This window comes from Ambystoma mexicanum, chromosome 3q (genome assembly GCF_040938575.1).
Source record: "Ambystoma mexicanum isolate Mex_15411 chromosome 3q, UKY_AmexF1_1, whole genome shotgun sequence".
NCBI classification, from domain to species: domain Eukaryota; kingdom Metazoa; phylum Chordata; class Amphibia; order Caudata; family Ambystomatidae; genus Ambystoma; species Ambystoma mexicanum.
The window spans coordinates 822,091,884-822,380,241 of record NC_090926.1 but is presented as its reverse complement, the minus strand read 5'-3'; positions in this window follow the sequence as shown (position 1 = coordinate 822,380,241).

The window sequence follows — 288,358 nt, the reverse complement described above, 5'->3', positions numbered from 1 at the left end:
ACTATACTGGGCCTCATTACGACTCAGGCATTAAGGGGTTTACGGCGGCGTAAACAGCGCCGACCCTTACCGCCTGATTCCGAGGTCCCTTAGCGCCATGGAGGTTTTATCACCTGCTTTTAGCAGGTGTTAAAATCCATGGCGCTAAGGGACCTTGATGTTAATTACGCCACCGTAATTTACGGTGGCGTAATTAACGCCTTCCCCACTCCCATTATGCCCTATGGGGCAAAAATGGGAATGGGGAAGGGTAAATGGGGATTGGGGACTTACCGCCCCGCCAACCTCGGAATGGGGCGGTAAGTCCGCCAACCACCATGGCGTAAACTTAGTTTACGCCATGGTGGTTAAGGTACGACCCAGGCGGTAACTTACCGCCTGGGTCGTAATGAGGCCCACTGTGTTGTTGTTTCCCACAAAGTTTCTTCAATCCTGACAACATTCCATAGCTATCGAGTGTTTTGGGTTGTTGAATAGTACAACTAACATTTAAAACAAAACTTTAAGACAATGAAAGTCTGCAGGAATTAAGAGATTGTAGCACTCACCCCTGCATCAAGGTCAGAGCTGGTAACCGTCAGGCAGCCTGTGCCCTTCAGCCCACAACAAGGAGATGATAGCTATTAACAACCTGGGGTTCATTCCTGAGTCCCGTTTCTATTTCTATGGTGGCAGCCGAAGAGATGAAGCACCGTCGTGACAAGACCAGAAAGCTCTGGTGCAGCAGGCAACTGGCAGGGAATGGGGCGGTTGGGGAAAGGGTGAAGAATGCCTTGTGGGAATGGTATGGATGAGGGTGTGGGGAGGCAACAGGGAGGTGTTCCCTGTTGCCTTGCCACAATCAAGATGGCGCCTCAGGTGACTGAGAATATGTGGGAGGCACACTGTTTCCAGTCACCTGATTGGCTGAGCACCATTCCGTGGGTGTGAATGTTCATTTAAAAAATATGCTGTGCATTTGTGGATACATATCATCACTAGACAACATGTTGTGGAGGGCCGTGGGTAGTATATGTAGTACACAGACACTGATCTTGATAAGAAAGACAGGGTCATTTCTCTTACCAAACTTAGTATAACGGTCTGGTGCAAATTCGGTTGCATGTCAGCAATACCTGTATCAGTTTTTGTAACACTTAAACAATGCTGATATATGTACCCTTGAAGTGTGTAATTATAAAAAGTTGGAGTTCATGAAGCCTTGTTCCTTTGAAATACCTATAGGACTGGGTCAGAGTCAGCCACGTGTTACAGCACTTAATGCAGCATTTCATCTTCTGATGCTGCCTAACAAGTACTGTTATAGTTGGTAATTTAGCAATTTGAAGAGTTCACGACTACCAGGCAAATAACTAGACAGATTAATATTCTTGGATGCTATTTTAAAAGCTGCCAAGAATATGTTTTGGTCTTCTAGCGCTGAGCCTTGTCCATGCAAACTAGAACTGTGACCGTGCACAGTGTGATAGCCAGATCGTAATCTGTGAGGTGAAATGGAAATTGTGCCAAGGAGAGCAGGAAAATAAATGGAAGGGAGAAATTAAGGAGACAAAAACCTTAAGACATGTAGGGAAATGAAACAACATGTAGGGGGAAAAAACGAAAGAATGACTCAGTGACCTTTGGACTGGATATATAGTTTTTAGCGTTTTGACCAGAAATCAATTTAACCCAAAGACAAGAAGAGAACTCCCTCTATTGGTCAGCAGAACCTCCATGGAAGCACTGTCTTGTTTGGTGGTATTACATTAGCTCATGTTGTGGGTATGTGAGGGCCTTGAAAGCTCCTCAAGAGTGATTGGAATTTGTTGGGCTATTCACCTGATAATCATATTGAATTTCCTCAGGATGATAATAAAGCCAACCCAATGATGGAGGTGTTAGTTCCAGAAATTGTCTGTGTGCAAAATTAGTGCAGGGGACACAAAGGGATAGTTTGACAGAGAATTGCCAACAAAAACGAGCATACCAGATTATTTATGGGTAGAGAAGAGACCAAGGGCCTCATTAGGACCCTGGCGGAGTGGGTTTCCGCCAGCGGTATTCGCGGCGGACCCGTCCGCCCCACTACGAGTTCCCGTAGCGCCATGGCGCCGTTTTCCGCCTGGTTTTACCAGGCGGAGAAAACCATGGCGCTACGGGACCTCGTTGTTAATTACGCCACCGTATTTTACGGTGGCGTAATTAACTCCTTCCCCACTCCCATTATACCCTATGGGGCAAGAATGGGAATGGGGAAGGGCAGAATGGGGATTGGGGATTTACCGCTCCGCCAAGGTCGGCATGGGGTGGTAAATCCGCCAACCCCCATGGCGCTATCGACGGCTTTCCGCCGTGCTTCGCGGTGCATTTAGCACCGCGAAATCCGCCAGGGTCCTAATGAGGCCCCAAGTGTCATCCTTGCATGCAGTGAACTGGTAAATAAGACTCTGGAATGCCGAATGGGAGAATTAAATGACAGATAATGTTATCTCTTGAATGTCATGCTCAGCCAGGCCAACAGGGACTTTCCCATTAAGGATCGCACTCTGTGAGAGTAACTGTCCATAGGTTGGCTGGTACCTTACACACAGGCTTTGAGGCCTTCCTGCACTGTGTAGGGGTGTTCAAGCAATGCCCCATGGAACCAGAGAGCACACGCTCTTCGCCTTACTTTATAGACCACTAATGGTTAGGTTCTATGGCTGAAAGCTGTGTGGAAATACAGGTACTCTTAAACGAGGGTGAATTTTAAACCGTGTCTCCTCTGGGCAGCTTAGAAGTTCTTGGGGTCTGCTAGAAGCTCTGCTCCTAGTTTTAGGGTGATGGTATTGGTGGTAGGGAGCATTCCTCTTGGGCTGAGGCTTGGCTCTCACAGGAGTTATTCTGCATAATTCAGCCCTGTGTCCCACTTCAGAACCTGATCTGCTGTTACCTTGTCCTGTTAATAAATGGCAGGAGGGAAATCTTAGTTACAGAAGGTTTGTAGAGTCAGCATGCCAGGTTAAACTTGTAGGACTACGTTGGACTTGTAGGCCCTTTTTGCCGCTAACATGCATTATTTAGTTATTTGAGCATTTGTGGAGTGCTGCATTTCACCAACCAGTTGCCTGACAGCCAATGCTGGGCTTCTACAAAGCAACATGACATTACAAATAAGATATAATAAAACCATTACATAATAAAGCATAATATAATACAACATATAACATGCTATTATAACAAAACCATATAATATACAAAGGGGGAAAACATGCAAATTAGTAAAATAAAAAGGACCCTGAATCCAAAGAGAAAATGGCCTTTGGTAAAATATTATACAATTGAAAGGAATAAATAAAGTATAACAAGCAGATGTGGATAAATGGGAGTCCAGCTGTTGTGTGAATGTCTGGAGTGGTGGGAAATAGGGGCCACCAATTAGAAAGGTGTACATTCCCCATCTGAATGTCATGACTACATTTCTGAACATGGTGCATTTGGACACACAACACATAAAGAGTATGGGCCTCATAACAACCCAGGCGTTAAGGGTTTAACGGCGCCGTTGGCGGCGTTAACCCTTAACGTCTGATTACCATTTTAACGCCTGCTTTTAGCAGGCGTTAAAATGCAAGGCGCTAACCCGCCTTGGTGCTAATTACGGCACCGTAATTTACGGTGCCGTAATGAGCGCCTTCCCCACTCCCATTATTCCCTATGGGGCAAAAATGGGAATGGGGAAGGGTAAATGGGGAATGGGGATTTACCGCCCCACTCACCTTGGAATGGGGTGGTAAATCCGCCATCCACCATGGTGTAAACACAGTTTACACCATGGTGGTAAAGTAGGGAACTTACCGCCTGGGTTGTAATGAGGCCCTATGTGTCCAACATAGCATAACATCTCGCAGACACACACAAACATACACACACACACACAAAAGAAGGTAGGTGAGAGGTGATAAATAAGTAAATAAACACATAGATACAAATATAAAACGAGTTACACATATAAAAAGGAAAAATGGACTTCAGTAACGTGATCGAATCTTTGAAAGATGAGTTCAATTAAAACACAACACAGTAAAGAAAAGCTGTGGACGTCCATCAGGACTGTGGGTAGGAACAGGGTGGCATTCCCATCAATGCAGAAATAAGCTGAAGATTATAAAAAGGACAATATCATGTAAACATTTCAGACAAAGATGCATGCGAACAAAAAAGTATATATCTTAAAACCATTGCATTAGGTGTTGCAGTATATTCCCTTCACCACAGACATTCATCCATAGGCCCTAATCCAGACTCATCCCTTTCATGTTGAAGTTCATCTGGGAAAGTGAGTGTTAGGCAGAACCATATGCAGTACCTTTTGGGAACACCACACACAATTAAGACTACAAGTGACAGTACAAATTCACTTTTGGTACAAGGCTGTACTACACAGTAAAGTGATAGCTATGGCTGAGCACTGATACCACTGCCACCAGAAAAATCTTAATGAAAAGGGAATGAAATAATGCTCCCTGGGAAACAGACAAAAAGGGATAACTTTTAACCCTTTCCAGAACTCTATGTAAGATAGTTTGCACTGGGTCTGTGGTTTCAAAAAGACTAATAAAGTCAATGGCAACTTTACATGTTCTGGGCGACAGTAGCCAGCCCCAGAAAATGGAGTTTAAAGTGGGAAGACTGAAAAAGACAACCCTGTGTCACTGCACTGAAGGTGCTGTGTAACACACAGTAAAAAGATGATGCCTATGGAGTAGGTGAGGCTCCACAGTCTACGAACACAAAAATGTTAAACACACGCAGCCAAACACATGTAAGAGTGGCAAAAAATGTATCCTAGAAATCCAGCAAAGCAGCTGAGGGACTCAGTAGGTAAGGGAAATTAGCCATTCTGGAAAATTCTCCCTAACACTTGCCCCCAGACTAAGGGACAGGAGGATTTAATCCACTCCTGGATGAATCTCTTCACTCTAGTCGGTTATAAACATCCTAGAGAGACCATCAGCATTTTGGTGCTGACATCCTGACCTGTGCTCAGTGGTGAAATCAAACCATTGCAGGCAGATTGACCATCTTAGAAGTTTTGGGTTCTCCCTTCATTTGCATTAACCATCTCAAGGGTTGGTAGTCTGTTTGAATCACAAAAGTAGATCCTTACAAGTATGATATAAACTTCTTCAAAGACCACACAATGGCAAAACATTCATGCTCTATGGTTGTCCACCTTGTTTCTGGTTCATTCAGTTTCCTACTGATGAAGCAAGTGGGGTGCTCCCTACCTTTCTCATCCAGTATACCTGTATTGGATGCATCTGTCTGAACAATGAAGGGTTGGTGATAATCAGGAGCTCTTAGGACTGGAGCTTGACAAAGGGCTTTCTTCAGGTTTTCAAAGGCGTGAGTGCACTCCTCATTCCATCTAACCTTTTTAGGGATATTTGGAGAGGAGATCACATTCACGAGAGTAGCTCTGGACCCATAGTTCTCTATGAAATTCCTGTAGTACCCAGTGAGACCTAAGAAGGCTCTCACTTGGGTTTGAGTAGTAGGGCTGGCCCAGTTTTGTACAGCTTGTACTTTGCTAGGCAATGGCCTTATTTCACCTGCTCCTACCTCATGACCAAGGTAGTCCACTTTGCTCTGATCAATCTGACATTTTCTTGCCTTTGTGGTCAGATGGGCCTGCTCAAGAGCATGTACAAACATATCCTGAGTGATCACCATGTTCTTTCCAAGTAGGGCTGAACACTGCAATGCCATCCAAGTATGCCATGCATAGGTCCTCCATCCCATCCAGAACTTGATTAACCATCCTTTGGAATGTATCAGGTGCATTCTTTAATCCAGAAGGCATAAACTGGTAGAGGCCTGCTGGGGTTGAGAATGCAGTTTTCTCCTTGGCATGGTCTGTCAGGGCTATTTGCCAATAGCCTGACGTCAGATCAAATGTACTGAGGTATTTGGCTGCACCAAGTTTGTCCACCAGTTCATCTGTCCTTGGCAAAGAATGGGCATCAGTCTTGGTGAATGCATTTAGAGCTCTATAGTCCACACAGAATCTCAACTCCTTGGACCCTGCCTTTGGTACTAGAACAACTGGACTAGACCGTGGACTGATAGAGGGCTCTATAACCGGGAGATCAAGCATCTTGTTGACCTCTCCTTTGATGTGGGATCTCACATGTTCTGACATTCTGTAACCTCTGCTTTTCCCAGGTAAACAGTCAACAGTGAGAATACCATGCTGACCCCAAGGGGTCAGGCCTGGGGAAAGTGAAAACAGGGAGGCAAACTGATTTAACAGACCTTTGCACTCCTCCTGTTGTTCAAATGTTAGTTGAGAAGAGAGATTGGCTCCTTCTATGTTCTCATCTAAAGGTTGGCCTCTGAGAAGCTCAGGTAGAGGTTCACTCTCCTCCTCTTGAACTGAAGCTAGAAGCAAAGCTCCCACTTCTGGTCTCGAGACATATGTAGTTAAACGGTTGGTGTGAAAGACTCTGGGAGCCTCCTTAGGTCTGTTTAAGTCCACCAAATAGTTCACCTCTCCAAGTTTGCTCACAACTTTGAAGGGTCCTATTCATTTTTCCTGCAAGGCCCTCTGCCTTGTTGGTACCATAACTAGTACAAGCTGGTCTTGAGTAAACTCAACCATGCTGGCCTTCTGGTCATGCCAATATTTGACCAGAGCCTGACCCACTTTTAAGTTATCACTAGCTTCTGCCATCATGTGTGACATTATCCTCCGGAGACCTATCACATAGTCAGTCACTCTGACTGGCCTGGGGGAAGGAGCACTCTCCAACCCCTCCTTAATCAGGGCCAAGGGGCCTTTGACTGGATGTCCATAGAGATGTTCAAAGGGACTGTAACCAACTCCCTCCTGAGGGACTTCTCTATAAGCAACGAGAACACATGGCAGTGTAAGGTCCCACTTTCTTTTAAGGGGTTCCTCTAAAGTACCTATCATGCGCTTCATAGTACAATTCAATATCTGTACCAGTTGTTAGGGAGAATTCTCATTCAATGGCTAATTCCCCTTACCTATAGAGTCCCCCAGCAGCTTTGCTGGATTTGAAGGGTTTGTTTTTTCTCCTGCTAAGACTGAGACTCTTTTTCCCACTCTTAGGCATATTTGCTACGTGTGTTCTAGGCTATTTTTTGTGTTTAATGTCTATGGGGTTTATCTCACCCTCATAGGAACCATCTTTATATACATGTGTTACACAGCACCTTCTGTGCAATAACACGGGGGTGTCATAGTGACCCCCAAACATAGACTCCATACCCTGGGAATGACTACTGTCTCCCAGGGCATGTAAAGTCCCCATTGACTTTACTAGTCAATCTTTTATGAACTAAACCAGTACAAACCATCTTACTATGGAGTTACTGGCAATGGTTAATAGTGTTTCCCTTATGTTCATTTTTGAGAGGATACCGTACAGTCCTTGCAGGCATAGTGAGCTCCTGTTTCCTTTTACTGGGATGCCTGGGGGTACTAAACACAACTCCAAGAGTCAAGAGTTTTCAGGTCATTACCCAACAGGACTCTCCTAGGCAGTTCACTATCACACTAACAGGTATCTTGACAGTCATATCATTACACTGGATGAGAGCTGGTAACTGGGGAAGCATTTGCACAGGGCTTCCAGCTAACTTGGTTAGGCGTTTGGGTGCCTTAGCAACATCCTCCACCTTTAAAAATGATTCATCAACCACAGTTATGCTGGCTCCCATGTCTCGGATGGCAGGAGTCTCCTGGCCATTTACAAGAACACTATCTTTATAATACTCTTCAGTATTACCTGGGATGTAATTATAGACATCTACATTTTGTTGTTCCCACAAGCCCAGGGACACTAAAGAAACACTAGCTGAGGCTGTGAGATAAAAGTTTCCACTTGCCATAGGTACTTCTTCCTCTGGGGAGAAGGCTAAGGAGACAGTGTGGACCCCTGAAGGTTTACCCTTACATCTGGGATACCCTTTCACATAGTCAGTTAACCTATAAACATAACATTTCCCAACATAACATAAACATGACATTTAATTTGATGAATGGGGGTTTATTCTGACCTCCTTCTGGTTTGGGTCCAGATGGTGCACTAGCCTGATTCCGTTTCCCTTTTGGTTTATCCTTATGCTGCTGTTTGGGGCCCTCTTTTGTATTGGAGATATTTTAATTCTCATTGTTATCTTTCTTTGGCTGCTTTCCCTCATGCTTCTTCTGAGTTGCCCCAGAATCCGTGTGAGTAGCCCTGTTGGCAACCCACAAGTCAGCAGCCTTAGCCAACTTCTTTGGATCTATCTCCTTAGAATCAGCCAAGTGCTGTCTGAGCTCAGGAGAGCAGGCATCATAAATTGACTCCAACATAACAAGATTTCTCATACCTTCATAATTGTTTACTCTGTAACCCTTAACCGAACCATCTACGTTTTTCAAACATTCACATACCCAGGTAGCCCAAGGGGTACCATCATGCTTTTTGATGGTCTTAAACCTCTTAACGTACTGGGAAGGGGTCTTCCCAAATCTAGCAATTAAATCTAGCTTCACAAACTCATAATCCATCCAATCCACTTCCCCCAACTCCATCACAACATCAGATGCAACAGTGCGTAGCCTAGAGAAGAGCCAAGGAAGCAACTGATTCCCCGTAATGTCTTGAATCCATTGTTATATTCAAACATTACCAACCAATCCAAAATATCAAGCTTGGCCCCATACATACCCACAATTTCTTTAGGCATACATCGTCTCTTAGGACTGGAAGACCTAGAAGACTCTGGGAGAGAAACATTTTCAGTAGACAACATTTTCATTTCTAAGGCATGGTTCATCTACATTTCTCTGAGCTTAAGTTCTTGATGCTTTTGTTCAGTTTGAGCATTTATACGTTTAAATTCCAATTCAAGCCTCATCTTTTGTAGAGTAATGAATTCAGGACTGAGTATAGGACCTGTAGGGGTCCCAGTGGACAAAGGTTAAGGTTGCTGAGCAGGCAGAGGAGCAGTGAGGCCTACATTGTGGGAAACTCCTGTATCATCTAACTCATCAATAATAGACACATTATCATCCTTATCATTTTCCACATTTGCTGAGGGGTTAGGTATTTCAGACCCACCCTCCAGACTTTGTTTCTCTAACAACCTTTCAATCAAATCAGACTTTTTGCCTTTAACAGAGAGATTCCTTTCTTTATACACATGTTTCAAATAATCCACAGTGTAACTAAGGAGGGTCTCCTGACTGTAGCTTTCCATATCAGACATGATTAATATTGCTTTTTAGTGATGTTTAGCCTTGTGGTTAGTTGATCCAAGGTAAAAGCAGCACTCTTAAGTGTAATCACTATACTTGTTCCTCACCGCTGTATACGAGTGTTAGGCAGAATCATATGTAGCACCCTTTGGGAACACCACACACAATTAATACTACAAGTTACAGTATAAATTCACCTTTGGTACAAGCCCGTACTACACAGTAAAGTGGTAGCGATGGCTGAGCAGCCAGACTTATCTCAAGAGTAAAGTGAGCAGTATCAATAGTTACACAAAGGACATCAATTACTATGGTTCAAACAAACACGGACTCAAGGTTTCTGAGTAAAAGAATATACATTTATTTACATCAGTTATACAACTTTTTACTATTATCAAGCAGTTGAAAAATCACAATCTTAATACACTACACCACAACCAATAGATTCTGGACAAGTTAAGCTCAAAATGAAGTGTGAGATTGGCCACTAGGGGGCGCACGGATGAGTCGCCTCTCCGTGTGAGCGCTCAACACAGGGTCCGAAAAGTGGCAGTGAGCCCCCACTTCGAGACCCCCCCCAGAGTTGGTTTTTGAGCGAGAGACGTGGGAGGGTGCCCCCCCCGGATGAGAGAAAACCCGGAGAAAATCGGAGGCGGCATCGTGGTGAAATCAACACCGGCGATCTGAGGCCTTCGGCGCGGCGTGTGTCCTGCGGAACTTCCAGTCCAGGCCCGCGTATACGCGGGAAGAGTCGCCTTCTGTGACTAACCCCGCGCTTTTCTTGGAGCTACTGCTCAGTGCGGCTGGGAGCCCCCTCTTGGGGCTCGCTGACACCCCCGCCCCGGCACGGTAAGCGGATCCTTCGTCCCCCCCTGCATCGCGGGGCAGCTATCCACTGCTGATCTTTGCCGGCCTGCCCTCGGCTCATCCTCCCCCCTACCTACCCTCCAGGGGGCCCCTCTCCGGTGCTGCGGAAACAAAACTCGAGAGGCCCTGGTGGCATAGTGTCCGTATCAAGAGCTGGCCCTTCGCGTTGTCCCGCGACCGCGGGTGCTAACGTTACATCGATAGGAGACCGCCAGGACTTTTTTTACCCCGCTTTTGGGTGCTGCCCTTCATGGACCCTAAAACCAAGTTGGCGAAATACACGTTTTCACCAATTGCCAGATCCCCAGGGCCCACCTCGACTCCTACAATGTCGACAGCAGGATCCGAGGCTGCCGCGACCAAGGCGGATGTAGCTGATTTGCTTGCTGAACTGAGGGGTATGCGAGCAGACATTGGTAACAGGATAGATAACATCACCCAGAGGATGGACAAAATGGACGACAGGCTCAAGCAGGTTGAGCACAACCAAACATCTCTGAACGTACTGGAAGCACAGATGGACCACCGCATCGCCGACATATCGAACAGAGAAGACGAATTGCGCCTTAAGGTCGACGACCTCGAAAATAGGGAGCGTCGTAACAATATTCGAGTCTTTGGCCTTCCTGAGAAAGAAGGTGAAACCGAATTAGACCTGAAGCAATCGTTACACACTATCCTGAAGCTCCTCTACAACGATGACTCAATTGACGCACCTAAAATTGACCGAATCCATAGGGCTGGAGGTAGACCGGGGGCCCCGAGATCGGTCCTGGCTCGATTCCACAACTACGCGGACAGAGCACGAATCTTGGAAAAGGCCAGAACCGCCCCACAATTGTCCTTGGAGAACTCCGCCATTTCTCTCTACCAGGACTTGTCATCTCTCACACTAGCAATGAGAAAAAAGTGCTCTCCGATCACGAAAATGTTGAAAGACAAGGGCGTCAAGTACCGATGGGGGTACCCATTCTCCCTCACCTTCGAATGGGAAGGCTCGACATTGAGACTTGTCACGGAGAAGGACATTGCTGATTGTGCTTCGGACCTGATAGGCTCGCCGGAGGGTGCCCCCTCTCACGAGGATCAAGGAACATCTGGTGGTGAGTGGAAAATCAAGGCTTCACGGCGGAGGAAGATCCCAGGTTCCAGGAAATTCAGAAAGATGAACACCTCCCAAGACATGGAACACTGACAAGGTGCCTGAAGCGCTTTGGCATGCCCTTGGGTACAAAGTAAGCTGGGCAAATTACTCTGCTGAGGGGGGTCACGAACTCATGCATAAGAATCAACCTCCTGCTATGAGACTTCCATAGATGTGTAATGTCACTTTTTTCCAAGTGTGAGGTATCTTTAGCTCTGTGTGTCTCAGACGCTCGGTATGTGATATGGCGTAATACTCACTGTGCCAGCTCCTGGGGGATGGTTGATGGCTCTGTTATTGGATTAATGTTATTGTTAGGTGCACACAAAAGTTGGGGGCTCACTGATATAAGTGACTTTACTATGGTAGGACCGCCTGTTCTGCGGTCTCCACTGGTGGTCCGAGTTCGGCTGGGTGATGTTAACCTGGGCGAATCGGGCGCCAAATGTGTTGGGGAGGGGTTGGTGGGTGGGGGAGGGGGAGGTTGAGGAACACACACTTTGCAACAATCGTGATCCAAAAGATATGCAGACGCACCTTGGCCACACTGAGGTCTATGGTAGGCACTGGACGATTTGGTCGTCGGCCTCCGTGGGATTTTTTGGGATCTACTCTTATAATGACGACTCATGCATAACGATGGCCGACAGGACATGTGCCGTGGCACAGATGGAATGGCCGCCCACGATCACTAATTACACCTACGATGGCACTCGCACCCCGTAGGGACACATTACGCATTTGCACACTCAACGTCAAAGGCTTGAACTCTCCCACAAAACGATCAATGGTGGCCAGGGAATTCAGAAGATCGAACATAGACATCTTGTTCCTTCAAGAAACAAGATACCGGAGGGGTGAGGAGAGAGCCATCCCGTCACGGGAGATTGGCCTCGCCTACTGGAGCTCGGGTATATTAAAAAAGGCAGGGGTGGGAATTCTGGTTCGCAAATCCCTCCGAATGACAATTCTTGACACATGGACGGACACTGAGGGTAGGGCGATCACGGTTGTGGGTAATATAGGGGGCATAACAATCACTCTGGCCACGCTCTACGCACCCAATCAAGGGCAGAATCGTTTTCTTCACAAAATCTCGGAAAAGGTCTTTAACATGGCTAAGGGTCACACGGTCCTAGGCGGGGACTTTAACACATGGATGGACAGCTCTATTGACAGGCAAACTAGGGCCGACGCATTAGACCCGCCCAACACTCGAACTGAGGCTGAAATCAAGTCTACCCTTCATCTTTATGGCCTTGTAGATAGCTGGCGACATCTACACCCGTCGGACAGAGGTTTCACCTTTCACTCCCTCCCCCACGACACACTTACACGCATCGACTACATCTTTCTCTCCAACGATCTTCTACGTGTACTGCAAGCTGCCACTATATACCCCTCCGCATGGTCAGACCATGACATGGTCGCAATTGATATATCTTGGGATGAGCTGTCACCCCGCAATACCAAATGGAGGTGTAACGAATCCCTCTGGGCTGACCCGGTCTTTAAGGAGACCTTTGAAAACGAGATCGAGCAATTCTTTCCCACTAACGATACAGGGGAAGTAGGGAAGGTAGCTGTGTGGGAAGCAGCCAAGGCTACCTGGAGGGGAATCCTTATAAGGGAAGGGGCCCGAAGGAAAAGGGAACGTGCCCTGATAGAAAGGGGCATTAGGGAGAAACTTGCTGTGGCTCAGAACTTGGCGCAGACCACCCCGTCTGACAGACCAAGGTATTTAACTGAAGCTAAACAACTCAGAGAAGAATTGAGGATTCTTATCGCTGGCAAAACAGCCCAGACCTTACAGTGCCTGAAGCAAAAATATTACGAGAAGGGGGACAAAGCAGATGCTCTGTTAGCAGCTCGCCTCCGTGCGCAGAGAGCGGAGAGATGGGTCGATCGAATTGAGAGGACTGACGGCACCCTAATAGATACGACGGTCACGTCCCCGAAGGACATACAGGAGGCATTTGCCTACTTCTACGAAGATCTATATATGTGTGACCCCCCTCCCCCTGTAGGAAGCGTAGACGAATATCTTGAGGGAGCGCGTCTTCCCACCCTCACAGGTGCAGAGGCCGAATCCCTAGATACTCCGGTCACTGAGGAAGAAGTGGAGAGCGCCATTAAGAGGCTAAAAATAGGGAGAGCCCCAGGGGATGATGGATTTACACCGGGTTTCTATAAAGCATTTTCTACCCTCCTTGCCCCCTTCCTAGCATCCTTGTTCAACCATATTTTCAATACGGGTCAGGCCCCCCCATCCTTCTCTCAAGCCCTCCTGGCTGTAATCCCTAAGGAAGGTCGAGACCCCAAATACTGTAGTTCTTATCGACCCATCTCGCTTCTCAATATCGACGCTAAGGTGTATGCTAGAGTCATTGCGGCTCGACTCGAAACATATCTTCCTAGATTGGTACACTCTGACCAAGTTGGCTTTGTTCTTGGCAGGCAGGGGGCAGATACCATGCAGAAAACACTCCACTTACTACACGAGGCACAGGGAATGAAGGGGGACCCATCTCTCTTATCGTTGGATGCTGAGAAGGCTTTTGATAGAGTGTCTTGGGACTTTTTAGAAAGAGTGTTGGTATCATATGGGTTGGGACCGAAACTCTGCCGCGCCATTAAAGCTTTGTACACCTCCCCCACGACATCGGTGGCGGTGAATGGAGGATATTCACGCTGGTTTCCCCTTGAAAGAGGTACGAGACAGGGTTGCCCATTGTCAGCAATATTGTTTGTGATGTCCCTTGAACCATTGGCGCAGAAACTAAGAAGTGACGGTAGAGTTAAGGGCATCACGGTGGGAGACAGGGAGTACAAACTAGGGCTATACGCGGATGATATTTTGCTTCACCTAACCGACCCCTTAGACTCGATCCCAGCTGCGCTTGATATAATTGAGGAATACGGTGCACTGGCTGGCCTAAAGATTAACACAAGGAAGTCAGTCCTCCTCCCGATTGACAAGAGTAGGGATTCCGAAATCGCACGCTTTGCCCCGCTAGGAGTCCAAGTCACCCTTACTACTCTTCGCTACTTGGGCATTAATGTTACCCGCGACCTTGACTCCTTATATGAAGCTAACTTCCCACCACTGTCACATGCTTTACAGAAAGATAGCCAACGGTGGTCCAAGCTCACAATCTCCTGGATGGGCCGTTTAAATGCCATAAAGATGGTCTTTCTCCCTAAGATATTATATTTGTTCCAGATGCTCCCCATTAGGATGCCCCCGGAATTCTTCATCGATGTGCGAAAAATGTTTTTGTCCTTCCTGTGGCAGGGCCAGAGACCTAGAATTCCAAGACCCCTACTCCAGCTCCGCAAAGACAACGCGGGAGTGGGCCTCCCGGACATGGAAACGTATTACAGGGCGGCGCAACTTAGAATTCTTGTCCCACACTTTAGACAACGTTCGGAACCCCAGTGGATAGCGCTGGATAATTATCACCTTCGTCCCTTTATTGTGCCCGAATGGTTATGGGTCCCCAGACCCCAGTTGCGTGAAAAAGTCAGATCCCACCCCATCTTGGGTACGTTGTGGGCAATTTGGAAACCAGGCAGGAAAATGATGGGAGTCACGACGTGGCCAGCTCCCCTGGGTCACCTTTGGTCACCAGGGATCCGAGACGCAATCCCAGAACCAGGAAGCTATGAAACGTGGTACCAAGCGGGGCTGGAAAGAGCGGGCCAATTATGGCGCGCCGGGACCTTTGTAACCGTACAGGAGCTCCAAGAGGCGCTTGGCATAGGCACGCTTTCAGTCTTCCTGTATCTGAGGCTCAAAGGGGTAATGACAAGGTCAATCTGGAAGGACCAGCTGCAGAGGGATCTTACCCCATTTGAAATGATCCTTGATCGATGTACGGGCTCCAGTGGTCTGATAAGCGCTATGTATTCGGCCCTGATTGAGAGTGATATCTCCCCCTCATTGGTGCTTAAGGGCAGATGGGAAGCAGACATGGGCAGACAAATCTCTGAAAAGCTGTGGCTAAATATCTGCAGACGCACTGCGAAATCCTCAATATCCTGCCAGTACAAACTGCATGCCATAAAACTTTTGTATAGATGGCAGTACGACCCGATCAGGCTTGCCAAAATGTACCAGGGGGTTAGCCCATATTGTTGAAGGGGCTGTGGGAAGCGGGCAGGTTACTGGCATATGTGGTGGGGGTGTACCATGGTCCAGACCTACTGGTCAGAAGTTCTTAGCTGGATCAGGGATCTGGACGATGAAGAAAGGGTGCAGCAACCAATGTTTATCTTGTTTGGTCTGATCGAAACAGGGGACAAAGTTGTAAAAGCACCTAGGATGGTACAAGGTCTGTTGATGGCTGCACGAGCCTGCCTCACTATGGTGTGGAAGAGGGCCAAGCTCCCTACTAAAACTGAATGGCTTGCGGTTGCCCAGACTCTCTATAGGATGGACTACCTAACCGCCGCTATACGCGGAGATCTTACTGTTGTCGAAGGTGCCTGGTCCGAGTTCAGAGCCAAATACGCCTTGTGAAGATAATGTGTGCAGTATATTGTTGCGATTCGTGCCAATAACGATAACAAACGAAGATTTTTGCTGTGGCGGACCCTTGGATCATGCTACGTGTCCTAGTCGGATATCATATTTATATTAGAAACCTTCTGGTGTTGTCTCATTGTTTAACGGTGTTTCTCAATCACATACTTGGAGATAATAAAGAGAGGGTGGGGAGGGGGGGTGAAACTGGGTTTTGTTGATCTCAGTCATTATAATGTTTAATGTTCAGGAACTACTCCACATGATATGTGAAGATGGTACTTGCCTTATATAAGATTTTGGATGTAAGTGACTGTTGAACTTGTACAAAATCAATAAATCTTGAATTTAAAAAAAAAAAAAAAATGAAGTGTGAGCAAAATGGCACTCCAGTAATTTAAAAGGGAGGGAGAGACAAAGTTAGACAAAAGTTGAGCAGCACCAACAAGTAAGTAAGCAGGGCAATCTAGAAAAAGTAACTAAAGTGAGGAAATCAAATCAAGAGGCCTGGGCCAAAGTCAATGGACCAAAGTCTTTGCAGAGGATCACACAGTTCAGAGTCGTTCGCGGTTAAGTCTTTGCCAAGAGTTCAGAACAAAGTTGGTTGAACGAAAAGTTACTTTAAAGAATAGAGAAGGACAAGCCCTCAGATTGGCAAAAGATTTCAAGCACTTTTACAACGGTCGGACGGAACGAACAACCGGATTTGAACAGTACCTTAAATGGAGAAGGCGGCTGTAGCTGAGGCAGATGTTCCTGGCAGGTCCTGCAGACTCACGGTTCCTGAAGCGACTTAGGAATGACACGAAGCAGGAGGACTGGAGGGTCCTGCACTGCCCAGGGAAGAAAACAGCAGCAGAGCAAAGCAATGAATAAAAGGTGCGCTCCTTAAAGCCCAAGCAGGGTCCGGTTCTCCTGGCTATCTGGTTCACTGTAGCTGTTCACAGCAAATTTGACCAGAAGAGGGAGGCCTGGCTTGCAGTTGACAAACTGGTTGTATCGACCATCTCAAGGGGAGAAGATTCCTTGCAGATCTTCCCTGCAGTCGAAGTTTGGAGATTCGGACCCGCAGTTGGGCTTCACCGGGAGGTTCAGTCGGGCTAGAGGTCCTCTTCTGTCAGCTTCTCTTCAGTTCTCTCGATCCAGTGGTGACTCTGTCTTCTCAGTCTCAGAGACCTGATTTTTACGCAGTTTCCCCCATTCACACAGCAGGGTGGCTGTCCCGGTGGGACACTCAACACAGCCAATCACACAGAGTGCGACTTGGGTCTCCAAGGAGACCCTCTGCAGGGAGTGTCAAACCCCTCCCTCACATCCTGTCCCCCTCAGACATTCAGACACCTAAGGAGGGCTTCTGTGCAGAAGCCCGCCAAAGGACGGCAAACAAAGGAACCAAACCTGGTTTGGCGCATAGAGTAAAACACGAGAAAGACTTTTACAAAAAGAAATGGCGAATAAACCCAGCCGGAACCAAATAAAAGTAATTGTTGTCCAGTGGGTTTAAGTTCGAGGCTACTAAGATAGCCTAAAACAATACCAAGGCTATTTAAAATAACCGCGGTAGGCAAAATAGGGTAGATACCACTGCCACCAGCCAAATCTTGTTTGTTTGTTTGTTTTATTTACTTATATAGCGCTCAAGACCCAGAGGTAAAAGTGCACTTTGGGACAAGGTTACAATTACAATATATACAGTTTACATAGTACATTATATGCAGTTTACATAGTACATTATATACAATTTACAGATATACGTTCTACGGTATACAGGTAAGGAGCATCATTAAAGAATAGGCTTTGTCGTCAGGCATGGGAAGAGGGATGGAAAATGCTAGTTTTTATCCAGTAACCAACTAATAATCTGTTTTCTAAAAGATGGAAATGATTCGATGGATTGGATGTTGAATGATAGGGTGTTCCAGAGTTGGGAGGCAAGGACAGTAAAGCTGGATCCTCCAGCTCTTTTTAGGGAGAATCCGGGCACTGTTAGGCATAATGTGTTAGTGGATCTAGTGATTCTGGTAGTAGATTTCAGGGTGAATTTGTTGGTGAGATAGGGTGGGGCAGGGTGGTTTAAGGCTTTGTATGTAAGAAGATGGTCTTTAAGTCGATTTTTTGTTGGATAGAAAGCCATTTGCATGGTTTTCTGGTGGTGGAGATATGCTCATGCCTGGATATGTTTAGGGCTGCTTGCAGCGCGTTGTGTCGGGGGGGAAATTCTGCCGGGGTCGGCCGGACCGTCCGCAGACCTCCGGGCAGGGAGGCCCCAACTCCTCCCGTATATCCCAAAAGAGATAGAGTATGAGACACACGCAAGAAGCAAGGTGACTCTACTGTTTATTAGACAAAACGGCAGGGATGGGTCAAGGAGCGTAAGCGTCCGTCCTGACACACACACAATCGTGGGGCTCGCAGGCCCTTTTTACCTTAGTATGACGCGCTACTTGCGTCATCTTACAAAGTTTAGTAAAAAACCTATTTCCACTCTGGATTGGTTACTCGAGTGGTAGGGTTAGTATAGCGCACATATAGAGAACGGTGTCAGTGGCTGAGGGTTAGTCAGGTGGTATACCTGGGCTGTCCCTTCAATTTGATACATGAAAATTGTTACATGAAGACCTCTGAGGATTGGTTAATGTTAATGGCGTCAGTGATAAGAGCCCCATGTTCTGATTGGTCCGCTCGCGAGCCTCCCAGTCTGGGACTATCGCTGTTCCCAGCTCGCGGTGCACCTGTCATTTGCAACAATGTTTTAATATGGGTAGGTGTAAACAATGTGAGGATTTATTCATATGTTGGGAGGTCGACTACTCCCACTGCTGCAGATGTCCAATGAGTCTTTTAATTGTATATGCCTGTGTCTTGAAACGTGGGATTCAGGCGTCTCCTTCCTCCTGGGCTTGGCATCTTGTCAGGTTTGGCTTTGTCACGTGAGGTGGGACCGTGTTTGAGGCAAAATCCAACATAATTAATATTGTTTTTCCTACTGAGTGCCTGGTTTATCTTGCAGGTTCGACCTTGGCGTTGGCTTGCAGCGTGCGAGATTGCAATATCGTGCCCTTGGCTTTGTGCTTTCGCCGGGCTCATTTTGCAGGGTCAGCAACCCAGTTCTTGCTCATTCAATGTTCATGAAAGCTTTTGCTTGCGGCCTACTTGGGTCTGGTGCATAGGTGGAACCGTTTGATGCAGAGCGCTTTAGGTTACGGTATCATATTGCTTTATCCTCAGTATCGTGTCCCCATTATATTCTTCATTATGGTGCATGGCTCTTAGAAGAAGCGTGAGCAAGCCTTTTTAGATAAGTTCATGATGCGTCTTGCGTTTCTGCATTTTGAGAGCCTATGTGGAAAATAATAAAGATGCACGTCCATGAGTATGTCTGTCGCCTACGTCATAGCACTGAGTATATTCTTCGTGTGGATTGGTGTGGGAGTGTCCAGTGTGTATATTTGCACAGGTGTGCTGACCGTTGGCTAGGTCGTCATGGCATCTCTAACGACGTGTAGGTTTAGTCGAGTTGATCCGTGCCGCAGGTGTCGGCATGGACAGGGCGGGCTGCTGGGCAGGTAGATGGGCACATCCGTATGTTCCTGTACCAGGGTATTTGGTCATCCGGTAGATAGGCAAACTCCTCTCGTGGCGGGTGTCTAGGCTGTGATCCTCTAGGCCAAGCGCGAGGGGGGAAGGGCGGGAGCCTGGTCTTCCATTCTCCCACTTCAGTTGTTTTGGAGTACCTGATGTTTATTGATTATGGATTGGTTTGCGCCAAGGTAGAGACTGTTACAGTAGTACCGTTTGGATTGTATAAGAGCCCTAGCCAACGTAAGGGAACTACTGGTGGACAGGAACGGTCTGCATGCCCTAATCCGCTTACCCGTGTAGGCAGTTGCAGAGGCAGTCATGTTCATTTGTTTGGAAAGGTTAGTGTTGGCATCAAGGTAGAAACCAAGGGTTTTGACGCTTTTGACAATGGGGATGATGTTACCATTGATGATGAAGCTGTTGTAGTTGTGGCTACATTTCAGCAAATTATTAGGTGTACCGACAAGGAGAAGCTCCATTTTCTCATCATTAAGGCATAACCCATGTGTGGCCATCCATGCCTGAATGATGGAGAAAGTTTTGTTGATCCGGGTGATGCTGGCATTGTAGTTATCTGAAACGGTAAGGAGTATCTGGGCGTCATCTGCATAATTTGTGTATGTGACACCCAGATGGTCCAGTTTGTCAAAGAGTGGCTTTGTAAATATATTGTACAAAGTGGGTGAAACGCAAGAACCTTGTGGGACCCCACAGGTGATAGGGATGGGGTCCTCTGCGGCTATTGGTGAGAAAACCCTCATGGTTCTGTTAGCCAAGAAGGATTGTATCCACATGACAGCAGAGGAGGAGAAATGAGCTGCGGAGGATAGGTGGTTGCAAAGGATTTTGTGATCGAGCAAGTAGAAAGCCGCTGAAAGGTCTAAAAGGAGTAGGATGGCGGTATTACCTTTGTCTTTAATTTCATCAATCTGGCTTTTAAGGTCAACAAGGGCAGTTTCTGTTCCATGTTGAGGTCTAAAGCCAGATTGACGTATTCCTAATAGTGTCTGTAATTAGTGGGTATGGCAGGGTCTAAAGATTGTTTTTTTAGAAGTGGGAGAACCAATGATTGTTTCAAGTTGCAAGAGACTAAGTTAGTGGAGAAAGACAAGTTTATAAATTTAGTGATGAAAGGGGATAGATCTCTGGCTGCGTCTTTCATAATCTGGGCAGGGCAGCTGTCCCCTTTGCATTTAGAGGGTTTTAAAGAGGCTATCATTTTTTGTACTTCTGGTATCGTTACCTTTTTGAATTTGAAGCCTGTGTTAGAGTCAGTGGATAGCGGTGTAATGGGGATAGTCGGCTTGCTACTGGTAAATTGTCGTTTGTCTTCTATTTTGGTTTGGAGCCCAGCGATTTTGTTGGCAAGGGCGTTCTGGATGCTGGTGCACCAGGGTTTATCTTTTGTACAGGTATCTGTGGGTGGGTTAGGGTTTTCTAATTCCTTAAGTATAATGAAAAGTTCTTTGGTGCAGGAACCTGCCTAATTAATCCTGACGTTATAGGCTTCTTTCTTAGTGCAAATTAACTCTTTTTTATAAAGGGAGGAGATATTTGTCAGATTAGATTTGTTTTCAGCAGATGATGCTTGTTTCCATAGTGTTTCTAGCTTGGCTTTCTTTTTTCTCAGTGTTTTGAGTTCGGGGGTGTACCAGGAGTTCAGTTGAGCTCTAGGTTTTTCTTTGCGCAGTTTCAATGGGGTGATGGTATCGATGGCACTGGCCATGGAGTCGTTGTAGGTTTTGACAAGTAGATTAAGGTAGGCAGTGGCAGGAAGTGCATTGATGGTGGGCAGGACCAGCGGTATTAGTGCATCGGCAGTAATGTTGCGCTTATTCCTGGTCGGGCAAGCTGGTGCAGTAGGACATTTCTTTGGGTGTTGGATATTGATATTAATATCTAGAGGAACAAGGCAATGGTCAGTCCATGCAAGAGGTTGGGGGTCTTTACAGGTGATATTGCAGTTGAGAACCGCAACCCAGTCGATAATCCTACCCTTCTGATGAGTAGGTTGAGAACTGAGTTGTGTGAAACCATGCTCAGCTAGGGCATTGGCTAGGGAAGAGGCGGGAGAGTCATTAGGATCATTGTACCCAAGGTTAAAATCTTAATGAAAAGGTAACAAAATAATGTTCCATGAGAAACAGACAAAAAGGGATAACTATTAACCCTTTCCAGAAATCTATGTAAGATAGTTTGCACTGGGTCTGTGGATTTAAAAAGACTAATAAAGTCAATGGCAACTTTATATGTTCTGGGAGACAGTAGTCAGTCCCAGAAAATGGAGTTTAAAGTGGGAAGTCTGAAAAACACAACCCTGTGTCACGGCACTGAAGGTGTTGTGTAACACACAGTAAAAAGATGATGCCTATGGAGTAGGTGAGGCTCCACAGTCTATGAACACAAACATGTTAAACACACACAGCAAAACACATGAAAGAGTGGGACAAAAGGCTCACTCTTACCAGGTGAAAAAAAAAATCTTAGAAATCCATCAAAGCAGCTGAGGGACTCAGTAGGTAAGGGAAATTAGCCATTCTGGAGAATTCTCCCTAACAGTGAGAATCACTGAAAAGCTCAAGGGAGAGATAAACAACCTCTGACACATCTGTCATGAGACAAATTGCTCTTGGCTCTTAGTTATCATCTAGGAGGTGTTCAACCACACTTACAGGGGGACATTTGGGGTCCTATGCTGCTCTGCTCTGCAAGCTGACTATTTCAAAAGCAACAGTGGCTTCCAGAAAATTGAATTATATGTATGAATGAATGTATTCTATACCACTAACTTTCTGCCTTAGAAGTTTCCTATTAGCATTTAGCCTTCACCGTATTCGGTCTTTAGAATGCATTTGCTGGGCCACCCTTTTAGAAAGACTGTTCATGAAATGCTGCCTAACTGACTGGGTGCCAGAACAGAACGTTTCCTGGAAGAGGAAAGTCACAGGCACAGGGAGCAGGATTTGTGTGTGGAGGAGAATGAGGGGATTCAGAGCGATAATTGAGGTGGGAAAGGATGTAAGGGAGTAGGGCAGGGGAGCAAAACTAAGATAGTCTCAGGGTTGCAGGTAGGTGAGTGTAATGTCCCTCTAAGTTGACTGCAGGGGCAGTCATGTCACACGCCAATAAAGGCACTAGACCTGTGTCTGTGTGGCTCTGTGACTGCTCCGGTGCCTGACCTGGACCAGGCCCCTACAATACAATACAATATTGGCGATGAAGTGGGACCCACCGCCATTCAAAGCACACTGCTGTTCCTGACCACTGCAGGATTCGTATTTCTGCTGTTAAACCCGGCAAGGCTGCAGCCCCTCCCACACACGCCTGCCTTCCCTCACGACAAATATCACACACCGGGCCTGTGCACAGAGTGAAGTCAATTAAAAAAAAGAGTTTTCTTTCCCATTATACGCTCATCATTCTGGGACAGAGCAAACCCACCCCAACACCCCTTCCAGAGCCATGCGCTGCCACTAATACTATGCCACACACTGCCACTGGCATTGTGGATTGTGGCGACTCAGAGGAGTGCCTGTGCGCCTAGCCGCCACCCAGGAGGGTGCCCATCCACAGCCCAGGAGGCCAACTGTGGGCATGGATGCACCTCAAGCGGTGAGTGCTTATGCGCCCTGACCCCACAGCAGACCACTATACTGGTGCATGCATCGCCAGTTGGCCCTGGGCCTGCATACACCACCACAGCATGTGAAAATGAAGGAAGAAGAGGAAGTGCTGCGGTTCAAGGCTACCATGCTCATTGGTGCAACTCGCCCCTTTACAGCAGTTTGACATTTCCGGGGCCCCGTCATCGCAGCGTCTGGATTGCATGGGTGAAGAGGTTGGATATGTTCTTCAAGGCCACTGGAGAGAATGATGGCGATACGATTAAGTCCATCATGCTGTACTCATCCGGTACCGTGGTACACAATACCTTTGAGACTCTACGACCCGTGGACGTTTCATTCACAGTGGTCAAAGCAACCCTGCTGGAGTACTTTGCACCTTGGCAAACGTGGACTATGAGGGGGCCCTCATGAGGACTGCTGTGCAGAAAGAGGCGGAATCGATTGACGCTTTTCAGAGCAGGCTGCGTCGCATGTCAGTGGCAAGTGCCTGGCCGGACGTGGAGCATAAGATATGACAACATGTCATACAGGGCTGGCTCGAGATCAAGCTGGAATGCCAGATACTGCGCCAGACCGGAATCACGCTCAGGCGCATACTGGAACTTGGGTGCTTCCATGAGCTGGCGGACATCCAGGCGAACAAGATGTGCTCAGCGATGAAGGCAACAAGCTAGAGGATGCTGTGCTGTAAGACAGAGCCAGTCTCAAAGGAGTGACAGGCACCAGCAGTGGAGCAGGAAAGAAGACAAAGGGGGGGACACGCCCCAATTCCTCAACTGCAGGTATGACCTGCCCTGCCCCAAAGGGTGTCCTGCGAAAGGACATGTGTGCGGTCACTGTGGCATGCAAACCACTTTGCGTGTGTCTGCAGAGCACCAGCACCATCAATGCATTCACGAATCCCGGTGTCCTTGAGACCGGCGACCCAGAGGGCACACAACAAGGTAAACGAGGTCGAACAACCAACGGTGGGGGAAGACGAGCCCGAGGAGCTGGAAGAAGACAACAAGGATGTCTTCTTCGTTTCGAGCATGTCAGTCCTACAAATGTCAAAAAGGCGACAGCCGAGGTGCGTAATTCGCATCTCCCCGATATCCATGTTGATCGACAACAGCGTTTCTGTGAGAGTCATGGAGGAGGACCATTACCAACAGTTGGATAGCACGCCACCCCTAAGAAAGACGAATGTGAAACATCCTCTAACAATGGAGGGTGCATTTGTGGATCAGGTCACTGAAAGTGAACAAGGTGACTCTACTAGGGGGCGCCACATCAGAGGCATTACATATTGTGAACTTCGCGATTGGAGTGCAACTCTCTCTTCCTAGATATCTTCCTTCTCGAGCTCTACGCTCTTCCGCCTCCAACTGCCTCAGGGTCAGTCGCTACTCCAAGCAACGAGTTGGTGGTAGATCTTTCGTTTCTGCTGGGGCCTCCCTATGAAACAGACTCCCAGCCTCACTGAAACTTGAGGAGGACCATCTCCGGTTCCGGTAGCACCTCAAAACCTTTCTCTTTGCTTCTGCTTTTTCTCCTCCTCTCCCTTTCTGAATCCCTTGCTGAACCTGCACTGGTTACCTGGCCGCCTTGATTCTCGGGCCCAGGGCCCCTCCACTGCCAATCAGACTCCTGCACTGCCTTCCTGCAAACCCCTGCACTCATGACTGTCTCTGTATCCCTGCAGTCCCACTACCAGCACTTGACACCGGATGACTGCACTTACCCTCGCACTTGCCACCAACTGGCCGTACTTACTTATTGTTATTATTCTTATCCCATCGACTGCACTTCTCCACTCCCCCTCTCCCTCGTGCTTTCCCCCTTCCCCCTTCCCATGCACTTTCGCAATCTGAATGACACCTGGACTGGTAGGATTGTTGTCTGTCTTCCCTCTGTTCCCCCTCCCTTGCCTCTTCACACCTTGAAACACTTGTGTATAGGGACCTTATAAATGCTATATCATATCATCTTGAGGACATCCAGACGATGCTCGCCAGATATGCAAAGGTATTCACCGGAATTGGGAAACTCGTGGAAGACCCGGTGCGGCTGCACATTGACAACACAGTGCAACCAGTAGTGTTGAAGCATCACAGGGTGCCCTTTCAACTGAGAGACTGCATGGAACAAAACGTCGACAATCTGATAAGACTAGACATCATCGAGAAGGTGGAATGTCCGACTCTGTGGGTCTCTCATATAGTGACCTCAAGAAAATCCAAACAGTCGGACGCCATGCGCATCTGCATGGACATGCGTCTCCCGAACAGAGCAATCCGTCGGGAGCGACACATTACACAGACCCTCGACGGCATCCTGGCGGACCTACAAGGTGCCTGTTACTTGTCCAAGTTGGATCTCCGTGCCGGTTACCACAAACTCGAACTGGATCCGGAGTCACGCTACATTACTACCTTTAGCACACACAAAGGGCTATACAGATATAAGTGCCTGAGCTTTGGGGTCTCCTTGGCTTTGGAGGTCTTCCAAAATTCAATCAGGGGGGCGCTGGCTGGGCTACAAGGAGCAATTACCATCAGCAATGAAATAATGGTCTACGCGAAGTCAGAGCAGGAGCATCTGGAGAGATTGGAAAGTGTATTGCAGCGCTTTCAATATCTCAGTTTGACTCAGCACCGGGACAGATGTGCGCTTATGCAGAGAAGGATCGAGTTCTTTGGATTTGTATTCCAAGAGAGTGCCATATCCCCTGACCCGGCAAAGGTAAAGGACACCAAGGATGCATTTGCTCCGGCAAATGTGTCGGAGGAACATAGCTTTCTGGGGATGGCTACATAGTGTGGCCGATTTATACAAACCTAGGCACTCTTGCCAAACCACTCCGAAGTCTAACGGAAAAGTAATGCGCATGGAGGTGGACAGCACTTGAACAAAGAGCATTCGACAACATCAAGGGAGCACTGACAGCAGAGGGCACTATGGTGTTCATTAATCCGGAGAAAGATTCAGAGATAATAGTGGCCACCAGCCCGTTCGGCTTAGGGGCTGTCATTATGCATCTATTTGAAACTGTTTTGAGATGTCAGAGATGTGAGAGGAGAAGGAGAGAGTGGAGTCAAAGGTGACCCTCAGATTTTTGGACTCATTAGTAGGTGAGGGTTCAGGGCCCAGGGAGGCTGGCCAGAGTGAAAGGATCTCTGTTTTACGGGCATTGAGGCAGAGATAATTTGCTGCACACCAAGACTGAACTGCGGACAGACAGTCTGGGATGAGCGAGGATGAGGAGGAGGCCGATGGTAGCCTGAAGGAGAGCTGCGTGTCATCCTCATAACTCTGAAAGTTAGAGCTAAAGATAGAGATCCTGTGGGCCAAGGGGGCCATGTAGACATTGAAGACCAGGGGGATAGGTTAGATCCCTGGGGAACACCACAAGTAGAGAGAGTGATAGAGGAGAGAAAGGACCCAAGTTCCATTTGGGATGGACAGTCGGAGAGAAAGGATCTGTGATGTCCAAGGTATCACTGAGATGGGAGATCAGGATGTTGTGGTTTACCATGTAGAAAGCAGAAGAGAGTTCAAGAAGAATGAGGGCAGAGGGAGAGTTAGAGTCAAGGTTTGTGAGCAGGTCTTCATAGCTTTTCAGAAGAGCAGTTTCCATGCCGCTGGATGCTCTAAAGTCAGACTGATCATCTTGGAGACAACCAACAGATTCACTGTGAAGAGTAAGCTGAGAAATAGCCAACTTCTCTAAGAGTTTTCCCAGGAAAATAGTGATGGAGTTTGGGTGGTAGTTTGCTGGAATAGAATGGTAGCAGAGTTTCTTTTTAGCAGAGGGTGCACAAGAGAGTGCTTGAGAGAAGTGGTAAAGACTCCAGTGGCAAAGGAGAGGGTGCAGAGGTCGGCCAAGGCTGGAGCGAGACTGTCAATATTGTCCGTGATGTTTTTTGAGGGGCAGAGGTCCACCTGTTTGAAAGAGGCTTTCATAGACCAGACTTGTTTAGAGACCTCATCAAGAGTGACCGCGGAGAGGGAGGTGAGAAAAGGGGGGGGGGGATGGGAGCGGCTGAGGGGCGACCAATGAGATGTTAGTGAAGGAGGTGCAGAAGAAAGAAAGATCAAGATGTCCTGTGTTTTGGCGGTAAAGTGTGCAGCCAGGGCCGAGCAAAGGACATGGGTGGATGCAGTAGAGGATGCAGCTGCAGTAGGGAGGGCCAGTTCCTTGCAGACTTTGAAAAATGTGACCATGTTTTTAGATGCTGCAGAGATATAGGGGCTTTTCTTGGAGCGGATAAAGAGTCTATATTGCCTTTGAAGAAGGCGGCAGGTCAGCTTGTCAGAGGGTGCACCTGACAATCCCCATTTCCATTCCGCCGCTCTACACTTGTGTTTAAGGACAGCCAGATCAGAGTCGTAGCAAGAGTTGCACTTTTTTGCAGGCTTCAGTCAGACCTCATCACAGGGGCAAGAATGTCAAGAGTGTTGTATATGGAAAGGTGATACTTAGAGAGGGCCGTGTCAGGGTGGGAGTCAGCGCAGTAGTAGAAGGAGTAAAGTAGGTGGAGTCAAAGGCATCTATTGATACTCTTTTCATGAGTCTTATGACCTTGAAGACAGCCGGCAGTGCAGGGTGTGGCAGTGCTAAAGGAGAAGAGAGCTTCAGGTGAGAAGAGAATGGTCAGTCCATGAGGGTAAGGTAGTGAGAGGGATGGAGAGAGGGATGTATGTGGAGATGTGAGCATCCAAGGTGTGTCTAGCTGTGTGCGTCGAACCAGAAGGTAGAATGGAGATTGAAAGAGAGTTGCACTGGTTGTGGAAATGTCCTGAAGAGTCAGGAGAGTAAATATTGATGTTAAGATCTCCCAGCAGGAGGAGGTGACAGGAGAAGGAAAGGAGAGAAGAGGCCAGGTCAGCCCATTCCGAGAGTAAAAGAGAGGACTGGCACAGTGGCTGATAGAACGTAGCCATAGTATGAGAGGATACAGGCGAGAGGGAGAGCCTGCAGACAATGCATTCAAAGTAAGAGTAGACCTTAGTGGGAATGTTGGATAGAAGGATCCGCTCAAGAAAGATTAAGAGCAAGAACATCTAGGAGTTCAAACAGATGTCAGATGTCAGAGGAGTACTTGACAGAGGAGTGAGATTTAAGGGTGGCAACATGGAGCAGATTGATAGAAGGACCTACAAGGGGGGCTACTGGGGACAGCGGCCTCCCCCATAAGCGGTGAGAGTGCCTGAGAGATAGAGGTAGGAGGAGGCAGAGAATCCAAGGATAACAAGGATGTCAGTGGGGAGAGTGCAGGCAAGGGAGTAGGCAGGACAGTAGTAGATGGCAAGGTAGATAGAGGTAAGAGGAGGCAGAGAAGCCAAGGATGACAACAATGTCAGTGGGGAGAGTGCAGGCAAGAGAGCCAGGACAGTAGTAGATGGCAAGGGAGCCAGTGTAGGCAAGGCTGCAGGAGGCAAGGGAGCTGTGAGGGGGAAAGTGGAAAGTGGATAAGGCGAGGAAGAAGTCTATTGAAAAGTAACAGGTAGGGTTGAGGCCCTTGTACCAGAATTGTACAATTTTTAGCCATTAATGATGACCCTGGATGTGGAGAAGTGGGAAAGAAGGACCTCCCAATGGGTGCCACCATTTATGTGTGAGGAATAGTAAGAAGAGAGCAGAGTGACCATATGGGGGATCCATACGTCAGGCACAAGGAAAAACAAAGAGGATGTTGGTGAGAGTCCCTATGGCGGAGGCAATGACATAGGTGTCAGCGATAGGCAGGCATGGGTTGGAGGCCAGTGTGTCCTTCTTAAGTTTCGTACTGCCAGACTTAGTGATAGGTAAATGATAGGAGATAGAGAAGCAAGTAGAGAAGATAGGAGAGATAGAAAGCACCATAGTGAGGGTCGCAGAGTGTGGTACACTTAACCCTACAGAGCAGCTGAGGTACGTTGGAGGAGTTGGGGCAGGGGGCAGATGCACAGGGAAAGACAAATAGGATTGGGAAGAGGCAGTGGGAACCTGAGGGAATAAGAGAACAGATAACAGACCAGTACATAGGGCAAAGTGTGAAGCCAGTCAACGCAGTCCCATGGATGCAGGATGTACACACAGCCAAGTTCAATGTTTTAAAAAGGCAGCAGAGCAATGCAGGATGTACACACAGCTATATTCGATTTTTGTAAATGGCAGCAGAGCAATGCAGGATGCATACACAGTTACATTCAAATTTGAAATGGCAGCAGAGCAATGCAGGATGTACACACAGCTAAATTTGATTTTTAAATGGCACCAGAGCAATGCAGGATGTTCACACAGCTAAATACAATTTTTAAATGGCAGCAGAGCAATGCAGCAATGCAGGATGAGTGGTGGAGGTGTGAGTAATGGAGGTTTCTAAAACGTTAGTGTTTATGACCATGTGGTACTGGAAGAGATGCCATCTGGGGAACATTATAGAGATAGGTAGGTGTGGCGCAGGCACAGCATCAGGAAAGATGTGGCAGGCAAACATGGCAAGAGTCCACACTCACGTGATATCAGAGGGGGGATCCCATAGTCCAGGGGTGCATGGATGAGGTACCCAAACCTCAAGGTGCACATTGCATGTTGTGAAGGAGCCAGCAAAGCCCAGTCAGGTCCGGACAGGCACAGACAGGGCCTTTAAAAGTGCGACATGTACACCAATCCCTTAGAGACTAAATCAATAGCAATGCAGCTGGAGTACAAAGCCCACCAGGGCAAAGATGGATATTGCAGCACACTTCGCCGTGCTTGCAATGCTGTTAGTAAATACGTCTGCCCAGCTGGGATTAAGAAATTGAATCCTAAATTGCATAAGGAGGCAGTCTCTACATCACAGTCTATCAATTTGGCATGAATTTGTTACATCCTTCTAAATCTCTCTAGTATATTGGAGCTTTATTTTATGATGAGGATATTCATTTGCTCTGTAACCTCTCCTTTGAGCCCACCAACACGGTCACGCTTTTACTATGTCACCTTCACTCAATGAGCTCTATATCATCTCCGGATTCTATCAATGAAGACGATATTAGCTGGCAAAGATCACAAGAACCACCTCTGTCATCAGGCAAGTTTCAATAGGTGCAAATACCTTATCTGCAGTCAATTTTGTTTTGACCTCCCTGGTATATGATAATATTAGCCAGGACATGTGGGCTAATAAAACAATATTAGCAACTATCCATTAAATAATGAGTTTAATGGAGGGGTTTTTACTCACAAAAGACTCTAGCCCTAACAAGCGAACGGCCAAAAGAATGAGGGGGGCGGGAGTGGTTGACTGCATGGAGTTCCCCTTAGAAGTCCAGCAATGCTAGACTCCAAATGAGTGCCCATTTGATCAAATAACTACAACTCTTGAAAATTACCTTGAGGATTCAGTAAGGGAGATTGATGTTCTATCGCAGTGTACAAACAATCAAGAAAATCTCAGGGAGAACCCTATTCCCCTAACTAATAAAAAAAGAACAGGAAAATAGTAAAATCTTCAACAACAAAAAAAACTTAGAACATAAAGAATCTACCAATGAAAGCAAATTGATACTCTTGTAAATTCCTTGGGACCATTAGGAAGTCACCATGCGATGGAACCTGAGACACAAGTGAAAAAGAATCCCAGCTGACAAATCTACAAATAGATGCGACGGGTGCTACAAGGGCAAGAATAAAGGTGAAACATAAATGCAAAATCAAAGGCTCTGCTAACTTTTTGATATCTGAGGGAGCGCCAAATGGGGCAAACAATGTGGACACCATTATCCCTTATTTAAAGAAAAGATGGGGAAATCTCCCCCAACAACACCAAGCGAGTATCACTGATGGACCTCCCAGTACATGAAGATGTCTCATTCCAACAAGATAATGAACAACCAATGGAAATTACTCTTACATCAACAAATGATGAGCCTCAAAGAATGCATCAGTGTTCTGCTTATTTGATCCCATGAATACGATTGCCTACATGCAGATCTCTGGCCACACAAACTCAACCTTTAAGCCCCTCTTTCATCATTCATTGATGTGACCTAAGGTGGCAAAAGACCATGAAATTACAACACAGCTACAATATTCACCAAAGAAATTAGGATTGGAGGACATCTTAAACAAAAACTCGTCAGTGGTTTTCAACAGAGCAAATATCTCAAATTTGCCCTTGTATGTACCTTACCTTAGATTGCTGTTGTCTAAAGGCTTCGAACAAATTGGATTCTATGACTCACAAAGAACTGACACAGTGATTTTGCAACTATATATGGCATGATGTTATTGGAGAAGGACGCCCTGCTGATCATGGACTATAACTTTTTTAAAGTGTCAAATGACGCACCTGTACCCAGCGAGGAGGGTGTGGTGGCCTCCCAGCCAATGGGGGGGCTCAGAATGCAGGCGTTACCAAATGGTAATCCTGCTGCACTGAGCCTCCTCAGGGCTAGTGGCCGCCATCTCCCCTCGCCGGGGAATGAGGTAAGTCTTCCCCTACCCCCGCAGCCATCCACAGAATTTCCTCCCTGCCCTCCAACCCTCACTTACCTTCTTTTATGTCCATTTCGGGAACAAACAAACTGGAAACACTTGTGAACCAGGCGCGTCCGCTCCTGATCAGGAACAAGCTGTCATGTAAAGCGAGAAGGGACTACGAGTAGTTCCTTCTCCTGTTTCCATGGCGGCCATTTTTTGTGTACTTTTTTCTATTTGTTTCAATAGCCGCCATGGAAATGGAAAATGGACTTTGTTTTCCCTTCCCTGTCGGCCATTTTAAAAATATACATTTTTCTGTTCTGAAACCCCAGAGCGTTTCAGAACAGAATAAAAATGAATGCTATTAGTACCTCTGTCTTATGGGCCAGGGTACTAATAGCAATAGGCCCCTTTCAGGGGGTGCATTACCACTTCAGGTAACTATGGGCCCTGTGGTATTACCTGAAGTGGTAATGTCCCCCTGCTCAGGGCCTATTGCTTAAATAACACGTCTGACTTAAGAGTCATCACCAATGGTGATTACAAATATGCATTCTGTGGTAATGGACCAGATTGGTCCTGGTTACTGGAGATTTTGACCAATGGAAATCAACCTTCCTCAATGGCAGAGGTATAGGATACAAACTTTAGAAGTCCTAGTTTGAACCATAAGAGATTTTAACCACTAATTTTATAACTCAGGTTATGATATTGTTTGTTTAACTGATTATCATTTCATAATCTTACAGTAGACTTTAATCTAGGCAACCATTCCCTTTATATGCAGCTAGAATTGAAAGGAAAATGTGGGCATCCATTTGGGGGCCTTATAACAGCTATCAAAAATGATCTAGGCTTCGCCTGTAAAATACTATCAGTTGGCCATCCTGGTATTCTTGGAATAGAGTTATCACATTTTGTTTTATAGAAAAATTCTCATTCTCGCAAGCTACTTTCATTAGAGACTGGACAAGTAACAGCATCTCAGATCACATCATCCTGGCAGGTGTCTTGAATTGGGACTGCAGCAACTAAATCCATGTCGGGGTGCCCAGACATAAAGGGGTGGGTATGGTGCTACCTCATGGGGGGCATGCAACCTACTCTGCCTAAATAGTGCAATTAATACTAATTTAAACTAAAATACAACTTTGCAGAGCTTCTATAATTTACTATATATTTTTGTCACAAGCTCTACGTGATGTTTGTACTGAGTTTAAATGGCAGCAGTCCAAATTTAGTGGTGTGTTCATTTCTGTTTCCTCAAACACAAAAAATACCTAACTGTGTACAGGACCTCTCTACCAATGAATTGGGTGGGCACCTTATGTGGAGGCAGAAGGTGATTGACATATTCAACACTTCCTAGACACATTGACTGAGGGAGATAAGAAAGTACTTGTTTGGGGTTGACAATGTATCAATACCATTTAGACATCTAATGTGGTCCAATATAGACCTGACCTAAATTCAGACATGTAAGACATACCTTTGATGGAAATATACAGGAAGCTAAAAATGTATCACAAAGGAATCTACAAGGCTGTGTGAAGAAAATCCTCCTGATGTTCTGACTCTATTGAAAACAATGAAACAACAATATAGAAATTTTCTCAACAATTATAAATAGCCTACTCGGGACCAAAACTGTAATGTTATGTTACGTATCAATCTAAATAGAAGCAAATTGTGATGATGCATTGATAAATCCCATTGCAGAAATCACCTGGAGGGAGCATTACAGTTCTATTCAGCACCCTGGTTGCAACTGCAGGGAACACATCTACGACTGATGTAGGTCTTGCACCTTGGATCTGTCATGGTATGATATATGTATGTGCATTATGAAGCTTAAGCATTCCAAAGCAGCTGGCCTGATGGTCTCCCTAAACTCACTTTACAATATATCCCACTACATAGACCTCATTCTGTCAGTACTGTTTCATAACATCTTTCAATGTGGGACTATTCCTACCTCTTGGAAAGTGTCATATGTTGTCCCAATCTTCAAGAAGAGCAATCAACAAGATCCAGCCAATAACCACTCAATTGCTCTTCTCGACATGGTGGGAAAAGTATTTGCATCTATTATTTTTACATAACTGAATGACTGACCCAAGGCCTCTAAGCACTGTGACAAGTTCCCATCAGGTTTTTTGTAAAGGTGTGGTCACACAACAAAATGGCCTTTTGCTTGCACACCTCAACAGGTTTCCTTAGAAAAAAAAGTGGGCCTTATTGAACTCTCAAGTGCCATTGATATGGTCAATAGGTATACACTTTGAAAAAAGCTTAAGACCTGGGGTTTGTTCAAAAGTATGTTAAGCTTTATTGTACAACTTTACTCTAATACAGTGAAAAGTATTATATTGAATAGACTTGGCAGGATTTCCATTCGCCTTGAAGCCCATAGGGGTTTTCAGCAGAGGTGTGTCTTGGGCCGCGCACTTTTCAACCTTTATATGCTAGATTTGGGATTAAAGCTAGAAGCTGCTAAAGAATTCCCGCCTGGATTGGGAGAGCAGCAGATACACTATCTTGCCTACGATGATGACTTAGTGATTTTAGACATAACCACAATTGGACTTCAAAGAAGCCTAAACGCCCTACAGGACTTTATGGATGGAAATCATTTGAAAATCAATTGCAAAAAATCTAAAATCCTAAAGTTTGGAAAAATAAAACAGTGACACAATTGTTCCTGGTATTTGGATCACAAGAAACTGGAAGTCGTATATGAATTCACTTATTTGGGCTTCACCTTTGATAACAAGCCTATGCCTTCTCTTGTGGCAACCAAGCTGCGTAATAAGAACATGAAACTCATTCCCCAAATAAAGATTATTAATAAACAGGTTCTTTAATTTTCCTTTAAACATACTTCAAACTTACTAAAGATGAAAGTCATTCCAAGCCTTCTGTATGGGTCTGAGCTTATAATGAAATATGAAAAACATCTCTGGACTAAGATGGAGGGCTTGATTTGGACAAGTACATTCATCCTCCCTAACTGTTTACCAATGTCAACCTTGAAATATGAATGGGGCTTGATCTCCTTAGAGGCCCAGGTTTCATGGAGCATATTGTCTCTGTGCTGAAAAATCATGTGTCCACCAGAACTGTCCTTATTTCATGACCTACATATAATGAGGTTAGGTAAAGGTCTGGTTCAGATATGATCAGTTACGATCTTGCACATTAAACATGGAACATTATCACCTGGATTAAGTTCATGACACTTCCTAATCCGCAGATGGAATGATAGTAACTAGGCAAAGAAACACTATGGCGAGTCTAACATAGTGCATGACATAATGGTGTCGTGGGGGATGATGTTCCTCTAATGCACAAGGTATTAAAGAGGTCTGAGGACCATAAATTGTTATCTGACAGAAAAGGTGGTTTTGACTTTAAGGAAATGTAGTATTATAACAATAGAAACTAGCCAACTTTTAACATTTTATTTCTTGTTTCCGGTTTGGTGTTTTTTTATCATTATAATGTGGAATTTGATTATTGATCTGTGATCAATGTTATTTTATCTTCATATAATTGCAAGACATTTGGTTTAGCTTATTTTTGCAATATGGATTGTCATGCTACCAGCAAGTGCCTTGATTAGAGAGTTAGTCCTGAGAAAGACCTAGATGTTCAAACATGGCTCCACTATACTTTTCAAGGGCATGATCTCAAGGGCATGATAGCTTGTTTATATATATGTTTGAATATATGTTGTAAACACACCCAATATAGGGCATGTGTTATGACAAGAGTGGTAATTGACAATAATTGGAAATCAAAAATTCAAGATATGCAAACTTTGGTAAAGGGCAATCATATTTGTTGATATTCACTGCGTATCTATTTTACATAAGAGGTGTGGCGCAACACCTATCTCAACTAGGGTTGCAGCTTACCTTATTCTTATAGATTAGAGGGTACCATAGTGCACGAACACCCTGATATTAACCCAAGTTTGTCATTAGTTTTACAACAAGATAAAGGGGCTCACAATCTTGATTTTCTTTTAGGCTCTCTTTCCATCCGGTCCACCCACCCCTACTTTTCTGTGAAACAAAGCACTCTGGGTATTATGCAAGAAGGCAAGGAACCCTTGTTACAGCAACAGGGCTTGGATTCCTTACAGCAGGCTTGAATTTATTCAATCTCTGTTTACATTTGACGTTTTAAGGAAAAAGCTTCCCACTCCTCCCTTAATTCATCTTTCTATCAGGAGAAGAAGGATACATGTTTGTACCTATGTTGGCAGTGCAGTCTATTCCAAAGTCAACTGCCATAGAGTTGAAGACAGGAAGCTTCCAAAACTGAGGAGAACTCTGTCCCATAACCCTTCCCAGGGTACAGTGGGGGTGACTGCTGTTAGGTCAAGGCATCACTGCTTGCTGCACTGGAACCAGGACCTTGGTCATTGGAGGTGAAGGATGCACTGCAGGTGCATGCAGAAGATCCCTGGAGGGAGAGTGCAACCAAAGTACTTACCTTGTCCTTGGAGACCCTAGTGCCAGCAGGCCTCTGTGCTGGCTGCACTGGAACCAGACCTTGTTCATTGGAGGTGAAAGATTTCACTGTATGTGCCTCCCAAGTTTCCTGGCGTGGGAATGCAACCAAAGGATTTACCTTGTCCAGGAGGTCGGTAAGAGATACAAGTGGTGTAAAATGTCAACTAGGCCAGGTCTCAACAGAAACGAAGGGGGTATGCAGGAAGTGGTCCTCATATCAACCATACCAATATGTTGACACAACTCAGACTTCTATAGTGTATGGAAGTATACAAAGGAGGTTATAATGGCATGCAGCATAGGTGTACTTTAGCGCTGATGTGGGGTACTGACCGCTAATGTATATTTAGCAGCAAGGTATTTGGTTCACACCCTTCCCGTAGGTGTATCTCTTGCACATCATTGGTTCCTCTATTGAACACTTCTACTTTATAGTTGATGGTAGGTTCTATCCAAGTTAGGCGGCCATCACTTGCTGTACCCCTCAGACGTTGTGTCACCGGTGTATGGTAAGTAACAAAACCCTGTAAGGATACTAATTAGTGCCCATGTGTCTTGTAGACAGATGCATTTAGTAACTTTATAATATTGGACATGGCAATTAAATTGGATAAGAGGATAACAAATATGCAATCATTATTTGTAATGATGTAATGTTTTATTTGCATATTAGAGGATTTAGATCAAGAGTCAGTCTTACCCAAATGTGGATCTCGGCTATCTTAGATAGAGGGACAATGCAAAATAAAGCTTAGGATTGAAAGTGAATTTCAATTCACTCAAGTTGCAACAGGTTGTAGGTGATATCCAAAGTGGGTTCCAAACACTGGATGATGATGATTGTGAGCCCTCCATGAATCAATTTTAAAGTGAAAATAATGCTCCAGTTAGAAACATTTTTTCAGCAGTTGAAGTGACATATGTGTAGCTGGATCAAGAGGAAGTCATTCCCTAGTTGGTTCTTTCAGGCATCAGGATTTGGTGTACGGCAAGCTCAAATAGAGAAGTATTCTTGGTGTTGTTTGGCGAAGATAAAACAACTTCAAATCCCATTAATTAATGGTTGTGGTGAATATACAGGGGAGAGACGGTGGTTCATGCAAAATGTGAACCTATCGAATTTGCATGGATTTGCTGAGGTCTAACTTTACAGGTTTTCCCCAAGATGTGGGTTTTCACCCATATGATGTGTTTCTAATGGATATGGCTTAGTGTCTACACCAAAATAGGTAGGTAGAAACTTGGGACACTCAGTGATTGGCATCTGAAGAAGAAGGATCAGCTCATTTACAGTAGAAATAAATCCTAAATTGGGCTTAGGTAGAGAAAGGGAAACAGGTTGACATTTTTGAAGCCATACCAATGAGCAGCCCACATACACTCTGTGGCAGAAGAGAAGGATAAATAATTGAGAGCCCGAGTTTATTTTGCTGGCATAGGTGAATGCCCAAGCATTGAGAATACGACATGTACAAGGCCAAAGCACTGAGCACCAGCGTGCATTTTGTAAGCATAGGTAAAGGCCACAGCACTGAAAACTGAACCCATGTGCATTTATTGAAGGGAAGTGTGAATTAAAGGAACATGTCTGAAGTAACTGCAATCCAAATGTGGTAGGGGATTGGAGAAGGATCAGTAAAATACTGTTTCTGTTTTGGTATTTTCTCCTGCTACATCTGGTGTTGCTTGTATTGGAGAATCACAGATAGCGCATGAGTTCTGCAGCAGCAATGCAGGCGAATCAGTAGCCACAGATCTCTTCCTTTGGAAAGAACAGAGTCTGCATCAAAGGAATCTGGTGAATTAGAACAAATGTATGCATCGACTGTTCACATGCATCAGGTTCCAGATGATGTTCAATACGAGAATAAACCAAAACAAGCAAGAACAGACATGACATTAGCTCTGCAACAAAGAGTGCTATCAACCAATGAAGGCGAAGAAGTGAGCTCTGCAAATTCCCCAATTCCGATTTCCATGGAAACAAATGACAATGTAGAACAGTGAACAGATTATGCTGCATCACCTGATTCAAGGTATAGACTCAGACACTGCTAATGTGTCAACACCACAGATAGAGAAGAAGACAAAAAGGCAAAGCAAGAGGGTGCCGGCATTAACAAAGCAAGCCATCATCAAGTACAAACTTTGTCCACAGGAAGTATGCATCAGACTCTCCTTGTACACCAGTGTTTACTATTCTCCAAAAACTGTCATGTCAACAACACTTGCTCCTAAGTGAATAGCATTCACACAGAATCCACTCCAACGTATTCCAAGCAGACCCCAAGAAGGAGGATGGGCTAGGGCTTGTGTGATCCCTCCCAAACATTCAGCCATGTTGAGATATTTTAAGCTGGAGAAGCAATATACATATCTTGCCACCTGTCATACATGCAAAAGAGTCTTGTGAGGGAAGACAAATGTAGGCTTGATACATCAATATCCACTTGCCTAGCTAAAGGGAATGTGAAGAGCAGCCTATCAACCCTCAATTGCAGACAAGATGTACATTTTTACCATCATGCAGCGCTACACTGAAACATTTGACAAATTCACAGGTTATCACTATCTCTATTGGAACACAACCTTTAGTGGAAGGAAACAGTAGGTGAATCTCTCGGAATGCCACACAACAGACTCACCATGTGCTGAACATTTTTGCACAAACCATCAACAGAAATACAACTAGAGCGGCACAGTGAAAGGTGGTAGAGACGTTTGGCCTCATTACAAGTTTGGCAGGGCAGGAAAAAAGTTGCAGGAATGAAATTACTGTAAATTCTTTTCCTTCATGGCCAAAGTTGTAATGATGGCTTTTACCTCCAGAAATCTGTGAATTTACCGCGCAGGTACCACCGCTTTTCCTGCAGATAGGAATCTGCCTCCTTTCCTCTAAAAATCAGTGGATTTACCATGCAGTAATTCCGCCAGTGGTAAATCCGCCAAGACCTATCATTTGGTAATGCGGTAAAAGTGGTGGTAATGCAATTGTATGGTTTTATTGTGTGTATTTTAGTTTGTTTTATATCGCGCCTTACACCAAAGCACTGAACATAGGAACAAAAACACTACAAATAATTAGATTGATATTTAAAACACAAAATAATTCAACAATTGCAAAAAACTCTCATTTATTAGATGCCTAAAGGTAGGATCGTAGAGACCCAAAAGGATGAATAAGCAGTAATAGAGCGAAGAGAAAGTGAATTCCAGAGTATAGGTGCTAAGAGAGAGAAAGAAAGAAAATGAGATTGGGCAGAGGGAGGACAAGGAACTATAAGAAGATAGTGAAATGGAAAATGAAGTGAGCGAGAGCAAAGATAGAAGGAAACAAGCGAAGAAAGATAGGGGGAGCAAGCCCATGAAGAGCTTTAAAGACTAAACATAAAAAGTTAACTTTTAGACAGTGATGAAAAGAAAGCCATCCAAGTTTAGCCAAAGAAGCAGAAATAGTATCACGAGGAACAAGCAGACAAAGAGCACGAATAGAGGCATTAAGAACTGATTTTAATGGAGCCAAACCAGATATAGGCAGTCCAAAGAGTGCAGAAGAACAATAAAAGAGCTGTGAAAAGATTAAAGCAGACACCAATAACTTTGTGGCTTTAAAAGCCATAAAAGGACAAGCTTTGCAGAAGTTATACAGATGAAATCGACAGGAACGAGCAGATAATGAGAGACGATACTTGAAATAGAGATCTGAGTCAAAGAAAATGCCTAGGTTACGAGCCACTGATGAAATAGATAACTGAGCCAGGGGAAATGATATGGAAGAAGGTGAATAAGAGGAAGAAATATTAGAAGAGGGAAAGAAACTAACCTCAGTTATTGCAGCATTAAGAACTAAAAAGTGATCTGACATTGAGGATTAGATAGCCAGTAAACAAAAACTAAGTTTAACATGAATGTCATCTGTGAAGTGTGGAAATGAACTAGAAAAATCAAAAGAGGAGAGCACAGACAGTAGAAGTGTGTGATCAACAGTATCGAACGCAACAGAAAGATCCAGGAGTATAAGAAGGAAGACTGTTTAGCAAGATGTGCAGAATGCAGAATCCAGGACAGACAGAAGAGCTGTCTCAGTAGAATATCCTGGACGAAACCCGGATTGAAAACAGGGGAGAATAGAATTACGAGAAATAAAAGTGGAAACCTGAGTATAGACTATCCATTCGAGCATTTTAGAAAGATAAGGCAAGAGAGAAATAGGAAGGAAATTAGAATCAGAAGATACATCAGCAGAGGGCTTTTACAAAATCAGAATAATAGTAGCATGCTTGAATGAAGAGGGAAATACAGAAGAGACAAGTCGGAATTAAATAAAATAGTAAGATAAGGAACAAGTAAAGGACAGAATTAAGGTATAAGCGCAGATGGTATAGGATCCAATGAAGAGAAGGTTGGATGAGAAAGAGCAAGGAGAGAAAAAGTGATAGGAGTAAATCCAGAAAATATTTCTTTAAGAAATACCAAATGTGGAACAGAAGGCAAAGTACAAACCTGAGTGCGAGAGGATTCAATAGCTGAATGAAAAGAAGAAACTTTAGAAGTAAAATAAAGGACATGATCTGTGGCAGTAAGAGTAGAATTAGTTGAAGGATCTGGAATATGAGTTGAAAGTAACCAAGAAAGAATTTGAAACAGCCGCTTAGGATGAGAAGACTGTGAATGAAGTAGATCACAAAAATAAGATTTTTTAGCCGTGAGAAGACAATTATCGTAAAGAGCATGATAAGACACATAAGTGTAATTCCCAGGTGTTTTCAGTGTTTTAACCAGCTTCTTTCTAGCAGCCAAAGGACGCGTCACATTGAGCAAAGATGGGAGGAAAGCCAATGCTGGGGGTCTACGTGAGGGGTGAAATGATGAAGCAGGAGAAAGTGAGTCTAGAGATGTTGAAAGTGCAAAGGAAAGGGCAATAGCAGCTTCATCTGCCATCAGATTGGAGAATGATGCTTGAGACACCATTTAGAGGCGCTAGTAGAGATAAAAGGTGTAGAAGTTGCAGGAGGGAGTATACTATAAGGAGGAGCAGGAGAAATTGAGAACAAGAGGAACTGATGGTCTGATAGATAGACCGGAAGGGAAGACACAGAGGATGTAGAAATAGAGGAGGTAAATATAAGATTCAAGCAGGAACCAGAGATATGAGAAGGATGGGTAGAAAGAGGCTCAAGATAGTAAGAGTCAAGAATAGAGAGACATGGGAGAGTGAGTAGATAAGAGATGGAGATTGAAGTAGAAAAGACAACAATACATCAATGTCCTCACAAAATGAGGTTACAGGACCAGGTGGATGATAAATCAATAAAAATGAATTTGAAGATGTAGGAGAAACAGCAGAAAAGACAACGTATGAAAATTCAAAGGTGAAAAAAGAAGGAAGAGTCAAATTATGAGGGGTAAGGGAAAACATGAGTGATATAAAATACAAGTTCCCCTCCCCGAGAAGAAATATGAGGGGTGTGGCAAAAAGATGTAGCAGAAGTAGAAGGTGATGCAGGTATAATATTATTAGTGGCTGCAATCCAGGTTGCAGTAATACATAGGAAATGTGGATTCAAACGTAAAAACATGTCAAGTACTGTTTATGAATTATCGCCACTGTTTTCCTTCACTGTCAAACTTGTAATGAGGCTCTTTATAGATACTTACCCACTTTCTTGAGGTATTGCTCAAGCGACTGTGCATTCACCAAAACTTTCCCATGGCCGATAGCCACATCCTCTGTCTATCGTCTGCCATCCTAGACCATCATCACTCCCTTCTACACAGAGTGCTACCCTCCTCAACTACCTTCTTTCCTTTCTCACAATCGATTCGAACCACCGACAGCCATCATCCTTGAGCTCCTGCTGTACCACAATCTCTGACACAGAGTTTGAAGAGTAGACAATCCCCTTATCTTCTCTCCCGCCACTCCTTCCAAACAAAGACACATGTTGAGTAACCTTTTGATGTGCACACGACACATTTGCTTAAAGTGCCTTAGGTGCGAATGAAAACAGTAATGCAACTGACAAAGACAGAGGTATTTTTTCTAGACTCACATTATTTGAAAGGGTTCTTGGAAAACAGAAACAGTAGACAAGGTGACTGACCACAGATCAGACAGACTTATTCGTTTAACACACAAAGTTTTTTCTACCAACACAAGAAAGGATCCTTATTAAAATGTGTGGGCTGTTAAAGGAACAGAGGAAAATATACAGGAAACTCTTTTTTAAAAGGAGTACATTAAAAAGCGAAGATTAGAGAGGCAGTCTAAAGAACTCAAACAAACATACCACAGGGGATACAACTTGGATCAAAAACACCAAAATAACCATTAATGACTTCCTTTCCAAGTCCCCCTCCCAAGTCCCAAGTCTCATCACTTGCAATTGGATGACAAGCCTAAAACCCTGCCCTGATACCTATGGAGGTAGTAATAGTATAGTAATCCTGCCGGCCGAATCAAAATCGGCCAGGAAAAGTGTGCCTTAGCTATGAGATACAATTCAGGAATTGCTCCTAGTGGTTAAGAAAACCTTAAAACAGCAGCTACTACAAGAGGCTAAAGTACAGGAGGATGCGAGTTCCTACTATCAAGGCATCTTATTCTCTTGCTTGTTTCATACTGATTTAGATATTATAAGCCTATAAACTGGCAGCTGGTCATTGATGGGTTTACAGTAGGCTTGCTGTTCTCAAATCACATCAACTGGATCCCTCAGTGACGAGCAATGAAAATAAAAGTATTTTTATATTAAACTTGTTGCAGGTATTTTCATTGCCACAGAGGCCCTTACATTTTTCTTAGTCAAAGGGTGCACATTGGAAAGACCTAAACAATACTTGCCATGTGTCAAAATGATGTGTGCCAACTCGCAATAAAGCTCTTAGAGGCTATCCAGTCCAGGTACCTGGTAGACGGATCTTCGACAGGCTGCTGACCCGAGAAGGGGACTGCTGAGGAGTCCCAAAGAGAAGCCCCCAGACTGTTGTCCGCCACTGACGCCGGCCGCCATCACCGACCGTAGCCACCATGCTCCCGTTTGCCTAAGAACTTTCAGATCCAAGGACGCTCTCGTCCGCATCGTCGCCGCTGTATCCCGCTGGAGAAGACCTGACCGTCGACTCGCCGAGGAGCATCCGCCGGTGGGTTTCCCGCCACCCAAAGACCACAGAGATGCTGACGACTTGACGCCCTTGCTGGGCCACAGTTCTTCAAACTCTTTGCGGTCCAGAACTATTGACACTGAGGTGCGCCGCACGCCTCTTCCTTGCAGAACGTTTACGCTTCCGTGTCAACAAGCACTGCTAGGAACAAAGCTGCCTCTTCATCATCGTACCTCACCCTGTTCTCCGTCGGACGTTCGACGACCCGTGACTCCTGCCTTAAAGGGAGGGCACTCAAGAAGGGCAGTTGATTCCCCGACAAGGAACGCCACATCGCCAGGTACATTGGGGCCGTAGAACTATTGTAGAGGGAAATAAGACTCATAGAACAATATATGGACTGGGCTTGTGATACATCTTTGCTTTACAGGTTGCCCAGGTGGGGGGATCTCCACACAGAACTGTGTCTAGTGGTACAGGGCCAGCATGCTGCCAAGTGTTCAACCTTCTTGCTTTCCTTCCTCTCTCTACTGCGGGTTTCCTCTTTATTGATCTGTGTGACATTTTGACAGTATAGTTGAAGCACTTTAATGAGATCTGAAAATAATTGTGGCACCACTTTAGAACTGTATATATTTACCATTATTGATTTTCTGAGCACAAAGTGAGTTATTGTGATAGTGTGCATAACCTTGAATATTAATTATATAAAGACTGTGTTTTAACTAATACAGTGTGTGGACATTCCTTTGTGGGGGCTTGGGGACTACACTGTACTTAAGAACCAGCCTGCATCACCTCCTGAGAAGCTAGGCCTTGATTGCTCAACCATAGCTACCGAATAGAGAATCTTGGCTGGGGTCCTCTGTGCCTCTCCTCTACCATATAGAGAGCAGAATTACAGACACCCCCATCCAGTCTTTACAACTAGCACTTGATAGCAGGTGCAAAATGTTGCAAGTATGTGGCTATCTGATAGCAGTGCCTAGCAAATGGCAAATATTTCTAGGTAAGCTAAAAATGTTCCCTTTTCCAATGCTTATTTTTCTTAATACAAACCTGCTTTACAGCACCAAGTCATTAACACTCAAGAAACTGCTTTAAAGAACACTAGCAACCACTTAACAGGAAATCTTGATGCTAATGTTTCCTGTCAACCAAACAGCACATAGCATCTGGGTGTCCCTCCTCATGTCCCATTTCTGCCTATGGGTACTCTTATAAAATCGTTTTAGCTTATAGGTGGCTCTGTCAAAACTAAAAATAGCCTTGCTTCTGTCAAAACTATACCACCCGTTCCTATACCACTATGCTTCCCTTTAACATAACTCACTGCAGGAGCCATCGTGCTGTTTTAATGACTTCTGCTTCCATAATAAATGCCATGTCCTGCTACTTACACTAATGCACAATTATCACATGCTAACTACCTTTCTTTTACATTTACAGAAAACTATTACCAAAGAACCCTACAGAAGAAAGAACAGTATTCGATTTCTACAACGTAATTATATTAATGTGCCACGTATATACCAATAATTGTAATAACATACATGTGTATTATCCTAAACTATCATTACATACTATACTCCTTTCTACTATGCACTTCCATTCCAGCAATCACACTCTTTTCCATAATAGCACAACAATTCGCCCTATTGAATAACACCACCACTCCATTATTCAATAACACCACCACTCTGCAACCCATACCACTACAAATACTCAATCACACAATCCCTATCATATACACATACTTCTTCCACAAAACCCTTCCCAATCACAATGTATCATTTAACCAACACCCCACAGTTCTACAATCTCTCACTCTACCAACCTATACGACCACACCTATCATATATACATCTCTCTGCCTCATGTTAGTTCCACAACAACCTTCTTCCTCATCCTAGTTTCCAACATTATTCTCCTTCTTCATTGCTACACTACACTCTGTCATGTACCTTCACTAACAACAATCCAATCACTGCTATATTTCCCCTTCCTCATACTATTACTTAAATCACAGTATTGTCCATTATCTATACATCCCTCTATGTCATACTACTAAACCAGCTCTTCCTGTACAAATGTTTCACTCCTTACTTCTCATTACCCATACATTCGTCTTCCACATCCTATGTTATGTTATATGTTTTTTTTTTAAAGCGTGCGGTTGACGAAGGCATCATGGCGCTGAAGGTTAAACAATACAAGGGCTGCCTAAAACAAATGAGTTTTCAGTAAATGGCAGAACCCAAACTTGTCTTCAGTAGCTCGAAGAGGGAAGGGAAGAGCATTCCATAATTTGTCCGCTAAAATGGTGAACGAGTGGCCACCCGTCGTGCTAAGTCAGTATCAAGGAACCGCCAGGAGGTGAGCATCAGAAGAACAGAGGGAGTGGCTAGGCATATACGGATGGAACTTCTCCTGTAGATACCCTGCACCCAGTCCGTAGTATGCTGGATGACCTAAGCCAAGGGATTTAAAAGTGACCTGTTTTTGGACTGGCAACCAATGGAGAGACCGTAGGACTGGAGAGATATGAGCACTGGCGAACATGAATCCAAGTTTCTTCACTTGAAAAGCAGGAGATGGGCAAGGGTCAAATTCCAAAGGCCAAGAAGTAGGTGATCAGAATGAAGAGGGGGGGGAAGCCACAGAAGGGACCAGAGGGAGAACCCCCCACTTACACCTCCCTCTTGTCTCCATTCAACTTGAGCCAATTCCTACCTATCCAGCTACCTACTACCGCCAAGTAACCCCTTAAGCAGAGATGCTGTTTCCGGGTGTGCTAAGTCAAGCCAGATAATGATTTGTGTGTCATCAGCATAGGAGTAGCAGCAGAAGCTGAGGGAGTGGATAAGTAGCAAAAGAGGGTGGATGTAAATGTTGAATAAAGCAGGAGACAAGGCAGAGCCCTGAGGGACACCACAAGAAAGTGTATTGGTTTGTGAAAGAAAAGAAGAGAGGGCAAGAGTCTGTGCCCTATCTGTCAGGAAGGAGGAGAACCAGGATAGGACCGCCCCGGAAAGACCAGCCAGGGAGAAGTGGTTCACAGTATCGAAAGCGGCTGAAAGATCTAAACAGATCAGTGTACTACCCAAGGTTCAGTTTGAGGAATAATGTCCTGGGGAATACTCAAAGGAATAGCTTCCAAAGGGGGTGCCGATTTAAGCCGCTTAGTTGTTGTTATGATGTCATCCAGGGATAGGGGTGTACAGGGAGTTTTACTCGTGTTTTCGTGGTTGGGGGGCTGTATGCTGGTCCACTGGCCTTTGCGCCATGTACTGGATTTGTGCACTGGTCAATGCCTGTTCCTGTGTTGTCTTTACTTTTCAGGTGTCAGGGGATTGGTGTGGTTTGACATGCTGGGGTATTCACATGGGCAATGCTCACATGTAATGTGTACAGGACACTGAGTGTCACTTTATTTCACATGCATATATTGAGTGCATGTCCCTGATGACACATACAGTTGCACAATGATCCACCACACGTACAACCACCCTTCTATGGACACAGGTGCACACAGATTGCATTCTCGGGCCCGCTGTGTCCCTGCAGCACATGATCTATTACCATTTGGGTATCCTGTACATGTGTCATTTGGTTATCGGTTTGATTTGTCATTTTCATGTGATGCTCAAGGTGTATCTGCAACACAATGGCTGCTCAATGTGCTGTGTGCTGAGCGGTTTGTTGCAGGAGACACACACAGCACACGTTTTCGGGAGTAGGGATTTTGCCATGCCCAATGTGCATGCGAACAGGCATTCAGTGTTGTGTTCATGCTACGACTGGTGGAAAGCATTTGTGTCTGACTTTGTATGTGTGGGAGGTTGTTGGTCAGCCATTTCATCTGATTCCATGTCAGGCATCATTATCTCGTGCCAGTTTTCATTTATGACATGTCACTTTGTATCTTATTGGTCATGTGTTGGCCTTTTGCTATTGCATGCCATGTCATGGTGTGGCAGACAAGGGTGATGTGGGTTGGGAGGGTTTGGGTGACATACCAGGGATTGTGATGGCCTGTTTTGCGGGGCGGTGTGATACACACCGTGCATGTGTTCCTTTTAGTCACACAGGATTGGTTATGTTTAAGTAGCTAGGAATGCACACAATGTAGCACTTCCATGGCAACATTCTCAGGGTGGTAAGGTTGTGACAGTTTACTGTCTCTTTGTCATCATCGATTGTCACCTGGTATGTGCCAGGCCTGTGTGCACTCCGCCGGGGTGTGAGTTTAGGTGAAAAATGTGGCCACAAGCTGGGTCCGGGCTGCCTCGCCACGTGCCCTTTTTCCCTCCCATGGGCAGCCCCTCTGCCTGTGGTTGGGGAGGTGGGGGCACCACCATGTCCACCGGTACGTCCCGCCATGTTGCAACATTGTGCAGGACACATGCTGCCACAATGATCCTGCACACTACTTAGGGTGCATATAGTAGCTCTCACCAGAGCGATCAAGGGAGTGGAAGCGTGACTTGAGCACTCCGAATGTGCGCTCCACTAGGCCCCTGGATGCAATATGAGCAGTGTTTTATCTTACCTCCGGTGGTGTGGTGGGGTTCCGGATTGGCGTCATCATGTGGTTGCTCAGAGGGTAGGCACTGTCCCCTGGGGAGGTGATAATGGTCGTGATTTTTGGGGTTTGTGTATTTGGCTGTGTGTGACATGCATGCATGTGTACAGGCATTTGTACTCACCTAGAAGCCATGTGTCACCATGCTGCCCAGCTTCCAGGGCCCGGCTCAGGGCGGACATTCTGTATATGAAACTGTCATGGGTAGAGCCAGGGTATTTTGCATAGACAGAGGTGATGATTCCCTTTGCATCGCATACGACCTGCATGTTGATGGAACGCCAGTGCTTGCGGTTTCGATAGATGTGCTCAGTGGCCCTAGGTGGACGTAGGGCCACATGGGTGCAATCTATGGCACCAAGCTCTTTGGGGAAGTGTGCCATGCTGTAGAAGTCCTAGACCATGGCCTGCCTTTCTGCGGGTGTTCTGGGCATGTATATGTGCCTGTGGACTGAGGGGCGCGCAGTGATGATTGCCAGCACCTGGTGTAGGCAGCGTGACTGCGTGGCCTGTGAGACCCCCCACACTATGGCAGTTGTCTGCTGAAATGACCCAGTGGCCAAAAAATGCAGGACATTGAGCACCTTCTCCAAGGGGCTCAATGCTTGGGAGCACAGGGTGGGTGATGTAAGGTCATCTTCCCACTCCCTGACCAGGTCTAGGATGATACGGGTTGGAAACCTATACCTGCCATAAACCTGGTCATCAGACATCCCAAAAAGGCTAGTCCGGGAAAAAAAATGCAACCCCTGGATATTCTCCTCCTCCTGTGATGTCCCACGATCAGTGCTGTGACAAATGGGGCATTCATCGTAGCTAGATATACGTGTTTGTTGTTTGTGCGCACTTTTATACTGTGCGTGGGGACGCTTCCGCCTGCCTTCGTTTGGCGGATGTGTTGACGCCTATGCGCCTCTTTTGGCGTGCGCGGGTTTCCCGTATTCGATTCCATGAATACGTGTTGTTTGCGTGCGTGTGGGCATTCTGTGTATTTCCCTGCAGTACTTCCCCAGTTATGCCTTCTTTTTCACGCGTTGTTCCCCATTCTGTGTGTTACGCCCCGTGTCTCGCCCCCTTTTTGGTGTGTGAGCCAACATTGTGCGCTTTACACCTGCGCGTTGCGCAGGGCGTTCTCGATGTTGCAATGACGTGTGCGCCCGTGTGCGCCACACACAGATTTGACGCACCTCCTGGGGGAAACACGCGCAGGCCCTTCCTTGAATCGCACGTGTGCGCTTGCTTTTTCACGCTTGCGCCAGTTTGCGCCTGCTTGCGCTGAGATTTTCGGTGCACATTTGTTCCATGAATCGGCCCCTAAGAGTAGGACCACCAGTTCAGCAATCTTTGATTGTACTAGTTAATGGTGTACCAACAAAATAAAAACACATTTGGCAAAAAGTAGTTGGTTTAAACAACGTTAAAGATGCTCTAGAGTATCTTAAACAAACCAATTGATACTACAAAGATATTAACATAGAAGAAAACTTAAAAGAAACATCCCAAATATATGAAGATGCACCACAAACTGGTCAATTTGAATGTGTTGATCCTATCACTATGTACAACATTGTAGACAGTTTGCACACTACATTGCAGAGACACCATGGAAGATGCATTAGAAACCTATCAAATGCGTTAAGCCAAAGGGGCGCCAATGAATACATGGGAAAAAAGTTTAGAAGCGTGTTGTATTCCACTACTTTTTCCTGCAGGAAAATCAGGAAGACAAAATGAAAGACCCGTAAAAATCAGTGCATCAGAATATCATTCTTTACAAAAGTATTCTAAAGGTCCAAGATACCGGCAAAATGTTGAATAATTTTCTATCTCTTGTTTGAAAGCGAACTAGTAACTCTATGTTATGGAGTTGCACACACACAAAAAACAGGCACCCATTTACTAAACATGTCAGCTACTCGACTCCATCAAACGATAACAGAAAAGGATTAAGTGCTGCAGTCAAGTATTACAAATCTCCTGGCAAATATGCATGGTTCAAAGGAATACTGGTTCTGACATCATGCTGTTGTATGTTAAGGAACCTAGGCCCCCCTACATGGTTTGTGTCTTTGGGTTGTGCAGGATATAAATGCGATAACTTTCTATGCACTGCAAACCAAAAGAAGCATGGAAGAGGTATATCATGTTCAGGCAACCTCTGTTCTCCTGATCCTGTCAATGGCTCAATATATTTTCACCATTGTTTCATTGCCATGTTACACTTCATCACTAATAAAAAGAACTGTCCTCTACTCAGAGAAGTAGGACACGTCTTTTGGAGGAAAGAATATTGTGACACATCTGTGAATGGCATCCCTTCTCCCATAAGGGGAGACCTTCCCCATGAGGCCAGTGTGGTACATCCAGAGTACAACAGTCCCCCTGGTGCTGGCGCACCGGGGGTGGACCGCATGGGGGAGGAATTCCCTTATTGAATTAGGGATGACAAGTTATGTTATGTTATGTTATGTTATGTTATGTTATTTTGCATTTATATAGCGCCTTATATACCATTGGTATGGTCTGAAGGCGCTGGTAGGTTGAACGCCCTTGGGAACCGAAGTTCGGGTCAGTAGAGAGAGTAGAGAGAGTCCAAAGGTGCGTGTGCGCACCAAGTATGTGTGCAGCTGATGCGGAATTCGTGTGGTAGCTGCTTCTTAGCGGTAAGTGTGGTGGTTGAGAGATCAGGAGTATGTGTTCGCTCTGGCAGGATTTATCCAGATCGAGTGTGTCTGCGTTAGGCCTGAGGAGAACGCCTGGCTGGGGGTGTGAAACCAGCAGTGTTTACTTAGAGTGATGGGGAGTGAGCGGGAGATGTTGATATGAGAACAGTTATACCGAATGGTGTCATAGTATCTCTGTGTTCTAGATGAGTGGTGGTGTAAAGAAGAGAGTAAGCGTGGGGTATGGTATGATATATGCTCTACATCCACTCTTCATACCCATCCGCTCCATACACTCATCCGTTCCATGTGTTCATCCGTTCCATGCGTTCATCTGCTCCACACACTCATCCGCTCCACACACTCATCCACTCCACACACTCATCCGCTCCACACATTCATCCGCTCCACATAGACTCATCCTTTCCATACATTCATCCGTTCCATCTACTCATCCGCTCTACAAGTCCCAGAGAATGCAGTATTCCTCCACTTTACTGGACCCCCCTAATTCCCCAAGCCAATCTCTCCTTCCCCATTCCCAGTTAGTGCCAACATTCTCTGTTGTGAGGTCAACCAACCTAGTAGGTTAGTCATGATTAAGACACCACCATCTCACATAGACTTCTCCCCTGGTCACTTCACTTCTGTACCTGTCCCCTTTAAAGTACTGGGACGAGGAAGAACAGGAGCTACCTAGATGGTTTATAGTCATAATGTCGGAAAAAAAAATGTCGACAAACAAAAATGTCGAAAAAAAAATTTCGAAAATAATAATGTCGACATCCTATACTTATAATGTAAAAAGTCATTTTTTCGAAAAAAAAATGTCGACAAAAAAATGTCACTTAAAACTATCAACACCTCACCCAACACCCCCCTGCCACCCCCCCACACCCCCCACCACCACCCTCCCACCCCTCATACTCAACACATTCTAATTATATATTTATTTATTTATTTATTTTTTCAATACATAAATAACCAAAAAGAGTATCATTTACTAATGGGGGGGTCCCCCCCAACCCCCCTCACCCAACACCCCCCTGCCACCCCCCCACACCCTCCCCAACCACCCTCCCACCCCTCATACTCAACACATTCTAATTATATATTTATTTATTTATTTATTTTTTCAATAAATAAATAACCAAAAAGAGTATCATTTACTATTGGGGGGGTCCCCCTCACCCAACAACACCCCCCTGCCACCCCCCCCACTCCCCCCCAACCACCCTCCCACCCCTCATACTCAACACATTCTAATTATATATTTATTTATTTATTTATTCTTACAATAAATACAAAATTTTGAAAAAATATCGAAAAAATGTCGAAATTTTTGTTTGTCGACATTATTGTTTTTCGACATTTATTTGTCGACATTTTGACTGTCGACATTTTGACTGTCGACATTATGACTGCCCACCACTTAGATAGAGCCTTATTACCAAATACTGAGAAAAAAAAATCCTAGCCTTCCCAGGGGAGAGTTTTAAGAACGATACTAAAATGAGGAAGAGGAACGTAACCATGACGATTACTCTTTAGAACTTTAATGAGCAGTCTAGTGGTTTTTGGTTGCTCATTGTTTCAAACAGAGTAGAAACGGCGGAAAGACTGAGGAAGCAGTTGTCACGTCTTATCTGGAAGAGCAGGGAGCTTAAATCCTGTGCTATAACTGAAGGGGCTGTGGACCACTGTACTACCCAGAGAGAGGGAGAACCCTTGAACCACAGCACCTGTGAGGAATGGAGGGAAGCTAGAGTCTCCCTCACGGGGTGAACAAAGAAGATCACTGTGCCTCCCAGAGGTGGAGGGAACACTTGAGCACCAGCAGTAAGCAAGGGGCTAAGGGAAGCAGGTGAATCTCTCATTGGAAGAATTGAAGTGGGCTGCCAGAGAGGGAGAGTGATCCTCCAAGGAGGAAACAGAGCAGGAGGGAAACCAAAGGCAGAGGAGAAGAACACGAGCGAGGTCCCAGAAGCAAGGACTGCTGAAATTGCTGCTGTGCGGAACCTCCCGGCATACGGTTATAGGTTAAATTACCAAAAACAAAGGACCAAAAAACAAAAGTATCGAATGAAAAGGATCAAAAGTGAAAGGTTCGACATCAGGTACAAATAATGTAAATAGGTTATTTTGTTTGAAACAAAAGGATCGAACATTAAAAAACATAACGAATGAAAATAAAATCGAGAAAGGGTTAAAAGACGAGATCTAAACGAAGAGTAAAGAACCTTGTATAGAAAGCATATGCACAGGTGACGGATGGAAACAAACTGTCAGTGGATAAGGGAAGGTGAAAAGGAGACAGCAGCTGACTCAAACGACCGAGACGATTACGTATTTCCTGACTAAAATAAAGTGGTAAGTAAAACAAATAGAAAAGACAAAATATTTCAATCATTAGCATGTTACAGTCAACAACTAATACTTATCTATAAAATTGACTGTTACAGATACTTATTGATACGGATATGGAATACATAAAATCACAAATGGGAGGTTCGCAGCTAGTATATGAAGGATATATCTACAGTAGAGAATCTACACGGAAAGAAACAAGTTACTGGAAGTGTACGGAATATAAAAAATTACAGTGTACGGGAAGAGCAATAACTGAGAATGAAAATATAAGATGTTCAGGGGAGCATACTCATATGCCAGACACTACAACTATATTATTAAAAGAATCGATAAGTGAAATTTAAAAAAATGTGGATGAAAATAAAAATGAAGCGACCAGCTCGCTAGTAAACAGAGCATATGAAAAATTGCCACTACATGTTGCCGCACAAATGCCAAACACCAAGCTAATGAAAAGAAATGTAAACAGACAGAAACAACACAAGGAGAATTTGCTGATGGCACCACAGACATATTTAAACATAAATGTACCAGAAATGTTACAGAAAACGGACAAAGGTGAACAGTTTCTGTAGAAAACATTGGATGTTAAAAATGAGAACATTTTGATTTTTGCTACTTAAACTAATTTATCGTACCTAGGGGATTCAACTATATGGCACGGGGATGCAACTTTTAAATCATGTCCAGCACCATTTCATCAATTTTATAGTATTTTATAGTATTCATGGAACAATCCATGGGACAGTTATACCTTTGATTTATGTATTCATGACAGGGAAATCAGGGAAATCAGAGGAACTGTACAGATATATATATATACATTAATCAAAGAATCATTGCCAGACAAATCACCAAAGACAATAATCATGGATTTTGACAAATGAAAGCTTTTGAAAAAATATACCCGGACACTCACATTCAAGGCTGTTTTTTTCATTTCGGACAATCATTGTGGAAAAAAATACAGAGAATAGGACTGAGAATAAAATAAGTAGAGGACAGTGAATTCCAACATCAAATCAAGAAAATATATGCATTGGCACTTGTGAGAGAGGACAGTGTAGTAACATATTCTGACACATTGATTTCATCACAGTACTTTACCGATCATGAAGAGGAATTATGTAATTTAATGGACTATTTAGAAAATACATGGATTGGCCAGCTAGCACGACAAGGCACTAGAAGAAGAGCAAAATACGAAATAAAAATATGGAATTGCCACAAATCAGTTAAAGAAAACTGGCCAAGAACCAACAACATACAAGAAGGATGGCATAGCAAAATCAATAAAGAATTCAATACAAACAATCCAAACTTGTGGCACTTTATCAACCACCTTAAATCAGAACAAACCACACAGGAAATAAAAATAGCACAAACAATCTCAATGGAAAACAACACTAAAATCAAAAGAAAATACAGACACTACGAGGAACGCATAAACAGCATAGTAAACAGTTTTGAAACAATTGAACCAATGCAATACTTAGAAGCCATTGCATACAACTTAAAATGCTAGTAAAAATTAAAATAAACTCACCAAAAACCACTAGTTGTGTACACCGGACAAAGTCACCAAAGGCAGAACACAGTGAAAAAACACATCTGAAGGAGGTATGAAACATAATCCAAGTGGAAAATCCATGAAAAGGTACAAAACAAATCCAATTCCGAACTCCGTAGTAAAAAAAACCATGAATCCAAATGAAAAAAAGCATACGACCATAAAATCCATGCAAAAAAGCTCTGATCCGAAACAGCAATCCAAAGGAAAAAGTAATCCAAGCAGAACCCCCCCCCCAAAAAAAGCATTCCATTGGAAAAAAATAATCAAATCCATTGAAAAAGGGGAGCGCGTACAAAAAGCAACCGGACCAGGAACGAAGAACTCATAAAATGGCGACCATGTAACCAAACATTTTTGGCCTATGGAAGTTATATGAAGGGACAACAGAGGAACCCACCTAAGTGGTGTGGAACATTAGCGACACGGCAGTGCCGCCCAATGTACCGTCCCCTTCCTATGGGCTGTACCCTACGCTGAAGCCTGCAGCTGGGTACACAACCCCATGATGGGTATCCCCAAGTAGGGACAAGACAGAAATAGGGAGGGAAAAGTGAGAGGCTTGGAACACTACGAGTGAGAGAACAGCAGCAAGTAACACTTAGCTCACATGGAAAAAAGTGTGTGGCGGCAATTAGAAATGGTATTCAAGGCAGCAGCGATTGAGACAGAGAAGCCAGTCCGAAAAAGGGAGGGGGAGTGAGGGTCAGTGGGAATGCCAGGTGTCTGGATGACTGGAAAAATAATGTTTAAATTAGATAAAAAGACACCGGAGGAGGAGGAAGAGGTCTCTGTGGGGTGCAAATTGGACTTTGAGGAAACTGACGAAGCTGGAGGAGCAGGGCATGAACAGAGATGAATGGGACTGGGACAAGGACAGAGAAAAGGAAAGGAAGGAGGAGAGACAGAAGAAGAGAGAAAGAGAGTGAGAAAAGGAGAAAGAAAGGGAGAGAGAATGGGAGGGCTGCATGGACTGGTCCCAGACCCTCCAAAATAGGCAGAAAGGATGGTGGTAGCCAGCACCACAAAAGGCAGTGCCTCCCCACTGCCACAGACAGAGCTGTCCGTGTTACAGAAGGGCAGGGGAGGAGCACAGTATATACCATGGCAGAGCATGGACAGAGACAGGTTGATGTATAAATTGCCATCCTTTGTGGTGGGGGAAAAGAAATTAATATATACTATTGAGAAAGAGACAACAGGGATTACCCTGGTGATTGGTGACACGAAGAGCCTATTCACAGCCTTATTGAGTGAGCAGGGGGACACAATATGGGATCAGGAATGATATGACAGAGTTAAATAGAGTAGTAATATTCACAACGGTGCATTCTTCAATAACTGCTGTGCACATGTGTGGACACTATTGAGGACTATGTACCCAGACAACCTGACATGCAGGAAATTTTGGCACGTAAAATGAAACCAGACGAAGACCCTGCAGAATACATACAACAGATGGAGGAGATGTGGACATTAGAGACATGACAATCATGGGACATGAACATTCCAATATTTATTACATGTTACTGAGGGTCTCCCCGCTGATGTGCAAACATCCTTAGTAAAGGTGGTTGTGATTGAGGAAAAGGGGTGGCAGAGTTACAGACCCACATACATTTGTGTAAGAGAAAACATGAAAGAGAGAAAGATACAGTAGATAATTCAGTCAAGGCAGAGGCAAAATTGGTACAAAAGAAATTAGCAAAAATGTCCATGGAAGAGCCTGTACGTACAAACGTTGTTCCATGTCAGCTTGAAGAAACTTCCACCCAACTAGGGGGGTTGTCCCTCAGGGGGCGTGCCGCAGGGAGGAGTGTATCCACAACAAGGAGTTGGTTCCACCAAGGGGTTAATACCCACAGACAAGATATTATCAGCAGGGCAGAGGATATTCACAGAGAGGGAGGGGGTAGTGATATGGAGAAGCGGCACCCAGATTTGAAGGAACATGTTTTGTGTGTGGACAGAGGGGCAGCTTTGCGTGGATGTGCCCACATGGACGACAGTCAAAGTTCAGCCATCAGAGGGTGTCAGGTATATGTGTGACCCATACAGCCACTGCAATCACAGATACAACCACCACAGGTGCAGGTGGCTTTCACACAGATCGTTCAACATGCAGGGCCCATGGTTGTCCAGACACCACAGACAAACACTCAGCAGCAAGTGGCAGTACCACAGAATGGTTCACAGGCTCAAGCTTAAATATATACAAGGAGGACAGCACACTGTTAATACAGAACACAGTACCACACAATACAGGACTGACAGTACTTGGAGGTAACCCGTTCCCATTTCCAGGACCCAGCCCAGTTGCCAAATAGGCCAGCCCACAGAGGACACTTGTGCACCCAATCCTTTTGGTGACTGAAGACTCCAAAGAGGAACCCGAGGTGGCAGTGAATATTGGACAAACATCTTTCACACTTTTGGCCAACACAAGAGCCACCAAATCCTGCACTCAGGATGGTGTCTTTCCCTTGTCGGACAGAGTAATTGTCACACACGGATGTTCAAGGGGCGTAACGGTTCCTATCATAGAAGACTTGCCACTCAAGAAAGTGGGGCCGACTGATGGGAAGCATTACCCAATTTTCTATAACATTTTTATCTTCATTTTATTCTTAACATAAAACCACTGAGCAATCCAAAAGAGCTGCAGCAAGTTGAAGAAACAGGAAAGAGAAGGGGCTGTATAAGCTATGCTTTTGTAGTGTCGTGTTTTTGTCTTTTGTTTTTAGTTTTTATTCATTTTTTAACTGGAAGGGGATAGTTTGCCCATAGTAGGAGTAATAATGAAGAGGTGTGTGATAAAAGAGGAGTGTTTCATTCTGAATTGTGCAAAAATGTCCTACATAAGGTGATGATGTTGCTGTTTTTTGACAAAAGGGACTACTGCATTCATGGATTTCTGGTGGGCATATGGGACCCAGGCATATGCTCAGCTTCCACCAGACTGGGGCGGACATGGCACTGAGTCTTACAATGTATGGTACGACATATGAGAACGTTGGGACGAGAGAGGGCTAATGACACATGTTAATTGTGCTCACTCATTTGAAATTTTACGGGGCACCCAAGCTCTTTTTCCCTCAAGAAGTATCAGTTGAAGTGAGGGGCTGTCTGATGCATCTGCATTGTGCAAAACCTGTTCCAGGGACATACATCCACTGTCCACTGGAAAGATGATAGTGAGAAATTGTTTGCTGACAATTAAATCCGCATTACAAAGATGGCAAATGTAGAGGCCAAAGACATAATATTGGAATATGTAACAAAGGGGGTGGGAAGGGGGACCATAGCAGACTAGCGTGTTCCAATGCAACAGGGCATAGTATTCCATGGTGCCATACCACACCATTAACGCGCTTTCAGGGGTCCGTTTTCCATGATGAAAGGTGGGAGAGGTGAATGCTGCAATGTAGGCAGAAGGACTGGTAGGGTTCAAAGAAAAATGTGGTAATAAGATGAACAATAGCTGTCGTATAATAAGAAAAAAAGCATGCACAATCTCTAACATGGACAGATGCAAATAAACAACCTTTACACATAAAGGAATTCACACAATAGTCTTTATGCTTTAGATGTAATGGCTTGACCACTTGGGAACCAACAGAGGGTGCCAAAAGGTGATGATGTTGCTGTTTTTTGACAAAAGGGACTACTGCATTCATGGATTTCTGGTGGGCATATGGGACCCAGGCATATGCTCAGCTTCCACCAGACTGGGGCAGACCTTGCTCCCTTGTGACCCTGAACAGCACTGCCCTCATGGTGCCCCACTCGGAATGAATGTCCATTGATGATCATCCTGCACTGTTCAATAAAAGCTTGCATAAAAGTAAAGCATTGAGTAGGGAGGCCGACGACTACTGGTCCCAAAAATCTTCTGATTGGTGTTCATTCCATCAGAATTTCACTTGTTCAGCAAAGCATCTCAATTGTTCTCATCATTTTTGCTTCCATGAGACTATGATCACAGAAAAGAGCATAGCATCTCCTAACAACTGGTTTGATAATATTTTATCCTAGGTCCCCATGTGGCGTTATAATGTTTTTAAGATAACTGTCCCAATCCTCGTTTTGGTACCCATCACCTTTGGTGCATGTCAAATATGTGTTGTCCTGAATCTTCATGGGGCAAGGAAAGCGACATACTGTATAAGACGCATACAAACGCAAACAGAAATGACTGAATGTGCCCACCCCCCAGGAATGTTTACAATTCCACCCCTGAATGAAGACAGCTATGAGTTATTTTGTGTAGAGTGTTCAGCGTAGGAGACTTGTTTAATGTTGGATTGCTCACCAGATGAGTATGAGGCACAAGGAGGGAGCCTGCACAGGGAAGCAAGGATCTGGATACCAAATGAAAAAAGCAGAGAGCTGATGGATAAATTGATCGAAGGGTGGAATTTTGTAAGTGTCCAGACCCAATGCTGCCAAGGCAGCACACATACCAGTTACGCAAATAACAGGAAGACGCAAACATCACGTGGTAGGTGACATTGGAGTGGTGACATCGATGAGCACGGCACAGGTAGTATAGATATAGGTTGTTAGAGACACAGGAGCTGGTGCATTGCAAGAATTCCCACAAGGGAACGGAAAGGAGTGTGTGCAACTTTTTTAGTGAAAGGGTAGCTGGCGTAGCATGGGCATAGGGGTGGGGGTGCAAGGTGTTTTATAGGGTAGTGGAGTAGGGGGCTTTTGAACATTAGAGAAGTCATGTTTTGTAGGCCCATGCTAGGAAATCATTTTTGCAGACAACTCATGATAAAGGGATACAGGCTGTTGTGACAGTGGTGTTCATTTTTGAATAGTCAGCAGAGAAAGCGCACAGTAATGTTGCAAGACTGAAGTTTCCCAGGTTAATGTGGTCCTATTGAAGTCCCTCCATTAGATACTTTCACGTTCACTGAGCTAGGCACCTGGGTGTCAGAGAAGGATTATCAGGGAAAAAGAAATCAAATACAGTTAATTAAAATATATTCACAATGTTGGATATGTTTTAGAAGAATGCCAAGCAGCCCAGGGAGCTGGTGGCTAGAGAAATGGGGAAGGGGGCGCACAACCGGGAACCACACACCAGACAGAGGTTTTGTTGTTCTCAGGGTACAACATTGTACAGTGTCTTCGCTGATGTCTGTGGGGTACATTATTGGTCAGACTCGGTGCAAAGGTTTTGCCCCGTTCCACCCCAAGATGTGATGTCCAATCAGTACAGAGCAGGGTATCTACTTTTATATTGGACAGTGCCAACCAATGACTATTAAACCTAATTGTTGGGTGGTGTTGGAAAGTGTGTGATGTCAAAACGGTTGTCAATATGATTTTGTTCCAAGAAATGTGTTGTCTAAAAAGGGTCCTCCAAGGTAAACATCTCTATAGGGGTCTGATGTACTTTCACCAATCAGCCCATGTGACCTGCCCACAAAAAGTAAATAAAATGTTGTATGGTAATCCTGTAATTTGTGCATAAAAAGTCCAGGCACAGTGGGTGGCGTTGAGAGCTTATTTCATTCAGTTCAGTTCCACAGGGCTGCCTGAACTGTTCTCCCAGCTGTTTGTGTCCAATACATCTGTGTTACTTCTTTATTGGTGTATGCTCCTTTTTATGACTTTTCTTTCTTGGGATTATTTTTGATGGTGGTCCCTTGGTACAGAAGACAAAACAAATAACCTTTCTGCTGTTGTAACAGCCCCCACAGGTCTAGCTACTCACAACATAGGAGGTGTAACTTTACACCAACTACTCCTCCAGCCATTACAGGCCAAAAAAGATTAGGATATTACAAGTTGTCTGCAGAGGCTGCGACTGAAGTAAGCAGGACTCTACGACAAATGAAAGTCCTTTTATTAGATAAATTAAGCATGATGCCTGACCTAATGCTTGCTTTTCCTGCATTCATCTAAGAATGCAGGAAGTCCTCAAAACTGGATACGAAGAACTCGTTTGAGGAACACATGGTATTGTTTTTGGAGACCTCCTACAGTTAATACCAGTCAAAGGGCAACCCATATTCAAAACATTAGGCCAGAGAGAATGCCGTAATACACTATGCAGAATAGGCCTACCTGTGTCAATCTGTGGCCTAGTTTTTGCTACAGAGAACTTGCACAAAACATGCATCAGTCTGCAAATCTAACATATGCTCTCATTTTAAATAGTATTAAAACTGGTGTGCTTAGTGAATCGTACTGGAAAAGTAGACTAATACATGATCTGTATGAACAAAACACATTTGCCCCAGATATAATGTAATAATTAACTCAACAAAAGCAAAGATTCATGCGCTTAATGCCAACCCTTGCAAAACTGTAACCAATTCAACAAAGCAATTCTGAAAAAAGAGATGCAACCCATAGTCCATATCAGCTATAAAGACAAACTAGAAGTACATGGCATGACAATCGCTATGTGTCAACAAGCAACAGCACAAATAAATAAAATAGAAACAGCTGGATTGGAAACACCATTAACTCTGTGCCTTCACTACAGAGTAATAGTAAAACGTAACCTTGATGTAGAACATATGCAAATGAAAGTAATATACAGTTTGTCATCATCAGTGTTGACAAACGTGAAAAAAAGAAAAGAAAAATTGCACTACTGTGCATTTCCTTCTTTACACAGCACAAGAAAATCAAAAAGTACTCACAGGCACTCCCATGTCCCTCCTTCCTTTTCTCTAGGACCCTCCACACACCTCAGTGATTTTTTACCTCCCTGGCCCCCACCCATTACTCCCTTTCAATCTTTGTTTCTTGTGACACATTTTCGTTTCCATGCAGGTCTTGCGTTATTACCACAGTAATCTCACGAGATTCCCCTGATAATACAAACATTTCCAAACTGTAACTGGCTCCCCAGACCACCCCTATTTCCGCAACTTCACATGATGATCTCTTCCCCCCTCCCCACTGCTAGCCTTTTGTGAGTTGAACCTTTTTTCACCTTCAAATAGCTTTTTTTGCACTTTTCATTTTTGCATTGCCCAGATATTACCGGGACAATTGCTTGCATTGAGCAAAATGAAGAAAAATGGCAGCTTATACATAATGTTGCCATAAAATCCGCAGACTATAGGAATGTTTGGATCCATGTACGCACTGGATGACATCCGTGGATGTTGTGCCATGTCCGGACTTGTACGATCTTGCATGATGCACTTTTAATTAGTCTAGAGAGCTCATCCGAATGTGGACATCCCTGCGCATGCACCATGCGGCTCTTGCCCGCCTAGGTCCGGGGACACTCAGTGGCGGCATGGAGGCCCCCAGATGTCATCATGTGACTGCGCACGTGTCGCATAATGAGGTGCCAGTGAATGGTGTCCATGCTCCACAGACATTTTAAATATGAATTTTCGGCCAATCTAGGACATTTCAAGTTAAAAGTTTACCCTTCCAGAGCTCATAGACTCATTCTTAGTTGATCTGTCAACTTTTTACAACTTTCCACAGCCTATTTTTCAACTTGATAGTCCTTGGACATTCGCAAGGTCTGCAGAAGGTTCCTTTCAAGAGACCCACATTATTTTTTGTCATTCTCCATCTGACAATCCAGGAGAGAGCAATCCCAGGAGAAAGCACCTACAAAGCACCTACAAAAGGACCTGCTATTTCCCTTAAAATGACATCTCTCATGGCCATCCTCCTCCCCATGGGCCACCCATAGGCCACCACGACGACCTCTATGAGCCCCCACCACCATGAACACCATCTGAAGGGCCTGGAGAGGGGAACAGGCACAGTATTTACAGACGAGAAGGATCAAGAAGAAGATGAAAATGAGGTAGAGGAAGTCCTATCTCCAACACCCAGAATAAATCCTGGGTGTGGCAGTTTGTCACCACCGTAGAGGGTGTACCAAAGGCTTGGCCAGTCAAGGTTCTATGCACTGAGTGCAAAGTTGTACTCAGTCACAGAAACCCGGGTTTGTACTCCTATGGGACAACCTCCATACCACGACACACAAATTCCAGCCACTCTGGGGCATTGAGGAAGGTGTTACCTTTCTCAGGGAAAAGCAGGTTCACACCCTCTACCCAAGAGATACTCCTTTGGGGCAAAGGATCCGAGTGGCAGCCTCACAGGACATACAGGCCATACAGAACACTGTTGACCCTTACCTTTTGAGAGACACAGTGCTATGTTTGTACTGTGAAGCACCAATCTGTAGGGGAAACCCAAATGGGGAAGGCTTTCGAGGCTGCGGTCAAGGAGTATAAGAAACACTGCCGCCAACCTGATTAACGCCCACCCAACAGCTTCCTTTCTCCACCTGCCCGTTCGTCCCTGTGTGTTGGCAATATCAAATTTACTGTTCTCATTATGAAAAGATGTCATGCCAACATCTCACAGAAAAACACACACAGCTTTATTGATGTTGTGCTTCGCTTTTTCCATTTGCGGACTAAATAAACTTGAACACATCCACATCTGTCTCTGAGCATTGTGAGAAAAAATAATGCTGGAATTTGGGACCATTTCCTTCAACTTTCCCAATGTCTCCTTCATTGCAAACTGCAATGAAGTTCCAGTAATATAAAACAAACTGTTTGCTCTACAATGAAGAATAATAATGTCTGGATGTTTCAATAGAACCAAATTTGCACAAAATGGGAACAAGTCCACCCACTTCATCTTTCACACTCCATACAATGACACTTCAAATTCATGGAATGCAAGATGTTCCACCAATCCACACTTCTCTGCATAGACCTTCAAACAATGGACCCAAGAGTCCCCCAAAATCCACAACCTCTTCCTTCTCAAACACATAGCCACAGCCATTGTTAGTGCTCTCACAACTCTTACTAACAAAACTCCTGCTACCCTCTCTTCCTGTAAACCACACCCAGGAAACCTGATTGGCTGATCCCCGATGTCCACGGATATCACACTGTGCGGTCTCCGCAGTCCCCTTTCTATGCCAGGCATCCTTAACAGACCTAGATGTTGCATGTGCCATCCATGGACTACCGCAGTGTCGGTGTACGTCGTAATACAGGGACATCCCTTCTACCCTTTTCGACTTTCATGTTATCAATACTCACTCATTGGCTACTTTCAAAGAGTCAAACATCCATCCACCAATCACAGGCAAAACCTCTGCAGCTAACCCTGTCATCTCAGTTCAACACTTCAGATGTAGACTTGAACTCTGAGACTACATATCTCCTGCTAATGAAAGGCATCTGCATCAAAAACTACTGTGAAAATTTGAAAGATTTCTATGTGCAGATTCAGCAAGATTTACATCTAACAAGACATAGGCCCTCATTACAAGTCAGGCGTTAAGAGGTTAACGGCGCCGTAAAGAGCGTCAGCGCCGTTAAACCCTTAACGCCTGATTTACACTTTAACGCCTGCTTTTTGCAGGCGTTAAAGTCCAAGGAGCTAAGCGACCTTGGTGCTAATTACGGCACCGTAATTTACGGTGCCGTAATTAGCGCCTTCCCCATCCCCATTATGCCCTATGGGGCAAAAATGGAAATGGGGAAGGGCAAATGGTGAATGGGGAATTACCGCCCCACTCACCTTGGAATGGGGCGGTAATTCCGCCATCCACCATGGCGGAATCCGGCATGGACCATGGTGCTAATAGCACCATGGTCCCCCGCCTGACTTGTAATGAGGGCCATAGTACAGGTATGCATATATTTTAAAAATATATTTTCTTCAACTCTTTCACAAATATATATATATATATACATATATATAAATATACATATATATATATATATATATATATATATGTATATATATATATATATATATATATATATTACATGGACACGGTAGTGGCAATGTAGTTATGTTTAAGTGGTTAAGTTGGTGTTTCCATAGGAAGAGCACTTTTTGGGCGGCTCTCCCTGGCTCCCTGGACGAATCCTCACCAAACTTTGCAAAAAAAGTATTTGGGTCACTCTGAATTTTTTTACAAAGTTTGGTGAGGATTCGTTCAGGGGAGGCAAAGTTATAGGGGGGGTCCCAAAACGTGTTTTTTTCCCATATACGCTGGACGGATTTACACCAAAGCGTGCTTTGCTTTATTTGGTGTAAATCCGTCAAGTAGTTTTTTAAAAAATGACAAAAAAGTAAATGAAAAAAATGTGTGAAATCTTTGTTCGCTTCGCGGACACACTTCCCTGTTCGCTCCGCGGACAGGACGGTGATTGGGCAAGCAGCTTGCGTGATGTCCACGGACATCTGACGTGCTCTCTCATTGGATGCGGTGAAAGCGTGCAGTGCGTCTGGCTTCAGAGACGCCGTCATCTTTGTTCCTCGCTGCCTGCACAGTAAGTCTTGTGTCTGTCTCCTGTTACTCCCACCCCCGCTCATGCCCCATGTGTCCTTCTTGTCCCCCACACCCCCACTCATGCTCTGTGTCTCCCCTGTTCCTCCAGCCCCCCGCTCACGCCATCGGCACACGGTGGCCAGCGGAGGGCAGAGGAGCGGGATCTGCCGCCTGCACACAAACACTGTGTGTCTCTCATTCTCCCGCCCAACCCCACGCTCATGCCCCGTGTGTCTCTCTCCCTCCCTGCACCCCCCACTCATGACCCGTGTGTCTCTCTCCCCTTCCCCCACCCCCTGCTCATGCCCTGTGTGTCTCCCTCGCTCCCCCCACCCCCGCTCATGCCCCGTGTGTCTCTCTCCCTCTCCCCACCCCCCACTCATGCCCCGTGTGTCTCTCTCCCCTTCCCCCACCCCCTGCTCATGCCCTGTGTGTCTCTCTCACTCCCCCCACTCCCGCTCATGCCCCGTGTGTCTCTCTCCCTCTCCCCCACTCCCGCTCATGCCCCGTGTGTCTCTCCCCCTCCTGCCCACCCCCCGCTCATGCCCCATGTCTCTCTCCCCTTCCCCCCACCCCCCGCTCATGCCCATTGTCTCTCTCTCCCTCCCCCCACCCCTGCTCATGCCCCATGTGTCTCTCTTCCTCCCCCACCCCCGCTCATGCCCCATGTGTCTCTCCCCCTCCCGCCCACCCCCCGCTCATGCCCCGTGTGTCTCTCCCCCCACCCCCGCTCATGCCCCGTGTGTCTCTCCCCCTCCCCCGCTCATGCCCCGTGTGTCTCTCCCCCTCCTGCCCACCCCCCGCTCATGCCCCGTGTGTCTCTCCGCCGCCCGCCCACCCCCCGCTCATGCCCCGTGTGTCTCTCTCCCTCCCGCCACCCCCGCTCATGCCCCGTGTATCTCTCCCCTTCCCCCACCCCCCGCTCATGCCTCGTGTGTCTCTCTCCCTCCACCCCACCCCCGCTCTTGCCCTGTGTGCCTCTCCCCCTCCCGCCCACCCCCGCTCATGCCCCGTGTCTCTCTCCCCTTCCCCCACCCCCCGCTCATGCCTCGTGTGTCTCTCTCCCTCCCCCATCCCCGCTCATGCCCTGTGTGTCTCTCCCCCTCCCGCCCACCACCGCTCTTGCCCTGTGTGTCTTTCCCCCTCCCACCCCCGCTTATGCCCCGTGTGCCTCTCCCCCTCCCACCCACCCCCCGTGTGTCTCTCCCCTTCCCCCAACCCCTGCTCATGCCCTGTGTGTCTCCCTCCCTCCCCCACACCCCTGCTCATGCCCCGTGTCTCTCCCCTTCCCCCCACCCCCCGCACATGCCTCGTGTGTCTCTCTCCCTCCCCCCCACCCCCGCTCATTCCCCGTGTGTCTCTCTCTCCCACCCCCTGACCCCGCTCCTGCCCCGTGTGTCTCTCACCCTCCTGCACACCCCCCGCACATGCCCCGTGTGTCTCTCCCCCTCCCGCACACCCCCCGCTCATGCCCCGTGTGTCTCTCTCGCTCCCCCCACCCCCGCTCATGCCCCGTGTGTCTCTCTCCCTCCCCTCCACCCGCGCTCATGCCCCGTGTGTCTCTCCCCTTCCCCCACCCCCCGCTCATGCCTCGTGTGTCTCTCTCCCTCCCCCCCACCCCCGCTCATGCCTGCCCTGTGTGTCTCTCCCCCTCCCGCCCGCCCCCGCTCATGCCCCATGTCTCTCTCCCCTTCCCCCCACCCCCGCTCATGCCCCGTGTGTCTCTCTCCCTCCCTCCCACCCCTGCTCATGCCCCTTGTCTCTCTCCTTCCCCCCACCCCCCGCTCATGCCTCGTGTGTCTCTCTCCCTCCCCCACCCCCATTCATGCCCCGTGTGTCTCTTTCTCCCACCACCCGACCCCGCTCCTGCCCCGTGTGTCTCTCACCCTCCTGCCCAGCCCCCGCTCATGCCCCGTGTGTCTCTCCCCCTCCCGCCCACCACCCGCTCATGCCCCGTGTGTCTCTCTCCCTCCCCCCAACCCCCGCTCATGCCCCGTATGTCTCTCTCCCTACCCTCCACCCGCGCTCATGCCCTGTGTCTCTCTCCCCTTCCCCCGCTCATGCCTCGTGTGTCTCTCTCCCTCCCCCCCACCCCCGCTCATGCCCTGTGTGTCTCTCCCCCTCCTGCCCACCCCCGCTCTTGCCCCGTGTGTCTTTCCCCCTCCCACCCCCGCTTATGCCCCGTGTGTCTCTCCCCCTCCCGCCCACACCCATGTGTCTCTCCCCTTCCCCCAACCCCCCTCATGCCCCGTGTGTCTCTCTCCCTCCCCCCACCCCTGCTCATGCCCCGTGTCTCTCCCCTTCCCCCAACCCCCGCTCATGCCTTGTGTGTCTCTCTCCCTCCTGCCCACCCCCCGCTCATGTCCCGTGTGTCTCTCCCCCTCCCGCCCACCCCCCGCTCATGCCCCGTGTGTCTCTCCCCCTCCTGCCCACCCCCCGCTCATGTCCCGTGTGTCTGTCCCCCTCCCGCCCACCCCCCCGCTCATGCCCCGTGTGTCTCTCCTCCCCCACCCCCGCTCATGCCACGTGTGTCTCTCCCCCTCCCGCACACCCCCCGCTCATGCCCCATGTGTCTCTCCTCCCCCACCCCCGCTCATGCCCCGTGTGTCTCTCCCCCTCCCGCCCACCACCACTCTTGCCCCGTGTGTCTTTCCCCCTCCCACCCCCGCTTATGCCCCGTGTGCCTCTCCCCCTCCGAACCACCCGCCGTGTGTCTCTCCCCTTCCCCCCACCCCCGCTCATGCCCTGTGTGTCTCTCTCCTTCCCCCCACCCCCCGCACATGCCTCGTGTGTCTCTCTCCCTCCTCCCACCCCCGCTCATTCCCCGTGTGTCTCTCTCTCCCACCCCCTGACCCCGCTCCTGCACCGTGTGTCTCTCACCCTCCTGCCCACCCCCCGCACATGCCCCGTGTGTCTCTCCCCCTCCCGTACACCCCCCGCTCATGCCCCGTGTGTCTCTCTCGCTCCCCCCACCCCCGCTCATGCCCCGTGTGTCTCTCTCCCTCCCCTCCACCCGCGCTCTTGCCCCGTGTCTCTCTCCCCTTCCCCCACCCCCCGCTCATGCCTCGTGTGTCTCTCTCCCTCCCCCCACCCCCGCTCATGCCTGCCCTGTGTGTCTCTCCCCCTCCCGCCCGCCCCCGCTCATGCCCCGTGTCTCTCTCCCCTTCCCCCCACCCCCGCTCATGCCCCGTGTGTCTCTCTCCCTCCCTCCCACCCCTGCTCATGCCCCGTGTCTCTCTCCTTCCCCCCACCCCCCGCTCATGCCTCGTGTGTCTCTCTCCCCCCCAACCCCCATTCATGCCCCGTGTGTCTCTTTCTCCCACCACCCGACCCCGCTCCTGCTCCGTGTGTCATTCACCCTCCTGCCCACCCCCCGCTCATGCCCCGTGTGTCTCTCCCCCTCCTGCCCACCCCCCGCTCATGCCCCTAGTGTCTCTCTCCCTCCCCCCAACCCCCGCTCATGCCCCGTGTGTCTCTCTCCCAACCCTCCACCCGTGCTCATGCCCCGTGTCTCTCTCCCCTTCCCCCACCCCCCGCTCATGCCTCGTGTGTCTCTCTCCCTCCCCTCACCCCCGCTCATGCCTACCCTGTGTGTCTCTCCCCCTCCCGCCCACCCCCGCTCATGCCCCGTGTCTCTCTCCCCTTCCCCCACCCCCCGCTCATGCCTCGTGTGTCTCTCTCCCTCCCCCCCACCCCCGCTCATGCCCTGTGTGTCTCTCCCCCTCCTGCCCACCCCCGCTCTTGCCCCGTGTGTCTTTCCCCCTCCCACCCCCGCTTAAGCCCCGTGTGTCTCTCCCCCTCCCGCCCACCCCCGTCTGTCTCTCCCCTTCCCCCCAACCCCGCTCAAGCCCCGTGTGTCTCTCTCCCCCCCACCCCTGCTCATGCCCCGTGTCTCTCCCCTTCCCCCCAACCCCCGCTCATGCCTCGTGTGTCTCTCTCCCTCCCCCCCACCCTGCTCATGCCCCGTGTGTCTCTTTCTCCCACCCCCCGACCCCGCTCCTGCCCCGTGTGTCTCTCACCCTCCCGCCCACCCCCCGCTCATGCCTCGTGTGTCTCTTCCCCTCCCGCCCACCCCCGCTCATGCCCTGTGTGTCTCTCCCCCTCCCGCCCACCCCCCGCTCATGCCCCGTGTGTCGATCCCCCTCCTGCCCACCCCCCGCTCATGTCCCGTGTGTCTCTCCCCCTCCCGCCCACCCCCCGCTCATGCCCCGTGTGTCTCTCCTCCCCCACCCCCGCTCATGCCCCGTGTGTCTCTCTCCCTCCCCCAACCCCTGCTCATACCCCGTGTGTCTCTCTCCCCCCCACCCCCGCTCATGCACTGTGTGTCTCTCCCCCTCCCGCCCACCCCCGCTCATGCCCCATGTCTCTCTCCCCTTCCCCCACCCCCCGCTCATGCCTCGTGTGTCTCTCTACCTCCCCCCCACCCCCGCTCATGCCCCGTGTGTCTTTCCCCCTCCCACCCCCGCTTATGCCCCGTGTGTCTCTCCCCCTCCCGCCCACCCCCCATGTGTCTCTCCCCTTCCCCCCCGCTCATGCCCCCTGTGTCTCTCTCCCTCCCCCACCCCTGCTCATGCTCCGTGTCTCTCTCCTTCCCCCCACCCCCCGCTCATGCCTCGTGTGTCTCTCTCCCTCCCCCCCACCCCCGCTCATGCCCCGTGTGTCTCTTTCGCCCACCCCCCAACCCTGCTCCTGCCCCGTGTGTCTCTCGCCCTCCCACCCACCCCCCGCTCATGCCTCGTGTGTCTCTCCCCCTCCCGCCCACCCCCTCTCATGCCCTGTGTGTCTCTCCCTCTCCCGCCCACCCCCCGCTCATGCCCCGTGTGTCTCTCCCCCTCCCGCCCGCCCGCCCCCCGCTCATGTCCCGTGTGTCTCCCCCCCTCCCGCCCACCCCCTGCTCATGCCCCGTGTGTCTCTCTCCCTCCCCCAACCCCTGCTCATACCCCGTGTGTCTCTCTCCCTCCCCCACCCTCCACTCATGCCCCCTGTGTCTCTCTCCCTCCCGCTACCCCCGCTCAGGCCCCGTGTGTCTCTCCCCCTCCACCAACCCCCCGCTCATGCCCCGTGTGTCTCTCCCCCTCCCACCCACCCGCCGCTCATGCCCCGTGTCTCTCTCTCCCTCCCGCCCCTCATGCCCCGCGTGTCTCTCGACCTCCCGCCCCCCCGCTCATGCCCTGTGTGTCTCTCTAATTCCCGCCCACCCCCTACTCATGCCCCGTGTGTTTCTCTCCCTCCTGCCCACCCCCCGCTCATGCCCCGTGTGTCTCTCTCCCTCCCGCCTACTCCCAGCTCATGCCCCGTGTGTCTCTCTCCCTCCCCCCACACCCGCTCATGCCCCGTGTGTCTCTCTCTCCTTCCCCCCACCCCTTACTCAGGCCCCGTGTCTGTCTCCTGTTCTACCCACCCCCAGCTCATGCCCCGTATCTGTCTCCTGTTCCCCTCATGTGCCGTGTCTGTTTCCTGTTGCCCCCCACGCCCCACGCTCATGCCCCGTGTCTGTCTCTTGTTGCCCCCCACTCATGCCCCGTGTCTGTCTCTGTTGTTCCCCCCACCCCCCGCTCATGCCCCGTGTCTGTCTCCTGTTCCCCTCACCTCCTGCTCATGCCCCGTGTCTCTCTCCTGTTGCCCCCACCCCCCGCTCATGCCCCGTGTCTGTCTCCTGTACCCCCCCACCCCCCACTCATGCCCCGTGACTGTCTCCTGTCCCCCCTCACCCGCTCATGCCCCGTGTCTGTCTCCTGTTCCCCCCACCCGCTCATGCCCGTGTCTCTCTCCTGTTGCCCCCCACCCCCGCTCATGCCCCGTGTCTGTCTCCTGTACCCCCTCACCCCCCGCTCATGCCCCATGTCTCTCCTGTTGCCCCCCACCCCCTGCCCCGTGTCTGTCTCCTGTACCCCCACACCCACGCTCATGCCCCATGTCTCTCTCCTGTTGCCCCCCACCCCCCCGCTCATGCCACGTGTCTGTCTTCTGTTCCCCCCACCCCCCACTCATGCCCCATGTCTGTCTCCTGTTCCTCCCAGCCCCCGCTCATGCCCCGTGTCTGTCTCCTATTGCCCCCACCCATGCCCCGTGTCTGTCTCCTGTACCCCCCACTCCGCACTCATGCCCCGTGTCTCTCTCCTGTTGCCCCCCACCTCTCTGCTCATGCCCCGTGTCTGTCTCCTGTTGCCCCCCACCCCCCCGCTCATGCCCCGTGTGTCTCTCCCCCTCCACCAACCCCCCGCTCATGCCCCGTGTGTCTCTCCCTCTCCCACCCACCCGCCGCTCATGCCCCGTGTCTCTCTCTCCCTGCCGCCCCTCATGCCCCGTGTGTCTCTCTCCCTCCCGCCCCCCCGCTCATGCCCTGTGTGTCTCTCTAATTCCCGCCCACCCCCTGCTCATGCCCCGTGTGTTTCTCTCCCTCCTGCCCACCCCCCGCTCATGCCCCGTGTGTCTTTCTCCCTCCCGCCCACCCCCAGCTCATGCCCCGTGTGTCTCTCTCCCTCCCCCCACACCCGCTCATGCCCCGTGTGTCTCTCTCTCCTTCCCCCACCCCCCACTCATGCCCCGTGTCTGTCTCCTGTTCTACCCACCCCCAGCTCATGCCCCGTATCTGTCTCCTGTTCCCCTCATGTGCCGTGTCTGTCTCCTGTTGCCCCCCATGCCCCACGCTCATGCCCCGTGTCTGTCTCTTGTTGCCCCCCACTCATGCCCCGTGTCTGTCTCTGTTGTTCCCCCCACCCCCCGCTCATGCCCTGTGTCTGTCTCCTGTTCCCCTCACCCCCTGCTCATGCCCCGTGTCTCTCTCCTGTTGCCCCCACCCCCCGCTCATGCCCCGTGTCTGTCTCCTGTACCCCCCCACCCCCCACTCATGCCCCGTGACTGTCTCCTGTCCCCCCTCACCCGCTCATGCCCCGTGTCTGTCTCCTGTTCCCCCCACCCGCTCATGCCCCGTGTCTCTCTCCTGTTGCCCCCCACCCCTCGCTCATGCCCATTGTCTCTCTCTCCCTCCCCCCACCCCCGCTCATGCCCCATGTGTCTCTCTTCCTCCCCCACCCCCGCTCATGCCCCATGTGTCTCTCCCCCTCCCGCCCACCCCCCGCTCATGCCCCGTGTGTCTCTCCCCCCACCCCTGCTCATGCCCCGTGTGTCTCTCCCCCTCCCCCGCTCATGCCCCGTGTGTCTCTCTCCCTCCCGCCACCCCCGCTCATGCCCCGTGTGTCTCTCTCCCTCCCCTCCACCCGCGCTCATGCCCCGTGTATCTCTCCCCTTCCCCCACCCCCCGCTCATGCCTCGTGTGTCTCTCTCCCTCCACCCCACCCCCGCTCTTGCCCTGTGTGCCTCTCCCCCTCCCCCCCACCCCCGCTCATGCCGCGTGTCTCTCTCCCCTTCCCCCACCCCCCGCTCATGCCTCGTGTGTCTCTCTCCCTCCCCCCATCCCCGCTCATGCCCTGTGTGTCTCTCCCCCTCCCGCCCACCACCGCTCTTGCCCTGTGTGTCTTTCCCCCTCCCACCCCCGCTTATGCCCCGTGTGCCTCTCCCCCTCCCACCCACCCCCCGTGTGTCTCTCCCCTTCCCCCCACCCCCGCTCATGCCCCGTGTGTCTCTCTCCCTCCCGCCACCCCCGCTCATGCCCCGTGTGTCTCTCTCCCTCCCCTCCACCCGCGCTCATGCCCCATGTATCTCTCCCCTTCCCCCACCCCCCGCTCATGCCTCGTGTGTCTCTCTCCCTCCACCCCACCCCCGCTCTTGCCCTGTGTGCCTCTCCCCCTCCCGCCCACCCCCGCTCATGCCCCGTGTCTCTCTCCCCTTCCCCCACCCCCCGCTCATGCCTCGTGTGTCTCTCTCCCTCCCCCCATCCCCGCTCATGCCCTGTGTGTCTCTCCCCCTCCCGCCCACCACCGCTCTTGCCCTGTGTGTCTTTCCCCCTCCCACCCCCGCTTATGCCCCGTGTGCCTCTCCCCCTCCCACCCACCCCCCGTGTGCCTCTCCCCCTCCCACCCACCCCCCGTGTGTCTCTCCCCTTCCCCCCACCCCCGCTCATGCCCTGTGTGTCTCCCTCCCCCACACCCCTGCTCATGCCCCGTGTCTCTCCCCTTCCCCCCACCCCCCGCACATGCCTCGTGTGTCTCTCTCCCTCCCCCCCACCCCCGCTCATTCCCCGTGTGTCTCTCTCTCCCACCCCCTGACCCCGCTCCTGCCCCGTGTGCCTCTCACCCTCCTGCACACCCCCCGCACATGCCCCGTGTGTCTCTCCCCCTCCCGCACACCCCCCGCTCATGCCCCGTGTGTCTCTCTCGCTCCCCCCACCCCCGCTCATGCCCCGTGTGTCTCTCTCCCTCCCCTCCACCCGCGCTCATGCCCCGTGTGTCTCTCTCCCTCCCCCCCACCCCCGCTCATGCCTCGTGTGTCTCTCTCCCTCCCCCCCACCCCCGCTCATGCCTGCCCTGTGTGTCTCTCCCCCTCCCGCCCGCCCCCGCTCATGCCACGTGTCTCTCTCCCCTTCCCCCCACCCCCGCTCATGCCCCGTGTGTCTCTCTCCCTCCCTCCCACCCCTGCTCATGCCCCTTGTCTCTCTCCTTCCCCCCACGCCCCGCTCATGCCTCGTGTGTCTCTCTCCCTCCCCCCCACCCCCATTCATGCCCCGTGTGTCTCTTTCTCCCACCACCCGACCCCGCTCCTGCCCCGTGTGTCTCTCACCCTCCTGCCCACCCCCCGCTCATGCCCCGTGTGTCTCTCCCCCTCCCGCCCACCACCCGCTCATGCCCCGTGTGTCTCTCTCCCTCCCCCCAACCCCTGCTCATGCCCCGTGTGTCTCTCTCCCTACCCTCCACCCGCGCTCATGCCCCGTGTCTCTCTCCCCTTCCCCCACCCCCCGCTCATGCCTCGTGTGTCTCTCTCCCTCCCCCCACCCCCGCTCATGCCTACCCTGTGTGTCTCTCCCCCTCCCGCCCACCCCCGCTCATGCCCCGTGTCTCTCTCCCCTTGCCCCACCCCCCGCTCATGCCTCGTGTGTCTCTCTCCCTCCCCCCCACCCCCGCACATGCCCTGTGTGTCTATCCCCCTCCTGCCCACCCCCGCTCTTGCCCCGTGTGTCTTTCCCCCTCCCACCCCCGCTTATGCCCCGTGTGTCTCTCCCCCTCCCGCCCACACCCGTGTGTCTCTCCCCTTCCCCCCAACCCCCCTCATGCCCCGTGTGTCTCTCTCCCTCCCCCCACCCCTGCTCATGCCCCGTGTCTCTTCCCTTCCCCCCAACCCCCGCTCATGCCTTGTGTGTCTCTCTCCCTCCTGCCCACCCCCCGCTCATGTCCCGTGTGTCTCTCCCACTCCCGCCCACCCCCCGCTCATGCCCCGTGTGTCTCTCCCCCTCCTGCCCACCCCCCGCTCATGTCCCGTGTGTCTCTCCCCCTCCCGCCCACCCCCCGCTCATGCCCCGTGTGTCTCTCCTCCCCCACCCCCGCTCATGCCCCGTGTGTCTCTCCCCCTCCCGCACACCCCCCGCTCATGCCCCATGTGTCTCTCCTCCCCCACCCCCGCTCATGCCCCATGTGTCTCTCCCCCTCCCGCCCACCACCGCTCTTGCCCCGTGTGTCTTTCCCCCTCCCACCCCCGCTTATGCCCCGTGTGCCTCTCCCCCTCCCACCCACCCCCCGTGTGTCTCTCCCCTTCCCCCCACCCCCGCTCATGCCCTGTGTGTCTCTCTCCTTCCCCCCACCCCCCGCACATGCCTCGTGTGTCTCTCTCCCTCCCCCCCACCCCCGCTCATTCCCCGTGTGTCTCTCTCTCCCACCCCCTGACCCTGCTCCCGCCCCGTGTGTCTCTCACCCTCCTGCCCACCCCCCGCACATGCCCCGTGTGTCTCTCCCCCTCCCGCACACCCCCCGCTCATGCCCCGTGTGTCTCTCTCGCTCCCCCCAACCCCGCTCATGCCCCGTGTGTCTCTCTCCCTTCCCTCCACCCGCGCTCTTGCCCCGTGTCTCTCTCCCCTTCCCCCACCCCCCGCTCATGCCTCGTGTGTCTCTCTCCCTCCCCCCACCCCCGCTCATGCCTGCCCTGTGTGTCTCTCCCCCTCCCGCCCGCCCCCGCTCATGCCCCGTGTCTCTCTCCCCTTCCCCCCACCCCCGCTCATGCCCAGTGTGTCTCTCTCCCTCCCTCCCACCCCTGCTCATGCCCCGTGTCTCTCTCCTTCCCCCCACCCCCCGCTCATGCCTCGTGTGTCTCTCTCCCTCCCCCCCACCCCCATTCATGCCCCGTGTGTCTCTTTCTCCCACCACCCGACCCCGCTCCTGCCCCGTGTGTCACTCACCCTCCTGCCCACCCCCCGCTCATGCCCCGTGTGTCTCTCCCCCTCCCGCCCACCCCCCGCTCATGCCCCTAGTGTCTCTCTCCCTCCCCCCAACCCCCGCTCATGCCCCGTGTGTCTCTCTCCCAACCCTCCACCCGCGCTCATGCCCCGTGTCTCTCTCCCCTTCCCCCACCCCCCGCTCATGCCTCATGTGTCTCTCTAACTCCCCTCACCCCCGCTCATGCCTACCCTGTGTGTCTCTCCCCCTCCCGCCCACCCCCGCTCATGCCCCGTGTCTCTCTCCCCTTCCCCCACCCCCCGCTCATGCCTAGTGTGTCTCTCTCCCTCCACCCCACCCCCGCTCATGCCCTGTGTGTCTCTCCCCCTCCTGCCCACCCCCGCTCTTGCCCCGTGTGTCTTTCCCCCTCCCACCCCCGCTTATGCCCCGTGTGTCTCTCCCCCTCCCGCCCACCCCCCGCCTGTCTCTCCCCTTCCCCCCAACCCCGCTCAAGCCCTGTGTGTCTCTCTCCCCCCACCCCTGCTCATGCCCTGTGTCTCTCCCCTTCCCCCCAACCCCCGCTCATGCCTCGTGTGTCTCTCTCCCTCCCCCCCACCCTGCTCATGCCCCGTGTGTCTCTTTCTCCCACCCCCCGACCCCGCTCCTGCCCCGTGTGTCTCTCACCCTCCCGCCCACCCCCGCTCATGCCTCGTGTGTCTCTCCCCCTCCCACCCACCCCCGCTCATGCCCTGTGTGTCTCTCCCCCTCCCGCCCACCCCCCGCTCATGCCCCGTGTGTCTCTCCCCCTCCTGCCCACCCCCCGCTCATGTCCCGTGTGTCTCTCCCCCTCCCGCCCACCCCCCGCTCATGCCCCGTGTGTCTCTCCTCCCCCACTCCCGCTCATGCCCCGTGTGTCTCTCTCCCTCCCCCAACCCCTGCTCATGCCCCGTGTGTCTCTCCCCCACCCCCCGCTCATGCCCCCTGTGTCTCTCTCCCTCCCCCTACCCCCGCTCAGGCCCCGTGTGTCTCTCCCCCTCCCGCCAACCCCCCGCTCATGCCCCGTGTTTCTCTCCCCCTCCCACCCACCCGCCGCTCTTGCCCCGTGTCTCTCTCTCCCTCCCGCCCACTCATGCCCCGTGTGTCTCTCTCCCTCCCGCCCACCCCCCGTGTGTCTCTCCCCTTCCCCCCACCCCCGCTCATGCCCCGTGTGTCTCTCTCCCTCCCCCCCACCCTTGCTCATGCCCCGTGTCTCTCCCCTTCCCCCCACCCCCCGCTCATGCCTCGTGTGTCTCTCTCCCTCCCCTCCCACCCCCGCTCATGCCCCGTGTGTCTCTCTCTCCCACCCCCCGACCCCGCTCCTGCCCCGTGTGTCTCCTGCCCACCCCCCGCTCATGCCCCGTGTGTCTCTCCCCCACCCGCCCACCCCCCGCTCATGCCCCGTGTGTCTCTCTCCCTCCCCCCCACCCCCGCTCATGCCCCGTGTGTCTCTCTCCCTCCCCTCCACCCGCGCTCATGCTCCGTGTCTCTCTCCCCTTCCCCCACCCCCCGCTCATGCCTCGTGTGTCTCTCTCCCCCCCACCCCCGCTCATGCACTGTGTGTCTCTTCCCCTCCCGCCCACCCCCGCTCATGCCCCGTGTCTCTCTCCCCTTCCCCCACCCCCCGCTCATGCCTCGTGTGTCTCTCTACCTCCCCCCCACCCCCGCTCATGCCCTGTGTGTCTCTCCCCCTCCCACCCACCGCCGCTCTTGCCCCGTGTGTCTTTCCCCCTCCCACCCCCGCTTATGCCCCGTGTGTCTCTCCCCCTCCCGCCCACCCCCCATGTGTCTCTCCCCTTCCCCCCCGCTCATGCCCCCTGTGTCTCTCTCCCTCCCCCCACCCCTGCTCATGCTCCGTGTCTCTCTCCTTCCCCCCACCCCCCGCTCATGCCTCGTGTGTCTCTCTCCCTCCCCCCCACCCCCGCTCATGCCCCGTGTGTCTCTTTCGCCCACCCCCCAACCCTGCTCCTGCCCCGTGTGTCTCTCACCCTCCCGCCCACCCCCCGCTCATGCCTCGTGTGTCTCTCCCCCTCCCGCCCACCCCCTCTCATGCCCTGTGTGTCTCTCCCTCTCCCGCCCACCCCCCGCTCATGCCCCGTGTGTCTCTCCCCCTCCCGCCCGCCCGCCCCCGCTCATGTCCCGTGTGTCTCTCCCCCTCCCGCCCACCCCCTGCTCATGCTCTGTGTGTCTCTCCTCCCCCACCCCCGCTCATGCCCCGTGTGTCTCTCTCCCTCCCCCAACCCCTGCTCATGCCCCGTGTGTCTCTCTCCCTCCCCCACCCTCCACTCATGCCCCCTGTGTCTCTCTCCCTCCCGCTACCCCCGCTCATGCCCCGTGTGTCTCTCCCCCTCCACCAACCCCCCGCTCATGCCCCATGTGTCTCTCCCCCTCCCACCCACCCGCCGCTCATGCCCCGTGTCTCTCTCTCCCTGCCGCCCCTCATGCCCCGTGTGTCTCTCTCCCTCCCGCCCCCCCGCTCATGCCCTGTGTGTCTCTCTAATTCCCGCCCACCCCCTGCTCATGCCCCGTGTGTTTCTCTCCCTCCTGCCCACCCCCCGCTCATGCCCCGTGTGTCTCTCTCCCTCCCGCCCACCCCCAGCTCATGCCCCGTGTGTCTCTCTCCCTCCCCCCACACCCGCTCATGCCCCGTGTGTCTCTCTCTCCTTCCCCCCACCCCGCACTCATGCCCCGTGTCTGTCTCCTGTTCTACCCACCCCCAGCTCATGCCCCGTATCTGTCTCCTGTTCCCCTCATGTGCCGTGTCTGTCTCCTGTTGCCCCCCACGCCCCACACTCATGCCCCGTGTCTGTCTCTTGTTGCCCCCCACTCATGCCCCGTGTCTGTCTCTGTTGTTCCCCCCACCCCCCGCTCATGCCCCGTGTCTGTCTCCTGTTCCCCTCACCCCCTGCTCATGCCCCGTGTCTCTCTCCTGTTGCCCCCACCCCCCGCTCATGCCCCGTGTCTGTCTCCTGTACCCCCCCACCCCCCACTCATGCCCCGTGACTGTCTCCTGTCCCCCCTCACCCGCTCATGCCCTGTGTCTGTCTCCTGTTCCCCCCACCCGCTCATGCCCCGTGTCTCTCTCCTGTTGCCCCCCACCCCCCGCTCATGCCCCGTGTCTGTCTCCTGTTGCCCCCCACCCCCTGCCCCGTGTCTGTCTCCTGTACCCCCTCACCCACGCTCATGCCCCGTGTCTCTCTCCTGTTGCCCCCCACCCCCCCGCTCATGCCACGTGTCTGTCTTCTGTTCCCCCCACCCCCCACTCATGCCCCATGTCTGTCTCCTGTTCCTCCCAGCCCCCGCTCATGCCCCGTGTCTGTCTCCTATTGCCCCCACCCATGCCCCGTGTCTGTCTCCTGTACCCCCCACTCCGCACTCATGCCCCGTGTCTCTCTCCTGTTGCCCCCCGCCTCTCCGCTCATGCCCCGTGTCTGTCTCCTGTTGCCCCCCACCCCCCCGCTCATGCCCCGTGTCTGTCTCCTGTTCTCCCCACCCCCGCTCATGCCCTGTGTCTGTCTCCTGTTCTCCCCACCCCCCGCTCATGCCCCGTGTCTGTCTTTTGTTGGCCCCACCCCCCGCTCATGCCCCGTGTCTGTCTCCTGTTGCCCCCCACCCCCCGCTCATGGCCCGTGTCTCCCTCGTGTTCCCCCCACCCCCCGCTCATGCCCCTTGTCTCTCTCCTTTCCCCCCACCCCCACTCATGTCCCGTGTGTGCCCTGTACCCCCCGCTCATGCCCCGTATCTCCCCCCTGTTCCTCCCGCCCCCCGCTCATACCCCGTGTCTCCCTCATGTTCCTCCCCACCCGCTGCTCATGCCCCGTGTCTCTCTCGTGTTCCCCCCACCACCGTTCATGCCCCGTGTTTCCTTCCTTTTCCCCCCCACCCCCTGCTCATGCCCCGTTTGTACCCTGTTCGCTCTCACCCCCCGCTCATGCCCATGTGTCTCCCCTGTTCCCCCTTGCCCCCCGCTCATGCCCTGTTGTGTTCTTTATACACCCCGCCTTCCCTTTCCATGGTGGCGGCCATCTTGGTAAAAGATTTTTTTTTTTGTTCGTTTTTTTGTTTTTTTTACCACCCGGCGTTCCCACTTTGAGTACATAAGATGTTAGTGGTCTTCATCTATTGAAAAGGATGTTATGGTTAAGTTGCACTAATAAAAACCTATGAAATTCAATGAAAAAACTTTGTTAAATGGACTTTATGGTTAAGTTGCGCTACTAAAAAGCTATGAAATTCAGTGAAAAAACTTTGTCAAAGGGTTCCAAGTAAAATATATATATATATATATATATATATATATATATATATATATATAGGGTGGAGAGGGCATGCATTGAAGAGTTTGCGCATTGGCTGCAAGTACTGTATTAGTATTTCAAGTGAAGTGAATAGGGTAACGCTGGTTGTGTTATGTTTTTGGGTGTGGTCCGTTGGCAGGCATGGGTGTGTTTTGCTGCAGTGGTTGTGGCCAGGGCCTAGAGTCTTGGTAGCAAACAACTAAAAACTGACCACAAACTAAAAACATAACACAAACACCTCAAACCCTATCCACTTCACTTGACATACTAATACAGTACTTGCAGCCAATGCACAAATTCTTCAATGCATGCCCTCTCCACCCAATACTCAACTAACTACCCAAAACCAATACATCAGAGCATAATAAAATACCCAGAAGTGCAGTCAATGGTTTGTCGGTATGAAACTTTTTAAACTTATCAGAATTGGGAGCTCGAGCTTTGGAGGCTATGTACCCCTTCTGCCCCCCCCCCAATTCATTGAAGTAAAAGCTGGAGAGTGAGAGAGAGAGAGTGTGTGTGTGTATGTGTGTGAGTGAGTGAGCGAGTGAGAGCGTGAGAAATAGATTGACTAGATGTACGGCACTGCCCTGTTTGGCCAATAAGTGAGAATTCACAACAATAAAGATTCAAACCAAAATCTAGAGGGAGGGGGGATGTTGGCCCAGAGAAACAATGCCTAGGAAAGGGCAGCAAAAGAAAGAGCCAGTGGGATCATGAACAAGATCTAGAAGTGAGAAACTCACAGGACACAGGTTCAAATGCCAGTAAGATCCTCTCTGCACCCCTGCTGCTTCTCCCACTGCTCATCCAGCACCCAGCAGACCACTCTTTGGGCCCATCTCTGCATACCTGGTCCTTCTCACACTGTTCACCCAGCCCCCGGCAGACTGCTTCTTGGGCCCTTCTCAGCATGTCTGTGAACAGCCGCAGTGACCGCGGACACCGCAATGACATCACAGCCTTTCTCACCTAAACAAATACAGCATTTGACCGATCCCTCACTCCCCCACCCTCTCCAGCCATTCTTCCACACCAACACACTCCCCAAAATTGAATTCCAGCTCTGTTCCATGCAGCGCTGTCCGCGGATGTTAACAGACCAATGCAAGCAAATATTTTGACTGTGGTATGTGGCCTGCATAGGGGGCATGTTTTCAAAAGTGTTTGTATTGGTTGCCAGTCGTGTAATAGTATTTATATGACAGTGGACATGGTGTGTGGTAGTTGGTTTGTTGGACTGTGTTTAGAATGTTGATATCTAAGACTCTAGGCATTTTGTGTTGTAGTTAGTGGTCAGGTGTTCGCTTGCAAGGGTGTGTTATATTGCAGTGGTTGTGACTCCAATCATTGTATACTTACTGTTTGCTTTGTTAAGGCTGTATGGAGTGTTTTTTCACGCAATGCACCCAAGACTGTAGGCAATGGTCACAACCATTGCAGCATAAGACACCCATGCAATCAATGGGTTGTGGCGAGTGGTTAGGTGTTTGCTTTTATGGTTGTGTGATGTTGCAGGGTTTGCGACTCCAATCATTGTATATTTACTGTTTGCTTTGTTAATGTTGTATGTAGTTTGTTCATGCAATGGAAATTGGAGCAGACATTGTTTTTTTCATTCTCTGTGATAAAGGAAAGGATCACATGTTAGTTAAGGTAGTTTGTAATGTGTTATTGCATTGAATAGCAGACATTTCTGTACTTTGTCGACTCTCATAGTTAGTGCTTTAGAAGAACTATGCTTCAAACCAGTGTACTGTGTAATTTGCCCAGTTCCTATGTTTGTCAAGGAGTTCCCCCCTTCTCACCTGGGTCCGTTCTTTGCTGGAGTCCTTGGTTGCTGCCTTCTTGCGGACGGACCTGGTTTTGAACAAGGCTGCCCGAGTCTCTTCTGACTCCAGAGTGCATTCAGTTTCCGGGACACGGGTCCAGGAATCCAGGGAACTAGGAAAGGTGCAACTAGCACACAAGTCCAGGAAATAGGAGGAAAGGAAGGGGCTACGAACGGGTAGTTTGTCAGGTACAAGGAAACAATACCACGAGCTACGGGACACACGTCGGATCACTACTTTGCAATAGCATTGAGACATGTGGAGCCGCGGAAGGCGTGGTCTATTAATAGAATACGTTACGTCCAGCGCATGGAGCGAGAAAGGCGTTTCACGCTGGACGACCATTTTAGGAGTATTATTGAGTGCAAGCCCCGTTGTGACAAGGACCAGGAAGTCCAAAAGGGACGTGTTCTGTAGTTCATGACAGCATGCCTCCTCCGAAGACCCTTTCCTCCAGGTTTGCCCAGGTGTATGAGATGAAATCTTCTGAGCAACCGAGGGGCCTTGATATTAGAAATAGGTTCCCAGGTTCTTTCACTAGGAGGGTATCCTTTCCATTCAACCAGGTATTTAAGCTAGCCCCGTTTATACCTGGAATCGCAAATCCGGGATACCTCATATTCCAGTTGGTTGTCGGCCAGCAGAGGAGGAGGTCTACAGGATTTCCGGGAGGATGGAATGTAGGGTTTCAATAAAGAAGTATGAAAAACTGGATGAATTTTCTTCTAGGAGTCTGGTAGTTTGATCCGGTATGAGACAGGGTTAATAATTTCCTTGATGGGAAATGGACCATAGTACCGGGGGGCCAATTTGTTTGGTCTTAGATGTCGGGGTATTAATTTTGATGACAACCATACTTGGTCACCAACTGCATAACAGGGGCCTGGTCTTCTTTTGGAATCTGCATATCTCTTGCTCTGCGATCTGGCCTTCTCTAAGTATTCCTTGGCCTCTGGTGTATGTTGACGAGGGTTTTGATCCAGGAGTAAACGTTAGGTACCGGTGTAGAATGAGGAAGAACAGAGGGTAAAACCGATGGATGGAACCCTTGACTGCAATAAAAAGGACTGGTTTTGAGCGCTGAATGTTCAGAGTTGTTGTAGGCGAATTCAGCAACGGGTATCAGGAGTGAGCAGTCATCCTGGACCTTGGTGGCAAAACATCGAAGATACTGTTCCAGGTTCTGATTTGCACGTTCTGTGGCTCCGTTGGTTTGGGGGTGATACCCTGAAGAGAGGGCACGTTGAATTCCCAGAATTTGATTGAGATGTTTCCAGAATTGTGTGATGTATTGAGGTCCTCTATCAGATATGATCTTGAAAGGAAGTCTGTGCAGGCGGAATATGTGTTCCAGAAAGATTCCAGCTAGTTCGGAGGAGGATGGTAGTTTACTGAGGGGAGTAAAATGAGCCATATGAGTGAACAAGTCTATGGTAACCATGATAGTAGTGTATCCTTGAGATGGTGGTAATTCCACAATGAAGTCTGTAGCAATGAATTCCCATGGCCTAGTTGGCAGTGTTGGTTGCAGTAGAAGACCCGCTGGTCTCTTGTTATGCTTATTTTGAGCACAGACAACGCAAGCTTGGACATAGTGCTGTACGTCAGTCTTCATTTTAGGCCACCAGAACTGTCTCTGTATAAGAGGGAGGGTATTGGTGATGTCACGATGCCCGGAGTGAATTGTGTCATGACAGAGGTTTCTTATTTTCTGTTGTAATTTCTGTGTAGGAATGATCAGTGTATTGTCCTTGAATAAATATCCTTCCTTGGCTCTTAGATTCCATTGATTTTTTCTTGACATATCCTTCCATAACTCAGAGGATTGGGTTTGCGCTTGGATTTCTACCAGGAAGTTGACTGCTTGAGCTACGAAGATCGTGGGGGAAAACATCTTAGGATATGCCTTATCTTCAGTGGTTACATAGTCAGGACGTCGAGACAAGGCGTCAGCAATCAGATTTTGTGATCCAGGGACATGAGTAATGTGGAACTGGTACTGGGCAAAAAAGTAGGCCCAACGCGCCTGACGACTATTTCTACATTCCAATGACTGTAGAATCTGAAGATTCTTATGGTCCAAACGGACTTGGACTGGATGTCTAGCTCCCAGAAGTAGATGCCGCCATTCAGTGAAGGCTTGGCTTATGGCCAACAATTCCTTTTCCAGGACAGAGTAGTGTGTTTCACTCGGAGTCAGGGTTTGTGAAAGATAAGCAATGGGGTGTTCCAGCTTATCTTCTAATTTCTGTTTCAACACTGCTCCTATGGCGTAATTAGAGGCACCCGTATCCACTAGAAATGGTCGTCTTACGTCGGGTTGGGCTAAGATAGGAGCTTGTGTAAACTCAGTCTTCAAACGCTGGATCGCTGTGTCTTGCTGTGTGGACCAGATAAAAGGGGTGTCCTTCTTTAAGAGAGCAACGATCGGTTGAACAATCTCGGAAAAGGTTGATATGAACTTTCGGTAGAAATTGGCAAGTCCCAGGAAGGATTGAACTTGTTTCACGGACGTGGGAGCAGGCCATGCCAGAATGGCCTTTACCTTTGAAGGGTCCATACCAATTCCCTCTGGGCTAAGGATAAAATCTAGGTATTGAACAGAGGTAACGTCAAACAAGCATTTTTCGGGTTTGGCAAAGAGTTGGTGTTCACGGAGTCTTTGTAGTACTGCCTTTACATGTTCTTCATGCATTTGAGGGTCTTTGGAAAAGATCAATATGTCATCCAGATATACAATGACGAAGAGGAACAACATGTCAGAGAACACCCTATCCATAAAACATTGGAAGACTGCCGGGGCATTAGCTAGTCCAAAGGGCATGACCAGGTATTCGTGATAGACAAAGGTTGTTCTAAAGGCGGCTTTCCACTCGTCTCCTTCCTGGATATGGATCAAATGATAGGCACCCCGGAGATCCAACTTGGTGAATATTACTGCACCTCTTACGGCTTCCAGGATATCTGAAATCAAGGGTAGTGGGTATCAGTCTTTGCGGGTGCATTGATTTAGGCCACGATAATCGAGGCAGGGTCTGAGTTCCTGGGTATCCTTTTTGGGAACAAAGAATAACGAAGCACCTGCTGGAGATTTTGAAGGTCTTATGGTGCCATTTTCAAGGTTAGTATCCAGGTATTCTTTGAGGGCCTTTTTCTCGGGTTCAGAAAGGATGAACATCCTGCCGAAGGGAATCACTGCTGAGGGTTCAGTTTCTATTGTGCAGTCTTCAGGCCTGTGTGGGGGTAAGGCCTGGACTATGGCAATTGAAAACACATCAGCGTAACCTTGGTAGACCTCAGGGACTTATATGATATTGGAAACCACGAGTGGTGTTTCTTGGTCTTTATGCAGTTCCTTTAGGGGGTGTTAATGAAGGTTCCAGGAATAGGCAGTGAGGCATACAAAACTCTGAGCCTAGGAATAGTGATCCTGCTGTCCAGTTGATATATGGATTATGTTTTTGTAACCAGGGCATACCCAATACCATGCGGTAGTGGGCTGACTTAATGATGTCAAACCTAATCAGCTCTTGATGGTGATTTATTGAGAGCTGGACCTCATTGGTCTGCAGGCTTATGGGCCCTGAAGTGAGGGGTCTTCCGTCGATGGCTTCCACAACCTGCAAGGTACTTTGTGTCCCGTACGGAATCTGGTGACTAGCAACGCTATCATGATCAATGAAGATCCCCATTGTTAAGTAGTCTACCAAGGCCAAAATGGGATAGGTCTTGCTCTTGGAGGGTGATAGAAATGCCTGTAGTATGACCAATTTGTTTTGTCCAGGAGAGTTCAAGGATGGAATTGATGTGGAGCAAACATCTCTTTCCCGAACCTCTGCTCCATCTAGGATCGGGAGCTGGCATTTCCCAAACGCTGAGGAGGGACTAGAGGACATTCCCTAACCAAATGTTTGTCAGAAGCACAAAAAAATACACAACCCCGTATGAATCCTTCTCATCCTTTCTTGCGGGGATATGGGTCCACGGAAGGCTCCTACCTGCATGGGTTCTGGTTCTGTGACTGAGCCTGGGTTTGTGTCTGTTCTGACGGTGCTCTCAAAGGACACCTTGGAAGGATTTCCCCTGGATTTCTTCTTTTCAGCTTTTCTTTTCTGGGAACGGATGTCTATTTGCATGGCAAGGAACATTAGTGCCTGGACTGAGTTTGGTCGAGCCACTCTGGCCAGCTCATCCTTAATCTCATCATTCAGTCCTCTCCTGACAGGGTGAAACTCGCCTCAGAGGACCAATCAGCTTCCTTGGCCAATTGTTTGAATCGGGTCACATAAGTGAGCATATCCTGGGAACCCTGCTGAAAGTCTAACAGACGTTCCTGGGCACTAAAGACCTGCTCAGTGTGATCAATCATGTTTTTAAGGGCCTGTATGAACCCATCATAGTCATCTAGGAGGGCATCGCCAGAGTTAATGAGGGGTGTAGCCCAGGTTAAGGCATTCCCGGAAAGGTGGGAAATTATGAACCCCACCTTAGCCCTGGGAGTCGAAAAGTAATAAGGCTTAAATGTAAAGTGGACCAAATATGAATCCCGGAATCCACAGAGGGTTTTTGCCGACCCATCATATTTGTCAACAATGCCGCCCAACAAGACGCTTTCTTTTGTGGCTGAATCCCGGGATAGGACCAATTGTTTGAGTGCAGCGTTTTCTGCCTTTAGATTTTGGATCTCGGTTGATAGTTCTTGCATGCCACGCATCAGGGTCCTGAACAGCGGCTTCCATGTCGCTATCGAGTTCGGTCGGGTGGTGTCTCAAACTGTCAAGGAGTTCCCCCCTTCTCACCTGAGTCCGTTCTTTGCTGGAGTCCTTGGTTGCTGCCTTCTTGCGGACTGACCTGGTTTTGAACAAGGCTGCCCGAGTCTCTTCCGACTCCAGAGTGCGTTCAGTTTCCGGGACGCAGGTTCAGGAATCCGGGGAACTAGGAAAGGTGCAACTAGCACACGAGTCCAGGAAATAGGAGGAAAGGAAGGGGCAATTAACGGGTAGATAGACAGGTACAAGGAAACAATACCGCAAGCTACGTGACACACGTCGGATCACTACTTTTCAATAGCATTGAGACGCGCGGAGACGCGAAAGGCGTGGTCTATTAATAGGATAAGTTAGGTCCAGCGCGTGGAGCGAGAAAGGGGTTTCACGCTGGACGACCATGTTGGGAGTATTATGGAGTGCAAGCCCCGTTGTGACAAGGACCAGGAAGTCCAAAAGGGAGGTGTTCTGTAGTTCATGACAGTGTTTGTTTGTAAAATCATTGGGTCTTTGTGATAAAAATCCATGAGGATTAAAAAAAAAATGTTCTACATCATGGTACAATATTTTTCGGTGGTTGATTTCAGTAGGAGGAATTGAATAGGTGTATGGTTTTTGGCTTGGAATTGGTGGTACTATTGATGTAATTTGATACCAGTTGGCATATTCTAATTGTTTATTTCTTGTTGCATGTTAGCAGTATTCATTTGGTTGTTGCAGAATTTTGGGGCAGTTAGATACCTGTTGGCATATTCTAACTGTTTATTTCTTGTTGCATTTTAGCAGTATTCTTTCATCTTTTTGGTTGTTGCAGAATTTTGAGGCAGTTAGATACCTGTTCTGAAGTGTTGAGAGTATTTTTATACATAATAAGTGTTGTAGGTTTTCCTTAGAAAAATGTATATTGCAGTTGTCTGGTTGTAGTTAGATACTGGTTGCGCTATTCTAACTGTTTATAGTTTTTCACTGTTAGATAGCTTTTGTCCTATTCTATTAGTTTGTGGATTTATAGGTTGTTGAAGACATTTTGTAGATGTTTATACTCAGGTTAGTGAATACATTTTAGTCTTAAGAATTTTAAGTAAGCATTTACAAGATTTGCTGGTAATCTTTGTTTTAGAGTAATGGAAGTTTCATTACATTCAAACAACCCACAATATTTTTTTTATGTATGCAGTGTATTAACCTGCATTGGTTGTGGCTCCTGTGTGGTAGATTATGCCTACTGTTGTGAAGGTTTTCTTACCAAGTGATACTTGTCCATGTGTGAATCCAGTCAGTTTGCAGTTGTTTTTGGTACCATCAGCAGTGTAAAGTAAAAGCATTTATATTACATATTCACTATGTGATTGTCTTTGTAAAGTGGAACGATTATCAGAATTGCAAGTAGTACATAATCTGCCATGGTTTGCATTTTGTACAAGTTGCTGAAATGAAATGGATTCACAGTTAGGTATGGATACATACATACACGAAGCGTTCATTAGGGATTTGTTCCTGTGCCACATGGTTGCAAAGAGTGCATGTATGTTTCCATATGTATGAAATCTGGAAGATTTCATTTACAGGTATGTTTTTGTTTTCCAGTACTTGTAGTAAGTTCATTAGAAAATATTGTGGATCTTCTTGTGTGTTTATAGTGAATCTGACCATTCCAGCATAGTTTCCAATTTCTGACTTATCCAGAGACACTGGGCCTCATTCCAAGTCCGGCACTAACCAATGGCGGTAGTAGCGCCTTGGTCGGCACCAGACCCGTACCGGCACCGCCCTGGTGGAATGGGAAATTACTGCCCTATTCCGAGTTGACCAGGGCGGTAATTTCCCATTCCCCAGGGCTCTTCCCCATTCCCAAATGAGCCCCCATAGGACTCAATGGGAATGGGGAAATTGCAAATAACGGTGACCGTACTTTACAGTCACCGTTATTGGCTAAAAAGCCCCTTTGTGCCCTCGTCCCTAATGCCTGCTAAAAGCTCGGAATATGGCGGTAAGGGATTACAGGCACCGGTCTCGTTAACGGTGACCGGTATCCCTTACCGCCATACGCGGAATGAGGCCCACTGTAAGTGTTGTCAGGATTGTTGGTTGCATTTCTGTTTGTTTGCTTGTTTGTTTTATTATTTGTAATGTGCACCAGACCCTATGGTATCAGGGCACAACAGTTACAAGAATCTGCAAAGCTTAGTTACAATGTTACATAAAGTAAAATACAGTACATACATGAATAGATGAGGACTAGGGCACTAGGGGCGGATTTACAGATATGATAAATAATACGTGAATTAGAATTCTTCCCATAGGGATCACAAGCAGGCAGTGCTGAATTACATCTTATTTACAAAGGCATAAGGTCATCCCTAGGTGGACGTTGCACCACCCAGGTTTACTGGTCAGCAGATTTGAACCATGTGATAATGTTGAAGTTTTGGTAAGATTGGTCTTCTCTGAGTGAAGGGGACAAGGAGTTCTAGAGTTGGACCGCTTTAACAGAGAAGCTACAACCTCCAATCTTGGATAGTTTGAATCTGGGAATGGACAAACAGTTCAGGGTAACTAGTCTGGATGGTCTTAATGATGTCCGTCTGTGGAATCTCTCAGAGAGGTAGGTAGGTGTAGCATTGTTTAGCGATTTGTGGGTGAGTGACGCTTTTTTTAGTAAGATTTTATCATCATTGGTTGTGAGCCAATTGTTTTGTCGCCGACTCTTAGAGCTATGATCTCTTCTGGCTATGCCTAGAGCCGCTCTTAAGGCGTTATTTTGGAGGGTTTGTATTCTCCTGATGATGGTTTTGTTCAAACCTATGTATAGGGCATTACATTAATCTAAGCGGGACAGAATGAGGGCTCTGGCCAGGATGATGCAGCTATTGTTAGAGAGAAAGGGTTTACCAGTTCGAATAAGTTTACACATGTACGCGGTACTGGACGCTAGTGTGTTAACTTGTTTAGAGAAGGACAAGGTAGAGTTGAGATAATCCTAATGTCTTTACGGCCTTAGCTACCTTGATGAGGTTGCCGTCAATTATGAAGGAGGAGTATTCAGGGCCTCATTTTTTTAAAGTTTTTGGGGGTGCCAGGATGATGATTTCGGTTTTATCATCATTCAGGCATAGACTGTGTGATGTCATCCATGCCTGGATGATGAGGTACACTCTATTCACCAAGGCCAAATCCTTATCATAATCCCCTGAAAGTGGGAGGAGAATCTGAGTATCATCTGCATAGTTAGTATAGGTGATACCAAGATGGTCCAGATCATCGAAAAGGGGCTTGATGAAGATGTTGTACAGCGTGGGCGAGACACAGAACCCCTGGCGCACCTCGCAGGTGATGGGTATAGGGTCTGCCACTGCTGAAGGTGAGAAGACCCTCATTGTTCTGTTGCTTAAGAATGACCTACTCCAAGTTATGGCCTCTTTGGAAAAATGTGCTGCTGAATCGAGATGGTTGCATAAGACCTTGTGATCCAGCAAGTCAAAAGCAGCAGAGAGGTCAAGCAGGAGAAGTAGGGCTGATGTCCCACTGTCTATGAGTTCATCAACTTGGGCCTTCAGATCGATAAGGGCGGTCACCGTGCCATGTTGTGGACGGAAACCTGACTGTCTAGCTCCTAAAAGGTTATGTAGTTCCAGGTACTTTTGAATTTGCGTGTAAGCCACTTTGTCTAATATGTTTAAGAGAAAGGGAACTGTTGTGATTGGCCTGTAATTAGTTGGTGCTGGGGGTCCAAGGTGTTTTTTTATAATAATGGAAGATCCCATGATTCTTTGAGGTTAGTGGGAATGGTACCAGTGGCAAAGGAAGCATTGATAAGCTTGGAAAAGAAGGGCAATAGGTCCGGAGCTGCATCCTTGATGAGCTGTGTTGGGCAAAGATCACCCTGGCAGTTGGATGGTTTGAGAGACAGGATAATTTTTCTACCTCGATAATGGTATTTTAGAGAAGTTGATATGGGCAGGTTGGATTTCAGAAGTGTTTTGGGGGAATTGGGAGGTGGTAGGGCATTTGAGGATGCTTTTTTTGGGCTCCTTTATTTTGTAGGGTGGATACTTTATTAACGAGTGTGTCTTGGATATCTGAACACAAGTCTTTGTCTTTGCTACAAGTGTCTGGTATTGCGATGGGAGTCTCCAGTTCTTTGAGTATGGTGAATAGTTCATTCTATTAGAATTAGCTTGGGAAATATGGTTGTCATAGGATTCCAGTTTAGCAAGGCAGATTTATTTTTCATAAGGAGATTAAATATTGGTCAACTTTAATTTATTGGCTTCGGAGGGAAGTAGTGTCCATGAGGCCTCGGAATTTCTCTTTTCTTGTCTTAGGTTTTTTAGGAAAGGTGTGAACCACTTGTTCAAATGATTTTTAGGCTTACTTGGTCTCATTTTGAGGAGGGCGATCTGATCTAGGGAGGAAGCCATAATTTTATTATATTCATCAACCAATGTTTCGGGGTTAATGCTAGCTGGAAGTGAGTTGAGGGTGGGGAGAAAAGCAGGGATGAGTCTTTCCACTGTAATATTCTTTGTGTTTCTGGTTAGTGTAGGTGGGGCGATAGGGGCAGGTATGGACGGTGGTCTATTGGTAGAGAGCGTAAATGATAGTAGGAAATGGTCCCTCCAGGCTAGAGAGGAGATAGAGAGGATATTGGCATGGCAGTTGTAATCCGCCACCCAATCAAGTATTCTCCGTATGTTATGAGTCAGAGTTTTGATTCTTTGGGTAAGGCCGAGTTCTGTTAAGATGTTGGCTGTTGTCGAGGCAGGGTTATCTAAGGGGTCATTAAAGCCCAAGTTAAGGTCACCTAGAAGTAATACTTGCAATTAACTTTTAAGGTTGTTAGATAATATTGTATACATATCTTCCTCAAATGTCCCTATTGGACCTGGGGGCCGGTAGATGAGGTGGATATTAAGGGACTGGGAATTAATCAAAGGTAGTTTGACTGAGAGAACTTCATAGGATTGTATTTCATAGCGGTAGGCCAGTCTCATAGAGAGGCTCGATTTAAAGATAATGGGCCTCATTACGAGGTTGGAGGTAAGGGATTACCGGCACAGGTAAGGACACCGGTGCCGGTAATCCCTTACCACCCTATTCCGAGGTCCCTTAGCGGGTCCCTTCCTTAATGCCTGGTTTTACCAGGCGTTATGGAAGGGACCCGTTAAGGGACTTCAGAGCTAATAACGGTACCGCAAATTGCGGTACCGTTATTAGCTCCATCCCCATTCCCATTGAGCCCTATGGGGGCTCGAATGGGAATGGGGAATGGTTCCCGGAATGGGGACTTACCGGGTCCTCCAAGGTTGGAATGACCCTGGTAAGTCTCTATTTCGGGAACCCTGACCTGGAATGTGGGAAGGGGGTAGCCATGGTGCTAATAGCACCATGGCTATGTCCTACCTCGTAATGAGGCCCAATGTCTCAAGTCTATCTGTGAAGGACTAACATTTGCAAACATAATTGGTCTGTCCCATTTAAGTAAATGTTTTTAATAATTGGTGGCAATAGGAATAGAATATTTTTTGCTACATTTGCATAGCAATTTACACCAGTTGTATTTGAATATTTGAATGGACCAGACAGTTCTGTGTCTAAGACATTTATTGGAACTGTGCATTGTTTTTTTGAAGATCTAGTTGGTTTTGTGTGTGCAGTAGATCCTTCTTTGGTTGTGGTCATTGATGAAGTATTAGCTTCTTTTAATTTATTTGCAGGTATTGTTGTTAGATCCTGTACAATTTGAGTCTGAACTAGTTTTCATTTACAAACGTTTGCTTTTTTGAGGAACAGGATATGTTTTGAGATGGGGTGTGTAGAGTGTATATTGTATCATAGAATGCAAGGAATATCAGTGTTTACTTTACTTGCATCAAAGTTGACTAGGAATAGTCCTTCAAGTGTACATAGGCGTGATAGTGCTATATAGCTCATGCCTTCTTTAAACACTGTGCTGCCAATATCTATCAATGCTTGATCTAGGGTAAAACCTTGTGATTTATAAATGATGACTGCGTATGTTAATGTTAAAGAATATTTGTACCGCGCACTATCACCACCAGAGTGGTCCCCTGGCGCCCTGGCAGCTCTGAAAAGGGGAAGGGGGTGAGTTAGTGGGTATAAGCGGAAAAGTCCAAGAGAGCAGTGATGTACTGTTGGCAGCCTTAGCCCGGTGGGTCCTTTGGCTGGGTTTGGGGTGTTTTACAATCGGTAGTTGTCATGTGCTGTTGTGCGGGTGTATGTGTGGTTTGTTTTGTTGTTGCAGCGTAGTGAAGTTTCTGCGGATTGTTGTGTTGTAGACTTGTGGTTGTGTTTGGTTACAGTTTGAGAGGTGTATGCAGAGGGTTGAAATTGTTAGTGGATTGGTTAATTTGCATTCCTTCTCCTTGCAATTATGTCTAGGTGTGATGCCTACTATCATTCGCTATTCCATCTGAGTGATGCACTTGCTAATCTTCAATATCCTATCTAGATGCTAGGCAGGCCAGTGATCACATTTCCATCCAAGTGTGGCACTTGGTAACATTCACAGTTTCATCTAAGTGTGGCACATGCTAACATTCACAATCCTATCTAGATGCAAGGCAGGTGGAAGTTAAGAATTCCATCTAAGTGTGGCACATGCTAACATTCACATTTATATCTGGGTGCGTCGCAGGCTAAAGTTAAGAATTTTGCCTAAGTGTGGCACATGCAAACATTCACATTTTTATCCGGGTGCGATGCAGGCTAAAGTTAAGAATTACATCTAAGAGTGGCACAAGCTAACACTCACAATCCTATCGGGATGCGACGCAGGCTGAAGTAAAGAATTCCGTCCATGTGTGGCACATGCGAACATTCACAATCCTATCTAGATGCAATGCAGGCAAATGAGGCAGAAGCTAACATTGTTACACCTGTCTAAATGTGACACATGCCAATCTTCACAGTTCTCTCTAGATGTGACACTTGTTAACATTAGCAAGTATATTAATATATAATGCAAGGCAACATTTATAGTCCAGCCCTGATAGATTTAGGATGGTGGTCACAAATCTCTCTATTTGTGCATGGTGTAAGTTTATGGCAGGCTACATTATGGAAAGGTAAGATAGAGTGGTGGGGGCTTTCTGGAGTAGAGTAATTTCTCTACACCCCACCCATGCCACACTTACAGGTTTGTTGGTGTCTGTTGGCTGCTGGCTTCATTGGCTTCACCTGTGGACACCTGCAGACACATCTTGGAGCCGCCAATGTAGGAGCCACCCTTGCCTTGGGGCCCTTAGCCAAAGGAGCTGCCGGGTCAGCCAGGTCTGAAGGCTGAAGGTCAGCCAGGTCTGCGTACATAAATGTCTTAGAAAAGAAGGAATCGGGTTATTGAGCATCCTATCCTTTTAACTTCTGATAGTTTGTCAAAGTGAATATTGACAAACTGAATGTTGTTGTAATGTGGGTATGTTTGAAAGCCACCAACTTTACCAAGTGCTTCATTAACTAGTCCTTGTTCCACGTCAAGGTTACCTTTGAGCATTACTCTACAGTTTAAAGATCATTTTAATATTTTATCTAAACCAGCTGTGTTAGAGATAGAGTTTTCTAAGGTATTTAGTCGTGCTGTGGCTTGTTCATACTGTGCACGTCATTTGTCTGTGGAGCAAATTTGAACTATTGGTTGCATTTCTTTTTTCAACATTGTTTCATTGAATTGTGCACAGCTTGCAAGAGTTGGCATCAAGGACATACAGTTTACATTTTTTGTGCATCATCAGTAGCACATGAGTTAAGGCTGTATAGGTCATGTATGCGGCTGATATTCAAGATACTCTGTGCTTCTTTAGATAGAACACCAACCCGAATACTTTTCAAAATGTTGGCATAGGTGAGGTATGCAGAATGACGCATGTTTTCAGTTAATTCTTTGTATTGGAAATGTTGCCAAAGATTGACATTTCCTATGCTGCCAAGAGTTTTACGGCATACTTTGTGCCCTAAGGTTTTAAAAATAGGTTTGCCTTTAACATTTGTTAATTGAAGAAGATCTCTGAAAACAATAATGTGTTTTCCTCCAAAGAGCTCTTCGTACTCTGTTTTGCGGACCTCTTGTAATCTCAGGTGAATCAAAGCCAACATTAGGTTGGAGACCATGCTCAACTCATCTATTAGCAGCATTTTTATTTGAAACAAAACTCTGCATAGTTCCATGCAGCTTCTGGAGAAAGTGTGTAGTAGTCTAATTTGTTTTGGTGTTCTACTGGAAGGAGTAGTAATCGGTGTAAAGTGACACCACCTATGTTGTAGACAGCTAAACCTGTGGTGGCAGTTACAACAGCGGTCAGTTTGTTATTTGACAATTGTTGGAGAAACTTGCTGATGATTTGTATTAAGAATGTTTTCCCTGAACCAGCTTAACCACTCATATATAGCAGTATAGGTTGTAGTCTTGGCAGGTACAAGTTTTAGTTTCGTGCTGCATACCATGTTCAATTTGTCTTGTTATTTCTAGGAAAATGCTAGGCTGTTCATTGTTTAATTGTGATTTGAGTATAGCAAAGTCTTCTGTAGACTCTTCATACTGGTACATGGTGTTTTCTACTTCAGTCATGGCTAATTCAGCCTCATTTGGTATGAGTGGTTGTCCAAGTGGTTCTTGGCTTCCTGTTAGAGAAGTTTGACTGCTGTCAGGAGTGTCTATATTTAGTTGTGCTTGGAGTTCTTCTTCTTGTTGCTGTTCATTGTCTAACATCATTTTGTACTGTGAAAGGTGTATATCTGTTATAGTGCTGCATTTGCTTTGAAAGCATCTTCATAGGAGACATGGGTATCTAATAAATCTTCTTCTTTAAAAAGTTTAAAAAGTTGTAGTAGAGACATGTAATAAAGTTCTTTATGTTGAGGAGTTTTAATGTCAATTTCATATGATTAATTAAGTTTTGTTTGGTAAGTTTCACTAGGCTGCCTTCACAATTATCAACTTGTATCTACCTTTCTTCTCATCTGGTTTAATATTATTTGTGTCTCTAAAGTTTTGGCCTACGTGGTATAGACACATGGTTTCCAAAGTGGTACTCCTGTTTGGGTAGTATGTGTCTAGTGAATTGTTTTTTAAAATGTATTGGCTGTTGGGATAATTTTTGGCTATTGTTTTTATGTCTTCATATGGTTTGAGAATTCTTTTTCTGATTTAGCAGAACCAAGACTTAGCCATACTTTGTTTTCAGATTTTCCATACAAGGCAGTACCGGTTAAACAGTCTGCGGCTTCGTGGCAGCCACATTCTCTATGGGAGAGCATTTTTATGCCTAAGCTGTACAATTTCTGTAACAGTGTTTTGTCAGATGATATGTCATCCCAGAGGTCTTTGAGCTGTGTTCTTGCTGCTTTGGTTAAGTAGGCTGTGACCTATGGTGCAACTGCAGTGGAATTGTCTGCAATGTATTGCACATCTATATTTGCATTCCATAGAAGGGCAATGATTGCATTGTAATCATTGATGTGCTTTGATCCTTTGGTTCTTCTTATGCAGTATGTGTTCTTAGGTGATTTACCTTTGACACTATGGGCCTCATTACAACCCTGGTGCTCCCAGATTGAAGGGGGCCGGTACAGGACCAGCCCCCTTCAATCCGGGGGCGCCAATTATGAGCTTCCCATCGCGGGACCCAGATCGCACGCCTGGTAAAACCAGGCATGCTTTCCGGATCCTGCGAGGGGAAGTGGGAGGCAATAACAGGCACGTTGTATTCTGCCCATTATTACCTCCCTCCCCATTCCCATTGAGCCCTATGGGGGCTCAAATGGGAATGGGGATGGGTTCCTGCATGGAGGACTTACCGGGTCCTCCTATCTCGGATTAACCCAGTAAGTCCCCATTGCAGGAACCCAGTAATGGAGCCCGGAACGGAGACAGCCATGGGGTTAATAGCTCCATGGCTACCTCCATTCTCGTAATGAGGCCCTATGTCTAACTGAAGACATGCAGTTGTTCACTTGACCTGTTGTTGAAACTGGTCTAGGGAAACCAAAATGACATTTGGTGTAGTATTTCCCTTTGTTTTTATATTTGCACCGACAATATTTCCCACACATGTGTCTTTGAAATTGTAAAATCTGTGCATGTAGATCACTAAGTGTCATTTGTGAAGGGATTTCATAAGTGACCTATTTCTGAATTAACTGTTAAACAGTGGCATCACTGTCCTGACCAAATGTAGGAGCACCTTTAATCCACAAAAGCATGTGGCTATGTGGTGCTCCTCTGGCTTGATATTCTTTTCTCCAAAAGAAGTGCTGCACTTCTCCCAGGGAAGGCACTGTTTTATTGCAATTGAAATGTAGTATGGCAATAAAGTGATGATGGAAATATCTTGATACATTTACAGGATCTAGAGAGCATAGTTCTTCTGGTGTTTTTATATGTATATTTGTTTTGTTTTTGTTTGCTATGCATAGGAAATCATGCAAATCTTCCCATGCATATTCTGCACAACTTAATGTCACAAACCATGTGGGTAGGCCTAGGTTTCTTATCAAACACTGCACTTATGCATGTCGTCGGAACCAGTATGCTTTTGTACCACGCATGTTTGCTAAAAGGTTTGTAATGCTCGACTGTAAAACTTTGTCTTTTTCTTTCACTTTTTGTACTAATTGCCTAGCAGACATATTTTGAAAATTGCTACCTGATTTCAATGTGTGTGCTACTCCGTAGCATAGAGTTGCTAGTTCAATTTCAAAAAGAAGGTGGAATATGTATTTTGTCTGAATCTGGTGTCTTCAGAATACATTCGTAAAGAGCGGTATTCTGATGCTGTTATTTGTGTGGGTCTTTCATCATACCTTCCTCCTTTTCAAGTTGTACAGATTAGAGGGAAGGCTTGTGCTTCTACACTTTTTTCCCATATGCTGATTGGAGATGCTTTGGCTTGCTGCATTTGGAAAGTTCACAGTGCATCATCTATGATCTCTTTCGAGTGCAATGGGTCAAATGTATAATGGTCTGAAATATTGGATTCTGTCATAGAATCTAGTAGTTGAAATTGGCCAGTTTCTGATGAGTCTTGAATTATTCTGGTGGTTTCCCTCAGGTTTTCTTCAATTGCGATTTCTTTGTAGTATTCATTTTTGTCTTTTTGATATTGCATGGCTTTTCTAACTTTATGTAAGTACATTAGTTGCTGCCAATTTCTTTTTCTTTTGTAGGTATGCCATTCACTAGGCTACTCAAAGATTGGTGTATCAGCCTTTGCACTCCAAAAGTGTGTACATTTTCTTTAAGATCTAATGGCAAATAAACTACTTTGTCACAAATGTCTTTTAGTAATTCAGAGGAAGGTAGTTTTGCTGTTTTTGTTTGAAGGCATATTATTGCTTGAAATGGGTGCACTGTTTGAATTATAATGCTTTCATAATTGTTAAGTTGTTGCAGTGATCTTGGTAGTGGGAATAATTCCAAGTTATTAGTGATTGCATGTGGAGGTATTTGGTTGTTGTCAAGTTTTGCAGTGCATTATTTGCAAAGTATTGAGGGGTTAGTAATTTCGTATTTGTTTTCTGCTATAAGATAAAGAGCCAATTGGAACCATTTGGAATCTTCATTGTCTTCTATTTTGAACATTATATCTACAGTTGTTGTGCTATTTTTTGTAAAATGTCCTACGGCAACACACACATAGTTTGGTACTTCAGCAGATGTGCGTTTAAACTTTTAGTATTTCTTTTTTGTATGTGTGTAGTAGAAGGTTGATATCTGTAAAGTTGTTGATAGTCTTTTCTAAAGATTTTAGATTTTGTAAGCGGCTTTCACTTCCAAAATATTTTCTCAGTTTGTGCTCTATAAGTAGTTCTTTGGCTGTACCATGTAGAAGATTGTAATTTAAATTGGTCAGTGCTAAAGCTGGACTTTTGGCATAGTACAGTTTATGAACGAGATTACTTACAGTTGAAAAGTGTGTTGCTATTATTTTGATATGGTGGAAGGTGCTTTTGCAAATAGGTCCACGAAATGCAGGCTAATAAATTTACTTTTATTCCTGTGTATTTGCACACTGGACAGGAATCCATAGTTTGTAATAGTTTTATTTTCAATTTGTCTTTGCCTTTCACATACTGATTGAAGAACTGGCATAAAGATGTGAAAGATTGTTTGCCTATGTTACACATGATGGGCATGGCCATTTGTAGACTGGACGAATTGGTTTGCAGGAAATATATGTGTGAGCAGCATTTCTTGTTCCATGATGGTATTATTAATCTTTTCATACCCTTGTCCACTGCTATGTATGGTAATTGGGTTTGTTTGCTTTGGTTTGTATGCTTCTTCATTGAAATATGGTTCTGTGCTGGTTGTGTGACTCCACTCACCTGCACATATGTTTGCGAAGCTATCTTTGTTGATATTCCATTTGTTGAGCAGTCCTTGTAGTTTAGTAGTTTGTTTGTTTGTTTGTTTGTTTGTTTATTACTTGTATTGCGCGCCTGACCCAAGGGTATACAGACACATTGCATAAGATCACTCAAAGCTTAGTAACACATAGAAAATAAACATACAATATAGTTACACATAGTAAAATAATTAAGTTTTCATATATACAGAATATTTACATATAGCATATTTACAAGTCAGAAATTCAAACTCTGGGCAGATAGTGGCAAGTGTAGTCTATGGAAAAACAGGTTAACTGGAATTAATGCAGTGATCAGTGGCTGGCTTGGCCCAATTTAACAAGTTGTCATAGGTTCGCTTAGTGCTCAGAGTCTTTAAGACAATTAATTATACACTGTCGGAATTTATGGTAGGATTGCTCCATTCTAAGTAGGGGGGTGAATTCCAGAGCTGGGCTGCCTTAACCTGGAAGCTGTTGCCTCCTACACTGGTTAGTTTGAATCTGGGGATCAGAAGGCAATTCGTATTGGAGAGTCTGTTTGTTCTTGTCGCAGGTTTCATGACAATTCTGTCCGACAGATAAAGTGGGGCTCCCTTATTTATGCATTTGTGAGTGAGCTAGGCAACTTTTAGTTTGATTTTGTCAGATGCAGACAACCAGTTGTTGGATCTTCTCATCCCAGAGATATGTTCTCTTCCTGCAATTCCCAAAGCAGTTCTAAGAGCGTTGTTTTGCAGGAATTGGATTTTCTTGGTTATTTGTGTGTTCGCCCCTATGTACATGGCGTTGCAATAGTCGAACTTTGAGAGTATAAGTGTTCTGGCCAGGGTAATGCACCTGTCATTAGAAAGGAAGACTTTGCCTGCTGTTATCTGTTTGCAGGTGTAGGCTGTGGTCAAGGCCATGGCGTTTACCTGTTTGTTGAGGGGAGTCCAAGTAGAACCCCAAGATTTTTACTTCCTTGGTGACTGTGATGATGTTATTATCGATATTGAAGGTTGAATATTTGGGGCTCAGTTTTTTGAGGGACAAAGGGGTACCCAGGATAATGATCTCTGTCTTGTCATCATTCAGGCCTCGTGTGTCTCTCTCCCTCCCCCCCACCCCGCTCAAGCCCCGTGTGTCTCTCTACCTCCCCCACACCCCCGCTCCTGCCCCGTGTGTCTCTCCCCCTCCCATCCACCCCCCGCTCATGCCCTGTGTGTCTCTCCCCCTCCCGCCCACCCCCTGCTCATGCCATGTGTGTCTCTGCCCCTCCCGCCCACCCCCCGCTCATGCCCCGTGTGTCTCTCCCCCTCCCGCCCACCCCCCGCTCATGCCCCGTGTGTCTCTCCCCCTCCCACCCACACCCTGCTCATGCCCCGTGTCTCTCTCTCCCTCACGCCCACCCCCCACTCATGCCCCATGTGTCTCTCTCCCTCCTGCCCCCCCGCTCATGCCCCGTGTGTCTCTCTCCCTCCCGCCCACCCCCTGCTCATGCCCCGTGTGTTTCTCTCCCTCCTGCCCACCCCCCGCTCATGCCCCGTGTGTCTCTCTCCCTCCCGCCCACCCCCCGCTCATGCCCTCTGTGTCTCTCTCCCTCCCCCCACACCCGCTCATGACCCGTGTGTCTCTCTCTCCTTCCCCCAACCCCCTGCTCATGCCCCGTGTCTGTCTTCTGTTCCCCCGCTCATGCCCCGTGTCTGTCTCCTGTTCTCCCCACCCCCAGCTCATGCCCCGTATCTGTCTCCTGTTCCCCTCATGTGCCGTGTCTGTCTCCTGTTGCCCCCCACGCCCCCCGCTCATGCCCCGTGTCTGTCTCTTGTTGCCCCCCACCCCCCGCTCATGCCCCGTGTCTCTCTCCTGTTTCCCCCCACCCCCCGCTCATGCCCCGTGTCTGTCTCCTGTACTCACCCCACCCCCCGCTCATGCCCCCGTGTCTGTCTCCTATTGCCCCCACCCATGCCCCGTGTCTGTCTCCTGTACCCCCCACTCTGTGCTCATGCCCCGTGTCTCTCTCCTGTTGCCCCCCATCCCCCCGCTCATGCCCCGTGTCTGTCTCCTGTTGCCCCCCACCCCCCCGCTCATGCCCCGTGTCTGTCTCCTGTTCTCCCCACCCCCAGCTCATGCCCCGTATCTGTCTCCTGTTCCCCTCATGTGCCGTGTCTGTCTCCTGTTGCCCGCCACACCCCCCGCTCATACCCCGTGTCTGTCTCTTGTTGCACCCCACCCCCCGCTCATGCCCCGTGTCTCTCTCCTGTTCCCCCACCCGCTCATGCCCTGTGTCTGTCTCCTGTTCCCCCACTCACTCATGACCCGTGTCTCTCTCCAGCAGCACCCTCCCACCCCCCCGCTCATGCCCCATGTCTCTCCTGTTGCCCCCCACCCCCTGCCCCGTGTATGTCTCCTGTACCCCCTCACCCCCACTCATGCCACGTGTCTCTCTCTCCTGTTGCCCCCCACCCCCCGCTCATGGCCCGTGTCTGTCTTCTGTTCCCCACACCCCCTGCTCATGCCCCATGTCTGTCTCCTGTTCCCCCCACCCCCCGCTCATGCCCCCGTGTCTGTCTCCTATTGCCCCCACCAATGCCCCGTGTCTGTCTCCTGTACCCCCCACTCCGCGCTCATGCCCCGTGTCTCTCTCCTGTTGCCCCCCATCCCCCGCTCATGCCCCGTGTCTGTCTCCTGTTGCCCCCCACCCCCCCGCTCATGCCCCGTGTCTGTCTCCTGTTCTCCCCACCCCTGCTCATGCCCCGTATCTGTCTCCTGTTCCCCCATCCCCCGCTCATGCCCCGTGTCTGTCTCCTGTTCTCCCCACCCCCCGCTCATGCCCTGTGTCTGTCTCCTGTTCTCCCCACCCCCCGCTCATGCCCCGTGTCTCTCTCCTGTTGGCCCTACCCCCCGCTCATGCCCGTGTCTGTCTCCTGTTGCGCCCCACCCCCCACTCATGCCCCGTGTCTCCCTCGTGTTCCCCCCACCCCCGCTCATGCTCGTGTTTCCCTCGTGTTACCCCCACCCCCCCGCTCATGCCCCGTGTCTCCCTCGTGTTCCCACCAAGCCCCACTCATGCCTCTTGCCTCTCTCCTTTCCCCCCACCCCCGCTCATGTCCCGTGTGTGCCCTGTACCCCCCGCTCATGCCCCGTGTCTCCCTCCTGTTCCTCCCCACCCCCCACTCATATCCCGTGTCTCCCTCCCCACCACCCGCTCATACCCCGTGTCTCCCTCATGTTCCTCCCGACCCGCTGCTCATGCCCCGTGTCTCTCTCGTGTTCCCCCCACCACTGCTCATGCCCCGTGTTTCCTTCCTTTTCCCCCCCACCCCCTGCTCATGCCCCGTTTGTACCCTGTTCTCTCTCACCCCCCGCTCATGCCCATGTGTCTCCCCTGTTCCCCCCCACCCCCTGCTCATGCCCTGTTGTGTTCTTTATACACCGCCTTCCCTTTCCATGGTGGCCATCTTGGTAAAAGATTTGTGTTTTTTTTTTTGTTTTTTTGTTTTTTTTACCACCCGGCGTTCCCACTTTGAGTACATAAGATGTTAGTGGTCTTCATCTATTGAAAAGGATGTTATGGTGACGTTGCACTAATAAAAACCTTTAAAATTTTGTTAAAAAAAATGTTACAGGGACATTATGGTTAAGTTGCACTAATAAAAACCTATGAAATTCAATGAAAAAACTTTGTTAAAGGGACGTTATGGTTAAGTTGCGCTACTAAAAACCTATGAAATTCAGTGAAAAAACTTTGTCAAAGGGTTCCAAGTAAAACATATATATATATGTATGGGGTGGAGAGGGCATGCATTGAAGAGTTTGCGCATTGGCTGCAAGTACTGTATTACTATTTCAAGTGAAGTGAATAGGGTAACGGTGGTTGTGTTATGTTTTTGGGTGTGGTCAGTTGGCAGGCATGGGTGTGTTATGCTGCAGTGGTTGTGTCCAGGGCCTAGAGTCTTGGTAGCAAACACCTGAAAACTGACCACAAACTAAAAACATAACACAAACACCTCGAACCCTATCCACTTCACTTGACATACTAACATAGTACTTGCAGCCAATGCACAAACTCTTCAATGCGTGCCCTCTCCACCAAATACTCAACTAACTACCCAAAACCAATACATCAGAACATAATAAAATACCCAGAAGTGCAGTCAATGGTTTGCCAGTATGAAACTGAACTTGGAGCTCTAGCTTTGGAGCCTATGTACCCCTCCTGCCCCCCCCCCCCAATTCATTGAAGTAAAAGCTGGAGAGTGTGAGAGAGAGAGAGTGTGTGTGTGTGTGTGTGTGTGTGTGTGTGTGTGTGTGTGTGTATATGTGTGAGTGAGTGAGAGAGTGAGAAAGAGATTGACTAGATGTACGGCACTGCCCTGTTTGGCTAATAAGTGAGAATTCAGAACAATAAAGATTCAAACCAAAATCTAGAGGGAGGGTGGATGGTGGCCCAGAGAAACAATGCCTAGGAAAGAGCAGCAAAAGAAAGAGCCAGTGGGAGTCATAAACAAGACCTAGAAGTGAGATACGTACTCACAGGACACAGGTTCAAATGCCAGCAAGATCCTCTCTGCACCCCTGCTGCTTCTCTCACTGCTCATCCAGCACCCAGCAGACCACTCTTTGGGCCCATCTCTGCATCCCTGGTCCTTCTCACACTGCTCACCCAGCCCCCGGCAGACTGCTTCTTGGGCCCTTCTAAGCATGTCTGTGAACAGCCGCAGTGACCGCGGACACCGCAATGACATCACAGCCTTTCTCACCTAAACACATACAGCATTTGACCGATCTCTCACTCCCCCACCCTCTCCAGCCATTCTTCCACACCAACACACTCCCCAAAATTGAATTCCAGCTCTGTTCCATGCTGCGCTGTCCACAGATGTTAACAGACCAATGCAAGCAAATATTTTGACTGTGGTATGTGGGCTGCATAGGGGGTATGTTTTCAAAAGTGAGTGTATTGGTTGCCAGTCGTGTAATAGTATTTATAGGACAGTGGACATGGTGTGTGGTAGTTGGTTTGTTGGACTGTGTTTAGAATGTTGATATCTAAGACTCTAGGCATTTTGTGTTGTAGTTAGTGGTCAGGTGTTCGCTTGAAAGGGTGTGTTATGTTGCAGCGGTTGTGACTCCAATCATTGTATACTTACTGTTTGCTTTGTTAAGGCTGTATGGAGTGTTTTTTCACGCAATGCACCTAAGACTGTAGGCAATGGTCACAACCATTGCAGCATAAGACACCCATGCAATCAATGGGTTATGGTGAGTGGTTAGGTGTTTGCTTTTATGGTTGTGTGATGTTGCAGGGTTTGTGACTCCAATCATTGTATATTTACTGTTTGCTTTGTTAACGTTGTATGTAGTTTGTTCATGCAATGGAAATTGGAGCAGACATTGTTTTTTTCATTCTCTGTGATAAAGGAAAGGATCACATGTTAGTTAACGTAGTTTGTAATGTGTTATTGCATTGCATAGCAGACATTTCTGTACGTTGTCGACTCTCATAGTTAGTGCTTTAGAAGAACTATGCTTCAAACCAGTGTACTGTGCAATTTGCCCAGTTCCTGTGTTTGTCAAGGAGTTCCCCCCTTCTCACCTGGGTCCGTTCTTTGCTGGAGTCCTTGGTTGCTGCCTTCTTGCGGACTGACCTGGTTTTGAACAAGGCTGCCCGAGTCTCTTCTGACTCCAGAGTGCATTCAGTTTCCGGGACACGGGTCCAGGAATCCAGGGAACTAGGAAAGGTGCAACTAGCACACGAGTACAGGAAATAGGAGGAAAGGAAGGGGCAAGGAACGGGTAGATAGACAGGTACAAGGAAACAATACCACGTGCTACGGGACACACGTCGGATCGCTACTTTGCAATAGCATTGAGACATGCGGAGCTGCAGAAGGTGTGGTCTATTAATAGAATACATTACGTCCAGCGCATCGAGCGAGAAAGGGGTTTCACGCTGGACGACCATGTTGGGAGTATTATTAAGTGCAAGCCCCGTTGTGACAAGGACCAGGTCCAAAAGGGACGTGTTCTGTAGTTCATGACAACATGCCTCCTCCGAAGACCCTTTCCTCCAGGTTTGCCCAGCTGTATGAGGTTAAATCTTCTGAGCAACCGAGGGGCCTTGATATTAGAAATAGGTTCCCAGTTTCTTTTACTAGGAGGGTATCCTTTCCATTCAACCAGGTATTTAAGCTGGCCCCGTTTATACCTGGAATCGCAAATCCGGGATACCTCATATTCCAGTTGGTTGTCGGCCAGCAGAGGAGGAGGTCTACAGGATTTCCGGGAGGATGGAATGTAGGGTTTCAATAAACAAGTATGAACAACTGTATGAATTTTCTTCTAGGAGTCTGGTAGTTTGATCCGGTATGAGACGGAGTTAATAATTTCCTTGCTGGGAAATGGACCATGGTACCGGGGGGCCAATTTGTTTAGTCTTAGATGTCGGGGTAGTAATTCTGATGACAACCATACTTGGTCACCAACTGCATAAGAGGGGCCTGGTCTTCTTTTGGAATCCGCATATCTCTTGCTCTGCGATCTGGCCTTCTCTAAGTATTCCTTGGCCTCCTGGTGTATGGTGACAAGGGTTTTGATCCAGGAGTAAACATTAGGTACCGGTGTAGAATGAGGAAGAACAGAGGGTAAAAACGATTGATGGAACCCTTGACTGAAATAAAAAGGACTGGTTTTGAGAGCTGAATGTTCAGAGTTGTTGTAGGCGAATTCAACAACGGGTATCAGGAGTGACCAGTCATCCTGGACCTTGGTGGCGAAACATCGAAGATACTGTTCCAGGGTCTGATTCACACGTTCTGTGGCTCCGTTGGTTTGGGGGTGATAACCTGAAGAGAGGGCACGTTGAATTCCCAGAATTCGACAGAGATGTTTCCAGAATTGTGAGCTGTATTGAGGTCCTCTATCAGATATTATCTTGAAAGGAAGTCTGTGCAGGCAGAATATGTGTTCCAGAAAGATTCCAGCTAGTTCGGAGGAGGATGGTAGTTTACTGAGGGGAGTAAAATGAGCCATATGAGTGAACAAGTCTATGGTAACCATGATAGTAGTGTATCCTCGAGATGGTGGTAGTTCCACAATGAAGTCTGTTGCGATGAATTCCCATGGCCTAGTTGGCAGTGTTGGTTGCAGTAGAAGACCCGCTGGTCTCTTGTTATCATGCTTATTTTGAGCACAGACAACACAAGCTTGGACATAATGCTGTACGTCAGTCTTCATTTTAGGCCACCAGAACTGTCTCTGTATAAGACGGAGGATATTGGTGATGCCACGATGCCCGGAGTGAAGTGTGTCATGACAGAGGTTTATTATTTTCTGTTGTAATTTCTGTGTAGGAATGATCAGTGTATTGTCCTTGAATAAATATCCTTCCTTGGCTCTTAGATTCCATTGATTTTTTCTTGACATATCCTTCCATAACTCAGAGGATTGGGTTTGCGCTTGGATTTCTACCAGGAAGTTGACTGCTTGAGCTACGAAGATCGTGGGGGAAAACATCTTAGGATATGCCTTATCTTCAGTGGTTACGTAGTCAGGACGTCGAGACAAGGCGTCAGCAATCAGATTTTGTGATCCAGGGACAAGAGTAATGTGGAACTGGTACTGGGCAAAAAAGTAGGCCCAACGCGCCTGAAGACTATTTCTATATTCCAATGATTGCAGAATCTGAAGATGGACTGGATGTCTAGCTCCCAGAAGGAGATGCCGCCATTCAGTGAAGGCTTGGCTGATGGCCAACAATTCCTTTTTCAGGACAGAGTAGTGTGTTTCACTCAGAGTCAGGGTTTGTGAAAGATAAGCAATGGGGTGTTCCAGCTTATCTTCTAATTTCTGTTTCAACACTGCTCCTATGGCGTAATTAAGGCATCCGTTTCCACTAGAAATGGTCGGCTTACGTCGGGTTGGGCTAAGATAGGAGCTTTTGTAAACTCAGTCTTCAAATGCTGGAAAGCTGTGTCTTGCTGTGTGGACCAGATAAAAGGGGTGTCCTTCTTTAAGAGAGCAACGATCGGTTGAACAATCTCGGAAAAGGTTGATATGAACTTCCAGGAAGGATTGAACTTGTTTCACGGACGTGGGAGCAGGCCATGCCAGAATGGCCTTTACCTTTCAAGGGTCCATACCAATTCCCTCTGGGCTAAGGATAAAATCTAGGTAGTGAACAGAGGTAACATGAAACAAGCATTTTTCGGGTTTGGCCAAGAGTTGGTGTCTTTGTAGTACTGCCTTTACGTGTTCTTCATGCTTTTGAGGGTCTTTGGAAAAGATCAATATGTCATCCAGATATACAATGACGAAGAGGAACAACATGTCAGAGAACTCCCTATCCATAAAACATTGGAAGACTGCCGGGGCATTAGAAAGTCCAAAGGGCATGACCAGGTATTCCTAATAGCCAAAGGGTGTTCTAAAGGCGGCTTTCCACTCGTCTCCTTCCTGGATATGTATCAAATGATAGGCACCCCGGAGATCCAACTTGGTGAATATTACCGCGCCTCTTACGGCTTCCAGGATATCTGAAATCAAGGGTAGTGGGTATCGGTCTTTGCGGGTGCATTGATTTAGGCCACGATAATCGAGGCAGGGTCTGAGTTCCTGGGTATCCTTTTTGGGAACAAAGAATAACGAAGCACCTGCTGGAGATTTTGATGGTTTTATGGTGCCATTTTCAAGGTTGGTATCCAGGTATTCTTTGAGGGCCTTTTTCTCGGGTTCAGAAAGGATGAACATCCTGCCGAAGGGAATCACTGCTGAGGGTTCAGTTTCTATTGTGCAGTCTTCAGGCCTGTGTGGGGGTAAGGCCTGGACTATGGCAGTCGAAAACACATCAGCGTAACCTTGGTAGACCTCAGGGACTTGTATGATATTGGAAACCACGAGTGGTGTTTCTTGGTCTTTATGCGGTTCCTTAGGGGGTGTTAATGAAGGTTCCAGGAATAGGCAGTGTGGCATACAAAACTCTGAGCCTAGGAATAGTGATCCTGCTGTCCAGTTGATATACGGATTATGTTTTTGTAACCAGGGCATACCCAATACCATGGGGTAGTGGGCTGACTTATTGATGTCGAACCTAATCAGCTCTTGATGGTGATTTATTGAGAGCTGGATCTCCTTGGTCTGCAGGCTTATGGGCCCTGAAGTGAGGGGTCTTCCGTCGATGGCTTCCACAACCTGCAAGGTACTTTGTGTCCCGTACGGAATCTGGTGACTAGCAACGCAATCATGATCAATGAAGATCCCCATTGTTACGCAGTCTACCAAGGCCAAAATGGGATAGGTCTTGCTCTTGGAGGGTGATAGAAGTGCCTGTAGCATGACCAATTTGTTTTGTCCAGGAGAGTTCAAGGATGGAATTGATGTGGAGCAAACATCTCTTTCCCGAAGCTCTGCTCCATCTAGGATCGGGAGCTGGCATTTCCCGAACGCTGAGGGGGGACTAGAGGACATTCCCTAACCAAATGTTTGTCAGAAGCACAGTACATTCACAACCCCGTATGAATCCTTCTCATCCTTTCTTGCGGGGATATGGGTCCATGGAAGGCTCCTACCTGCATGGGTTCTGGTTCTGTGACTGAGCCTGGGTTTGTGTCTGTTCTGACGGTGCTCTCAAAGGACACCTTGGAAGGATTTCCCCTGGATTTCTTCTTTTCAGCCTTTCTTTCCTGGGAACGGATGTCTATTTGCATGGCAAGGTCCCTTAGTGCCTGGAATGAGTTTGGTCGAGCCACTCTGGCCAGCTCATCCTTAATCTCATCATTCAGTCCTCTCCTGACAGAGTGAAACTCGCCTCAGAGGACCAATCAGCTTCCTTGGCCAATTGTTTGAATCGGGTCACATAAGTGAGCATATCCTGGGAACCCTGCTGAAAGTCTAACAGACGTTACTGGGCACTAAAGACCTGCTTAAGGCGATCAACCATGTTTTTAAGGGCCTGTATGAACCCATCATAGTTATCTAGGAGGGCATCGCCAGAGTTAACGAGGTGTGTAGCCCAGGTTAAGGCATTCCCGGAAAGGTGGGAAATTATGAACCCCACCTTAGCCCTGGGAGTCGAAAAGTAATAAGGCTTAAATGTAAAGTGGACCAAACATGAATCCCGGAATCCACAAAGGGTTTTTGCCGACCCATCATATTTGTCAACAATGCCGCCCAACAAGACGCTTTCTTTTGTGGCCGAATCCCGGGATAGGACCAATTGTTTGAGTGCAGCGTTTTCCGCCTTTAGATTTTGGATCTCGGTTGATAGTTCTTGCATGCCACGCATCAGGTCCTGAACAGCGGCTTCCATGTCGCTATCGAGTTCGGTCGGGTGGCGTCTCAAACTGTCAGGAGTTCCCCCCTTCTCACCTGAGTCCATTCTTTGCTGGAGTCCTTGGTTGCTGCCTTCTTGCGGACGGACCTGGTTTTGAACAAGGCTGCCCGAGTCTCTTCCGACTCCAGAGTGCGTTCAGTTTCCGGGACGCGGGTCCAGGAATCCGGGGAACTAGGAAAGGTGCAAATAGCACACAAGTCCAGGAAATAGGAGGAAAGGAAGGGGCAAGGAACGGGTAGATAGACAGGTACAAGGAAACAATACCGCGAGCTACGTGACACAGCATTGAGACGCGCAGAGACGTGAAAGGCGTGGTCTATTAATAGAATACGTTACGTCCAGCGCATGGAGCGAGAAAGGGGTTTCACGCTGGACGACCATGTTGGGAGTATTATGGAGTGCAAGCCCCGTTGTGACAAGGACCAGGAAGTCCAAAACGGACGTGTTCTGTAGTTCATGACAGTGTTTGTTTGTAAAATCATTGGGTCTTTGTGATAAAAATCCATGAGGATTAAAAAAAAAATGTTCTACATTACGCTACAATATTTTTCGGTGGTTGATTTCAGTAGGAGGAATTGAATAGGTGTATCGTTTTTGGCTTGGAAGCGGTGGTACTATTGAAGTAATTTGATACCAGTTGGCATATTCTAATTGTTTATTTCTTGCTGCATGTTAGCAGTATTCATTTGGTTGTTGCAGAATTTTGGGGCAGTTAGATACCTGTTGGCATATTCTAACTGTTTATTTCTTGTTGCATTTTAGCAGTATTCTTTCATCTTTTTGGTTGTTGCAGAATTTTGAGGCAGTTAGATACCTGTTCTGAAGTGTTGAGAGTATTTTTATACATAATAAGTGTTGTAGGGTTTCCTTAGAAAAATGTATATTGCAGTTGTCTGGTTGTAGTTAGATACTGGTTGCTCTAGTCTAACTGTTTATAGTTTTTCACTGTTAGATAGCTTTTGTCCTATTCTATTAGTTTGTGGATTTATAGGTTGTTGAAAACATTTTGTAGATGTTTATACTCAGGTTAGTGAATACATTTTAGTCTTAAGAATTTTAAGTAAGCATTTACAAGATTTGCTGGTAATCTTTGTTTTAGAGTAATGGAAGTTTCATTACATTCAAACCACCCACAATATTTTTTTATGTATGCAGTGTAGTAACCGCATTGGTTGTGGCTCCTGTGTGGTAGATTATGGCTACTGTTGTGAAGGTTTTCTTACCGAGTGGTACTTGTCCATGTTTGAATCCAGTCAGTTTGCAGTTGTTTTTGGTACCATCTGCACTGTAAAGTAAAAGCATTACTATTACATATTCACTATGTGATTGTCTTTGTAAAGTGGAACGATTATCAGAATTGCAAGTAGTACATAATCTGCCATGGTTTGCATTATGTACAAGTTGCTGAAATGAAATGGATTCACAGTTAGGTATGGATACATACATACACGAAGCGTTCATTAGGGATTTGTTCCTGTGCCACATGGTTGCAAAGAGTGCATGTATGTTTCCATATGTATGAAATCTGGAAGATTTCATTTACAGGTATGTTTTTGTTTTCCAGTACTGGTAGTAAGTACATTAGAAAATATTGTGGATCTTCTTGTGAGTTTATAGTGAATCTGACCATTCCAGCACAGTAGTCCAATATCTGACTTATCCAGAGACACTGGGCCTCATTCCGAGTCCGTCGCTAACCAATGGCGGTAGTAGCGCTTTGGTCGGCACCGGATCCGTACCGGCACCGCCCTGGTGGAATGGGAAATTACCGCCCTATTCCGAGTTGACCAGGGCGGTAATTTCCCATTCCCCAGGGCTCTTCCCCATTCCCAAATGAGCCCCCATAGGACTCAATGGGAATGGGGAAATTGCAAATAACGGTGACCATACTTTACCGTCACCGTTATTGGCTAAAAAGCCCCTTTGCACCCTCGTCCCTAACGCCTGCTAAAAGCAGGCGTTAAGGACGAGGGCGCAAAGGGAACTCGGAATGTGGCGGTAAGGGATTACCGGCACCGGTCTTGTTAACGGTGACCGGTATCCCTTACCGCCATACTCGGAATGAGGCCCACTGTAAGTGTTGTCAGGATTGTTGGTTGCATTTCTGTTTGTTTGCTTGTTTGTTTTATTATTTGTAATGTGCACCAGACCCTGGGGTATCAGGGCACAACAGTTACAAGAATCTGCAAAGCTTAGTTACAATGTTACATAAAGTAAAATACAGTACATACATGAATAGATGAGGACTAGGGCACTAAGGGCGGATTTATAGATATGATAAAGAATACGTGAATTCGAATTCTTCCCATAGGGATCACAAGCAGGCAGTGCTGAATTACATCTTATTTACAAAGGCATAAGGTCATCCCTAGGTGGGGGTTGCACCACCCAGGTTTACTGGTCAGCAGATTTGAACAATGTGATAATGTTGAAGTTCTGGTAAGATTGGTCTTCTCTGAGTGAAGGGGACAAGGAGTTCCAGAGTTGGACCGCTTTAACAGAGAAGCTACAACACCCAATCTTGGATAGTTTGAATCTGGGAATGGACAAACAGTTCAGGGTAACTAGTCTGGATGGTCTTAATGATGTCCGTCTGTGGAATCTCTCAGAGATGTAGGTAGGTGTAGCATTGTTTAGCGATTTGTCGGTGAGTGACGCTTTTTTTAGTAAGATTTTATCATTGGTTGAGAGCCAATTGTTTTGTCGCCGACTCTTAGAGATATGATCTCTTCTGGCTATGCGTAGGGCCGCTCTTAAGGCATTATTTTGGAGGGTTTGTATTCTCCTGATGATGGTTTTGTTCAAACCTATGTATAGGGCATTACATTAATCTAAGCGGGACAGAATGAGGGCTCTGGCCAGGATGATGCAGCTATTGTTAGAGAGAAAGGGTTTACCAGTTTGAATAAGTTTACACATATACGTGGTACTGGACGCTAGTGTGTTAACTTGTTTAGAGAAGGACAAGGTAGAGTTGAGATAGAATCCTAATGTCTTTACCGCCATAGCTACCTTGATGAGGTTTCCATCAATTATGAAGGAGGAGTATTCAGGGCCTCATTTTTTTAAAAGTTTTTGGGGGTGCCAGGATGATGATTTCGGTTTTATCATCATTCAGGCATAGACCGTGTGATGCCATCCATGCCTGGATGATGAGGTACACTCTATTCACCAAGGCCAAATCCTTATCATAATCCCCTGAAAGTGGGAGGAGAATCTGAGTATCTTCTGCATAGTTAGTATAGGTGATACCAAGATGGTCCAGATCATCGAAAAGGGGCTTGGTGAAGATGTTGTACAGCGTGGGCGAGACACAGAACCCCTGGCGCACCTCGCAGGTAATGGGTATAGGGTCTGCCACTGCTGAAGGTGAGAAGACCCTCATTGTTCTGTTGCTTAAGAATGACCTACTCCAAGTTATGGCCTCTTTGGAAAAATGTGCTGCTGAATCGAGATGGTTGCATAAGACCTTGTGATCCAGCAAGTCAAAAGCAGCAGAGAGGTCAAGCAGGAGAAGTAGGGCTGATGTCCCACTGTCTATGAGTTCATCAACTTGGGCCTTCAGATCGATAAGGGCGGTCACCGTGCCATGTTGTGGACGGAAACCTGACTGTCTAGCTCCTAAAAGGTGATGTAGTTCCAGGTATTTTTGAATTTGCGTGTAAGCCACTTTGTCTAATATGTTTAAGAGAAAGGGAACTGTTGTGATTGGCCTGTAATTAGTTGGTGCTGGGGGTCCAAGGTGGGTTTTTTAATAATGGAAGATCCCATGATTCTTTGAGGTTAGTGGGAATGGTACCAGTGGCAAATGAAGCATTAATAAGCTTGGAAAAGAAGGGCAATAGGTCCCGAGCTGCATCCTTGATGAGCTGTGTTGGGCATAGATCACCCTGGCAGTTAGATGGTTTGAGAGACAGGATAATTTTTCTACCTCGATAATGGTATTTTAGAGAAGTTGAAATGGGCAGGATGGATTTCAGAAGTGTTTTGGGGGAATTGGGAGGTGGTAGGGCATTTGAAGATGCTTTTTTTGGGCTCTTTTATTTTGTAGGGTGGATACTTTATTAACGAGTGCGTGTTGGATATCTGAACACAAGTCTTTGTCTTTGGTACAAGTGTCTGGTATTGCGATGGGAGTCTCCAGTTCTTTGAGTATGGTGAATAGTTCATTCATATTAGAATTAGCATGGGAAATATGGTTGTCATAGGATTCCAGTTTAGCAAGGCAGATTTATTTTTCATAAAGAGATGAAATATTGGTCAACTTTAATTTATTGGCTTCGGAGGGAAGTAGTGTCCATGAGGCCTCGCAATTTCTCTTTTGTTGTCTTAGGTTTTTTAGGAAAGGTGTGAACCACTTGTTCAAATCATTTTTAGGCTTACTTGGTCTCATTTTGAGGAGGGCGATCTGATCTAGGGAGGAAGCCATCATTTTATTATATTCATCAACCAATGTTTCGGGGTTAGTGCTAGCTAGAAGTGAGTTGAGGGTGGGGAGAAAAGCAGGGATGAGTCTTTCCACTGTAATATTCTTTGTGTTTCTGGTTAGTGTAGGTGGGGCGATAGGGGCAGGTATGGACGGTGGTCTATTGGTAGAGAGCATAAATGATAGTAGGAAGTGGTCCCTCCAGGCTAGAGAGGAGATATAGAGGATATTGGCATGGCAGTTGTAATCCGCCACCCAATCAAGTATTCTCCGTATGTTATGAGTCAGAGTTTTGATTCTTTGGGTAAGGCCGAGTTCTGTTAAGATGTTGGCTGTTGTCGAGGCAGGGTTATCTAAGGGGTCATTAAAGCCCAAGTTAAGGTCACCTAGAAGTAATACTTGCAATGAACTTTTAAGGTTGTTAGATAATATTGTATACATATCTTCCTCAAATGTCCCTATTGGACCTGGGGGCCGGTAGATGAGGTGGATATTAAGGGACTGGGAGTTAATCAAAGGTAGTTTGACTGAGAGAACTTCACAGGATTGTATATCATAGCGGTAGGCCAGTCTCATAGAGAGGCTTGATTTAAAGATAATGGGCCACATTACGAGGTTGGAGGTAAGGGATTACCGGCACCGGTAAGGACACCCGTGCCGGTAATCCCTTACCACCCTATTCCGAGGTCCCTTAGCGGGTCCCTTCCTTAATGCCTGGTTTTACCAGCGTTATGGAAGGGACCCGTTAAGGGACTTCAGAGCTAATAACGGTACGGCAAATTGCGGTACCATTATTAGCTCCATCCCCATTCCCATTGAGCCCTATGGGGGCTCGAATGGGAATGGGGAATGGTTCCTGGAATGGGGATTTACCGGGTCCTCCAAGGTTGGAATGACCCTGGTAAGTCTCTATTTCGGGAACCCGGACCTGGAATGTGGGAAGGGGGTAGCCATGGTGCTAATAGCACCATGGCTACGTCCTACCTCGTAATGAGGCCCAATGTCTCAAGTCTATCTGTGAAGGACTAACATTTGCAAACATAATTGGTCTGTCCCGTTTAAGTAAATGTTTTTAATAATTGGTGGCAATTGGAATAGAATATTTTTTGCTACTTTTGCATAGCAATTTACACCAGTTGTATTTGAATATTAGAATGGACCAGACAGTTCTGTGTCTAAGACATTTATTGGAACTGTGCGTTGTTTTTTTGAAGATATAGTTGGTTTTGTGTGTGCAGTATATCCTTCTTTGGTTGTGGTCATTGATGAAGTATTAGCTTCTTTTAATTTCTTTGCAGGTATTGTTGTTAGATCCTGTACAATTTGAGTCTGAACTAGTTTTCTTTTACAAACGTTTGCTTTTTTGAGGAACAGTATATGTTTTGAGATGGGGTGTGTAGAGTGCATATTGTATTATAGAATGCAAGGAATATTAGTGTTTACTTTACTTGCATAAAAGTTGACTAGGAATTGTCCTTCAAGTGTACATAGGCGTGATAGTGCTATATAGCTCATGCCTTCTTTAAACACTGTGCTGCCAATATCTATCAATGCTTGATCTAGGGTAATACCTTGTGATTTATAAATGATGACTGCGTATGTTAATGTTAATGTTAAAGAATATTTGTACCGCGCACTATCACCACCAGAGTGGTCCCCTGGTGCCCTGGCAGCTCTGAAAAGGGGAAGGGGGTGAGTTAGTGAGTGTAAGCTGGAAAAGTCCAAGAGAGCAGTGATGTACTGTTGGCAGCCTCAGCCCGGTGGGTCCTTTGGCTGGGTTTGGGGTGTTTTACGATCGGTAGTTGTCATGTGCTGTTGTGCGGGTGTATGTGTGGTTTGTTTTGTTGTTGCAGCGTAGTGAAGTTTGTGCGGATTGTTGTGTTGTAGACTTGTGGTTGTGTTTGGTTAGAGTTTGAGAGGTGTATGCAGACAGTTGAAATTGTTAGTGGATTGGTTAATTTGCATTCCTTCTCCTTGCAATTATGGGCCTCATTACACGGATGGTGGTAAGGATTTACCGGTACCGGTAAAATACCGGTACCGGTAAATCCTTACCGCCTTACTACGAGGTCCCTTTTCGGGTTGGGGGATTTAACGCCTGCTTTTTGCAAGCGTTAAAATCCAACCCGCTAAGGGACCTCGGAGCTAATTACGGCACCGCAAAATTGCGGTGCCGTAATTAGCGCCTTCCCCATTCCCATAGAGCCCTAAGGGGCAGAAATGGGAATGGGGAAGGGCAATGGCGGAAAGTTGATTTACCGCCCCTCCAACCTTGGAATGGGGTGGTAAATCCCCTTTCCGCCAAGGCGGTGCCGGTATTTAATAGCGCCATGGCTCACCGCCTACCGGGTAATGAGGCCCTATGTCTAGGTGTGATGCCTACTATCATTCGCTATTCCATCTGAGAGATGCACTTGCTAATCTTCAATATCCTATCTAGATGCTAGGCAGGCCAGTGATCACATTTCCATCCAAGTGTGGCACTTGGTAACATTCACAGTTTCATCTAAGTGTGGCACATGCTAACATTCTCAATCCTATCTAGATGCAACGCAGGTGGAAGTTAAGAATTCCATCTAAGTGTGGCACATGCTAACATTCACATTTTTATCCGGGTGCTACGCAGGCTAAAGTTAAGAATTCCATCTAAGAGTGGCACAAGCTAACACTCACAATCCTAACGGGATGCAACGCAGGCTGAAGTAAAGAATTCCATCCATGTGTGACACACGCTAACATTCACAATCCTACCTAGATGTGACGCAGGCTGAGTTAAGAATTTTGTCTAAGTGTGGCACATGCGAACATTCACAATCCTATCTAGATGCAATGCAGGCTAAAGTTCAGAGTTCCATCTAAGTGAGGCAGAAGCTAACATTGTTACACCTGTCTAAATGTGACACATGCCAATCTTCACAGTTCTCGCTAGGTGTGACACTTGTTAACATTAGCAAGTATATTAATATATAATGCAAGGCAACATTTATAGTCCAGCCCTGAATAGATTTAGGATGGTGGTCACAAATCTCTCTATGTGTGCATGGTGTAAGTTTATGGCAGGCTACATTATGGAAAGGTAAGATAGAGTGGTGGGTTTTTCTGGAGTAGAGTAATTTCTCTACATCCCACCCATGCCGCACTTACAGTTTTGTTGGTGTCTGTTGGCTGCTGGCTTCATTGGCTTCACCTGCGGACACCTGCAGACACGTCTTGGAGCCGCCAATGTAGGAGCCACCCTTGCCTTGGGGCCCTTAGCCAAAGGAGCTGCCGGGTCAGCCAGGTCTGAAGGCTGAAGGTCAGCCAGGTCTGCGTACATACATGTCTTTGAAAAGAAGGAATCGGGCTATTGAGCATCCTATCCTTTTAACTTATGATAGTTTGTCAAAGTGAATATTGACAAACTGAATGTTGTTGTAATGTGGGTATGTTGAAAGCCACCAACTGTACCAAGTGCTTCATTAATTAGTCCTTGTTCCACGTCAAGGTTACGTTTGAGCATTACTCTACAGTTTAAAGATCATTTTAATATTTTATCTAAACCAGCTGTGTTAGAGATAGAGTTTTCTAAGGTATTTAGTCATGCTGTGGCATGTTCATACTGTGCACCTCATTTGTCTGTGGAGCAAATTTGAACTATTGGTTGCATTTCTTTTTTCAACATTGTTTCATTGAATTGTGCACAGCTTGCAAGAGTTGGCATCAAGGACATACAGTTTACATTTTTTGTGCATCATCAGTAGCACATGAGTTAAGGCTGTATAGGTCATGTATGCGGCTGATATTCAAGATACTCTGTGCTTCTTTAGATAGAACACCAATCTGAATACTGTTCAAAATGTTGGCATAGGTGAGGTATGCAGAATGACGCATGTTTTCAGTTAATTCTTTGTATTGGAAATGTTGCCAAAGATTGACATTTCCTATGCTGCCAAGAGTTTTACGGCATACTTTGTGCCCTAAGGTTTTAAAAATAGGTTCGCCTTCAACTTGTGTTAATTGAAGAAGATCTCTGAAAACAATAATGTGTTTTCCTCCAAAGAGCTCTTCGTACTCTGTTTTGCGGACCTCTTGTAATCTCAGGTGAATCAGAGCCAACATTAGGTTGGAGACCATGCTCAACTCATCTATTAGCAGCATTTGTATTTGAAACAAAACTCTGCATAGTTACATTGCAGCTTCTGGAGAAAGTTTGTAGCAGTCTAATTTGTTTTGGTGTTCTACTGGAAGGAGTAGTAATCAGTGTAAAGTGACACCACCTATGTTGTAGACAGCTAAACCTGTGGTGGCAGTTACAACAGCAGACAGTTTGTTGTTTGACAATTGTTGGAGAAACTTGCTGATGATTTGTATTAAGAATGTTTTCCCTGAACCAGCTTGACCACTCCTATATAGCAGTATAGGTTTGTAGTCTTGGCAGGTACAAGTTTTCGTTTGTTGCTGCATACCATGTTCAATTTGTCTTGTTATTTCTAGGAAAATGCTATGCTGTTCATTGTTTAATTGTGATTTGAGTATAGCAAAGTCTTCTGTAGACTCTTCATACTGGTACATGGTGTTTTCTACTTCAGTCATGGCTAATTCAGCCTCATTTGGTATGAGTGGTTGTCCAAGTGGTTCTTGGCTTCCTGTTAGAGAAGTTTGACTGTTGTTAGGAGTGTCTATATTTAGTTGTGCTTGGAGTTCTTCTTCTTGTTGCTGTTCATTGTCTAACATCATTTTGTACTGTGAAAGGTGTATATTTGTTATAGTGCTGCATTTGCTTTGAAAGCATCTTCATAGGAGACATGGGTATCTAATAAATCTTCTTCTTTAAAAAGTTTAAAAAGTTGTAGTAGGGGGCGCTGTTGAGCGCTGAACAAGATGGCCGCCTGAAACATGAGCTCCATGGGAGGTAGATCGCTCGATCCTGATCTTGGGTATTTACAATCTACAACTTGTACCAGACTACTACGATTCGTGAGCTGCTGGTCCAGGGACCAACTGGTCCAAATCCCGAAGGAAATCGGTGCCTGTAACCCTGTAATCGGGAACTGGTGCGACCATACCCCATTGCCCGCGAATCTGCGTGCCGAAAATCTGGAACTCGAGGGGCGCTGGACGGTCCCGGCCCTCGGTCCCACAGCGACCTGCCACTCCCGTGGAGACCCGAGTGGCGGTGGAACATCTCTGTGTTGGCGACCGGGAACGGGCCACGGGATTGCTAGGGCCGCGCGACGCTGGTGTGGAGAACCGCAGTCACTGAAACCGAAACCTTCCGCATGCTGGACCCACGCGCGGCCCGGGCCCTCATCGACTCCCGTATCGGCCCTCAACCTGCTATCTACAAATCGAGGCATTGCCCCGCGGGGGTCAGCAACCACCCGCACTCCATAGATGAAAAAGTGTGGCGTTGTCAGCGAGGGCGGACAGCAGGGTAATGCAATGTTGATGGGGCTACAGGGCTGCAGCATCGGCACACTGGACATTACCCCGGCGATATGCGCGTCACCCCTCCCTTGGCGGAAGACAATCTAACCTTTATGAGCTGGAATGTGAGGGGATTGGGCAACTTTAAAAAAATGAGACAGATACAGTTGCACGTGGAGCGACATGGGTCCAAGATCCTGTTTTTTACAAGAGACACATGCGCGGTCCGAACATTGTTTGAGATTTGCTAGAACCTGGGGCCCCCAGAGATACTACACCAACTACTCCACTCAAAGTCGAGGGGTCATGACTATTATTCATAAGAGTCTTAAATTTACACTCATTTCTTCACAAATAGACACCCAGGGCAGATATGTACTTCTCCATGCAATACTCCAGAATAGGGAGGTGAACTTGCTGAACATCTATAGCCCTCACACACCTCACATCTCTCCTGGACGGTTTCCCTCTGGTCCCTATCCTCTGGGGGGGGGAATTCAACACCATCTTTGATATCCACCACGACAGATCTGGGTCCAGGCCCCGCTAACTCACCAGGGCAGCCTATGCTGCACTGTCGTCCCTCCCCCGCCTTGCGGCTGTAGATGTTTGGAGACTGATCTACCCTGATTCCCGTGTCTATTCCTTTTATCCTTTTACTCTTCAGTCCACGATTCCTATTCCCGAATCGACAGGTGGGTGGTCTCTGATGTATTGATCAAAAATGTGGTACAATTAACGATCCTCCCTTGGACCTTATCTGACCACTCCCCGGTGACCATCACCATGGGCTAGGGACTGGACGGAGACCGTACTAGACGCTGGAGGATGAAACCGCATTCTCTCCTTGACCCTCTGTTTAGATCGGAGCTCAAGGTAGCCATTGAGGAGTACTTCGAAATGAACAGGGACTCGGTGTCTTCCCACGCCACCCTATGGGAGGCCTTTAAGGCATACATTAGGGGCATAGCACTGTCCAAAGATAGTGGTATACTTAGAACAATTTGAAGGGATATCGCGGTCAGCAAAACTAAACTGTCAACCCTGGAGGCCCAGTGCTCGCGGTCCTCAACCCCTGCGACCCTTGCAGCTATAGGAGTAGAGCTGGACTTTTTTCGATCCCTGGCGGAACGGGAACAAAAATTCCTAGATAGCCCCGGTCTGGCGAAGAGATACGGAGAGGGCGAACGCCCGGGCCGCTTCTTTGCTAGACTCGTCCGTCATGAGCTGGGTGCTCCACATATACCTGGGATTGTCAGATCAGATGGCTCCCTGTCTACCACGTCACAAGACATCAACTCGGAGTTCTTTGCTTTTTACGAAGCCCTATACTCCAATTCGGACGAGGCCACGGAGGCAGAGGTGGACTCCTATCTTACGGCTCTCCCCCTAACGGTCCTCTCCCCCGAGACCGCTGGTTCCCTTGATTGTCCACTCACCTCTGAATAGTTTGCGGAAGCCATAGACTCTCTCTCCTCGGGGAAGGCCCCCGGATCTGATGGCATCCGGTCGAATTCTGTAAATGTTATAAGACTCTCTTACTCCCTCACTTACTGGCTATCTGGGAGGAATCGGTGGAGGCAGGCACACTCCCCCCATAACTCCGGGAAGCCACAATTACGGTACTGCTTAAACCTGGTAAACCTGCCACTCAGTGTAGTTCATATCGTCCACTCTCCCTCATTAACTGTGACACAAACATTTTTGCCAAAATGTTAGCGACCAGGCTTGCTCCCTGTATGCCATCCATTATACACCCAGACCAGGCGGGGTTCATTCCAGGTCGCTCCACCGCTTTGAGCATTAGACGACTCTTTAATATAATCAGCAGAATTAGCCCCAATGTGCAGGCGGTCGCTGCGACCCTCGACATGCAGAAGGCATTCGACTCTGTCTCTTGGAGGTACCTCTGGCGGGTGCTCGAACAATGCAAATTCGGGCCGGTGTTTCGTTCCTGGGTCAAGGTACTTTACTTGGGGCCGGTGGCCAGTGTCCGCACGGAGGACAGATGCTCCCCATTCTTCAACATTGCCTGGGGAACGAGACAGGGCTGTCCGTTCTCCCCCCTGATCTTCGCTTTAGCGATAGAACCTTTCGCCGACATGCTCCGACAACTTCACTCACACAGAGGACTTCACTCGGCGGGTCAAGCCGATATTGTATCCCTCTACGCGGATGATGCACTTCTTTTTGTGCGGTCCCCCTCCACTAACTTACCCCCGATATTGAAAGATGTGATCTACTTCGGGTACATCTCGGTCCTCAAGGTGAACTGCTCAAAATCTACGCTCTTTCCACTCACGGAATGCACCCTTCCCCTTCCTGATACGATGGGGTTCCTGTGGGCGCCATTGAAGTTCACGTACCTGGGGATCGAAATAACGCGTCAATTCGAGACAACCCTCGAGGAGAACTATCAAAACTACCTAGCGCAGCTGGCAACTAAGTTCCCGGCATGGAGCAAATTGCCGATCTCTCTGGCGGGTAGAATAGGGTTACTAAAAATGATAGTATTACCCCAACTACTATACAGGTTCATCAACGTCCCCCTGTGGCCGGGCGAGGGTTTCTTCCAAGCATTGACACTCAGTACCAACTCTTTTCTGTGGCATTCGGGCGTGGTCAGGCTCAAGCTCGGGACTCTGTCCAACCCGATGCCTGATGGCGGTTTTGGGGCCCCCGATTTCCTTAAATACTGGTTGGTCTCCCAAATCCAATACACGTCTTACTGGTTTAACACAGCTGACCCTCCTCCACATGTCAGACTTGAAAGGCTTGCGGTCAGCGACCGAGATATCCGCTCCCTGGTGATACAGCCCATTCCTTTTGCACGGGATGCATTGGACCCGGTGGCGTGCACCTCCCTGGCGCTGATGAAAACGTGGAAACTGTTAGACACTCCTCATCCATTTCATGGCAATCTCCCACTGTGGAACTTTCTCCCCGGGATCCCACGAGTTCAGCCGCCGACTGTGCGTAGATGGGCTGGGGCAGGATACGAGCTGCTCCGCGATGTATTCGTGCAGGGTAGCTTTGTGGAGTGGCCCGAACTGCCACTGTCCTTGAAGAGTGGCCCGAGTGCGTGGCTTCAGTATTCAGCCTTACGTAAAACCCTTAAAAGAAACTACACCATGTTCCCAGCAATGCCACCAGATGACCCTGCTATCGAGGAACTAACCTCCCCCACATCCACTAGAGGGAACATATCTAGGCTATACACAATGATGCAATCGAGAACCACTCCGAAATTCACTGGGCTAAGGCGGGCGTGGGAGGGGGACCTCGGGGTGGATGTGACGGATGAGCGCTGGACCCACATGTGCACCCAAATACACCGGGTATCTTCCAATTCCCGGTTTAAACTGATTCAATTAAAGGTGTTGCATAGGTTTCATTATACTCCGAGCAGGTTGCACCGTATGTTTAGGGATAACTCCCCGAGATGCCCCAGGTATGGGCAAGATGGCGCCGACTACATGCACATGATCTGGGATTGCCCCCGCCTCTCCCAATTTTGGGAGATGGTGTTCTCAACTGTATCTGCTATGCTTAACCGATCCAACGACCCCTCCCAAATGAAGGGCCTATTTCATGACTTTCCAGAGCTACCCCAAAACTCCAGGAAACTGGCCGGCCTTTGCATACTCCTTGCGGTACGAGCCATTCTGCTTTGCTGGCTTCGCCCTGCACCCCCCACGCATGCGCAATGGCTCAGCGCTCTCACATGGGCCTCAGACACTGAGGAGGCATGGACCTGTCTACAACCAGTCCACTCGAGGCCTAGAAATGTCTGGATCCAGTTTCGTTCCTATATGTCAGAGCTAAATGCGACACCTGATACAACTCCCCCAACCACTTCACCCACCCATGCGGGGGATTCATCCTGAGCCAAGGGCTTTCCTATATTGTATTTGCACAGTACACATCCTTGATAGAAAATGTTAATGCTAGATGCACTGCCTGTATGCCTGTATTGGTTCTACTGTTCCCACCTTGTGCTTACCCTCTGTATTGTTCGCCTGTGTTCTGCTGCCAAGCTGTTTAATAAAAAAAGTTTTTTAAAAAAAAGTTGTAGTAGAGACATGTAATAAAGTTCTTTATGTTGAGGAGTTTTAATGTCAATTTCATATGATTAATTAAGCTTTGTTTGGTAAGTTTCACTAGGCTGCCTTCACAATTATCAACTTGTATCTACCTTTCTTCTCATCTGGTTTAATATTATTTGTGTCTCTAAAGTTTTGGCCTACGTGGTATAGACACATGGTTTCCAAAGTGGTACTCCTGTTTGGGTAGTATGTGTCTAGTGAATTGTTTTTTAAAATGTATTGGCTGTTGGGATAATTTTTGGCTATTGTTTTTATGTCTTCAAATGGTTTGAGAATTCTTTTTCTGATTTAGCAGAACCAAGACTTAGCCATACTTTGTTTTCAGATTTTCCATACAAGGCAGTATCGGTTAAACGGTCTGCGGCTTTGTGGCAGCCACATTCTCTATGGGAGAGCATTTTTATGGCTAAGCTGTACAATTTCTGTGACAGTGTTTTGTCAGATGATATGTCATCCCAGAGGTCTTTGAGCTGTGTTCTTGCTGCTTTGGTTAAGTAGGCTGTGACCTATGGTGCAACTGCAGTGGAATTGTCTGCAATGTATTGCACATCTATATTTGCATTCCATAGAAGGGCAATGATTGCATTGTAATCATTGATGTGCTTTGATCCTTTGGTTCTTCTTATGCAGTATGTGTTCTTAGGTGATTTACCTTTGACACTATGGGCCTATTATAACCCTGGGGCTCCCGGATTGAAGGGGGCCGGTACAGGACCAGCCACCTTCAATCCGGAGGCGCCAATTACGAGCTTCCCATCGTGGGACCCAGATCGCACGCCTGGTAAAACCAGGCATGCTTTCCGGATCCTGCGAGGGGAAGAGGGAGGCAATAACAGGCAAGTTGTACTCTGCCCATTATTACCTCCCTCCCCATTCCCATTGAGCCCTATGGGGGCTCAAATGGGAATGGGGATGGGTTCCTGCATGGAGGACTTACCGGGTCCTGCTATCTCGGAGTAACCCAGTAAGTCCCCATTGCAGGAATCCAGTAATGGAGCCCGGAACGGAGACAGCCATGGAGTTAATAGCTCCATGGCTACCTCCATTCTTGTAATGAGGCCCTATGTCTAACTGAAGACATGCAGTTGTTCACTTGACCTGTTGTTGAAACTGGTCTAGGGAAACCAAAATGACATTTGGTGTAGTATTTCCCTTTGTTTTTATATTTGCACCGACAATACTTCCCACACATGTGTCTTTGAAATTGTAAAATGTGTGCATGTAGATCACTAAGTGTCATTTGTGAAGGGGTTTCATAAGTGACCTATTTCTGAATGAACTGCTAAACAGTGGCATCACTGTCCTGACGAAATGTAGGAGCACCTTTAATCCACAAAAGCATGTGGCTATGTGGTGCTCCTCTGGCTTGATATTCTTTTCTCCAAAAGAAGTGCTGCACTTCTCCCAGGGAAGGCACTGTATTATTACAAATGAAATGTAGCATGGCAATAAAGTGATGATGGAAATATCTTGATACATTTACAGGATATAGAGAGCATAGTTCTCCTGGTGTTTTTATATGTATATTTGTTTTGTTGTTGTTTGCTATGCATAGGAAATCATGCAAATCTTCCCATGCATATTCTGCACAACTTAACATCACAAACCATGTGGGTAGGCCTAGGTTTCTTATCAAACACTGCACTTATGCATGTCGTCAGAACCAGTATGCTTTTGTACCACGCATGTTTGCTAAAAGGTTTGTAATGCTCGACTGTAAAACTTTGTCTTTTTCTTTCACTTTTTGTAGTAATTGCCTAGCAGACATATTTTGAAAATTGCTACCTGATTTCAATGTGTTTGCTACTCCGTAGCATAGAGTTGCTAGTTCAATTTCAAATAGAAGGTGGAATATGTATTTTGTCTAAATCTGGTGTCTTCAGAATACATTCGTAAAGAGCGGTATTCCGATGCTGTTACTTGTGTGGGTCTTTAATCGTACCTTCCTCCTTTTCAAGTTGGACAGATTAGAGGGAAGGCTTGTGCTTCTACACTTTTTTCCCATATGCTGATTGGAGATGCTTTGGCTTGCCGCATTTGGTAAGTTCACAGTGCATCATCTATGATCTCTTTCGAGTGCAATGGGTCAATTGTATAATGGTCTAAAATATTGGATTCTGTCATAGAATCTAGTAGTTGAAATTGGCCAGTTTCTGATGAGTCTTGAATTATTCTGGTGGTTTCCCTCAGGTTTTCTTCGATTGCGATTTCTTTGTAGTATTCATTTTTGTCTTTTTGATATTGCATGGCTTTTCTAACTTTATGTAAGTCCATTAGTTGCTGCCATTTTTTTTTGTCTTTTGTAGGTATGCCATTCACTAGGATACTCAAAGATTGGTGTATCGGCCGTTGCACTCCCAAAGTGTGTACATTTTCTTTAAGATCTAATGGCAAATAAACTACTTTGTCACAAATGTCTTTTAGTAATTCAGAGGGAGGTAGTTTTGCTGTTTTTGGTTGAAGGCATATTATTGCTTGAAATGGGTGCACTGTTTGAATTATAATGCTTTCATAAAAGTTAAGTTGTTGCAGTGATCTTGGTAGTGGGAATAATTCCAAGTTATTAGTGATTGCATGTGGAGGTATTTGGTTGTTGTCAAGTTTTGCAGTGCATTATTTGCAAAGTATTGAGGGGTTAGTAATTTCATATTTGTTTTCTGCTATAAGATAAAGAGCCAATTGGAACCATTTGGAATCTTCATTGTCTTCTATTTTGTACATTATATCAACAGTCTTTGTGCTATTTTTTGTAAAATGTCCTACGGCAACACACACACACATGGTTTGGTACTTCAGCAGATGTGCTTTTAAACTTTTAGTATTTCTTTTTTGTATGTGTGTAGTAGAAGGTTGATATCTGTAAAGTTGTTGATAGTCTTTTCTAAAGATATTAGATTTTGTAAGTGGCTTTCACTTCCAAAATATTTTCTCTGTATGTGCTCTATTTCTTCAAGTAGTTCTTTGGCTGTACCATGTAGAAGATTGTAATTTAAATTGGTCAGTGCTAAAGCTGGACTTTTGGCAAAGTACAGTTTATGAACGAGATTTCTTACAGTTGAAAAGTGTGTTGCTATTATTTTGATATGGTGGAAGGTGCATTTGCAAATAGGTCCACGGAATGCAGGCTAATGAATGTACTTTTAGTCCTGTGTATTTGCACACTGGACAGGAATCCATAGTTTGTAATAGTTTTATTTTCAATTTGTCTTTGCCTTTCACATACTGATTGAAGAACTGGCAAAAAGATGTGAAAGATTGTTTGCCTATGTTACACATTGATGTGCATGGCCATTTGTAGACTGGACGAATTGGTTCAATAGAATGGAGAGTTGATGCTAAGTTTGCAGGAGATATATGTGTGAGCAGCATTTCTTGTTCCATGATGGTATTATTAATCTTTTCATACCCTTGTCCACTGCTTTGTATGGTAATTGGGTTTGTTTTCTTTGGTTTGTATGCTTCTTCATTGAAATATGGTTCTGTGCTGGTTGGGTGACTCCAGTCACCTGCACATATGTTTGCGAAGCTATCTTTGTTGATATTCCATTTGTTGAGCAGTCCTTGTAGTTTAGTAGTTTGTTTGTTTGTTTGTTTGTTTGTTTATCACTTGTTTTGCGCGCCTGACCCAAGGGTATACAGGCGCATTGCATAAGATCACTCAAAGCTTAGTAACACATAGAAAATAAACATACAATATAGTTACACATAGTAAAATAAGTAAGTTTTCATATATACAGAATATTTACATATAGCATATTTACAAGTCAGAAATTCAAACTCTGGGCAGATAGTGGCAAGTGTAGTCTATGGAAAAACGGGTTAACTGGAATTAATGCAGTGATCAGTGGCTGGCTTGGCCCAATTTAACAAGTTGTCATAGGGTCGCTTAGTGGTCAGAGTCTTTAAGACAATTAATTATACACTGTCGGAATTTATGGTAGGATTGCTCCATTCTAAGGTGGGGGGGTGAATTCCAGAGCTGGGATGCCTTAACCTGGAAGCTGTTGCCTCCTACACTGGTTAGTTTGAATCTGGAGATCAGAAGGCAATTCGTATTGGAGAGTCTGTTTGTTCTTGTCGCAGGTTTCATGACAATTCTGTCCGACAGATAAAGTGGGGCTCCCTTATTTATGCATTTGTGAGTGAGCTAGGCAACTTTTAGTTTGACTTTGTCAGATGTAGACAACCAGTTGTTGGATCTTCTCGTCCCAGAGATACGTTCTCTTCCTGCAATTCCCAAAGCAGCTCTAAGAGCGTTGTTTTGCAGGAATTGGATTTTCTTGGTTATTTGTGTGTTCGCCCCTATGTACATGGCATTGCAATAGTCGAGCTTTGAGAGTATAAGTGTTCTGGCCAGGGTAATGCACCTGTCATTAGAAATGAAGACTTTGCCTGCTGTTATCTGTTTGCAGGTGTAGGCTGTGGTCGAGGCCATGGCGTTTACCTGTTTGTTGAAGGGAGTCCAAGTAGAACCCCAAGGTTTTTACTTCCTTGGCGACTGTGATGATGTTATTGTCGATATTGAAGGTTGAATATTTGGGGCTCAGTTTTCTGAGGGACAATGGGGTACCCAGGATAATGATCTCTGTCTTGTCATCATTCAGGCACAGTCCATGTGTGGCCATCCATGCCTGGATGATGAGATAAACCTTGTTCACAAAGGCCAAATCGTTTTCATAATCACCAGTAAGAGGAAGGAGGATATATATATAGTTGGTGTAGGTGATACCCAGATGATCCAGATAATCGAAAAGGGGCCTAGTGAAGATGTTATATAGTGTGGGTGACTCACATTCTCCCTGGGGCACAAAGCATGTGATAGGAATGGGGTCATCTGCAGCCGTAGGGGAGAAAATTCTCATGGTACGATCACTAAGAAAGGATTGTATCCATGGTATGGCTTCAGTGGAGAAGTATGCTGCCGTGTCCAGATGGCTACTTAAGACCTGGTGATCAACCAAATCAAAGGCGGCCGATAAGCCCAAAAGTAGAAGAAGGGCTGAGTCTCCCTTATCTCTCAGTTCATCAATTTGGGCCCTTAGATGTATTAATGCAGTTTCTGTCCTGTGCTGAAGTCTGAAACCTGATTGCCTAGACCCTAGTAAGGAGTTTGATTCCAGGTGTTTTTGGATTTGTGAATAAGCCATTTCATCTAAAATTTTCAAAAGAAATGGCACTGTAGTAATGGGTCGGTAGCTGGTGGGAATCAACGGTTCTAGAGTCTGTTTTTTTAGTAATGGGAACACCCATGATTCATTGAAGTTAGTTGGGATGGTATTGGACATAAATGACGTGTTGAAAAGTTTTGTGATAAAGGGTGACAGATGTCTGACTGCGTCCTTTATAAGTTGAGCGGGGCATGGGTCGCCCTAACAGTTGGATGGTTTAAGTGAAAGTATGTTTTTTTTATGTTTCAATTATGGTGACTTTAGAGAACTTGAATCTAAGAGGCTTGACAGTGTTATTAGGGAAGTCTGCTGAAGTTCTGCTCAGCGTGTTACTGGTCAATGAGGCTTTTTTATTAACGATTTTTACTTGTAGAGTCGTAACTTTGTTCGCTAGTGCTTGCTGTTTATTCGAGCACCAGAGTTTATCCTTGGTACAGTTGTCTGGTACAGGGATATGGATTTTGAGCACTTTAAGGATAGCAAAAAGTTCTTTCATACCAGATTTAGCTTGGGCTATTCAAGCATTATAAGTTTCACGTTTGGCTAGGAGTATTTAATTTTTGTATAAGGATGTGATGGCATTGAGATTGGTCTTATTTTCTTTAGACGGTTGTGTTTTCCAAGATGTTGCGCATAACCTTTTTTTGGTACGTTGTGTTTTCAAATATGGTGTGTACCATGAATTGAGGTGGGCCTTAGGTTTGCTTTGTCGAAGTTTAAGTGGCGCAATAGCATCTAAGGAGGTGGTCATGATATGGTTATATTCCCTGACCAATGCATCAGGTCCCATGTTATCCGGGATATCATTAAGTGTAGGTAAAATGAGAGGGAGTAGGTTGTCAAAGGTGATATTCTTTTTATTCCGAGTGGGAATAGGTGGAGCAGGGGATACAGGTATGGAGATGGGTTTATCGGTAGCTAGGGTAAATGTTATAAGGTAATGGTCTGACCATATCTTAGGGGATATGGAGGAGATAGTAACATTACAGTTGTAGCCTACTACTCAGACTAGGGTTCTTCTTTTTGTGTGAGAGAGATGAAGCACTTTCTGGGTGAAGCCTTGTTCCAATAGGATGTTTGCCACACTGGAAGCACGTGCATCCTTTGGGTCATTGTAGCCTAGGTTCAGGTCCCCTAGTAGTAGAACTTGGGAGGAGTCTTTTAGGTTATTGGAAGCAAAATTGGATAGGTCATCCTTGAATGATCCAATCAGGCCTGGAGGTCTGTATATCAGATGGATTGTTAGTGTCTGGGAGCTATTTATGTTGAGTTTGGCTGTCATGTTTTCACAGGATTTGTTATCTGGGGAGGGCACTAGTCTACTTGGTAGATTGTCTCGTACAATAAGTGCAATACCTGCACCTCGAGTATCAGCTCTATCTGATTTTAAGATGGTATATCCAATGGTGATTGCTAGAGATAGCGCTGGTCATGTGGCGGCATGAAGCCAGGATTCGGTGATCATTAAGAAATCAAGGGGCCTCATTACGAGTTTTGCGGTAGCCATGAGCTATTAGCTCCATGGCTGCCGCCAAACCGGGCTCCTTTACCGGGTTCCCAGAATGAGGAATTACCGGACCATTCCGAGTACAGAGAGCCCGGTAATTCCTCCCTCTGGGAACCCGGGCCCGGGACTTCTCCATTCCCATCTGAGCCCCCATAGGTCTCAATGGGAGTCAGAGATGAATCAAACAACGGGCCGATTACGAGCGGCCCGTTGTTTGCTTCCTCTTCCCGTCGCGGGACCCGGTAACAATGCCTGGTTTGACCAGGCATTCCTTAGCGGGTCCCGCGAGGGGAACTTGTAATCGTGCGGAATGGTGTTAAAGGGTCTGCACCCATTAGCCGGACCCGTTAACCCATTCCGCTCAGGACGTAATGAGGCCCAAGGTGTTCTACCTGTATAATAGCTGCTATCTCGTTAGCATGAGCGACAAAATATCTCGCATTTATCAGAGCACCCTTGAGTGTTGCAGGCTGAGGTTAGTGATGGGGAACCTGTGGTGGTTTGGGTCCTGGTGGTGGTAAGGTCAGAGCTAGTAGGTCTAGGTGGAACTTTTGATTTCAAACTGAGTGTAGCGGGCATAAGGGTAGATCTTTTGTTACTTGAGGCAAGAGTTCTCGCTGGTGGTTCATAAAGTTTGGGGAGTCTTGAGCAGAGTCTTCCATTTCTGTCGGGCATAGTACATGGATAAGTCTTCAGTGGGAGATCTAGAGTAATGGGTTTAGTAGGCCTTTGTCTGTTTGTGGGGGTAGGTGGTTGTGTCATAGTGTGGTTCAAAGTGCTGTGGCAGAAGTTTACCAGTATGGTCGCTAAAGGCACTAAGGCAGTCACAATAGTAAGGAGAGGCAGTAGACCCCTTGGAGTGTATATATTTAGGCTTTAAGCGCATCAATTAGTGAAGGCAGGTGGGCAGCGAGCAATGCAATAGTGGTAAATTAAGGTTGTGGGCAGCAATCAACGTGAACAACAATCAATTTGGCAGCAATCAATGAGGAAACAACGGATTAGGCTTGTGGCCAACAATCAATGTAGGCAAGTGGACATCAAGCAATGCAAACAATAGGTTAGGGTTATGGACAGCAATCAAATGTGGGCAGGTGGTGTACAATCAGAGCAAAATCAGTTGATTAGGCATATAGAGGGCAGTCAATGTCGATTCAAGCGCAGAATTTCAGGTGCCAAATGTAGAGATAGGGTCATAAAGAACGTGAGATTACAAGGCTATGGGACTGTGTGCTTGTTGCAGCAATCGGTGCCTGCTCATGTTCATGTGTCTTTGTTGCATATAAACATTATGGGGTGTATACAGTTACATACGATGCAGACAGTAGGATAGTTTCTAGACTTTAGTTTAGGACAATGTGCAGGGAGCAGCATACATGTACAGAACTAGCACTAAGCAAAATGCTGCTAAGCAGGGTGGAAAGCGAGCGAACAAGTGTAATTGTTTAGAGCCTATCTGGTGGCAGGTTAGCAATATAACAATATGGCACTAGGTAATAGCTAGTGAAGGTATAGATGGGAGCTAAGGACTTGGAGGTAACATGCGTAATGGCGTCGCGAATGAGAGGCTTGTGGCGTACACTAGTCCGGCAGGTAGGAGATAGCAGGTTTTAGGCAAAATGCATACTCAATCTTCAAACAGTAGATCGTAAATTATGGTAGGCTCATGGGTCCTGGTGCTGCGCAACATAAAAGTACTTATAGTGAAAGACAGCAGTTCAGGTGCGGCTATGGAATGCCATGGATATACGGGCCGCAGGCTGCCAAATTGCGAAGGCAGGGGTGCACAGTGGGGTGTGGTGGGGAGTCTTACCGCATAGGCATAGCGATAGTTAGTACAGCAAATCGGAAGTGTCCGGGCAAAGACAGTCGATGTATACATGCGTCGTACGCCTCTTGGATAAGGCCATAGATGTCTTTGGACGCGGGCATGATGATCCGGATCAGGAAACAAAAGGGCATAGAGTCGCGCTTCGCGGCTCTGACACGGCACGACACAGCACGACAGGCTAGGACAGGCATCAGCCTTCTTTCGGAGCCTTCCTGAGGAGGGCTGGCTTACGTCTGCCAGCCCTCCTCAGGATTGGTTACTTCATAGGCAAGGCTGTCCAATGGGAGGGATGGATGGCTGTGGAGGGGGTAGACAAAGGATGGTAGATGCCTATTGTACCCAGGCGGCCATCTTGAAGTGGGCATCCTCGTGTCCCCGAATATGGCAGTACAGATGAGAGTGTATTCAACGCCGCGTAGCGTTGATCACAACCTGCAGCTGGTATTTAAACAGCAGGCATTTGTAAAAGCATATTCAGCCGCGCTTTTTGAATACAATAATAGGGGTATTCCAAAGAGGCGGATTAAGCGCACAGGCTTACCACAATGTTTGGATGCAGCTCCAGCTTCTACTCCACACTGTGGCACTGCTCCTGCAGTGTTGGAAGGAGCTCCTGCTCCTCTGTGAAGACCGATGGACTGATCAGGCTAGGACAGGCATCAGCCTTCTTTCAGGGCCTTCCTGAGGAGGGCCAGCTTACACCTGCCGACAACTGATTGGCCACTTCACAGGCAAGGCTGTCCAATGGGGGGATGGATGGCTCTGGGTGGGGGTAGACAAAGGATGGTAGATGCCTATTGCACCCAAGCAACCATCTTGAAGTGGGCGTCCTTGTGTCCCCGAATATGGGAGCACAGATGAGAGTGCATTCAATGCCACGTAGCGTTGATCACAACCTGCAGCTGGTATTTAAACAGCAGGCATTTGTAGAAGCGTATTCAGCCATGCTTTTTGAATAAAATAACGGTGGTATTCCGAAGAGGGGGATTAAGCGCACAGGTTTACCACAATGTTTGGAGGCAGCTCCAGCTTCTCCTCCACACTGTGGCACTGCTCCTGCAGTGTTGGAAGGAGCTCCTGCTCCTCTGTGAAGACAGATGGACTTTGGTTAGTGGTTTAATTCTGTTTAAGACTAATATAAATAATTTCCTTTTGAAAAGGATTGCACTGTCTATGAGAGCTTCCAGGATTAGATTTTTGCGGTAGGTATTAAGGGTTTTTGTATGGTTCTGAAGGACTCTGTGGCGAAACATTTTTTGTAAAATAATTTTTTTTGGTAGGCTTACTTGTGGCTACATTAAGATGTAAACGTGCAGTGTTAGCACTAGTAGTAGCTGCAGTGTTTTTTAACAACTGTGTTTATTTTTATATTTTGAAAGAGGTGTCAACGTTTCTTTACTGCAAGCTGCTTTAGTTTCGCTTAGTGACTGTATTAGCTGTTTTGTTTTCATTTTTTGAATACATTCTGCTAGAGCTGGATGCCTATTTTGTACACTTTCATTTTGATTTGCTCTATTTTGGCATTGCTTTCTACAGAATTGCTTTTTGGTAGGCATTCTTTGGTGTCTGTTGGAGAAAAACAGAAAGACTGGGTTGGGACGTTGTGCAATGTTTGTCTGCATTGTGCATGAGTGTCTTAGTATGATGGTAGGCATGTATGTAGAGGTGTGTGATTGTTAAATGGCTGTTACTTCAGGTTGGGAAGGCTATTCTCGTATTTGTGTGTTACTATACTGGTGTTGAAATGGAGATGGTGCAATTAATAATACTGAATTTAATACTGTAGGGTTGATACAATTGTTTGTTCTACAACACAAGAGTTTTACAGTGTTTGAGTAACGGTTAGAACATGACAGTATTGCACTTACTTTGTTGGATGCAAAGAGTAGGTTTCTACTGGGTTCTGTCTTGTACTTCAGATTCTGCTGATTTTCAGGAGTGCGGTCTTCACTGCAATTGTGAAAAAAGGAAGTTAGTACATATGTGTGTTAATGTCACAGTAATTTCACTTGAAGAATAGATTAGTTACATTTACAAAAGGAATTCTTTCTAGGAAGAGGTACTGTATGTGTTAAATTGCATAGCTTTGTATATGAATAGGGATTTTGGAGCATCAGTTTCATTGCTAAGGGGGTTAGTGGAGTATTTATTGGTGTTTGCACTGTTTAGTGTGGTTATAGATTAGTGGAAGTTGTAGTAGGGTGAGAAAGAAAGCTTGGAAAAATATACAGTTTGAAAGGGAGAATGTTTTTGTGCATGTCATTTTTTTCTGCATAGATGTTTCCAACATGAGTTCTGGAAACTATTCAGTTATTTTACTTAGTTATCCACATTCCCATTAGCACTGTTCTGAATGTACACTTGCATTTGTTTGCTTTTGCAAGTATGGCAAGTGTCAGGCATTCTGTTTAAATAAATGCATTTTATGTACTTGCAATGCTTTTGTACGATAAAAGCTGGTCTCCAGTTTTGTGTGCATTCTAGGAATTTATAATAGTGTGTTAAGGGGTACGTTTTTGTAAAAATGACAGAAGGCAATAAGAGAATTATAGGTTGGATATTGCAATGAGTGATATGGGTAAATTAAAATTTGGAAAGTAGACAGATTTGTAAGTGAGCTTGAGATGGGAGAAATTAGAGTATGTTTTTTGCAGATTATGCAGGGTGAATGGCAGGTACCCTGTCCACATCCATTTATAAAAGAGTTGCAAGTTTACTGTAAACAAAATATTCAAACCTGTAGTTTGTATTGATGTATGTAGATGTAATTCAATTTTTAAGGAGAAATCCTGAAGTGTTTTACAGCAGTTTTAGCTGTAGGTACTTTGCAATCACAGAGCACTTGTAGTCAGAGTGATGAACAGTTCATCTAAAGTGCTGAATTGTGATGACAGAGTTAGATGTAGAGTACTTGGATGTGATTTGTGGATGTGTGTGTCACTCTTTATGTGTATCCAATGATAGAGTGGTGCAGACAGTGATGTTGAAAGGGAAAAATGGCTGCCCCTGTGTTGTGGGGTCCGCAGACACTGCGGCTGTTCGCGGACAGGGCATTCCACATCTGGGGTTTCTCAGCAAATCCAGCATGGAGAGGGGACTGTAGAGATTAGCCAATCAGGTTTGAACTTGTTCTTTGCAGGAAGAGAGGCTGTGTGTGTAGTGAAGATGGAAGAGGTCAAGAAAGTGAGGGTGTTGGTTGTTGGAGATTTGTAAATGGTTTGGAGAGGTATGCTATGTTTAAACATAAGGCTGCCCGTTTTGGATTTGAAGGAGTGGGGGTTTTCTGGTCAAGTGTGCCTGGTTCCAATATGTAGGCAATGGTTGGAGCGTTTAAGAGTTTCTGCATGTGGAAGAGTCCAGATGTAGTGACTCTGCATTGGGGGGCTGTCCATTTGGGATACATCAGTGCTCCTAGTTTGTTGACTGTTCTTCAAAACTTGGATCATGCAGTGACAGAGGTTGTTCCAAGTGCCAAGGTGATTTTTCTGAAATATTGCTTCGGGTACTATGGGAGAATTGTAATGTTTTCTGTCCCCAGCAAGGTGTTTGGTGAACAGAGGGATGATTGCTTTCGTGTTTAGAAGTGGAATGTTGTCTTGTAACAATGACAATATTAATTTTGTTCATGTTGTCTATTTTAAAGCAGATGGCATTTCTTTATCCATATTGGGAAATGCTATGTTATTTCAAAATATAAGGAGTGCTTTACAGAGTATAATGTGAAGACATCAGGAAGAAAATAAGTGAAAAAATAAATAACAAAATGGAAGGTGTTTTTTAATAAGCACTTTCAAAATAACAAAACAAAAAGGCTCTTTTCTGAGCCACCCTAAAGGGGAAGTGGGGTACACTATTTACATTTTCATTCCCCACTGTCAGATTTCCTGACCTGCCCGCGGACAGCAGTGCTGTCCGCGGATCGCACATGTTACATAAAGGGATATTGAGGCTGAGAGGCCAAGGGATTGGTCAATAAGGTTTACTGGGTGTGATGTGTAACGAGAGACTTTGTCAGAAAGTCGTTTTCCTGAGAGGAGAGCAGATAGCTATGGCTGCGTCTTTTAGAAGGCAGATTGTCAGGATCTTGGGTGACTCATGGATAAATTGGTTGGAGGTGCATGCAGATCGCTGTGGAGTGGCTGCAGATCTTGGATTCCCTCATGTGTTTGTGCACAGGCATGGAGTGCGCGGAATGAATGGTTAGATATGGTTCCTCTTTGTGCCACTTTGATGACACACTGTCATCCAGACATTATTATCATTCATTGTGAAGGGAACGGTTTAGGACATGTCTCTGGAATCTCCTTGCAATTTGCAATGAAAGAAGGACTTGGGAATGTCATGGACATGTTTCCAAACTCCCGACTACTTTTTTCTCTTATTGCGCAGAGACAAATGTGGCTGCGTTCTTCTTCATTTGGTCCACAAATGGAGAAAGCGAGGAGCAATGTCAACAAGGCTGTTTGCACTTTTTTGAGAGATGTTGATATGTCCTCTTTTCACAATGAAAATATTATGTTTCATAGCACACACATTTTTCACAGAGATGGAGTCCATCTTACTCATGCTGGGAATCAGATTTTCTGCGAAATATACAAAATGCATTGTGACCATTTTGGAATTATAGCAATCCTTTTTCCAGTAGGTGTTGACCACTTGAAGTTTTTGAAACACTAAAAAGAGCCACCACTTCCTCCCGGAGAAGAGTGCAATGGATTTGATAGCGCAGTCCGCAGACTTTTAAAAATGCACAGGGACCTATAGCATTTCATTGGTACTTCAATTTTTAAACTGTGAAAGGCGGCTCTGAAAAGAGCCTTTTTTGGGGTTTTTGTTTGTATTTTTTTTGTTTTTTTTAACAAGACACACAAGACAGGGAAGGGAAGGGAGGGTAAGGAAGGGGCACCAACCACGGGGCTAAGAAAAGGCATATGGAGAGAGGAAGATGTTTGGTGGGCCTCAATCAGGTAGGTGGCAGATGTTCTCATGCCCCTTGACAAGGGCCCCGAAAGCACTTTGAAGTGTCTCCCCCCTGAAGAGTACCACGTCGCAGTACATACGCAATATTGTGACCCTCGAAAGGTAAGGGACTACAGCATCACATATGGCCTGTGAAGCTGGTTCAGGGATGTGCTGCCCCACAGGAGTGTTTCTTGTGTTGACAGGAGCAGAAACTAAGCTTGCTGTAAAGGAACTCAACCTACTACTTTTATCACAGGGGGCGACCCTGCAAATTGTGGCTCTGTGGAGCGATCTTAGTTGTCGTCACATGGATGTATTCCCTGTTTGTTTTTCAGTTTTCCTGTTAGTGCTATGTAGGTGTGCTGTTGATATTTGTTGAGGTAATTCTGCTGGAGGCATATGTTATTTTTTTTTTTGGTATGTTCCAGTATGTTTCATATGCTATGTAATTGGACTGTAGGTGTCTTACATTTACAGTTTGTACTTCTTATTTATTTTTAATGTAATTTATTTATATGCTGCTCTTTGAACATGTTCAGTGTGTTTGTTATGATATGATATGATTTGATATGATATGGCATTAGTAACGCGCCTATACACAAGTGTTTCAAGGCGCAGCAGGGGGGGGAACAAGGGGAGACAGACAACGATCCTACTAGGCCAGGTGTCATTCAGATCGTGCAAGTGCAAGAGCAGAGGGGAAGGGAAAAGTGCATGGGGGAAAGGGAGAGGGGAAAGTGCAGTACAGGGTTATTAGCATACAGCACACAGGATAAATAACAAGGGCCAGCTAGTGGCAAGTGTGAGGTAAGTGCAGACAAGTGGTGGGAAGGGGGGCTGTAGGGATACAGACATAGTCCCGCAGTGCAGGGGTTGCCGGGGAGGCAGTGCAGGGGAGAGTGGTTGGGCCAAGGACCGAGAACGGGGAGTGGCCCAGTTGCAGATTCAGTGCAGTTTCAGTAGTATTAGCAGGGGAGAGGGGGAGAGAAAGCAGAGGCAAAGAGGAAGGTTTTGAGGTGCTTCCGGAACCAGAGATGGTTCTCCTCAAGTTTCAGGGAGGCAGGAAGGCTGTTCCAGAGGGAGGCCTCTGCAGCGGAGAGAGATGTTGTATGATACAACAATGTGAGATACCCCCTGAGCTTTTGGATAGTGTTGATGTTGACCAAGTCCATCCGCGGACATTCAAATGGTAAACTGACATTTCAGCCATTTGCGTGGGACAGGGGGTTCAGTATTTTGTATGGTATATCTATATAAACTAAGGGTATTCTAGTAAAAACCTATGAAATTCATGATATCTATATCTATACTCAGTGAAAAAAATGTGTTTAAGGGATCTTATGGTTAAGTTGCGCTACTAAAAACCTATGAAATTCAGTGAACACAACTTTGTTAAAGGGACATTATGGTTACAAGTAAAACCGAAAACCCCCAGAAATTTGCCAGCTATGTTAAGCTAAGCAACCATAACTCTTGCCACCACAGTGCACTGCTAAGACTAACAGCCAGGACATCAAAGATGACATCACAAATGTCTTTGTTGACATCACTGATGACATCACATGTCTGGCTCCCTCTGTTTTTGTTCACTAACATATCTAGGACAGGTGGCTTTCTTCACTGTCAGTCAGGAATTTAAAAAAGTACTATATTTATAGACCTTACCCTTCTCATATGTTCTTACACTACTTTCCTTAGGGTACAGTCACATCATATGATACATATACATAGGGGAAGAAGGAATCCTGGAACGCAGGTATCTTTTCTGTGCATGAAGTTAATTAGTTAGGTTATGAACAGAGAGAGCGAGGGTTCCTGCTACTTACCCTGTAATAACATTCTTAATAAGCATATTTTCTTTTTTAACCACTCTAGCAGATGTCATTCATTCATCACCTGCTCACATGAAGCAGCAAACAAAAGAATGCTCTGTGTTTGAAAATGTTTGTTTTAGAAGCATTTTGATGAAATAATATGTGCATGTATAGCAGCACTGTGTCACTTTTTCATAAAAGAAGGGAAAACATATACAAATAGATTTGTAGACCATTTTTAATTGCCACTTGGTTTGTGGCAGTTTTATATATTGGCAGTACATGCATACACCCCAACATCACCCATTCCAATCTATAGGTGCTTGTTAAGTCTTTATTTTCTCCTTTGCATTCTGTCACTTCCAATTCCAGTTTTCCCATTATAAAAGTCAAACTACAAGTCCCAGAATGTAAATTAAAAAAGGACTGGACTTGAAGATTCGAAACTGTGCTATGCATTTCAAAATATTTCTTTTTGGAAGTATTTTTATGAAAATAAATAATGCATATGTTCATCTATAGCAGCACTGTGTCAATTGTTCATAAAACAAAGTAAAACCAGATAAAATAGATTTGTAGATCATTTTTAATTGGCACTCAGTATGTGTGCCAGTGTAATATATTGAAGTACATGTATACTTCCTAACAACCCATTACAATCTTAAGCTGTTTATGCAGTCCTAATTTTTCCTCTAAATTCTGGGACTTGTACTACAACTTTTATAAAGGGAAAAGTGGAACTACAAGTCCCAGAAACCAAACAAAAATCTAGGACTACACAAACACCTACAGATTAGAATGCATCATACTAAACATAGCAAAGTTCCATACACCAAGTGCCATTTAAAAGTTTACTACACATCTTTTCCATCAAGTTTTCTTCTCCTTTACAAAATGTTACAAACACAGCTTCTATAAATGCACATATGCATTTCCTATCTTTCATGGAAATGCTCCTAAAACAACATTTTTGAAATGTCCAGCAATTTCATTAAATATGTTTCCGAACAACTCCTCCTACCTTCATAAATATCAAATTTGCTTACTAAAAGTATTTCACCATCACCACATATCCCCAATAACTTGCATTTACAATTACAGGAAAAAAGCACATTGCTGAAGACAAGAACCAAAATAAGAATACTCATCGCATCTTACAAAGTAAGTACATTAATGTACCATGTATATGTATGTAATTACAACAGCCACTATATGTTACCCAACACTGTGTTAAGCTCTCCAATCACACCCACACACCCATTCACAATTCAAGCATATTGATTGCACAACTTTAAAACCCAAACTTCCGTTTTCCCAAGAGATACAACAAAATACCTACTAAAAAGCAACTTGTAGAAAAGAAAGAAAAAATAAAGCAGATAAGAATAAAACCAAATCATATAGTCATCTAGCTCTAAAATAATGTATAGAAAGCATTAAAACATTAGGGTAACCTAATGACTAAAAAAGGTAAGGCCCTTCTTGCAAAAACTAATAGTACAAAGAAAAGCAGACCTACTAAAGAAACTAACACTGTATCTACCAGTGTCAATGAAGTCACAGTAAAACAATCCAAAAAATTATGTTATAAAAATGTTTCCACCGTACAGTCCTTCACAATCTTATATAAATAGCTGTAAAGTCACAATCTACGTTTAAAAACGACTACAGGAGACTAATCCTCAAAGCTCTAATTGACAGCGCTTTTCTACTAAAGAGAACATTGTTTATTTTGATTTTAAACAAAGTGAAACCACTAACTAAATTAATAAATACATTACAAAAAGTACTTCTAAACATGTGCAGTGTCAATATAGAGACCTTTTAAAACTTCTCTGATGGTGAATGGATTCACACAAGCAGCAGAGAACCATTTTCAATGAAGAAGCTTGTAAACAAGAAAAACAAAAAACAATTCCCATAGACAATAATGCTAGAGGATATGAAATGGTAGTAAACACCATTACGGAAAAGAAACCCTTGTAGAAAAAATGTCTCCAACAAAGGGGGTAATTCATAGAATTCAGCGCACAAGTGGCGCACGCAGCTGGCGCACAGTGTGCGCGTGCGAATCCCTGCGCCAGCCGCGTGCGCTAAAATCCATTTCCGCGCACTGCGTATTCATGGATTCCAGCTACCAAAACCAGCCGTGGCGCAGAGTGGCGCAGCGACCCTGCAGCAGCGCCAGTTACGCCCCCAAGAATGCCTCTCGCGCAGGGAAAAGCCATCAATATACCCAATCCAGCGCAAAGGGCTGCGCTAACCCTGTACCAGCACGGCAAGCGGGCTACGTGTATCACTGGGGTGCGCCGGAAGTACCTCACGCGATTGGCCCCGTGCGAGCAGGGTACGCATATTTCAGGGGTGCGCGGGAAGTTCCACACGCGATTTCCGCAGGGTACGCGTATCTCAGGGGTGCGCGGGAAGTGCTACACGCGATTTCAGCAGGGTACGTGTATTTCAGGGGTGCGCGGGAATTTCCACACGCGATTTGGCCCGTGCGAGCAGGGTACGCATATCTCAGGGGTGCGTGGGAAGTGCCACACGCGATTTCAGCAGGGTACGTGTATTTCAGGGGTGCGCGGGAATTTCCACACGCGATTGGGGGTACGCGTATCTCAGGGGTGCGCGGGAAGTGCCACGCGCGATTTCAGCAGGGTACGTGTATTTCAGGGGTGCGCGGGAAATTCCACACGCGATTTCATCATGGTACGTGTATTTTGGGGTGCGGGGGAAGTTTCACACGTGACATCAGCAGGGCACGTGTATTTCAGGGGTGCGCGGGAAGTTCCACACGCGATCTCATCAGGGTATGTGTATTCCGTGGTGAGGGGGAAGTGTCACACGCGACATCAGCAGGGTACGTGTATTCCAGGGGTGCGCTGGAAGTTCCACACGCGATTCCATCAGGGTACGTGTATTCCAGGGGTGCGCGGGAAGTTCCACACGCGATTGGGCCCGTGCGAGCAGGGTACGCGCATTTCTGGGGTGCGCAGGAAGTTCCACACGCGATTCCATTAGGGTACGTGTATTACAGGGGTGCGCGGGGAGCACCACACGTGAATTGCACGTGTGGGTCCTCCCAGGTGTTCCCTCTACACCCTCCACGGCCCCTGCAGGTGGCTCACACCACAGGGGCCTACCCTGCACATGTCCTGCAGGCACACCATCCACCATGGCCATGACCCCCAGCCAACCCACATGTCAACTTGCACTATTGCCCACCAACGCATGTCCCCCTGCACCCCCAGTCACCAGGGGCACCCTCCACCAGGCCCCCACCCATGTCTCCCAGCTACCCCACCCCCCAGCCACCAGGGGCACCCACCACCAGGCCCCCACCCATGTCTCCCAGCACCCCCACCCCCCAGCAGTGCAGGGGCAGCCTCCACCAGGCCCCCACCCATGTCCAACTCATGTCTCCCACCACTCCCACCCCCCAGCACTGTGGGGCACCTGCCAGCAGGCACCCACCATGTCCAATTCATGTTCCCCACCACCCCCACCCCCCAGCACTGTGGGGCACCTGCCAGCAGGCCCCCACCCATGTCCAACTCATGTTCCCCACCACCCCCACCCCCCAGCACTGTGGGGCATCTGCCAGCAGGCCCCCACCCATGTCCAACTCATGTTCCCCACCACCCCCATCCCCCAGCACTGTGGGGCATCTGCCAGCAGGCCCCCACCCATGTCCAACTCATGTCCCCCACCACCCCCACCCCCAGCACTGTGGGGCACCTGCCAGCAGGCCCCCACCCATGTCCAACTCATGTTCCCCACCACCCCCAGCACTGTGGGGCACCTGCCAGCAGGCCCCCACCCATGTCCAACTCATGTTCCCCACCACTTCCACCCCCCAGCAGTGCAGGGGCACCCACCACCATGCCCCCACCCATGTCTCCCAGCACCCCCACCCCCCAGCCACCAGGGGCACCCTCCAATAGGCCCCCCCATGTCCAACTCATGTTCCCCACAACCCCCACCCCCAGCACTGTGGGGCACCTGCCAGCAGGCCCCCACCCATGTCCAACTCATGTTCCCCACCACCCCCACCCCCCAGCACTGTGGGGCAACTGCCAGCAGGCCCCCACCCATGTCCAACTCATGTTCCCCACCACACCCACCCCCCAGCACTGTGGGGCACCTGCCAGCAGGCCCCCACCCATGTCTCCCACTAACCCCACCCCCCAGCCACCAGGAGCACCCACCACCAGGCCCCCACCCATATCTCCCAGCACCCCCACCCCCCAGCAGTGCAGGGGCAGCCTCCACCAGGCCCCCACCCATGTCCAACGCATGTCTCCCACCACCCCCACCCCCCAGCACTGTGGGGCACCCACCACCAGGCCCCCACCCATGTCTCCCAGCACTACCACCCCCCAGCAGTGCAGGGGCAGCCTCCAGCAGGCCCCCACCCATGTCTCCCACCACCCCCACCCCCCAGGCACCAGGGGCAGCCTCCACCAGGCCCCCACCCATGTCCAACTCATGTTCCCCACCACCCCCACCCCCCAGCACTGTGGGGCACCTGCCAGCAGGCCCCCACCCATGTCCAACTCATGTTCCCCACCACCCCCACCCCCCAGCACTGTGGGGCACCTGCCAGCAGGCCCCCACCCATGTCCAACTCATGTTCCCCACCACCCCCACCCCCCAGCAGTGCAGGGGCACCCACCACCAGGCCCCCACCCATGTCTCCGAGCACCCCCACCCCCTAGCCACCAGGGGCACCCTCTAACAGGCCCCCACCCATGTCCAACTCATGTTCCCCACCACCCCCACCCCCCAGCACTGTGGGGCACCTGCCAGCAGGCCCCTACCCATGTCCAACTCATGTTCCCAACCACCCCCACCCCCCAGCACTGTGGGGCACCTGCCAGCAGGCCCCCACCCATGTCCAACTCATGTTCCCCACCACCCCCACCTCCCAGCACTGTGGGGCACCTGCCAGCAGGCCCCCACCCATGTCCAACTCATGTTCCCCACCACCCCCACCCCCCAGCACTGTGGGGCACCCTCCACCAGGCCCCCACCCATTTCTCCCAACACCCCCACCCCCCAGCCACCAGGGGCAGCCTCCACCAGGCCCCCACCCATGTCTCCCACCACCCCCACCCCCCAGCAGTGCAGGGGCACCCACCACCAGGCCCCCACCCATGTCTCCCACCACCCCCACCCCCCAGCCACCAGGGGCACCCTCCACCAGGCCCCCACCCAAATGAAGAAACAGAAATGTGAGTGTACAAAAACTAAAAGAAGCATGTCCGTGAAAAAAAGCAAAACCAAAAATAAAATTCCAAAGTAATGTTGTCCAAAGACAATGTCCACAAAACAAAATCCAATGGGAAATAAAAAAGAAAGCCATTGCTCCATGGTTAAAAAGTGAAAAAAAAATAAAATCCAACTGTGAACTATGTACATGGGAACAAGCCAGGGTCCATTATCCCAACAAAATAAAGGAAACCTATCTAACTACACTAACTAATAAAATAAACTATATACAAAAATGTGGCCAATGTCCGAAAGGTCCAAATAAAATCAAAACAAAAAAGAAACCTCACACTACCTACATAACTATATACAAGGGCAGCGGGCTAGTTTCACGGCTCACTTGTGGATGTCCCGGGCCAGGGCATCATCGAACTCCTCCTCAATGCCCCGGAGGCGGTCCTCCTCCATGGCCCCGAGGGTCCGCAGGGCCGTCGACGTCTCCACCTTCAAACCCCTGCAGATTGCCTCGAGGCACTCGGCCCGCCTCAGGGCCCTCCGCATGGAGTTCTCCGCCCTGACCATTGTGAGCCGTGTCGCTTCCGCCCGCTGCCGCTCCGCATCTATGGCATGGCCAAACCGCTGCCACACGGAAGACACTCCCTGTCCTGGGTCCTCCTGCCCTCCGGCCGATGCCTGCTCCTCCGATGTTGAAGGCCCCGAGCCTTCATGGCTCCCACCACGTTGCTGCTGCTGCTGTGCCTCTGCCCGTGCACTGCCTCCTGCTGCCTGCACATCCTCCGCCGGCTGGGATGCAGTCGTAGATGTGGCCACCCCTGCTGGACGTCCGACTCCCGACTGTGCCAGGGATGCCTCCTCCACCAGCCTGGCCGCACCGTCAGAGGCAGCTCCACAGGGCACCCAGGTGACTGATGGGTGGGAAGATGGGACAGAGGACGACTGGCGCGTAGGGGGTCCAGTTGAGGAGGGGGTCGTAGCAAGCCCCATCAGACGGAGGAATCCGGCCTGGGTGACCTGTCCCAGCAGGCTGACGTGGTCAACGAGCCATTCGAGATGACGTGCAGTCTCTTCATGAAAAGACTGCAGGTCACCTCGCATGGCCCGTTGACGCAACGCCACACCAGCCAGGACAGGCTCAACCCGGACCTGGATAGCCACGTCCGCAGGCAGAGGAAGGCCAGTTGAGGTGAGCTCATCCCCTGCCTGAAAACGGGTCTGGACATAGGCATCCGTGCTGGTGCAAGATGATGCAGGGACAGGATCAGGGACAGGATTGCACACAGGCACCTCCGCGGCGGCCTGTGCTGCCTCCTGTCCCTGGTCCTGCACTGCACCACTAGCACCAGTGGGATCCCCACCTCCAGACCCCGTCTCTGGTGCTTGCACGGCCTCCTCCTCCACCAAACCCCCTACCAACCTGGATGACTCTTTGTCATCTTCCCCTGTTGGGCCCTGTGGGGTCCCAGCTGCCCCTTCTGCTGCCGAGGAGTCCAACTCCAACCTCCGCATCTTGGACCTCCCCCGGCAGCTGCGGCCTGGGACGCGGCACCGGACTCCTCACTCCCCGACGAGATCACAACATGGGAGGGGAGCCGGGCCTTGCGTCTCCGGCTGGCGGTGGGATCCCCGCCGCTGTGCTCCACAGCACCTTCTCCGCCCTCTTCATCAGTTGACGCTGCAGACAGGGAGATATAAAACACAGGCATCAGGGCACTGTATAATGGACACATACACACATGACAGTTGTACATGAGTGGCATTGGCAAACCTCAGACATGTCATCACAATCCCCAACACACATTTCATTACAACTCGCACACATGAGCCATACCACAGCCATATCGCAACTGCCACCACCATCCATACACATACAACAGCATGAGCAGCCAAAGGTGAGCCAGACATCAGATGCAACACAGGAAGTGCACCACACATGTACACACACCACCACACTTGCATGCATGTGTACACCTCTGCCAAGTGTCGCAGTGTTCAGACGGGCATCCATGTCACATCTGCCAATAAGGCTTCCACATACCGCTGTCACATGCATCCATGTTGCATCACTGTTGCACCCTTGTCAAATACACACACATGCATATGTACACAGTGCTGATACATGCAGCCAAAAACAACATACATGTGTGACATCACGGACATGTCTACTTACATACACATTCATCCAAACATGTGTGCCCACACAACTGCATTTGGCATGCAAGCCTATACACACAAGCACCATCCATGTCTCACACATTCCAGCCCTCGCATGTGTCAGCCCCACGGCCCTGTACACCCCCACCCATACTCGACCCCATACAAACAGATGTGCAACCTGCACACTACTGAATAATCACCACACGCCCTGCTCACAATCAGGATGCATGTACACTCACCGCTCGACTCCAGACGGGTCTGCTTCTCAAGGACCTGGACGTGGAGCGCTGGGGATATGCGTTCCAGGACCCTCATCTGTTCTTCCGACAAGTGGCCCCGGCGCCCCTTGTCATCCGCTGCCTTCAAGAGGCGCCGGGCCTTGTTCAGGGTCCTGGACCTGAAGTCCTCCCAGCGCTTCTTGACATGTTGTAAGTCGCGGACTGCCACCCCCTCCGCGTTGATGGCAGTCACGATGTCAGTCCAGATCCGAGTCTGTCCTTCCTTGTCGGCGCAGGAACTTCCGAAGAGGGCATCATAGTGCCCCAGGACTTGCTCCACCAGGACACCAACTTCGGTGGCACTGAAGCTGGTGCCCCTCTGCCTCTCTGGCCGGGGGTTGTCAGTGGTCCCAGATGGTCTTTGCCCCGACATGACAACCCCAGATGCAGGAGTGGGTGGGCAACTGGGTCCTGGGGCTGGGCTGTGGAGCGATGGAATCCCAGTCGGGAGTCTTCGGTTCCAGCAGGGGTGGTCACAGCAACAGCATCCCTGGCTGATGTGCAGGCAGCAAATGGCAGAGCACGTGGGCAGCAGGCAGTCAGGCAGTCATGCAGCAGCAGATGGCAGGTGGGAGCGTGCTCGGGGCTCTGGGGGGAAGTAGTTCGGCCTTCTGGGCAGGAGCGTGGTCTTCCGTGTGCTTACGCGTGGCCAGCTTGATACGGAGTGATTTGGTACGTGAAAAATCTGCACGTCAGCGTGTAATTCGAGGAAAGGCCCTTAGCGTGTAAGCGCGTCTGCACGCATATGCATTTTCATTGGACAGAAGGCCCCTCAAGCGCAAGCGCCCCTGTGACGTGACGCGTACAGACGTGTATGGCCATTTCAGCGCGCGTGAAAAACTGCACGTCCGCGTGTAATACGAGGAAAGGGCCCATGCGCGTAAGCGCGCGTGGAAAACTGCACGTCCGCGTGTAATACGAGGAAAGGGCCCATGCGCGTAAGCGCGCGTGGAAACTGTACGTCCGCGTGTAATACGAGGAAAGGGCCCATGCGCATAAGCGCGCGTGAAAAACTGCACGTCCGCGTGTAATACGAGGAAAGGGCCCATGCGCGTAAGTGACGTGACGCGCGCGTGCGTTTCCCTCAGCACGGGTTAAAGGTGAGCGGGCCCAGCAGTTCGCTGTACGTGCCTTTCGTGGAGACCGACGTGTGTTGCTGCTTCCTGTTGTTTTGCGCGCCATCACAACTTCACAGCTATCAAGGACGTATCTCTTCTTTTGGCGGGGGTATTGGCTACGAGTGTTTTTCTGCATCGCGCTAGTCAGACGGTGAGTCGCACACACGCTCTTTTCCCCACTGCGGGTGCCCCTGTGTATCGCACCCATTTTCAATGTCATAGTAGCCTGCGTGTCCCACGCGTACGCGTTATTCGTGTTACTGGGTGCCACCGCGTACTGCGGGAGGTTGAATCCACGCACGTAGGCTGCAGGGTTGCGTGCACTGTTTTACTGCAGTTTTGGGATGCCTGAGCGTTGCGTGACCCGTCACCACATCACCGGGGTCACATACAGCCTTGCAGGTGCAGGGGGGCTGTTAACATCTTGCTTCCCACCCCCTTCACCCCAATTGCCCAGGTCAATTGTGGTGTACACCTCCCATTGGCACCACTCCATCTGTGCCAGCACTACTACATCTGTGCCATGGTAGGGAGGCCACCAAAGGTGAGGGGCGCCTCAGCTGGGCGTACTCCTAGTGGCAGGCGTGGTCGGGGACGTGGCCGTGGTGACCAGGGAGTAGGGGGACTCCAGGGTGTCCAGGGCAGCCACAGAGGGGGAAGAGGAAGGGGTGCGCCACTTGAGCACAATGTTGTGCCATGTGTCGGTGCAGCCATGCCACCACCCCCTGTGGTTCCGGGGGATGCAGCTCCTGCATCTGGCACTGGCACCCATATGACCCGGCGTTCCGTTCCATCGACTGCCACCGGCCCAAGGGTAGTGGTAGCTACAGGTGCAGCTGTGGACACCACCACCCAGGCTCAGGGTCTGCCAGTGCAGGCTGCGTTGGCACTTGAAGAGACCTTGGTAGATCTCCAACAGGCCAGGGGGGAAACCATAGGGGCAGGCCGGGCTGCTCAGACCAAGACACGTGTCCCTGAGGCAGTCATGTCATCTGCTGCCCCGAACAGCCGGGTGTTGGCAAGTGCAGGGGCAGATGAACCCAACAGCACCCCGGTTGTGAGTCTGCCAACCAGGACCGTTGCGGTCAATGACCCTGCCACAGCTGATGTTGCTGCGCAGGGTCCATTAGTGGGCACCCAGCTGCCACTGACACAAGTCAGGCCTTTGGTCATCCCTCCACCTGCCACTCCCTTGGCTCAATCCACCGAACCCACTGGCCATACTGGTCAGGGCGGCATTAGCCAGCCAGGGTCTGCGCCACAGTCCAAGAGGAGGAAGGTTGCACCTGCAGCACAGGCTGGGACCCCACACACAGCCACAAACTCCTGCACTATCGAGGAAGAAGCCTTTCTGTAAGCAGGAACTGGACTTCTTAGTGGACTACGTGCGGGGCCACAGCCGTGACATGCTAGTGGGTGCCAATAGTCAGACTACGGCTGCCCAATGTGACACCCACTGGAAGCATGTTGCGGAAAATGTCAGTTCATTCGGCCATGTGGTGCGCACGGCGCAGGAGTGCAAAAAGCATTGGAATGACATCAAGCGCAGCACTAAGGCCAAGCGTGCTTCAAATTATAACTTGACTCTGGTGACTGGCAGTGGGCCTGCACCAGAGGAGGAAGAACTCACTCCGCATGAGGCTCTCGTTGCGGAGTTCATACCACCTGAATTGGTCGAAGGAGTGGGAGAGATGCTGGTCTTTGATGCCCAGTCCAGTGAGTGTTGATGCGTGTTCGTTGAGGACGTGTGTGTTTCACTTGTGGGATGTGTTGTGCATGATTGCTGCTACATGTGACGTGTACATGGTTCTGATGTGTAAGTAATGCAATGCTACCGTCATGCATGTCTCCTCTGCCTGCATGCGGGACTCCATGTGGGCATGCTCCCTTGCCCCTCCTCCGCCACTCTACACTCCAGTTCCACCTTTGCACTGGTCTGCTCCAATCTTGCCAATGTGTAGTTTCTTGTTCATGTGTCCTGTGTAGATGCTAACTTCCAGACATATGCCGTGTGGTACAGCCTTAGTACTCGATGCAGGGTATCTCACTTGTACTGTGCATGGGTCAGATGTCCCGCAGGGACATGAGTGCCCATTCATGCTCCATGTGCATTGCATGCATGCCCCTAAGTGTCCTTGACTGGATGATCACTGTAATATGAGTCCTTGGTTACATACATTGCCTGCCATCTCATCGGCCTCCCCATGTCAACTGTGGCTCAGTCCTGCGTTGCACACATGTTTAGGCCCTGACAATCTGTGTGGCTCACAGGCCTCAGCGTGTTCAATGGCCAATGACTCTGTCCAACTCTTGTGTCTTCTTCACATGTGGGCGGCCTCCAGAGTTTCCATCATGTGTCCTGCCCACTGTCCCAGCATCATTTGCAGTGTTGTAATTTGAATCACATTAAGCTGTTGATGCCAGTCAACACTGCCTGTCAATACACAGGTGTATGGTCAGCCTTTTGATACCATGCTAGGCATCCCTGCTTTGGTACTGGGGTGGAGGGGTGCTTGGCTTCTAGACATGGTACACACTGAATGCACAATGCACGTGATGTCTGAATTTGACATTGCACTGCCTTCACATTTCCTGGCACACACCATGTAGTGCTTGTACATGTAGGTAGTGAGTGGCGTACACATTTTCTGCACTGCCTAGACCCACTTCCATGGAAACTGCCACCTTTCAACAGATCTGATCACAGAAGCTATTTAAAGTAGACCCAGCATGCATGCCAGGTCATATGTTGTGTGTCACATGTCTGCCGGATGCCTTTGCTGTCGGTGTGTGTGTGTGTCGTGTGCTTCTGACATGTGTATTGACCTTTTTCTCTCTATTTTTCAGGTGATGACGCAATGGAGGCGGAGGATGGTGTTGTCATGCCAGACACAGGGTTGGTAACACCACATCAACCCGGCACTAGTGGGGGTCGTGGGGTGGTAGGCCACGAAAACCCCCAAGTGCTGCAGTCCATCTTGTCTCTGGCTGCCTATGAGATCAGCCTTGATGACGACTCTGACGTCCATGTTGAGTTGGATGAGCATCAAGTCCATGTGTCAGGGGTGAGTGATTCTGATGTGGACACTCCTCTGTCTGTGACACCTGCACTGAGGGATCAGACAGTCTTGGTTCCTCCGCCCGTGGTGGATCGGGACGCAGGGTCACCCTCCACACCAGTCACTGATGTGCCTGGGACATCACGTCGACGGGGGCATGTAGTCGTGCAGCTGCAGGCGGTGCCAACACAGCGAGGATCACCGGTCCTTGGGTCCCGCAGGGGTCAAGCCCGGCAACGCGGTTGCCGCGCGCAACCGCTGTATACTGAGTGGGAGCAAGACATGACTGCCAATTCCGAACGGCAGGGGGCAGCAATGGAGAACATCGCTGAGAGCATGGAGCGTGTGGCCCGATCTGTGCTCCCCCCTGCTAGGCAGGTGCTTCTCCAGCAGCAGGCGGCACGGTCCACGGCCCGCTCGCTCAGGCTGGGCATGGCGGCATCAGACAGGGCACGCCAGGCTGAAATGTTGTCTTTGCGTCAAGCAATTGCTGCTCACGCAGAGGCGCACATGGATGCCCTGAGGGAGGAGTATGCTTCCCTCAGATCCACTCTGGGTGTCCTTATGATGTCCCAGAGGCAGCAGGCAGAGGAGAGGTTTTCACAGCTTGAGCGTACCATCTCGGCTGAGCTACAGGCTTGCCGGGAGGTGCAGCGGTTGTCCAGCCAGGCCTTGCAGGAGGAACTCCGTGTTACACGTGCTACCTTGCAAGAGGAAGCACGTGTATCACGTGAGGTTCTGCATGCAGACCTACGTCACATCGCCACACAGAACCAGGCTCACCTGTCCGGCAGACTTGCTGCCGACGAGGGGCAAGCTGTAGCTAGGCGTGGCCAGGCTACTGTGCCACGTCCTCCTTTCCAGGATGAGCCAGACTCGGACGACCATCTATCTCCCACATAGGTCGTGCTGTGCAGGCGTTGAGCCCATGGAGGATTTTTTTTTTGGCTCAGCATCATCGCATGTGGATGTTGAGCAGCACCCTGTACCTCCCCCCTCATGGGTGCCTCCCCTCCCCCCGGGTCGTATGTGGCCATTTTTGATTTTTCTTTTAGTTTAGTTAGTTAAGTTTCTGTTTGATAGTTAGTTTAAATAGGTAATGTAGGTTTTATTAGTGTAATTAGTTAATAGTTGAGTTAGTTTAAAATTGCCAGTCTATTGTGCTTTCATGTGACAGTGCGGTGCTTTGTGGCTTTTGAAGGCATCCACTGTCTGTTCCAGCTGGGCCCTTCATGGTTGTCTTGTGTATGTGTTTGCTGCTTGGGGTCCTTGACTCACATATGCCACTCCTGCCTCCCTTATCCATGGGCTTGCAAGGATGGTTCGGTGTTACAGCATTTTACACAAGGGCTTTGGACTGTCATATCTGTGGCATGTCTGGTGCTGTGTGACTTGTGTTGACACCCCTAGTGGGGATGATTTAGGTGTCATTGTCCACTGTTCAGCTTTTGCTAGATGGGGTGTGTCATGATTAATGTGGACATTGATTGCTATCCATTGTGTAGTATGTTTCTTATCTTTACTGTACATGTGCTTGTTGCAATTCATGCTGTAGATATTGTTCCACACTTTGGAGGTGAAAGATGGACTGATGGTGTGATTTGTGATGTGACTCTCTGACATGGTCAAGTAATGAGATGCCTGATGAGACACACACAGATGACTTTGAAGCATTAATAATGTGTTTCATGCCCTTTCTGCAGGGGGATGAGCCTCCAGAGCACCTTTGCCAGCAGACATGGCCCATTGGACGACGGAATTCTGGACCCGTTTGTTGGTGCCCACATGCACATGTGTGCACAAGCAGAGGCACAGTGATTGTAGACCCACATCCTAGAACTGCTGACATGTTCCAAGGAACTCCAGGCAAGGTGAGCATCACAGGGGGGCCACGACACAGCAAAGCTTGCACCAGGCGAGTTGCACATGCAGGCTTGGTCACAGCACTGAGGGTGAGCTTAGACGAATATTGGTGTTGAAGCACACAATGCAGCTCAGATGTGTTTGTGGATTGATGGCTGTTGATAGTAGGATTGTCTGGGACACATGCAGGGGCAGTGGCACATACCCTCCGGTAGACCAAGGTCCATTGAGGCACTTGTATCAACCATGTAGCCTTCCGAGACATGGAAAGGGGCAGCTCACAGGGACATACAGCAAGGGACATACTCGGGTGCAGTGCATGTCTTTTCCACGTACTTCATGATAAATGCACTGCTAACTTTGTTTCGGTCATGGTGGTACGCAACTTGCTCTGTAGTCATTGCTTGCTATATGGGTCTGTCTGCTTACCCAGGGAACATTGCATGTTGTGTGAATTGTGACACATTGGTGTTCCATTTGCCACGCACCCACCAGCGGCTGACTTACTGCATTGACTGTGTATGACCCGTCACAGGGGTGATGTAATATATGAGTATGAAGCATCGACCACAGATTGTCTGTTTGTAGAGTAGTTTGTTGCTATGGGGCATGTTTGGTGTTGTGTTTTTGTGTAATTGGCACGTACAGGTTGTTGACTGTGGCTCTCTTTGCAGCATTGCAGTGCTCCTGTAACCGGACCTGAGAGTGCGCAGGCAGGAGGCCAGCACTCAAAACCAGAGCTAAGTGTCTTGGTGTTTTTCTTACGAACTGCTCTGCATATGCTTGCTGGGGAGTGTACTGATGCATGGATGTATGTGTGGTTCAATTTGGTATTTTTTTTCTCCCTAATCACCCGTGATCCTATGCAATTTTGAAACCTGTACCCTCTACCCGGTGTTCCTGCTTCCCGTGCCTATCCAAGCAACGTTCCCTGACCCTCTTTCCCCACTGGGGTTGCGGATGCCTGTGTAAGCCCCGAACTTGCAGGCGCCAAAACCCTAGAGGGGGTGGTTGGTTTGTACCACTCCTGAACCTGGACTACAGAAGGCCATGACAATGATGTCCAAGTTTGTTTGGATTGTGTATGTGTTCATGCAGGTTGTACATTTTCGTGCATTCCCTAGTTTCATGTGTCATTCCTCCTCCCCTCTCCTGCCACTCATTCCAGTCATCCAGTGTGTCAACACCTGTCCTGACTGCATATCCCTGAACCTCATTCCCCACCAGGGTCTCAGGGGCCTGTGTGAGTTTGACCTTGCAGGCACCCGGGACATGGTGGGGGTGGTTGTTTCGTGACACTCCCGCGCCTGTACAGGGGACCTGTGACAGTACACATCCATTCATGGTGCATCATCCTATGTCATGTACCACACATGTCTCACATCCTGTCGTGACATTGTTTTGCTGTGCTACCTTGGTTGTTGCATCATTGTGGTAGTACTTGGCCTTTGTGAGGTACTGCTACCTCAAGTCATCTACTGGAGGGTGTTCAGGTTTGTTTTTATGCCTTGGATTTTGTGATTTTGGAAATGAGTGTGGATTCTGAGGGTTCAGGCATCTTTTTACACACAAGGTGGGAGATGGTGACGAAGGGTAAAGGTGATCCTGTGGCCAGGTGGAATTGAGGTTTGGAGGCTCCATGACTCAGGTGCAGTTGTTCATTGGGTCATGGTCATTTGTGAGGGAGGGGGGGGGTTGTTGTTCATAGTTGCCTTGCCCTGCAGTGTGATGGGAACTCTGACATAGTAATGGTGGTATCCTATGTACATGTTGTTTTCTGCTGATCAATGCCTGTTCATGTGTTGTGTTTTCCTTTCAGGTGCGAGGGGATAGTTGTGGTTTGACATGCTGGGGTGTACACATGGTGGATGTTCACATGTGATGTGTAGGGAACACTGATGGTCACTTGAGTGCACATGCATATGTGGATTGCATGTCCTTGCAGAACCACACACTTGCACTCTGATGCACTACATGTACTCCCACCCTTGCATATCCACGTGTACACTGTTTGCCTTCTGGTGCCCACTGTGTCCCGGCAGCACATGTTCTGTGACCGATCATGGATCCAGTACATGCCTAATTTGATGTTTGACGTGGTCTGTCACTTAGATGTGATGCTCAGGGTGTGCATCACACACAATGGCTGTTCACTGTGCTGTGCGCTGAGAAGTGTGATGCAGGAGTAGGACACTGCACACATGAGCTGCAGTGTTGATTTTGCAATGCATAATGTGCATGTAGACAGGCATTCATTGTGATGTTACGTCTACGACTGTTGTAATGCATTTGGAAATGACTTATTTTGGGTGGGAGATTTTGTTGGTCATCTGATTCTGGGTCAGGCAGCAGTGTCCGATTCCACTGTACATTTAGGACATGGCAATGTGTACCTTATCGTTACTGCATTGGTGTATGGGTATTGCTTGCCATGTCATGTTGATGTTTGGGAGGGTTTGAGTGACATGACAGTGATGGCCATGGCCTGTTTTGCAGGTGTGTGTGATGCACACCTTGCATGTCCGGGTCATCCGCTTCTCAGAGCAACTAGCTGGGGGTAGATTTCTCTCCGCAGCAGGGCCCTCCCCCTGGAACAGACTTCCGGCCTGACTTGAACTTGAGGGGAACCATCTCCAGTTCTGGAAGCACCTCAAGACCTTCCTCTTTGCTTCTGCTTACTCTCTGCCTCTCCCTTGCAGAATTCTTCACTGGAACTGCACAGGAGCTGCAACTGGGCCACTCTCACCGACCTCGGTCCCTGGCCCAGCCACTCTCCACTTGCACTGCCTCCCTGGCAACCCCTGCACTGCAGTACTGTCTCTCTATCCCTAGAGCCCTCCCTTCCCAGCACTTGTCTGCACTTACCTTTGTAGTTGCCACCAGGCGACCTATGTATTATTTTTTTGGGCTACTTCCCCTGTACTGGACTCCCCCCCATCCTTCCCCTTGCACTTTTCCCATTCCCCCTACCCCTGCACTTGCACAATCTTAATGACACCTGGCCTAGTAGTACCGTTCTCTGTGTTCCCTTGATCCCCCCTCCCTGCCTCATTGCGCCTTGGAATACTTGTGTATGGCCCATATCATGTCATATGTCATATGTGTGCCTTTTGGTCACACAGGATAGCTTGTGTTTAAGTAGCTAGCGATGCAGACGATGTGGCACTTCCATGGCAACTATCTCAGGGTGGTAGGGTTGTGACAGTTGACTGTCTCTTTGTCATCATCGATTGTCACCTGGTATGTGCCAGGCCTGTGTGCACTCCGCAGGGGTGGGAGTTTAGGTGAAAAATGTGGCCACAAGCTGGGTCCGGGCTTCCTCGCCACATGCCCTGTCCCCTCCCATGGGCAGCGCCTGTGCCTGTGGTTGGGGATGTGGGGGCACCACCATGTCCACCGGGACGCCCTGCCGTGTTGCAACATTGTGCAGGACACATGCTGCCACAATGATCCTGCACACTACTGGTGGTGCATAGAGTAGTTGCCCACCAGAGCGGTCAAGGGAGCGGAAACGTGACTTGAGCACTCCGAATGTGCGCTCCACTATGCCCCTGGTTGCAATATGGGCGGCGTTGTATCTTACCTGGGGTGGTGTGGTGGGGTTCCGGATTGGCGTCATCATGTGGTTGCTCAGAGGGTAGGCACTGTCCCCTGGGGAGGTGATAATAGTTGAGATTATTGGGGTTTCAATATTTGTCTGTGTGTGACTTGCATGCATGTGCAAGGGCATTTGTACTGACCTAGGAGCCATGTGTCGCCATGCTGCCCAGCTTCCAGGGCCCGGCTCAGGGCGGATATTATGTATATAAAACTGTCATGGGTGGAGCCAGGGTAGTTTGCATAGACAGAGGTGATGATTCCCTTTGCATCACATACCACCTGTACATTGATGGAATGCCAGTGCTTGCGGTTTCGGTAGATGTGCTCAATTGCCCTAGGTGGACGTAGGGCCACATGGGTGCAATCTATGGCACCGAGCACTTTGCGGAAGTGTGCCACCCTGAAAAAATCCAGGACAACGGCCTGCCTTTCTGCGGGTGTTCTGGGCATGTATATGTGCCTGCGGACTGAGGGGCGCGCTGTCATTATTGCCAGTACCTGGTGTAGGCAGCGTGACTGCGTGGCCTGTGAGACCCCCCCTCTGTGGCAGTGGTCCGCTGAAATGACCCAGTGGCCAAAAAATGCAGGACATTGAGCAGCTTCTCCAAGGGGCTCAATGCTTGGGAGCAAAGGGTGGGGGATGTGAGGTCATCTTCCCACTCCCTGACCAGGTCTAGGATGATATGGGGTGGAAACCTATACCTGCCGTATACCTGGTCGTCAGGCATCCCAAAAAGGCTTGTCCGTGGTGCTAAAATGCGTGCCCTAGCTATTCTCCTCTTCCTGCGGTGTCCCACGATCAGTGCAGCAACAAATGGGGCATTCATCGTAGCTGTATATACGCGTTTGTTGTTTGCGCGCACTTTTATGCTGTGCGCGGGGACGGCTCCGCCTGCCTTCGTGTGGGCGGACGCGTTGACGCCTGTGCACGTCTTTTGCCGTGCGCGGGTTTCCCGTATTCGGATACGTGGTAAGACTGTAGGTCCGAGTGTCATCGCGTGTGATCGGAGGGGAGTGAGCGTACACGCGATTGGCCTGGGTACGTGTGTTTCGGAGTGCGCGGGAACTTTCACACGTGATTGGTGGAAATCCATGTGTGTTCTGTCATCACGTGCAATGAGGGAAAAACCTGCGCGCGTCACGTCACAGACGCGCTCACGTGCTAAGGGCCTTTGGTCCAATGAAATCGCATATGCATGCTGCCGTGCATATGCGCTAAGGGCCTTTCCTCGTATTACACGCGGACATGCAGTTTTCCACATGGGTATTACACGCGGACGTGCAGTTTTTCACGTGTGCTGAAATGCCCATGCACGTCTGTACGCGTCACGTCACAGGGGCGCTTGCGCTTGAGGGGCCTTCTGTCCAATGAAAATGTGTATGCGTGCAGACGCGCTTACGCGCTAAGGGCCTTTCCTCTAATTACACGCTGACGTGCAGATTTTTCACGTGCCAAATCACTCCGTATCAAGCTGGCCACGCATAAGCACACGGAAGACCACGCTCCTGCCCAGAAGGCCGAACTACTGCCCCCCAGAGCTCCGAGCACGCTCCCACCTGCCATCTGCTGCTGCCTGACTGCCTGCTGCCCACGTGCCCTGCCATTTGCTGCCTGCACATCAGCCAGGGGTGCTGTTGCTGTGACCACCCCTGCTGGAACCGAAGACTCCCGACTGGGATTCCATCGCTCCACAGCCCAGCCCCAGGACCCAGTTGCCCACCTACCCCTGCCTCTGGGGTTGTCATGTCGTGGCAAACACCATCTGGGACCACTGACAACCCCAGGCCAGAGAGGCAGAGGGGCACCAGCTTCAGTGCCACCGAAGTTGGTGTCCTGGTGGAGCAAGTCCTGGGGCAGTATGATGCCCTCTTCGGAAGTTCCCGCGCCGACAAGGAAGGACAGACTCGGATCTGGACTGACATTGTGACTGCCATCAACGCGGAGGGGGAGGCAGTCCGCGACTTACAACATGTCAAGAAGCGCTGGGAGGACTTCAGGTCCAGGACCCTGAACAAGGCCCGGTGCCTCTTGAAGGCAGCGGATGCCAAGGGGCGCCGGGGCCACTTGTCGTAAGAACAGATGAGGGTCCTGGAACGCATATCCCAAGCGCTCCACGTCCAGGTCCTTGAGAAGCAGACCCGTCTGGAGTCGAGCGGTGAGTGTACATGCATCCTGATTGTGAGCAGTGCGTGTGGTGATTATTCAGTAGTGTGCAGGTTGCACATCTGTTTGTATGGGGTCGATTATGGGTGGGGGTGTACAGGGACGTGGGGCTGACACATGCGAGGGCTGGAATGTGTGAGACATGGATGGTGCTTGTGTGTGTAGGCTTGCATGCCAAATGCAGTTGTGTGGGCACACATGTTTGGATGAATGTGTATGTAAGTAGACATGTCCGTGATGTCACGCATGTATGTTGTTTTTGGCTGCATGTATCAGCACTGTGTACATGTGCATGTGTGTGTATTTGACAAGGGTGCAACAGTGATGCAACATGGATGCATGTGACAGCGGTATGTGGAAGCCTGATTGGCAGATGTGACATGGATGCCCGTCTGAACACTGCGACACTTGGCAGAGGTGTACACATGCATGCAAGTGTGGTGGTGTGTGTACATGTGTGGTGCACTTCCTGTGTTGCATCTGATGTCTGGCTCACCTTTGGCTGCTCATGCTGTTGTATGTGTATGGATGGTGGTGGCAGTTGCGATATGGCTGTGGTATGGCTCATGTGTGCGAGTTGTAATGACATGTGTGTTGGGGATTGTGATGACATGTCTGAGGTTTGCCAATGCCACTCATGTACAACTGTCATGTGTGTATGTGTCCATTGTACAGTGCCCTGATGCCTGTGTTTTGTTTCTCCCTGTCTGCAGCGTCAACTGATGAAGAGGGCGGAGAAGGTGCTGTGGAGCACAGCGGCGGGGATCCCACCGCCAGCCGAAGACGCAAGGCCCGGCTCCCCTCCCATGTTGTGATCTCGTCGGGGAGTGAGGAGTCCGGTGCCGCGTCCCAGGCCGCAGCTGCCGGGGGAGGTCCAAGATGCGGAGGTTGGAGTTGGACTCCTCGGCAGCAGAAGGGGTAGCTGGGACCCCACAGGGCCCAACAGGGGAAGATGGCACAGAGTCATCCAGGTTGGTGGGGGGTTTGGTGGAGGAGGAGGCCATGCAAGCACCAGAGACGGGGTCTGGAGGTGGGGATCCCACTGGTGCTAGTGGTGCAGTGCAGGACCAGGGACAGGAGGCAGCACAGGCCGCCGCGGAGGTGCCTGTGTGCAATCCTGTCCTTGATCCTGTCCCTGCATCATCTTGCACCAGCAGGGATGCCTACGTCCAGACCCGTTTTTAGGCAGAGGATGAGCTCACCTCAACTGGCCTTCCTCTGCCTGCGGACGTGGCTATCCAGGTCCGGGTTGAGCCTGTCCTGGCTGGTGTGGCGTTGCGTCAATGGGCCATTCGAGGTGACCTGCAGTCTTTTCATGAAGAGACTGCACGTCATCTCGAATGGATCGTTGACCACGTCAGCCTGCTGAGACAGGTCACCCAGGCCGGATTCCTCCGTCTGATGGGGCTTGCTACGACCCCCTCCTCAACTGGACCCCCTACGCGCCAGTCGTCCTCTGTGCCATCTTCCCACCCATCAGTCACCTGGGTGCCCTGTGGAGCTGCCTCTGACGGTGCGGCCAGGCTGGTGGAGGAGGCATCCCTGCCACAGTCGGGAGTCGGACGTCCAGCAGGGGTGGCCACATCTACGACTGCACCCCAGCCGGCGGAGGATGAGCAGGCAGCAGGAGGCAGTGCACGGGCAGAGGCACAGCAGCAGCAGCAACGTGGTGGGAGCCATGAAGGCTCGGGGCCTTCAACATCGGAGGGGCAGGCATCGGCCGGAGGGCAGGAGGACCCAGGACAGGGAGTGTCTTCCGTGTGGCAGCGGTTGGGCCACGCCATAGATGCGGAGCGGCAGCGGGCGGAAGAGGCACGGCTCACAATGGTCAGGGCGGAGAACTCCATGCGGAGGGCCCTGAGGCAGGCAGAGTGCCTCGAGGCAATCCGCAGGGGTTTGGAGGTGGAGATGTCTACGGCCCTGCGGACCCTCGGGGCCATGGAGGAGGACCGCCTCCGGGACATTGAGGAGGAGTTCGATGATGCCCTGGCCCGGGACATCCACAAGTGAGCCGTGAAACTAGCCCGCTGCCCTTGTACATAGTTATGTAGGTAGTGTTAGGTTTCATTTTTGTTTTGATTTTATTTGGACCTTTCGGACATTGGCCACATTTTTGTATATGGTTTATTTTATTAGTTAGTGTAGTTAGATAGGTTTCCTTTATTTTGTTGGGATAATGGACCCTGGCTTGTTCCCATGTACATAGTTCACAGTTGGATTGTATTTTTTTTCACTTTTTAACCATGGAGCAATGGCTTTCTTTTTTATTTCCCATTGGATTTTGTTTTGTGGACATTGACTTTGGACAACATTACTTTGGAATTTTATTTTTGGTTTTGCTTTTTTTCACGGACATGCTTCTTTTAGTTTTTGTACATTCGCATTTCTGTTTCTTCATTTTTTATTCTATTTATGTTTCCTTTAATACATATTTGTTTTGGTGAACATCAATGTGTGGTATCTCATTGGTTTCATGCATTTCATGATATGTGTTTTGAGATTCACTGACACCCATTGGGTGTATGTGAGGGAAATGTGTTTGTTTCGGAACTTGCAATTGGTGTTCTGTGATGTAATTGCAAATTATGAGTGGGTGGATGCAATACTCGGGTGGGTGTTTTGCATTTGGAGGCTGACCATAGTGACCAGGGATCTAGATTGTGATGATATGTTGGCTGGGGAACATGAGTTGCACATGGGTGGGGGCCTGCTGGCAGGTGCCCCACAGTGCTAGGGGGTGGGGGTGGTAGGGAACATGAGTTGGACATGGGTGGGGGCCTGCTGGCAGGTGCCCCACAGTGCTGGGGGGTGGGGGTGGTGGGGAACATTAGTTGGACATTGGTGGGGGCCTGCTGGCAGGTGCCCCACAGTGCTGCGGGGTGGGGGTGGTGGGTAACATGAGTTGGACATGGGTGGGGGCCTGCTGGCAGGTGCCCCACAGTGCTGGGAGGTGGGGGTGGTGGGGAACATGAGTTGGACATGGGTGGGGGCCTGCTGGCAGGTGCCCCACAGTGCTGGGGGGTGGGGGTGGTGGGGAACATGAGTTGGACATGGGTGGGGGCCTGGTGGAGGGTGCCCCTGGTGGCTGGGGGGTGGGGGTGCTGGGAGACGGGTGGGGGCCTGGTGGTGGGTGCCCCTGCACTGCTGGGGGGTGGGGGCGGTGGGGAACATGAGTTGGACATGGGTGGGGGCCTGCTGGCAGGTGCCCCACAGTGCTGGGGGGTGTGGGTGGTGGGGAACATGAGTTGGACATGGGTGGGGGCCTGCTGGCAGGTGCCCCACAGTGCTGGGGGTTGGGGGTGGTGGGGAACATGAGTTGGACATGGGTGGGGGCCTGCTGGCAGGTGCCCCACAGTGCTGGGGGGTGGGGGTGGTGGGGAACATGAGTTGGACATGGGTGGGGGCCTGGTGGAGGCTGCCCCTGCACTGCTGGGGGGTGGGGGTGCTGGGAGACATGGGCGGGGGCCTGGTGGAGGCTGCCCCTGCACTGCTTGGGGTGGGGTGGTGGGAGACATGGGTGGGGGCCTGGTGGAGGCTGCCCCTGGTGGCTGGGGGGTGGGGGTGCTGGGAGACATGGGTGGGGGCCTGGTGGAGGCTGCCCCTGCACTGCTGGGAGGTGTGGGTGCTGGGAGACATGGGTGGGGGCCTGGTGGAGGCTGCCCCTGGTGGCTGGGGGGTGGGGATGCTGGGAGACAGGAGTTGGACATGGGTGGGGGCCTGGTGGCAGGTGCCCCACAGTGCTGGGGGGTGGGGGTGGTGGGGAACATTAGTTGGACATGGGTGGGGGCCTGCTGGCAGGTGCCCCACAGTGCTGCGGGGTGGGGGTGGTGGGGAACATGAGTTGGACATGGGTGGGGGCCTGCTGGCAGGTGCCCCACAGTGCTGGGAGGTGGGGGTGGTGGGGAACATGAGTTGGACATGGGTGGGGGCCTGCTGGCAGGTGCCCCACAGTGCTGGGGGGTGGGGGTGGTGGGGAACATGAGTTGGACATGGGTGGGGGCCTGGTGGAGGGTGCCCCTGGTGGCTGGGGGGTGGGGGTGCTGGGAGACGGGTGGGGGCCTGGTGGTGGGTGCCCCTGCACTGCTGGGGGGTGGGGGCGGTGGGGAACATGAGTTGGACATGGGTGGGGGCCTGCTGGCAGGTGCCCCACAGTGCTGGGGGTGTGGGTGGTGGGGAACATGAGTTGGACATGGGTGGGGGCCTGCTGGCAGGTGCCCCACAGTGCTGGGGGTTGGGGGTGGTGGGGAACATGAGTTGGACATGGGTGGGGGCCTGCTGGCAGGTGCCCCACAGTGCTGGGAGGTGGGGGTGGTGGGGAACATGAGTTGGACATGGGTGGGGGCCTGCTGGCAGGTGCCCCACAGTGCTGGGGGGTGGGGGTGGTGGGGAACATGAGTTGGACATGGGTGGGGGCCTGGTGGAGGGTGCCCCTGGTGGCTGGGGGGTGGGGGTGCTGGGAGACGGGTGGGGGCCTGGTGGTGGGTGCCCCTGCACTGCTGGGGGGTGGGGGCGGTGGGGAACATGAGTTGGACATGGGTGGGGGCCTGCTGGCAGGTGCCCCACAGTGCTGGGGGTGTGGGTGGTGGGGAACATGAGTTGGACATGGGTGGGGGCCTGCTGGCAGGTGCCCCACAGTGCTGGGGGTTGGGGGTGGTGGGGAACATGAGTTGGACATGGGTGGGGGCCTGCTGGCAGGTGCCCCACAGTGCTGGGGGGTGGGGGTGGTGGGGAACATGAGTTGGACATGGGTGGGGGCCTGGTGGAGGCTGCCCCTGCACTGCTGGGGGGTGGGGGTGCTGGGAGACATGGGTGGGGGCCTGGTGGAGGCTGCCCCTGCACTGCTTGGGCTGGGGTGGTGGGAGACATGGGTGGGGGCCTGGTGGAGGCTGCCCCTGGTGGCTGGGGGGTGGGGGTGCTGGGAGACATGGGTGGGGGCCTGGTGGAGGCTGCCCCTGCACTGCTGGGAGGTGTGGGTGCTGGGAGACATGGGTGGGGGCCTGGTGGAGGCTGCCCCTGGTGGCTGGGGGGTGGGGATGCTGGGAGACAGGAGTTGGACATGGGTGGGGGCCTGGTGGCAGGTGCCCCACAGTGCTGGGGGGTGGGGGTGGTGGGGAACATTAGTTGGACATGGGTGGGGGCCTGCTGGCAGGTGCCCCACAGTGCTGCGGGGTGGGGGTGGTGGGGAACATGAGTTGGACATGGGTGGGGGCCTGCTGGCAGGTGCCCCACAGTGCTGGGAGGTGGGGGTGGTGGGGAACATGAGTTGGACATGGGTGGGGGCCTGCTGGCAGGTGCCCCACAGTGCTGGGGGGTGGGGGTGGTGGGGAACATGAGTTGGACATGGGTGGGGGCCTGGTGGAGGGTGCCCCTGGTGGCTGGGGGGTGGGGGTGCTGAGAGACGGGTGGGGGCCTGGTGGTGGGTGCCCCTGCACTGCTGGGGGGTGGGGGCGGTGGGGAACATGAGTTGGACATGGGTGGGGGCCTGCTGGCAGGTGCCCCACAGTGCTGGGGGTGTGGGTGGTGGGGAACATGAGTTGGACATGGGTGGGGGCCTGCTGGCAGGTGCCCCACAGTGCTGGGGGTTGGGGGTGGTGGGGAACATGAGTTGGACATGGGTGGGGGCCTGCTGGCAGGTGCCCCACAGTGCTGGGGGGTGGGGGTGGTGGGGAACATGAGTTGGACATGGGTGGGGGCCTGGTGGAGGCTGCCCCTGCACTGCTGGGGGGTGGGGGTGCTGGGAGACATGGGTGGGGGCCTGGTGGAGGCTGCCCCTGCACTGCTTGGGGTGGGGTGGTGGGAGACATGGGTGGGGGCCTGGTGGAGGCTGCCCCTGGTGGCTGGGGGGTGGGGGTGCTGGGAGACATGGGTGGGGGCCTGGTGGAGGCTGCCCCTGCACTGCTGGGAGGTGTGGGTGCTGGGAGACATGGGTGGGGGCCTGGTGGAGGCTGCCCCTGGTGGCTGGGGGGTGGGGATGCTGGGAGACAGGAGTTGGACATGGGTGGGGGCCTGGTGGAGGCTGCCCCTGCACTGCTGGGGGGTGGGGGTGCTTGGAGACATGGGTGGGGGCCTGGTGGAGGCTGCCCCTGCACTGCTGGGGGGGTGGGAGTGGTGGGAGACATGGGTGGGGGCCTGGTGGAGGCTGCCCCTGGTGGCTGGGGGTGGGGGTGCTGGGAGACATGGGTGGGGGCATGGTGGAGGCTGCCCCTGGTGACTGGGGGGGTGGGGGTGGTGGGAGACATGAGTGGGGGCCTGGTGGAGACTGCCCCTGGTGGCTGGGGGGTGGGGATGCTGGGAGACATGGGTGGGGGCCTGGTGGAGGCTGCCCCTGCACTGCTGGGGGGTGGGGGTGGTGGGAGACATGGGTGGGGGCCTGGTGGAGGCTGCCCCTGGTGGCTGGGGGGTGGGGGTGCTGGGAGACATGGGTGGGGGCCTGGTGGAGGCTGCCCCTGCACTGCTGGGGGGTGGGGGTGGTGGGAGACATGGGTGGGGGCCTGGTGGAGGCTGCCCCTGGTGGCTGGGGGGTTGGGGGTGCTGGGAGACATGGGTGGGGGCCAGGTGGAGGCTGCCCCTGGTGGCTGGGGGGTGGGGGTGCTGGGAGACATGAGTTGGACATGGGTGGGGGCCTGGTGGAGGCTGCCCCTGCACTGCTGGAGGGTGGGGGTGCTGGGAGACATGGGTGGGGGCCTGGTGGTGGGTGCCCCACAGTGCTGGGGGGGTGGGGGTGGTGGGAGACATGGGTGGGGGCCTGGTGGAGGCTGCCCTTGGTGACTGGGGGGTGGGGGTGGTGGGAGACATGGGTGGGGGGCTGGTGGAGGCTGCCCCTGGTGACTGGGGGGGTGGGGGTGGTGAGAGACATGGGTGGGGGGCTGGTGGAGACTGCCCCTGCACTGCTGGGGGGTGGGGTGGTGGGAGACATGGGTGGGGGCCTGGTGGTGGGTGCCCCACAGTGCCGGGGGGGTGGGGGTGGTGGGAGACATGGGTGGAGGCCTGGTGGAGGCTGCCCCTGGTGGCTGGGGGGTGGGGGTGCTGGGAGACATGGGTGGGGGCCTGGTGGTGAGTGCCCCACGGTGCTGGGGGGTGGGGGTGGTGGGAGACATGGGTGGGGGCCTGGTGGAGGCTGCGCCTGGTGGCTGGGGGGTGGGGGTGGTGGGAGACATGGGTGGGGGCCTGGTGGAGGCTGCCCCTGCACTGCTGGGGGGTGGGCGTGGTGGGAGGCATGGGTAGGGGCCTTGTGGAGGCTGCCCCTGGTGACTGGGGGGTGGGGGTGGTGGGAGACATGGGTGGGGGCCTGGTGGAGGCTGCCCCTGGTGACTGGGGGGGTGGGGTGGTGGGAGACATGGGTGGGGGCCTGGTGGAGGCTGCCCCTGCACTGCTGGGGGGTGTGGGTGGTGGGAGACATGGGTGGGGGCCTGGTGGTGGGTGCCCCACAGTGCTGGGGGGGTGGGGGCGGTGGGAGACATGGGTGGGGGCCTGGTGGAGGCTGCCCCTGGTGGCTGGGGGGTGGGGGTGGTGGGAGACATGGGTGGGGCCTGGTGGAGGCTGCCCCTGCACTGCTGGGGGGTGGGGGTGGTGGTAGACATGTGTGTGGGCCTGGTGGAGGCTGCCCCTGGTGACTGGGGGGGTGGGGGTGGTGGTCGACATGGGTGGGGGCCTGGTGGAGGCTGCCCCTGGTGACTGGGGGGTGGGGGTGGTGGGAGACATGGGTGGGGGCCTGGTGGAGGCTGCCCCTGCACTGCTGGGGAGTGGGGGTGGTGGGAGACATGGGTGGGGGCCTGGTGGAGCCTGCCCCTGGTGGCTGGGGGGTGGGGGTGGTGGGAGACATGGGTGGGGGCCTGGTGGAGGCTGCTCCTGGTGGCTGGGGGGTGGGGGTGCTGGGAGACATGGGTGGGGGCGTGGTGGTGGGTGCCCCACAGTGCTGGGGGGGTGGGGGTGGTGGGAGACATGGGTGGGGGCCTGGTGGAGGCTGCCCCTGGTGGCTGGGGGGTGGGGGTGCTGGGAGACATGGGTGAGGGCCTGGTGGAGGCTGCCCCTGGTGGCTGGGGGGTGGGGGTGGTGGGAGACATGGGTGGGGGCCTGGTGGAGGCTGCCCCTGGTGGCTGGGGGGTGGGGGTGGTGGGAGACATGGGTGGGGGCCTGGTGGAGGGTGCCCCACAGTGCTGGGGGGTGGGGCTGGTGGTGGGTGCCCCACAGTGCTGGGGGGGTGGGGGTGGTGGGAGACATGGGTGGGGTCCTGGTGGAGGCTGCCCCTGGTGGCTGGGGGGTGGGGGTGCTGGGAGACATGGGTGGGGGCCTGGTGGAGGCTGCCCCTGGTGGCTGGGGGGTGGGGGTGGTGGGAGACATGGGTGGGGGCCTGGTGGAGGCTGCCCCTGGTTGCTGGGGGTGGGGGTGGTGGGAGACATGGGTTGGGGCCTGGTGGAGGGTGCCCCACAGTGCTGGGGTGGTGGGATGGTGGGAACATGAGTTGGACATGGGTGGGGGCCTGCTGGCAGGTGCCCCACAGTGCTGGGGGTGGAGGTGGTGGGGAACATGAGTTGGACATGGGTGGGGGCATGTAGACAGGCATTCATTGTGATGTTACGTCTACGACTGTTGTAATGCATTTGGAAATGACTTATTTTGGGTGGGAGATTTTGTTGGTCATCTGATTCTGGGTCAGGCAGCAGTGTCCGATTCCACTGTACATTTAGGACATGGCAATGTGTACCTTATCGTTACTGCATTGGTGTATGGGTATTGCTTGCCATGTCATGTTGATGTTTGGGAGGGTTTGAGTGACATGACAGTGATGGCCATGGCCTGTTTTGCAGGTGTGTGTGATGCACACCTTGCATGTCCGGGTCATCCGCTTCTCAGAGCAACTAGCTGGGGGTAGATTTCTCTCCGCAGCAGGGCCCTCCCCCTGGAACAGACTTCCGGCCTGACTTGAACTTGAGGGGAACCATCTCCAGTTCTGGAAGCACCTCAAGACCTTCCTCTTTGCTTCTGCTTACTCTCTGCCTCTCCCTTGCAGAATTCTTCACTGGAACTGCACAGGAGCTGCAACTGGGCCACTCTCACCGACCTCGGTCCCTGGCCCAGCCACTCTCCACTTGCACTGCCTCCCTGGCAACCCCTGCACTGCAGTACTGTCTCTCTATCCCTACAGCCCTCCCTTCCCAGCAATTGTCTGCACTTACCTTTGTAGTTGCCACCAGGCGACCTATGTATTATTTTTTTGGGCTACTTCCCCTGTACTGGACTCCCCCCCATCCTTCCCCTTGCACTTTTCCCATTCCCCCTACCCCTGCACTTGCACAATCTCAATGACACCTGGCCTAGTAGTACCGTTCTCTGTGTTCCCTTGTTCCCCCCTCCCTGCCTCATTGCGCCTTGGAATACTTGTGTATGGCCCATATCATGTCATATGTCATATGTGTGCCTTTTGGTCACACAGGATAGCTTGTGTTTAAGTAGCTAGCGATGCAGACGATGTGGCACTTCCATGGCAACTATCTCAGGGTGGTAGGGTTGTGACAGTTGACTGTCTCTTTGTCATCATCGATTGTCACCTCGTATGTGCCAGGCCTGTGTGCACTCCGCAGGGGTGGGAGTTTAGGTGAAAAATGTGGCCACAAGCTGGGTCCGGGCTTCCTCGCCACATGCCCTGTCCCCTCCCATGGGCAGCGCCTGTGCCTGTGGTTGGGGATGTGGGGGCACCACCATGTCCACCGGGACGCCCTGCCGTGTTGCAACATTGTGCAGGACACATGCTGCCACAATGATCCTGCACACTACTGGTGGTGCATAGAGTAGTTGCCCACCAGAGCGGTCAAGGGAGCGGAAACGTGACTTGAGCACTCCGAATGTGCGCTCCACTATGCCCCTGGTTGCAATATGGGCGGCGTTGTATCTTACCTGGGGTGGTGTGGTGGGGTTCCGGATTGGCGTCATCATGTGGTTGCTCAGAGGGTAGGCACTGTCCCCTGGGGAGGTGATAATAGTTGAGATTATTAGGGTTTCGATATTTGTCTGTGTGTGACTTGCATGCATGTGCAAGGGCATTTGTACTGACCTAGGAGCCATGTGTCGCCATGCTGCCCAGCTTCCAGGGCCCGGCTCAGGGCGGACATTATGTATATGAAACTGTCATGGGTGGAGCCAGGGTAGTTTGCATAGACAGAGGTGATGATTCCCTTTGCATCACATACCACCTGTACATTGATGGAATGCCAGTGCTTGCGGTTTCGGTAGATGTGCTCAATTGCCCTAGGTGGACGTAGGGCCACTTGGGTGCAATCTATGGCACCGAGCACTTTGCGGAAGTGTGCCACCCTGAAAAAATCCAGGACAACGGCCTGCCTTTCTGCGGGTGTTCTGGGCATGTATATGTGCCTGCGGACTGAGGGGCGCGCTGTCATTATTGCCAGTACCTGGTGTAGGCAGCGTGACTGCGTGGCCTGTGAGACCCCCCCCACTATGGCAGTGGTCCGCTGAAATGACCCAGTGGCCAAAAAATGCAGGACATTGAGCAGCTTCTCCAAGGGGCTCAATGCTTGGGAGCAAAGGGTGGGGGATGTGAGGTCATCTTCCCACTCCCTGACCAGGTCTAGGATGATATGGGGTGGAAACCTATACCTGCCGTAGACCTGGTCGTCAGGCATCCCAAAAAGGCTTGTCCGTGGTGCTAAAATGCGTGCCCTAGCTATTCTCCTCCTCCTGCGGTGTCCCACGATCAGTGCAGCAATAAACGGGGCATTCATCGTAGCTGTATATACGCGTTTGTTGTTTGCGCGCACTTTTATGCTGTGCGCGGGGACGGCTCCGCCTGCCTTCGTGTGGGCGTTTGCGTTGACGCCTGTGCACGTCTTTTGCCGTGCGCGGGTTTCCCGTATTCGGATACGTGGTAAGACTGTAGGTCCGAGTGTCATTGCGTGTGATCGGAGGGGAGTGAGCGTACACGCGATTGGCCTGGGTACGTGTGTTTCGGAGTGCGCGGGAACTTTCACACGTGATTGGTGGAAATCCATGTGTGTTCTGTCATCACGTGCAATGAGGGAAAAACCTGCGCGCGTCACGTCACAGACGCGCTCACGTGCTAAGGGCCTTTGGTCCAATGAAATCGCATATGCATGCTGCCGTGCATACGCGCTAAGGGCCTTTCCTCGTATTACACGCGGACATGCAGTTTTCCACGTGGGTATTACACGCGGACGTGCAGTTTTTCACGTGCGCTGAAATGCCCATGCACGTCTGTACGCGTCACGTCACAGGGGCGCTTGCGCTTGAGGGGCCTTCTGTCCAATGAAAATGTGTATGCGTGCAGATGCGCTTACGCGCTAAGGGCCTTTCCTCTAATTACACGCTGACGTGCAGATTTTTCACGTGCCAAATCACTCCGTATCAAGCTGGCCACGCATAAGCACACGGAAGACCACGCTCCTGCCCAGAAGGCCGAACTACTGCCCCCCAGAGCCCCGAGCACGCTCCCACCTGCCATCTGCTGCTGCCTGACTGCCTGCTGCCCACGTGCCCTGCCATTTGCTGCCTGCACATCAGCCAGGGGTGCTGTTGCTGTGACCACCCCTGCTGGAACCGAAGACTCCCGACTGGGATTCCATCGCTCCACAGCCCAGCCCCAGGACCCAGTTGCCCACCCACCCCTGCCTCTGGGGTTGTCATGTCGTGGCAAACACCATCTGGGACCACTGACAACCCCAGGCCAGAGAGGCAGAGGGGCACCAGCTTCAGTGCCACCGAAGTTGGTGTCCTGGTGGAGCAAGTCCTGGGGCAGTATGATGCCCTCTTCGGAAGTTCCCGCGCCGACAAGGAAGGACAGACTCGGATCTGGACTGACATTGTGACTGCCATCAACGCGGAGGGGGAGGCAGTCCGCGACTTACAACATGTCAAGAAGCGCTGGGAGGACTTCAGGTCCAGGACCCTGAACAAGGCCCGGTGCCTCTTGAAGGCAGCGGATGCCAAGGGGCGCCGGGGCCACTTGTCGGAAGAACAGATGAGGGTCCTGGAACGCATATCCCAAGCGCTCCACGTCCAGGTCCTTGAGAAGCAGACCCGTCTGGAGTCGAGCGGTGAGTGTACATGCATCCTGATTGTGAGCAGTGCGTGTGGTGATTATTCAGTAGTGTGCAGGTTACACATCTGTTTGTATGGGGTCGATTATGGGTGGGGGTGTACAGGGACGTGGGGCTGACACATGCGAGGGCTGGAATGTGTGAGACATGGATGGTGCTTGTGTGTGTAGGCTTGCATGCCAAATGCAGTTGTGTGGGCACACATGTTTGGATGAATGTGTATGTAAGTAGACATGTCTGTGATGTCACGCATGTATGTTGTTTTTGGCTGCATGTATCAGCACTGTGTACATGTGCATGTGTGTGTATTTGACAAGGGTGCAACAGTGATGCAACATGGATGCATGTGACAGCGGTATGTGGAAGCCTGATTGGTAGATGTGACATGGATGCCCGTCTGAACACTGCGACACTTGGCAGAGGTGTACACATGCATGCAAGTGTGGTGGTGTGTGTACATGTGTGGTGCACTTCCTGTGTTGCATGTGATGTCTGGCTCACCTTTGGCTGCTCATGCTGTTGTATGTGTATGGATGGTGGTGGCAGTTGCGATATGGCTGTGGTATGGCTCATGTGTGCGAGTTGTAATGACATGTGTGTTGGGGATTGTGATGACATGTCTGAGGTTTGCCAATGCCACTCATGTACAACTGTCATGTGTGTATGTGTCCATTGTACAGTGCCCTGATGCCTGTGTTTTGTTTCTCCCTGTCTGCAGCGTCAACTGATGAAGAGGGCGGAGAAGGTGCTGTGGAGCACAGCGGCGCGGATCCCACCGCCAGCCGGAGACGCAAGGCCCGGCTCCCCTCCCATGTTGTGATCTCGTCGGGGAGTGAGGAGTCCGGTGCCGCGTCCCAGGCCGCAGCTGCCGGGGGAGGTCCAAGATGCGGAGGTTGGAGTTGGACTCCTCGGCAGCAGAAGGGGTAGCTGGGACCCCACAGGGCCCAACAGGGGAAGATGGCACAGAGTCATCCAGGTTGGTGGGGGGTTTGGTGGAGGAGGAGGCCGTGCAAGCACCAGAGACGGGGTCTGGAGGTGGGGATCCCACTGGTGCTAGTGGTGCAGTGCAGGACCAGGGACAGGAGGCAGCACAGGCCGCCGCGGAGGTGCCTGTGTGCAATCCTGTCCTTGATCCTGTCCCTGCATCATCTTGCACCAGCAGGGATGCCTATGTCCAGACCCGTTTTTAGGCAGAGGATGAGCTCACCTCAACTGGCCTTCCTCTGCCTGCGGACGTGGCTATCCAGGTCCGGGTTGAGCCTGTCCTGGCTGGTGTGGCGTTGCGTCAATGGGCCATGCGAGGTGACCTGCAGTCTTTTCATGAAGAGACTGCACGTCATCTCGAATGGATCGTTGACCACGTCAGCCTGCTGAGACAGGTCACCCAGGCCGGATTCCTCCGTCTGATGGGGCTTGCTACGACCCCCTCCTCAACTGGACCCCCTACGCGCCAGTCGTCCTCTGTGCCATCTTCCCACCCATCAGTCACCTGGGTGCCCTGTGGAGCTGCCTCTGACGGTGCGGCCAGGCTGGTGGAGGAGGCATCCCTGCCACAGTCGGGAGTCGGACGTCCAGCAGGGGTGGCCACATCTACGACTGCACCCCAGCCGGCGGAGGATGAGCAGGCAGCAGGAGGCAGTGCACGGGCAGAGGCACAGCAGCAGCAGCAACGTGGTGGGAGCCATGAAGGCTCGGGGCCTTCAACATCGGAGGGGCAGGCATCGGCCGGAGGGCAGGAGGACCCAGGACAGGGAGTGTCTTCCGTGTGGCAGCGGTTGGGCCACGCCATAGATGCGGAGCGGCAGCGGGCGGAAGAGGCACGGCTCACAATGGTCAGGGCGGAGAACTCCATGCGGAGGGCCCTGAGGCAGGCAGAGTGCCTCGAGGCAATCCGCAGGGGTTTGGAGGTGGAGATGTCGACGGCCCTGCGGACCCTCGGGGCCATGGAGGAGGACCGCCTCCGGGACATTGAGGAGGAGTTCGATGATGCCCTGGCCCGGGACATCCACAAGTGAGCCGTGAAACTAGCCCACTGCCCTTGTACATAGTTATGTAGGTAGTGTTAGGTTTCATTTTTGTTTTGATTTTATTTGGACCTTTCGGACATTGGCCACATTTTTGTATATGGTTTATTTTATTAGTTAGTGTAGTTAGATAGGTTTCCTTTATTTTGTTGGGATAATGGACCCTGGCTTGTTCCCATGTACATAGTTCACAGTTGGATTGTATTTTTTTTCACTTTTTAACCATGGAGCAATGGCTTTCTTTTTTATTTCCCATTGGATTTTGTTTTGTGGACATTGACTTTGGACAACATTACTTTGGAATTTTATTTTTGGTTTTGCTTTTTTTCACGGACATGCTTCTTTTAGTTTTTGTACATTCGCATTTCTGTTTCTTCATTTTTTATTCTATTTATGTTCCCTTTAATACATATTTGTTTTGGTGAACATCAATGTGTGGTATCTCATTGGTTTCATGCATTTCATGATATGTGTTTTGAGATTCACTGACACCCATTGGGTGTATGTGAGGGAAATGTGTTTGTTTCGGAACTTGCAATTGGTGTTCTGTGATGTAATTGCAAATTATGAGTGGGTGGATGCAATACTCGGGTGGGTGTTTTGCATTTGGAGGCTGACCATAGGGACCAGGGATCTAGATTGTGATGATATGTTGGCTGGGGAACATGAGTTGCACATGGGTGGGGGCCTGCTGGCAGGTGCCCCACAGTGCTAGGGGGTGGGGGTGGTAGGGAACATGAGTTGGACATGGGTGGGGGCCTGCTCGCAGGTGCCCCACAGTGCTGGGGGGTGGGGGTGGTGGGGAACATTAGTTGGACATGGGTGGGGGCCTGCTGGCAGGTGCCCCACAGTGCTGCAGGGTGGGGGTGGTGGGGAACATGAGTTGGACATGGGTGGGGGCCTGCTGGCAGGTGCCCCACAGTGCTGGGAGGTGGGGGTGGTGGGGAACATGAGTTGGACATGGGTGGGGGCCTGCTGGCAGGTGCCCCACAGTGCTGGGGGTTGGGGGTGGTGGGGAACATGAGTTGGACATGGGTGGGGGCCTGCTGGCAGGTGCCCCACAGTGCTGGGGGGTGGGGGTGGTGGGGAACATGAGTTGGACATGGGTGGGGGCCTGGTGGAGGGTGCCCCTGGTGGCTGGGGGGTGGGGGTGCTGGGAGACGGGTGGGGGCCTGGTGGTGGGTGCCCCTGCACTGCTGGGGGGTGGGGGCGGTGGGGAACATGAGTTGGACATGGGTGGGGGCCTGCTGGCAGGTGCCCCACAGTGCTGGGGGGTGTGGGTGGTGGGGAACATGAGTTGGACATGGGTGGGGGCCTGCTGGCAGGTGCCCCACAGTGCTGGGGTTTGGGGGTGGTGGGGAACATGAGTTGGACATGGGTGGGGGCCTGCTGGCAGGTGCCCCACAGTGCTGGGGGGTGGGGGTGGTGGGGAACATGAGTTGGACATGGGTGGGGGCCTGGTGGAGGCTGCCCCTGCACTGCTGGGGGGTGGGGGTGCTGGGAGACATGGGTGGGGGCCTGGTGGAGGCTGCCCCTGCACTGCTGGGGGTGGGGTGGTGGGAGACATGGGTGGGGGCCTGGTGGAGGCTGCCCCTGGTGGCTGGGGGGTGGGGGTGCTGGGAGACATGGGTGGGGGCCTGGTGGAGGCTGCCCCTGCACTGCTGGGAGGTGTGGGTGCTGGCAGACATGGGTGGGGGCCTGGTGGAGGCTGCCCCTGGTGGCTGGGGGGTGGGGATGCTGGGAGACAGGAGTTGGACATGGGTGGGGGCCTGGTGGAGGCTGCCCCTGCACTGCTGGGGGGTGGGGGTGCTTGGAGACATGGGTGGGGGCCTGGTGGAGGCTGCCCCTGCACTGCTGGGGGGGTGGGAGTGGTGGGAGACATGGGTGGGGGCCTGGTGGAGGCTGCCCCTGGTGGCTGGGGGTGGGGGTGCTGGGAGACATGGGTGGGGGCCTGGTGGAGGCTGCCCCTGGTGACTGGGGGGGTGGGGGTGGTGGGAGACATGAGTGGGGGCCTGGTGGAGACTGCCCCTGGTGGCTGGGGGGTGGGGGTGCTGGGAGACATGGGTGGGGGCCTGGTGGAGGCTGCCCCTGCACTGCTGGGGGGTGGGGGTGGTGGGAGACATGGGTGGGGGCCTGGTGGAGGCTGCCCCTGGTGGCTGGGGGGTGGGGGTGCTGGGAGACATGGGTGGGGGCCTGGTGGAGGCTGCCCCTGCACTGCTGGGGGGTGGGGGTGGTGGGAGACATGGGTGGGGGCCTGGTGGAGGCTGCCCCTGGTGGCTGGGGGGGTGGGGGTGCTGGGAGACATGGGTGGGGGCCAGGTGGAGGCTGCCCCTGGTGGCTGGGGGGTGGGGGTGCTGGGAGACATGAGTTGGACATGGTTGGGGGCCTGGTGGAGGCTGCCCCTGCACTGCTGGGGGGTGGGGGTGCTGGGAGACATGGGTGGGGGCCTGGTGGTGGGTGCCCCACAGTGCTGGGGGGGTGGGGGTGGTGGGAGACATGGGTGGGGGCCTGGTGGAGGCTGCCCTTGGTGACTGGGGGGTGGGGGTGGTGGGAGACATGGGTGGGGGCCTGGTGGAGGCTGCCCCTGGTGACTGGGGGGGTGGGGGTGGTGAGAGACATGGGTGGGGGCCTGGTGGAGACTGCCCCTGCACTGCTGGGGGGTGGGGTGGTGGGAGACATGGGTGGGGGCCTGGTGGTGGGTGCCCCACAGTGCCGGGGGGGTGGGGGTGGTGAGAGACATGGGTGGAGGCCTGGTGGAGGCTGCCCCTGGTGGCTGGGGGGTGGGGGTGCTGGGAGACATGGGTGGGGGCCTGGTGGTGAGTGCCCCACGGTGCTGGGGGGTGGGGGTGGTGGGAGACATGGGTGGGGGCCTGGTGGAGGCTGCGCCTGGTGGCTGGGGGGTGGGGGTGGTGGGAGACATGGGTGGGGGCCTGGTGGAGGCTGCCCCTGCACTGCTGGGGGGTGGGCGTGGTGGGAGACATGGGTGGGGGCCTTGTGGAGGCTGCCCCTGGTGACTGGGGGGTGGGGGTGGTGGGAGACATGGGTGGGGGCCTGGTGGAGGCTGCCCCTGGTGACTGGGGGGGTGGGGTGGTGGGAGACATGGGTGGGGGCCTGGTGGAGGCTGCCCCTGCACTGCTGGGGGGTGTGGGTGGTGGGAGACATGGGTGGGGGCCTGGTGGTGGGTGCCCCACAGTGCTGGGGGGTGGGGGTGGTGGGAGACATGGGTGGGGGCCTGGTGGAGGCTGCCCCTGGTGGCTGGGGGGTGGGGGTGGTGGGAGACATGGGTGGGGCCTGGTGGAGGCTGCCCCTGCACTGCTGGGGTGTGGGGGTGGTGGTAGACATGTGTGTGGGCCTGGTGGAGGCTGCCCCTGGTGACTGGGGGGGTGGGGGTGGTGGTCGACATGGGTGGGGGCCTGGTGGAGTCTGCCCCTGGTGACTGGGGGGTGGGGGTGTTGGGAGACATTGGTGGGGGCCTGGTGGAGGCTGCCCCTGCACTGCTGGGGGGTGGGGGTGGTGGGAGACATGGGTGGGGGCCTGGTGGAGCCTGCCCCTGGTGGCTGGGGGGTGGGGGTGGTGGGAGACATGGGTGGGGGCCTGGTGGAGGCTGCCCCTGGTGGCTGGGGGGTGGGGGTGCTGGGAGACATGGGTGGGGGCGTGGTGGTGGGTGCCCCACAGTGCTGGGGGGGTGGGGGTGGTGGGAGACATGGGTGGGGGCCTGGTGGAGGCTGCCCCTGGTGGCTGGGGGGTGGGGGTGCTGGGAGACATGGGTGAGGGCCTGTTGGAGGCTGCCCCTGGTGGCTGGGGGGTGGGGGTGGTGGGAGACATGGGTGGGGGCCTGGTGGAGGCTGCCCCTGGTGGCTGGGGGGTGGGGGTGGTGGGAGACATGGGTGGGGGCCTGGTGGAGGGTGCCCCACAGTGCTGGGGGGTGGGGGTGGTGGTGGGTGCCCCACAGTGCTGGGGGGTGGGGGTGGTGGGAGTCATGGGTGGGGTCCTGGTGGAGGCTGCCCCTGGTGGCTGGGGGGTGGGGGTGCTGGGAGACATGGGTGGGGGCCTGGTGGAGGCTGCCCCTGGTGGCTGGGGGGTGGGGGTGGTGGGAGACATGGGTGGGGGCCTGGTGGAGGCTGCCCCTGGTTGCTGGGGGGTGGGGGTGGTGGGAGACATGGGTTGGGGCCTGGTGGAGGGTGCCCCACAGTGCTGGGGTGGTGGGATGGTGGGAACATGAGTTGGACATGGGTGGGGGCCTGCTGGCATGTGCCCCACAGTGCTGGGGGTGGAGGTGGTGGGGAACATGAGTTGGACATGGGTGGGGGCCTGGTGGAGGCTGCCCCTGCACTGCTGGGGGGTTGGGGTGGTGGGAGACATGGGTGGGGGCCTGGTGGAGGCTGCCCCTGGTGGCTGGGGGGTGGGGGTGCTGGGAGACATGGGTGGGGGCCTGGTGGAGGCTGCCCCTGGTGACTGGGGGGGTGGGGGTGGTGGGAGACATGGTTGGGGGCCTTATGGAGGCTGCCCCTGGTGGCTGGGGGGTGGGGGTGCTGGTAGACATGGGTGGGGGCCTGGTGGTGTGTGCCCCACAGTGCTGGGGGGGTGGGGGTGGTGGGAGACATGGGTGGGGGCCTGGTGGAGGCTGCCCCTGGTGGCTGGGGGGTGGGGGTGCTGGGAGACATGGGTGGGGGCCTGGTGGAGGCTGCCCCTGCACTGCTGGGGGGTGGGGGTGGTGGGAGACATGGGTGGGGGCCTGGTGGTGGGTGCCCCTGGTGGCTGGGGGTGCAGGGGGACATGTGTTGGTGGGCAGTAGTGCAAGTTGACATGTGGGTTGGCTGGTGGGCATGGCCATGGTGGATGGGGTGCCTGCAGGACATGTGCTGGGTAGGCCCCTGTGGTGTGAGCCGCCTGCAGGGGCCGTGGAGGGTGTAGAGGGAACACCTGGGAGGACCCACACGTGCAATTCACGTGTGCTGCTTCCCGCGCACCCCTGGAATACACGTACCCTGATGAGATCGCGTGTGGAACTTCCCGCGCACCCCTGGAATACACGTACCCTGCTGATGTTGCGTGGTATACTTTCCCCGCACCCTGAAATACACGTACCCTGATGAGATCGCGTGTGTGACTTCCCGCAAACCCCCGAAATACACGTACCCCGCTCAATCGCGTGTGTAACTTCCCGCCCGCCCCAAAATACACATACCCCGCTAAATCGCGTGCGTAACTTCCCGCGCACCCCCGAAATACACGTACCTCGCTCAATTGCGTGTGTAACTTCCCGCGCGCCACCGAAATACACGTACCCCGCTCAACCGCGTGTGTAACTTCCCGCGCGCCCCCAAAATACACGTACCCCGCTCAATCATGTGTGTAACTTCCTGCGCATCCCCGAAATACACGTACCCCTCTCAATCGCGTGTTTAACTTCCCACGCGCCCCCGAAATACACGTACCCCACTCGCACAGGCCAAATTGCTGTATGTTGCCACTTTTGTGATGCGCTGGGACTCTACCGCCTGCCTTCGTGTGGCGGACGTGTTTCAGCTTGTGCGTGTCTTTGGCTGTGCGTGGCTTTGCCCTATTTGATTCCATGAATACGTGTGGTTCGAGTGCGTGTGGGTGTTCCGTCTGCTTCCCTGCAGTACATCCCCAGTTACGCCCTTATTTTCGCGCGTTGTTCCCCATTCTGCGCGTTACGCCCCGTGTCCCGCCCACTTTCTGGTGTTTGCGCCGAGGTTGCGCGCTTTCACTGTGCGCGTCGCGCACGCCTTTCGGGATGTTGCAGTGACTTGTGCGCCATGCACGGGTTTGGCGCACATCCCGAGGTGTACACGCGCAGGGACTTCCATGAATCGCACGCGTGCGCGTGCGCCTGTTTTTTTCCGCTTGCGCCTGCTTGCGCCTGCTTGCGCGAAGATTTTCGGCGCACGTTTGTTCCATGAATCGGCCCCAAAATGTCAACCAAATGCTCCTTTCAGCCAAATAAACCATCCAGTGAACAAATGGACATGCAGCTCAATGTGTAATGTACGCCAACAATCTTTTAAATGTTTACGACAATTCCACAATCATTATGTAAAACTAACAGGCAAAAGTCAAATGAAAACTCTACAAAGGATGGACTCTTATGCAGTGCACAGTCATACTGGACTTTGACGACATTCATGATGCTGCATTTTAGGAACTGTTTGCAAAAGCTCCTTCCACTACATCAAAATGTTAGCAACACACCATGTTGCTATACAGAATCATATGCATAGACTTGACTATGCAAACCATCCTGCTCCATTTAAATAACATTCTTCTACATGGAACAGCCAAAGAACTGCTTCAGGAAATATAGCACATCCAAAGTAAATACTTTGAAACTGAAGTAGAACTCTGTAACTTCAGAAAACAGTACTGAAAATCTCATAAACACCAAACAAACACATACAAAAAAGAAATAGCTAAGTTTCAAAACACATCTGCTGAAATACCAGACCAACTATGTGTCTGTTGTCACAGAACCTTTTATAACACAAGCACATAGATAGGAGATATAGGGCCTCATTACAAATCGCCCGGTATGGAAACAACGGTGGCGGTAAACCCGTCGCCACCATTGTTTCCATGCCGGGCGATCACAACTCCTGCAGGCGAGAGGTGATGTTCCCGCCAGGACTGACCTGGCGGGTTTAACACCGCCCGCCTGCAGGTGGACGAGGAAACACCGGCAGCATTACGAGATGCTGCCGATGTTTCCATGATCCCCATTCCCATTGAGTCCCATAGGACTCAATGGGAATGGGGATTAACACCATTCTGTCTCTGTGATTCCCGGGAAACCGGGTTGTAATGCCCCGGTAATTCCGGGAATCACGGAGGCGGAATGGTAATACAAATCCGGCGGTAACCAGGTGGTTTTACCACCTTGGTTACGGCCGGACTGGTAATGAGGCCCATAGTCTACAAAATAGAGGACAATGAGGAATCCCAATGGTTCCAGTTATCTTTATACACAAAGCTTGACAATAGCCAAATGCCATCATGTGCTATTACTAATAACTCACAAATATCCCAACTTCCAAAAGCTCTCCAACAACTTAACTTGATTAAGAGAATTGTAATCCAATCAGTACACCCATTTCAAGCTAGAATATGGCTTCAACCGAAATCAGCCAAATTACCTCCATCTGAGTTACTAAAGGGCATCTGTGGCAAAGTAGGATATTTGCCATTAGATCTCAAAGAAAATGTTGAAACTCTAGGAGTGCAATGACAAATAGATCAATCTTTGATTCACCAACAATAGACAAAATAATTTGGTAACAACTAGTTGACTTAAACAAAGTTACACAAGCCCTACAATATGTAAAAGAAAACAATGAATATTTCAATATATAAACATAGAGGAAAACCTAGGAGAAACCACCCAAATCATTTAAGACTCACCAGCAACTGGTTGGTCAATTTGAATGTGTAGATCCTACTACTGCAGCCAAAACATTAGACCAGTATACAATTCACTCACTACACTCCAAAAACTACATTGACGATGCATTAGAAACATATCAAATGCGTGAAGCCAAAGGATCCCCATTGAGCATATGGGGAAAAACGTGTAGAAGAACATTATGTTCCTCTACTCTTTCATACAGGAAAAGTGGAAGATATGATGAACGGTCCACACAAATGAGTGCATCAGAATATCACTCTTTAAGAATGTATCCTGAAGACTGAAGACCACATATTCAGACAAAATGTTCGATACATTTTCCATGTCCTCTTCGAAAGTGAATTAGAAATTCTATGTTATAGAGTTGCACACAAAAAAAACAAGCTATAACTTTTTAAAATTGGCCGCTACCCAACTGCTTCAAAAGATAAAAGACAAAGATGAAGTTTTGCAGTCAAGTATCACACATCTCATGGCAAACATGCATGGCACAAAATAACACTGGTTCTGATGTCATGCTGATAAATGTTCTATGCTAAGGAACCCAGGCCCCCATGATGGTTTGTTACTTTAAGTTGTGCAGAGTATGCATGCAGTGACGTGCACAAGTTCTTACGAACTGCAAACTAAAATAAAGACAAAATAGATATAACAACACTGTGAGAACTGTGTTATTTTAACCCTGCAATGTATCAAGGTACTTTCACCATCGCTTCATTGCCATGCTGCACTTTATCTGCAATAAATCTACCCCTCCACTCAAAGAAGTGCAACACTTCTTTTGGAGAAAAGAATATCAATCCAGAGAAGCAACACACATCCAACTGCTTTTGTGGACAAAGGATGCTGCTAAATCTGTCCATGATAGTGATGACACTGTTTTACAGTTGATTGAAAAATAAATTACCTGCAACATCCCTTCAGAAACCACAGATGGTGACCTACATACACAAATCTTACACTTCCAAAAACATAAGTGTGGCAAATACTGCAGACGTAGATATAAAAAGAAAGGCAAATACTATACCAAATGTTGGTTCGGCTTCCCTAGATCATTTTTCACAAAAGGATAAGTAAATAGTTAGATGTCTTCCGTTAGACAAAGCGCAAAAGGCAAATCCCCTGAAAACACATACAACCTTAAAAGGGTCAAAGAATCCAAGTACATCAATGATTACAATGTAATAATTGTCCTCTTGTGGAATGCAAACATAGACATACAATACATTGCAGGCAATTCCACTGCAGTTTCAAGATATGTTACAGCCTATTTCACTAAAGCTGAGTAAACAGAGCAAAAGTCTTTTGGAGTGATATTTCATCTGAAAAAACACTTTTCCAAAAAGTGTACAGCTTCAGTATAAAAATGCTCTCCCCAAGAGAATGTGGGTGCTATGAAGCTGCAGACCGTATAACAAGTACATCCTTGCATAGCAAATCTGAACACATTGGCTGACCCTTGGTCCAGCTTCATCCGGAAAAAGAATTCTAAAATCTACCAAGAGATAGAAACCATAGCCACAAATGATTCCAACAGCCAGGACATTTTAAAAAACAATTTAATTGACACATACTTCCCAAAAAGTGATGCTTTGTAAAACATGCATCTGTACGACATTGCCCAAAAGTACACCTCCAAAAATAATGTCACAACAACTGAGACATCTGGCAAATATGTTTTTTCAACTTGTGAAGAAAGCCTAGTGAAAGTCTCCAGTCCCAGTCTAATTAACACGCCGCTAGGAATACTCGAAATTGTGAAACCAGTGAATCCCTTGAATGCATGTACCACCAGCAAAGGAAAGATACAGGAATGATTGTTCCCGTCTAACTTTCTCACTCTAATTGCCAATCCAATTACAAATATTGACCCAGAGCATACAAAAAGTATAAATCCAAATATTGTACCCTCCTGATGAACCACTGTAAAAAGGTGGGGAAACACGTGTTGAGGGAACCATCATGTATTTCAGAGATGAGTAAAAGGAAACTCTTAACTTAAAGGGCAAAAAATACAATTAAAATTGAAGAAGTTTGGTTCAGAATTACGGATACTCGCATTCTTTTTTCATATTCAGTATCTAGCATATTGGGCAGCCTCAATATGGGAGGATCCGGTTTTTACAGACTATTTAACCAAAAATAAGACTTGTAACATATAATTCTAGATCATAATGAATTAAGGACTCACCATCAGTTGCTCTAAGGCTGTAAAATATGTTGACATACCAGTCTAATTAATCATATAAAGTTATCATTTAAATCTCCACAACATTGAGAACTGTATTACATGGCCCTACTCCAACTTATTAAACCTTGGAGAAAAGGAGAAGAATTATTGTGTGACTATCACTCATTTTAAGCTGCATTCAAAGCAAATGAAAGCAGTATAACAAATAATAATTTCAAACAATACAAAGAAGTGTTGGACAATGAATGCCAACAAGAGGAAGTCATTGAATCTAAACTAGATAAAGAAACTCTTGAGGGCAGTCAACCTTCCCTTATAGGAATCCAAGAACCATTTGGAGAACCACTCATTTTAAATGAAGCACAAATAGCCAAGATTGAGATAGAAAATACCATGCATCAATATAAACAATCTGAGGAAGACTTGTCAGTGCTTGTATCACAGCTAATTGATGAACAACTCATCATTTATCTAGAAGTCACTCAAGAAATTGAACATGGTTTTAAATATACAACTAAAACCTGTAGCTGTAAAAATTATAAACCTCTGCTCCTGTATGTAAGTGGTGAGACTGGTGTTGGTAAAACATTCTTAATTAAAATAATCAGCACATTTCTACAAAACTGAACACACAGCAACATTTTGGCTCTAGTAATGGCCCCACCAGGTTTAGCTGCCTACAAGATAGGAGGTGTAACTTTACACCGACTACTGCTCCTCTCCATTGTAAGGAATGCATGGTATCAACAGTAAGACAGACACAAGTGACCACAGTTTAAGGGTGTTTATTGAACTTCAATTGGGTTTGAAAATGCAGATCTAATCCTAAATCTAAAGATGGGAGTAAGCTACTACCATCAAATTATAATAAAGCAGTCCTAGTGGTGTCTTCTCAAAATAAAAGGGTCTATACTAATAAACCTATTGCCAATCATTTTCTATAAATACAAATAGTGTGGGAAATAATGTTATGCAAAAGAAAAGTCTTCAAGCAATGATATGTCAGGATATTCAAGCCATTGGCTTCCCTTCCCCACATTTCCAACACAGGAAAAGGCGGCACACTCGAACTTAGCACAGTTTCTGGCTTCTCTATCACGATGGGTGGAGTTCAAAACTTCAACATCATGGCTGTCTGTGCCAAAGTCTCTTTCCCATTCAATGTCTCTTCTTTCACAGGGCCTAATGCAACAAACAAACAATAAAGTTCCTTTCCTTGATGTATTTCACCTATACAAAATTTTTTCACACAATTTACTATTAACTTTTGATCCCCCTCCATCAGGCTCAGATCCACTTTAAAACACTGTTCTCAGGATTTTCACATATCCCGTTTCTCGAGTTACTCAAGGTTCATCTTGGATCCCCCTCCGCTGTGCTCAGATCCACTGATACAAAATCTTCAATTAATCTCCCTCAGCCAATTTATCTACTTTAATGCAAACTTGCTTCAACACAAAGCTTTCAATTAATCGCCCTCTGCTGGGCTAGGACAAACTTTATCTACTTTCCCATCAACTTGCTCTACTGTATTAACATCGAAGACTTTTGATTGTGTACAGGATTTTGCTTCACCAGTTACAGGACCACTTTGATTTACAATACTTTGCCATTCTTTCACTTACTCTCAGCTGGATACCTTACAGAGACCTTTGATTGAGCACCCATACGGTCACTCTGTCAAAGGTATTGCATCTTAGTTTCAAAGTTCAATCACCCATCTGCAGTTCAACTTTACTAGCATTGGTTATCACGCACTTTTCATACAATGTTAATTCCAGCGGTCGACATACAGTGTTGCCGCTTGCAACCTTGGCTTCAACACAGATCGATCCTGAATTGGTCTCCCCAGATCACTGGCTGTGTTGCTCTCACTGATGCTGCTTTATTGTTGGAGCCAAGAACAGTACCATGGCAGATGGTGAATCTCCCCACCTTTATCGACGTGGGATGCCGCAGGTCCCTCAGACACACAATGCAGTATTCCTCAGCCTGGTCTCCTGGTTTTTACGCTTTCAAATGTATTTTCCAGACATTTTTCTCACAGCGCTGTCTGCGGTCATAGGCGGTGGTCTGCAAATCCAATTTGGGAACCGTTAAAAAAATGATGATGCATTTCACATTCTCGAACATCCAATCAGGATGCGTCTTTGATGTCCACAGACTCTGAATCCAGAAATGAGTCTGCTGACCGCACCCCAGATATCACAAGTTTTCTTTTACCTACTTTCTGGACATTAAAAAAAAAAACAAATACTGCGAAACAAGTGTCAAGGATCATTGCAATAAATATCATACCCTAATTAGTGCATTGAACGATGCATTGATATAAATAGCATTTTATTATGGGGTTCTATCTAGTATACTAAGCTACTGATACAGAAACATAACATGGTGTGCAGTGTACAAGATGAAGGTATAATATTCGTAATGTTAATATGTTGAATAATGAAATGATAATTGTTTTCTTAATAGATTTTTGTGTACTGTGAAATATGTAATACGTAGCTAATAAAACATTACTATAGACAAAACACAAAGACACAAGAACACATACCAATATGGGTATATACAGGGAAAGTGAAGTTAGCAAAAAAGCACAAGTAGTAGCAGAAACAATTCATAACTTAACTGATTATTTTCATGCAAATAAATGATTGCTCTGTTTCAAAGCTGCTATTCACCCTATGTATATGTATCACTTGATGTGATTGGACCCACAGGGAAAGTACAGCCATAAAATAAAAAACAACAGAACTATCAGAAAGTGCTCATCAGTCTATTGATTATCTTTATGCACAAAAAGGATTGCTGTCTTTCAAGCTTGTGTCTTCCCGTATGTATATGTTTCATATGATGTGACTGGACTCTAACAGAATTACTGTAAGAACCTACTTGAAGGGTACATCTACAAATAAAATAAAATGTTTAGTTTCTGACTGTTACTGAAGAAAACCATGTGGCCTAGATATGTCAGCAAAAGAAAAAAGAGTGAGCCAGACATGTGATGTCATCAGTGATGTCATCAATGACATTTGTGATGTCATCTTTGATGTCCTGGGTGTTAGTCTTAGCAGTGCACGGTGGTGGCGCCAGTTATGGTTGCTTAGCTTACCATAACTGGCGAATTTCAAAGGTTTTTCGGTTTTACTTGGAACCATAACGTTCCTTTGACAAAGTTTTTTCACTGAATTTCATAGGTTTTTAGTAGCGCAACTTTACCATAACGTTCCTTTAACAAAGTTTTTTCCCTGAATTTCATAGGTTTTTAGTAGCGCAACTTAACCATAACGTCCCTTTAACAAAGTTTTTTCATTGAATTTCATAGGTTTTTATTAGTGCATCTTAACCATAACGTCCCTGTAACATTTTTTTTTTACTAAATTTTAAAGGTTTTTATTAGTTTATTAGTTTATTATCCTTTTCAATAGATGAAGACCACTAACATCTTATGTCCTCCAAGTGGGAATGCCGGGTGGTAAAAAAAACAAAAAGATTTTCCTTCCTACGCCGGGACGCCTGCGGCGTCTCGGTGTAGGAAGGAAAATCTTTTACCAAGATGGCCACCATGGAAAGGGAAGGCGGGGTGTATAAAGAACACAACGGCGCATGAGCGGGGTTGGGGGGGCACAGGGGAGACACATGGGCATGAGCGGGGGGTGAGAGGGAACAGGGTACAAACGGGGCATGAGCAGGGGGTGGGGGGGAACATGAGGGAGACACGGGGTATGAGCAGGGGGTGGGGAGGAACACGAGGGAGACACAGGGCATGAGCGGGGGGGTACAGGGCACATACGGGACATGAGCAGGGGGTGGGGAGGAAAGGAGAGAGACAAGGGGCATGAGCAGGGGGTGGGGGGTACACGAGGAAAACACGGGGCATGAGCGGGGGTGGGGGGAACACGAGGGAGACACTGTTGCCCCCCTGCTCATACCCGTGTCTGTCTCCTGTTCCCCCACCCGCTCATGTCCCGTGTCTCTCTCCTGTTGCCCCCCACCCCCGCTCATGCCCCGTGTCTGTCTCCTGTACGATTCTTTTGAGAAGAATTGCACTGTCTATCAACGCTTCTAAGATTAATTTCCTACAATAAGTTTTAAGAATTGAACCTGATTTCTCTTCTGTTTTTAAAAAGATTTTGAAGGACTTTGTGACGGTACATTTTGGCTAAAATACTTTTCTTGGTATGCTTACTTTGCACTATATCAAAATTTAAAGAAGCAGTTTTATTTGTAGAGATAGCTCATTTTACGTTAATTGTTTTTTGGTTTGTTTTACATTTTGATAGAGGAGGCAACGTTTTTGTACTTGAAACTTCTTGTGTTTCACTAAATTACTGTATTAGCTGTTTTGTTTCAACTTTTTTTTACAAATTCTGCTAGAGATGGATGCTTATGTTGGACTCTTTTATTTTCATTTGCTCTACTTCTGCGTTGCTTTCTACAGACTTGAATTTTGGTAGGCATTCTATAGGGTCTGTTGAAAAAAATAAAGAAGGTATGGGTTGGGGTGTTCTGCAATGTATGTGTGCTGTGTGCATGAGTGTTTGAGTAAGATGATAAAGATGTATGTAATGGTGTGTGATTGTGCATTGGGAACTACAACTAGTAGGGATGGGTATTCTTGAATTTATATGCTACTAAACTGGGGTTCAGATGATAGAAAAATGTAAGCTAGTGGTGTGGAGAAGTACAAATAGTAAATCTAATGTATTCAATTAAAACAGTTGTTTGTTCTATAATATCAAAATTCTAGCGGTTGAGTTGGGTAATTTGTGTGTCCAAAAATAGGAATTTTTGGGCCATTCTGGCTATAAATCACTGTTTAAGACATGGGGATTTTTGGACAGAATGGTGCAGAATCTCTATTTTTAGGCACAGAAATAGCATGAATTAACTTTACAGTGTGTTTGAGTAATAATACAAATATTATGGTGATATTCAAATCCACGTGATTTGACCGAAGCACATATTATCGCGGCTGGAATGACCGAAACCAAAGTGTTTGAATAACCAGACGTTCGAACACTTTGTTTTCGGACATTACAGCCGCAATAATTTGCAAAAACACATACATTCTCTCTCTCTCTCTCTCTCTCTCTCTCTCTCTCTCTCTCTCTCTCTCTCTCTCACACAAACACACACACACACACACACACACACACACCCCACCCATAACACCCCCCCACCCACACCCTCAGCACACCCCCACCCCCAACATAAACTAAACCCACTTACCTTCATCTTCACGCTGATTCCCTGCAGTGCCAGTTCCCTTTCACTTCTGTGAAAGGGAACCAGCGCTGCAGGGTCCTTTCCTTCTTTTTATTTTTTTAACTGAAGGCTGTGGGGGTGTCCCGCAGCCCCCTCTCACTATACCATAAAGTATAGTGAGCGGGGCGATGCGGGGGACACCCCCGCAGCCCCCGTTTTTTTTTTAATGCTACCACCAAAGGCTCGAACTTTTGGTGTTCGATCCTTTGGTGGTAGCATTTTTAGAACATTTGGTCATTTCGACCTTTTGTTTTCGGTCATTTCTACCTAAACCGATATTCTACTTACTTTTTTTCTAAAATGAACAGGTTATTTCTTAGTTCTTCTTTGTCCTTCAAATTTGGCTTCTTCTTTTCAGGAGAATGGTCTTCACTGCAATTGTAAAAGAAACAAATGAGTAATTTGGTTTGTATATAGCACTGTTTTTAATTTAGACATTGATTTTTTTTATTGAAATCCTCAGCGCCTTCCTCAAAACCATTAAAACTATCTTATTTACATAAGATACGTCGCACCAGTTCAATACATAATATCTTTACTATGTCTTGTGAAATTCATAATGTACCACTGAATACCACTATTTCTGTAACTAAGCTCTTCCAGGTAATAGTGCCTCAATGTCATGCTTAAATTAAAGTAATTAAATAAATAAATAAATTAAAAAATTATGTAATTGTATAAGTATTATTTTTTGAGATTTGAACATAGAGTGTGCATGCATGCAATTTTGTTTGAATATATGTAGTCTATATATTTCATTTCAAAAATGTTATTTTAACATGATTTGAGTGTGTGTGTATAAAGAAAGTAAATAGTATACAGGTTTATAAGTGCCAGTTGATTTTAGAAGATTGAAAAAAAGACGGTTGATTCATTTTACAGATTACACAAGCTAAAGGTCAGTTTGAAAATGTGTTCTTGTACTGTAAATATGCATACCTGTAGTTTGTGTTCATGCATATGGATATGCATGGAGCTGCAAGTAGAAATCTTGGAGACTTGTACAGTATTTCTTGTAGATGGTGCTTGCCAATGATATGACACTTGTACTCAGAGAGATTCACAGTACATTTGCAGTGCTGATCTATGATGATGCAGTTAGATGTAGAGGTCTTGAATGTGATTGGTGGATGGGCATGTGACTTCTTAGCTACATCCAATGAGGGAATGGCACAGAGAGTGAAGTGGAAATGGTAGAAGGGCTGTTCATGTTACGATATGTCCGCGGACATGGCGGTAGTTCGTCGACATTGGGTGTTACATCCGGGGATTTTTGGGTTCAGAAGTCATGCAAATGAGAATGAGCACTGAAAGGGATTGGTCAGGAAAGTTTAGTGGGTGTGTTGTGCCAGGAGAGAGTTTCTCAGATACTCTTTTTGCTGAGAGAACAACAGATAGCTATGGCTGTGTGTTTCAGAAAACAGATTGTTTGCATTTTGGGAGATTTGTGGATACATTGGTTGAAGGTGCATGCAGAAAGCTGTGGAGTAGCTGTAGATCTTGGATTTCCACATGTGGAAGTACACTGGCATGGAGTACGTGGAATGAAGTGGTTGGACTTGCTACCTCTCTGTGCTACTTTGGAGACAGAGCAACAACCAGACATAATTGTAATTCATTGTGGAGGGAACAGTTTAGGACATGTGTCTGGAATTTCTTTGCAATTTGCTATGAAAGAAGGACTTGGGAAGGTCATGGACATGTTTCCTAATTCTCAAGTAATATTTTCACGGATTGCGCAGAGACAAATGTGGCTTCGTTCTTCTTCATTTGGTCCACAAATGGAAAAGGCAAAGCGCAATGTTAATAAGGCTGTTTGTGCCTTTCTAAGGGATTTTGGCATGTCCTCTTTTCACAATGAAAATATTATGTTTCATAGTAAATACATGTTTCGCATAGATGGAGTCCATCTTACTTATGCTGGCAATCAGATTTTTCTGAGAAATGTACAAAATGCATTGCGACCTTTTTTAGAATTACAGCATCCATTTTGAAGTAGGTGTTGAGTATTTATAATTTTTGACATACAAACACCTCCCAAAGGCTCTTTTCAGAGCCACCACTTCCTCCCAGAGAAAATTGCAATGGTTATGATAGGGTAGCACCCCATATTTTTAGATGTCCGCGGACTGTCCGCGGACTTCTAAAAAATACAAAGGGCCCTGCTTCATTTATTTTCACTTCTATTTTTTATCTGTGAAAGGCGACTCTGAAAAGAGCCTTATTTTTTTTATTTTTGTTATTTTGTATTTTTTTTTTGTTTTTTATACACAACACAATAGTAGAGGAGGGGAAATGAGGGTAAATGGGGGGACGCCAACCACAGGGATAAGAAAGGGTGAGCTGAGAGAGGAAGTTGTAGAGTGGGTTTTATTTGGGTAGTGAGCAGGTCTTCTCGTGCTCTGAGACGATAGTCTCAAAAGCACTGCAAAGTCGCTCCCCCTGCAGAGTACTGTGTCGCAGTACATACATACAACTGTGACCCTCGAAAGATAAGAGTCATCAGAATTCTGTATGGCCTGTGAGGCAGCTTGAGGAAGACGCTGTCCCTGAGAGGTGGTCCTTGTGGTGACAGGATCAGAAACAGAGGATGAAGTAGAGGAAATCAACCTACTACGCTCCTCGTAAGGTACAACCTTGCAAATGGCCCCAGAGTGAAATGACCTTAGGTGTCGCTTCATGGTAGTGGTTCCAAAGCTGTACGAACCATGCCTCCCGCGACTGAGTACCATTTTGCACTCATTGCAGGTGACACAGTTCGCACGAGCCTTAGGACCATTCCCATGAATGGTAAACAACCGCCACACCCAAGACTCACACCTAGTGCGGGTAGTAGGTATTTCCTCTACCTCATTCTTGTCATCCTCTTCTTCCTCCTCTGCATCCTCACTCCTGTTCCCCTCTTCAGGCCCTTGGGAAGGTGGTGGTGGTGGAGGGGGTGGGGGTGGTGCTGAGGCAGATACAGCACCATGTGGCAACAGTGGAGCAATGGTTGCCATCAGATTCTTGATGGATATCTGCAAGTGGCAGGAAAAATCGCAGTGCTCTGAAGAATAGTCAGAAACACAATGAGAATAAGCTCTAGGGCGTGGTCTTTTATAGGGGTGCTTGTACGCGGTCCGCGGACATGCGCACTGTCCTCGGACAGATCGAACACAAAAAAGTTTCAAAAAGTATGTAGAAACTCATGATTAGTATGTGGGACTTGTGCTATGGTGAGTTTTTATTGAAAAATATTGTGGATAACTTGAAAATGTACTTTTAATTTGTTCGGGGACACGAACAGTGTCAGCATTCAGAACACGCGATCAGCGTGGGCGCGGTCACATTATCCCTTCGCAAACATGTCCGCGAAGGAAGCTCCTGTCCGCAGGACACCAAATGCACGGACATTGGTTTGCGCATGCGCGTTGATGTTCTACGGACACTGTTCAGGTCCTGAAGTAAATAAAAGTGCATCACACATCAAACAAACATTTCAGGACACCAATTGTGTTCTTAGAACTGTTTCAACTTGCTAGTGAACACTACGGACAGGTATAGTCTTCTTCAGGACACTTTAATTTTCGTTTCTTTACCAACATTTCAGTACACTGCATGTTTTCTTAGAACAGTTTCAACTTGCTAGCGAACAGTACGGACAGGTATAGTGTTCTTCAGGACACCTCCATTTTCGTTTATTTACGAACATTTCAGAACACCCACTCTGTCCGTGGACACCTACATTGCTTTAAAAAAAAAAACGGAAACTAATTACAACACAATTTAAACATTTAACTTCATTTAACATATATTAATAATTTATGACAGAGAAGGTGAGGCAGAAACGGAAACAAAAACAGGAGAATTAGGGGTTTCAACATTATTCGTATCAGGTGAAGAAGGGATGGGTTTGGGGATAATTGACTGGGATATGGTGAGGGGGACAAGTACATGTGGGACAATGGTATGAGGTTTTTGTTTTAAAATGATCTTCAACAAAAGTTTTCAAATTATTAAAATTGGTCAACAATAAATCAATTTTTTCTTTTATGCTGTCAAGAGTGTTATCCATAACAGTTTCTTCATAGGTATTTTCTAATTTGGTGTGCTCTGTACAAAAATATATATATATATGTTAAATGCATATAAAATAATAATAATTAAATGGTTTATATTGTAAAGTGTTTACCATTAGTTTCACTATCTTCTGACATTTCCTCATGTGGGAAATGCTCCTCTAGCCATTCCAGAGTACTAGACATTTCTGTGAGAAAAAAAAGATAATATATTTTTTTTTAATCTAATACAGAGAGTTTATAAATATATGAGTGAAATGAAGTACACTTACTATTTCAGGTAAGATATGTTCTAAGTACTCTGTAGGTCTGGTCTTGCTCTTAGTTCTGTAGTGTCTGTGAGGTAATTATGTTGAAAGCCAATTTATCGTCTTTTGGTATATTCCATTTTAGAACATATTGTATTTAAATGAATGGTTAGTGTGTTGCATATATGGGTTACATTTCTTATATATTACTACATATAATGTGCATGTGTGCTGCTTTTTGAATTTGTTAAATGTTCCTATGTTATGATATAACAATCAAACATACCCCCCAGAGTTCTTAGGTAGTGGTACTGTTCTCTGAACATGTCCCCGGACATTAAAAGAGTTGGCGGACATCAAGTTCAGTAGAAGGGGTTCAGTATGTTCAGTATGTTCCATGTTACATGTACATGAAGTCAAAGTTATTATTGTTAAGTTGGGCTACTAAAAACCTATGAAATTCAGTAAAAAAACTTTGTTAAAGGGACGTTATGGGACGTTATGGTTAAGTTGCGCTACTAAATTCAGTTGTCATCTTTGATGTCCTGGGTGTTAGGCTTAGCAGTGCACGGTGATGGCGCGAGTTATGGTTGCTTAGCTTACCATAACTGGCGAATTTCAAGGGTTTTTCGGTTTTACTTGGTACCATAACATCCCTTTAACAAAGTTTTTTCACTGAATTTCATAGGTTTTTAGTAGCGCAACTTAACCATAACGTCCCTTTAACAAAGTTTTTTTACTGAATATATATATAAGGTATATATGAATATATACCATACGAAGCCCGAGTAGAGTGAAACGCGTCGTTCTCTTTTTTCTGCACTGGAAACTGCTGCTGCCTCCTTTGCCCATGCACTTTTAACTAATAAAGGACATTTGGCTGCACGGAACACTTTGTGTGCTTTTGTTTATTTGGTGTAAATCCGTCCAGTAGTTTTTTTTTTAAATGACAAAAATGTAAGAGCAAAAAATTAGTGATATCTGTGTCCGCTTCGCGGACACACTTTCCTGTTCGCTCCGCGGAAAGGATGGGGATTGGGCAAGCACTTGTGTGATGACCGCAGACATCTGACATGCGCTCTGATTGGCTGCCGTTAAGCGTGTAGTGCGTCTATTGTGAGAGACGCCCGCCATCTTTGTTCATCGGTTCATGGAGCGTTTTACAGTAAGCTCTGAGTGTTCCTCCCGTTCCCCCCACCTCCCGCTCATGCTCCGTGTCTCACTCCCATTCCCCCTCACCCCCGCTCATGCTCCGTGTCTCTCTCCCGTTCTCCCCACCCCCCGCTCATGCCCCGTGTCTCCCTCGTGTTCCCCCCACCCCCTGCTCATGCCCTGTGTTTCCCTCCTGTTACCCCCCTCCCCCCTTCTCATGCCCCGTGTCTCTCCAGTTGTCCCCCACCCCCTGCTCATGCCCCGTGTCTCCCTTGTGTTCCCCCCACCCCCCGCTCATGCCCCGTGTTTCCCTCATGTGAACCCCACCCCCCCACTCATGCCCCATGTTTCCCTCGTGTTACCCCCACCCCCCCGCTCATTCCCGGTTTGTCTCCTGTTGCCCCCCACCCCCGCTCATGCCCCGTGTGTATCCTGTTGCCCCCCACCCCCCGCTTGTGCCCTGTGTCTTCCTCGTGTACCCCCACCCCCGTTCATTCCCCGTGTTTCCCTCATGTTACCCCACATCTCCCGCTCATGCCCCGTGTCTCCCTCGTGTACCCCCCACCCCCTGCTCATGCCCCATGTGTGTCCTGTTGCCCCCCACCCCCTGCCCCGTGTCTTCCTCGTGTACCCCCCACCCCCCGCTCATGCCTCGTGTCTCCCTCGTGTTTCCCGCCATCCCCCGCTCATGCCCCGTGTTTGCCTTGTGATACCCCCCGCCCCCCGCTCATGCCCCGTGTATCCCTCCTGTTCCCCCCACCCCCCGCTCATGCCCCGTGTCTCTCTCTTGTTCCCCCCACCCCTGCTCATGCCCCGTGTCTCCCTCCTGTAACCCCCACCCCCGCTCATGCCCAGTATCTTCCTTGTTCCCCTCAACCCCCACACCCCGCTCATGCCCCGTGTCTCTCTCCCGTTCCCCCTCACCCCCGCTCATGCTCTGTGTCTCTCTCCCGTTCCCCCCACCCCCCACTAATGCCCCGTGTCTCCCTCATGTTCCCCCCACCACCTGCTCATGCCCCGTGTTTCCCTCCTGTTACGCCCCCGCTCCTCTCCAGTTGCCCCCCACCCCCGCTCATGCTCCGTGTCTCCCTTGTGTTCCCCCTCCTCCCGCTCATGCCCCGTGTTTCTCTCATGTTAACCCCACCCCCCCACTCATGCCCCATGTTTCCTTGTTTCCCTCGTGTTACCCCCACCCCCCCGCTCATGCCCCGTGTGTCTCCTGTTGCCCCCCACCCCCGCTCATGCCCCGTGTGTATCCTGCTGCCCCCCACCCCCGCTCGTGCCCTGTGTCTTCCTCGTGTACCCCCCACCCCCCATTCATTCCCTGTGTTTCCCTCATGTTACCCCCCACCCCCTGCTCATGCCCCGTGACTCCCTTGTGTACCCCCCACCCCCTGCTCATGCCCCATGTGTGTCCTGTTGCCCCCCACCCCTGCTCATGCCCCGTGTCTTCCTCGTGTACCACCCACTCCCCGCTCATGCCCCGTGTCTCCCTCGTGTTTCCCGCCACCCCTCCCTCATGCCCCGTGTTTGCCTTGTGATACCCCCCACCCCCCGCTCATGCCCCGTGTCTCTCTCTTGTTCCCCCCACCCCCGCCCATGCCCCGTGTCTCCCTCCTGTAACCCCCACGCCCACTCATGCCCAGTATCTTCCCTGTTCCCCCAATCCCCCACCGCCCGCTCATGCCCTGTGTGTCTCCTGTTGCCCCCCACCCCCCGCTCATGTCCCGTGTCTCCCTCCTGTTCCCCCCACCCCCCGCTCATGCTCCGTGTCTCTCTCCCGTTCCCCCCAGCCCGAGCTCATGCCCCGTGTCTCTCTCCCGTTCCCCCTCATCCCCGCTCATGCTCTGTGTCTCTCTCCCGTTCTCCCCACCCCCCGCTCATGGCCTGTGTCTCTCTCCCGTTCCCCCCATCCCCCGCTCATGCCCCATGTTTCCCTCGTGTTCCCCCACCCCCTGCTCATGCCCTGTGTTTCCTCCTGTTACCCCTCTCCCCCCTGCTCATGCCCCATGTCTCTCCAGTTGCCCCCCACCCCCCGCTCATGCCCCGTGTCTCCCTTGTGTTCCCCCCACCCCCCGCTCATGCCCCGTGTTTCCCTCATGTTAACCCCACCCCCCCACTCATGCCCCATGTTTCCCTCGTGTTACCCCCACCCCCCGCTCATGCCCGGTGTGTCTCCTGTTGCCCCCCACCCCCGCTCATGCCCCGTGTGTATCCTGTTGCCCCCCGCTCGTGCCCTGTGTCTTCCTCGTGTACCCCCCACCCCCCGTTCATTCCCCGTGTTTACCTCATGTTACCCCCACCCCCAGCTCATGCCCCGTGTCTCCCTCGTGTACCCCCCACCCCCGCTCATGCCCCATGTGTGTCTGTTGCCCCCCACCCCCTGCCCCGTGTCTTCCTCGTGTACCCCCCACCCCCCCGCTCATGCCCCGTGTCTCCCTCGTGTTTCCCGCCACCCCCCGCTCATGCCCCGTGTTTGCCTTGTGATACCCCCCACCCCCCTCTCATGCCCCGTGTCTCCCTCCTGTTCCCCCACCTCCCGCTCATGCCCCGTGTCTCTCTCTTGTTCCCCCCCACCCCCGCTCATGCCCCGTGTCTCCCTCCTGTAACCCCCACCCCCGCTCATGCCCAGTATCTTCCCTGTTCCCCCCAACCCCCACCCCCGCTCATGCCCTGTGTCTCTCTCCCGTTCCCCCTCAACCCCCGCTCATGCCTGTGTGCTCTCTCCCGTTCTCCCCACCCCCCGCTCATGGCCTGTGTCTCTCTCCCATTCCCCCCACCCCTCACTCATGCCCCGTGTCTCCCTCGTGTTCCCCCCACCAACTGCTCATGCCCCGTGTTTCCCTCCTGTTACCCCCGCTCCTCTCCAGTTGCCCCCCACCCCCCGCTCATGCCCGTGTCTCCCTTGTGTTCCCCCCGCCCCCCGCTCATGCCCTGTGTTTCCATCATGTTAACCCCACCCCCCCACTCATGCCCCGTGTTTCCCTCGTGTTACCCCACCCCCTGCTCATGCCCCATGTGTCTCCTGTTGCCCCCCACCCCCGCTCATACCCCATGTGTATCCTGTTGCCTGCCACCCCCGCTCGTGCTCTGTGTCTTCCTCGTGTACCCCCCACCCCCCATTCATTCCCTGTGTTTCCCTCATGTTACCCCCCACCCCCCGCTCATGCCCCGTGTCTCCCTCGTGTACCCCCACCCCCTGCTCATGCCCCATGTGTGTCCTGTTGCCCCCACCCCTGCTCATGCCCCGTGTCTTCCTCGTGTACCCCCACCCCCCTGCTCATGCCCCGTGTCTCCCTCGTGTTTCCCGCCACCCCCGCTCATGCCCCTTGTTTGCCTTGTTGATACTCCCCACCCCCCGCTCAAGCCCCGTGTCTCCCTCCTGTTGCCCCCACCCCCCGCCCCGTGTCTCTCTCTTGTTCCCCCCAGCCCCGCTCATGCCCCGTGTCTCCCTCCTGTAACCCCCACCCCACTCATGCCCAGCATCTTCCCTGTTCCCCCAATCCCCACCGCCCGCTCATGCCCTGTGTGTCTCCTGTTGCCCCCCACCCCCCGCTCATGTCCCGTGTCTCCCTCCTGCTCCCCCCACACCCTGCTCATGCCCCGTGTCGCTCTCTTGTCCCCCCACCCCCCGCTCATGCTCCGTGTCACTCTCCCTTTCCCCCTCACCCCCGCTCATGCTCCGTGTCTCTCTCCCATTCCCCCCACCCCCCGCCCATGCCCGTCTGTCTCCTGTTGCCCCCACCCCCTGTCCATGCCCCGTGTGTCTCCTGTTGCCCCCCACACCCCGCTCATGCCCGTGTGTCTCCTGTTGCCCCCACCCCCTGTCCATGCCCCGTGTGTCTCCTGTTGTCCCCCACCCCCCACTCATGCCCTGTGTCTCCTTCGTGTTTCCCCCACCCCCCGCTCATGCCCCGTGTTTCCCTTGTGTTACCCCCACCCCCGCTCATGCCCTCTGTTTCCCTTGTGTTACCCCATCTCCCACTAATGCCCCCTGTCTCCCTTCTGTTCCCCCCACCCCACCGCTCATGCCCTGTGTCTCTCTCTTGTTCCCCCACCCCCCGCTCATGCCCCATTTCTCCCTCCTATACCCCCACCCCCGCTCATGCCCGGTATCTGCCCTGTTCCCGCCACCCCCCACTCATGCCCCATGTCTCCTGTTGCCCCCCACTCATGCCCCGTGTCTCCCTCGTATTTTCCCCCCACCCCGCTCATGCCTCGTGTTTCCCATGTGTTACCCCCACCCCTGCTCATGCCCCGTGTCTCCCTCCTGTTCCCCCCACCCCCGCTCATGCCCCGTGTCTCCCTCCTGTACCCCCCACCCCCCGCTCATGCCCCGTGTCTCCCTCCTGTACCCCCCACTCCCTGCTCATGCCCAGTATCTGCCCTGTTCCCTCCACCCCTCGCTCATGCCCAGTGTCTCCCTTGGGTTCCCCCCCAACCCCGCTCATGCCCTGTGTCTCCCCTGTTCCCCCATCCCCCGCTCATGCCCTGTTTCTCCTTCCTGTTCCCCACCCCCCTGCTCATGCCCCGTGTCTCCACTGTTCCCCTCACCCCTGCTCATGTCCCGTGTCTCCCTCCTTTTCCCCCTACCCCCTGCTCATGCCCACGTGTCCCCCTGTACCCCCAGCCCCGCTCATGCCCCGTGTCTCCCTTCTTTTCCCCTCCAATCCCCGCTCATGCCCCATTTCTCCCCTGTTCCACCCCACCCTCCACTCATGGCCTGTGTCTCTCTCTTGTTCCCCCCAGAGCCTGCTCATGCCCTGTGTCTCCTCCTTTTCCCCCATCCCCTGCGCATGCCCCGTGTGTGCCCTGTTCACCCCACCCTGCTCATGTTCACGTATCTCCACTGTTCCCCCAATCCCCGCTCATGCCCCGTGTCTCCCTCCTTTCCCCTCTACCCCCAATCATGCCCACGTGTCTCCCCTGTTCCCCGCACCCTGCTCATGTCCACGTGTCTCCCCTGTTCCCCCCTACCCCCCGTTCATGCCCACGTGTCTCCTCTGTTCCCTCCACCCCCGCTCCTGCCCACATGTCTCCCCTGTTCCCCTCCACCCCCTGCTCATGCCCTGTCTCTCCCTCCTTTTCCCCCCACCCTCGCTCATGCCCCTTGTCTCCCCTGTTCCCCCCCCGCTCATGGCCCGTGTCTCCCCTGTTCCCATCCACCCCCCGCTCATGCCCCGTGTCTCGTGTCTCCCCTGTTCCCCCCACCCCACTCATGCCCCTTGTCTCCCCTGTTCCTGCCCACCCCTCGCTCATGCCCCATGTGTGCCCTATTCCCCCCACCCCCGCACATGCCCCATGTGTGCTCTGTTCCCCCCACCCCCGCTCATGCCCCGTGTCTCCCCTCCTTTTCCCCCACCCCCGCTCATGCTCCGTGTCTCCCCTGTTCCCCCCACCCCCGCTCATGCCCCGTGTGTCTCCTGTTGCCCCCCACCACCCGCTCATGCCCGGTGTGTCTCCTGTTGCCCCCCACCCCCGCTCATGCCCTGTGTCTCCCTCGTGATTCCCCCACCCATTGCTCATGCCTCATGTCTGCCTCCTGTTCCCCCCACCCCCGCTCATGCCCCGTGTGTCTCCTGTTGCCCCCCACCACCCGCTCATGCCCGGTGTGTCTCCTGTTGCCCCCCACCCCCGCTCATGCCCTGTGTCTCCCTCGAGATTCCCCCACCCATTGCTCATGCCTCATGTCTCCTCGTGATTCCCCCACCCATTGCTCATGCCCCGTCTCTCCCTCCTGTTCCCCCCAACCTTGCTCATGCCCCGTGTCTACCTCCTTTACCCCCACCCCCTGCTCATGCCCTGTGTCTCCCCTGTTCCTCCCCACCCCCGCTTATGCCCCGTGTCTCCCCTGTTCCCCCCCACTCATGCCCTGTGTGTCTCCTGTTGCCACCCACCCCCCGCTCATGCCCTTTGTGTCCCCTGTTGCCCCACCCCCCACTCATGCCCCGTGTCTCCCTCATGTTCCCCCACCCCCTGCTCATGCCCCGTGTCTCCCTCGTGTTCCCCCCACCCCCGCTCATGCTCCGTGTCTCCCCTGTTCCCCCCACCCCCGCTCATGCCCCGTGTGTCTCCTGTTGCCCCCCACCACCCGCTCATGCCCGGTGTGTCTCCTGTTGCCCCCCACCCCCGCTCATGCCCTGTGTCTCCCTCGTGATTCCCCCACCCATTGCTCATGCCTCATGTCTGCCTCCTGTTCCCCCCACCCCCGCTCATGCCCCGTGTGTCTCCTGTTGCCCCCCACCACCCGCTCATGCCCGGTGTGTCTCCTGTTGCCCCCCACCCCCGCTCATGCCCTGTGTCTCCCTCGAGATTCCCCCACCCATTGCTCATGCCTCATGTCTCCCTCGTGATTCCCCCACCCATTGCTCATGCCCCGTCTCTCCCTCCTGTTCCCCCCAACCTTGCTCATGCCCCGTGTCTACCTCCTTTACCCCCACCCCCTGCTCATGCCCTGTGTCTCCCCTGTTCCTCCCCACCCCTGCTTATGCCCCGTGTCTCCCCTGTTCCCCCCCACTCATGCCCTGTGTGTCTCCTGTTGCCACCCACCCCCCGCTCATGCCCTTTGTGTCCCCTGTTGCCCCACCCCCCACTCATGCCCCGTGTCTCCCTCATGTTCCCCCACCCCCTGCTCATGCCCCGTGTCTCCCTCGTGTTCCCCCCACCCCCCGCTCATGCCCCGTGTCGCCCTCCTGTACCTCCACCCCCTGCTCATGCCCCATGTGTGCCCTATTCCCCCACCCCCGCTCATGCACTGTGTCTCCCTCCTTTTCCCCCCACCCCCCACTCATACTCCATGTCTCCCCTGTTCCCCCACCCCCCTGTGTGTCTCCTGTTGCCCCCCACCCCCCGCTCATGACCCGTGTCACCCTCGTGATTCCCCCACCCCCTGCTCATGCCCAGTGTCTGCCTCCTGTTCCCCCCACCCCCCTCTCATGCCCCTTGTCTCCCTCCTGTTCCCCCCAACCCCACTCATGCCTGTGTCTACCTCCTTTACCCCCCACCCCCTGCTCATGCCCCGTGTCTCCCCTGTTCCTCTCCACGCCCCGCTTATGCCCCATGTCTCCCCTGTACCCCCCACCCCCCACTCATGCCCCGTGTCTCCCTCGTGTTCCCCCCACCCCCCGTGTCTCCCTCGTGTTCCACCCACACCCCCCCGCTCATGCCCCATGTGTCTCCTGTTGCCACCCACCCCCCGCTCATGCCCCGTGTGTCTCCTGTTGCCCCCCACCCCCCACTCATGCCCCGTGTCTCCCTCGTGTTCCCCCCACCCCCGTGTCTCCCTCGTGTTCCACCCACCCCCCCGCTCATGCCCCGTGTGTCTCCTTTGCCCCCCCACCCCCTGCTCATGCCCCGTGTCTCCCCCGTGTTCCCACCGCCCCCCGCTCTTGACCTTTTTTTCTAAAATGAACTGGTTACTTCTTAGTAAGTTCTTCTTTGTCCTTCAAATTCGGCTTCTTCTTTTCAGGAGAATGGTCTTCACTGCAATTGCAAAAGAAACAAATGAGTAATTTGGTTTGTATATAGCACTGTTTTTAATTTAGACATTGATTTTTTTTATTGAAATCCTCAGCGCCTTCCTCAACACCATTAAAACTATGTTATTTACATAAAATACGTCGCACCAGTTCAATACATAATATCTTTACTATGTCTTGTGAAATTCATAATGTACCACTGAATACCACTATTTCTGTAACTAAGCTCTTCCAGGTAATAGTGCCTCAATGTCATGCTTAAATTAAAGTAATTAAATAAACAAATAAATCAAAAAAAATATGTAATTGTATAAGTATTATTTTTTGAGATTTGAACATAGAGTGTGCATGCATGCAATTTTGTTTGAATATATGTAGTCTATATATTTAATTTCAAAAATGTTATTTTAACATGATTTGAGTGTGTGTGTGTATAAAGAAAGTAAATAGTATACAGGTTTATAAGTGACAGTTGATTTTAGGAGATTGAAAAAAAGACGGTTGATTCATTTTACAGATTACACAAGCTAAAAGTCAGTTTGAAAATGTGTTCTTGTTCTGTAAATATGCATACCTGTAGTTTGTGTTCATGCATATGGATATGCATGGAGCTGCAAGTAGAAATCTTGGAGACTTGTACAGTATTTCTTGTAGATGGTGCTTGCCAATGATATGACACTTGTACTCAGAGAGATTCACAGTACATTTGCAGTGCTGATCTATGATGATGCAGTTAGATGTAGAGGTCTTGAATGTGATTGGTGGATGGTCATGTGACTTCTTAGCTACATCCAATGAGGGAATGGCACAGAGAGTGAAGTGGAAATGATAGAAGGGCTGTTCATGTTACAATATGTCCGCGGACATGGCGGTAGTTCGTCGACATTGGGTGTTACATCCGAGGATGTTTGGGTTCAGAAGTCATGCAAATGAGAATGAGCACTGAAAGGGATTGGTCAGGAAAGTTTAGTGGGTGTGTTGTGCAAGGAGAGAGTTTCTCAGATACTCTTTTTGCTGAGAGAACAACAGATAGCTATGGCTGTGTGTTTCAGAAAACAGATTGTTTGCATTTTGGGAGATTTGTGGATACATTGGTTGAAGGTGCATGCAGAAAGCTGTGGAGTAGCTGTAGATCTTGGATTTCCACATGTGGAAGTACACTGGCATGGAGTACGTGGAATGAAGTGGTTGGACTTGCTACCTCTCTGTGCTACTTTGGAGACAGAGCAACAACCAGACATAATTATAATTCATTGTGGAGGGAACAGTTTAGGGCATGTGTCTGGAATTTCTTTGCAATTTGCTATGAAAGAAGGACTTGGGAAGGTCATGGACATGTTTCCTAATTCTCAAGTAATATTTTCACGGATTGCGCAGAGACAAATGTGGCTTCGTTCTTCTTCATTTGGTCCACAAATGGAAAAGGCAAGGCGCAATGTTAATAAGGCTGTTTGTGCCTTTCTAAGAGATTTTGGCATGTCCTCTTTTCACAATGAAAATATTATGTTTCGTAGTACATACATTTGTCGCATAGATGGAGTCCATCTTACTTATGCTGGCAATCAGATTTTTCTGAGAAATGTACAAAATTCATTGCGACCTTTTTTAGAATTACAGCATCCATTTTGAAGAAGGTGTTGAGTATTTATAATTTTTGACATACAAACACCTCCCAAAGGCTCTTTTCAGAGCCACCACTTCCTCCCAGAGAAAATTGCAATGGTTATGATAGGGTAGCACCAAACATGTTTAGATGTCCGCGGACTGTCCGCGGACTTCTAAAAAATACAAAGGGCCCTGCTTCATTTATTTTCACTTCTATTTTTTATCTGTGAAAGGCGACTCTGAAAAGAGCCTTATTTTTTTTATTTTTGTTATTTTGTATTTTTTGTTTGTTTTTTATGCACAACACAATAGGAGAGGAGGGGAAATGAGGGTAAATGGGGGGACACCAACCACAGGGATAAGAAAGGGCGAGCTGAGAGAGGAAGATGTAGAGTGGGTTTTATTTGGGTAGTGAGCAGGTCTTCTCGTGCTCTGAGACGATAGTCTCAAAAGCACTGCGAAGTCGCTCCCCCCTGCAGAGTACTGTGTCGCAGTACATACATACAACTGTGACCCTCGAAAGATAAGAGTCATCAGAATTCTGTTTGGCCTGTGAGGCAGCTTGAGGAAGACGCTGTCCCAGAGAAGTGGTCCTTGTGGTGACAGGATCAGAAACAGAGGATGAAGTAGAGGAAATCAACCTACTACGCTCCTCGCAAGATACAACCTTGCGAATGGCCCCAGAGTGAAATGACTTAGGTGTCGCTTCATGGTAGTGGTCCCAAAGCTGTACGAACCATGCCTCCCGCGACTGAGTATCATTTTGCACTCATTGCAGGGGACACAGTTCGCACAAGCCTTAGGACCTTTCCCATGAATGGTAAACAACCGCCACACCCAAGACTCACGCCTAGTGCGGGTAGTAGGGATTTCCTCTACCTCATTCTTGTCATCCTCTTCTTCCTCCTCTGCATCCTCACTCCTGTTCCTCTCTTCAGACCCTTGGGAAGGTGGTGGTGGTGGAGGGGGTGGGGGTGGTACTGAGGTAGATACAGCACCATGTGGCAGCAGTGGAGCAATGGTTGCCATCAGATTCTTGATGGATATCTGCAAGTGGCAGGAAAAATCGCAGTGCTCTGAAGAATAGTCAGAAACACAATGAGAATAAGCTCTAGGGCCTGGTCTTTTATAGGGGTGCTTGTACGCGGTCCGCGGACATGCGCACTGTCTGCGGACAGATCGAACACAAAAAAGTTTCAAAAAGTATGTAGAAACTCATGATTAGTATGTGGGACTTGTGCTATGGTAAGTTTTTATTGAAAAATATTGTGGATAACTTGAAAATGTACATTTAATTTGTTCGGGGACACGAACAGTGTCGGCATTCAGAACACGCGATCAGCGTGGGCGCGGTCACATTATCCCTTCGCGAACATGTCCGCGAAGGAAGCGCCTGTCCGCAGGACACCAAATGCACGGACATTGGTTTGCGCATGCGCGTTGATGTTCTACGGACACTGTTCAGGTCCTGAAGTAATTAAAAGTGCGTCACACGTCAAACAAACATTTCTGGACACCGCGTGTGTTCTAGAACAGTTTGAAGTTGGCAGCGAACAGTACAGACAGGTAGAGTGTTCTTCAGGACACCTCCATTTTTGTTTAATTACAAACATTTCAGGACACTACTTGTGTTCTTAGAACAGTTTCAACTTGCTAGCAAACAGTACGGACAGGTATAGTGTTCTTCAGGACACCTCCATTTTCGTTAATTTACGAACATTTCAAGACACCAATTGTGTTCTTAGAACAGTTTCAACTTGCTAGCGAACACTACGGACAGGTGTGGTGTTCTTCAGGATACTTCAATTTTCGTTCATTTACGAACATTTGAGGGCACCAAGTGTGTTCTTAGAACAGTTTCAAATTGCTAGCGGACAGTACGGACAGGTATAGTGTTCTTCAGGAAACCTCCATTTTCGTTTATTTATGAACATTTCAGGACACCAATTGTGTTCTTAGAACTGTTTCAACTTGCTAGTGAACACTACGGACAGGTATAGTGTTCTTCAGGACACTTTAATTTTCGTTTCTTTACCAACATTTCAGGACACTGCGTGTTTTCTTAGAACAGTTTCAACTTGCTAGCGAACAGTACGGACAGGTATAGTGTTCTTCAGGACACCTCCATTTTCGTTTATTTACGAACATTTCAGAAAACCCACTCTGTCCGCGGACACCTACATTGTTTTAAAAAAAAAACGGAAACTAATTACAACACAATTTAAAAATTTAACTTCATTTAACATATATTAATAATTTATGACAGAGAAGGTGAGGCAGAAACGGAAACAAAAACAGGAGAATTAGGGGTTTCAACATTATTGGTATCAGGAGAAGAAGGGATGGGTTTGGGGATAATTGACTGGGATATGGTGAGGGGGACAAGTACATGTGGGACAATGGTATGAGGTTTTTGTTTTAAAATGATCTTCAACAAAAGTTTTCAAATTATTAAAATTGGTCAACAATAAATCATTTTTTTCTTTTATGCTGTCAAGAGTGTTATCCATAACAGTTTCTTCAGAGGTATTTTCTAATTTGGTATGCTCTGTACAAAAATATATATATATGTTAAATGTATATAAAATAATAATAATTAAATGGTTTATATTGTAAAGTGTTTACCATTAGTTTCACTATCTTCTGACATTTCCTCATGTGGGAAATGCTCCTCTAGCCATTCCAGAGTACTAGACATTTCTGTGAGAAAAAAAAAAGATAATATATATTTTTTTAATCTAATACAGAGAGTTTATAAATATATGAGTGAAATGAAGTACACTTACTATTTCAGGTAAGATATGTTCTAAGTACTCTGTAGGTCTGGTCTTGCTCTTAGTTCTGTAGTGTCTGTGAGGTAATTATGTTGGAAGCCAATTTATCGTCTTTTGGTATATTCCATTTTAGAACATATTGTATTTAAATGAATGGTTGCATATATGGGTTACATTTCTTATATATTACTACATATAATGTGCATGTGTGCTGCTTTTTGAATTTGTTAAATGTTCCTATGTTATGATATAACAATCAAACATACCCCCCAGAGTTTTTAGGTAGTGGTACTGTTCTCTGAACATGTCCGCAGACATTAAAAGAGTTTGCGGACATCAATTTCAGTAGAAGGGGTTCAGTATGCTCCATGTTACATGTACATAAAGTCAAAGTTATTATTGTTAAATTGGGCTACTAAAAACCTATGAAATTCAGTAAAAAAACTTTGTTAAAGGGACGCTATGGTTAAGTTGCGCTACTAAAAACCTATGAAATTCAGTTGTCATCTTTGATGTCCTGGGTGTTAGGCTTAGCAGTGCACGGTGGTCGCACAAGTTATGGTTGCTTAGCTTACCATAACTGGCGAATTTCAAGGGTTTTTCGGTTTTACTTGGTACCATAACATCCCTTTAAGAAAGTTTTTTCACTGAATTTCATAGGTTTTTAGTAGCACAACTTAACCATAACATCCCTTTAACAAAGTTTTTTTACTGAATATATATATAAGGTATATATGAATATATACCAAACGAAGCCCGAGTATGGTGAAACGCGTCGTTCTCTTTTTTCTGCACTGGAAACTGCTGCTGCCTCCTTTGCCCTTTTAACTAATAAAGAACATTTGGCTGCACGGAACACTTTGACTGCGTGTGGATTTGTTTTCTGTGACTTCCAGTCTCTCATCAAAAGCATCACCAGAGTGCCGTTGTGCCCCGGATTGGTTTCCAATCTTTTCTTTGTTTATATATATATATATATATATATATATATATATATATATATATATATATATATATATATATATATATATAAATATATATATATATGTATATATATATGTATATATATATATATATATATATATATATATATATATATATATATATATATATATATATATATATATATATTACATGGCCACAGTAGTGGCCATGTAATTATGGTTAAGTTGCTGTTTCCATAGGAAGAGCACTTTTTTGGGCGGCTTATAACTTCGCTCCCCCTGGACAGATCCTCACCAAACTTTGCAAAAAATAGTATATGGCCCACTCCGAATCTTATTGCAAAGATTGGTGAGGTTTGGTCCAGGGGGGGCAAAGTTATAGGGGGGATCCCTAAACTTAATTTTTTCCCATAGACATAATGGGAAAAAACTTTGTTCACGCCTACAGCCCAAACTGCTGCATGGATTTACACCAAATTTGCGGCGGTAGTGGCAGCTTGGTAGTGAAAGCGTGCTTTTGTTTATTTGGTGTAAATCCGTCCAGTAGTTTTTTTTTTAAATGACAAAAATGTAAGAGCAAAAAATGAGTGATATCTGTGCCGCTTCGCGGACACACTTTCCTGTTCGCTCCGCGAAAAGGATGGGGATTGGGCAAGCACTTGCGTGATGTCCGCAGACATCTGACATGCGCTCTGATTGGCTGCCATTAAGCGTGTAGTGCGTCTATTGTGAGAGACGCCCGCCATCTTTGTTCATCAGTTCATGGAGCGTTTCACAGTAAGCTCTGAGTGTTCCTTCCATTCCCCCCACCCCCCACTCATGCTCTGTGTCTCTCTCCCATTCCCCCCACCCCCGGCTCATGCCCCGTGTCTCTCTCCCGTTCCCCCTCAACCCCCGCTCATTCTCCGTGTTTCTCTCCCGTTCTCCCCACCCCCCGCTCATGGCCTGTGTCTCTCTCCCGTTCCCCCCATCCGCCGCTCATGCCCCGTGTATCCCTCGTGTTCCCCCCACCCCCTGCTCATGCCCTGTGTTTCCCTCCTTTTACCCCCCTCGCCCCTGCTCATGCCCCGTGTCTCTCCAGTTGCCCCCTGCTCATGCCCCGTGTCTCCCTTGTGTTCCCCCCACCCCCGCTCATGCCCCGTGATTCCCTCATGTTAACCACCCCCCCACTCATGCCCCATGTTTCCCTTGTGTTACCCCCACCCCCCCGCTCATGCCCAGTGTGTCTCCTGTTGCCCCCCACCCCCGCTCATGCCCCGTGTGTATCCTGATGCCCCCCACCCCCCGCTGGTGCCCTGTGTCTTCCTTGTGTACCCCCCACCCCCGTTCATTCCCCATGTTTCCCTCATGTTACCCCCCACCCCCCGCTCATGACCCGTGTCTCCCTCGTGTACCCCCCACCCCCCGCTCATGCCCCATGTGTGTCCTGTTGCCCCCCACCCCCTGCCCCATGTCTTCCGCGTGTACCCCCCACCCCCCGCTCATGTCCCGTGTCTCCCTCATGTTTCCCGCCACCCCCCGCTCATGCCCCGTGTTTGCCTTGTGATACCCCCCGCTCATGCTCCGTGTCTCCCTCCTGTTCCCCCCACCCCCCGCTCATGCCCCGTGTCTCTCTCTTGTTCCCCCCACCCCCACTCATGCCCTGTGTCTCCCTCCTGTAACCCCCACCCCCGCTCATGCCCAGTATCTTCCCTGTTCCCCCCAACACCCCACCCCCCGCTCATGCCCCGTGTCTCTCTCCCGTTCCCCCTCACCCCCGCTCATGCTCTGTGTCTCTCTCCCGTTCTCCCCACCCCCCGCTCATGGCCTGTGTCTCTCTCCCGTTCCCCCCACCCCCCACTCATGCCCCATGTCTCCCTCCTTTTCCCCCCACCCCCTGCTCATGCCCACATGTCTCCCCTGTACCCCCCCACCCCCCGCTCCTGCCCCGTGTCTCCCTCCTTTTCCCCTCCAATCCCCGCTCTTGCCCCGTGTCTCCCATGTTCCACCCCACCCCCTGCTCATGCTCACATGTCCCCCTCATTTTCCCCCCAACCCACTGCTCATGCCCAAGTGTCTCCCCTGTTCCCCCCACCCCATGCGCATTCCCCGTGTGTGCCCTGTTCCCCCCCACCCCTGCTCATGTTCACGTGTCTCCCCTGTTCCCCCACCCCCTGCTCATGTCCCATGTCTCCCTTCACCCCCGCTCATGTCCACGTGTCTCTCCTGTTCCCCTCACCCCCACCCATGCCCACGTTTCTCCCCTGTTCCCCCCACCCCCGCTCATGTCCACGTGTCTCCCCTGTTCCCCCCACCTCCCACTCATGCCCACATGTCTCCCCTGTTCCCCCCAACCCCGCTTATGCCCACGTGTCTCCCCTGTTCTCCTCCACCCCCTGCTCATGCCCTGTGTCTCCCTCATGTTCCAACCACCCACCGCTCATGCCCCGTGTGTCTCCTGTTGCCCCCACCCTCCGCTCATGCCCTGTGTGTCTCCTGTTGCCCCCACCCCCCACTCATGCCCCATGTTTCCCTCGTGTTACCCCCCACCCCCCGCTCATGCCCCGTGTGTCTCCTGTTGCCCCCATCCCTGCTCATGCCCCGTGTCTCCCTCGTGTTCCCCCCATCCCCCGCTCATGCCCCGTGTTTCCCTCGTGTTACCCCCCACACCCCTGCTCATGCCCCGTGTCTCCCTCATGTACCCCCCACCTTCCGCTCATGCCCCGTGTGTCTCCTGTTGCCCCCCGCTCATGCCCCGTGTCTTCCTCGTGTACCCCCCACCCCTGCTCATGCCCCGTTTTTCCCTTGTGTTACCCCCCACCCCCTGCTCATGCCCCGTGTCTCCCTCCTGTTCCCCCCACCCCCCGCCATGCCCCATGTCTCTCTCTTGTTCCCTCCACCCCCCGCTCGTGCCCCGTGTCTCTCTCCTGTACCCCCCACCCCCTGCTCATGCCCAGTATCTTCCCTGTTGCCCCCACCCCCCAACCCTCCGTTCATGTCTCGTGTGTCTCCTGTCATGCCCCACCCCCCACTCATGCCCCGTGTCTCCCTTGTGTTTCCCCCCACCCCCCGCTCAAGCCTCGTGTTTCCCTCGTGTTATCCCCCACCCCCGCTCATGCCCCGTGTCTCTCTCTTGTTCCCCCCACCCCCCGCTCATGCCATGTGTCTCCATCATGAACCCCCCAACCCCTGCTCATGCCCCATGTCTCCCTCCTGTACCCCAGAGCCCCCACTCATGTCCAGTATCTGCCCTGTTCCCCCACCCCCCCCACTCATGCCCCGTGTCTCCCTTGTGTTACTCCCCACCCCCTGCTCATAACCCGTCTCCCTCGTGTTCCCCCCAAATCCCGCTCATGCCCTGTGTCTCCCTCCTGTACCCCCCACCCCCTCGCTCATGCCCCGTGTCTCCCTCCTGTACCCCCCACCCCCCACTAATGCCCCGTGTCTCCCTTGTGTTCCACCACCCCCTGCCCTGTGTCTCCCCTGTTCCTCCACCCCCCGCTCATGCCCCGTGTCTCCTGTTCCCCCCACCCCCTTCTCATGCCCTGTGTCTCTCCTGTTGCCCCCCACCCCCCACTCATGCCCCGTGTGTCCCTTGTGTTCCCCCACCCCCCGCTCATGCCCCGTGTTTCCCTCATGTTACCCCCCACATGCCTGCACACGCCCCGTGTGTCTCCTGTTGCCCCCCACCTTCCGCTCATGCCCCGTATTTCCCTCATGTTACCCCACACCCGCCGCTCATGCCCCGTGTCTTCCTCGTGTACCACCACGCCCCGCTCATGCCCCGTGTGTCTCCTGTTGACCCCCACCCCTCGCTCATGCTCCGTGTGTCTCCTGTTGCCCCCCACCACATGCTAATGCCCCGTGTCTTCCTCATGTACCCCCCACCACCCGCTCATGCCCTGTGTGTCTCCTGTTGCCCCCCACCCTCACTCATGCCCCGTGTATCCCTCATGTTTCTCCCCACCCCCCACTCATGCCCCATGTTTCCCTTGTGTTACTACCCACCCCCCGCTCATGCCCGTGTTTCCCTTGTGTTACCCCCCACCCCCTGCTCATGCCCCGTGTCTCCCTCCTGTTCCACCACCCCCTGTTCATGCCACGTGTCTCTCTCTTGTTTCCCCCCACCCCCCACTCATGCCTCGTGTCTCCCTCCTGTACCCCCGCTAATGATTCGTGTCTCCCTCTGTACCCCCTGCCCCCCGCTAATGCCCAGTATCTACCCTGTTCCCCCCACCCCCTGCTCATGCCCCGTGTCTCCTGTTCTCCCCACCCACCTCATGCCCACATGTCTCCCCTGTTCCCCTCCACCCCCCACTCATGCCCTGTGTCTCCTTCCTTTTCCCCTATGCCCCGCTCATCCCCTGTGTCTCCCTCGTGTTCCCCCACCCCCGATCATGCCCTGTGTGTCTTCTGTTGCCCTCCACCCCCCGCTCATGCCCCGTGTCTCCATCGTGTTCCCACCCTCCCCCCGCTCATGACCCATGTGTCTCCTGTTGCCCCCATCCCCTGCTCATGCCCCATGCGTCTCCTTTTGCCCCCCACTTCCCCGCTCATGCCCCGTGACTCCCTCGTATTCCCCCCACCCCCGCTCATGCCCTGTGTTTCCCTTGCGTTACCCCCCACCCACCCCGCGCATGCCCTGTGTGTCTCTAGTTGCCCCCTCCCCCGCTCATGCCCCGTGTTTCCCTCGTGTTACCCCCAACCCCCCCGCTCATGCCCCGTGTGTCTTCTGTTGCCCCCCACCAGCCCGCTCAAGCCGCGTGTCTCCCTCGTGTTCCCCCTGCCCCCTGCTCATGCCCCGTGTCTCCCTCCTTTTCCCCCCCTCCCCCTGCTCATGCCAACGTGTCTCCCCTGTTTCCCCCTACCCCCCGCTCATGCCCCGTGTCTCCCTCCTTTTCCCCTCCAATCCCTGCTCTTGCCCCGTGTCTCCCCTATTCCACCCCACCCCCTACTCATGCTCACATGTCCCCCTCATTTTTCCCCAACCCACCGCTTATGCCCACGTGTCTCCCCTGTTCGCCCCACCCCCCGCTCATGCCCACGTGTCTCCCCTGCCCTGTTCCCCTCGACCCCCGCTGATGGCCCTGTGCCTCCCTCCTGTTCCCCCCACCCCCGCTCATGGCCGTGTCTCCCTCTTGTTCCCCCATCCCCTGCTCATGCCCTGTGTTTCCCTCCTTTTCCCCCACCCCATGCGCATTCCCTGTGTGTGCCCTGTTCCCCCCACCCCTGCTCATGTTCACGTGTCTCCCCTGTTCCCCCCACCCCCTGCTCATGTCCCATGTCTCCCTCCACCCCCACTCATGTCCACCTGTCTCTCCTGTTCCTCCCACCCCTACCCATGCCCACGTTTCTCCCCTGTTCCCCCCCACCCCCGCTCATGTCCACGTGTCTCTCCTGTTCCCCCCACCTCCCGCTCATGCCCACATGTCTCATGTCTCCCCTGTTCCCCCCACCCCCGCTTATGCCCATGCGTCTCCCCTGTTCTCCTCCACCCCCCGCTCATGCCCTGTGTCTCCCTCCTTTTCCCCCCATCCCCTGCTCATGCCCCGTGTCTCCCTCATGTTCCTCCCACCCCCGCTCATGCCCCGTGTGTCTCCTGTTGCCCCCACCCCCCGCTCATGCCCCGTGTCTCCCTCGTGTTCCCCCCACCCCCTGCTCATGACCCGTGTGTCTCCTGTTGCCCCCCACCCCCTGCTCATGCCCCGTGTGTCTCCTGTTGCCCCCCACCCCCCACTCATGCCCCATGTTTCCCTCATGTTACCCCCCACCCCCTGCTCATGCCCCATGTGTCTCCTGTTGCCCCCCACCCCCGCTCATGCCCCGTGTCTCCCTCGTGTTCCCCCCCACCCCCTGCTCATGCCCCGTGTTTCCCTCGTGTTACCCCCCACTCCCCTGCTCATGCCCCGTGTCTCCCTCATGCACTCCCCACCTTCCGCTCATGCCCTGTGTGTCTCCTGTTGCCCCCCGCTCATGCCCTGTGTCTTCCTCGTGTACCCTCCACCCCCTGCTCATGCCCCGTTTTTCCCTTGTGTTACCCCCCACCCCACCGCTCATGCCCCGTGTCTCCCTCCTGTTCCCCCCACCCCCCGCCATGCCCCATGTCTCTCTCTTGTTCCCTCCACCCCCCGCTCGTGCCCCGTGTCTCTCTCCTGTACCCCCCACCCCCTGCTCATGCCCAGTATCTGCCCTGTTCCCCCTCCGCTCATGTCCCGTGTGTCTCCTGTCGTTCCCCACCCCCCACTCATGCCCCGTGTCTCCCTTGTGTTTCCCCCACCCCCTGCTCAAGCCTCGTGTTTCCCTCGTGTTATCCCCCACCCCCGCTCATGCCCCGTGTCTCTCTCTTGTTCCCCCCACCCGCCGCTCATGCCCTGTGTCTCCATCCTGTACCCCCCAACCCCCGCTCATGCCCCATGTCTCCCTCCTGTACCCCACAGCCCCCACTCATGTCCAGTATCTGCCCTGTTCCCTCACCCCCAACTCATGCCCCGTGTCTCCCTTGTGTTACCCCCACCCCCGCTCATGCCCCGTGTCTCCCCAGGTCCTCCCCACCCCCCGCTCATGCCCCGTGTCTCCCTCGTGTTACCCCTCCACCCCCCGCTCATGCCCCGTGTCACCCTCGTGTTCCCCCACCCCCTGCTCATACCCCGTGTCTCCCTCGTGTTCCCCCACCCCCCGCTCATGCCCCGTGTCTCCCTCCTGTACCCGCTCATGCCCCGTGTCTCCCTCCTGTACTTGTGTCTCCCTTGTGTTCCCCCACCCCCAGCCCTGTGTCTCCCCTGTTTCTCCACCCCCCACCCCCTGCTCATGCCCCGTGTCTCCCTCCTTTTCCCCTCCCCCTGCTCATGCCAACGTGTCTCCCCTGTTCCCCCCTACCCCCACTCATGCCCCGTGTCTCCCTCCTTTTCCCCTCCAATCCCTGCTCTTGCCCCGTGTCTCCCCTATTCCACCCCACCCCCTGCTCATGCTCACATGTCCCCCTCATTTTTCCCCAACCCACCGCTTATGCCCACGTGTCTCCCCTGTTTGCCCCACCCCCCGCTCATGCCCACGTGTCTCCCCTGCCCTGTGCCCCTCGACCCCCGCTGATGGCCCTGTGCCTCCCTCCTGTTCCCCCCACCCCCGCTCATGGCAGTGTCTCCCTCTTGTTCCCCCATCCCCTGCTCATGCCCTGTGTTTCCCTCCTTTTCCCCCCACCCCATGCGCATTCCCTGTGTGTGCCCTGTTCCCCCCACCCCTGCTCATGTTCACGTGTCTCCCCTGTTCCCCCCACCCCCTGCTCATGTCCCATGTCTCCCTCCACCCCCACTCATGTCCACGTGTCTCTCCTGTTCCTCCCACCCCTACCCATGCCCACGTTTCTCCCCTGTTCCCCCCCACCCCCGCTCATGTCCACGTGTCTCCCCTGTTCCCCCCACCTCCCGCTCATGCCCACATGTCTCATGTCTCCCCTGTTCCCCCCACCCCCGCTTATGCCCATGCGTCTCCCCTGTTCTCCTCCACCCCCCGCTCATGCCCTGTGTCTCCCTCCTTTTCCCCCCATCCCCCGCTCATGCCCCGTGTCTCCCTCATGTTCCTCCCACCCCCGCTCATGCCCCGTGTGTCTCCTGTTGCCCCCACCCCCCGCTCATGCCCCGTGTCTCCCTCGTGTTCCCCCCACCCCCTGCTCATGACCCGTGTGTCTCCTGTTGCCCCCCACCCCCTGCTCATGCCCCGTGTGTCTCCTGTTGCCCCCCACCCCCCACTCATGCCCCATGTTTCCCTCATGTTACCCCCCACCCCCTGCTCATGCCCCATGTGTCTCCTGTTGCCCCCCACCCCCGCTCATGCCCCGTGTCTCCCTCGTGTTCCCCCCCACCCCCTGCTCATGCCCCGTGTTTCCCTCGTGTTACTTACCCCCCACTCCCCTGCTCATGCCCCGTGTCTCCCTCATGCACTCCCCACCTTCCGCTCATGCCCCGTGTGTCTCCTGTTGCCCCCCGCTCATGCCCTGTGTCTTCCTCGTGTACCCTCCACCCCCTGCTCATGCCCCGTTTTTCCCTTGTGTTACCCCCCACCCCACCGCTCATGCCCCGTGTCTCCCTCCTGTTCCCCCCACCCCCCGCCATGCCCCATGTCTCTCTCTTGTTCCCTCCACCCCCCGCTCGTGCCCCGTGTCTCTCTCCTGTACCCCCCACCCCCTGCTCATGCCCAGTATCTGCCCTGTTCCCCCTCCGCTCATGTCCCGTGTGTCTCCTGTCGTTCCCCACCCCCCACTCATGCCCCGTGTCTCCCTTGTGTTTCCCCCCACCCCCTGCTCAAGCCTCGTGTTTCCCTCGTGTTATCCCCCACCCCCGCTCATGCCCCGTGTCTCTCTCTTGTTCCCCCCACCCGCCGCTCATGCCCTGTGTCTCCATCCTGTACCCCCCAACCCCCGCTCATGCCCCATGTCTCCCTCCTGTACCCCACAGCCCCCACTCATGTCCAGTATCTGCCCTGTTCCCTCACCCCCAACTCATGCCCCGTGTCTCCCTTGTGTTACCCCCACCCCCGCTCATGCCCCGTGTCTCCCCAGGTCCTCCCCACCCCCCGCTCATGCCCCGTGTCTCCCTCGTGTTACCCCTCCACCCCCCGCTCATGCCCCGTGTCACCCTCGTGTTCCCCCACCCCCTGCTCATACCCCGTGTCTCCCTCGTGTTCCCCCACCCCCCACTCATGCCCCGTGTCTCCCTCCTGTACCACCCCACCCCCCGCTCATGCCCCGTGTCTCCCTCCTGTACTTGTGTCTCCCTTGTGTTCCCCCACCCCCAGCCCTGTGTCTCCCCTGTTTCTCCACCCCCCACCCCCCACCCCCCACTCATGCCCCGTGTTTCCCTCATATTACCCCCCACACGCCTGCTCTTGCCCCGTGTGTCTCCTGTTGCCCCCCACCCCCTGCTCATGCCCCATGTTTCCCTCGTGTTACCCCACACCCCCCGCTCATGTTTCGTGTCTCTCTCGTGTTCCCCCCACCCCCGCTCATGCCCCGTGTCTTCCTTGTGTACCCCCACGCCCCGCTCACGCCCCGTGTGTCTCCTGTTGACCCCCACCCCTCGCTCGGCCCCGTGTGTCTCCTGTTGCCCCCCACCGCCCGCTCATGCCCTGTGTCTTCCTCATGTACCCCCCACCCCCGCTCATGCCCTGTGTGTCTCCTGTTGCCCCCACACCCCCTTCATGCCCCGTGCATCCCTCGTGTTTCTCCCACCCCCCCACTCATGCCCCATGTTTCCCTTGTGTTACCCCCCCGCTCATGCTCCGTGTTTCCCTTGTGTTACCCCCCACCCCCGCTCATGCCCTGTGTCTCCCTCCTGTTCCACCACCTCCTGCTCATGCCCCGTGTCTCTTGTTCCCCCCACCCCCATTCATGCCTCGTGTCTCCCTCCTGTACCCCCCACCCCCGCTCATGCCCCGGGTCTCCATCCTGTACCCCCCACTCATGCCCAGTATCTGCCCTGTTCCCCCCACCCTCCGCTCATGCCCCGTGTCTCCTGTTCCCCCCACCCCCGCTCATGCCCACGTGTCTCCCCTGTTCCCCTCCACCCCCACTCATGCCCCGTGTCTCCTGTTCCCCCCACACCCGCTCATGTCCTGTGTCTCCCTCCTTTTCCCCCACCCCCCGCTCATGCCCCGTGTCTCCCTCGTGTTCCCCCAGCCCCCCGCTCATGCCCCATGTCTTCCTCATGTACCCCCCACCCCCAACTCATGCCCCGTTCCTCCCTCGTGTACCCCCACCCTCCGCTCATGCCCCGTGTGTCTCCTGTTGCCCCCACCCCCCTGCTCATGCCCTGTGTGTCTCCTGTTGCCCCCCACAACTGCTCATGCCTCATTTTTCCCTCTTGTTACCCCCCAACCCCCTGCTCATGCCCCGCATGTCTCTTGTTGCCCCCCGCCCCCCGCTCATACCCTGCGTCTCCCTCGTGTTCCCCCACCCCCCGCTCATACCCCGTGTTTCCCTCTTGTTACCCCCTCACCCCCAACTCATGCCCTGTGTCTCCCTCCTGTACCCCCCACCGCCGCTCATGCCCCGGGTCTCCATCCAGTACCCCCACCCCTGCTCATGCCCAGTATCTGCCCTGTTCCCCCAACCCTCCGCTCATGCCCTGTGTCTCCTGTTCCCCCCACCCCCGCTCATGCCCCGTGTCTCCCTTGTGTTCCCCCCACCCCCGCTCATGCCCCGTGCATCTCCTGTTGCCCCCACCCCATGCCTGTGCCTCCCTCGTGTTCCCCCCACCCCCTGCTCATGACCTGTGTGTCTCCTGTTGCCCCCACCCCCCTGTTCATGCCCTGTGTGTCTCCTGTTGCCCCCCACCCCCGCTCATGACTCATGTTTCCCTCTGGTTACCCCCCAACCCCCCGCTCATGCCCCCTGTGTCTCTTGTTGCCCCCCACCCCCCACTCATGCCCCGTGTCTCCCTCGTGTTCCCCCACCCCCGCTCATGCCCCGTGTTTACCTCTTGTTACCCCCCACCCCCAACTCATGCCCCGTTCCTCCCTCGTGTACCCCCACCCTCCGCTCATGCCCCGTGTGTCTCCTGTTGCCCCCACCCCCCTGCTCATGCCCTGTGTGTCTCCTGTTGCCCCCCACAACTGCTCATGCCTCATTTTTCCCTCTTGTTACCCCCCAACCCCCTGCTCATGCCCCGCATGTCTCTTGTTGCCCCCCGCCCCCCGCTCATACCCTGCGTCTCCCTCGTGTTCCCCCACCCCCCGCTCATACCCCGTGTTTCCCTCTTGTTACCCCCTCACCCCCAACTCATGCCCTGTGTCTCCCTCCTGTACCCCCCACCGCCGCTCATGCCCCGGGTCTCCATCCAGTACCCCCACCCCTGCTCATGCCCAGTATCTGCCCTGTTCCCCCAACCCTCCGCTCATGCCCTGTGTCTCCTGTTCCCCCCACCCCCGCTCATTCCCACGTGTCTCCCCTGTTCCCCTCCACCCCCCGCTCATGCCCTGTGTCTCCCTCCTTTTCCCCCACCCCCCGCTCATGCCTCGTGTCTCCCTCGTGTTCTCCCAGCCCCCCCTCATGCCCCATGTCTTCCTCCTGTACCCCCCACCCCCCGCTCATGCCCCGTGTCCCACTCATGTTCCTCCCACCGCGCTCATGCCCTGTGTCTCCTTCGTGTTCCCCACACCCTCCGCTCATGTCCCGTGTCTCCCTTGTGTTCCCCCCACCCCCGCTCATGCCCGGTGTCTCCCTCGTGTTCTCCCCACGCTCGCTCATGCTCCGTGTCTTCCTCGTGTACCCCCCAGCCCTCGCAAATGCCCCGTGTGTCTCCTGTTGCCCCCCACCCCCCGCTCATGCCCCGTGTCTCCCTCGTGTTACCCCCACCCCCCGCTCATGCCCCGTGACTCCCTCCTTTTCCCCCCAGCCCCCGCTCATGCCCCGTGTCTCTCTCTTGTTCCCCCACCCACCGCTCATGCCCCAAGTCTCCCTCGTGTTCCCCCACCCCCTGCTCATGCGCCGTGTCTCCCCTATTCCCCCCACCCCCTGCTCATGCCCCGTGTGTGTCCTGTTCCTCCCCATCCCCCCGTGCCCTGTTCCCCCCACCCCCCGCTCAAGACCCGTGTGTGCCCTGTTCCCCCCACCCCTGCTCATGCCCTTTGTGTCTCCTGTTGCCCAAACCCCTGCTCATGCCCTGTGTCTCCCTCGTGTTTCCCCCCACCCCCCACTAATGCCCCGTGTTTCCCTTGTGTTACCCCCACCCCCCACTATGCCCTATGTGTCCCTTGTGTTACCCCCACCCCCCGCTCATGCCCTGTGTCTCCCTCCTGTACCCCCCACCCTCCGCTCATGAACCGTGTCTCCCTCCTGTACCCCCCACCCCCACTCGTGCCCAGTATCTGCCCTGTTCCACCCTCCCCCGCTCATGCCCCGTGTCTCCCTTTTGTTCCCCCCGCCCCCGCTCATGCCCTGTGTCTGTCCTGTTCCTCCCACCCCCCAATCAAGCCCCGTGTCTCCACTGCTTCCCCCACCCCCCGCTCATGCCCTGTGTCTCCACACTGTTCCCCCACCCCCCGCTCATGCCCCGTGTCTCTCTCTTGTTCCCCCCACACCCGCTCATGAACCGTGTCTCTCTCCTGTACCCCCCACCCCCCGCTCATGCCCTGTATCTGCCCTGTTCCCTCACCCCTGCTCATGCCGCGTGTCTCCCTTTTGTTCCCCCCGCCCCCGCTCATGCCCTGTGTCTGCCCTGTTCCTCCCACCCCCCAATAAAACCCCGTGTCTCCACTGCTCCCCCCACCCCCCGCTCATGCCCTGTGTCTCCACACTGTTCCCCCCATCCCCCGCTCATGGCCCGTGTCTCCCACCTGTACCCCCTCACCCCCCGCTCACGCCCCATGTCTGCCCTGTACCCCCCCACCCCCCGCTCATGCCCCGTGTCTGCCCTATTCCTCCCACCCCCCGCTCATGCCCCGTGTCTCCCTCATGTTCCCCCAGCCCCCCGCTCATGCCCCATGTCTTCCTCGTGTACCTCCCACCCCCCGCTCATGCCCCGTGTCTCCCTCGTGTTCCTCTCACACCCGCTCATGCCCTGTGTCTCCCTCGTGTTCCCCACACCCTCCCTTCATGCCCCGTATCTCCTTTGTGTTCCCCCCACCCCCCGCTAATGCCCGGTATCTCCCTCGTGTTCTCCCCACTCCCGCTTATGCCCCGTATCTTCCTCGTGTACCCCCAGCCCCCGCTCATGCCCCGTGTGTCTCCTGTTGCCCCCCACCCCCGCTCATTGCCTGTGTCTCCCTCGTGTTTCCCCCAGCCCCTGCTCATGCCTTGTGTTACCCCCCACCCCCCGCTCATGCCACGTGTCTCTCTCTGGTTCCCCCCACCCCCGCTCATGCCCCATGTCTCCCTCATGTTCCCCCACCCCCCGCTCATGCGCCGTGTCTCCCCTGTCTCCCCCACCCCCTGATCATGCCTCGTGTCTCCCTTCCGTTCCCCCCAACCCCTGCTCATGCTCCATGTCTCCCCTATTCCCGCCACCCCCCGCTCAAGCCCTGTGTGTGCCCTGTTCCTGCCCACCCCGCTCATGCCCCATGTCTTCCTCGTGTACCTCCCACCCCCCGCTCATGCCCCGTGTCTCCCTCGTGTTCCTCTCACCCCCGCTCATGCCCTGTGTCTCCCTCGTGTTCCCCACACCCTCCCCTCATGCCCTGTGTCTCCTTTGTGTTCCCCCCACCCCCCGCTCATGCCCGTTGTCTCCCTCGTGTTCTCCCCACTCCCGCTTATGCCCCGTATCTTCCTCGTGTACCTCCCAGCCCCCGCTCATGCCCCGTGTGTCTCCTGTTGCCCCCCACCCCCCGCTCATTGCCTGTGTCTCCCTCGTGTTTCCCCCAGCCCCTGCTCATGCCTTGTGTTACCCCCCACCCCCCGCTCATGCCACGTGTCTCTCTCTGGTTCCCCCCACCCCCGCTCATGCCCCATGTCTCCCTCATGTTCCCCCACCCCCCGCTCATGCGCCGTGTCTCCCCTGACTCCCCCACCCCCTGATCATGCCTCGTGTCTCCCTTCCGTTCCCCCAACCCCTGCTCATGCTCCATGTCTCCCCTATAACCGCCACCCCCCGCTCAAGCCCCGTGTGTGCCCTGTTCCAGCCCACCCCGCTCATGCCCCGTGTGTGCCCTGTTCCCCCCTACCCCCGCTCATGACCCGTGTCTCCCTCCTGTTCCCCCCACCCAAAGCCCCGTGTTTTCCCTGTTCCCCTCACCCCCCGCTCATGCCCACGTGTCCCCCTCCTTTTCCCCCACCCGCCACTCATGCCCACGTGTCTCCCATGTTCCCCCCACCCCCCGCTCATGCCCACATGTCTCCCCTGTTCCCACCACCCCCACTCATGGCCCTGTGTCTCCCTCCTGTTCCCCCCACTCCCTGCTCATGGCCCGTGTCTCTCTCTTTTTCCCCCCACCCCCTGCTCATGCCGTGTATCTCCCTCCTTTTCCCCCCACCCCATGCGCATGCCCCGTGTGTGCCCTGTTCCCCCCACCCCCCGCTCATGTCCACGTGTCTCCCCTGTTACCCCGAACCCACGCTCATGCCCCGTGTCTCCCTCCTTTTACCCTCCACCCACCGCACATGTCCACGTATCTCCCCTGTTCACCCCCGCCCCCTGCTCATGCACACGTGTCTCCCCTATTCCCTCCACCGCCGCTCATGTCCACGTTTCTCCCCTGTTCCCCATACCCCCCGCTCATGCTCACGTGTCTCCCCTGTTCCACCCCACCCCTGCTCATGCCCACGTGTCTCCCCTGTTCCTCTCGACCCCCCGCTCATGCCCTGTGTCTCCCTACTGTTCCCCCCACCCCGCTCATGTCCACGTGTCTCCCCTGTTCCCTCCACGCCCGCTCATGCCCATGTGTCTCCCCTGTTCTCCTCCAGCCCCCGCTCATGCCCTGTGTCTCCCTCCTTTTCCACCCACCCCCGCTCATGCCCAGTGTCTCCCTCGGGTTCCTCCCACCCTCCGCTCATGCCCTGTGTGTCTCCTGTTGCCCCCCACCCCCCGCTCATTCCCCGTGTCTCCCTCTTGTTTCCCCCACCCCTTGCTCATGCCCCGTGTTTCCCTTGTGTTACCCCCCACCACCCGCTCATGCCCCGTGTCTCCCTCCTGTTCCCCCGACCCCCTGCTCATGCCCCGTGTCTCTCTCTTGTTCCCCCCACCCCCCGTTCATGCCCCATGTCTCCCTCGTGTTCCCCCCACCCCCTGCTCATGCGCCGTATCTCCCATGTCTCCCCCACCCCCCGCTCATGCCTCGTGTCTCCCTTCTGTTCCCCCAACCCCTTCTCATGCCCCGTGTCTCCCTCCTGTACACCCCACTCCCGCTCATGTCCCGTGTTTCCCCTGTTCCCTCCCACCCCCCGCTCATGCCCCGTGTCTCCCTCCTTTCACCCCAACCCCCGCTCATGCTCCATGTCTCCCCTATTCCCCCACCCCCTGTTCATGCCCCGTGCGTGCCCTGTTCCTCCCCAACCCCCGCGTACCCTGTTCCACCCTGCTCATGCCCCATATGTGCCCTGTCCCCCCCACCACCACTCATGCCCCGTGTGTGCCCTGTCCCCCCACTCCCTGCTCATGCCCCGTGTCTCCCTACCTTCCCCCCACCCATGTCCCATGTTTTCCCTGTTCCCCTGAACCCCCCGCTCATGCCCTGTGTCTCCTTCCTTTTCCCCCACCCCCTGCTCATGCTCCGTGTGTGCCCTGTTCCCCCCCACCCCCGCCCATGCCCATGTGTCTCCCCTGTTCCCCCCACCCCCTGCTCATTTCCTGTATCTCCCTCCTTTTCCACTCCAAACCCCGCTCATGCCCCGTGTCTCCCCTGTTCCACCCCACCCCCTACTCATGCCCACGTGTCCCCCTCATTTTTCCCCCACCTGCCACTCATGCCCACGTGTCTCCTCTGTTCCCCCCACCCCCGCTCATGCCCACGTGTCTCCCCTGTTCCCCCCACCCCCGCTCATACCCACATGTCTCCCCTGTTACCCTCCACCCCCCGCTCATGGCCCTGTGTCTCCCTCCTGTTCCCCCCACTCCCCGCTCATGGCCCCTGTCTCTTTCTTGTTCCCCCCACCCCCTGCTCATGCCATGTGTCTCCCTCCTTTTCCCCCCACCCCCTGCACGTGCCCCGTGCTCATGTCCACGTGGCTCCCCTGTTACCCCCAACCCCCGCTCATGCCTCGTGTCTCCATCCTTTTCCCCTCCACCCACCGCTCCTGTCCACGTGTCTCCCCTGTTCCCCCCACCCCCTGCTCATGCCCACATGTCTCCCCTGTTCCCCCCACCCCCCGCTCATGCCCCATGTCTCCCTCCTTTTCCCCTCCACCTACTGCTCCTGTCCACATGTCTCCCCTGTTCGCCCCCATCCCCCGCTCATGTCCACGTGTCTCCTCTGTTCCCCCCACCCCCGCTCATACCCACATGTCTCCCCTGTTACCCTCCACCCCCCGCTCATGGCCCTGTGTCTCCCTCCTGTTCCCCCCACTCCCCGCTCATGGCCCGTGTCTCTTTCTTGTTCCCGCCATCCCCTGCTCATGCCATGTGTCTCCCTCCTTTTCCCCCCACTCCCTGCACGTGCCCCGTGTGTGCCCTGTTCCCCCCCACCCCCTGCTCATGTCCACGTGTCCCACTGTTACCCCCAGCCCCTGCTCATGCCTCGTGTCTCCCTCCTTTTCCCCTCCACCCACCGCTCTTTTCCACGTGTCTCCCCTGTTCCCCCCACCCCCCGCTCATGCCCACGTGTCTCCCCTGTTCCCCCCACCCCATGCTCATGCCCCATGTCTCCCTCCTTTTCCCCTCCACCCACTGCTCCTGTCCACATGTCTCCCCTGTTCGCCCCCACCCCCGCTCATGTCCACGTGTCTCCCCTGTTCCCCCCACCCCCCGCTCATGCCCACATGTCTCTCCTGTTCCCCCCGCCCCCGCTCATGCCCACGTTGTTCCCCTGTTACCCTCCACCCCCCGCTCATGGCCCTGTGTCTCCCTCCTGTTCCCCCCACCCCCCGCTCATGGCCCGTGTCTCTTTCTTGTTCCCGCCACTCCCTGCTCATGCCATGTGTCTCCCTCCTTTTCCCCCCACTACCTGCACGTGCCCCGCGTGTGCCCTGTTCCCGCCAACCCCCTGCTCATGTCCACGTGTCTCCCCTGTTACCCCCAACCCCCGCTCATGCCTTGTGTCTCCCTCCTTTTCCCCTCCACCCACCGCTCCTGTCCACGTGTCTCCCCTGTTCCCCCCACCCCCCGCTCATGCCCACGTGTCTCCCCTGTTCCCCCCACCCCCCGCTCATGCCCCATGTCTCCCTCCTTTTCCCCTCCACCCACTGCTCCTGTCCACATGTCTCCCCTGTTCGCCCCCACCCCCCCGCTCATGTCCACTTGTCTCCCCTGTTCCCCCCAGACCCCGCTCATGCCCACATGTCTCCCCTGTTCCCCCCACCCCGGCTCATGCCCACGTGTCTCCCCTGTTCCCCTCCACCCCCCGCTCATGGCCTGTGTCTCCCTACTGTTCCCCCCAACCCCCGCTCATGTCCATGTGTCTCCCCTGTTCCCCCACCCCCCACTCATGCCCACGTGTCCCCCCTCCTCCACCCCCCGCTCATTCCCTGTGTCTCCCTCCTTCCCCCGCGCTCATGCTCCATGTCTCCCTCCTTCCCCCACGCTCATGCCCCATGTCTCCCTCGTGTTCCCCCCACCCTCCGCTCATGCCCCGTGTGTGCCCTGTTATCCCCCACCCCCTGCTCATGCCCCGTGTCTCCCTCCCGTTCCCCCCACCCATGCCCCGTGTTTTCCCTGTTCCCCTCACCCCCCACTCATGCCCCGTGTCTCCCTCCTTTTCCTCTGTTAGGCGGAAACCTGTGCAGTTCCCTCTGGGACCACTGCAAAAGATTTAGGACTACAGGTGTTTGACAGTAAACCCCCTTGGTAGCAGTGGCTGAGCAGTCAGACTCCCCTCAAGAAGAGTTAAGCAGTATGTGGAGTATACAATATAGGGCAATTCTTCACAGTGAGACAAGCAAACACGCAACGAGACTCAGTGTAAAGATATTAAGGTATTTATTTATAACGGAACATCTATGGAATACACTATGGCACTATCACAGCAAACACTTCAATCACAATTACTCTACGAAGAAGAAACGATCAATCCCTTTAACAATATTTCAACAAGTCTAGGTTCTACCAGCATCACTTATTTGCAGACAAAGGTGTATGCCTCAACCTAGATGGCACTCTAATATTAGTTAGGACGGGAGAGAAAAATAAGCAGGTTACGAAATCAACACAGTTCAATACTTCACGGGAAAAATGCAAGGCAAGAAGGCAAGAACCACAATAGATCATAAAGTTCAGAGGCCAGGCCCACTCGGAGAGAGGCAAGGCGATATGTCCCAAAAAGTCTCTAGTGGAAATGCGTTCTAGTCTTTGTAGCAAATTGTTATCAGCAGATTGAACCAGTTCAGAACAATACGTGAGAAAGCTTGGAGGCGACCCAACGGAAAGGCGAGGATTAAGACACCTCACTCGAACCGATCGAAAGGGAAGCCAGGCGGACACGGTACCTTGTTTGTGGAGAGACATCTCCGGCGGGGGCAGTTGTTCCTGGTGGTGGATGCACGTCGGGTCTTTGCCAAGAGTAGAGATGACCTCGTCGTCGAAGAAAAGTGAAGTCCGGTGCACCACCAGGGAAGAGACCAGCCGCGGATTGCTCCGTCACAAGGCACCACCTTTTGGTCACGGTACAGCGGTAGTGGCTACCCGGTTGCCGAGGTGCTCTGCACGGGCAATTCGACCACTGCGTCCTGAGGCGAAGAAAAAGCAAAGGGGACTGGTTGTTCCCACCAGTCAGGGGAAGGGACTCTCCGGCAGGGAAATCTCCTCTGTTGTCGGGATGGTGAGTCGGTTCCGCAGGGCTCCACCGGAGGTGTCGTCGTGCAGGTCGGCTCAGCGTTACCCTCGTCGGATTCTTAGGTCCTGTGGCGACTTCTGAAGATCCAGTCCCAAAAGCCCTGCTTTTATGCAGAAAACCCCCATTCATTCAGCCTAGCTGTCAATCAACACATGCTAAGTGGTGAGCGGGGAGGCTCACCACTTGGGCCAATCACACCAGAGTGCGACCGGAGTTGGCAAGGCAACTCAGTCCAGGGTGCCTAAACCCCCTCCCACACCCCTTTGGTAACCCAGACAGAATGGCACCACTTTGGAGGGTCTCTGTACAGAGGCCCGCCAAAAGTGGAACAAAGGGCTCAACCTTTGGTTTAGGAGTCACAGAGACGAACACAGACGCCATTTTAAAAACCGAGTTCTGGCAGAAAATACCATCCGATAAACTTATTTAAGATAAGTAGACCGGTGGTACGTTAGAAATTAACGAGGAAAAGTATTAATCTCTAACAATGGGACGAATCCCATAGGGTTATGTTCGGGGTCGAACATAACAAGTAGTTTCCACTTCCACCAGCCAAAACTCGACGAGGGGGGACGGGACAGTGCCCCCTCGTGTAACAGATCCAGGAGTAATCGAATTACCCCTACTAGTACGTCCACAATAAGATGGTTTGTACTAGTTCTGTTAGTAAATTTAGGTCTAGTAAAGCCAATGGTGACTTTACAGGCCCGGGGAGACAGTAGTCCGTCCCCGGTTATGGAGTCTATGGTGGAGGTCCGCTAGGACGACCCAGTGTTACGGCACGGAGGGTGCGGTGTAACACACATAGAAAAACATATGAGACCCTATGGAATAAAAGACCCCATAGCCCATAGAACACATTGATATTCAAAGGAATTACACACATTCATGTCCAAGAGTGGGAGGAAAAAGAGTCTCACTCTTGGCAGGATGGAAAAAACAACTCCAGAAATCCAGCAAAGCTGCTGGTGGACTCACTAGGTTAGGAAATTCAGCCTAAACAGAGAATTCTCCCTAACACTCGCCCCCCCAGACTAAGGGACAGGAGGATTTAATCCACTCCTGGATGAATCTCATACCTCTAGTCGATGACATACATCCTAGAGAGACCATCAGCATTTTGGTGGTGACATCCTGACCTGTGCTCAATGGTGAAATCAAACCCTTGCAGGCAGATCGACCATCTCAATAGTTTTGGGTTTTCCCCTTTCATTTGCATTAACCATCTCAAGGGTTGGTGGTCAGTCTGAATGACAAAAGTAGAACCATACAAGTACAGCCTAAACTTCTTCAGAGCCCACACGATAGCAAAGCACTCTCTTTCGATTGTTGCCCACCTTGTTTCAGGATCCTTCAGCTTGCGGCTGATGAAGCAAACAGGGTGCTCTCTACCTTTCCCATCCAGTTGACTGAGTACAGCACCTATCCCTACATTTGAAGCATCTGTCTGCACAATGAAGTGTTGGCGGTAATCAGGAGCTCTGAGTACTGGGGCTTGGCAAAGAGCCTTTTTCAGGTTTTCAAAAGCCTGATTGCACTCCTTGTTCCATTTAAACGTTTTAGGAAATTTGGGCGAGGAGATGACATTCAGTGGAGAAGCTATGGTCCCATAGTTCTCTATGAAATTCCTGTAATACCCAGTGAGGCCTAGGAAGGCTCTCACTTGGGTTTGAGTAGTAGGTGTTGTCCAATTTTGCACAGCTTCAATCTTACTGAGCAAAGGCCTTATTTCTCCACCTCCTACCTCATGTCCAAGATAGACTACCTTACTCTGTCCAATTTGGCATTTACTCGCCTTTATGGTCAGATTGGCTCGTCCAAGAGCCTGTAAAACATCTCTCAGGTGGGTTACATGTTCTTCCCAGGAATTGCTGAACACTGCGATGTCATCCAAGTATGCCATGCAGAAGTCCTCCATCCCATTCAGAACCTGGTTTACCATCCGTTGAAACGTAGCAGGTGCATTCTTCAATCCGAAATGCATTACCTTAAACTGGTATAAGCCAACGGGGGTAGGAAATGCAGTTTTCTCCTTGGCATGGTCTGTCAGGGCTATTCGTCAATAGCCTGACGTCAAGTCAAATGTGCTGAGGAACTTGGCGGCGCCAAGTTTATCCACCAACTCATCTGTTCTTGGCAAAGGGTGGGCATCAGTCTTGGTGACTGCATTAAGAGCTCTATAATCCACGCAGAATCTAAGCTCTTTAGATCCGGCCTTTGGTACTAACACAACTGGGCTAGACCATGGACTAGTAGAGGGCTCTATTACCCCGAGATCAAGCATCTTGCTGACCTCACCCTTGATGTGGGTTTGTACGTTTTCTGACATTCTGTATCCTCTGCTTTTGACTGGCAGACAGTCACCAGTGAGTATGTCATGCTGGCCCCAAGGGGTCAAGGCTGGTGAAAGCGAGAACAGAGCGGCAAACTGATTCAACATGGATTTGCACTCTTCTTGTTGCTCGGGTGTCAGATTGGAGGAGAGATTTACTCCTTCAATTTGTTCGTCTAAAGGTAATCCTCTGAGGAGATCCGGAAGAGCTTCACTCTCTTCTTCTTCCTCGGATGATGCTAGAAGCAACGCTCCTACATCAGGTCGTGAGACATACGCTTTGAGGCGGTTGGTGTGGAAGACTGTCGGAGCCTCCTTGGGATTGCCCAAGTCCACCAGATAGTTAACCTCTCCGAGTTTACCCACAACTCAGAAGGGTCCAATCCACTTATCTTGCAAGGCCCTCTGCCTTGTTGGGATCATAACGAGAATGAGCTGGTCTTGAGCGAACTCAACCATGTTAGCCTTTTGATCGTGCCTGTGCTTGATCAATGCATGTCCAGCTTTCAAGTTATCGCTTGCTTCCGTCATCATGTGCGACATTCTCCTCCGGAGACCTATCACGTAGTCAGTCACTCTGACTGGCTTGGGGGAAGGAGCACTCTCCAACCCCTCATTAATCAGGGCCAATGGACCTCTGACGGGATGACCATAGAGAAGCTCGAAGGGAGAGTAACCTACTCCCTCCTGAGGGACTTCTCTATAAGCAAAGAGAAGGCATGACAGTAGAAGATTCCACTTACGCTTAAGGGGTTCTTCTAAAGCACCTATCATGCTATTCATGGTTCGGTTGTACCGTTCTACCAACCCATTGGTTTGTGGGTGGTAAGCTGTTGAGAACTTGTAAGTAACTCCACAGGTTTTCCACATGGCTTTCATGTAGTGGGACATAAAGTTTGACCCCCTGTCAGAGATTACTTCCTTAGGAAACCCGACCCTAGTAAAAATACCAAGGAGGGCCTTAGCCACAGCCGGAGCTGTAACAGTCCTCATAGGAATTGCCTCAGGATACCTAGTAGCATGGTCTACTACAACAAGTATAAACCTGTTGCCTGAGGAGGTTGGAGGATCAAGGGGACCAACGATGTCAATCCCTACTCTCTCAAACGGGACTCCCACAACTGGGAGAGGCACTAAAGGTGCCACATTCTTGGAGCCAACCTTATCAGAGGTCTGGCAGGTGTGGCAGCTCCTGCAGTGTTTTTCTACTTCGGCCCCCATCTTTGGCCAATAGAAGTAGAGAGAGAGCCTTTCCTTAGTCTTCTTGAAACTCAAGTGACCAGCCAAAGGAATCTCGTGGGCTAACTGCAAGAACTGTGGTCTGTTCTCTTGGGGTACTACAAGTCGTTTGTAGTCTCCAGGTGCAGACTCGGTCGGTTCACTGTAGAAGAGGCCATCTTCCCAGTACAACCTGTATTTCCCAGGCTCTTGCCCTTTAGCCTGAGCTTCTGCCTGGTGGCGAAGACCTTCCAGAGTTGGACATTCTCTCAGTCCCTTACTGAAGTCTGCCCTGCTGGGTCCACCTTCTGCCAGTAAAGACTGCAGCTCAGGATGGTCAACAGGATCCAGATCTCCAATGAGTTCCTGGCCTTCCATTAGCTCTTCCTCAGAGTCTAATTCTACCACACAGGGTTGTACCTCCCTCTCAGCCTCAGCTGGAGGTGGAGTTGCGGGTGTAACTTTGGACAACCGCGGGGAAGTCCGTGTTGGCTGCACTGAAATGCTGGCTGCTGGTTTCGGGATAGAAGTCTTAGGTTTCCCTTTCGCTTCTGTTTTCTTGGAGACAGCTGCCGACAATTCCAGTGGAGCAGGAGTGATTTCCTTCTTCATCATCTCCTGGAGAGTACCGCGCATGGTCCTCTCTCTTGCGGGTCTGGTTAGCTCCTGTAACCGTTTACTAGGAGGTCTGGGAGTACGCGATACAACTCCGAGAGTTTTCAAATCGTTACCCAACAGTACGCGTCCTGGTACCTCACTCTGTATGCTGACAGGTATCTTTACAGTCATGTCGTTACACTGGATGAGAACTGGTAATTGGGGAAGCATCTGCACAGGCCCTCCAGCTAACTTGGTGAGGCGTTTGGGTGCCTTAGCAACATCCTCAGCCTGAAAAAACGATTTATCCACCACAGTTATGCTGGCCCCAGTGTCCCTAATGGCAGGAGTCACCTGACCATTCACCTGGACACTGTCCTTATAATACTCTTTAGTATTATCGGGGATAGAATTATAGACATCTAAATTCTGTTGTTCCCACAACCCCAGAGATACTAAAGAAACGCTGGCTGAGACTCCAATGGGTTCATCAACTAGCAGTAGAAAGTTTCCACTTACCATTTGGACTTCCTCCTCTGGAGCGAAGGCTAAGGAGACAAGCTTGACCCCTGAAGGTTTACCCTTACATCTGGGATCTCCTTTCACGTGGTCAGTCGAGCCACAAACAAAGCATTTACCGAACGCTTTTTGGAATGGTGGCTTGTTTTGACCTCCTTCCGGTTTGGCACCAGAAGACACACTATTCTGCTGTGGTTTTCCTTGTGGCTTACCCTTCTGGTTTTGTTTGGGGCCCTATTTGGAATGTGAGTTATTAGAATTCTCTTTTGAGTCTTTTTTAGGCTGTTTTCCCTCATCCTTTTTCTGAGTTGCCCCAGAATACTTATGAGTAGCCTTGTTGGCAACCCACAAGTCAGCAGCCTTAGCTAGCGTCCAATCCTTCGAATCAGCCTAGTGCTGTCTGAGCTCAGGAGAACAGGCATCATAAATCGACTCCAACATAAAAAGATTCTTCATACCCTCCTAAGTGTTCACTTTGTAACCCTTAATCCATCCCTCTACGTTTTTCAACCCTTCACTCACCCAGGTAGCCCAAGGGGTACCATCATGCTTTTTGAGGGTTCTAAACCTCTTAAGATACTGGGAAGGGGTCTTCCCGAATCTAACTATTAAAGCTAGTTTCACACTTTCGTAATCCGTCTTATCCGCCTCCCCCAACTCCATTACCACATCAGTCGCAACAGGAGGGAGCCTAGAGAACAACCAGGGAAGTAAATCATTCCCGGTGATGTCCTGATTGTACTCAAACAGTTTTAACCAATCCAACACATCCAATCTCGGTTCATACATACCCACTAATTCCTTCGGCATCCGGGGTCTTTTGGGACTGGAGCTCCTAGAGGAACCAGAGGAGAGAGAAGCATTTTCGATAGACAACTTTTTCATCTCTAACTCGTGATTAAGTTCTATTTCCCTGAGTCTTAACTCAGCTTGCTTCTGCTCAGCCTGGGCATTCATCCGCCTGAACTCAAGCTCTTGGTTTCATTCAGATTGAGCCAAGAACCGTTTGTATTCTAATTCGAGTTTCATTTTTTCAAGTTCAAAATAAGCAGGGTTACTTGTGGGACCTGGCATGGGCCCCGTAGGCACAGCGAGTAAGGCAGGAGGAGGAGCAGGGGAGACAGTTTCGTTAGCCTCTCCGTCCTCATCAGCCTCTTCATCGCTATCATCAGAATTACGATCCAGATCAACACCATCACTGTTATCTACATTTGCTGGAGAAATTGGTTCCTCTGAACCAGTACCCAGACTTTGGTTCGCCAGCAATATCTCTATTAATTCTAACTTCTTGCCTCTTACAGAAAGATTCTCTTGCCTACAGAGAGCTCGCAAACTCTCAGTATTTTCACCTTACAAGGATTCTTGACTGTAAGTTTCCATCGTAGACATGTTTTTGAAAGTTGCTTTTTAGTGCTAGGTTTTGTGGTTAGTTATCCTAAAGTGTCGAAAAGCACTCTAAACTGTATACTCGATACAAATCCCACCGCTGTACACCAGTGTTAGGCGGAAACCTGTGCAGTTCCCTCTGGGACCACTGCAAAAGATTTAGGACTACAGGTGTTTGACAGTAAACCCACGAGACTCAGTGTAAAGATATTAAGGTATTTATTTATAACGGAACATCTATGGAAAACACTATGGCACTATCACGGCAAAAACTTCAATCACAATTACTCTACAAAGAAGAAACGATCAATCCCTCTAACAATTGTTCGACAAGTCTAGGTTCTACCAGCATCACTTATTTGCAGACAGAGGTGTATGCCTCAACCTAGATGGCACTCTAATATTAGTTAGGACGGGAGAGAAAAATAAGCAGGTTACGAAATCAACACAGTTCAATACTTCACGGGAAAAATGCAAGGCAAGAAGGCAAGAACCACAATAGATCATAAAGTTTAGAGGCCAGGCCCACTCGGAGAGAGGCAAGGTGATATGTCCCAAAAAGTCTCTAGTGGAAATGCGTTCGAGTCTTTGTAGCAAATTGTTATCGGCAGATTGAACCAGTTCAGAACAATACGTGAGAAAGCTTGGAGGCGACCCAACGGAAAGGCGAGGATTAAGACACCTCACTCGAACCGATCGAAAGGGAAGCCGGGCGGACACGGTATACCATTATCCCATTTAGATATCCATACCCATCAAGTCTTCACCAAAGTCTTCTTTCCATGAGATGCACTACATAGTGTCCGCTTGACACCTGGATCAGCTTTGCTAATCTTGGACCACTCCATGAGCCTAATATATGTTCCTGGGTAAGATGGTTGCCCATTTTTTACATTCTGAATGCTACTATTTGACCCACCTCTCCTAGCCTGTTTCTCTCATCACTTCCTCCGTATACTCACAGTTGCATAAAATATTATACCACGTTCTCCAATTCTGTGTACCACAACTATGGATACATAAGGCACATTACCCCACATTCAAAATTTAATAAGAAACTATATGCCCATACTAGACTTAGGTCATTTACATATCAACCTTAATTGTTGATTTTTGACGAAATCCTATAGCTTGTAGCCCTGTGGGAGATGGATTTAAAATGAGTACTGAAAAATGGGATGTTGCCCTATAGACTAGGCTGACTGCCTTGTAAACAATTTATCTGTTAAAATTGATCTAAAAGTTTGATATGATGCTTTTCAAAATTGTGTAAAAACTGCTTTAAATTCTAACTAATTGAAGTATATATGTATTTTCTTTTGTAGACTTTAATTTGTTGAAAAATGCCGCCCCTGATGAAGAGTTTTTTTATACTCGAAACGCGTTGGGCTCACCAAAAGACAAATAAAAAGCAAAAATTGTTTTTTATAAAACAGAAAGTTTCAACTGAATCATTTATGGACATTTTCTACAGAATTGATTGAAAGTTATCAATATTGCATTTCAAAAAAATTTACAAAAAATGTTCAAAAGGCCTATCTTGGCCGTCTAGAAAGTGTGCAGGGGACGTGGCTATCCATATTGGATTTCTTCTTTGTCTCCCTACTGTACCCCCCACCCCCGCTCATGCCCCGTGTCTCCCTCGTGTTCCTCCCACCCCCGCTCATGCCCTGTGTCTCCCTCGTGTACCCCACACCCTCCGCTCATGCCCCGTTTCTCCCTTGTGTTCCCCCACCCCCCGCTCATGCCCGGTGTCTCCCTCATGTTCTCCCCACGCCCGCTCATGCCCCGTATCTTCCTTGTGTACCCCCAGCCCCCGCTCATGCCCCGTGTGTCTCCTGTTGCCACCCACCCCCGCTCATGCCCCGTGTCTCCCTCGTGTTTCCCCCACCCCCTGCTCATGCCCCGTGTTACCCGCCACCCCCCGCGCATGCCACATGTCTCTCTCTTGTTCCCCCCACCCCCCGCTCATGCCCCATGTCTCCCTCATGTTCCCCCACCCCCCGCTCATGCGCCGTGTCTCCCCTGTCTCCCCCACCCCCGATCATGCCTCGTGTCTCCCTTCCGTTCACCCCAACCCCTGCTCATGCTCTGTGTCTCCCCTATTCCCGCCACCCCCCGCTCAAGCCCCGTGTATGCCCTGTTCCCGCCTACCCCCGCTCATGCCCCGTGTGTGCCCTGTTCCCCCGTACCCCCCGCTCATGCCCCGTGTCTCCTTCCCATTCCCCCACCCAAAGCCCCGTGTTTTCCCTGTTCCCCTCACCCCCTGCTCATGCCCCGTGTATCCCTCCTTTTTCCCCCACTCCCTCCTCATGCCCCGTGTTTGCCCTGTTCCCCCCACCCCCCACTCATGCCCACGTGTCTCTCCTGTTCCCCCCACCGCCTGCTCATTTCCTGTGTCTCCCTACTTTTCGCCTCCAACCCCCGCTCATGCCCCGTGTCTCCCCTGTTCCACCCCACCCCCTGCTCATGCCCACGTGTCCCCCTCCTTATCCCCCACCCGCCACTCATGCCCACGTGTCTCTCCTGTTGCCCCCAACCCCCGCTCATGCCCACGTGTCTCCCCTGTCCCCCCACCCCCGCTCATGCCCATATGTCTCCCCTGTTCCCCTCCACCCACCGCTCATGGCCCTGTGTCTCCCTCCTGTTCCCCCCACTCCCTGCTCATGACCCGTGTCTCTCTCTTGTTCCCCCACCCCCTGCTCATGCCGTGTATTTCCCTCCTTTTCCCCCAACCCCTGCGCATGCCCCGTGTGTGCCCTGTTCCCCCCCATCCCCCGCTCATGTGCACGTGTCTCCCCTGTTACCCCCAAACCCCGCTCATGCACCGTGTCTCCCTCCTTTTCCCCTCCACCCCCGGCACATGTCCACATGTCTCCCCTGTTCCCCTCCACCCCCCGCTCATGCACACGTGTCTCCCCTGTTGTTCCCTCCCACCCCCGCTCATGTCCACGTTTCTCCCGTTCCCTATACCCCTGCTCATGCCCACGTGTCTCCCCTGTTCCTCTCCACCCCCGCTCATGCCATGTGTCTCCCTACTGTTCCCCCCCACCCCCGCTCATGCCCACGTGTCTCCCCTGTTCTCCTCCACCCCTGCTCATGCCCTGTGTCTCCCTCCTTTTCCCCCCACCCGCGCTCATGCCCTGTGTCTCCCTCAAGTTCCTCCCACCGCCCCTCATGCCCCGTGTGTCTCCTGTTGCCCCCCACCCCCCGCTCATCTCATGCCCCGTGTCTCCCTTGTGTTTCTCTCACCCCTTGCTCATGCCCCGTGTTTCCCTTGTGTTACCCCCCACCCGCCGCTCATGCCCCGTGTCTCCCTCCTGTTCCCCCCACCCCCTGCTCATGCCCCCTATCTCTCTTTTGTTCCCCCCACCCCCGCTCATGCCCCATGTCTCCCTCGTGTTCCCCCCACCCACCGCTCATGTGCCGTGTCTCCCATGTCTCCCCCAACCCCCGCTCATGCCTCTTGTCTCCCTTCTGTTCCCCCAACCCCTGCTCATGCCCCGTGTCTCCCTCCTGTACCCCCCACCCCCGCTCATGTCCTGTGTCTCCCCTGTTCCCTCCCACCCCCCGCTCATGCCCCATGTCTCCCTCCTTTCACCCCACCCCCCGCTCATGCTCCATGTCTCCCCTATTCCCCCACCCCCTGTTCATGCCCTGTGTGAGCCCTGTTCCTCCCCAACCCTCGCGTGCCCTGTTCCCCCTGCTCATGCCAGATGTGTGCCCTGTTCCCCCACCCCCACTCATGCCCCATGTATGACCTGTCCACCCCACTCATGCCCCGTGTCTCCCTCCCTTCCCCCCCACACATGTCCCGTGAATTTCCCTGTTCCCCTCACCCCCCGCTCATGCCCCATGTCTCCTTCTTTTCCCCCCACCCCCTGCTCATGCCCCGTGTGTGCCCTGTTCCCCCACATCCCCGCCCATGCCCATGTGTCTCCCCTGTTCCCCCCACCGCCTGCTCATTTTCTGTATCTCCCTCCTTTTCTCCTCCAAACCCTGCTCATGCCCCGTGTCTCCCCTGTTCCACCCCACCCCCTGCTCATGCCCACGTGTCCCCCTCCTTTTCCCCCCACCTGCCACTCATGCCCACATGTCTCCCCTGTTCCCCCCACCCCCCGATCATGCCCACGTGTCTCCCCTGTTCCCCGCACCCCCGCTCATACCCACATGTCTCCCCTGTTACCCTCCACCCCCCGCTCATGGCCCTGTGTCTCCCTCCTGTTCCCCCCACTCCCCGCTCATGGCCCGTGTCTCTTTCTTGTTCCCCCACCCCCTGCTCATGCCATGTGTCTCCCTCCTTTTCCCCCCACCCTCTGCACGTGCCCCATGTGTGCCCTGTTCCCCCCTACCCCCTGCTTATGTCCATGTATCTCCCCTGTTACCCCCAACCCCCACTCATGCCCCGTGTCTCCCTCCTTTTCCCCTCCACCCACCGCTCCTGTCCATGTGTCTCCCCTGTTCCCCCCACCCCCCGCTCATGTCCACATGTCTCCCCTGTTCCCCCCACCCCCGCTCATGCCCACGTGTCTCCCCTGTTCCCCTCCACCCCCACTCACGCCCTCATGTCTCCCCTGTTTCCCCCCACCCCAGCTCATGCCCACGTGTCTCCCCTGTTCCCCTCCACCCCCCGCTCATGCCCTGTGTCTCCCTACTGTTCCCCCAAACCCCCGCTCATGTCCACGTGTCTTTCCTGTTCCCCCCACCCCCTGCTCATGCCCACGTGTCTCCCCTGTTTTCCTCCACCCCCCGCTCATGCCATGTGTCTCCCTCATTTTCCCCCCACCCCCTGCTCATGCACACGTGTCTCCCCTGTTCCGCCACCCCCACTCATGTCCACGTGTCTCCCCTGTTCCCCCCACCCCCGCTCATGCCTACGTGTCTCCCCTCTTCCCCTCCACCCCCGCTCATGACCATGTGTCTCCCCTGTTCCCCCACCCCCGCTCATGCCCACGTGTCTCCCCTGTTGCCCCCCACCCCCTGCTCATGCACACGTGTCTCCCCTCTTCCCCCCACCCCCGCTCATGCCCACGTGTCTCCCCTGTTCCCCTCCACCCCCACTCACGCCCTCATGTCTCCCCTGTTCCCCCCACCCCAGCTCATGCCCATGTGTCTCCCCTGTTCCCATCCACCCCCCGCTCATGCCCTGTGTCTACCTACTGTTCCCCCCAACCCCCGCTCATGTCCACGTGTCTTTCCTGTTCCCCCCACCCCCTGCTCATGCCCACGTGTCTCCCCTGTTTTCCTCCACCCCCCGCTCATGCCCCATGTCTCCTTCTTTTCCCCCCACCCCCTGCTCATGCCCTGTGTGTGCCCTGTTCCCCCACATCCCCGCCCATGCCCATGTGTCTCCCCTGTTCCCCCCACCGCCTGCTCATTTTCTGTATCTCCCTCCTTTTCCCCTCCAAACCCTGCTCATGCCCCGTGTTTCCCCTGTTCCACCCCACCCCCTGCTCATGCCCACGTGTCCCCCTCCTTTTCCCCCCACCTGCCACTCATGCCCACATGTCTCCCCTGTTCCCCCCACCCCCGATCATGCCCACGTGTCTCCCCTGTTCCCCCCACCCCCGCTCATACCCACATGTCTCCCCTGTTACCCTCCACCCCCCGCTCATGGCCCTGTGTCTCCCTCCTGTTCCCCCCACTCCCCGCTCATGGCCCGTGTCTCTTTCTTGTTCCCCCACCCCCTGCTCATGCCATGTGTCTCCCTCCTTTTCCCCCCACCCTCTGCACGTGCCCCATGTGTGCCCTGTTCCCCCCCACCCCCTGCTTATGTCCACGTATCTCCCCTGTTACCCCCAACCCCCACTCATGCCCCGTGTCTCCCTCCTTTTCCCCTCCACCCACCGCTCCTGTCCATGTGTCTCCCCTGTTCCCCCCACCCCCGCTCATGCACACGTGTCTCCCCTGTTCCCCCCACCCCCCGCTCATGTCCACGTGTCTCCCCTGTTCCCCCCACCCCCGCTCATGCCCACGTGTCTCCCCTGTTCCCCTCCACCCCCACTCACGCCCTCATGTCTCCCCTGTTTCCCCCCACCCCAGCTCATGCCCACGTGTCTCCCCTGTTCCCCTCCACCCCCCGCTCATGCCCTGTGTCTCCCTACTGTTCCCCCAAACCCCCGCTCATGTCCACGTGTCTTTCCTGTTCCCCCCACCCCCTGCTCATGCCCACGTGTCTCCCCTGTTTTCCTCCACCCCCCGCTCATGCCATGTGTCTCCCTCATTTTCCCCCACCCCCTGCTCATGCACACGTGTCTCCCCTGTTCCGCCACCCCCACTCATGTCCACGTGTCTCCCCTGTTCCCCCCACCCCCACTCATGCCTACGTGTCTCCCCTCTTCCCCTCCACCCCTGCTCATGACCATGTGTCTCCCCTGTTCCCCCACCCCCGCTCATGCCCACGTGTCTCCCCTGTTGCCCCCCACCCCCTGCTCATGCACACGTGTCTCCCCTGTTCCCCCCACCCCCCGCTCATGTCCACGTGTCTCCCCTGTTCCCCCCACCCCCGCTCATGCCCACGTGTCTCCCCTGTTCCCCTCTACCCCCACTCACGCCCTCATGTCTCCCCTGTTCCCCCCCACCCCAGCTCATGCCCATGTGTCTCCCCTGTTCCCCTCCACCCCCCGCTCATGCCCTGTGTCTCCCTACTGTTCCCCCCAACCCCCGCTCATGTCCACGTGTCTTTCCTGTTCCCCCCAACCCCCGCTCATGCACACGTGTCTCCCCTGTTCCGCCACCCCCACTCATGTCCACGTGTCTCCCCTGTTACCCCCACCCCCGCTCATGCCTACGTGTCTCCCCTCTTCCCCTCCACCCCCGCTCATGACCATGTGTCTCCCCTGTTCCCCCACCCCCGCTCATGCCCACGTGTCTCCCCTGTTCCCCTCCAACCCCCGCTCATGCCCTGTGTCTCCCTACTGTTCCTCCCAACCCCCGCTTATGCCCTGTGTCTCCCTCCTTTTCTCCCCACACCCGCTCATGCCCCGTTTCTCCCTCGTGTTCCCCCCAGCCCCCGCTCATGCCCTGTGCATCTCCTGTTGCCCCCCACCCCATGCCCCGTGTCTCCCTCCTGTTCCCCCACCCCCTGCTCATGACCTGTGTGTCTCCTGTTGCCCCCACCCCCCTGCTCAGGCCCTGTGTGTCTCCTGTTTCCCCCACCCCCCCGCTCATGCCCCGTTTGTCTCTTGTTGCCCCCCACCCCCTGCTCATGCCCCGTGTCTCCTTCATGTTCCCCCACCCCCCGTTCATGCCCCGTGTCTCCCTCGTGTACCCCCCACCCTCCGCTCATGCCCCTTGTGTCTCCTGTTGCCCCCACCCCCCTGCTCATGCCATGTGTGTCTCCTGTTGCCCCCCACACCTGCTCATGCCTCATGTTTCCCTCTTGTTACCCCCCAACCCCCCGCTCATGCCCCGTGTGTCTCTTGTTGCCCCCCACCCCCCGCTCATGCCCCGTGTCTCCATCCTGTACCCCCCAACCCCCGCTCATGCCCAGTATCTGCCCTGTTCCCCCACCCCCCGCTCATGCCCGGTGTTTCCCTTGTGTTACCCCCCACCCCCCACTCATGCCCTGTGTCTCCCTCCTTTTACCCCATGCCCGCCATGCCCCGTGTCTCTCTCTTGTTCCCTCCACCCCCCGTTCATGCCCCGTGTCTCCCTCCTATTCCCCAGCCCCCCGCTCATGCCCCGTGTCTACCTCCTGTACCCCCCACCCCCGCTCATGCCAAGTATCTGCCCTGTTCCCCCACCCCCGCTCATTCCCCGTGTTTCCCTTGTGTTACCCCCCACCCCCGCTCATGCCCCGTGTCTCCTTCCTGTTTCCCCCAACCCCCGCTCATGCCCTGTGTCTCTCTCTTGATCCCCCTGCTCATGCCCCGTGTCTCCCTCCTATAACCCCCACCCCCCGCTCATGCCTCTTGTCTCTCTCCTGTACCCCCACCCCCGCTCATGCCCAGTATCTGCCCTGTTCCCCTAACCCCCGCTCATGCCCTGTGTCTCCCTCCTATTCCCCCCACCCCCTGCTCATGCCCCGTGTCTCTCTCTTGTTTCCCCCACCCCCGCTCATGCCCCGTGTCTCCCGCCTGTACCCCCCAACCCCTGCTCATGCCCCGTGTCTCCCTTTTGTTATCCCCCACCCCCCACCCATGCCCTGTGTTTCCTCTGTTCCCCCCACCCCCGCTCATGCCCTGTGTCTCCCCTGTTCCCCCCCGCCCCCGCTCATGCCCCGTGTCTCCCTCATGTGCCCCCCACCCCCGCTCATACCCTGTGTCTCCCTCGTGTTCCCCCCACCCCCGCTCATGCCCCGTGTCTCGCTCCTGTACCCCCAAACCCCTGATCATGCCACGTGTCTCCCTCCTGTACCCCCCACCTCCTGCTAATGCCCCGTGTCTCCCTTGTGTTCCCCCACCCCGCGCTCATGCCCTGTGTCTCCCCATTTCCCCTACCCCCCGCTCATGCCCCGTGTCTCCTGTTGCTCCCCACCTCCCGCTCATGCCCAGTGTCTCCCTCGTGTTCCCCCCACCCCCTGCTCATGCCATGTGTTTCCCTTGTGTTACCGCCCACCCCCGCTCATGCCCCGTGTCTCCCTCCTGCTCCTGTTCCCCCACCGCCCACTCATGCCCTGGTCTCCCCTGTTCCCCCCACCCACCGCTCATGCCCTGTGTCTCCCTCGTGTTCACCCAATGCTCCGCTCATGCCCCGTGTCTTCCTCGTGTACCCCCCTACGCCCCCGCTCATGCCCCGTGTGTTCCTCGTGTTCCTCCCACCCCCGCTCATGCCCTGTGCCTCCCTCGTGTTCCCCACCCCCCCGCTCATGCCCCGTGTCTCCCTTGTGTTCCCCCTACCCCCCGCTCATGCCCCGTGTCTCCCTCATGTTCTCCCCACGCCCGCTCATGCCCCGTGTCTTCCTCGTGTACACCCCCAGCCCCCGCTCATGCCCCGTGTGTCTCCTGTTGCCCCCCACCCCCGCTCATGCCACGTGTCTCCCTCGTGTTTCCCCCCTAATGCCCCGTGTTTCCCTCGTGTTACCCCCCACCCTCTGCTCATGACATGTGTCTCCCTCCTGTTCCCCCCACCCCCGCTCATGCCCCGTGTCTCTCTCTTGTTCCCCCCACCCACCGCTCATGCCTCATGTCTCCCTCGTGTTCCCCTCACCCCTGCTCATGCGCCGTATCTCCCCTGTCTCCCCCACCCCCCGCTCATGCCTCGTGTCTCCCTTCCATTCCCCCCAACCCCTGCTCATGCCCGTGTCTCCCTCCTGTACCCCCCACCCTTGCTCATGCCCCGTGTCTCCTTCCTTTCCCCCCACCCCCGCTCATGCTCCGTGTCTCCCCTATCCCCCCACCCATGCTCATGCCCTGTGTGTGCCCTGTTCCTCCCAACCCCCTGCGTGCCCTGTTCCCCCCGCCCCCTGCTCATGCCCCGTGTTTGCCCTGTTCCCCCGTGTGTGCCCTGTTCCCTCCACCCCCCTCTCATGCCCAGTGTCTCCCTCCCATTCCCCCGACCCATGCCCGATGTTTTCCCTGTTCCCTTCACCCCCCGCTCATGCCCCGTGTCTCCCTCCTTTTCCCCCCACCCCCTGCTCATGCCCCGTGTGTACCCTGTTCGCCCCCTCCCACTGCTCATGCCCACGTGTCTTCCCTGTTCCCCCACCGCCTGCTCATTTCCTGTGTCTCCCTCCTTTTCCCCTCCAACCCCCGCTCATGCCCTGTGTCTCCCCTGTTCCACCCCACCCCCTGCTCATGCCCACGTGTCCTGCTCCTTTTCCCCCCACCCGCCACTCATGCCCACGTGTCTCCCCTGTTCCCTCCACTCCCGCTCATGCCCACATGTCTCCCCTGTTCCCCTCCACCCCCCTTCTCATGGCCCTGTGTCTCCCTGCTGTTCCCCCCACTCCCCGCTCATGGCCCGTGTCTCTCTCTTGTTCCCCCACCCCCTGCTCATGCCCTGTGTCTCCCTCCTTTTCCCCCCACCCCCTGCGCAAGCCCTGTGTGTGCCCTGTTCCCCCTCAACCCCGCGCATGCCCCGTGTCTCCCCCCTTTTCCCCTCCACCCACCACTCATGTCCACGTGTCTCCCCTGTTCCCCCACCTCCCCGCTCATGCCCCGTGTCTCCACACTGTTCCCCCCACCCCCTGCTCATGCCCTGTGTCTCCCTACTGTTCCCCCTATCCCCTGCTCATGGTCCGTGTCTCCCTCCTGTACCCCCGACCCCCTGCCCACGCCCCGTGTCTGCCCTGTACCCCCCACCCCCCGCTCATGCCCCGTGTCTGCCCTATTCCCCCCACCCACCGCTCATGCCCTGTGTCTCCCTCGTGTTCACCCCACCCCCCGCTCATGCCCCGTGTCTCCCTTGTGGTCCCCCTACCCCCCGCTCATGCCCCGTGTCTTCCTCATGTTCTCCCCACGCCCGCTCATGCCCCTTGTCTTCATCGTGTACACCCCCAGCCCCCGCTCATGCCCCGTGTGTCTCCTTTTGCCCCCCACCCCCCGCTCATGCCCCGTGTCTTCCTTGTGTTTCCCCCACCCCCTGCTAATGCCCCGTGTTTCCCTCGTGTTACCCCCCACCCCCTGCTCATGACCTGTGTCTCCCTCCTGTTCCCCCCACCCCCCGCTCATGCCCCGTGTCTCTCTCTTGTTCCCCCCACCCACTGCCCATGCCCCATGTCTCCCTCGTGTTCCCCCCACCCCCGCTCATGCACCATACCTCCCCTGTCTCCCCCATCCCCCGCTCATGCCTCGTGTCTACCTTCCATTCCCCCCAAACCCTGCTCATGCCCCGTGTCTCCCTCCTGTACCCCCCACCCCCGCTCATGCCCTGTGTCTCCCCTGTTCCCTCCCACCACCCGCTCATGCCCCGTGTCTCCCTCCTTTCCCCCACCCCCCGCTCATGCTCCGTGTCTCCCCTATCCCCCCACCCCTGCTCATGCCCCGTGTGGGCCCTGTTCCTCCCAACCCCCTGCGTGTCCTGTTCCCCCCGCCCCACGCTCATGCTCCGTGTTTGCCCTGTTCCCCCCGTGTGTGCCCTGTTCCCTCCACCCCCCTCTCATGCCCCGTGTCTCCCTCCCGTTCCCCCCACCCATGCCCCGTGTTTTCCCTGTTCCCCTCACCCCCCGCTCATGCCCCGTGTCTCCCTCCTTTTCCCCCCACCCCCTGATCATGCCCTGTGTGTACCCTGTTCGCCCCCTCCCACCGCTCATGCCCACGTGTCTCCCCTGTTCCCCCACCGCCTGCTCATTTCCTGTGTCTCCCTCCTTTTCCCCTCCAACCCCCGCTTATGCCCCGTGACTCCCCTGTTCCACCCCACCCCCTGCTCATGCCCACGTGTCCTGCTCCTTTTCCCCCCACTCGCCACTCATGCCCACGTGTCTCCCCTGTTCCCTCCACTCCCGCTCATGCCCACATGTCTCCCCTGTTCCCCTCCACCCCCCGCTCATGGCCCTGTGTCTCCCTGCTGTTCCCCCCACTCCCTGCTCATGGCCCGTGTCTCTCTCTTGTTCCCCCCACCCCCTGCTCATGCCCTGTGTCTCCCTCCTTTTCCCCCCACCCCCTGCGCAAGCCCTGTGTGTGCCCTGTTCCCCCTCACCCCCGCTCATGTAGACGTATCTCCCCTGTTACCCCCAACCCCCGCTCATGCCCCGTGTCTCCCTCCTTTTCCCCTCCACCCACCACTCATGTCCACGTGTCTCCCCTGTTCCCCCCACCCCCTGCTCATGTCCACGTGTCTCTCCTGTTCCCCCCACCCCTCTCATGCCCACGTGTCTCCCTTGTTCCCCCCGACCCCGCTCATGTCCACATGTCCCCCCTGTTCCCCTCCACCCCTGCTCAAGCCCTGTGTCTCCCAACTGTTCCCCCCACCCCCCGCTCAAGGACTGTGTCTCTCTCTTGTTCCCCCAACCCCCTTCTCATACCCTGTGTCTCCCTCCTTTTCCCCCCCGCCCCCGCTCATGCCCCTTGTCTCCTCTGTTCCCCCCCACACCCTGCTAATGCCCCGTGTCTCCCCTGTTCCCCCCAGCCCCCGCTCATGCCCCGTGTCTCCCCTGTTCCCCCACCACCCACTCATGCCCCGTTTGTCTCCTGTTGCCCCCCACCCCCTGCTCATGCCCCGTGTCTCCCTCGTGTTTCCCTCCACCCCCCACTAATGCTCCGTGTCTCCCTCGTGTTCCCCCCAAACCCCGCTCATGCCCTGTGTCTCCCTCCTGTACTCCCCACACCCCCTCATGCCCCCTGTCTCCCCTGTTCCCTCCACCCCCCCATGTCCCGTGTCTCCCCTGTTCCCCCATCCCCCGCTCATGCCCCGTCTCCCCTGTTCACCCACCCCCTGCCATTGCCCACGTGTCTCCCCTGTTCCCCTCACCCCCACTCATGCCCACATGTCTCCCCTGTTCCCCCCACACCCGCTCATGCCCCGTGTCTCCCTACTGTTCCCCCCACCCCCTTGCTCATGGCCCGTGTCTCCCCTGTTCCCCCCCACCCTCTGCTCATGCTCCGTGTCTCCCCTGTTCCACCCCACCCCTGCTCATGCCCTGCGTGTGCCCTGTTCCCCCCACCCCTGCTCATGCCCCGTGTGTGCCCTGTTCCCCCCACCCCCGCTCATGCCCACGTGTCTCCCCTGTTCCCCCCCACCCTCCACTCATGTCCACGTGTCTCCGCCATTCCCCGCACCACCTGCATGCCCCATATCTCCCTACTGTTTCCCCCTCCCCCCGGTCATAGCCCGTGTCTCTCTCTTGTCCCCCCACCCCCTGCTCATGCCCCGTGTCTCCCTCCTTCCCCGCCCACCCCCGCTCATGCCCATTGTCTCCCCTGTTCCCCCTGCCCCCGGCTCATGCCCCGTGTCTCCCTCCCCCCCCCCCCACCCCCTGCTGATGCCCGGTTGTGTTCTCTTTATATACCACGCCTTCTCTTTCCATGGTGGCCATCTTGGTAAAAGATGTTCCTTCCTACACCAGGGCGTCCCGGTTTGGGAAGAAAGATCTTTTTTTTTACCACCCGGGTTTCCCACTTTGAGGACCTAAGATGCTAGTGGTCTTCATCTATTGAAAAGGATGTTATGGTGACGTTGCACTAATAAAAATCTATGAAATTCAGTAAAAAGAAAATGTGTTACAGGGACGTTATGGTTAAGTTGCACTAATAAAAACCTATGAAATTCAATGAAAAAACTTTGTTAAAGGGATGTTATGGTTAAGTCGCGCTACTAAAAACCTATGCATACTAGAAAGAAGAACCCCATAATAGAATGCGATTTATATCAATGCACCGTTCAATGCACTAATTAGGCTATGATATTTATTGCAATCATCCTTGACACTTTTGTCGCAACATTATAAGAATGCCTTGTACACATATTTCATGAAAAATACATGATGTCATCATGTATCATCGTCATCATCGTTTTGTGATGTCATCAGTGATGTCATCAATGACATTTGTGATGTCATCTTTGATGTCGTAGATGTTAGTCTTAGCAGTGCATGGTGGTGGCGCAAGTTATGGTTGCTTTGCTTACCATAACTGGCGAATTTCAATGGTTTTTTCGGTTTTACTTGGAACCATAACGTCCCTTTATCAAAGTTTTTTCACTGAATTTCATAGGTTTTGAGTAGCGCACCTTAACCATAACGTCCCTTTAACAACGTTTTTTCATTGAATATATATATATATACCGCTGGACGGATTTTCACCAAATTTGGACCAGGAATAGCGGCTTGGTCCCAAAAGCGTGCTTTTGCAGATTTGGTGAAAATCCGTCCAGTATTTTCTTTTAAAAAGACCAAAAAGTAGGTCACAAAAAAATTAGTGATATCTGTGTTTGTCCGCGGACAAACTTCCCTGTTCGCTCCGCGGACAGTGTTCTGATTGGCCAATCGGCTTGCGTGACGTCCACGGACATGCGACGTGTTCGCTGATTGGACAGCGTAGAGCGTGAAGCGCATCAGATTTTTGATAGCGCCCGCCACCTTGGAATCACGGTCGTCCGCGGACAGCGTGGTGAAACTTGGTTCAAAAATTGTATTTAGTAAAGTGTGTTTGTGTGCAAGAGTTTTTGGGGAGGGTGGGAGAGTAAGAGATAGGTTAAATGTTGTATTTTGTTATGTGGTAGACCATCTTGTTGTGTTCGATTTGTCTGCAGACAACACAGCTGTTCTGAAATGTTCTATATAAACTAATAAACTAAATGGGGGGGTGTTCTGAGGACGCAATATGTGTCTGTTTTGTTCGCAAGCAAGCTGAAACTGTTCTAAGAACACTCGCGGTGTCCTGAAAAGTATGTAAATAAAGATAATGGGAGTGTCCTGAGGACGCTGTCCGTATTGTTCGCTGGCAAGTTGAATGTGTTCTTAAAACACTTGTGGTGTCATGAAATGTTCGCAAATAAACAAAATGGGGGTGTCCTTAGGACGCTGTCTGTATTGTTCGCTGGCAAGTTGAATGTGTTCTAAGAACACTTGCGGTGTCCTGAAATGTTCGCAAATAAACAAAGTGGGGGTGCCCTGAGGACGCTGTCCGTATTGTTCTCTGGCAAGTTGAATGTGTTCTAAGAACACTCGCTGTGTCCTGAAATGTTCGTAAATTAACAAAATGGGGGTGTCCTAAGGACGCTGTCCGTATTGTTCGGTGGCAAGTTGAATGTGTTCTAAGAACACTCGCCGTGTCCTGAAATGTTCGTAAATTAACAAAATGGGAGTGTTATTAGGACGCTGTCCGTATTGTTCGCTGGCAAGTTGAATGTGTTCTAAGAACACTCGCTGTGTCCTTAAATGTACGTAAATAAACAAAATGGGGGTGTCCTGAGGACGCTGTCCGTATTGTTCGGTGGAAAGTTGAATGGGTTCTAAGAACACTCGCGGTGTCCTGAAATGTTTGGAAATTAACAAAATGGGGGTGTTCTGAGGACGCTGTCCGTATTGTTCGCTGGCAAGTTGAATTTGCTCTAAGAACACTCGCGGTGTCCTGAAATGTTCGCAAATAAACAAAATGGGGGTGTTCTGAGGACGCTGTGCGTACTGTTCGCTGGCAAGTTGAATGTGTTCTACGAACACTCGCGGTGTCCTGAAATGTTCGCAAATAAACAAAATGGGGGTGTTCTCAGGACGCTGTGCGTACTGTTCGCTGGCAAGTTGAATGTGTTCTACGAACACTCGCGGTGTCCTGAAATGTTCGCAAATAAACAAAATAGGGGGTGTCCTGAGGACGCTGTCCGATTTGTTCTCTGGCAAGTTGAATGTTTTCTAAGAACACTTGCTGTGTCCTGAAATGTATGTAAATAAAGATAAGGGGAGTGTCCTGAGGACGCTGTCCGTATTGTTCGCTGGCAAGTTGAATGTGTTCTTAAAACACTTGTGGTGTCATGAAATGTTCGCAAATAAACAAAATGGGGGTGTCCTTAGGACGCTGTCTGTATTGTTCGCTGGCAAGTTGAATGTGTTCTAAGAACACTTGCGGTGTCCTGAAATGTTCGCAAATAAACAAAGTGGGGGTGCCCTGAGGACGCTGTCCGTATTGTTCTCTGGCAAGTTGAATGTGTTCTATGAACACTCGCCGTGTCCTGAAATGTTTGTAAATAAACAAAATGGGGGTGTCCTAAGGACGCTGTCCGTATTGTTCGGTGGCAAGTTGAATGTGTTCTAAGAACACTCGCCGTGTCCTGAAATGTTCGTAAATTAACAAAATGGGAGTGTTATTAGGACGCTGTCCGTATTGTTCGCTGGCAAGTTGAATGTGTTCTAAGAACACTCGCTGTGTCCTTAAATGTACGTAAATAAACAAAATGGGGGTGTCCTGAGGACGCTGTCCGTATTGTTCGGTGGAAAGTTGAATGGGTTCTAAGAACACTCGCGGTGTCCTGAAATGTTTGGAAATTAACAAAATGGGGGTGTTCTGAGGACGCTGTCCGTATTGTTCGCTGGCAAGTTGAATTTGCTCTAAGAACACTCGCGGTGTCCTGAAATGTTCGCAAATAAACAAAATGGGGGTGTTCTGAGGACGCTGTGCGTACTGTTCGCTGGCAAGTTGAATGTGTTCTACGAACACTCGCGGTGTCCTGAAATGTTCGCAAATAAACAAAATGGGGGTGTTCTGAGGACGCTGTGCGTACTGTTCGCTGGCAAGTTGAATGTGTTCTACGAACACTCGCGGTGTCCTGAAATGTTCGCAAATAAACAAAAAAAGGGAGTGTCCTGAGGACGCTGTCCGTATTGTTCGCTGGCAAGTTGAATGTGTTCTTAAAACACTTGTGGTGTCATGAAATGTTCGCAAATAAACAAAATGGGGGTGTCCTTAGGACGCTGTCTGTATTGTTCGCTGGCAAGTTGAATGTGTTCTAAAAACACTCGTGGTGTCCTGAAATGTTCGAAAATAAACAAAATGGGGGTGTCCTGGGGACGCTGTCCGTATTGTTCGCTGGCAAGTTGAAAGTGTTCTGAGAACACTCGCGGTGCCGTTAAATGTTCATAAATAAACAAAATGGGGGTGTTCTGAGGACGCTGTCTGTATTGTTCGCTGGCAAGTTGAATGTGTTCTAAGAACACTTGCGGTGTCCTGAAATGTTTGCAAATAAACAAAGTGGGGGTGCCCCGAGGACGCTGTCCGTATTGTTCTCTGTGCAAGTTGAAGTGTTCTAAGAACACTTGCCGTGTCCTGAAATACTCGTAAATTAACAAAATGGGGGTGTTCTGAGGACGCTGTCCGTATTGTTCGGTGGCAAGTTGAATGTGTTCTAAGAACACTCGTCGTGTCCTGAAATGTTCGTAAATTAACAAAATGGGAGTGTTCTTAGGACGCTGTCCGTATTGTTCGCTGGCAAGTTGAATGTGTTCTAAGAACACTCGCTGTGTCCTTAAATGTACGTAAATAAACAAAATGGGGGTGTCCTGAGGACGCTGTCCGTATTGTTCGGTGGAAAGTTGAATGGGTTCTAAGAACACTCGAGGTGTCCTGAAATGTTCAGAAATTAACAAAATGGGGGTGTTCTGAGGAGGCTGTCCGTATTGTTCGCTGGCAAGTTAAATGTGTTCTAAAGACACTCGCAGTATCCTGAAATGTTTGTAAATTAACAAAATGGGTTTGTCCTTAGGACGCTCTCTGTATTGTTCGCTGGCAAGTTGAATGTGTTCTAAAAACACTCCTGGTGTCCTGAAATGTTCGAAAATAAACAAAATGGGGGTGTCCTGGGGACGCTGTCCGTATTGTTCGCTGGCAAGTTGAAAGTGTTCTGAGAACACTTGCGGTGTCGTTAAATGTTCATAAATAAACAAAATGGGGGTGTTCTGAGGACGCTGTCTGTATTGTTCGCTGGCAAGTTGAATGTGTTCTAAGAACACTTGCGGTGTCCTGAAATGTTCGCAAATAAACAAAGTGGGGGTGCCCTGAGGACGCTCTCCGTATTGTTCTCTGGCAAGTTGAATGTGTTCTAAGAACACTCGCCGTGTCCTGAAATGTTCGTAAATTAACAAAATGGGGGTGTCCTGAGGACGCTGTCCGTATTGTTCGGTGGCAAGTTGAATGTGTTCTAAGAACACTCGCCGTGTCCTGAAATGTTCGTAAATTAACAAAATGGGAGTGTTCTTAGGACGCTGTCCGTATTGTTCGCTGGCAAGTTGAATGTGTTCTAAGAACACTCGCTGTGTCCTTAAATGTACGTACATAAACAAAATGGGGGTGTCCTGAGGACGCTGTCCGTATTGTTCGGTGGAAAGTTGAATGGGTTCTAAGAACACTCGCGGTGTCCTGAAATGTTCGGAAATTAACAAAATGGGGGTGTTCTGAGGACGCTGTCCGTATTGTTCGCTGGCAAGTTGAATTTGTTCTAAGAATACTCGCGGTGTCCTGAAATGTTCGCAAATAAACAAAATGGGGGTGTTCTGAGGACGCTGTGAGTACTGTTCGCTGGCAAGTTGAATGTGTTCTACGAACACTCGCGGTGTCCTGAAATGTTCGCAAATAAACAAAATAGGGGGTGTCCTGAGGACGCTGTCCGTATTGTTCTCTGGCAAGTTGAATGTTTTCTAAGAACACTTGCTGTGTCCTGAAATGTTCACAAATAAACAAAATGGGGGTGTCCTTAGGACGCTGTCTGTATTGTTCGCTGGCAAGTTGAATATGTTCTAAAAACACTCGTGGTATCCTGAAATGTTCGAAAATAAACAAAATGGGGGTGTCCTGGGGACGCTGTCCGTATTGTTCGCTGGCAAGTTGAATGTGTTCTGAGAACTCTCGCGGTGCCGTTAAATGTTCATAAATAAACAAAATGGGGGTGTTCTGAGGACGCTGTCTGTATTGTTCGCTGGCAAGTTGAATGTGTTCTAAGAACACTTGCGGTGTCCTGAAATGTTTGCAAATAAACAAAGTGGGGGTGCCCTGAGGACGCTGTCCGTATTGTTCTCTGGCAAGTTGAATGTGTTCTAAGAACACTCGCCGTGTCCTGAAATGCTCGTAAATTAACAAAATGGGGTTGTTCTTAGGACGCTGTCCGTATTGTTCGCTGGCAAGTTGAATGTGTTCTAAGAACACTCGCTGTGTCCTTAAATGTACGTAAATAAACAAAATGGGGGTGTCCTGAGGACGCTGTCCGTATTGTTCGGTGGAAAGTTGAATGGGTTCTAAGAACACTCGCGGTGTCCTGAAATGTTCAGAAATTAACAAAATGGGGGTGTTCTGAGGACGCTGTCCGTATTGTTCGCTGGCAAGTTGAATGTGTTCTAAAGACACTCGCGGTATCCTGAAATGTTTGTAAATTAACAAAATGGGGTTGTCCTAAGGATGCTGTCCGTATTGTTTGCTGGCAAGTTGAATGTGTTCTAAGAACACTCGACGTGTCCTGAAATGTTCGCAAATAAACAAAATGGGGGTGTTCTGAGGACGCTGTCCGTATTGTTCGCTGGCAAGTTGAATTTGTTCTACGAACACTCGCGGTGTCCTGAAATGTTCGCAAATAAACAAAATGGGGGTGTCCTGAGGACGCTGTCCGTATTGTTCTCTGGCAAGTTGAATGTTTTCTAAGAACACTTGCAGTGTCCTGAAATGTTCACAAAGAAACAAAATGGGGGTGACCTGAGGATGCTGTCCGTATTGTTCGGTGGCAAGCTGAATGTGTTCTAAGAACACTCGCTGTGACCTGAAATGTACGTAAATATACAAAATGGGGGTGTCCTGAGGTTGCTGTCCGTTCTGTTCACTGACAAGTTGAATGTGTTATAAGAACACTCGCCGTGTCCTGAAATGTTTGTAAATTAACCAAATGGGGGTGTTCTGAGGACACTGTCCGTATTGTTCGCTCGCAAGTTGAATGTGTTCTAAGAACACTTGCTGTGTCCTGAAATGTTCCCAAATAAACAAAATGGAGGTGTCCTGAGGACGCTGTCTGTATTGTTTGCTGGCAAGTTGAATGTGTTCTAAAAACACATGCGGTGTCCTGAAATGTTTGCAAATAAACGAAATGGGGGTGTCCTGAGGACACTGTCCGTATTGTTCGCTGGCAAGTTGAAAGTGTTCTAAAAACACTCGCAGTGTCCTGAAATGTTCGTAAATAAACAAAATGGGGGTGTTCTGAGGACGCTGGCCCTATTGTTCGCTGGCAAGTTGAATGTGTTCCAAGAACACTCGCGGTGTCCTGAAATTTACGCAAATAAACAAAGTGGGGTTGCCCTGGGGACGCTGTCCGTATTGTTCTCTGGCAAGTTGAATGTGTTCTAAGAACACTCGCCGTGTCCTGAAATGTTCGTAAATAAACAAAATGGGGGTGTCCTGAGGATGCTGTCCGTATTGTTCGCTGGCAAGTTGAATGTGTTCTAAGAACACTCGTGGTGTCCTGAAATGTTCGTAAATTAACAAAATGGGGGTGTCCGGAGGACGCTGTCCGTATTGTTCTCTGGCAAGTTGAATGTGTTCTAAGAATACTCGTGGTGTCCTGAAATGTTCACAAATAAACAAAATGGGGGTGTCCTGAGGACACGGTCCGTTTTGTTCGGTGGCAAGTTGAATGTGTTCTAAGAACACTCGTGGTGTCATGAAATGTTCGTAAATAAACAAAATGGGGGTGTTCTGAGGAAGCTGTGCGTATTGTTCGCTGGCAAGTTGAATGTGTTCTAATAACACTCGCGGTGTTCTGAAATGTTCGTAAATTAACAAAATGGGGGTGTTCTGAGGATGCTGTCCGTATTGTTCTCTGGCAAGTTGAATGTGTTCTAAGACCACCCACTGTGTCCTGAAATGTTCACAAATAAACAAAATGGGGGTGTCCTGAGGACACTGTCCGTATTCTTTGCTGGCAAGTTGAATGTGTTCTAAGAATACTCGCGGTGCCTGAAATGTACGCAAATAAACAAAATGAGGGTGTTCTGAGGACGCTGTCCGTATTGTTCACTGGCAAGTTGAAAGTGTTCTAAGAACACTCGCCGTGTCCTGAAATGTTCGCAAATTAACAAAATGGGGGTATCCTGAGGACGCTGTGCGTATTGTTCAGTGGCAAGTTGAATGTGTACTAAGAATACTCGCCGTGTCCTGAAATGTTCCTAAATTAGCAAAATGTGGGTGTTCTGAGGACGCAGTCCGTATTGTTCACTGGCAAGTTGAATGTCATCTAAGAACACTCGCAGTGTCCTGAAATGTTCGCAAGTAAACAAAATGGGGATGTCCTGAGGACGCTGCCCGTATTGTTCGCTGGCAAGTTGAATGTGTTCTAAGAACACTTGCCGTGTCCTGAAATGGTTGTAAATTAACAAAATGGGGGTGTCCGGAGGACGCTGTCCGTATTGTTCGGTGTCAAGTTGAATGTGTTCTAAGAACACTCGTGGTGTCATGAAATGTTCGTAAATAAACAAAATGGGGATGTTCTGAGGAAGCTGTCCGTATTGTTCGCTGGCAAGTTGAATGTGTTCTAATAACACTCGCGGTGTTCTGAAATGTTCATAAATTGACAAAATGGGGGTGTCCTGAGGACGCTGTCGGTATTGTTCTCTGGCAAGTTACATGTGTTCTAAGAACACTCACGGTTTCCTGAAATGTTCACAAGTAAACAAAATGGGGGTGTCCTGAGGACACTGTCCGTATTGTTTGCTGGCAAGTTGAATGTGTTCTAAGAACACTCGCAGTGTTCTGAAATGTTCATAAATTAACAAATGGGGGTGTCCTGAGGACGCTGTCCGTATTGTTCGCTGGCAAGTTCGATTTGTTTCAAGAACAGTCGCGGTGTCCTGCAATGTATGCAAATAAACAAAATGGGGGTTGTTCTGAGGACGCTGTCCGTATTGTTCGCTGACAAGTTGAATGTGTTCTAAGAACACTCGCCGTGTCCTGAAATGTTCGTAAATTAACAAAATGGGGGAGTTCTGAGGACGCAGTCCTTATTGTTCACTGGCAAGTTGAATGTGTTCTAAGAACACTCACTGTGTCCTGAAATGTTCATAAATAAACAAAATGTGGGTCTCCTGAGGACGCTGTCTGTATAGTTCTTTGGCAAGTTGAATGTGTTCTAAGAACACTCGCGGTGTCCTGAAATGGCGGCAAATAAACAAAATGGCGGTGTCCTGAGGACGCTGTCCGTATTGTTCGCTGGCAAGTTGAAAGTGTTCTAAGAATACTCGCGGTGTCCTGAAATATTCGTAAATAAACAAAATGGGGGTGGTCTGAGGACGCTGACCGTATTGTTCGCTGGCAAGTTGAATGTTTTCTAAGAACACTCGCCGTGTCCTGAAATGTTCACAAATTAACAAAATGGGGGTGTCCTGAGGATGCTGTCCGTATTGTTCGCTGGCAAGTTGAATGTGTTCTAAGAACACTCGCGGTGTCCTGAAATGTTCACAAATAAATAAAATGGGGGTGTCCTGAGGACACTGTCTGTATTGTTCGGTGGCAAGTTGAATGTGTTCTAAGAACACTCGTGGTGTCATGAAATGTTCGTAAATAAACAAAATGGGGCTGTTCTGAGGAAGCTGAACGTATGGTTCGCTGGCAAGTTGAATGCGTTCTAAGAACACTCGCGGTGTCCTGAAATGTTCACAAGTAAACAAAATGGGGGTGTTCTGAGGACAATGTCCGTATTGTTTGCTGGCAAGTTGAATGTGTTCTAAGGACACTTGCGGCGTCCTGAAATGTACGCAAATAAACAAAATGGGGGTGTTCTGAGAACGCTGTCCGTATTGTTCGCTGGCAAGTTGAATGTGTTATAAGAACACTCGCCGTGTCCTGAAATGTTCGTAAATTAACAAAATGGGGGTGTTCTGAGGACGCTGTCTGTATTGTTCTTTGGCAAGTTGAATGTGCTCTAAGAACACTTGCGGTGTCCTGAAATTTCGGCAAATAAACAAAATGGGGGTGTAATGAAGACGCTGTCCGTATTGTTCGATGGCAAGTTGAATGTGTTCTAGGAACACTCGCCATGTCCTGAAATGTACGTAAATTAACCAAATGGGGGTGTTCTGAGGACGCGGTCCGTATTGTTCGCTGGCAAGTTGAAAGTGTTCTAAGAGTACTCGCGGTGTCCTGAAATGTTCGTAAATAAACAAAATGGGGGTGTTCTGAGGACGCTGTCCGTATTGTTCGCTGGCAAGTTGAACGTGTTCTAAGAACACTCGCCGTGTCCTGAAATGTTCACAAATTAACAGAATGGGGGTGTCCTGAGAATGCTGTCCGTATTGTTCGCTGGCAAGTTGAATGTGTTCTAAGAACACTAGTGGTGTCCTGAAATGTTCGCAAATAAACAAAATGGGGGTGTCCTGAGGACGCTGTCCATATTGATCGCTGGCAAGTTGAATGTGCTCTAAGAACACTTGCGGTGTCCTGAAATGTTTACAAATAAACAAAATGGGGTTGTCCTGGGGACGCTATCCGTATTGTTTCTGGCAAGTTGAATGTGTTCTAAGAACACTTGCCGTGTCCTGAAATGTTCACAAATAAACAAAATGGGGGGTGTCCTGAGCATGCTGTCCTTATTGTTCGGTGGCAAGTTGAATGTGTTCTACGAACACTCGCCGTGTCCTGAAATGTTTGTAAATTAACAAAATGGGGGTGTCCTGAGGACGCTGTCTGTATTTTTCTCTGGCAAGTTGAATGTGTTCTAAGAACACTCGCTGTGTCCTGAAAAGTACGTAAATAAATAAAATGGGGTGTCCTGAGGACGCTGTCCGTATTGTTCGGTGACAAGTTGAATGTGTTCTAAGAACACTCGCGGTGTCCTGAAATGTTCGTAAATTAACAAAATGTGGGTGTCCTGAGGACGCTGTCCGTATTGTTCGCTGGCAAGATGAATGTGTTCTAAGAACACTCGCAGTGTCCTGAAATGTTTGTAAATTAACAAAATGGGGGAGTCCTGAGGACGCTGTCCGTATTGTTCGCTGGCAAGATGAATGTGTTCTAAGAACACTCGCGGTGTCCTGAAATGTTTGCAAATAAACAAAATGGGGGTGTTCTGAGGACGCTGTCCGTATTGTTGGCTGGCAAGTTGAATGTGTTCTAAGAACACTCGCCGTGTCCTGAAATGTTCTCAAATAAACAAAATGGGGGTGTCCTGAGGACGATGTCTGTATTGATCGCTGGCAAGTTGAATGTGTTCTAAGAACACTAGTGGTGTCCTGAAATGTTCGCAAATAAACAAAATGGGGGTGTCCTGAGGAAGCTGTCCGTATTGATCGCTGGCAAGTTGAATGTGTTCTAAGAACACTTACGGTGTCCTGAAATGTTCTCAAATAAACAAAATGGGGTTGTCTTGGGGACGCTGTCCGTATTGTTCTCTGGCAAGTTGAATGTGTTCTAAGAACACTTGCCGTGTCCTGAAATGTTCACAAATAAACAAAATGGGGGGTGTCCTGAGCATGCTGTCCTTATTGTTCGGTGGCAAGTTGAATGTGTTCTACGAACATTCGCCGTGTCCTGAAATGTTTGTAAATTAACAAAATGAGGGTGTCCTGAGGACGCTGTCCGTATTTTTCTCTGGCAAGTTGAATGTGTTCTAAGAACACTCGCTGTGTCCTGAAAGGTAAGTAAATAAACAAAATGGGGGTGTCATGAGGACGCTGTCCGTATTGTTCGCTGACAAGTTGAATGTGTTCTAAGAACACTCGCGGTGTCCTAAAATGTTCGTAAATTAACAAAATGGGGGTGTCCTGAGGACGCTGTCCGTATTGTTCGCTGGCAAGATGAATGTGTTCTAAGAACACTCGCAGTGTCCTGAAATGTTTGTAAATTAACAAAATGGGGGTGTCCTGAGGACGCTGTCCGTATTGTTCGCTGGCAAGATGAATGTGTTCTAAGAACACTCGCGGTGTCCTGAAATGTTGGCAAATAAACAAAATGGGGGCGTTCTGAGGACGCTGTCCGTATTGTTTGCTGGCAAGTTGAATGTGTTCTAAGAACACTCGCCGTGTCCTGAAATGTTCTCAAATTAACGAAATGGGGGTGTCCTGAAGACGCTGTCCGTATTGTTCGGTGGCAAGTTGAATGTGTTCTAAGAACACTCACTGTGTCCTGAAATGTGGGTAAATAAACAAAATGGGGGTGTTCTGAGGACGCCGTCCGTATTGTTCGCTGGCAAGTTGAAAGTGTTTTAAGAACACTTGCGGTGTCCTGAAATGTTCGTAAATAAACAAAATGGGGGTTTCCTGAGGATGGTGTCCGTATTGTTCGCTGGCTAGTTGAAAGTGTTCTAAGAACACTCATTATGTCCGCGGACATTAAAAGTTCCCATAAGCCATAGTCAAAATGTTTGACTCTATGGGTGTGATATGCTGCGGTGGTTGTGGCCAGGGCATAGAGTCTTGGGTGCATCGCCATATGGCCATGCACACAAGACTCTATGCCCTGGCCACAACCACCGCAGCATATCACACTCATAGTGGCTTATAACTTTGGGATCCAAAAACACATTTATAAGGAACAAAGTTATAAGCCTCTATGGGTGTGATATGCAGCGATGGTTGTACTTATTATAATATACTTACTGTTTGCTTTAGTAACTGGAGTACATGTATTTCTTGTTCATTTCTGTGATAAAAGAAAAGATCATGTTAGTATTTGTATTTTGTGACTTATTACATTGAATAATCATTTTTTTTTTACCCTCATATTTATTAGATTACAAACCAGAGTACTGTGCAATTTGCTCAGTTTCTGTGTTTGTTGCTAAAATCATTGGGTCTGTGGGAGAAAAAAATTGGATTAAAAAAACAAACTTTTCCAGTTATGCTTCAGTTTATTTGTTTGTTTGTTTTCAGTGTTCACTTGTTGTTTCTGGCTAATGCTGTATACATTGGCTTGTTGCAGTTTTTTGGAGCAGTAACACATCATTTATTTGTTTGGATATTGTAATATTTTGGAGCAATTAGTTGCCAGTAGGCATATTCTAACTGTCTATTTTTTGATATATTTTAGTGGTATTGATTTATCTGTTTGGATATTGTTACATTTTGGGACAATTAGATACCACTTGGCATATTCTAACTGTCTATTTATTTTATATCATTTAGTGGTATTGATTTATCAGTTTGGATATTGTAAAATATTGGGTTAGTTAGATACCAGTTGGTGTGCTCTAATTTAGTGGTATTCATTTATCTGATTTGTTGTTGTAGAATCTTTGGGCAGTTAGATACCTTTTGGAATATTCTAACAGTTTATATTTTTTTACTACAAGTTTACTTAAGGTTTAAGTACAGTTTAGTTAATACATTTTGGTTTTAAGAACATTAAATAAGCGTTTGAAAGATTTGCTGGTAATCTCTGCTTTAGAGTAATGGTACTATCATTACATTCAAACCATCCACATTTCTTTTTTATATATACAGTGTAGTGACCTGAATTGGTTGTGGCTCCTGCGTGGTAGATTATACCTATTGTTGTGTAGGTTTTCTTACCAAGTGATACTTGACAAGGTGTGAATCCAGTCAGCTTGCAGTTGTTTTTGGTACCATCTGCATTGTAACGTAGAAGCATTAGTATTACGTATTTACTATGTGTTTGTATTAGTAAGGTGGAGCGATTATCCGAATTGCAGGTAGTACATAATCTACCATGGTTTGCATTTTGCACAAGATGCTGAAATGGAATGGAGTCACAATTAGGTATTGATATATATACGAAGCGTTCATTGGGGATTTGCTCTTGTGTCACATTGTTGCAGAGAGTGCATGAATGTTTCCACATGTATGAAATCTGGAAGATTTCATTTATAGGTATGTTTTTATTTTCCAGTACTTGTAGTAAGTACATTAGAAATTCTTGTAGATCTTCCTGTCAGTTTATAGTGAATTTCACCATTCCAGCACAGTAGTCCAATTGTTGTCTTATTCCATAAACACTATACGTGTTATCAGGATTGTTTGTGGCATTTCTGTGAAGTACTATCATTTGCAAACACAATTGGTCTGTACTGTGTAAGTAAATGTTGTCAACTATTGGTGGCAATTGAAATAGAATATTCATTGCTACATTTGCGTAGCAACTTACTCCAACTATATTTGAGAGTTTAAATGGACCAGGTAGTTCTGCATCTGATTGATTTTTTTTTAGTTTGTCTTCCTTCTTTGACAAAGTACCTGGTTTACTTTCCCTAATGGGTTATGTTATGTTTGTGGAACTTCATGAAGTTTTTGTTTCTTTTACTCTCTTTGGAGGATTTGCAGTGACATCCTATTGCATTTCTGTTTGATTTAGTTTTCTTTTACAACCTTTTACTTTTTGTGGTACAGAATATGTGTTTAGATGGGGGGTGTATAGTGAGCGAAGTCTATTGCATTCTAAAATGCAAGGAATATCAGTGTTTACTTTACTTGCATCAAAGTTGATTAGAAATAGACCGTCAAGTGTACGTAAGCGTGATAGTGCTACGTAGCTTATGTCTTCTTTAAAGACTGTGTTACCAATGTCTATCATTGCTTTGTCTAGGGTAAGACCTTGTGATTTATGAATAGTGACTGCGTATGCAAGAGCTAGAGAAAATTGTTCTCTGCGTACATAGATGTCTTTGAAGAGAAGGAATCCAGCTGTTGAGCGTCCTATCCTTTTTACTTCTGAAAGTTTGTCAAAGAGAATATTGACAAACTGAATTTTGTTGTCACGTAGGTATGTTTGAAAGCCAGCAACTGTACCCAGTGCTCCATTAACTAGTCCTTGGTCCACGTCAAGGATACGTTTAAGCATTACTATGCAATTTAAGGATAATTTTTATATCTTTTCCAAGCCAGCTGTGTTTGAGATCGAATTTTCTAAACTATTTAGTATTGTTGTGGCTTGCTCACACATAGGTAGTGTCATACCATGTACATCTAGTTTGTCTGTGGCGCTAATTTCTATTATTGGTTGCATTTCTTTACTTAACATTATTCCATTGAATTTGAAACAGCTTGCGAGAGTTGGCATTAGGGCCATACAATTGCCATTTTTATGGGCTAATTGTTCCATAACATCTGTAGCACATGCATTATCGCCATAACGTGCATGAATGTGCCGGGTTTTCAATATTGCTTCTGCTTCTTTAGAAAGTATACCAACTCTGATGCTTTTTAAGATGTTGGCATAAGTGAGATCTGCAGATTGCCACATGTTTTCTGTTAATTCTCTGTATTGGAAATGTTGCCAAAGGTTGACATTTCCAATACTGCCAATAGTTTTACGGCACAGTTTGTGTCTTAATGTTTTAAAAATAGGCTCACCTTTTACTGGTGTCAGTGAAGAAGATCTCCGAAAACAACAATGTGTTTTCCTGCAAAGAGCTCTTCGTAGTTTGTTTTGAGTAGTTTTTGTAATTTGAGGTGAATCAAAGCCAACATTAGGTTGGACACCATGCTCACTTCATCTATTAGTAGCATTTTCATTTGTTTTAATACTCTGAGTAGTTCCATTGCAGCTTCTGTAGAAAGTTTGTAATAGTCTAATTTATTTAGGTGTTCTACTGGCAGGAGTAGTAATCGGTGTAAAGTGACACTACCTATGTTGTAGGCAGCTAAACCTGTGGGGGCAGTGACAACAGCTGACAGTTTGTTGTTTGTCAATTGTTGAAGGACTTACTGATGATTTTGATTAGGAATGTTTTGCCAGAACCAGCTTCACCACTGACGTACAGTAGTATAGGGTTGTAATTTTGGCAGGTGCATTCTCTGTTTTCATGTTGTACACCATGTTCAATTTATTTTGTTACTTCTTGAAAAATGCTAGTATAGTTAAGTCTTCTTTATCTTCATACTGAAACATGGTGTTTTCTACTTCTATCATAGCTAATTCTGCCTCATTTGTTATTAGTGGTTCTCCCAGTGGTTCTTGGCTTCCTGTTACAGAAGGTTGACTACTGTCAGGAGTGCCCTTATCTAGTTAGGCCTGGAGTTCTTCTTCGTGTTGCTGTTCATTGTGCAACATTGTTTTTGTACTGTGTAAAGTTTACATCAGTTATAGTGCTTTCATTTGCTTTGAAAGCATCTTCATATGAGTCATAGTTATCTAGTATTTCTTCTTCTTTTCTGCATGGTTTAAAGAGTTGTAGCAGGGACATGTAATATACTTATTTATGTTGAGGAGTCTTTAATGACAATTTGATATGATTAATTAAATTTGGTTTGGTGAGTTTTACTAAGCTGCCTTCACAGTTTGTCACTCTGTATTTACCTTTTTTTCATCAGGTTTTATATTATTTTTGTATGTGTAGTTTTGGGCTATGTGGTATAGACACATGGTTTGCAAAGTATTACTTCTATTTGGGTAGTATGTGTCCAATAAATTGTTTTTTTTTTAATGTCGTGGCTGTTGGGATCATGTTTGGCTATTGTTTCTATATCTTCGTATGATTTTAGAACTCTTTTTCTAGATTTAGCTGGACCAAGACTTAGCCATATTATATTTTCAGATTTACCATACAATGCAGTACCAGTTAAACGATCAGCTGCTTCATAGGATCCACATTCTCTATGGGAGAGCATTTTTATGCCCAAGCTGTATAATTTCTGAGACACTGTTTTATCTGATGACAGGCCATTCCAGAGGTCTTGGAGCTCTGTCTTTTCTGCTTTGGTTAAGTATGCTGTGACATATTGTGCAACTGCAGTAGAATTGTCTGCAATGTACTGCACATCTATGTTTGCATGCCATAAGTGGGCAATGATTGCATTGTAATCATTGATATATTTTTCTTCTTTTCTTTTTATGTAATATGTATTTTTAGGTGACTTACCTTTAACACTATGTCTAACTGAAGACATGAGGTTGTTCACTTGACCTGTATTTGTAACTGGTCTAGGGAAACCAAATCGGTATTTGGTGTAGTATTTCCCTTTGTTTTTGTATTTGCGACAACAATATTTGCCACATTTGTGTCTTTGAAATTGTAAAATTTGTGCATGAAGATCATTATTTGTGGATTCTGATGGAATTTCACAAGTGACATATTTTTAATAAACTGTAAAACAGTGGCATCACTGTCTTGACCAAATTTAGGAGCATCTTTAATCCATAAAAGCATGTGGATATGTGGTGCTCCTCTGGCTTGGTATTCTTTTCTCCAAAAGAAGTGTTGCACTTCTCCAAGGGGAGGAACAGTTTTATTACAAATAAAATGTAGCATAGCAATGAAGCAATGGTGAAAATATCTTGAAACAATAACAGGATCCAGAGAACAAAGTTCTCCAGGCTTTAGTATATCTATGTTTGTTTTGTTTTTGTTTGATATGCGTAGGAAATCATGTACATCTTCCCATGCATATTCTGCACAACTTAATGTAACAAACCAAGTGGGTGGGCCAAGGTTTCTGACCATACAACGTACATCTCCATGACGTCGAAACAAGTACTCTTTAGTACCACACATATTTGCTAATAGATTTGTAATATTTGATTGTAAAACCTCATCTTTTTGTTGCACTTTTTGTAATAATTGTGTAGCTGTCATATTTTGAAAGTGTGATCCTGATTTTAATATGTGTGCAACTCTGTAACATAAAGTTGCTAGTTCACTTTCAAAGAGTAGGTGGAATATGTATTCCACATTTTGTCTAAATCTGGGATCTTCAGAATACATCCGTAAGGAGCGGTATGCTGATGCTGATATTTGAATAGGTCTATCATCGCACCTTCCTCCTTTGCCAGTAGGAAAGAGTAGAGGAAAAGCACATGCTTCTATACTTTTTTCCCATATGCTGATTGGTGATCCTTTTGTTTGACGCATTTGGTATGTTTCCAGTGCATCTTCTATGGTGTCATTAGAGTGCAATGGATGAATTGTATAATGGTCTAAAGTATGTGATATTGTATCAGGATCTAGGAGCTCAAATTGACCAGCTTCTTGTGTCTCTTGAATTATTTCAGTTGTATCCTTCAAGTTTTCTTCAATATTAATATCTTTGTAATATTCATTATTCTCTTTAAGATATTGCAAGGCTTCTCTAACTTTATGCAAATCTACCAACTGTTGCCAAATTTATTTGTCTTTTGTAGGTACTCCAATTACTAAGATAATTAAAGATTGCTGCTTTGGACGTTGCACTCCTAGAATATGCACATTTTCTTTTAGATCTAATGGTAAAAACACTACTTTTCCACAAATACCTTTCACTATTTCAGAGGGAGGTAATTTTGCTGTTTTTGGTTGAAGGCGTATTATTGCTTGCAATGGGTGCATGTTTGAATTATGATGCTCTCATATAAATTAAGTTGTAGGGGTTTTGGTAGTGGATATAATTCCAAATTATTTGTGATAGCACATGAAGGAGTTTGGTTGTTGTCAAGTTTTGTAGTGCAGTAACTGCAAAGTATTAAGGGGTCAGTTATTTCGTATTTGTTTTCTGCTATAAGGTAAAGAGCTAATTCAAACCATTTAGAATCTTCATTGCCTTCTTTTTTGTATGATAGGTCTGCAGTTTTTGTGTTACTTTTATAAAGAGTTCTGCGGCAACATGCACACACATGGTTTGGTACTTCAGCTGATGTACTTTTAAATTTTAGTATTTCTTTTTTGTATGTGTGTAGTAAAAGGTTGCCATGTGTGGAATTGTTGCTAATTTGGTTTACAGATATTTCATTCTGTAAGTGGCTTTCACTTTCAAAATATTTTTTCTGGATATAGTCGATTTCTTCAAGTAGGTCTTTTGCTGTGCCATGTAGAAGAATGTTATTTAAATTGGCTAGTGCTAAAGCAGGACTTTTAGCATAGTACAGTTTATAAACTAGATTTCTTATAGTTGAATGATGTGTTGATATCCTTTTGATATCATGGAAGGTGGTTTTGCAAGTAGGTCCTGTAATGCAGGCCAATGTATGTCCTTGTAGGCCTGTGTACTTGCTCACTGGACAGGTATCCATATTTTGCAGTAGTTTCATTTTGATTGTGTCTTTGCTTTTCACATATTGATTGAGGAATTGGCGTAAAGACTTGACATTTTTTAGGGAATGTTACACATTGACGTGCATGGCCATTTGTACACTAGACATTGTGATTCAGTTGAATGGAGGGGTAATTCTAATTTTTCAGTGCATATTTTTGTAAGGAGTACTTCTTGTTCCATTATGGTATTATTAACTTTTTCATAACCTCGACCACTGCTAAGTATGGCAATTGTATTTGTTTGCTTTTTTTTGTTGGCTTCTTCATTAAAGTATGGTTCTGTGCTTGTAGTGTGACTCCATTCACCTCTGCAGATACTTGAGAAGTTCTTTCTGTTGACATTTCATTTATTGAGAAGTCTTTTTTGTAATTTAGTCATTAGTTTTGTTAGTGGTTTCATTTTGTTTAACACTAAAATAAATAACTTTCTTTTGAGAAGAATTGCACTGTCTATCAACGCTTCTAAGAATAATTTCCTACGATAGGTTTTAAGGGTTGACCTGGTTTCTCTCCTGTTTTTTTATAAGATTTTGAAGGACTCTGTGACGGAACATTTTGGCTAAAATACTTTTCTTGGTATGCTTACTTTGCACTATATCAAGATTTATAGAAGCCGTTTTATCTGTAGTGATAGCTGATTTTTTGTTAATTGTTTTCTGGTTTGTTTTACATTTTGATAGAGGAGGCAAAGTTTTTGTACTTGAAACTTCTTTTGTTTCACTAAATGACTGTATTCGCTGTTTTGTTTCAACTTTTTTTTTACAAATTCTGCTATAGAAGGATGCTTATGTTGGACACTTTTATTTTCATTTGCTCTACTTCTGCGTTGCTTTCTACAGACTTGATTTTTGGTAGGAATTATTTAGGGTCTGTTGAAAAAAATAAACAAGGTATGGGTTGGGGTGCTCTGCAATGTATGTGTGCTGTGTGCATGAGTGTTTGAGTAAGATGATGAAGATGTATGTAATGGTGTGTGATTGTGCATTGGCCATCTACAACTAGTAGGGATGGGTATTCTTGAATTAATGTGCAACTAAACCTGGGATCAGATGACAGAAAAAAGTAAGCTTGTGGTGTGGAGAAGTATAAATAGTAAATCTAATGCTATACAATTAAAACAGTTGTTTGTTCTATAATATCAAAATTCTAGCAGCTGAGTTGGGTCATTTGTGTGTCGAAAAATAAGAATTTGTGGCCCATTCTGGATGCAAATCGCTGTATAAGGAATGGGGATTTTTGGAGAGAATGGTGCACATTTTAGGCCCAGAAATAGCATGAATTAACTTTCCAGTTTGTTTGTGTAATAATACAAATATTATGGTGGTATTCAACTTACTTTTTTTCTATAATGAGCAAGTTACTTCTTAGTTGTTCTTTGTACTTCAAAATCGGCTGCTTCTTTTCAGGAGAATGGTCATCACTGCAATTGTAAAAGAAATATATAAGTAATTTTGTTTGTATATACCACTGTTTTTAATTTAGACATTGATTTTTTTAATTGACATCCTCAGCGCCTTCCTCAAAACCATTAAAACAATCTTATTCACATAAGATACGTTGCACCAGTTGAATACATATCATAAGTTGTTAATGAATAAACTGTATTGCAATGACGAACTGTAGCAAACAAAATATGTTTAGTATGCCTTGTGAAGTTCATAATGTATCACTGAATACCACTATTCCTGTAACTAAGCTTTTGCAAGTAATAGTGCTTGCCCTATATAAATGTAAGTAATTAAATAAATAAAAATGTTTATGTTATTGTACAAGTATTGTTGTTTGAGATTTGAACATAGTGTGTGCATGCAATTTTGTTTGACTATATCTAGTCTACATATTTTATTTCAAAAATGTTAGTTCAATATGATTTGAGTGTGTGTGTGTATAAAGAAATTAAATAGTATAAAGGTTTGTAAGTGACAGTTGATTTAAGGAGATTGAAAAAAGATTACATTCATTTTAAAGATTATACAAGCTAAAAGTCAGTTAATCTGTTTATATGAAACTAGAAAATGTGTTCATTTATTTTACAGAACATATGCATACCTGTAGTTTGTGTTCATGCATATGGATATGCATGCAGCTGCAAGTAGAAATCTTGGAGACTTGTACAGTATTTCTTGTACAAGGTGCTTTCCAATGATATGACACTTGTACTCAGAGAGATTAACATTACATTAAATGCAGTGATCTATGATGATGCAGTTAGATGTAGAGGTCTTGGATGTGATTGGTGGATGTTCATGTGACTTCTTAGCTATATCCAATGAGGGAATGGCACAGGAAGTGAAAAGGAAATGGTAGGACTGTTCATGTTACGATATGTCCGCGGACATGGCGGTAGTTCGCGGACATCAGATGTTACATCCGGGGATTTTTAGGTTGGGAAGCCTTGCAAATGAGAATAAGCATAGAAAGGGATTGGTCAGGAAGGTTTAGTGGGTGTGTTGTGACAGGAGAGAGTTTTCTCAGATACATCTTTGATGTCGTGGGTGTTAGTCTTAGAGTGCACGGTGGTGGCGCGAGTTATGGTTGCTTAGCTTACTATAACTGGCGAATTTCAGGGGGGTTTCGGTTTTACTTGGAACCATAACGTCCCTTTAACAAAGTTTTTTCACTGAATTTCGTAGGTTTTTATTAGTGCAACTTAACCATAACGTCCATTTAACAAAGTTTTTTCACTGAATTTCATAGGTTTTTACTAGCGCAACTTAACCATACCGTACCTTTAACAAGGTTTTTTCACTGAATATATATATATATATATTTATATTATAGGTTAACGGTCAACGCCCTATAGTTAAGGTGAGTTGGACTCCCATAGGAAACCCTCAAAAATGTATTGCTAATAGGTTTTGATTTGTGCAACAAATTCGGCTTAAATTCTGAAGACAATTAGGGATGTGTGGGCCCCCCAGACTAGATTGGGAAAGATTTGTTAAAAAAAGAAAAACGTTTAAAAGAAAAAATAATTTTTTGAGGCCTACTTCCTATTTATTTTCCCATAAACAGAAAAGGTAAATTCTTACCAGACCCCACAGCTCAAACCACTGGAGGGATTTGGACCAGGTCCGAAACAACTTGAGAAAAAAATGCTGAATCAAGGCCTTTTTGTGGTTTGAGGTTTTTCCGTGTAGTAGTGTTTTAATATTTGGTGGAGAAGGGGGTGCCCTTGTCTCCCCACCAAAAAAATGTATATCTCCCATGGTGTATTGCACGATCATGGTTTCCAGACATGAAAAGCCACAATCTTTTTTTTTCTAAAAGCGAGAGATAGTCATGGGTATCAGAAAAATTAAATGCAGAAAAAAGGCTTTTGCAGGTCAAAAACATGCAAATGCCACCAGACTAGAGATGAGGGTGACAAGAGGACACCAAGTAATATTTGAGAGTTCTAGGGGGTATAGGGACTGAGTTTGTAACATAAAGCTTTTCTGTAGCCTCGGCTATCAGAATGAATAGCCACGACTACCTGACATCTCAACTGAAGGTGTGTCCCAGAAATGATGAGTGTTATAGGGAGCATGGGAGAGGGCAGGGGAGGTGAGGAGGCCATCAGTGGATTGGGGAGCTGAATAGATGTTGGGGCCACTTGGTCAGGGCTTCCGAGAGCAGGAGAGCATTTTATTTGCTGTTTTTCCCTGAGAGCCACGACTACAACAAATAGAAAGATCATGTTATTGGGTGCTCTCATGTGCACGGGTATAGATCAACACACCAGCTATAACAGGGTATTACTGAAGATAGCCATTAATTTTACTGAAAATGCTTCACAGAAACAACAAGTGTTTTAGGGGGAATGGAAGAGGGCCAGGGAAGTTGAGGAGGTTAGCAGGGGAATGGGTGAAGATGGGCACTTGGTGAGGGCTTGAGAGAGCAGTGAAGCCATTTTTCCTGATAGCCATGTCGACGACAAACAGAAACAGACAATGTCATTTGGTTTTTGCATACCCGCAGGTATACAGCAAGCAGCCAGCCATACGTAGGCACGTTAACATATCGTATCATTTGATTGATTGCTGCTGTAAACACACCTATGTGAATACCCGTGGGTATTAAGCCATACATTTCTGTGCAGTAATCATATTATTCTGTTAGACAAACCAATTTTACATGTATTTCTGATTCTATGCCCTCACCTCTACCCTTGTCTCATTTGAGCTTTTAACGGTTTAAAATGTGTGTTTTTGAGTTAGTAAACATTGTATGTGTATCCACGGCTACACAAGGGCGTTTATAGCTGTGGGTGGAATAGCCATAAAAAGACAGTTCCAAAAAAAAAAAAATGTTTCAGTGTTTGCAATTGGTTGGTGCTACTGTTTCAATAGTGTACCTGCCTGTGATAGGTTGCAGTGAAAATGTGTAGGCCATGTTAGTAATTTACTAACTATAGTCCTCCTTTTATGCCATTGATTTTTGCAAATAAAATAGGCACCATTTTGTAGACTTTTTTCATTCTGACTGCAGAACTCACACTGTGCACATGCTGAGTGTGTCGCTGATGTGAAAATAATTTGATATATTGTATTAGCTGATAGTGTCAGTAAATATTTACATATTTACATATTTAAAGGTTTATTTGCAGTGTGTGCATGTGTCAACTATATTGACCACTACTATCAGATGGCATATATTGCCACTATTTTACACCTGCTCACATCAAGTGGCAGTTAATTGTACCATACAAATTTTCAGAATTTGCATTCTTCTTAACTTTACAAAATTATAAATATGTTAGTGCTGGTCACACACCTATGCATTGTCAGTGTTTTATTGATATTCTATTAAATATAGCGATCGCTGTGCATACACCTTTGTATTATCAGTGTTAATCTGATACTATTAAAATAGCTATACCTAAAATGTAGCATGTTTCCCGTTCTATGAAGCTACACTATTTTGTAAGCACTGCTACCAGATTACATGTAGTGCCAACATACTGTGCATGCTCACGCAAAGTTCCACATACCATCATTGTAGAAATGTTTTACAATGTCTTTATCCTTAGTTCAGAAAAGGGCACAAATGTTGAGTTCTCCTAATTCACCAAAGCATTTTTTTAACTTACAATGAAATGCTGATAAAAAATACATCATTTTTAAAGGGACAGCATTCATATTTTACTATTTCCCTTTGTCTAGGCAGGCTACTTTTCAATAACAAATTAGAACATTTAAAAAAAGAACTCTTTACACTTTCAGTGGAGGTTGCCTAAGTATTGTATGAAGATGGATATCACGAAGCTCTGCGATGGACTGTTGGAAGGTTCACAGTATAGCTGTTTTTTGTAAAATGTGCAGTACACCTTTTCTATCTCTTTTTCGGTAATGGTGATCCTTCACTATGAAGTATCTCCAGCTGTCAGATGTTGTTTTCATGCTGCACAATAAAAAAGGATGCAGATAAAATTCTTTCTTGCGCTCCACTGCAAATGTATCGGTTTGGTACACTGATCCACGTAGAATTGATCCATGATCCATGTTTGTCTTGTGGAGGGATTGAGGTTGATCTGAGGTTAAAGGTTGAATTGCTTGTGCTTGTTCTAAACTTTCTCTGCACCTCCACTATGAAGTACCTTCAGCTGTCTGCAGTTTTGTCCTGGAAGGAAAATTTAACACAAATTAAAAAACATTTGAAACATATCACTATGTCACTGAAGAAAGGAAAACAACTAACTGAAATAATGAATTGACAATTTCCTGTTAGGTTAAAGATGTATTTGCTTGTAATTTTCCTAAACGTGTCTGCAATAAAATGGGACCACATGAATGTTGTCCCAGTTGAGCCAGACTAATTGTTTATTTAGGACAAATGTCCCAAAGCTCTGAGAGTGCACACTATAAGGTACATGGCCTTGAACCTTCATGCAGAACTTGCACTGCACTTTTTCAATCTCACCTTAGCATGTAGATCTTAGACAGTGTATGGGTGTTACGACTCAGATGGCATTGTTGCTGCTAATGCTGTGTTTAGACATGGTGGAGTATGTCTGAATACAGAGGTTGCTGTGGTGGTTGTTGGTGCAAAGGTTGTCACCACAGCAGCTGTTGGATGCCATACAGAGTTAGGCTCATGTGATTGAATTTTGTGTTGCTCATGGGCCTTGAAAAAATGTTTCTCCAGCCACCACACCGCCATCCTTCCTACCACCACCTGTGCTTACTGTAATCCCTTTACCTCCACCCACCCTATCTAACCCCCTTCCTCTCGACCTCCACTTACCTACCCTGTCACATGATTTGTTCATCCACCCACCCCTGCGTCCCTTGCCCAATCATTGTACCCCCACCCTCTGTACCACTGTGCACACTACCCTCACTCTTTATATCCAACTCATCCTACCTTCTCCCTTCTAGCCTCACCCACCCTACCCTAGTCTCAGTTCTCCCACACATCATACTTCCAGCCTCTGTACTCTCACGCACCCTGCTGCACCCTGTGTACCCGTACCCACTCACTGCACCCCCACACCCTCTACTCCCACCCATTCACCTTATTGATGTCTTAGACAGTGTATGTTTTTTTTTGTTCCACCTTGGAGTTGTTCCCATTGACCCAAATATGTATATATGAAGACAGTAACAGTGTACTAAGCACACAGGTTGTATAAAACATAGTGCATGCAATGCACTACATATGAGGGTCAGGAAATATATACATATGCATAGAATTCTAACACATTTTATTTCATAAAGTATGTTCTCTAACAAATGATATTGTATTTCTTTTTTTACAGACAGAAAAGTGCAAATTATACCTTTCCCTCCATATTTATTAAGTGTTCATACCTAATATGATGTTTATTGCAGTTTGTAAGCCCAGTGGCCTCAATATTCTATTTATAATGTTCATATTGATATGATATGATGTGGTATTTATAACGTGCCTGTACACAAGTGTTTCTATGCGTGACAAGACAAGGAGGGGAAAACAAAGCGAGGACAAAATAATGATCTTACCAGGCCTTTTGTCATTCAGATCACGCAAATGCGGGGAAGAAGGAAGGGGAGAAGTGCCAGAGTGGAGTGAAAAGGGGAAGAGCAGTTAACTCACAAGTGCAGGCAGCAGGTGGCTCATAAGTTCAGAGAAAATGGACTGTAGGATTGCAGATACAAACCCTTAAGTGCTGGGGAGCCCGCAGGCAGTGCAAGGTAAACTGGACATACAGGAACCCGGGTCCGAGTTCAGAGGGTGAGCAGCTGACCAGTGTGCAGAGCAGTCAGGTGCATCGCAGTGGAGAGGAAGAGAGAAAGCGGAAGCAAAAAGGAAGGTCTTGAGTTGCTTGCAGAACCGGAGGCGGTTCTGCTCAAGTTTGAGAAAGGCAGGAAGGCTGTTCCAGCGTGAGGACCCAGCCATGGAGCTGGGTCTGCCCCCAACTCTCTACTTGGAGAAGTGTGCGACCCTCAGACAGGTGGAGGTGGATGAGCGGAAAGCATGAGAAGGAAGAAGTTTTGGAAGAGAAAGTTGGAGGTAGAGTGGCCCCAGACCCCAGAAAGCCTTGTGGACGATGCAGAGGGTCTTGAAGTTGACACTTGCAGCCATAAGGAGCCAGTGAAGAGATTTCAGAACTTGCGAGATATGATTTCTGGGCTTGAGGCCAAGGAAGAGTCCTGCAGTCCTGTTCTGGATAAGTTGCAAAGGTCAAAGAGTAGAGGCAGGAAGATAGAGAAAGAGGCTGTTGCAATAGTCCAGCCTAGAGAGGACCAGAGCTCTGGAGACAGTGAGATTCTGGGGGAAACTGAGAAAAGGAAGAATACCTCTGAGGAGGTGCAGCTGACAGTTTGACTTCTTAGAAACGTCAGCGATGTACGGAGAGAAGGAGAGGGTGGAGTCAAAGATGATACCAAGAATATTAGCCTCACTGGAAGGAGCAGGAGGAGGGCCTAGATTTGGTGGCAAGAGAGAGAGAGGAAAGGAGAGAATGAGTGTCCCAACAAGGAGGATCTCACGCTTACTGGCGTTAAGGCAGATTTTATTGGCGGCACACCATTCCTGAATTGAAGCCAGACAGTCTGGTATGGGAGAAGAGATGCCAGGTAGTGTTTGAAGAGCCAGGGAGAGTGGTTAGACCCCTGGGGAAAACCACAAGTAGAGAGAGGCATAGAGGAGAGGAAACACCCCAGTTAGACCTCTGAGGATCTGTAGGTGAGAAAGGAGGCCAACCAGGCCAGGACCTGATCAGTAATACCAAGGTTGCTACAGTGGTGATTAAGCAGGATGGCATGGTTGACAGTGTCAAAAGCAGAGGATAGATCAAGGAGAATGAGGACAGAAGGGAGATTACAGTCAAGATGGGAGAGCAAGTCTTCACGGGTGTTCAGGAGAGAGGTTTACGTGTTTCTGGCAACTCTGAATCCAGATTGGTGGTCATGGAGACAACCAAGATTCAGTATGTAGATTAAGCTTAGAGATGACCAGCTCTTCCAAGAGTTTGCCCAGGAACGGAGTGATGGAGATCGGGTGATAGTTAGCAGTAGAGGAAGGATAGGCCGAGGGCTTCTTTAGAAGGGGTTGCACAATAGTGCTTAAGGGGGAGGGGAACGTTCCAGTGGAAAAGGAGTGAATTCAGAAATCGCCCAAGGCTGGAGCAAGGGTGTCAATGTGGTTCTTGATGGTTCTGGATGAGCAGGAGAGAACCTGTTTGACAAGACTTTCACAGATTGGACTAGTCTACAAACATTGTCAGGGATGAACAGGGGATAGGAGGTTAAAGGACGAGGAGAGACAGCCTCAGACGGGTCATGAGTGGTAGAGAAGGAGGAAGAGGAGATAGAGGACGAGAGGGTGGACATGATGTCCTGAATTTTTGTAGTGAAGTGAGAGGCCAAGGACATGCAGATGGCCTGGGAGGGAACATAAAAGGTAGCTACTGCAGCAGGATTGGCCAGCTCTTTGTAGATTTTGAAAAGCTTGGCTGAGTTGTTAGATGCCAAAGAGATGTGGGCTTGGATGTAGGCTCTCTTCTTAGAGAGGACAGAGAGTCTGTACTGCCTTTGGAACAGGCGGCAGGACAGTTTGTCAGAGGGTACACCCGATGCCCTCCACTTCCTCTCCACTACCTTACACAGCGAGGTTAGAATTGTACCAAGAGTTGCACTTGGATTTGGGCTTCAAGCGGATCCTCATGGCAGGGGTGAGGCCATCCAGAATGTTAGAGATAGAGAGGTGAAGGTTATAGAGGGCTGTGTCAGGGTGTGAGTCAGCCAAAGGTGCAGGAGGAGGAGATACAGTAGCAGCAAAAGCCTTAACTGACACACGTTTCATGGGTCAGATGACTGAGAAGATATGTGGCAGTGCTGGAGTTGGCTTGACCTGGGGGGAAGAGAGAGAGAGGGGGGAAGAAAGGAGAAAGTGATCACTCCGAGAGAGAGGAGTGTTGAGAGTGTTAGAAAAGGGGAGGTCTGAGGAGATCAGAATATCCAGGGTGTGCCCTGCAGAGTGAGTCGGGACAGAGGGAAGAATAGAGAGAGAGACAATCGCAGAGGTTGCAAAAGAGTCCTGAAGAAGGGCTGGTAGCATCCAGGTTGATGTTCAAGTCTCAGAGGAGGAGAAGTTGAAAGGTAGAGGCAAGGAGCGAGGAGAAGAGGTCTGCCCACTCAGAGTGGAAGAGGGTGACCTGTTCAGGTGGCCTGTAGAGTGGCCACAGTGAGAGAGAAGACAGGAGTGATAGAGAGCCTGCAAACCAGGCATTAGAAGGAGGAGTAGTTCTGCATTGGAATGATAGAAGCAGGGATACACTCTGGGAAAATCAAGGCTCCACCACCACTGGGATGGTTGGTTCTAGGTTGGTTCTGGGTTCAGAGAGTATCTTGTAGCCACCAGGAAGGAGAGTGTCAAAACTTCTGACAGAGCTGGCTGTGAGCCAAGTCTCAGTGAGACTGAGTACATCTAAATCAAACTCTTCCAGGAGACTGCAGATGTCAGAGGAGTGTTTGACAGCTAAACAAGAGTTGAGAGTAGTGATGTGGAGCAGGTTGCCACATTTGAAGGTTTTCCGGCGAGGGGTACAGGCCATAGGTACCCTGCAGAAGTGTTGGAGGTACCAGAGGGGTGGCAGAGGATGGAGACAACATGGTGGCCAGAAAAGCAGCAGGAGGTGCTGAAGAGGTGACAGAGGAAGGAGGTGGCAGAGGTGTCAGAGAGGGCTAAGAAGGAGAGGAAGGTAATGATGGTCTTAGAGGAGTGGAAGGGGACAGACACAAAGTTGTGGGCACAGTATTTGAGCACAACACAATACAACACACACATATTCGACTTACCTGATCAGTCGCAGCAGGTTGACAGCTGCAGGCTAGGTGCTACCATGGCGGACACCGGCAGACACCACTGGAGCTGCCTTTGGTCTTTGGCTGAGGGGGCTGCCATGGCAGGGGGTGCTTTGAGTGGCTGATTTAAAGGGCCTTCCAACCAATGGGAGTGCGGTGGGAGGGAGGGATGAGGAGGGCAAAAACAAGGAAGCAACCGGGGCAAAGGGATGGGGGAGCAGGCAGACATGCGCTGCACCACAAGAATAAAACTTTTACAAATGTACAACTTACTTTCCACGGAGCACCTATCCTCATCCCAGCACCAGAGAAGTTGACGTTGGCATTGCCTGATGATGGTGGAGATGGCCTGTGGGAACTCAGTCCCTTTTTCATATGGCGGTATCCACCCCCCTATCGGAAATCGGCTGCGGGAGCAGTGTGAATTTCTCAGGAGGGAATAAAAAGGCATTTGCACCCTCGTAAACCCAGGTGTGTGAATGGCTTTCACCCCCATGGTGGGGGGCAGAAATGGCCTGTAAAGGTCCACAGACCACACAAAGGCCCTTGCTGCGCTTGGGCATACCTTGGTGAGGTATGGCGGGCTGTTGCCAGCCATGTCAGATCCCTGCTGCTGGGGTTAGCAATACTTACTGTACATAGTATATATGTTTTTTATTAAATATTATACAATTCATTATTTTCTTTAATAGTATTGTCTTAGATTATTAGTATGTTAGAAATAGAAAACAGTTTAGATGTAAACGTAACATACATGCATACAATTAAGTTTAGAGAGCAGAGTTTTTTTTCTCTTCAATGAGACCGTTGTTCCCTCTACTTAATGATTAATAATCACAACCTTAACTGGTTGAGTACTCGGAATACGTTCAATATTCAAACAATACTATAATGAAAACCATCAGTAATCTTCTTTGTATTGTGTTACAAAATATACTGCATTGTCACAGATGTTATGGTGACCGAACAGACAAAATGAGGCACCCATTAAAAAAAGTTGTCATTTTGAATTTCACATCCAAAGCAAATGTTGATATTATTGATAATAAACTTTAGTTGCAGGGACGTTAAGGTAAGAACTTGGACCCTATAGACTGGTCACCATCATGCCTGTTTTCAACAACAACATACCATTTTCATGGCTAGTAACTTACCTACCACACATGGAACCATGCTAAGAGTGCTACTTTCCCCAACCTGTCACATATTCTTTGTTCTTTGTTCTGTTTTCTATTCATTCTATTGTATATGCTTTAATTAAAAAATATATATTTTTAAAGAACCTTGGTTGCAGGGTCTCTTTATTTTGGACTGTGTTACTCTGTTGTTTGGGTCACTACTGGTTCACCTTCACAACCCTCTAAAGAGCACAGCCTTCCCTCGGCCTAAGTTACTACACAAGTCGAAGGAGATATATCTCTTAACAGTCCCTGGGCCTCATTAAACGAAATGTGGTAAGCATTTACCGGTACCGATAAGGGCACCGGTACCCTTACCGCCATACTACGAGGTCTCTTTGCCGGACCCGACCTCAACGACTGGTTTTAGCAGCCGTTAAGGAACGGGCCCGCAAAGGGACCTTGGTGCTAATTACGGTACCGCAATTTGCGGTACCGTAATTAGCTCCTTCCCCATTCCCATTGAGCCCTATGGGGGCAAAAATGGGAATGGGGAAGTGCCTTGGTGAATGGGGAATTACCGCCCCGCTCACCTTGGAGTAGGACGGTGATTCCGCCATCCACCAAGGCGGACACGGTAAAATACCTACGACAACCATGGTGCTAATAGCGCCATGGTTACCGCATACCGTTTAATGAGGCCCCCTGTTTTATTTACCTTTATGTTGAGTGTGAGGGCTGAGTGGGCCGTTTTACCCCTACTCATCCTTGTACTCCTGCGGAGCAGAATCCAATCTGTCACATCTACCTATTGCATTTTGCATGTTCTGTCTTTTCTCTTACAGAGTGGGTTTTCATAGTGTTTGTCATTCATAATTTTTTTTGTAATTAATGTAATTAATGTATTTATATTTGTAGAGAACTTTGTTTGGACATTCCTGTTATTCTGGACTGTTTGTACTTTTCTGTTTGGGTTGCTACTCGATCACGTTTAGATCCCTTGTGAGTATAGCCTTCCCTCTGCCCACGTTACCATGAAAGGTAAGTAGATATAGCTCTTAGTTATGTCTGTTTTACCTTCATGATTGGGAATACAGTTGTTTTTCAGAAGTGTGTGCGCTGAGTAGGTCAGAAGTCATTAGGTTGCCCCAGTGGACAAAAAATATTCAGTCTGCAGCAGTCCGCATCGTTGTGCAGGAAGTGCCTACTAAAGCCGTTTGTCACCGCAGAGCGGTGAGCGGAGCTGCGAGCCTGAGGTGCGAGCCAGTCTGCAGCAGTCCACATCGTTGTGCAGGAAGTGCCTACTAAAGCCGTTTGTCACCGCGGAGCAGTGAGCGGAGCTGCGAGCCTGAGGTGTGAGCCAGTCTGCAGCAGTCCGCTGAAGACGCGTAGCTGAAGCCGTATGGAGTCAGAGGTCCGACCTCAGAAAGTTTTGAAAAGTGTGAAAACCTTCCCGAAGGACTCACTGTCGACAAAAACAGCAAAGTCGGGGGGGGGACAATGAGCCCGGGTACAAGGAGGAGGAGTAAGTCTGATTCGGCACCAAGACCGACTGCGACTCCCTCGATCCGAGACTTTCTCTCTACAACCCCTGGGCAGACTCGTGTACCGGGCCCACCACACAGACTCGTCCACAAAAACAGAGCAGAAAACTCCAGCCTACCTGATCCCCGAGGGCAAGTGCGAGAGCCCGCTTCCTCAACGGCGTTCCAGTCCATGTCCCCGTTATCGATGGAGGAATGAGCAGACGAGCGGCACAATCCGACCGCTCTTGGGGCAGCTGACAGTTTGACTTCTTAGAAACGTCAGTGATGTACGGAGAGAAGGAGAGGTTGGAGTCAAAGATGATACCAAGGATATTAGCCTCACTGGAAGGAGCAGGAGGAAGGCCTAGATTTGGTGGCAAGAGAGAGAGAGGAAAGGAGGGAATGAGTGTCCCAACAAGGAGGATCTCACGCTTACTGGCGTTAAGGCAGATTTTATTGGCGGCACACCATTACTGAATTGAAGCCAGACAGTCTGGTATGGGAGAAGCAGAGGTGGCTGAGGGAAGCCTGAAAGAGAGGTGAGTTTCATACACTTAACATTAAAAATTGGAGCAGAAAGTAGCAATACGGTGGGCAAGAGATGCCAGGTAGTGTTTGAAGAGCCAGGGAGAGTGGTTAGACCCCTGGGGAAAACCACAATTAGAGAGAGGCATAGAGGAGAGGAAACACCCCAGTTAGACCTCTGAGGATCTGTAGGTGAGAAAGGAGGCCAACCAGGCCAGGACTTGATCAGTAATACCAATGTTGCTACAGAGGTGATTAAGCAGGATGGCATGGTTGACAGTGTCAAAAGCAGAGGATAGATCAAGGAGAATGAGGACAGAAGGGAGATTATAGTCAAGATGGGAGAGCAAGTCTTCACGGGTGTTCAGGAGAGAGGTTTACGTGTTTCTGGCAGCTCTGAAGCCAGACTGGCACAATCCGACCGCTCTTGGGGTCCGCGGGATGGGAGGCCAAGTGAGGCCGCGCACTCCTGCTCCCCAGGGCCAAACAACCAGTCCGGCACCACGAAATGGATCGCCGCCGGGCGCGGTCGGAGGACGGTGCCCGCCCGATGCAAATCGTCAGTCGTGGAGCAGGATTGAAGAAGGCCTGGAACTGGAGCGAAATGAGGACCGAATTGTAGTCATTTCCCCGGCTAAACCAGAGAGCAATACCGAAGTTTATCGAAGTTGCGCCCATAACCCGGACAAGATGGGTTTACGGGGGTTAAAGGAGCCAGGTGAGGGATTAGAGACAAACAAAGTAACCGAAATAACTGACCTATCGCCTCACCGACCAACAAGTGAGGGGGAGAGAAGAAACCCTAGCACTGAAGGGGAAGCGGGGATAAAGCCCCCAGTTACAACAGAAAAAGGCGAATCTGAGTCCAATGTGATCCGCATTCAAGCATTGCTCCATGACACTTATCGTGACTGCGACAAAATCACGCAAGGGCTGGGCAATAGTTCGGCAAGGGCCCCCAAGTCCTTTAGAGAGACCAGTGACAGAGTGATAGACGCCGACCCGGACAAAGGCACGGAATCGGATGAAGATGGTTTGGAGAGTGAAAATCAAACGGAGGGAGAGTCAGAGGACTCGAACAAGGAAACTGACGGTGCGCAACTCAAAACTGGATTGGGTGAAAAAAGGAAAAAGAGAAACAAAACCAACACCCCGGCTAAAGCCAGGCCACAAAAGTAAAAAAAGACGGCGAACACGAGAGCGTTAAAGAAAACTCTACTGGTGGAACAAAAAGCAAGGAAAAGCACCAGAAGAGGCAGACCAATGCCAAAAGGGTTGCCCAATCCACTTTTGTCATGCCCGCTAAAGGTTTTTTTCACACAACAACACAAAAGAAAACAGAGTATAGAAATATCCGACGACGAAATGCTTGAAATAGCAATCGAACCTCAGCCCGCCCAAAATCAGAGGAAAACAGACTCATCAGGGCAGATTGAGGCCAAACCTCAGGAAAAAGCTACGACACCCACAAATGAATCATGCACGGATACAGAAAAACCAAATGTGGTTGAGAGTCCAGCTACTTGCCCATCGAACTCAAAGGGCCACCCAAGAGGTAGGATTCCCATCGCCCAGACCCAAAGTGCCCCAAAAGGGGTTCCAGCAACCATAGAGGAGATAGTCGTTCTAGAGGATGAGCAGGAAGAAGAGGGGGTGAAGGTGGTCCAATTAGATAGGGATCCGAACCGAATGTCCCAGTTACAGCAGGACAGAGATCAATGTCTGGCCTGGACAAAGCCCTATCTGTCCATGGGTCAGTCCAATTCAATCTTTATGACAATAGGGGACCTGTCCAAACCTCACAAGGAAAATACGCATATGAAATTTGGATCCCCGAGAAACTTGGTAAACACCGATAGGAATCCAAGATCACCAGTGGAATGCCTGGTCCTGGACAACATCAGCACCATTGAGAAGATCCGATAAAACCCAAGTCTCGCCTAAAAAGAGACGACTTAGTGACATTGCAGTGGCATTACAAAATGAATCACCAAACAAGAAACCGGACATGATTGCAATCATGTCGGCCATGACCATCGTGTTAGCACCTTTCTGTAAACTGTATGAAGCGAAAGAAAACGTACATGACAACACAGCAATTTTATCGACTATGATGGAGAAATTAGCCCGGATGGAAAGCCTCATACCAGCAACGGCAGATAAAGTTCTAAATCAGAAAATCAAGTGGGAAAGAAAAATCAAAGCCCTGGAGAAAAAGACCGAGAATATGGAAACCCTGATCAGAACTCCACTATTAAGAACATCACGTCCCGAGGTAACAGATAAAGCTCAAAATCAAAAAACCAAGTGGGAAAGAAAAATCGAAGCTTTGGAAAAAAAGATCGAGACCATGGAAATCTTGACCAGAAATTCACTAGTAAAAACATCGGCCCCTGAAGAAGCAGTGAAAGAGGCCGCAGTGCGGTCAAAGGGAAAAGAGAAAAGCCTTTTGATAGTGACACAAGAGAAAACCGAAGGGGGTCAACCTGCCAAATTACAAAAGACACAGCCACCTATAACCCTCCAGACGGAAAGGAAGTTAAACCCCAAGAAGGATACCAAAACGTCGGTGAAATCTGACTTGAGGGAGTCTAGCCAGGGCGAATTACGAACCAAGGATAATCGACTAGAGCCAAGGCAACGGCCAGAGGAGATCGGCTCACTGAGTTCACCAAGAACCGTGGATGAATTCCTAGGCTGCTCAGACTTAATGAACATATCCACACACTCAGAGAAGGGGTTTAATGAATCAAGGGAGCCATGCACAGAAGGTGGTGAAAAAATAAGTTGAATAGAACAGGACGAAAACCCCACAGTCAGGCCCAAGACGGACAAGGAGGGAACCGTCCGGAGTGATAAGAGAGCAACAATCCTGCCGGATTCACACAAAGCTACATCCCGATCGAGTGCAGAGGACGAGAAGGTCAAAAGTCATGAACCCAGAACAAGAAGAAGTCCATCTAAATCCCGATTTGCACGAGAGGAGGCCGACAACCAAAGAAGTCCGCGGAAGTACCGCAGAGAAAAAGGCAAATTTGAAAATAGAAAAAAGGCAAAAGAAGAGATGCGAGTCTTCGAGCTTGAACAAATGAAAGCAGATAAAAAATGTTCTAATTCTAAACAGATCGACAATACTCCAAATAACAAAGAAAATGAAAACTCTGAAAAAGATCAGAACGGAGGATCTCGTGCTTGTGGAACCCTATCACAGGGAAAAGAAGGCTAAAGCATTTCTACATCTGAAATCAGCCGGCATCAAATACATTGATGAGTCAGCCTATGAAGAACTCAAACAAATGGGCTTTCGCTTGACAGAACTAAAAAGGAAGATGGGTAGACAAGATCTTGAAGAGGAAAAGGTGGAAAAGCCAAAACTCCAGTACCACTATCGATCAAAAACGGAGGATCTATACCACCGAAGTCGATGGTATAAGCCCCAGGAGCCTCAGGAACCGTATAGACGACCACAGCATCATGGTAGGGCAGTGAAATGATCCACTGAGCCGATGGAGAGAGACGACACTAACCCGAGACAATATCAAAGTACAAAGGACCAGTTTGACCTGAGTCGGAAACCTACCAGATCCAATAGAGAGGAACAGCGGCAGGCCGTCTGTTGCAGAAATCCAGGGAGGGAACAGTCAGAAGACAAGTTAAATAGCCATTTAAATCATCAAGCAAAAAGTGAAGATGAAAGACAACCAAAAGGACCCTGGAAGTGGCTAATGTCAAGTTGGAATAAAAACACTGGCAAATAGCAACAACCAGGGTCAGCTTGCCTCGACGACAACATCAGTGAAAGAAGATGCGAGCAACCCATAAAGGAAACATACAATCTGGGCTCATGGAATACGAGAAACCATATTCATCTCACGATATCTGGAGACGTCGATCTGGGTCACTACGATATCCTTTGCCTGCAAGAAACCTGGCTGGTAAAGCAACCCGCACTGGACGGGTTCTCAGTGGTGATCTCTCCTGCAGTTAAAGGCCTGCTAGGCAGACCGTCGTCGGGCCTGTTAACCGCAATTAAAACAGCAACGGGTCTGAGTGAACCAAGAAAGTGGAAACAGTCATACGAAACGCTGGTCACCCTGACCTCTCAAACCCACTGTAAGGACAAGACGGAAAATGGGCTCCAAAATCCCTTGGCCATTGTGAACTGTTATTGGAACCCACAGCGAATGTCAATAAAAAGCTTCTGCTCCAACATGTTTGCTACGATTGATCAGCTACACGTCGAATTTGACAAAATCGAGCTTATCATCTTTGGTGATTTTAACGCCAAATGCACGGAGGCTTTGGACTACTGACAACGGCGCATCCATCAACGGGGAGGTGTTGACTCCACCATCGAGAGAGGAAAGGCCTGGAATGAATCTATCAGCTCAAGAAATATACAAAATGTTGCCTCATTGTTCCCTAACCAAACGAATATCCCGACGTGGGAAAATAATGTTTCAAAAGCAACTCTTGACTACATCTTTGTTTCAAATGGACTTACACATGATCTGACAGGTTTCAAGGTCCAAAAAACTGTGCACAGTGATCACAATCTACTGTGCTGCACGTGGCAAACAACAAGTCCGAAATCAAGAACTTATGATTGGGCGATTGAAACAAATCTCCAACAGACTCGTCTATGGCTAACTGAACAAGACATTGTGAAAATCAAACAGACCTGGGAGAACAGAGTCACCGATCATGCCCGGAATTAGAGGAAAGAAAGACCAAACTACTTGCCTCTATTATTATCATTCCAAGTAAAGGGGACGAAAAAAACGAAGAAACCTGACCCTATCAACCATACTTATGACAAGGATTTGGTGACAAAAAGAAAAGCGGGCCGTAGATTGCTAATAGCAAAGAAATCTAATGCCGTGGATGACTGGAAGAACTGGAAACTGGAAGTAAAAAGCTACAAAAACTGGCGCAAACAGCATAGAGCCATTCAATATCAAAATGACACCAAAGAAATTATGCACAAATTACAAACAAAAACATTGATTGAATTTTGGACGCTGATAAAAGAGACAAACTGCACCCAGAGTTCCTCTCTGTCCAATGCAGTGGCCGAAGAAAGGTGGGTTAGGTACTTCACGACAGAATTTGAGGGTCCGACTTGGGATGCACAAATGAGAAACCAGATCCCTGAAACATCCTGGGTTGATCTTTCGAAGGCAGAAGACATTGAAACTTCCATACGGAAACCTAAAACATCCAGAGCCCCGGGTCCGGATGGAATAATGAACATGGACCTAAAAACGTTTCCAAAAGAATGGGCTGAAATGATCAGCAAGATCTTTGCAGAATGCGGCAGAACGGACATGGTTCCGGAATCCTGTCAGAAAGCGGTGATAGTCCCAATTTACACAATTTACAAAAAAAGAGCGAGACACAAACCAGCGAGCTACAGGCCTATCGCCTTTTTGGACATAATAGGCAAAATATACGCAACCCTCTTGCTTAAGCATTTCCGAGCATGGGGAGAAGACAGCCAGTCTAAAGATCAATTACAAACGGGTTTTCAAAAAAATGGGTGTACCTCAATCAACCTAATGTTAATAAACATCTTGAAAGCCAAGGTCAGGGAGGGTGCACCAAAGGTCTATCTCGCCTTCGTGGATCTCTCAAAGGCGTTCGATAAGATCGACCGGGCCAGACTGTGGTCTAAGCTGCAAGGGTGGATATGTCCAACTAAAATACTGGATCCCATAAAAGCCCTCCATTCGCATACGAAAATTAGAGTTAAATTAAACCATAAGGGCGGCCTATCAGAGGAGATCATCGTGAATCGAGGGGTTAAGCAGGGTTGTCCCCTGGCGCCAGCACTGTTTATAGCATTTCTAGGTAACTACCAACTCTCAAAAAGCAAAATCCATTCTTTCCCCCCGAAAATCGGGAAAACTGAGATTCCACGCCTATTGTACGCGGATGACGTCATTTTGATCGATCAGACGAAAGTGGGCCTACAAAGAAAATTACGTAACTTGGAGAAATACATTGCTGAAAACCACCTGGAGCTAAACAAAACAAAGACAAAAATTCTGGTGATGGAGAAAGTTCCCAGTAAATCAACGAAAAAACTAAATTTGTTCCTCGACAACACCAGAATCGAAATAGTAAAAAAAATCAAATATCTAGGGATTCAAATGGACAGCTCCAGAACAGAAAAGAGTCTCCAAAACCAACTATGGGAAAAAGCAAAATGCCTGACCGCCCAAATAAGAGCAGTTGATCGCAAGTTCGGAAAATTCTCACTGATACCGGCAATAACCTTTTACAAAGCCAAAGTGGTTCCAGCTTTGGCTTATGGAATGGAGGCCTCGCTATACTTCCCACGCAACACCTGGAGCAAATTAGAAGGCTATGTTTGAAAAACAGTGTTGGCCCTTCCTAAATCAACTGCAATGCCGGCTATCAGGAGAGAGCTGGGGCTTGTGTCATTAGCGTCCATGGTAGATCAAAGTGCGATGCGTCTGTATAGAAGAATAATCATGTCGGCCACGCTACCCATCTTTAACATCATAAAGGATGAAATGGAAACAGGCAAATGTGAGGATGATCTGGCAAAAATTGAATGTACTGAAAAAGAGCTGAAAGAAAATCCAGATCGAATTAAAAGAAAAATGGAAGAAACGGACTGGATTCTGACAACAGAGAAAGCAGTGGGGAACAAACTTCTAAACCACCTGCCTCCAACATTCAATAAGGTGAAAAAACCACTGAATTACTGTGCTAAGTTCCCGGACAAGAACCTGAGAATCTGTATTATGAGAGCAAGACTCAACCTACTGCCAACGATAGAGATCATAACAATCAGAGGAGCTTCAACCGACAAGCGATGCCGCCTTTGCAAAAAGGAATCTTCCATCGAAACATTGAAGCACCTTATGATAGAGTGCGTAAAAATGAACGAAAACAGAAACATCTACCTCCCCTCACTGGCGGAAAACCTCTGGATATTCCAAACGAACGATCTGTGGAACAGATTAATTTCTGGCGAGAACACAAGATGGACCACAGCTTTGGCCAAACTTATCAAACTTGCTTTTGATCAGATTAACCGTCTACAGCCCGACGGCTGCACTTTGCAGGACTCAGACCCAGGATAAAGAAATGAAGAATCAGGAATTAAGTATTTAAACAAGCTTAAATGTCTTGGACAGCTTTGGGGAGGTGTCTGTAGTTTCTCTGAGAACAAGCTCCTGAAGACGTGGAGGTTTTGACAAAACTTAGTTGTAACTGAGTAAAGTTCAAATAAATAAAAAATAAAAAATACAAAAAAATATTCCCAGTGCATTTTTGCGTTTCACACTATTTTTTGGACTAGGGCAAAAATTGATTTTATCAATTTGTTGAAAGCAAATACTTTTTGCATTTTGCCAGTTTTTGTTATAGTGCAAATTTCACTTGTGCATGTTTCAATCAATTAATGTTTTCCTTTTATTCATGTTCAGCTTTAGATTATGAGTTCTAAAATAGTGAGATGTATATTTAAGGCTTTGCTGCAATCCACCGGGATTTAGATCAAGTAAGGATGTGTCATCCGCATGCAGGATATATCCGAAGGGCATATTTCCCAATACTGGGCGGCATACTTTAAAAGCACGAACAGTGCGCTTAAAATATGCTAAAATAATATACATTTTTTATTTAGTGTTTATTTGGTTATTTAAACCTTATAAAAACACAACATGTAACAAATATAAAAAATAATATAAATAAAGAGGGGCTAAAGAGCATCCTTACTTAACCCCCCTATTTGTGGTAAAATCAGCTGAAAAAACTCACACCTTTTGAGCACCTGACTACTGTATGAGTGTTCATATTAAACCTTTTGTAGTAAGCCCAACGTGACCCTCGAGTCTGCCATCTCCTGCCACATAGCTTCACTGCCAACTGAACTTAACACGTTATCAAGGTCAAAACAGACTACAAACAGCCTAACTCTCTAACAGAACAATGTTTTCAATACGTGCATTAATAATAAAATAATGATCAATGGTCTTAAACCCCGTCCTGAACCCATCTTGTGTAGCTTGCAGAATGTTGTTTGACAATTCTGTGTTTCAGGTATTTTTTGTAAAAAAAATCTTGCTTGGTATGTCTAAAAGAGAAATGGGTCAGTAGCAGTATGGGTTGTTAATAGTGCCCTTTTTATGAATTGAACCTATTATGGCACTTTCCCAGGAGCTTGCAATGGCTCCTGACTGGCTAATGGCATTATGTTAAGATAGTTTCAATTTGGCAATGATGCTACCAATATCAGATGAGGAAATACTATTTCACAGCTGATCCTGCTCCAAACCTTGATTAACAAACTCTTTGTAAATCAACGTTCGACTTTGTTAAATGAGTACGGTACTTGTTCTCCTAAATGAGTGGGAAATGGTCTCTATGAATGCACTTAACTACAAATAAATGTAACACCATTGAAAACGTAAAACAATCCACCAGGCAATAATCAATTAAAGAAGTGCTCATCCTACGCTGGAACATACTTCTTACGGGTAATCACCTGCACATCTGCTGTTTAACTCCAATAGGGAGAACTAATTCATCAGCTTGTCCAATGCCTTTCCTCTCACACCATACTTATTATTCAGTGGGTTTCTCGCCGGGACACTGGGTAGACAAATCGTTCCTCCAACAGAAGTCTTTCACTACATATTCTGTTCGTGGGACACAATTTTACAGTAAAGTCCCGCATTAGTATAATTTTAGTGTATACATTTTGCACCAAGAGCTCCTCCAATTACTTCTTCCGAAGAACTCTGTCCAAAGTGCCATTTCTTGGGGGGAGATACGCATTCAGCACTAGTAGACTGCTCGTATTAGTAGCTGTTTTTAAGACTACTGAGGCTGCCTGCTCCATTCCAACATTAACTCTTTCGATAACAAATGGAAGAGACTTCCTGACAAGAGTTACAATACCCCCACTAGGGTGACCCTTCCCATTCTTCTTTCTGTTTGCGTTTATCGCAGATTTTACACAGTCCTTTATACCCAAGTCTCTTGCAATAATACCATCCTAATCTTCCACAATATCATCCTAAAACTGCAATCTAATTGACCACTCTGAGTCAATGGCTTAGTCCTTTAGCCTTGCTAGATTCCAGGAGACCAGCTTGAGAGCAGATTACCTGCTTTTAGCAGCCTTAACAAGAGGCACCCCACAGGAATAACTTTTGTATACATGCATTTTCTCTACAGTAAATAAGGACATCGCCCGCCAAACCGCTTACAAAATCCTGTTTTTCGATTCATGTAATTGACTGCACTGGACTTTTTCATACTTTGCCGGGACTTCGCGCAGGATTGGTAAATCTCTACGTGCAGTTTCTCGCCCTGCGCGAGAATCCTTGCAGAGCATGTGCGTGGCCTGTGCAGAAGAGGGCGGAACATGCAAAATGGGGAAGAACATGGGAAAATGAGGGTGTTACGAGGGACCGGCTGCAGGCATTCCAAGGCAAACCCACAAATGCATGGAACAAAGCATATTCATGGACCTGACTGTGCAAGCTTTAATCCGGAAAGGCACAAAGCCCTCAATCTATCTGCCACCTAAGGAAAGCAAACAGTCACTTGTGCAAAGGAATAATCTCTGCGCAGTGAGAATGCACGTTGGATTTAGGGGTGCATTCACGCAGATGGGGTTCAGGGTTCAGAACTAACTTAGAGGTGCGTGTAGGCAGTGTAGCAGGGTAGCAGGGTGCATGAATGGTTTACGGAGGTTCGCACACACATTTTCTGGAGTTTTATCTGCATTACCAAAATTCCTACGCATGTTATCAGGCTGATGGTAATAGTTACAGGGGATCTTGCGCAGTGTCACCAAAGTGCAGTCCTGGTTGTGGGTTCCCCACGCCCTGTTTCAAGGGTCCATGTGGTCGGCCAGAGGAGCACGCAAAGTTAGATATGTCTGGCTCTTTTTGCTTTGCATAGAGGCATGTTGGGGGCGTTCTGGCCGCGACTTTCGTATACGATCACTGTGGGCAAACAATTCCATGAATACGTGGAGCGCAAAGAAAGAAAAAACTTCTGCGCTCAGGATCACGCAGAGGCATTCTCAGCAGGATCTCTGCGCACCTTTCCTTGAATCAGGACCTGTGTCTCTATCCTTCTTAGAGATCTCTAGAGCACACTTTCTATTATTAAATGATTGCTCAAGCGCTTTGGGTGACATGTCAATTAAAGGTGAATTGGGAACACCATCCCAACCTCACGGGATTCCAGAATATGGCTGCTTATCATAGTTGGATCCACCATCGATTATACCAAGTGTCATGCTGTTGGCTTATCTTGGCCATGGTGTCCAAGAAAATCTCTATTCCCATTTTGGTCATCATATCTCTACATTGTAAAATGCAAGTCCTCATATTTGGGTTATTGAAGCCAATTCTCATATTGCAATTAATGCATTTTTTTCAATGGGGCAAAAGAATGACACTGCACCGGAGCACAGATGATGTGATACAGTCCCTCCTTTTGTAGATTACAATTATATCAGAAAGTGTGGCCATTGCGACAATTGTTTTTAAACTACATTTCTACATTATAGCTGTGACAAAAGTTGAGAAACATGTCAATAGAATTTGGAACAATTTTACAGGATAGGCCCGGCTTCTATATTTCAGGTGTTTCTCTGTCATAATAAAGCGGAGTTCGGGCGCAGAGTTCAGTCTGCAGCAGTCTTGGTGGAGTGAGGAGGTGCTGCTACTGCTACTGGAGCGTAAATTTACTTGCTTTTGTGCCTTTGAGCGAGTATCCCTTTAAGGAAAACAACATCTATTGCCCTTAAAAACTCCAGTTCGGGCGCAGAGTTCAGTCTGCAGCAGTCCGCAGCAGTTGGAAGCCGAGATAAGACCTAGTATATGGCCGAATTCGGCCCACAGACATGCTCTAAGTTAAAACAATCCCTGCATTTGCGAGACTGCACTGCAAACCAAAATATGTTGTGATATCAAGGAAATGGGGATGGGGTAGAACTAACTGAGTCTCTGGGTGGCTATGACTGGTCAAGGAGGGGGCTAGCAGAGCATGGGGACATGCTATCTAGACTTCAAAATCCTCAAAACCTTCTCCAACCCCAAAGCTCTGAACCCCGCACCTCACCTCTAAGAACTTCTATACATATCCCCACAAGTGTATACCCTCCATCCCTAGTGCAAATCGTGACGGAGCACTTGCATACATGTCATACAGCATGTCAGCACACGATAGTAGCACACGCAGCTACACACGCAGCTACGAAAGTGACAAAGGACACCCACGAGACACCCGACATCTGCATCGATGCCCATGGAGATGCCCATGGCAACGACGCCCTTGCCATCGCTGCCACAAGCGCACCGCAGGCTGAGGCGGAGGTCTCGCCCAGAGAGGCTGCCGAGGTAGCTGAGGCCGACGGCGATACGAAGGGCGACGGATATATGAAGATGCCTCTTGATACAAACACGGAACCAATTTCAAATGTGATCGAAGTCAACATCACAGCCTTTAAGTCTCCATTCGATGTAACTGACATCGAATTGTTGGAGATGGAAGTGCCAATGATCGATGATGATACAAGATTCACCTTTCCTAAAAAACAAAGGCGACCAGTATAAATCTTGCAAACATCACAAATAGTGCTACTCTTGAGTCAGTTGCCACAGGGAAACAGTCCAAAATGGTGCTGCAAACAAACTTCGACAAAACAAATATTGCGCTCACAGAGAAAGGCATGAAAGGAACACTGGAGAAACTCATTACCAATGCACAGAGCGATTCATACAAAATCACTCCACAATCGCACACAAAAACGACAACAGTGCATACAAGACAAGCAACTATATACCCAATCGGGCTTGATCTCGCTGGGCGGGAAGCCGGGCTCACAGAGCGTCTTAGAGCAGACTTCGAAACAATGAAGGAGCGTCTGGCTGAGAGTTTCGTAAACATCAAAGAAAAACCACAGGGATCGGCATCCAAAAAAATTGCAGATGGCTGAAGGACACAGTCTGCTGCAAAACTCACAGCAAACCTATGCGGACCAAATCCAACATGCTGAGTCGCCCCACTGCAAGGAATTGGGGTCCAGCCGACATCGCGCTCAAGGTTCGAACATTAAAACAGCGAATAAGCGAGTTAATGGTCCCCTTCAAAACATCAAAGATAAAACCTTACTGGCAAGACCCCTGTCTCACTGCTCTACTCCGAGGACACAGCCCGGTGTGAATGGTTCCAACCAGTGGTCGCAGGGAACTGTGGGACCTAAAGTCCAAAACGACCACGAACCGTGTAACATAAACAACGAAAATGATTACAGGCACGTTATTAGCAGCGACATCGCTGGCGCTTATCCCATTTACCAAGCTTTATGAAAGCTTACATGAAGCGGTACAAAACAACAGGGCAATGGTAGGGCAATTAAATGAAAAGTTAATAAAAATGGAAAGTTTGAATACAATGCTTCAAGGACGTTTGGATAACGAAGCCACAACCTCAACAATGTGGCACAATAGACTGAATTAAATATCTGTGAAAGACATGTTGGAAAAAAAGCACTGATCGAGTGCTTGAACCAATTGACTAAAATCATGAGCCAGAATCCTACAATGGGCTCTGGGTTGAGCTGCAGTGTCACAAACGCGATAACACAGGCAATGGCGCCAATTGAGGCTCCCACGATAAACACGCAAGAAAATGATGCCTTAAATGCTGATATTCCGCGAGATTTTAGGGACTTAATGCCTGAAGAAGCTGTTATCCCGTCATCAATGATGCCAAATAAGACACCGGCTATTCAGAGTGTGATTCCACATGCGTCAGATGATACCCAGGTTGGAAATATTGAACCTGTAACTAGACCATCAATGATTGCTGATAAGGCCGAGAAAATGACAAATAATTAGCTGGAAGACAAAGTCCCCCTACAACAATCGCCTGTCACTGCACACTGCTCAACATCAAAAATGCCTTTCGGCATAGTTAGTGGAGCAGCAAAAACAGTGAAGATTGCAAACCCAAAAGTTTGCAAAAAGTGCAAGAGACAGGTGCTGGTCAAACTAAAAAAAAACTGAGAAAAAGAAAAATTGTGCACCAAACAAAACGACCAGTAATTCAAGAAATTTCATAAGAAACCTAACAACACCAGCCAAACCAAGCCTTTTTGAAAGAGAAAACAAGGGGGAGATGGTCAAACCACACCCTGTGGAGACGCTGAAGATTGTAGAGGTATTAACGGCAACACCGATCACATCAAATCCCAAAATAAGACAAACATTGGACTCGGAAGCAGAGTCAATCTATTCAGTGACGTCATCTGAAGAATTATGTAACCTCTCCACTTACTCAGAAGATTATGAGGAAGAAAACAGCCGCGAACAACACGAGGCAAGCTCATCTCGCCCCGATGTCTTGGACAAGCAGGCTAGCGAGGCTGAGATGCTAAATCGAAATCCTTGGATTGCAAAAACAAACCCTGGCTGAAATTCCGATCTTGAGGGTGCACGAAAGGATAGACAAAGACAAATCGGAAGCAGGAAAGATAAGGTCATACCGGCACCCTTTCAAAGAGGTGTCAAAGAAAGCCAACGAACTGCTAATCAAAACTTAAAATCAAAAATGACAGTGAAATTGAATCCCAAATTAACCACAGCTCAGCGTCAGAAGGAGCTAAGTCAGATTGGACACAAAACTATTGTGGACCTTAAACCACTGACTTTGATAATTCGGATCATGAATATATTTGAAGATGACAACAATGTGAATCTAAACAGAGGAAATGTAATTCGACTCCTGCATTCAGTACCAGCATTAAGAACTGTGTCCTCTCGTGATATTTCAATTGTTGAATACATTTCTGAAGAACAGGCTGACAGAGTATACATAAAATCTCAGGCCGTACGTAAGAGCATATTATCTGTAAAAGAAGAACTTCTGCTGTTAGGTTTTGAGGTGTCAGAAGTGCTGCATGAAACACAAACAAATCAACCTAAAACAGCGACAAGTGCCAGCATGAGATTACTAGCGAGCAGCGCAGAGATGAGATAAGACAACATCTGACCACAGCGCCAAACCAACAGCAAACACCTGGAAAATGGAAGACTGCCGGGAGAAATCATTAGCTAACACAGAGCCGTGGAGAAACATACAGAAAGACGACTATCTCACCTTGTTAAATCCTGCAGGGAAAAACTCCCAAGGCCATCCACTCTCAGGATTAATAACGATGATAAAGATTGGGACAAATTGGGAGGTGCTCGAAGTTGATAATCCAAATATATTTGTGCAAAGCACACTGATGCAGCACGTTACTACAAACATCTAAAACGCAGCAGTTACTGCTAATCAATGTGTACTGGAATCCGGCCCAGATAACATCAGAAAAGGTTGTGTCATCAGTAACAGCGATTATAGATAAACAACAACAAATCTAACATGACCTGCTCATAATTATATGCAGCAACATGAATACCACTTGGTTCAGTATAAATGGAGATCGAGTCAAAGAGTCTAGAAAGGAAGGGCGAATTCATCAGCCAAGAAGCACCAAGTGGGAAACAGAAATGGAGGCACGCGATTGTGATATGGCAAATGGGCAGGTAGAGGGCGATATACCGCCCCATACCACCTGGCATAATATGGGCTACGAGAAGACCTTGGACTATATATGGTTGTCAAAACACTTTTGGCACAAAATCGTGAGACTGAGAACAATCCAGACAACAAATAGAGATCACAATGTTTTGGCTTTGGATGTGATCTTGCCCGTAAAAACAGACATTCTGAGAATGGACCAAAACTTGGAGGTAACTAACGGGCAAAACAGGCTAAGAATAACTAATAAACAAATAACCTTGTTAACCAACAA